Source organism: Amblyomma maculatum, chromosome 10, assembly GCF_055883805.1.
Source record: "Amblyomma maculatum isolate TAMU_Amacu chromosome 10, ASM5588380v1, whole genome shotgun sequence".
Classification (NCBI taxonomy): domain Eukaryota; kingdom Metazoa; phylum Arthropoda; class Arachnida; order Ixodida; family Ixodidae; genus Amblyomma; species Amblyomma maculatum.
Genome location: NC_139353.1, coordinates 79,378,039 through 79,666,396, shown reverse-complemented (window position 1 = coordinate 79,666,396; position 288,358 = coordinate 79,378,039). Strand labels below are relative to the sequence as shown.

The 288,358-nt window shown below is 44.3% G+C and overlaps 1 long non-coding RNA gene and 1 pseudogene across 1 annotated transcript; one reads left to right on the top strand and one right to left on the bottom strand.

Moving 5' to 3' along the window:
* Window positions 1–115,761: 115,761 nt before the first annotated feature.
* On the bottom strand, window positions 115,762–272,276 carry LOC146176845 (uncharacterized). The gene is made up of 3 exons (XR_014701217.1): window positions 272,197–272,276; window positions 133,849–133,998; window positions 115,762–116,107 (listed from the first exon to the last, which is right to left on the bottom strand). It is a non-coding gene; the product is annotated as an uncharacterized LOC146176845 (long non-coding RNA).
* LOC146176846 (uncharacterized) lies at window positions 220,781–222,926 on the top strand (annotated as a pseudogene).
* Window positions 272,277–288,358: the final 16,082 nt, after the last annotated feature.

Here is a 288,358-nt window from a genome sequence, read left to right as displayed (position 1 = left end):
AATACCGTTGTCTATTTTGATTTAGCTTCTATACGTCCTGTAACTGCTATTCATCCACCAGTCTTCCAGACATCTCCTGCTAACTTCTACTACAGATTCCTTCACGCTTCCTGTCTTACCTCTTATGCCCAGGGCCAAGGCTAGAGGGACTATGTCAGCATCGACTAATGAATGGATATTGCTACGCTCCACTCCAGTACAAAATATTCAATTGTTTCAATTCAGTACAATTCAGTACAAAATATTCAACGCACATAGCACAAGTTTCAAATTCTGGATTCAATTTCCTTTTGTAGCTTCGGGTTCTAAACATCCTGATCCATCTTTAAAGAGCCAGCCGCTGCCTCTTGAGGTGTCATAGAAGGTTCTCTTTTTAATCCGCGTTTTACATTTTTGAATGCGTCATGGGCCGGCTTCTTTTGCTGTGAATTATCCCAGTTTTTCCCCTCTGTGTTGTTTACATGTTGCGTAATGTTCCTTTTTTCTTCGCTCTGCATTCCTTAACACTCACTGGTTAATCTGTCCTGTTCTACCACGGTTAGTCACTGCCCTTCAGGTATGAGTATTTAAATACTGCAGCTGCGCACCTATTGCAGTCCAATTTCCTGGGTCGTTCTTTAAAAAATAGTTTGCTATGAGCCTATCGTGCCCCAAAAGACGTCCAGTCTGCCTCCCTGTACTATTTCTTCTGTAGTTTTGCTGCGAGCTCCAAGTGCTAACCTTCCAGCAGATCTCTGATTTGTTTCTAATTCCGCCTGGACTTCTGCCTTTAACCACAAAACTGTATTCCTGAAGGTAAGCCCTGGTACAATTATTCTTTTCCAAATATCTTTAATGACTTCATATCTGCAGTGCCCTCATGAAGCCCTGTACATCGTTATCGCGGCATCCATTCGTCCCTTCGCTTTGGCGTCTGTAAATTATTTTTCATGAATACCTGTTCTTTGTTTATCCATACCTTGAAGTATCTATACCAGTGTTAGTATTTCACTCTTTTGTATTTAAAGCCTTATGTCACTGAAAATCGTAAATACCATAAATTCGACCTAATTTAGCTGAAGGTAAAGCTGGCTGCGTTTACCGCTTATCCACAAACATTAACCAATTATTGTAAATATTCCTGGTTATTGGGAAATAGAGCAATGTAGCCCGCGTACATTACGTCCGGAATCGTTGGAACGGCGTCCTTTCTACATAGCTTATACGAGAGATTGAAACCAGCGCTGCTTCTTTGCAAACTCCTTTCCTTATTATTCATGCAAAATCATGTACAACAGGGGTGACAGTGCACATCCTCGCCTTAGAGCTTTGCATACCTCGACGCTAAACGTATTTATTCATATCTCCTATGCAATTTTAACTTGATTATCTTTGCATATTTCTTTTAGTGATTGAATTGCTTCTTTACCAATGCCTTTAAATGCGAGTGTGTTTCCCAGAAGTTGCCTATTTACGATGTCATATGCATCGCTTAGGTCCAGAAAAACTAAATACAGCGGACTGTATTCCGCCCTGGCCATTGCAATGCATTGGGTTATTATGAAAATATTATCACCGAGGCGCCTACCCCTTGCGAGCACATTCTGCAGTTCACCCAGTACATTATTATTTTCTATCTCTGCCTGCATTTTTAATTCACTGCCTGCATCACCAGCCTGCACGTAACCGATGTTAATCTTCTTTTCCACTATAGAATAAATTCATTCTGCTTAGTTGCCAGCTGTCCGAAATATCTTTATTTGTTTAACTGTTTCCAACGCCTTTAGCAACATATCGTTGCCTTTGGACCAAGCCTAATATTAACTTGATTGGACTTACGTTTATCCCCATGGTTGTACACACAGGAATATTTGTTTCCGCATTCTTGCAGTTACGCTTTGACAGTTGTAAGCTTCTTACTTTCGTGCTGTCTAATATTGTTTCTTAATTCGCAGCGATTACCCGATCACTGAGCATAAGTGAAGGCGGGGACACACGTCCGAAAAGCGAGTGCGATCCGCTCCGGCGCGCCGCGTCCGGACGAGTCCGATCCGGCAAACCGGCGCTCGCCGCCCGCGTCCAACCGGGCAGATGTCTCCGGCAGTCCGCATGCGAAGCCTGGCGAAGCGACGCTCCGGCGGGTGGCTGCAGCCAATGCGAGCGCGAACAGCGGCGACGTCACGGTGACGTAGGGGGCTGTGCGGTGGAGCGCCTCTCGGCTCCAAACATATGGCGAATTCCAATCGCAGAACTGGAGCAGCACGCACGCTCCATCACAGAACGCCTCAATCCGGCGGAGAGCACGCTCCCAGACTCTGCGTTTCGAATACTCTTGCTCTGGCCGGAGCAAGTAGGTGGCGCTCGCGAGCAAACGGAGACGGAGAAGTACCCATCATTCCTTGCACTTGCCCGCGCTTTTTGTGCGCTCGCGTCGTCTGCTTTGCAAGCCTGCAGCCTTTCTTCCCTTTGATATGGAGGTTACACCAGCCGTTTACGCAATTATATCCTCCTTGCTCGAAGAGCCGAGCGCGGACACACACGGTAAGACTCCTTCAGCATTTTCTTTAATATGGAAGAAAACTTCGGTTCACGTACCGAATGTTTGCAGTCTTCCAGAGCCCAGCTGTAACGTGCGCGGCTTTGAGTTTACACGGACGATGGACATATAAATAGTTGATTCTTGATTCTTCGACAGATGAGTCGGAACTGCTGCTCTCCGACTCGCTGTCCTCAAGCAAAGCGAGCGCAAGAGCGCGACGCGAATCACCATCCATGGCGGAGGCAAATGCTGATCGTCTGCTATGGAGCGGCGCGTTGTCTCTGAAGCCAACGCGGCGAGCCACCGGAAATGGATGCGCTAGCTAGCGCATGCGCAAGCGTCGCTCGGAAAGTCACGTCACGCAAACTTCCGGTCGGTTCCCCCGATTTCGGCGGAGCAGTTTTGACTGCTCCGCGGAGCGACCCTTGCTCGGCAATAGCTCCCGTTCTGCGTTTGGAAGACGCGATCCGTGTTCCGGATCTGCGTTTGGAAGACAATTGCTCCGAAAGGAGCAGAAAACGTTGCTCTGGAAGTGCTCCTGCTCTGCGATTGGAATTCACCAATAGAGAAAGAGATTGCTCCACCGTCGATGTGCTGCCGAGCTGACGACGCATACGCGCCAGCCGCTGAAAAACCCTTCAGTATTGTTTCTTCGTGTACATAAAAAGTCATTAAATACAGGTCTGTCAACTACTAGTAAATTGTGAAGATCGCCGGCCAATACTGAAGTGCTGCTGCGAGTGATAACTGCGACATAAGCGAGTTTATGCGCACAACCACTGCTGCTGCCCGGTCGATCGCCAAACGTCTGCTCGCACCGCTGCCAAATGCGCCGCTCAAATCGAGCTTATGTTCATTCTATTATAAGATGTCTTTCTCAGTACGCTGGGGATGAAATTCGAACCTTTATTACAGTGTTGGCCCGTTCCGAAGCGCGGTCCGCTGCCTCTTCGGTACGACACCGGCTAGGCCTAGCGACGACTAGGGCAAGCGCGAATCGGTGGAGTTTGTCGCCCAGCGTGTCCGCGGGTGGCATCGTTGCCGAAAGCTTCGTGAGTGTGCAGGCATGCTGTTGCACGAGTACAGTAGACAATCCTTCTGATAACATCGCTGTTTTGTTATTTCTTGTACGAGCGTGAATTCATGTGAATTGTTTATCAAGCCAAGCAGTCTTCGGTCTCCGCTGCGCGGTGACACCGGCTGTGGGCGGCGCTTGTGGGAGCTCGCTTGCCGGACGCATGGTGCTCCATGTGTCTCGGCTGGCACTGCGGCGGCAGTTCGCATGCGGCGTTCGCTGCGGCATGCCGGTCAAGCTTTCGCACATGTGTCTCCTGCTTGATTCGAGAAAAAGTGATGTAATATATTATATGACGTCATACCCCTCTAGAAATCTTCCCTCGCCATCCTGAATCTATTCCTGCTCCCTATGATTTCTTTTACCTATGCAGCATATATGGCGCCAGAATTTCGTAGCCGCTCTCTTGTGTCATGCACTTCTGTCATCCCGCAATCGGTGTGCAGTTACATTGTACTGCCAAGTATCTGCCCGTCCAGTTTCTTTGGCCGACATGATTCCTATTTTCAGTCAAATTCCTGTTGAGACAGCTGCACTTTCTTAACTTCTCTATATTCTCTGGCAGCCATCTCTCTTCGTTCGATTGCCTGTTTTACGATTCAACCAGCTTCAATGAGTCATCCTACCTTTCCACCATTACGACATTTTTACGTCTGTAATTTTTGTACGGATGTGAGATGATAGCTTATTATATTCTCACTCCTCCATAAGGTAATTCTTTATCGTTGCCTTAGTGCCTGCTACTCATAGCCCGATTTATATGCAAATATTTTGCATTTACTCTTTGTGCTTACTGATTTTCTTGTCGAGCAGGTGTCCCATCAGCGAGGTATTACGTTTATGGTCACGTTCCTGGCTGTAGGCACCTTCATCACCAATTTTCATCCTCGCAAGCTTATTGTAGATTTCTGGTGATATCAAGCATTAATGTATGTTCGTTTGCCTATTCCGAAATTCCCATTTACCATTTTATTCGTCCCCTCGAACTGAAAAAAACAAACAAAAAAATTGAGGAGGAGCCGGGCCAGCAAAAGCTTTGCCAGGCTTAAACCAATTAAAAATAAATAAAAACGAGCAGCAGCTCGAGATAAAAAAAAAGACACTTTTTAAAAGCGATAGAAGGTATTAAAAAACAAAAAAAAAAAACAAACGAGGTCCATGTCGAAAGGTGGTCCACGCTGGTTTAAGAAGAACAAAAAAGAAAACCCCAGAAGGTAGCATCCAGACCTGCAAGTGAAACAAAACACGAACCAGAACCAGAAAAGAAAAGAACAGCAGCAAAACCACCGTCACACAAAATGACAAATAGCAAAACGGAGAGAGAGGCAGACGTACGAAACTCAAAGCATAAAAAAAGAGAGACTGGGGTAGAAAAGTAAACAGGACAATCCCCAACAAAGAAATAAAAATCGGTTGAACAATAGAGAATTCCCACTTGATCTGGTCGTCAAATGTTCGTTTTCCATTCAAAATAACTAGGTTAAACTGTTCATGAATTTTTAGCATCAATTTCCCGTCGCCGTCGATGAATCAGTCCTGATCCTGAATATCTCCTTTAGTACCACCCAATAATACTATCTCGGCCCCATGCCGGAACAGTTTTTTATCTTTATCGGGACATTTATCTAGATACCTGTTTTCCTGCTTCCATTTTTCTGCTGTCCCGAAATACGCTACGCCTAGTGATAGATTTCTTGCCTGCTATTACTCCTCAAAGCCAGACATGTTCTTTGCAAGCTGGTTTTACCATTTTCCAATTGGTCCGTTGGGGTATCAGCAACCGACTCAATCAACTCTTCTCCGTGGTTGATTTGTGGAACGAACCCTTCCCTAACAATACCTTCGATTACCGGAGGTTCTTCCAGGTCCCTGATCTGTGTATCGCACAGGAATATGCACAGAATTCACCGTCTCGTAGCTTCCGCTCAATCTCTAACAACTTTGCTCTCTTTCTGTCTCTTTCGTGGTAATGTAATGGAAAGTGAAGTTAAACCTGTGAGAAGCCACCTTTATTTGAATTGAAAAAAAAAAATTATTTCCAGTAATATACAGGAAATGGGCCTCGGGCGAAAAGCTACAGCGATAGCTTGAGAGATGCCCGAGGCCCAGTAATGGCAGAGCAACAGGACGTGTGACGTTAAGGCGAAAATATACATACATAACATGAAAATTATGAAGCACCGCAAGAGCACATATATACAAATGAAACAGCAAGTTAAAAACCAGCACAGTAAATTAACGGCCCACAATAGTGTAACAGTATGCACGAAATATGGCAAAACATAATGAAAATGAAGTGACTATTCTTGTAATAATGTTTAAGGCAAAGAACGGAAAGTACAGAGAGACAGTGCGGAATTGATAAAATATAGCTTAAAGTCCTTAATTGACGCGGTAAAGATGTTTGGGTTGTGTATGCTATAATGATTTAATATGCATGGTAAAGTAAAACGAAGGCTCTGGTTGCCCTATAACGTCCTCGTTCGAGGAATGTCCCATATTTGTTTACTTCTGGTGGGAAAAGGTTTCTCGTGAGGCTTAAGTCCAGATATATTCTTCAAGAAGTCAATTAAGTATTGAGGTGACAATTTAAGGCAGTGAAGGAGACGATACTCAAACATGGCATGCACACGATGAATCCTATATTTCGGAAATAATGTTTCTGTATGGGCATTGTAGCATGCACCAGCGATCAGTCTAATTGCCTTCTTTTGGAGACCGAGTACGATGTTTAGATTTGTGTTGGATGTTGTACCCCAAACGAGGTGATAAATAAGGAGCCTATGCTTTGGGGAAAATTGGTTGCGCAGTCTCGACAGGAAACCAACGGATCTAGTGAGCTTGCTTTCAATATACATTATATGGTCAGACCACCTCATGCGACAATCGAATACAGCACCGAGTGATTTGAACTTGTCTACAATTTCAATAATGTTATTTTCTAGGTGCAGAGTACTGTTTACTGTATTATCCTGGCTAAGGGGACGAAAAAAGACTGCTTTGGTCTTGTTAGAGTTAACTACCAAACCATTGGCTGTAGATCATTTGTGGAGAGCATAAAGAACCAGATTTGCACTATTGATCAGTTCATCGGCAGAAGATCCCCTAAGAAAAAAACTTGTGTCGTCAGCGTACTGAATACAACTTGTATGATAAGCTATGCTCGGATGGTCGTTAGCATATACATTAAAGAGGAACGGTCCAAGAAGGCTACCTTGCGGGACACCACATTCAATGAGACGGGAGCTAGACTTATGATTATCTACCGAAACGACCTGCTGGCGCATGTTTAAATAAGAACGAAAGAGTTGGAGGGAAAGACCACGGACACCATAGCTTTCAAGTTTACAGGGTAGTATTTCATGATTAACAAGGTCGAAAGCTTTGGTTAAGTCGATGAAAATTCCAAAGATCAAACCTTTAGCTTCGATATTATTTAAAATAATTTCCTTTTGCAAGAATAAAGCAGATTCCGTGGACTTGCCTTTCGAAATTCAAACTGACTGGCATTTATTAAGGCATGTTTAGAAAAGAACCAATCGATTCTCTTGAGTATTACTTTTTCAAGAGCCTTTGAAAAAACAGGGAGAATAGAAATTGACCTATACTTTGTCATCTTGTTTCTATCGCCTCCTTTGAAAATAACAGTTACGTTTGCATATTTCATTCGTGCAGGAAAAATTCCTGATGTGAGCGACAAGTTAAAGATGTAGCTTAAGCATGGTGCTAAGAGATCCGAAACAAATTTAACCGGTTTAATTTGGAAGCCATCGAAATCGGTGCAACTTGTAGCTTTTAGGTTCGTTATAGCGCTAAAAACTTCCTCGCTGGTCGTTAAATGAAAAGCAAAAGTCTCTAAACCTGTATTTTGGAGATACCGAAGTACTTCGACCGCGGAACCACTCGGTCTTAAGCTTGTGAAAAAGTCATTGAATTTTTCTGCCAGCAAAGAGCGGGAATAGGGCAAGCCATCGATCACAAGCTGACCTAAGGGCGTATTTTTATTCTTGTTTAGAAACGATTCATTTAAAAGTTTCCAAAATGCTTTCGGACCTTCCCTGCTAGTGAGGATACGCGATTGATAGGCATATTTACATCTTCGCAGTTCGTTGGTTAACTTGTTGCGGTGTTTTGTGAAAGCTGTAAGGTGATCAGGGTTACGAGTCGACATAAAGCGTTTGAAGAGCCTAGGCTTATGATTGATCATTTTGATGTGTGTTGGAGTCACCCAAGGTTTACGGAGTTTCGTGTTTGACTTCTTTGTTTTCCAGGGAAAACACTTATTGTAAATGTCTTTCAAAGTACTTATAAAGAGTTCATAAGATTTATCAACGGAAGAACAGGCAAAAACACAGTTCCAATCTGCAACGCGTACAGATGCGCGAAATCGGGCAAGTGTCACATCAGTTATACATTGATAAGCAAAACTATTTGGTTGTGCGTAACTTGTTGAGCAGCCATGTGGCACGGATACAAAAATGGCACAGTGGTCAATAAGGTCACAAGCAATAGTACCGGCAGAAATGACGGGGGAGACAATGTCTACTATAAAAAGGTCAATTGTACTGATTGACGTCGTTGTTATCCTTGTGGGTGTAGTGATAAGATTTGTAAAACCATATGAAGCAATTGTGTGATTCAATAGGCGATTTATACTAGAAGGTGCAAGTGTAATAATGTTGAGGTCACCACCAATAATAGTAGAGTATTGGACTTCAGCGGCAAAATCAAGAAATTTGTCGAGATGTGTTAAGAACTTATCTGTCTAACCTGACGGCGGCCTGTAAACGACAGAAGCCATTTTGTCCGCAGTCTTCAGCGCGAGCATTTCACAGTGAGGATTCATTATAGAGAACTCAGGTAATACTTCGCTATGAAGGCCACTGCTCTTTACCTAAATGGCAACACCCCCTCCACGAGAACGGCGATTCAGGAAACAAGGATCATAGCCGGGCAGTTTCACCAAGTCAGCATCGCATACGGCCCACGTTTCAGTTAGCAGAATTGCATCAAAATTGTGCTGCAGACAGCCAACAAAATATGAGAAGTCATCAAACTTGTTACGCAGAGACCGGACATTAATATGTAAGGCAGAGAAATTATTTAGGTCGAGGCAACCGTTTACTTTATGGGGAAGCAGTAATTCGTGACACTCCATATTTAGTTTTAGGTTTACGGTGAGTTATTGGGCTAGCAGAGAAAGGTCACTCTCTGACCGAATAGCAAAGGCGGAGTACCCTTCCTTCCTTCTAACCAATATTTTGCCATTGACATGCCAAGCAAATTTGAAGCCAAATCGTTTCGCCTGCTCTTTCAAGATTCCAAGGAGGTCTCGTGAATACTTGGTCATGTTTTCTTTGACAAAGACAGAGCTGTCTACATCACGGAAGGCGCTCCTTTTGGCGAACTATTTGTCCCTTAGCTCCTGACGAGAAAATCGAACAAGAATGATGGGAGTTCTGTCCTTTTTCGCGGGCAGTCTATGCATGGTCCTGCCATCCTGTTGCAGTAGTGATTTAAGAGAAACCTCGGCCCCCACTTAATAATTTTAGCCAGTAGGTTTTCCTGTTCGCTCTGAATAACACCATGAAATTCTAGGTTTAAACGCCGACTACGCCATTCCAGGTCATTGACACTAGACTTGATCTCGGTCAAATCAGACCCAGCAGAGTTGCTTTCCAGCACTGTAACTCGAACTTTGAGCTCTTTTGTGTCCTTCTCTTGGGCATCGAGTCGTTCTTTGAACTTGTCGAACTCAGCCGAAAGCAAGTCAATTGCCTTTTCGATTCCGTCCCCTTTTTCAGAGAGGCAAAGGAGAGAGCTAAGCTTTCTGTTTATGTCTAACAGAATTGTAGGTATATTAACTTCTGCCTGGTCGGCTTTCCCTGTGATAGCGCCATTACTTGTATTCGGTGTGCAAGACCCACACTTCCAATGTTTTTCTAAACGATTCTCGTTTCCCCTTGAGGGTTTCATTAGTCACACCCGAGCAAGCGCCCGAGTGGAAGGAAAAGTCACACGCGCAGCATGTCAGTTGTGAGTGCTCTTCAGACAGCACTCCTCTACATGCGCAACAACGGGACATGTCAAAAACTAGACCGGTAAAAGCAGAAATGCATCAACAAGAATTTTTGTTTCTTTGGCAGCAGCGCCAGGTTTGGACTGAAGGTATAAGAAAAGTGACCAACTGGGGAAATCACAGAGGAGCGTTAGATGAGGTGCGTCACACTAGCTGCCGCTGCTGCCAAATGCGAGCAAAAAACGCCCACAGTAGACGAAGCCTATAAGGCAAAGATGTGTCGCCGCTGTCGCCGCTGTCACCCAGGGATGCCACGAATGGAAAAGAAGCTTCTTGTTGCGTGAAGAAAGGCGCCAACTTCAAAACGGCAGTCCCGAAGTAGCAGCCTCCAGAACAGCGCACGTACAAGGGGCACACAGATGCAGAGGCCAGGAAAGCGGCAGCAACACGAACTGGGAAATCACAGAGGAGCTTTAGGCGAGGTGCGTCACTCAAGCTGCCGCTGCTGCCAAATGCCATTTGTATTAGATTTATTTCTTTCTCTTGTTGTAGTCGGCTGATTGGAGTTTTTTTTTTTTGCATGACATTTTCTCTTTCACTGTAATGCCCTAAGCTCGAAATTTTCGCTTACCTCGTAAAAAAGCGATCCCACGTCCTGCCAGGCGTCAGTTTCTCTCAGCACCAATCTTTTCCTTGAAACGAATTTCATCTCGCTGAAATCCCTTGCCAAGGCTGGTCTACGTACTTCTGTGTTGGTATCGGTTACCTCGAAATGCATCTCTCGAATCAATCATTTAATTTCCTTGTTATCTCTGGCCGCTTCCTTTGAGACTGTGCGTTCTTTCCGAGCACTTCTGGTACTGTGCACGGTCTGCACCCTTGGGGCTACTGCCAACAAATATTCCGCTCAGTGCGCCAATCGTTCCTCTACTCTCACCTGATATATTTAAAAAGATCAAATAAATAGGCCGCCACATTTATCTCGCCACGCTCTGCAGATTTCTCCGACAGTTCGTCTCTCGTTACATGTAGCACGCGGCTGAATGCCTTACCTCGCTCCCAATACAGCTACCTTTCTTCACCCTTTCCCTTATACCTCGGCTATACCATTTAATGTTTTAGTCACCGTACCATAACGCCGCCTAGACAAGCCTTCTCTCTCGCTCTTCCGGAAACTGTTGGCCACCCTCTTCTAGCGATGTTTACGCGCCCCCTCAATAACTTGCTCTACAAGCAACTCCATGAATCTACCCTGGTATTGTGCATGTCGAATACAAATAACAGCGCGTCTTGTGTGCCTTTGTGCACTCTATTGCTATGCCGCTCTGTCTCGGACTTTATCCATCCCGAAGCACTCCTCGCTATGTGTAGCATTTTTCAATATCGATAACGGACTCCGCCCTTGTTTTCCTCTACATCGGCCACTTCTCTCCTCTGCCTACCATTTTACGCTCTCTCCAGCTCCAGCTGCATTTCTATGGCAAATAAACGTGACACCAGTGAAACATTATTCGCAGCTACTCTTCCTAGGCGTTCGCACAGCACGCATCATCTGCACCTGAAGTGGTCATCCGTCTCTTCTACCGCTATGCACCGCGTGTTATTGCAAATCATGCCCACCTTGCATTCCGAGCATTACACGCGTTTCGTTTTTACTATGTTAGGGCATAGACCCTTAATTTGACTCGAATTTATCAATCACAAAATAAAGCCATTTAAACACGAATTTTTCAGTAATTCCGAGTGACCAGTTTTATTATCCTAGCCGCTAGGACAACCAACTAACTCCTTAGTCTGCAACTAACTACAGGCAACCGTATTAGGCAATCACAGCAACATTAGGATCCGACACAAATAGGTTTTATAATATGCTTTAAAAGCTAAGTCGTGTTGTCACCCTAAACGAAGCTGCAACGGGAATAATAGCAAGAGCGCCACTGATATCCTTTTCTGGATTGCAAAATATAGGTCGTCTCTATGGAAGATAGCTATTTATTTTTCTTGTGCCACACCACTGATATGCTGTTCTGGATTGAAAAGTATAGGTCGTCCCTCTTGGAGATAGCTAACTATTTACTTTTCTTGTGCCACGCTGCATTAGCTGAATAGTTTATACACTCAGCTACTCAAACCGAGAATATGAGTACGGCTACGGCTATAGAAGCCGCATTTCTCCAAAGTGAAAGGCAGGGAACCGATGTACTGTACAATGTCAGTGCACGTTGAAGAACTCCAGTTCGTCGAAATTTACATACCATCCTACTCAGCTTCCCGCATTGCGTGATTTGCTTCAGGACGCCAATCCTTACGAACTAATCCGTTTCAAGTTGCTTCTTCGCCTATGTAAAGCGAAGTAAAAAAGCGATTTTCTTAAGTAACCGTTCTGCTACCTTCATAAAAAAATGCCAAATGTATAAAGTATGCCGGTTGGCAATGTTTTCTGACGCACGCAAATAAATTTTATTTTTGCGCAATGCATTGCTCGTGTCTCTTCGGAGCGCTGCTGTCGAGTACACAGTGAATTTTATATCAAAAAAAGGGAATGAAAACAAAAGTATACAAGCAAATGAAGATGAAAACATCTGTGAATTATAAGACAAATATATGATGAGCAAAGGATTGCTTTTTGCTGAACGTCACAGACGAACATCTTCTTCCTGGCTATGCCGGCACCAACACACCGAAGCTAGAGAACGATTTCGAAAGCGCAAACATTCTCATGGAAGTAGAGGTGTTTCAGAAATGAAAGAAGAAAACGACGTGAATTCCATCGGAAACGCACAACACAAACATGTAGATATGTAGGGTTAGTTGCTTTTCTTCCGTTATATAACCATCAGTACTTCCTCTCTTCTTTCCTTTTGTCTCTTTGTATACATATTGTAACAATGCTGTGCAGGGCTATGGTCGTGAAAACACAAGATAAAATGGTAGTAGAAGCCTCTGTAAGTCTCCGAGGTGCCTGAAACACCTCCTTGTCTAGGTGGAGGTATATATGCTTCGGACAACTATTTTCCGAAAAAAAAAAAAAAGAAGGCATTTGTGCACTGGCGTTTCTGTCAGTGCATGTCAATTTGCACGTGTAGGGTAAGTGCGCCTGCACTCACCTCATGACATACTGAATACAAGTGCTTGTCGATATCTTCACCTTGCAAGAGCCTCAAGGGATTCCAGCTAGATGGAAAACGTTGAGGCGCCGTTCCTGCTGTCCCGAGAGAGTGTTCCTGTCACCGCTTCTCCAAGAGAGCTGAGGCGAACAAGAGAAGAGCTGGAACTGGGGCGAGTTTATTCAGAGCGGCGCAGCTCAATACGAAGGACTCTATGCATAGCCGCGCAAAGGTGGCGGGAGAAGACCAAACTCAAAAGCAGCTAGTGTTGGTTTGTGCAAACTTCAGAGATGTTCTTGAAAATATCGAAAGAATATGTTACTCGAGCTCAAACGGTCAAATATTACCTGGACGCTTACATGATATCCCTGTGTATGCGGGGCGTCATCTCTATATGCATAAAGCAACGCAGCTGTAATCCTGCCTTTATTTTTGCGACGAGGGATCGTAAAATGACATTCCCAACTCTGATCAGTTGTCCATATATATATATATATATATATATATATATATATATATATATATTGAAATACGCTACTTTGCTGCTTTGATAGCGTTCGGTAGTGTATCGTATTTTCAGTTAGCAAACGAATGTCGCAATTGGCGGCACTTGAAGCTAATCTTAGATGCCGGAACATGTGGTAATCATGCAGCACACAACAAATTGGCCAGTTAAGGGTATCTTTTTCGAACCATCAGGAATTCAATGCCTACAGGGCTGTATTTTCTCCGCAGAGGACTCGGATGGATAGAATGGCCAGTATGTTTGTGGTCTTGCTCGAAGGTAAAAATCGCTTGAGAATAACCTCTAGTCGCGGTATGTATTTAAATATTAAAAGGCAGATGCTCAACAGCAGGTTCTACAGGTTTTGTTTTTGAAATTGTTAGATCCATACGCAGTCAGCTGTTTTAAGCTGACTACGTGGAATTTTTCGTTTATATAAACGATATCGTTCATGATATTTCGGTTGGTATCAGGTTGTACGTTTAGGACTTTTTACTGTACGATACAATTTCTTTTGTTGACGATCAAGCTTGTATGATTCGTGGTATTCAAGGGATAATAAAATGATATAGAGAATGGTAAAGGAAAATGAAGTTTGATAAAGCGGTCTTTAAGAGGACATCGTTAAGACAAAGCCATCAATTATACAACACCAGCAATGCCAAAGTTATCTTCTCAGAGACAAGCGAATGGGCCTTGCATTAATGTCACTTTCTCGGGGAACAAACATGTCGATATTGTCACAGCTAACTGCCTCCAAAAGCAATTCTTCCTAAGACGCTCTCTAAAATCTGTTACTACGGCTTTACATTGTCTTGCCTCTAATGCGATCTATTTACTGCATTGTCCACTGCAAACATTTGAATCACGTCTGTCAAAATGTAGCGCATGATCTTAATTTATTGCCTATTATTTCCTGAAATGGTTGTCTTTTTGTATTCTGCCTCATTTCACCTGCTACATTCGCTTGCACTTAGCTTGCGACTTCATGTGTCTTAATTTATGTAGCGCTAAATTTTGTTGGTTGGTTGGTTGGTTCATGGGAAGGGAAAGGCGCAGTATCTGTCACACTTGCTCTGTGGACACCTGAACCGCGCCATAAGGGAAGGGAAGAAGGTGGGAGTGAAAGTGGATAGAGAGAAAGGGGGGCCGTAGTGGAGGGCTACGGAGTAATTTCGACCACCTGGGGATCTTTAACGTGCACTGACATCGCACAGCACACGGACGCCACTTCGTTTCGCCTCCATCGAAACGCAGCCGCCGAGGCCGGGATTCGATCCCGGAAACTCCGGCACAGTAGTCGGGCGTCTTACCACTGCAACACCCCGGCGGGGCAATACACTTCGATTCTTTATTGCGTTTTGTACCCACCACCTTAAGGCTTTGTAACCAAGACAGCAGCATCAAAAATAAATAATTGTTAAAACGTTCGCAACAAAAACTGCACGACACAAAAACTCACACCAAAAACTGCAAAAAAGCCATAGCAATGAGTCTGCTCAATTTTCATCAAAAACAGATAGGGGAAGAGGGAGAGAGACAAGAGGCTATAACTTCCACCTTACACGCATATATTTCTCGAGGAGCACGGTTCCAGTCTATAGAAACATTTAGTACAGCATCCACAAACATACGCATAGAACTATCCCATGTAAAAAAAAAATCGTTTGCTGGCGTTTATTGTACAAATGTGTTCAAACGATATCATAAACGCCTCTTATTTAAAGCAGCATGGTCTGTTTTTGATGCTTTAGCTACTCTCAGTTTACACCTTAAGAGGAACTGTGGAGATGAGATGCTCCGATTGTCCTCAATGAGGAGACATTACGCTGAAATTATTCTGTTCAACTTTCCATGAAACATAGTAGCATCTATTGTTACAAGCAGGTTGGTAAAATTAAGTGCGGTCTGCTTTGAATATGAACATATTGTTACGGGGTGGCAAGCCTACCCAGTCGGAAAAAACTACAGAAACGTTTCTGTTGTTACGACAAAATTTCTGTGCGGTTTTTGGCGGGAAACCTGTTGTGACAACAGAACATTCTGTAGTAACATCAGAAATTTCTGTAGTTACAACAGAAAAGTGCTACAGAACTACAGACAACAGAAATTTTCTACGGAAAGGTACTACAGAACTACAAAAGACTGATGCTTACGAGAGAACTAAATGATTTTTTGTAGTATTTTTGACATTGACACAGTTCTGTAGTTTTTTTCCACTGGGTATGAACAAAAATAACAGAGAACATAGAGATAACTTCCGATGACCTTGAGAATATTTGATGAATTGTGGAGGACCCAGCGCGAGATTCCCTGCCAATGCCACTGCCCGCTTCTTTCTCGTCCGTAACAGAACCTAGGGCCACAGGGTGATCGTCCCGATCGTCGACGAGGGCGTTTGTAGATGTCGAGAACAGAAAGGAGGAAAAAGACAACTGTGGGCTGCTATATTGGTTCCCGGATGAATCCCATTCAAGGAAGCTTTATGGCCACAGGTCGAAAAGAGGCGACAGCCGAAGCCTAGGCCCATATGGGGTGTGCTCTTGTGTTTGTGAGGTCTTGTCAGTGTCTCGGCAGTGGAGTCATCAGGTCAATCAGGTCTCTCGTAATGTCCTGCGGTCGTGTGGGTGGTCTCTTTGGTAGATGGCATCATCTGTCTTTACCTTCGTTGTGTTGCTCGGTCGGGGAAAAATACGGGGCGGATGAACGACAAGGTCTCATCGGGTCCGATAGGCAGGGGAATAGCCAAGCGATGCTGCTCATAGACCCCACTTCCGACGGTGCAAGCGAACAAAGGGCACCGAAGCTCCGGACCAGAATGACGAGTGATGAAGACATACACAGCACCTCTACCAAGGTATTACGGGGTATCAAGGCGATGAACTTAAAGAACAGAGAGATGATGTCCGATGACTGTGAGAAAAATTTAAAGCTTATCGGTGGGCATAGCGCTAACGCTCCTGCCCTCGCCACTTCCCGCTTCTTCCTTGTTTATAACAATACGAACACAGGGATGTTCTGGCATTATTAGGGGATGTCCCCCATCCCTCTGCGGGTACAGCATCATCACTAGCAAAAGCCGGAAGGAAAAACGAAAGAACGACCTGGAGGACTTAGCGCTAATACTCCGATATTCTTTATTGCAACTGCAAATAATACAAAGCATTCTCGCTAGTTAGTATACACAATCAACACGTTTTCCTTGGAAAACGTGTTGATTGTGTATACTAACTAGCTACCTCCGAAATTTTGTCTTACTGGCTGGGGAATAGGGCTTGGTCTTCGGCTGTGAAAATTTGCCCGCGCCGGGAATGGCATACGGGATCCCTCATCGGCACCCATTCTTTCAAGAAAGCCATGCCGCGGCGTCTGCCGCAGAAAATGGCAGAGCGTGTGGTAATTACCGGCTGCTTCGTAGTTTGGAACCAGACGACTGACGGCCATGCACAGCGGCTCCTCCCATCCGCGCCAGAAACCTAGCACCAGCCAGTTCCCCCATAGTTTGCCGGTTACCTTCTCCCATCTGGCGCTTCACAGATCCTCGATAGGTGGAATTTGGCTACGGTGATAGAAAAGGAAACTGGTTTTCGATATCCCTCTCTCTTATTGTTGGTCTATGATTGTCGAGCGCTGCTCTTTGGATAGCATCTGCGAAATGCGGGCGAGCGTTGCATTGACAGCTGCAGGAAAGTTCGCGCAAGTGCCATCTGAAGAGCAGCAAAGGCGTCCCGTTGTCCATCGAGAGATCTCCAAAGGACACCTGTCTGGAAGGCGCTGTTCACCGCTGACGCGCCTTCGTTGGCAGCAGTGGTACACCACTTCTCCTGTTTTGGCGGACCGGTTCCATGAGACACCGCAGCTTACGGTCACTCCCCTGCTGTAGAGCAGCAGGCGAAGCCGTAGACAATGGCACCATACCGGGCGGTTTCACTGCATATCTACACATCCCTTTGGATCTTAACAAGGTAGAATAAATTGTTCAAATTGACTATTTAATAATATCTTGGCCAGCAATTTTATCCGGCACCACACATTATCCCGTTCATGTTAAACGTCGATGGTTTGTTTCTGTGGAACTGAACGCGCACGGGCGTTTCAGTTACCGGCATAATAATCTGGTTACAAGAAATTTTATATTCACCTTTCCTTTTGAAAAAGACAAAGCTCAATCGAAGTTAGCGGAGCAAGATATCACGGCTCTAGCGAGGTTAACTAATGTGAAATAAGCGAGACACATTTGCGCGTGCTATGCACTACGACACAACTGGGTCCTCCAATGCGGGCCAGGCAGCTCTTGAGAGCTTCCAACTTAATCGCTTGTCACCCGGTTATACTTAGGGGGATTGTTAACGATGCGCCCTTAACGGTGCGCACACTCCCAGACACCCTTAGAGTGAGTGAGGGTAGCTGTTCCGGTCACAAAGGAGATGCCATCGACCCGCGTGGCAATCTCAGCCGGAATTCAACTACCTAGTAGTGACAGAAGGGGGTGGCCGTTTGGTGCCCAGCTGTCGCCGGTTCAAGCCAGAGTAAGGGTTGGAGTCAGAAGTAACAAACAAAACAAACTTTATACACAGCAAGAGACGATACAGAGGAATACACAAACACTCAAATTGCACAGACGAGAGGTTCACAGAAAAACAAACGCTAAGCATGCAATTACAGATGTATTCAATAACACAGAGGATTTACAATAGATCAAACACGAGAGAGTCACAAAAACAAGCACCAAATTGTTCACCAGGCACTGTTATAATCCGACGCCTCGAGAGACACGAAGTGGCCGCCATGCAAGACGAGCGCCGCTACCTCGCACGTCCGTGGGCTTGCCAGCAGCAGGTGATCCCCGGGAGTCCAGTCGAAGCACTGACGAACACGCCGCAAGCACTGAATGAGTGACTGACTGACTACACAAGCGGTGCGGTCTCATTAAATAGGGCGCGCCGCGCCTGTCTGTTTACATGCGTCAAAGCTAGCGCGCACACACACTTAGCTTCGCTGTTTAGAGCGCTCTCTTCAACTCCCATCGAGCCGCGTGTCGTCATTGGTTAGGTCCCATAAAAAGTTCACGAAAGGTCTGGCACATTCTATACTGATGAACCACCGTCGTCCCCGGGCAATGGGAAAGAGGGTGACGGCAACGCGTACAAAGCTACGCGCTCTCTCGCGCGGGGAAGGAGGCTTTTCTCTCCAATTGGCACCGCGCGGGCCTCGCGCTGCGCCGGCTTGATAAAAATGTACGCCGATTTCGTGACAGCGCTCTATGGCTTAAGACTACAGCTAGCACACAACGCCACATAGAGATATATCCCTGTGAAGGAAACATGGGTATTACTACGCGCCGGCTGTCATACAAGAGCAACTTCGGAGCGTCCGGCATTCACTGTGTCCAGCGGTGTAGGGGGTCTCCGGCGCTTTCTTGCAACATTGCTATCAAAGCTAGTGGAAAGCGGCACTCGGCTCTCAGAGCCAAAAAGACAGAAAGCATTTACATATAAAGTAAGCAAACTCCAGTTGCTGTCTGGGCTGAGGCATTCACTTGCTTCCTGCTTACCTTTGTTAGTGGGCTGTTGGGTCTCGCGCTTCATGAGCGGACGTCGTGGCTGTGAGCCCGGAAGGTCTAGAAAAAATGCTACACAGACAATACATTAACGGCCATTTCTTAACGCTGCTACACTTATCACCTCGCAGAGAGGGAAGCATAGTATCTTTGCGAGCACTTTGATTGCTGGCCAGGCCTAACACTTTGCAAGTGGGGCAGGCAGCCCACGCCGCGAACGGACTATTGTCCCTTGTCCCAAGGTATGCCACACTTTAGGCGGCCATTGTGACGTTACGCGGAGCACTCTTCCGCACCGCAGCGATTGCAGGAATGCAGCGTCTTCCCTAGCGTCCCTCGGAGGAAAGGCGGTGACCATTAAGCTAGAAGACAGACGCGGTAGCACTCGAATGCTATTTAATGTACTTGCAAATAATACAAACCGTGCCGCTAGCTATACAACAACAACACCGTTCTACTTGGAAGGAGATGGCTACACAAAAAGGCCTTTTGACTCAACGGCTGGGAAATACGGGTGCGACTTATGCGGCGAACATTTACACGCGTGGAGAATTGCAGTCGCCCTTGCCTGCCACATTCTTCAGACAACGCCATAGCACGGCGTCTGCTCGGGGAGGCCGCTGTGGCGTGCGGTCATTAAGGGCGCTTCGTTGCTAGGAATAAAAACACCGGTGGGTACCGGTGGACATGCACAACCAGTCCTGCCGCGGACGCTGAAGGCCTAGTTCTAGCCTTCCCTTGGCTTCTGCGCCTCTGCACGGGAGGTGGCATGAGAAGACTGCTCGCTTTAACGGCTGGATCCATGAGAAGCTTCTTGTCTCTTTGTCGGATTTCGTGTAGACGTCTCGGTGGCGTACCTACCGCTGTTCCCGCTTCCCTGAAGGAAAGGAATTTACCTGACCCCCCCCCCCCCCCCTCTGCTCTTCCCCGATGCCTGATTTTGTGGTGGTAGCTGGACGCGCTAATGAAGGAAGAATCTGGACTTCCGCAGTCTATATTGCATAACCTCTTGCTAAATAGATGTAAAGTGAGGACACATTAACTTAAAAATTCAACAGCAAACTTTGGTTAATGCGCCTCGTACGGCTTTAAAGGCTGAATGAGCACAACGTACCGTCCTTACCAAAAGTAACCAGGCTGCAGGGTTTGCTTCTCAGCCGTGTTTGGAGCCCTTGATCTATTCCAAAAGGCAAAGCATGGTCCTTACATATAAGAATGAGGGGCTTTCTTTCCGTACAGGTGATAAATAATTTGGCATGTCCTATAGACAACTAACTGCAGGGCTAAGAAGCAAACCGTGCAGCCTGGTTACTTTTACCAAAGACAGTACGCGCGCGGGGTATGGCTAAGGACGAGATAATGATCAAACTACAAGTTCGAACTAGGAGACTAGTAATATATTTTATCAGTTTTGTTGAGAACGCGTACTTTACATACCGAGTGCGCGAGGTATTTTAGGTAACTATTCCTTATCGCCATAGATACCAGCAGGCTGAGCGTATCTATCTAGGCATGCAGCTTGTTGCTGGACCCATTATCATCCATACTGCACAGTTTGTTCGAAAATGGAAGAGTGCAAGTTGACACAGGAAAAGAAACACCATGCAGTTTTCGTCGTACTGGCCGCGCACAACAGCTACTTAGAAATTGCCAACTTTCTCAATCTAGCGAAGTCTTTCGTTAGAAAAGCGCAGACGGAATTCATCTACTTCTGACGGTGGCGTTGCATCTGTGGCGAAAACAAAATACCGCAGTCAGCGGTCAGATGCGGTCAAAACACCTGATTTTCTTCAGCGGCTGCAAATCATTGTAAGTGATGACCCAGGGAAGTTAATACGGGCCATATCAAAGGAACCCTAACCCTTTCGGCCCTGAATTTTTTATTTCGACTGCAGAATTTTTTATCTAATTTTTTCACGTTTATATTAGTTAAATAATATCCTCAGAAAGTTTCAACCTTGTAGTGAAAATAGTTACCGAGTTAGCGTTGTGGCGTCAAAATAGGACATCACGGCTCAAGGGTTGTAAAATTAAAATTTTCGATTCTTTATTCTGAGGCTTCCACGAAGCGCTAGGAAATCACAGTTTCTTTAGTATCGAGTGTGAAACACTTTGAAGCAGCTCCTAGACTTTGAAAGGCACAAGTGGACCTTGCATTTCTCACACTTGATGCGCGATTTTCCAGCGCAGTGCTCCATTTTGCATCGCTGCTCCCTTGATTCGTCATGAATGGGCCAATGTCCGATCAGATCCAACCTGGCATCTTGAACAGGCCTGTTTTCTGTGAACCTAGCCTGTTTTGCAGGCTGCAGAGGGGACGCTGAGGGTCTTCCTCTCTTCGGAGTCAAAGGTTTACTCTCAGCTGCCGAAAGCGCTTCAATCACGTTCAAGGTGAAATCGAGTAAGTCAAGCTGTTTTTTTGACGGGATAAGCTGCCTGTCCGCTTCTTTCCGGTATTCAAGGCAGGCGTTCACTACCGTCAGATTCATGAAGTGGAATATCATCCTAAGGGTCCACTTCCTTGACCGGATGGTTGTACGGTAAAGCGCCACAAGGAAATCTGTTTTGTCGACGCCACCCATGCTGCGGTTGTATGCACCGACTACAGCTGGTCGTCTGATGCCCACAAAACACTTCTCTGTTTTGCTCCATCACCTAGCGGTGTCTTCAACATTTACAGCAAGAAAGTTGGATGCCAAGGTCACCGACCTGTTATCCTGCCACTTCGTTACGGCCACCTTTCCGTCCCCACTCACAAGGCAATCCGATGAGCCACGCCCTTTTTTCTTGAGATCTTTCTCGCTCACCAAGGGACACTTCTCACATCTGTTAGATCTTATTGTTCCAGCAGCAAATATTTTTTTTTTCTTCCGCATTTCACGTAACAGAGGCAAAGAACTAAAATAATTGTCAAAAAATAACTTGTGTCCCACACCAGATGGAATGCGCTGAAGCCATAGTCATAACAATTGCACCTGGGATGCCAAAGTTATACTTTAGGTCGTCGGACAGGGCCGTTGTCGACCCTTGGTAAGGCAGGAAGTTACAAATAAGGCCGGATTAGCCACAGAGCATAAATATTTTCACGCCCCAAGGGTGTGGCTTTTCTTTTATGTACTGCTTGATGTCCACACGGCCCTTGAAGGGCACAATCTGCTCGTCAATGCAAAGCCGCTCCTCTGGAACGAGCTCATTGCGACGTTTCTGAAAAGCATCCAGCAGGGGCCTCACCTTCCAAAGGCGGTCTGTCTTGCTGGGAGTGTTAGCGTCTACGATATGCAGGTTGTTCCAGAGTTTTTTGAAGCGGTTCCGTGACAGGCCGACTGACGCTACAAGACCATATTTTATGCTAGGCTTCCAGTAGAGTCTCAACCTTTGATAGCGCAAGACACCCATTGTTAGATGAAGTGCCACATGCCGCCTTACCTCTTCTTCGTCAGTTTTCACTGAGGTTCCCTTCTGAAACACCGAGTATTGGTTTATTTTATCCACAAGTTCCAGAAAGACACCTTTCGGAACATATCTTCTGAAATAGTGATTAGGCGATAGCATTTCTCTGTCCAATTCGGGCACATCATGAACTGCCCCTCGAAATGTCGCATCTGGTTCCTGAAATGGTGTCCTTTACCATCCAGTGGACATTACGAGAACACACGTCATCAGAACTCTCGCTCTCATCGTCCGTTGGCGTTGGATCGGTCGCAGGAACCTCGGCAGCGTCGTCCTCGTATTCGCCGTCTACATCCGACAAATTTCCATTATCTAGCTGCTCAAACAGCGCATCTCTAGCGGCTTGGAGCCTGCTGGACTGAGTTCGATGACAGGAGTAAAACAGCGCTGCCGGGATCGAGGAATCTGCGAGAATACAGAAATAGCCAACCTGAAACGCCGCGCCCGTCGTAACTCAAAGGGCGCCTTTTGCAACCGCTGAGCCCTCATGGCGTCAAAATCGCACATAGCGAAAAAAGGGCGCTACGAAAAAACAACGCACTCAGCTAATCCAGTTCAAGCACTCCTGCACTTAGCTAACCGTTAAAAACTACGTATAAAAATAGGAACGCGTGCATTTGAATAATTACTAAGTTATAATATTTGAAAGTGCGAGCTTACCTGCCCCGTCGCGTGCCATGCTTTGGCCGGAGAGTCTTCATCTTTGTCGCCATCAGCGTGAAAACATAACGTGAACGCTCGTGTCGATGGCAGTAGGGATTCCTGAAGATTATCCCGGGAAAAAAATTGCCGGTTTTGGTTTCGCTTTCGAAGCGCCAAGGGAAATTTTTACTTGTGGCGTCAATTGACACCACCAGGGCCGAAAGGGCTAAGTTGATGAGTGAACTGTGAGTCTCGCTGTGCACGAGGAGATGAGGATTCTCATGAGGATTCCTGTCATGAGAATTGGGCAATTCTTATCTGCCAAAACTCGTGAAAATCGTCTGCTCCGGAGCAAGCGCTTGGCAAGCTGAAGAGACCCTAGGAGCCTAGAATGCTCGGTTTTTTTTTTCAGAAGAAAAGAACTTTGACCAATAATAAAAAGTAATCGCCGTAAGGACAGGTGGTTTTGTGCAAGCGCTGATGAGACGCCTGCTGTGATGCATAAAAAATTTCCGTCGTATGTGCAGGGTTAGCAGTCGTCAGCAACGAGAGTGACTTCATGCTGCCACATTTTTGTGCAGAAGGACTCCACATTAATGCTTGCCAGGTATGTGGAGCCGCTTGCTACTGTTGTGAACTCCTGGAATGATGCTGTTTTGAAAGGAGCACCTTATGTCTTTCGGCAATATTCGGCTCCCGGCCACACCGCCTGCTACTTCAGCAGTGGCTGACCGACAACTTCCATGACCACGTCACTTCGAACTCGTGGCCACCTAGTTTTCTAGATTTGAATCCACTTGACTATTATGTCAGGGGCGTCTTTGAGAGATAGGCTAACACAAGGCCCCATAAAAAAAACTCTGTGAACACAAGTCATTGCTGACAAAATTGTCAGCGTCTCTTAGGAGCACTGGATCCGTGCAACCAGCCGTTTTCGCAGCAGAATTTATTTGGTTTTGATGCAGGTGGCGAATTTATTAAGTGATTGTGAGAATAAACAGTAAAAGAAATGTTTCCCAAACTTTAGAAAAAATATGCCTATTTTAGCTGGAGGCATCCTTCTCTTCCTGAAGGCAAAATAGCATCTTTAAATGCCTCGCGCACCCGCTATATACCCAGTGCCAATAGTAAATCTACTAATGTTTAGACAAACTGCAGCAGTCTTGTACAAATAACGCTTACATGTCAGGAAAACAATTATTTCCTTTCATGGCCTTGCAAAATGCTTTAACTCAATAAATCCTAACGTGAGCATATGTCCACGTTTTTCAGTGGCAACTGTTTCAGTTCATAAAGAACCAAAACCAGCACAGAAGTAAATATCTACCAGAGGCTTGATAGCGTAGCATTTACTTTAATAAAGCCATTCGACGTAAGCTCTCTAACGTTCTGTTGAAACGCATTAAAAAAAAAACGAAAAGCAGTGTTCATACCTGAAGTGCATCGGAGTGCAACATTTTCGCGGAAGAGGATGTTCTCACAGACGTATGTTAGTCATCAAAAAAGGTCATTTATAAAGTAGCGGGTATCGGTATGCGCTACGATCGGTAAGCTTTTGTAAGATATTTATGCATGGTTATTCTATTAGCGAGTGCGTTATTTTTTCCGCCTTGGGGATGTGGTCATGTCGGGCCTTAAGGCTCCCTAATGCTTTCCTTTTTCTATACTTGTGTTAATTTGCCTCACACAGCTTTTTAGAGGTTCCCGTCTCAGTAAGTTAATAAACTTGAAGCCAAATAAATGTATATTGAAAGCAATCGCTGGCGTAATGTAGGAAATTTATTCGTAACGAATAGATGCCTTGTAACATTTTGAAGTTCAACAAGGCAATAAAGGGAACCGAACAACATCAACTAATATGAAAATAACTTGGGAGAAACTGGGGCGCTATTTTAAATGGTGGATAAACTTCCAGCACAAGCCCATACTCTTTCATTCTTACTCAGGTTGGCTGAGGCATCTGACTCAACCGCCATTAGCGAGGTCCACTTATCTTCGTGATCTTCGTCTGCGGACATATTCTCGTGCTGAGGAGAAGTAAATGAAAGTAGTCCTCCCAAACATTGCTCTGAACTAAAGATTCATGGGCGCTTCATAACAGATCAACACAAATGTAGTGGTATGCAGGATCGGAATTCGTGAAAATAATTGTGGTGGTCAATCGTTCCATGGCTTCGTGATACATCTATATGAACATGGGAACTCTCTCGATCCACGCTGGGCACAATCAATTTCACTGGCTAAATGTGCACAGTGTTCTTATGCGTTGGAATAATTAGCGAAACATAGTCGCCGAAGAATCCCGAAAATCAGTAAAGCAATGAATGAAGCTAGGTATGACCAGGCGACTTGCTTTGTAAAGCAGTACCTAAAGGCGAGGAGCGAAGGTGCGCTGCGGATGATTGCATGATCACTGTGGGCACTCAATGAAACAAGTGCGCTATCAGCTCATTACTTTTATACCTTTATCTGCACTACGCCAAAGCAGCGCCCATGACTTCACTAAATATATCTTTCATTGCGCTTCATAAATTAGAATGAAGTATGTCACACCCTGTATATTTTCACGGCCGCTTGATGGAAGCGCACTGGGTGCGGCCTGCTGCGTCGCGCCGCCGTCAATGGGCAAGCGTGTCCTTGGGGAGTTTACAGTTGCGCCCGCTATTTCTGCTGAGGGCGCCACTGTTCGGGGACACGTCGCTGCCGGTGTCACCGGCTCTGTGCGCGCGGTTTGCTTCCTTTCTGGACGCGTTCGCCTCGTGTCTGCGTGGTAAACGCAAACTTTTTTGTGTGCGCGTGTCCAAGCACGTTAACGTTGAGACGGGATGCGTTTGCTTTTTAAGGCGAAAGCCGTACTAGGCTCATGGAGCGAAATACTGTGCGCAGAAGCTGTGACTAATCTGTGCGTCACATCTGTGCACTGGTGTGGCTGTCGAAAAAGCGGACGTGCAAAGAGAGAAATTAAGAATGAAAATGATTGATGGTGATAGGTAATCAATAAACGTTAGACATTGATGGAGGTAATGACTAATGCTAACGACTAATAATGGGTAATAATGACTAAAATGATTTGTAATGACCAGTATATCAAACTGGCATGTAATGACCGCAATTGATTAGAAAGGAGTACAAGTGCTTAACAATGCGTGGTAAAGACTATAATAGCTAGGCATGACTCATCATTACTGCTAATGACTACGAAATGACCAATATGTGAAAGTATGACATGTAATGGGCACTGCTGATTCTAAATGAGTAACCTGCTTAGTTATGAGTGGTAAGGGCTACAATGACTACGCAGGTAGACTCATAATGACTGGGAAACGATCAGTATATCAAACGACGACTTGAAATGACGAACTGTAGCAAACGATGAGAGGCAAATGATAGGACAAGGGTAGGCTTCCGCCGTCCTCCGCTTAAGAGACATCTAAGAGACCCTCATATTTTATCTGCTGAGCTCGCTTCAGACAAAGGCAGTAGCCAGGAGTGGAAATGCACTCGCTTCCTCTGAAATGAAAGCGGCGCTGAGGTTAAAAAGTCCAGATGCTGAAGCATAATACCCTATTAGCTGCCATTGAATTTGCTACAAGGGACAGCAGATTGGACTTGTTGGTGATTAATTATAGGTTAACAGTACAAACAACGTGATGGGAACACAGGAGAAGAGGACGGCACAACCGCACTAGTTGTGTCGTCCTCTTTTTCTGTGTTCCCGTCATGTTGTTTAACCTATTTAGTTACCAGGAAGCTGGCCAGTGAACTAAGATTTTTAACGATGTGTTGTGAAGCAGACAAACACGATTAGGTAGCACCAGAAGCTTTTCTCGCAGGTTATGTTGCGACGACATATCAGAAAACGGTACGAAGTGTTTTTTTTTTATATAAGCATACAATTTGTTCTAAATTTTGCCGAGCTAGTCTGAGTGGCCCTGTAAGTAAAGGAGCCTGTGCATACAACATTTGTCTATACTCTTGAGACTGTTTGAGCCGATGCGATAAACTGAAAAGCCCCGTTCCACAGAAAATCCGGCGCCCTCTCTGTCGGCGGAAAGTCGGAAAAATACCTCTCTGGTAAGAGGCACGTTCGTTGGCGATATGGCCAGACACTTTTGGCGCAATGAGAACACATGACATGTTCAATGTGGCAGGAGCTTCCAAATCAGAGAGAGTCAATAAGATGTAAGGGTGAAATGGGAATTATTGAAAGTGGGACCCTTAGATCCCAAGTCAGGCACACTATACTCTTATAGGGCGCGTTCGAACGGCTTCAGTAAAAAGGGGCTTTATATAGCTATGTGTAGGGTGCTATTTCATATAATGCGGCGGCTCAAGGCTGCATTCTAATGATATGCGACTGAGGCAGCAATTAGGGGATACTTATTTATTTATTCAAATACTTCACGGGCTCCGATTGGAGTAATATGTGAGGGGGGTTACATAACTGGGGTGCGAAACAGAAGCAGGTAGAAGATGGTTATTTGAACATCATTATTTTCAAAACGTTAACCTTATACAATGGCAAACAGAAGAAAAGAGAACAAAATTTGAAAAGCACACTATAGAACACACTTCAGAACAAAATGTTGCTTTTTTTTTTGAAATAACATAATCTGAAGTGTGAACAAAGTTGTCAGGAAGACTATTACAATAAATGATGGCACGGGGCAGGGCTGATGAGTTGAATGCAGTGGTTTTTCCCGAAAGGCGTTTAAAACTGAGGTGATTATGCAATCGGTGAGATGTGCGGGCTGCTTTTGTGGTTCTTTTTATACGGTGAATAAGCAGGTAGAAAAGAGCGGGTACTCTAACGTGGCTCTGTTGCTTAATTTATGTGATATTTGGTAATGGTTTTGAGGCGACATGTCAGTCAGGCCTGTTGCAGGAAATATGAGTCAACTGAACCAGTTACAGGTTGGGGAAAATCAAGGACAATGGAGGCTTGATGTACCCCGCAAAGGAAGTAATCAAGCTTTGTCAGCTTACGAGCACCTTCATTAACAGGATGATGAAGTCTGAAGATGTCCGGCGAAGTAGCAAGCTGCGTAAACTTTTGATTTCATCATTGTTTTCTCACTGTACACAGTACCTGCAGCTAATCTATGAAAACAATGATCGTGCCCATGCTGAGGCGCTATGCAAGATATGGTTAAGTTGCGGCACCTACTGATAGCGAGCTGGGCTGGAAATGTCAACTCAACAGTGGAGCGACATTTATGGCTATGGCATAAACCTCTCTCATGAAAGGTTTTACATCTGCGATTGGTAATTTTCTACCTTTTTTGTGTGGCCATTTAATAAGCGTACTCGGCTGCTCACTGAATCTCGGCTGCAGTTGCGCTCTGAAGCTTGAACATTCTTGTGATAGCAGCTAGGAGTTTCACAACAGGAACACTCAATGCGCGTTCTTCCATTGAAAATTACAAACCAGCAAACATTGTACAGGTTTGCGAGCAGCCAATAAAAATGATAATAAAAGCTTTCGGCGCATATACGTAGCACCTTGAGGCAGACAGGCTCTCTGAAGCGCGCTTAGTTCGGTCATGCCAAATGCGAGAAGCCATGACGGATAGCCTTCTGGCGTAAAGGTCTCCAACTGAGTCGAAGATCCAGGGTATCATGTAGATTTAACCTAACAAACATCTTCATATTTCCAACGTAACATTTGTCAGAATGAGATAGAAAGGTTGGTTACATGTCGCATTTTCACAGAGATTGCTCACAATAGGACAATATATTTTTATTGGATAGCGCTGTCAGCTTAGAACAGATTTACATAAATTTGTGTATGAAAGCTGTATGCAGGAATGAGTTAATGGTATGAAAATGACCCACGGAATTCGCGACATAGTTAAGTGGTTATGCATTAGGCTACCATGGCAGCTGAACAGCTTCGAATTGTTCACAGCCGGGTGACATTTTCGTGTTACAAACAACTAGATCCGAATGCAACATCACGGTAATGCGAGCTCTCCAATCGAGTGGCCTTGACCCATCGTCATATTAAATTTTTCGGGGTACACTCCAGTATACATTGTTGCCGAGCAAGCGCTAGGTGCTGACATGGTCACACTAGACATGACAGTATATAGTCATTCGTGTTGCCTAATTGTGTGAAGCGGAGGTCTTATATCCTTAAAATAAAAGGCTTCTACCACGCCGACGCCTCCCTTAAAGCGCAGCCAGGCGCAGCTCTCCGCGCGCGGCTGCCCCGAACGGTGGCGCCGCGGCGGTGGCGACGGGAAGTAGGCGCCTCCCGCCGCTTTCGGGCGACGTAGCAGGCCGCGCTTCCATCGAGCGGCCGTGATATTTCACTGGCCTATGCGACCAACGTGGCTATATAGTCATGATGTGTACTAACGACGCTACAACAATAATAATTTAAATATGAAGTGTATGCTTGAAAATAAAATAAAATATAATAATCATTTACGCAAAATAATAAAAAATGTGATTCTAACGAATCAGACTGCTGACTCATTTAGTTTTTTGTAACAGAAACTTTACTGTGATTTTTGCAGGCATTTAGTTTTTTTGTTTATCACAATAATACTGTAGCAGGCAGCCAAGGTATCTGCTAGAGTAGATTCCAAGGGCTTATCACTATAATAATGTAGAGCTTTACTAAGCTGTCACATAGCGTGACTGCAAGAAATGCGTGCGCATCGCAACGTAATGGAAAGTATGCTAATAGTAACGAGATTGTTACACGTGCAAGAGCTTCACAATTACGCAAAGCCGATAGCGAAGTCGAAATGAATAAAATAAATGCAATAGGATAAACGCAGTATCGATTAGCAGCAAAAAATGAATTTGAAAATAGGCCGATCAGTGTGCATTCAACCCTCGCAAGTAAAAATCACCACTTGAAAACCAGAACTTACTTCAATTTAGGCAATTACAAGAAAGATACAATTTGGAGGGTTAAAACATTATCCTTTACATCTATGCTCATCTCATTCTAATCTTAAAATATAATAATTCGTATCGAGACGGGAACATACGCATTGAACAGTAGCTCTATATTTATCACGCGCTTTCTGTGAAACATTTTGTGCAGCAGTGTTACAAAAATTTCTGCAGATCATTTCTACTTCCGCATCTACTCAAGACAACACAGTTGATGAGCATGACTGACTTTGAACAAGGTCTGTGGAATAATATTGAAATAAGCAGATATTATATTTGTGGTTGTTTATCATTCTCAGTAGTTGATAGCCCCCTTTGTAAAATCGTTGAACGCGTCAAGATTTTATCGGTTATCTACACCAACGAAGGATGCATAATTGAATTTTAAAAGTATGTGGACTGCAAGACTGGGTTCTGTTTGTAACTAGAAGTTCTGTGCAGGCAGCCGCCCTATACCGGTGAGGTGAGAGCCTTACCTCTTTATTGGCTTTACATATATGACCATTCCAAGAAAGAGTTTCGCAAAGCCGAAGGTCGTGAAATTCAAATCCAGTAACTTATTTCACATATTGATGTTATTAACAAGTATTTAAAATATCGCGCTCGGTACTAATAATATAAGTGAACATATTGCATTCACTTTAAATTAACCGAAGTAAGCGAAAATACTGGATTAAAAGACAGATAAGCAAATATGTTTTTGTCTAACCATAAAACTGACGGTAAATACGCTGATGTCATTTGCGCGCTTGCAGAGGTGAGCTGCTCTAGGAATCGCAGAGATCTGACAAATGTAAGCTTTAGTGATTTCGAATACAAATGTGAAATATTACTCCAGATCATAAAAACACACGTGGAGGAAGACAGAGAAGACACGCGAACGTCGGGTGTGTATCCAGCGTTCATGCGTCTTCACTACCTTTTCCGTGTGTGTCTTTCGTCCGCTGGAAGAACCTCTCACAATTGTATTGGACAAAAACTAGCCCGTCTTGCTACGCCTATTATTATTTCTTTCAATGAACTGCATCCCGTACAAGCCATAGATATTCTTGGACATATCTTTCTTTTTGATGCAATTTTGGATGCGGGGGAAGCTTGAAAATTACGGTGTAAGTAGCGAAATTAATGAGGAGGTGCAGGAGAGAAGATGAAGGAGGAAAAAGGAATCTGCTGGAGTAGATTCCAAAGCCTTATCACTGTAATAATGTAGAGCTCGAATAAGCAGTCACATAAAGTGACTACAAGAAATGCGTGCGCATCGCAACATAATGGAAAGCATGATAATAATAACGAGATTGTTACACGTGCAAGAGCTTCAAGATGACGGAAATCTGATAGCGAAGTCGAAAGGAATAATATAAATGCAGGTATAATAAAAGGAGTATCGAAGAAAGAACTTTTCCGAAAGACATTTTTAGGCGTCTAGAATATCCTGGGCCAGGGTCACCAATGTGTAGAAAGTAAGGTGACTGAATTGCAACAGGGACAAAAAAATGCAGTTTTCTAAGTTAGCATAGGGCATGCGGAAGAATGATGCTGTAGAGAAATGATCGGGCAGGAGTAAGGAGTGCAGTTAGGTGTATGCGTTGAAGAAAGCGTGTTGGCCTGGTAGTGAGAGGTTGATACAAAAGAGGAAGTGCACGAAGAGTTTCTCTAATGTTGTCATAGTGATGATTGATTTCGTTTCTGTAGTTGAAGACTAGCCTACTACGCGAGTGGATAAAAACGCCCACTTGAATAATTTCATCATTTTAGTTTTACCACTATAGTTATTAACAAATACATACTTAAAGCAGAATGCGCAACTCCACTGAGATGAAGTATTCATACCCAGTAAAATGCATTATTTTGTGACAGTTAAGGATCAGTGCAAGCAATGTAAATGCACTGAAATTAACATTAAAAATGCATGGTTTAAATTGTATTACATATGTGTTATCATAATTTTACAACAGCCAGCCGTTAAACCGTTAAAGTTAGTGCCATATTTCTATTTTTTTACTTTTGGGATATGACATCAGAGTTGCGTGAGAACAGGTGATTGAGAAGAGAGGTCAAAGGGAAGGTAAAAAGTGTCATTTATTTTTTTGGTTCAAGAACAGTTATATAAAAATCTAGGTGGTACCCCCACCTTATACATCATAGTGCGACGCGTAATCATATTTAGCTGGCAGAAATTAGACAGTTTATCAGAAGGGACTGATTGATTGTAAATATTACGATTGACCTAAGCGACTAAGGTATTGAAAGGCGAAAGCCTGCGAAGCCTCATCTTGTCTAACGTTCTTGTCCATCTGCAATCCCGAACTTGAATGCGCGCTAAGGCACGCCACACGACAGGAGCGATGAAAAAAAAAAAGGCGCACCATCCAAACGCACACTTGTCGCGCCTTTCCTCCAGAAGTTTATCTTGTCTAGCGTTCCTGCCATTTGCAGTTACACACTTCAAGGTGCGCTAAGGAACTCCACGCGAGAGCCGCCGCAAAAGCTGGACACACTTTGTCCACGACAGTATGAGCCATTAAAGGTTTCCGCCTTAAAATTAGAGGATCTCTGAAAGCGTACTCTTCTTCTCCTGTAATTTGCCTCCCATCGTTAGTCTCTTGTCGGCATTCGTTGCAGTGCTACATATATTTATAATTAATTTCAGTTCAGTTCAGTCGTTCAGTCGTGTCCGACTCTTCGTGACCCTATTGACCATGTCACGCCACGCTTTCCGGTCTCTCACTATCTTCCTAACATCACATAACTTCATCTGCAGTGCCTCGAGGATGCCATCTAACCATCGCGTTCGCTGCCTACCCCTTCTCCGGCGACCCTCAACCTTTCCCAACATCAAATCTTTCTCCAGCGACTCCTCTCTTCTCATCAGATGACCAAAGTAGCTGAGCTTTAACTTTAGAATTTGACCCTCCAATGAGCAGTCAGGGTTTATGGTCGACAATATTGACTGATTTGATCTTCTGGCAGTCCAAGGAACTCTCAAGAGTCTTCGCCAGCACCACAATTCAAACGCGTCAATTCTTCGGCGGTCAGCCTTTTTCACAGTCCAACTCGCGCATCCATACATCACAACTGGAAAGACCATAGCACGAGTTATACGGATCTTGGTTGGCAGGCTAATGTCTCTGCTCTTTACTAGGCGGTCAATGCTAACCATTGCTCTCTTTCCCAGAAGCAGGCGTCTCCTAATTTCATGGCTGCAGTCTCCTTCCGAGGTAATCTTGGAGCCCAAGAAGAGAAAATCTGTCACAGCTTCCGCCTCTTGTCCCTTGATGCTCCAGGACTTGATAGGGCAAGACGCCATGATCTTTGTCTTTTTAATGTTCAGTTTAAGCCCAAACTTCTCACTCTCTTCTTGTACGCGTATCAGAAGTCTCTTGAGTTCCGCTTCACTTTCTGCCATTAAAGTGGTATCATCCGCATATCTAAGGTTGTTGATACGTTTTCCAGCAATCTTCACTCCAGCTGAAGACTCGTCCAGACCAGCCTTCCTCATGATGCACTCTGCATATAGGTTAAATAGGCAGGGCGACAGTATGCAGCCTTGCCTCACTCCTTTCTCAATCGGAAACCAATCAGTAAGACCATGCCCAGTTCTGACTGTGGCCTCTTGCCCTTCATACAGGTTCCTGAGGAGACAGATGAGGTGAATTGGAACTCCCATCTCTTGGAGAGCTTGCCACAATCTGCTGTGATCTACGCAGTCAAACGCTTTCGCATTAATTTACATGAAAGGAAATCCGCTGTATATATTGCACTTTCTCCGGCAAGTGTGTTTTGACAGTACATCAGCGCTCCCGTCGGGTGGCGTTCCTTGGCACGCGAACAAGAGCGGCAATGCAGATGGCAGCGACTCATCTCGCTTCGGCGCATCAGAACGCCGCAAAAGCAGGACACACTTTGCGTTTGGATGGTGCGCCATCGCTCCTGTCGTGTGGCGTTCCTTAGCGCGCGTTCAAGTTTTGGATTGCAGATGGCGGAAGCTTTAGACAAGATGAGGCTTGGCAGGCTTTCGCCTTTCAATACTTTATTCACTAAAGTCCCTCGTAATATTTATAGTCAATCAGTCCCTTCTGATACAACTTTCTAAGACGGCCGTTGTTGCGGCACGCTTTTCTCTCCCTCTTCCTTTTCTTCTCTATTTTCTCTTCTGTCTGCACGAGGCAGCGGAAGTGGCTCAGCTACAGAGCCAGTAGCAGGCACGTGCATTTTATTTTCCTCCTTCCTACAGCTACAACAACCCGTCGGGCACTTGCGTGAATGGGAGAGGAGAGGTGGTGAATGGTGGCAGTACCTGGCGCTATGGGGCTGGGACGGTAGGTAAACGCCGCTTGCGGCGGGGGCTAGCCAGCCACTGATTTTTATCTGTTGTAAGCGCCCCGCCGGGGTGCTGCAGTGGTAAGACGCGCGACTACTGTGCCGGAGTTCCCGGGTTCGAACCCGACCACGGCGGCTGCGTTTCGATGGAGGCGAAGCGAAGTGGCGTCCGTGTGCTGTGCGATGTCAGCGCACGTTAAAGATCCCCAGGTGGTCAAAATTACTCCGTAGCCCTCCACTACGGCTCCCCTTTCTCTCTTTCCACTTTCACTCCCACCTTTCTCCCTTCCCTTACGGCGCGGTTCAGGTGTCCACAGAGCAAGTGTGACAGATACTGCGCCTTTCCCTTCCTATGAACCAACCAACCATCTGTTGTAAGCCTTCATTGCACCCGCCACCGCTTCGGTGGTGGTGGACGACGGCTGTTGTTGAGGCGCGCGTCTTTCTCTCCCTCTTCTTTTCTTTCTTGTCTATTTTCCTATAATTCAAATCAAATCAAATCAATCTTCTGTCCGCAATGAGGCAGCGCAGGTGGCTCAGCTACAGAGCCAGTAGCAGGCCCGTGCATTTTTTTTTCTTTCTACCTATAGCGACAACAACAACATTAGTGAATGGGGGTCTCATCTGCGACTGCGGGGTCGAGACGGGGCGGTCAGTCGGTGGGCACAACGCCATCTGTCTCCTTCTCTGGGGACTCACTGACTGTCATTCTTCTAGAAACGCTCGTCATCCTAAATTACTTTGCATGCTTCGCCCGGCGCTCTCTAAAATACTGTAACAGGCACTGGGCTCATAGCCATATACCTTCCTCGATTACCCGCACTAATGTGTTGCGCTGTCGGTCTCTTACAGTGTGTCTATCTAGAAACAATATTCTGATTGGTGCCATTTCTCTGGCGATTAGTGTGGAGGCTGTACGCAGGTTGTGCGCAGAAATTAAAATACATAGACTGTCGAAGCTTGAGGATAGCATTGAGAAACCTTGCGTACAACTTTGTGCAAAAATATCATTGCGGCAGCAAATATTTAAGGGCTGGAGGTTTTTCCGGTATCACTCTTATGTTACTACATGAGACACAATTACAGGTGTACTATATTTTACGAGCTTAAGCTCTACTCTGCGGGCTTGCGCTTTCAAGTTCACCAGGTGTCGGCGAATGACACAGCGATTTTCACGAGTCCTTACTATGTTGTCTTCGCTTGCAGCCTCTGAGTGGAAATAACTATATGATATAGAAGGAATACTTTGTCTGCCGGGTGGGGTCGAAAGATCTTATTTTGAGGCTCAGTATGGTCATACTGTGACTCTGTGTCATTAGTAGTGATTTAGCAAGTGGCCGTGCAGTACTTTCGTGCTATAAAAATGACGGAGAGGATTTGAACCGGTCGGATTACAACCAAACACTCGGGTCCAGTTGCCAATGCTTATATAGGGTCACAACTCCGTCCGTGGCAGTGTCACACTGCCCATTTTTTTTAAGCAGCAGTAACGAAAGTATAAAGAACACATTTAAACTTCTTCAAAAGAAACAGAAAGGTACCTGCAGTTCGTCCATGAAGCACTTTACCGCTTCTATCGCGTTTATTTTGCTCTTAGAAATGAAGATTTTTATGTTGGCATCATTTCAGTTAAACTTCAGTGGTCTTCTTCACCAATGACTCGTATATACCGCTTTCTGTTAGAAAACGTATTAAAAGGTAGAATAAAAAAAAAAGAGATTACCTTTTATGATTCATGGAATCTAAGTTACTAACCAACAAATACGATTAAATTAAAACTTGCGAAATTGAATACTCAATTTCAAAGACGTTTATTTTTCGCGCTTGTCTCTCATTCCCTCCAATCGCCATTCGACGTTGGCATTAGCTCTGAGCGTCGTGAGCTGATTTCAGTATGTTTACGCGGTTTTGCATTCACAAGCATAAATGGTTAGAAAGGAATCATTAATGAAGGGTTCCTGGTAATTTTGAACACCTTGAAGTGTTAAGTTGCAGCAGTTGATCTAACACAACGCGAGCTCTACAGCTGTATCGGTGACGGTTTCCCTTGCTCATATGGGGGAGGTTAAAACAATGAACCTCTTGGAATGGGCTCAGCAGTCTTAGGTGCGTTTTGCGTTCCATTAGATTTCACACGCTGTAGCCACAACCATAATAGTGTGTCGTTCTTTGCTCTAAGAAAAAAAAAATACTAGTGTCAATTAGTACGCCTAGTTGTGTGTTTATTAGGTGTATAATCCTTAATCATGGAATTTAGTGGAAAGTTATAAATATAGGAGTGGGAGATTTACGGCTTCAAGAAGCTTTTTGCGACATCGTGAACACATCAGCTCGAGTTTTATATTGTGACTAACATTCACGCACTCACAAGGTATTTTATTAATAAATATAACATAATTTTGGGATACGGCGTCTATGATTGTGCGCGACAATGGTAAAATCTTTGCGTTTCGAGCGTCTGGAGCAGTACTCTCTAAGCCACTGATTTCTGCTGCATTTTAAATAGCAGCTCTACACAACGGTATAGTACGGCCTTACTTTTTAGACCCACATGACTTACCGTCGTGCCGAGCAGCTATTTTAAATGCAGCTGAAATCAGCGGGCATTCCTTTTAGGGCTCAGGGAGCAGGGCATAAGAAGTAACAACAGATTTTTTGTTGCTATAGGGCGGACAGTAAGTTCTCCTATTTATTACTTCCTTCTCGCAATACAGTGTTTTAAGAAAGGATACAATAGCTATTTTTGTTTCAGAAACCTATTTAAACGATAAAAAATAATTTACTCCACACAAAAGCGACATTTATAAAATAGACAGGCAAAACTAATGCATTTAAGACTACAACATGCCTAAACATTTAAAGAACATGAGCTGTTCGTGTTATTATTTTGAGATGGGATATTCCCAGTAAACAAATCTTGCTGGACATTTGTACGTGTAAGACGTGCCTTCAGGGAATGTTGGAAACGAATGTGGAATATATACTGTTTATATAATCAAAGTATCTTCTAAAACAAAAACAGTACGAAATGCGTGGAAGCTAGAAAACAGAAAAGGAGCAATGTCGCCCCTATACATAAAAAGGGAATCAAGCTGATATCGACGCCACGAGGCTACTATGAACGAATAACCTCGTGCGTGACTGATGGCACCGAAAATTTCGGAACGAATGGGACCACCATCATCCGCCGAGGCAGCGAATCATAGGCAGCGGCCGCCGATCTGGGGCATCCCGTCCCGGTCTTTCCGGTACCCTCACGGTGTTTTCTTTTAGCAGAGGCTGGACGTCCACGAAGACTTCAGCCTGCTCTATTGATCTACTGAAGAAAAGCTCTAGGAGCCAGCAGAAGAGCTGTGTGCTTTCTTCTGCGCGTAATGCCAGGCTGAATAGAGAGTGGTGCCTCTAAAGTATGACCTTTGGCTCTTTTATCCACCGTAAGCTGATGGAGCCGAAGGAGTGGGAAGAATGCTGCACGAGTCTGGAAATTATCCGGGCTACGCATTAGGGCTCAGAAAATAGCGTCGTCGACCCTACTGTTCTTCGATGTGGAACGTAAACGGCATAGCTGACAGATGGCTAACAGCGCACCGTGGTTTCTACAAAAATAACACACATTTTGGCTTCCCTGTTGCAAAGTTTCTGATTGAAGAATGTTGGAAAGAAAGCAAGTTCGATTTGAAATCTTGAGCACAGGCTTTGCACCCATGAGCCGATTCTTCGGATGACCTATTCATAAGATACAAAAAGGAGCGTTACAGCGTTACTTACATGTAAATATAATATTTGGTTGCTCTCACGACATAAACTTCCATCATATCTACAGCAAAAGAATGACAAGTTCTCTCCAAATCATTATTTTAGAAGCTATAGCTTTCTAAATGATATTCGTTTCTTCTTTACATTAATATAGAATAGATGGAGAATACGTCAGTAATCTCCGATTTGCAGATGCCAATGCCTTGCTAAGTTGATCTGGGGATGAACTGCAAAGAATAATTGATGGCCAAGGCAGAAAAAGTAGAAAGGTAGGCTTGAAAATCAATACGCAGAAGACTAAGGTAATGTTCAACAGTCACGGGAAGGAACAGCAGTTTACGTTAGGTAGTGAAGCACTGGAAGCAGTCGGCAAATATGTCTGCTTAAGACAGGTAGTATCCGCCGGTCCGGACAATGAAAGGGAAATAACGTGGAGAATAAGGTTGGGATGGAGCGCATTTGGCAAACACTCGCAGATTATGACTAGCAGCTTACCGGTATCGCTCAAGAGGAAAGTATACAACAGTCGCATCTTACCTGTACTCACCTATGGGGCTGAAACGTGGAGGTTAACCAAGAGGATTCCACTTTACCTAAACAAAACGCAGAGGGCTATGGAACGAAAAATGGTAGGGTTAACTTTAAAGGATAGGAAGCGTTCAGAGTTAGTTAGAGAAATAACCGAAGTTACTGATATTTTATTAGTGGGAAACGAGAAGAATAAATGGGCATGGGGCAGTGCGAAGAGAGGATAACCGATGGTCACTTAGGGTAACAAACTGGATTCCGAGGGTAGGAAAGCATAGCAGTAGGTGGCAGAATGTCAGGCTGGCGAATTAGGTAAAGTTCGGAGCGGTCAAGTGGATGCCGCTAGCACAAGACCGGGTCAATCGAAGGAGCATCGAAGCATGTAAGAGCTGCCCGCTAAAAAAAATAACTAAAAATACTCCAACGTGAAATCGTCTAAGGGAAGCCTGCAAAAACACTGTGTTCAATGTGATCGCCGTTTCAATTTTCTTGACTGCACTTATTGAGAAGAAGAGACCTTCTTGCAATTCTTTAAATGTACAAATAGTGGACTACCTAGCATCACCTTATCATTGTAAATTTCTTTATTGTGTTTAAAAAAATAGCTATTATTAACAGTTCATTCACGTGATATTCTTGGAATGGTTAACTTTGTAATGGTAGCCTTTGCAACCATCAGTTGCCTTGCATGGATATTAGATTCTCTGCCCAAAGCCTTTTTTCTTTTATGTTACTAGAGTGTTCTTAATCGAATTTTTTTCTCAGACCCAGCTACCTGTATATCTGTCTTTTAACATGGAATATTTATATATCTGGTTGCGTAGCAGGCTGCTAGTATCCAATCGGACTGAATTGTTTTATTTAACGTGTACTGCTTTATAACACAACTGAATATAAGTAAAATACAGACGTGACGTATTCTTCAAATGAGGCATACTCATAAATCACCGCACTATATACGGAATGAAATTTACTCCATATCATTCCTGTATTCACATGCCTCTTGGACCCTCCTCTGCCAATCTCTACTTGCCCCATTAGATGTTATTCTCTGCCACTCCCAGCGGATTACAACCTATGACAACGACTGTTGGCTTCCAAAATTTTTGAACATTACTTTTGCTTCCCCGTCATTAATGTCTTCAAACACCGCCTACTTTATTCGCCATACTATGACATTTTCTCTCCTAGTTACAAGTTAAGTAAATAGCAACTCTTCTTAGATTATTGCGCTAATCATGATTGTTAGCATTATCCAAACTGTTCTGAATCAAGGCATCAGGATGCCTGCTCTCACCATAACCGGTAGTAGCAGAGGTGATATTGTGTTTATTTCCCTAATAACCTTTAACACTTAGAATTTCGTTACTTCTTTATTGAAAGATATATTTGTCGTGCAAATGTGACATATACATTAAAGTATTTTGCCTCTTTACACCTTAGTTTCGCAATGCATGTTACATGCCTGATGAGTCTGCAAATTAGTTTGGCTGCTACGAATGTTTTTTAAACCTGTGAGGTATATTCTTATTTTCCTCTAATACCTGACAGTACGAAACTGAAATCTTCTCAAGAAATTCGTATGAAAGAGTTTATGGTTTTTGTTCATTAAGCATCAATTAGTTTTGGTTACTCTAGTAACTACCTCATTAAGCATCAAGTAGTCTTGGCTACTCTAGTAACTATCTTATGGAAAGGGCAAATAAGGTAATTTATATATAATGTTTAAAATTTGAAGCCATTTCTTAAAGTTGTTCCAATTCTTTTAGCGCCCTTACAAGATTCTAGGGCACTGATAGCGTTCTGTGTACAATGTGACTAGTGCTGCGTACATTTTTTTTCAAAGTTGTGAAACCCATCTGCTGTTATTTGAACGTCGCCAACAGTCTAGCCCTTTTGACTTACTTACTGTGTTTTTAAATTTGCTCTTCCATACCGCCGGAATTTCCAATTTCTCTGTTCTATTTTGTCTGTCCTTGCGAAGATATCGCAAGAAAAAAAACAAGCTGCGACTGTTTTCTCTGTATTATTATTGATTTTTCTGGTTTAGTTTTTTATTATCTAATTTTAGGATTTATGTGCTTGATCAGCACATACTTTTGAAGTTGTGCCTAAATCTTATTCCTATCATTTTTTAAAGACCCTTACTCGTGCTCTTTTAAGCTCTATTATGTTGAAAACTCTGCTTTTGTGATTTCTTAGTACTTTTTTTGTCCTCTTTTTCTTCGGCTATCACACACGATTTTTTTAAGGTTTGTGACGTAGTTTTCTTTCTTAATTTTTGAGTACAACAGATTTATTCAAGGTTTACGTCAGGCGAATGTTTTTTTCATTGGTTTCAGGTCAATTAGGCTGTCAGTTCCCATGTGTCACTGCCTTTTTTCTGGACAAGCTGGGTTTTAAGAGCCCGCTCCCTATTACTAATCTCTTCCGCATTAATGCCGCCTTACACTTGCCGGAGACGCTTTCCACTCTTACCACGCTTCTCACAGCACAGCTTCTTCCCTTTTACAAAAGCTTTATCTTCATAGTCAGAGTCCTACGTAAACCTAGCCAAAGATGAACGCTCTTCCAAGACAAATGTGCTTGCCGAAGGGATGGATAGCAGACTGAGTTTTCCCTTCAACTTGTGTTAATTTAGCCGGGTGTTCATACAAAATACAATCTTATACCTACTATCCGCTATACCTACTCATATTTCTTGCTTTACGTTATTCATTAGATTTATAGTTATCCGAGCTACATTTCCTCAACGCAAGTTTATGCCCTTCAGTTTGCAAGTATATCTCCCTATCTCTTGTCTTATATAGGTTCCTGTCAACCTTCCTAGTTATCAGAAATCATTAATTTGTTGCTAGTTCTGTAATTAAATCCTTAATGTTTTTCTTAATTGTTTTTAACTCTAAAGACGTCCTTCTGCCCTGGAGCCCAGCGATTGCGGTGCAGCAAGATTATAACTCGATATAAACTTCTATATCACCTAAAACACGTCGAAGGGCTTCTTTCTCAATATTTTTCTTTATTCTGTCTTCGAGGCATGGGAACTCAAGCTCTCATTATACGGGGTTCGAGCTTTGTGAACGCCGTTGACTTTTAATGCTGCTGGCCTAGAACACGGTATGAATTTTATTTCATTCTCCGCTTTCAAAACCTCTGGCATCGAATTTTGTTTCTTCTTTTGTAAAAGAATGCACTCGCTGTAGGGAAATTATCTCCAGCGAGGTGTATTAATCCATCCTGCAGTACTCGTGAAACCCTATATAAATATACATATAGTCACATATTTCCTATGTTGAAGCCTGTTCGTCCAATGAATGCACTCTGCATTCTAATAGCATATGTCATGTCTTCACAGGGGCATTAAAAGTTTATTTGGCCGCAATGTAATGCAGTCGGGTACGCCTCGACCATATTTATTACTAAATTTTTTTTCCAACCTGTATTACTATAAGCGGAACCCTCGACATATATTACTATTGAAATCCTTTCTACAACCAGACACATATGTAAAGATCAGGATTCGCAGACTAGATTCTCATGTGTCCCCTGAAGCGCGACAGCATAGTGCGCTCGCGACCTTATGCATCGTATATTTGTAATCTCTAATCGTAACGGAGTAAATATTAGGGCACTATATTTTGCAGCCCCTAGTGCTTCCAACCTGTTAGACAAGCCTTAGATAACCATGATCTAGCTTTAATCTTTGCGGCAGTGTCGCTACAGCAATTATGATTTTTTCTGCGTATGATAATTTTGTGAAAGCAGTTAAATTTGTTGCTTAGGAATTGGTTAACGGGAATTGCCGAGGAATATTAAACTCATTTAATACTGCACTTATTCCTTAGGAACATCTAGAGAGGAGCTAGACCACCACGATGGAATCTGTGTAATTTTTACACTATTGGCAGTTTCACACCTTTGAAATTACCTACCAGGTACAATTTTTTGTAAAGCAAACATTTGATCTTATAATTTTTGTGGCGATATGAATACTGTTGTCAGCATTCCTAAGACTGAATACACTTTCACCAGTTGTTATATATGTGCATGAAGACGCACAGACTCGTTATTTGACGCTTTATCTATTACTCCAAGTACGTATTTTCTTTGCTCCGTCTCATATCACCCCGAGGAGGATTTTTCTTCAGCAACAAACCAGCCTTAACGTACAGTGTTTGCTTGGCACTTGGAACGTGTAAAAAGCTTTGCTGAAAGTTAGACACCGGTGATGGTATTTATTTAACATCGAAAGAGGCGAATAGAGCATGAAATATTAGAGAGAGGCAGAGGTTCTGTATAAGATTTTTTGTGGCAACGACGAAAGATACAGGCCAGCAAAGAACATCTCCACAGTGGTGAGGCGACTTGCGATAGGCTCAAATCGACCGTATCTAGTACCAGTGGCTTATAGGCTTCGCATATGTCCCAAATTAAAATTGATTTATTCTGTGGATGTTTTTTAATATGATTGCCAAATAAAAAAATATTCCGCTATTTATGCGTTCATTGTATAAAGAATGTCGGTTGTCAATGACAAAATTACGTTAAATCTAAGACGCCTAACTCCAGTGAGAAAATGGTGACCTATTGTTACGTGCTTAGTACGCACAGGGGAGTTTATATACAGGGACTGATGGAAGTAGGACCGCGAGTTAAACGTCCTTCTGACCCTCGCTGTTCTCCTTCTTCTTCTTCTCCCTCGTTGTAATGGCACATACCCACAGTGGGGGCTTGGCCAGAATTCGTTGTAGGTGACATAATGCTTTTGATAATGTCGATTTGACTGTATGATACAGATAACCTAATAATTAGGAGTTAGTGTTGCTGAAATAACTTGAAATTTTGAGGCGATGTAATAGAAAGCGATGAAAAAAAGGAATAAAATTGTAAATTACTAAAAATAATAATAATAAGAAAAAATACAATTCAGACAGATCAGCGCTAACACACAAATCTTCCAGTAGCAACATCCTCCTCTACCGATCGTCCGACAGTTCCTCTTCTTCCGCAGATGTGCTATGGTGCGTGATATTTCCCTCCTCGCAGACGAAGCCCGTAGGGCGAGTTAAGTAGATCATCTGGAATGAAACCGCTTGAGGTGGGCGACATGCACCACCTGAGACTAGCGTGATCGTCCACCATTTGCAGTTAGGTGTGCTATAACGTAGTTCAAGTCACTGATGCACTCTAACGCTACAAACAGTCCAGTGTAGTGGAAAAGCAGTTTCTGACAGTCTACGCTTACGTAGAGGTGCCCACAACCACACGATGTCACCAGGAACACACGAAACTTGTTGGTGTCGCGCGTCGTAGCTTTTCTGAGAACGCTCTTGCATCGAAAACTTCGAACGCGGGCAAGCCTGCGCGCTTCTTCAGCTTTGCAGAGCGTGGCAGCAAGAAAAGGTTCTTCATGTAGGAAAAATGGCAGTATGGTGTCGAGGCCACAGCGAGGCGAGCGAGCATAGAGAAGCTAGAAGGAGTTGTAGCCTGTTGTCTCATGTTGCGCTGTGTTGCATGCATGAGTAATGAACGGTAGAATGCCATCCCAGTCCTTATGATCTGCAGCGACGTACATAGCCAACATGGTGGTAAGCGTTCGATTAGTGCGCTCGACCACACCGTTTGTATGGGGATGATATTGTGTGGAGTGGCGAAACCTGCAGGCGCTGAGGCGAAGAAGTTCTTCGACAATGTCCGCTGTGAATTGGCGTCCACGGTCACTAATGATGACTGCAGGAGGGCCTTGTCGAAGAATGGCGAATCGAAGTAAGAAATGAGATACTTCAGACACAGCAGCGAATTGTATCGCGGCTGTTTCACAATAGCTTATCATAGGAGGTTGCGGCCAATTACTGCACCAGGGTGGCCAACTCCTGTTCTGGTGAGGGAGTGCGTTGCCGGAGGTGTTCACCGGCATCAGGTCGCACCCCAAACCTGTCTATGCAATTCCATCGACACGCGGATTTTTTTTCTTTTTTTTTTTTTCGTCCGGTGGAGAATTGCCAATAATAAACCGGGTTAAGTGGAGAAATATGGGAGAGGCCTTCGCCCTGCAGTGGGTATAATCAGGCTGATGATGATGATGATGGTGATGTTTCACAATAGCGGGTTAAATAACCTACGCACACAAGAATCCATCGGTTTTCTTTAGAGGACCGCGGGAAAGGTCCAAGAAGGTCATTGCCAACTTGCTCAAATGGGGTTGTTGGAGGTGTGACTAGTCGCAGTTGGCCCGGTGGACATGAAGTCGGCAACTTAAAACGCTGGCATTGCACACATCTGGCTACATATCGCTCGGTCGTTGAACGCATCTTTGGCCAGTAAAACCGCTGCTATGTGCGGTGGAGTGTACGGGCCACTCCTAAGTGACCAGACGTGGCGTCATCATGTATCATTTCTAAAACTGTGATGCGTAGGCTTTCCGGAACGACAAGGAGCATGCATGCTGCCCCAGAGGCGAAGTTCTTTTTGCAAAGAACTCCTTTGCGAATGCTAAATGTGTTCTTCATAGGATCGTTGGCAGAATTAAACAGAGAGGTTGATGTTCGGTCTTTGTGTTGCTCGGTTCTCAAACCGTAGGAGGTCGGGGAAGGTTTGCGAAAGTGGAGCCAAATATTCATCGAAGTTGTCTGCTTCGTCATCAGTCGTTTGAAGGGGCAAATGCGAAAGACGATCACCATCTGAGTATTTATGGCCTCTTTTATGCATCACAGCTATGCATCACAGCAAAATTAAGCTCTTGTAGGCGTAAAGACCATCGAGCGAGCCGCCCACATGGGTCACGAAGACTAACGAGCCAGCAAAGTGAATGGTGGCCCGTCACGACGGTGAAAGTATTCCCGTACAGATAGGAGCGGAAGCGCTGTATAGCGAAAACAACGGCGAGATATTCTTGCTCAGTAACCGTGTAATTTCTTTCGCTCTTAATATACGAGCGGCTGGCATATGCTATGATGTGCTGATCACGGTCATGGCGTTGTATAAGAACAGCGCCGATACCGACTGCACTTGCGTCAGTGTATACTTCAATTGGATCTGGTGGGCAGAAGTGGCGTAGGATGGGGCCCGAGGTCAAAAGAAATCTGAGATGACGGAAAGTTACGTCACATTTGCTGGGCCAATTGAATGGTGGATTATTATGCAGCAGACACGTCCGTGGATACGCGATATTTGTATACCTTGGTATAAAGCGTCGAAAATACGAGCATAGACCTAAAAAGCTCTGCAGCTCTCTTACTGATCGGGGCATCTTAAAACTTTTCACAGCTTCAATTTTCTTTGGATCTGGTCGAACACCTTCTTTGTCAACTATGTGACCAAGAACAATTGTTTCACAATCCCCAAAATTACACTTCTTTGAACTCAGTATAAGTCCAGCTCGTTGCATGCAATCAAGCACGATATCCAGACGACTGTTGTACTCACGAAATGTTTTGCCAAAAATTACAACGCCGTCCAAATAGCATTAACTAATTTGCCACTTTAGTACACGCAGGATTGTATCCATGTACCACTAGAATGTGGCAGGCGCATTACATAATCCAAAAGGCATAACATTGAATTCATAGAGACCGTCTGGTGCTACGAATGCCGTTTTTTCTTTATCTGCAGTATGCATAGGAATTTGCCAGTAGCCTGATCTCACGTCAATAGAAAAAAAGTATGAAGCTGAGTGCAGAAAATCTACTGCGTCATCAATACGTGGAAGTGGGTGGACATCTTTCTTCGTTACTGTATTTAGGCGACGGTAGTCAACACAAAACTTTCATGTGCCATCTTTCTTCCTAACAAGGATGACTGGAACTGCCCAAGGACTAGAAGATTCTCGAATTCCGCGCTTTAGCATCTCTTGAACTTGATCATCGATTACCTTACGATCAGCTGCTGAGACCCGACAGGGCTTCTTGCTTATCGGAGGTGCGGACCCTGTGATGATCGTATGATGGATACGACTGGCAGGCAGCGGTGTTGAGTCGTCCTTGGCAAAGTCGAACACTGTCACGTGCTTCAGAAGCAGTTCCTTTCTCTAGCGATGCGCCTAGCGATATCTAGCGATGCGCGCTGCAATGCCACACCTATAACATACAGATTGAGGGCGCCAGCGATCAGCATAAGGGTCCTGACTAACAAAGTCGCGACGTTGGTTGTAGCAAGGCTCTCGCTGCTGACGAACCCCGTCTCTAAGGTAGGCGGACCTTCTTCCTGTCGGCTGATGGACATAACTTTGGGCAGAGTTGTTACGATCGTCCATATCCGAAGCCCCTCTATGTTGAACCCACGGAGTGGAAAGAGCGGCGACATCTGCCTGCGGTGCACTACTGTGCCGCAGATATTCTTCATGGTAGATGGCGTCCCTAGACCTGGACAGTTCGTCACGCACAGTTTCTCATATCATATCAGCCATTGGAAGTGGAGAAGATGCCTCAACACTGGCTACTGAGGTTACATCGGCCAGTCTTCCGAATTTAGGGGTGATTCGACGCAGCTTGAGAGCTTCAAATGTTCTGAGGTTTATAACGTCGACGTTGGTGTTCAGGCTCTCTTTGCTAATCAGGAAATTGTAAACATCTTCCACTATTCCTTTAAAGATGTGATCGACTTTATCTTCGTGAATGCTGGAATTCACAAGCTTTCATAGCTTTAAAATAGCCTCGATGTATGCAGTGCAAGTTTCTCCGGATGCTTGCGGCCGGTGAAACAATGTCTGTTCTTCACGCTTCTTCTTGGTAGGTTCGTCTCCAAAATTTTCCTTTATCTCACTTCTAAAGGTAGCCCATGTAGTTAGCGAATCCTAATGACTGTCGAACCAGTCGAAGGCAGTTGCAGCAAAGAAGAACACCACATTAGCCAGTTTAGTATCCGCGTTCCAGTGATTGTATTGCTCACCCTTTTGTAGTGTTTAATCCACTCAACAACGTCTTCCTCAGGCTTTCCAAAAGAGTCCGGGGCTCTCGGTAGTGTGGCCAGTTGTTCGCCGTCGATGGTCCCTGTTGCTCACTATTGCCATCTTCACTCATGTTCAATGGAACCGGCGGCAAGCCAGCGAGTCTACGGCTCCTTCAATAGATGGAAAGCTGCGTGGTCGATACCCCAAGCACCTCTCACCCCAACTGTTCCGTGCTTAGTATGCACAGGGGGTTTATAAACAGGGATTGATGGAAGTAGGACCGCGACACAAACGTCCGTCTGACCCTCGTTGTTCTTCTTCCTCTACCGATCGTCCGACCGCTCCTCTTCTTCCGCGATGTGCTATGGTGCGTGACAATACCTTCTGTCTTATTACTCTACTGACAAAAATAAAAAAGCGCGGAGTGGAGGATGAAGCACTAATGCGCTTCATATACTTGCACAATTCACTGGTACTTGCAAAATTCACTGACACTCAACACAGCTAGAGGCATCGAAGATTGTTGTTGTTGTTGTTGTTGTCCTCTAATGTGATGGCACATACCCACACAGGGGGATCGGCCAAGAATTGGGGTGCAGAGATATTAGATTTTGAGATGTATAACTACATCGGAAAAATAAAAAAATAAATGCTAGGGAATAGAAAAGGAAATGTAAATATGATATGTAAATATGTAAATATGAAGATTGTAATATGCAAGCACCTCGCCAAATTTATCTCTCTTAAACCTTGTCTTTTCTTCCAAAGCGAAACCAGTTTGTTTCAGTGTAATTTAAGTATTTCTATAGCAATTATTTTAATCATTGTACCCGATTATATTCACTAGAAGTCAACAAAGCAGGGCTGATAAATCTCTTCATACCTTCAACGCAAAAATCTATATATTTTTAATAGAATAATCTATATAAATCTAAATCTATAATATAAATATAATATTATATAAATATATATTATATTTATATAAAAATTCGAAGTGTTCTCACATTCTAACGTAAAAAGGTAATAAATAAAGCAGTTGTGTTACGTCTTGCACTCTGAACTGGTGATGCAAAGGCGCTATTTATTTTGCCAGAGTATTCCAGTGCTATCAATTTAACGTTACAAAACTCAGACGACGTTAAATCGAAAACCTGAACAAACTCTCCAAATTCATTGCATGCTTGGCCTTGCGTCAATGTCCGATGTACACCATTTGCGTCAAGCCTACACAAATTCTCGCCCGAAGTGCGTCGGATGATAAATGAGCTGGTGAACGTGGTAGAACATGTCGGCTCGTAGCAAAGCAAGCACATATTTTCTTTGGTCCATGTAAAACACCGATGGAGGCGCAAAAGTTAAAAAGAAAGCTCACAAGCCGCTAAGCGAAGGCCGGCATGCGCAAATCAATCATCACAATGTTTATGCTCAAAATACATCGCTAAATACAAAACAAAATTGAAAACGTAATAGCAATGAGCAAGGAATAAAAGCCCCGCTCCTCGCCCCTCAACGCTCGTTATGACGGGCGCTTGTACAAGGGCTTTAGTAAACGTCGAATAAAAAACAAACGTTCTAGGAAGAAAACGAAAGATTGGTCCTGCATTTGGCGGATCACATGGAAAAGCTTTGCTCTTGCCACGTTTCTAGCTTAAGCCCCAGCATCAGACAAAAAACTTCGAGGGACTTTAGCGAGTAAAGTTGTGAAAGGGAAAAGCCTGAGTGCTTCATTCTGCTACCCAACTGGTACTAACTAGGAAATATTTAATAATTATTAGTCTATTACCTATTAGAGATTAAGTAGGCAATAATAACTACTACGAAGTAATTCATCATTGAGTTGTAAATAATATTTTGCTTATCTAGCCATCAATTTGTAATTAATTACTTCATTCATTAAATTGTAATTGCTCTTTGATTGACATATGACACTATAAGGCACGCATTCGCGAATACTTTGTGGTGCTCTGTGATTGGTCGAGACCTCTCTGATGTCATCCATCCTCGGCCCATCAGAACGCCGCAAAAGCGGCACATCTTGTCCACGACAGCATGAGCCATTAATGGCTCGCGCTTTAATTTTCGGCCTGATGCCCAGGCCTACGCTGGGCGGGCTTGCGGCACGCGGAAAGGTGCTATGGTTTCATTTTGAAGCGGGTGAGTAAACCTAGGAGTCATTTACACTTATTTTCCATTAAACTCGTGTCGAGTATAGAGCTTGAAACTAACATGAAAGATGAGATTAAAAGTACATTTCATTTCTCACTCTGCGTTGAAATTTTAAAGCGATACTGCATATAAATCAAGGAAAAACTCAAACACTTCGTACAACAGGCCTCTGAACCAAGTCATATACGAGGCTGATATTTCATACACCCAAGTGCTTCGCTGTAATTCATGCACAGGTTAGTTTGATAACCCCAAACAAGGCCCAGTCATCACAGAACATACACATGGCACTCACTAAGCAGCAAGAATGTCTGTAACCAGGGGATCGTACTCATAATGCTGCGTGGGCCTCATTCTCAGCCACGACCTCTCGTTAATAGGGGACATTTTCACGTTGTTCACGAAAACAAAAAGCCACTTGCTCAGTTCTGCCTAAGCACCAGACCGTCTCAACGTCAGGGAGACCCGCGATAGTCAATAAAACGGTACAATGGTTAATCCATGCCACAGCCGTTCATCCTCAGAAGAAAAAAGCGTAAATTCGGGGATGAGAGACGCGCTTTTTGTCTACTGTATTGCTCTTGAAAGCAGCTGCTTCAATGAAATCCAAATTTTATAAGATTATGGGGTTAATTCCTGTTTTCATTTTCGCGAACATATAGTGGATCGTTTGAGGGTAGGCCGTTTAGTTGATTGTAGCTATTAAAATAGTCCGGTAGTAGAGTAGACTGTTGAATCTGGCACATCATCTCCGAACTAAGGCTGAAAGCTTGAAGCCAGCGGACATCATAACACAGATTTTCAGTTCAGTTCAGTCGTTCAGTCGTGTCCGACTCTTCGTGACCCTATTGACCATGTCACGCCACGCTTTCCGGTCTCTCACTATCTTCCTAACATCACATAACTTCATCTGCAGTGCCTCGAGGATGCCATCTAACCATCGCGTTCGCTGCCTACCCCTTCTCCGGCAACCCTCAACCTTTCCCAACATCAAATCTTTCTCCAGCGACTCCTCTCTTCTCATCAGATGACCAAAGTAGCTGAGCTTTAACTTTAGAATTTGACCCTCCAATGAGCAGTCAGGGTTTATGGTCGACAATATTGACTGATTTGATCTTCTGGCAGTCCAAGGAACTCTCAAGAGTCTTCGCCAGCACCACAATTCAAACGCGTCAATTCTTCGGCGGTCAGCCTTTTTCACAGTCCAACTCTCGCATCCATACATCACAACTGGAAAGACCATAGCACGAGTTATACGGATCTTGGTTGGCAGACTAATGTCTCTGCTCTTTACTAGGCGGTCAAGGCTAACCATTGCTCTCTTTCCCAGAAGCAGGCGTCTCCTAATTTCATGGCTGCAGTCTCCTTCCGAGGTAATCTTGGAGCCCAAGAAGAGAAAATCTGTCACTGCTTCCACTTCTTGTCCCTTGATGCTCCAGGACTTGATAGGGCAAGACGCCATGATCTTTGTCTTTTTAATGTTCAGTTTAAGCCCAAACTTCTCACTCTCTTCTTGTACGCGCATCAGAAGTCTCTTGAGTTCCGCTTCACTTTCTGCAATTAAAGTGGTATCATCCGCATATCTAAGGTTGTTGATACGTTTTCCAGCAATCTTCACTCCAGCTGAAGACTCGTCCAGACCGGCCTTCCTCATGATGCACTCTGCATATAGGTTAAATAGGCAGGGCGACAGTATGCAGCCTTGCCTCACTCCTTTCTCAATCGGAAACCAATCAGTAAGACCATGCCCAGTTCTGACTGTGGCCTCTTGCCCTTCATACAGGTTCCTGAGGAGACAGATGAGGTGAATTGGAACTCCCATCTCTTGGAGAGCTTGCCACAGTCTGCTGTGATCTACGCAGTCAAACGCTTTCGCATAATCAATAAAGCAGAAGTAGATGGGTTTCTGGAACTCTCTTGCTTTTTCCATGATCCAGCGAAGGTTGGCAACTTGGTCTCTAGTTCCTCTGCCCTTGCGAAACCCAGTTTGCACGTCCGGAAGCTCCCGATCCACATACTGCTGCAGCCTACCTTGGAGGATTTTCAACATCACCTTGCTAGCATGCGAAATAAGCGCGATCGTGCGGTAGTTGGAACAATCCTTGGCACTGCCTTTCTTTGGAATGGGGATGTAAACTGACCTCCTCCAATCCTGTGGCCACTGCAGGGTTGTCCAAATCTTCTGACATAATGTATGCAGAATGTTAACAGCGTCATGGTTGAGGTTTTGAAGCAACTCAGCTGGAATGCTATCAATTCCGCTAGCTTTGTTCTTAGCAAGGCTGGCTAAGGCCCATTCAACTTCACTCTTCAGGATGCCCGGCTCAAGATCAGTTATCACAACCGTCTTATGTTGGGTTTGCACATTCGAGTCCTTCTTGTACAGTTCTTCTGTGTATTCCTGCCACCTCTTCTTTATCTCTGCGGCTTCAGTGAGGTCCTTGCCTCGTTTGTCCTTTATCACGCCCATCTTAGCACAGAAGTTTCCTTTGATATCTTTGATTGTCTTATACAGAGCTCTTGTGTTCCTTAATTGGCTGTTGTCCTCAACTGCTTGGCACTGTATGTTCAAGAAGGCATTCTTATCTCTCCTTGCTATTTTCTGAAAATCCGCATTGAGAACCTTCTATCTTTCTTTTTCCCCCATAACTTTTGCCATCCTCCTTTCCTCAGCTATTTGCAAAGCCTCTTCAGATAACCAGTTTGCTTTCTTGCATTTCTTTTGCTTTGGAACTACCTTAGTAGCAACTTCTTGTATTATATCACGAACATCAGACCACATCTCTTCGGGCTCTTTGTCTTCTAGATCTAATTCTTGAAATCGATTCCTCACTTCCACAGCATATTCTAATGGAACTTGATCCAGATTATACCTGAAAGGCCTTCTAGTTTCCTGCGTTTTCCTCAATCGAAGCTTAATCTTGGCAACAAGAAGCTGATGATCGGTGCCACAATCGGCCCCAGGCCTTGTTTTTACTGCTTGCATAGCGCTTCTCCATCTCTGCCGGCAAATAATATAATCGATCTGATTCCTGTACAGACCGTCCGGTGAAGTCCATGTGTACAGGCGCCTCTTGTGCTGTTGAAAATGAGTATTCGCTATGGTCAGGTTGTTTTCTTGACAAAACTCTACTAGCCTCTGCCCAGCTTCATTTGGCTCACCAAGACCGAACTTGCCTGTAATTCCGGATATTTCTTCACTCCCTACCTTGGCATTCCAATCTCCTATGAGAAAAACGACGTCTGATGATGGGGTGCGGTCTAAAAGGCATTGTAGGTCCGCATAAAATCTCTCAACGTCAGCTTCTTCAGCAGTAGTGGTCGGTGCATAGACTTGGATAACTGTTATGTTGAAAGGGTGACCTTGGATCCGAAGTGAAATCATTCGGTCGTTTTTGGGGTTGTACCCTAGCACTGCTTTGCCCATTCTTCTGTTTACTATGAGAGCGACCCCATTCCTTCTCTTGGATTCGTGCCCACAATAAAAGACATAATGGTCGCCGGAGTTAAATTCTCCCATTCCGGTCCACTTGAGCTCGCTGATACCCAAGATATCAATGTTCAATCTGTCCATTTCTCGCTTGACGATATCCAGTTTACCTTGCGTCATAGATCTTACATTCCATGTTGCTATGTGATACATCTCCTTGCAACATCGGACTTTCCGGTCGCTTCCCGACACATCCACAACTGAGCGTCCTTTTGGCTTTAGCCCAGCCGCTTCATTCGTCCTGGAGCTACTAGGAATCGCCCTTTGTTCATCCCCGGTAACATGTGGGACGCCTTCCAACCTGGGGGGCTCATCTTCCGGCGCCATATCATTAATGGTATTGTGACTGGCCATAGGGTTTTCTTGGCAGGAAATACTGGAGTGGGTTGCCATTACCTTCTCCAGTGAATAACATTTTGTCAGAACTCTCTGCCGTGACCTGTCTATCTTGGGTGGCCCTACACAGCAGAGCTCACGACTTCATCGAGTTTCGCAAGCCCCTCCGCCACGACAAGGCAGTGATCCATGAAGGGGAACACAGATTTTAGGGCCATGTATTTGAGACCCCTCTTTTAAACAATGTGTGCAGCATGTAACATTATTGAGAAAAAGCACAAATTTGTCAAAATAAATAGGATAATACTGACTGAGTGTTTAGGAACAGCGGGTTTATATTTTCTCTTCAACCATACACAATTCAGCCTGCTCAATACTAGGACACAATTACATATTCAAACAATATTCATTGTAGGACATAAGAGGAGCACGATGCTGTGGGCGGATGCAGATAGCCGGAGGTATAGCGAATCGGAGGTATACTCATGTTGTTGCGGACACGTAGAGTATATAGGTTAGCAGCCTTGTCTAAAGCGCGCCGACGCCGCTCTGCGTAGCAAGTCAGCGACTTCTAACGTGAGGCTTGAATTATGCATCCGGTCCGCACGCGAGGCAAATACGACGTATGTCTGCTCATTCCTTTCTTGTCCAGCCCCTACTTTCGAGTACCTTTCATGCCGCTAGAGCCACGCTGCTGCATTTGGCAGGCTCTGACGATCGCCAGTGCGTCGCGATGACGCCATGTTACTCGGGTGCGACGAGGCGGCAAGACAAGCAAAAGTGAACGATAACGGATTAAGCCGCTTTCCTGCTGCGCTCCTCTCACTGCAGCTGTGCTTCCGTGTGCAGACAAGTTCCTAGACTTGTACGGATGACAAATGATGTATACCTTTTAGCAGACAACATAGCGCAAAGACACGCCATAAAACAATACTCCTGCAACGCATGGTGCGTGGTGATAACCTTACACGAACAAGACAAAAACAGTCACAAAATAATTACCTCGACCAAATAATTCCCGTACTTTTACAGCGGCGCGTGTTTCAAGCGCGCGAGCATTCGCTATCACTTCGCATTCTTTTGAACAGAGCGAACAGTCGATATCACTGGCAATTGTTTGCCTAAATGCTCGGGGATTAGCACAACAGCTCTTCGGCCTGTGGCCATTAGGCGCATAACTGGTGGCATGAAGCGCAAGCCCTGACGGGAAATGAGGCCGAGAACTCACGAATAGACACAGTTGTATGTTTGCCGTGCATGGACAGGGGACGCATAACTTAAACCCCGCGCCTCTTCACTAACACAATGCTGTGCCCGGCAGTACTTAAACATTTTGACTCACAATTCAATGGACAGTGCCAGTACTGTGGGGAGGTGGCTGACACCTACCACATGGTATGGGCCTGCCAACAAAACCCATCCCTTCCCCCCATCCCTAACCCTTCCCGGGTGGACTGGGAGGCGACCCTGCTCGGCTGCTGCGACCTACAGGCCCAAAGGGCCTTAACGCGGCGTGCGCGGGCGGCGGCAACCGCCAATGGGGTCCCTGACTAGGGTCTCCACCCAGTATTATAAAGCCGAAGCCCTTAAGGCTCCGCGTCAAACCTCCCATTATGAAATAAACGTTTTCACCACCACCACCAACGGTAGATGGCGTAACCTTGCTACGCGGAGCTAACGCACCTCTGTGTTTTTAAAGGTAGCGACAACTACACAACAGCCTTCTCGAGGGGTCCGAGCAGAAGCAGAGGCAGACGACGCACCGCTCTCTTTCGTGCATACCGTGTACTCATGAAGCCGCACTCGGTGCACACATAAACCTGGTTAATTAAACAGAATTGTGTCCTGCGTTGCTCAGGAAGCTTCAAAAGAAAGGGGAAGTAACTTACACATTCTTTCGCCACTTAAACGCCGAAATAAAACGTATGCGTTAAACAAGGCGGCTCATTGTTTTGAACCATTCGCACTAGTACAGCGGCTAGGAAATCGGTTGTTAATTGTGCTTTGGAATTATTAGCGAACATGAAGTAGACACGAAATTTCAGCAAACGTATTGGGCTCGGTTCCTAACTAAATATAAGTAGATTACGAGTGTTTTGTAAGTTTTGGAAACGTCGTTGCATACAAAACTCTCATGCATTGGGCGTCATTGAGCTTGTAACAGTTCGGCTGTGCTTCGTTTTACAGATTTTCTGGCTCGAGTTTATTTCGATTACACAGCATTCTTCCAGTTTTATTTTAGAGAAAAAGTCGTTTTCCCTGCAACTGTGGATCACCAATTCACATATACTTTCCAAAGGCTACAAAATAAAATCGGGTATGATTCGATAACAAAGCTAATGAATAATGTTTAATGATTTTTGTATTGTGTATTCGCATTATATAAATTTATTTCCTTATAATGCCGGGCGATGTCAACAGTAAGTTGAAATGCCGCTTCTTAAAATTTGATGCGTCCTTTCGCTCGTCCAGCAGAACGCGTTGTTTTGCATTCGGGGCAACGACGGGGGACCCTACCGTTAAAATAATGACGCAAAGCACTTTGCACGCACAGACGTTTTAACACTTACTTGCGGTTAAAATGTTTTTACACCGATGCTTAGCATACAGAAACATTGGCTTTCTATCCTGAGCATCTTGACACGCATGCACGGTATATCCAATTTTCATATTTAAATAGCATCAATTAACAGATGAATAGCACACTCTTTTTTATAATAAGCATCATCAAGCATTGGCTTTCCATCCTGAGAACTTTGACACCGTTTGTTAAAACTTGTTTCGATTGTTATTCATAATTTCTTTGATTAAATAAAATCAAAATGCTCTTCATAACCATGAGCCCGCATTGGATTTTTATTCTAAGCCTTCTGACACCTTTGAAGCGCCATTTTCCCTTTTGTTTCAAATATTTCAACGAATTTAACAAATTGACACGGGCATTTTTTTGGCATCATCAATCATTGGCATTTCATTCTGACGTATTTGAAGCCCCTTTTTCTTAATTTTTCAAGATTCTTTATTTCATCAATTACATTGATTGCATACTCGAAATTGCCTAACACACACCAATCAAACAGCACTAAAACCACAAATTGTCACGAAATTCTCCTTACGCAGACCTAAATTATTTTCGAGACGCGGTGCCGACAACAGCTACTACTACGACATCAGCCGCTTTTCGGCTGAACGAGCTGTATAAGGTTTCGGTTAATAAAGGGTGCCTACTAACATCCATCAGATGCCAATATTGGAAAATTTGTTGCTATTATCGTCACCACGAGGAATCGAACAGAACATTTTTCCGTCTTCCGCACGGTTCCGGCAGCCGAAGGTGTCGCAGCTCCGTATAGTCACACATACGCTACAAAATTCGTGTTCAGACACGTAATTCTTGCATCCGATTAAGCATAAAGCACTGCATATACATGCCTAAAACTGCAGTAGAGGCGTGAGAGTGAGTGAGTCAACTTTATTCTCCGACAGAAAAGGGCTCTTTTCTACCCCAGGCCCTCCCCTCTATAAGAGAGGCACTCTAGGGCAGGTCAATCAGCTTCAGATGCTGGGCAAAATCACTTCGATCTCGGCGGCCTCTTCAGCCAGTCGATTCCGGGATTCAGCCTTCCCGCAAAGCCTCCCAGGCTTCTATACTATCAATGCTGTTTGGCCTGCTTGGGGATTGTAAACACTCCCATATCATTTTGAGTACTTTTTGCTTGTCTACTCGACCAATATCGCAAGCGCAGACCGCCGTTCTTTTCAGCGACGCAGAGATAGATAGATAGATGGATTTATTGATAGGAAAAGGCAGAGAGGTTGGCCCGAATAATTCAAATCTGGCCTGCTACTCTGCACTGGGGAAGGGGAAGGAGAGAAGAAAGAAGGTCATGATGGGTGACGATGTGGGAGAAGGCATATGAAATATATATACAGACACAGCAGCTTGCTTTACAAACGTGAATCAAGTCCACTGGCGCTCAAATAACGGCAAAGAGCGCGCACTGCCTGGATGCCCTTCCCCTTGTCCTGCCAAGCGCCCAGCAGCAGTTCCTCCGACAGAGGCCTCTTGTCTAAACGCTTCAAGGAAGCAGCTAGCACATTTCTTTCGTTCGCATACTCTGGGCACACCAATAATACATGGTCCACAGTCTCTGGGATGCCACAAGTTAAACATTCCGGTGAGTCCATCTGTCCAATTAAATGTAAGTACTTGCGCGTGAAAGCCACGTTTAAACGAAGTCGATGTATCAAGCATGCCTGATGACGCGGAATATCACGCGGAACAGTAAATTTAAATGTTCGATCAAGCTTTCTTAGACGCATGTGTCGGGCGTCTGGTTGAGCCCAGTAAGTCGCTGTAGCAATATTCATACAACTCTTTAGAAGACACGTCGTATCCGCTCTTGAAAAAGGCACAGCTGTTTGGAAGCCATTGATGAGAGCGCTTTTCGCTTCAACATCGGCCTGCTCATTCCCATGGAGGCCGCAGTGGGCAGGAATCCATTGAAACATTATCATGTGGCCTTGCAGCTGGGCAGATGTGATGAGCTCCGTAATGTTTAGTGCCAGGGACTGATAGGCAGTGTGGCGTAAGAAGTTTTCCAAAATTTGTAATGCAGTCTTCGAGTCCGTGAATATACACCATTTTTGAGGTGGTTCCCCACATATATAGCGAATAGATTCCCGAATGGCTACAAGTTCGGCAGCGGTTGATGTAGAGTTATGTCCCAAAAGGAAATGCAGAGTCGTTTTCTGAGCTGGTATGACCACAGCTGCAGCGGATGCCTGTGCTGACACAGATCCATCGGTGTATACGTGAATATAACTGGGATATTCTGACCAGATGTGTGCCAGAGTAAGTTGTTTGAGTCCACTAATTGGTACCATAGATTTTTTTAGTATTCCGGGAACACGAAGGTGCACCAAAGGTTTATCCATCGTCCATGGTGGTTGGGTGGGACGATATGGGAGGGCATATCCTGTCGGTACTTGCGACTGATGGCAGCGGAGTGCAGTTGTAAAACTGCAGTCCGGCCTCTCATCCAGAATCTTGCTGAGTGGGTGAAAACGGTGTCTTGTAAGTGCTCGTAAATATACACGAAGTGGTTCGTGTGACAAGTATATGGACATTGGGCGAGCGTGTGCCTCTTCAATTGTGCCTTTGTTAGAGGTGCATCTGGGCAGTCCAAGACATATTTTCAGTGCCTGCGCTTGCACGCTCTCTAAAGTCCGCAAGCAGGAAATGCTCATACTAGAAAGTACTGGGAGACTGTACCGGATGTAGCCAACAAACAGAGCCTCGTAAAGCCGTATTAAGGAGCGCTCAGTTGGACCCCATTTGATGCCAGCTATGTAACGAAGTACATGGCAAAAATTAATTAGCCTCTTCTTCACCATAGCAATATGTTTCGACCGAGATAGTCGGTGGTCAGTAATTACTCCCAGCAATCTGTGCCTGGAGACGTATGGTATTACGACTCCATGAAGGGTAATCGGGTAGCGGCTGACACATTTTCCCGTAAACGCTATCACTGCACACTTTTCTGCCGCTAAAAATAAACCTTGACGCCGTAAGTACATCGATGTTGATGACACAGCTCGTTGCAGTCTCGCACGTAGTTGTGGGCGCGTCGAACCAGAGGCCCAGATGCAGATGTCGTCAGCATATGCACTGATGTGGATGTTAGTTGGCAGTTCACTCACCAGGCCAATTAGCGCAACGTTAAATAAAGTTGGGCTGAGAACTCCTCCCTGTGGAACTCCACGACCGACCTGAAAGTGGGTAGTATCTCCTTCAGGCGTAGTCATGTAAACAGAGCGGCCGCTGAGATAGCTTACAATCCACAAGTACAGTCGGCCACCAACTCCCACGTCGTCAAGTCCATCAAGAATAGCTTCATGGAGGACGTTGTCGTAAGCTCCCTTTATATCTAAAAATGCAGCAGCTACTAGTCGACGGTGACGCTTTTCGTGTTCTACTGTCGCCACAAGGTCGATGACGCTGTCAATGGAAGAGCGTCCGCGGCGAAATCCAGTCATCATATTCGGATAAAGATCATTACTCTCTAGATACCACTCAAGTCTTGCCAGCACCATGCGCTCCATAACTTTTCCAACACAGCTTGCTAGGGCAACTGGCCGGTATGAGGTAAGTTCGAGAGGAGGCTTTCCAGGCTTCAAAAGAGCAACCAGGCGGCTAATTTTCCAGTGTTCAGGAACAGTACTAGAAGCCCATATATCATTGAAGTAATTAAGTAGTGCAGTTCTACCATCCTTGCCTAGGTTCGATAAGGTTGAATATGTAATCCCGTCAGGACCAGGTGCAGATGAATGCCGACAAGAAGCAAGAGCGGCGTCTAATTCAGCTATTGTAAAGGGCACGTCGTATTGATCATTCGGCGAAGGTGGTGCAAAAACCTCTGAAATTGGTAACTGTGCCTGGTTTGTGCCCACAACCATTTTACAAAAATCTTCAGCTACGTCAACTTCATTGCGGCGTTGGTAAAGGGCCAGGGCACGAAAAGGGTGCCTTTCTTGCGGAGGTGTGCGCAAGCTTCTCGCAACATGCCAGATACGCGACAGGGGCTTACGGGGATCCAGTGATGAGCAGAACTGTCTCCAACGTTGTCGTCCTAACCTCTCCAGGTGACGCAAAACTTGTCGTCTAGCTCGGCGAGAAAGTGCGAGATCTTGCGCGGATTTCGTTCTTCTGTACTTCCTTTCAGCTCGCCGACAGATCGCGCGAAGCCGCTCGAATTCCACGTCGATGCTGGACACTGACACCGGCACACTAACATAGCGAGTGTTCTCACTGAGAGAGGAAGTAATGAGTCCTTCTATTTGAGATGGTGACTGGAGGTCCACGCTGGAAGTCTCCACCGCTGCCCTAAAGGCGGGCCAGTCTGTGTATTGCACACGAGGTGAAGTGGCAGGTGCAAACCACTTGATGCATATGTACGTTGGTATGTGATCACTGCCATGTGTTTCCACATCACTACACCAAGAAACGGAGGGATGGAGGTTTCTGGAAACAAACGCCACATCCAAGCAGCTGCTGTAGGTTGTTCCGCGTAGAAACGTCGGTGAGCCGTCGTTTATATTGACGAGATCTTGCGTATGCATAAAGTCTGCCAGGTCTCTTCCTCTATTGCTCATTATTGCACTACCCCACTGAGGGTGGTGAGCATTAAAGTCCCCCACAATAATACGAGGAGCTGCACAACACTGGATTATTGAAAATAGATATGATTTGTCCAAGCCATTTCTCGGTGGAATATAAGCGCCAATTACAGAACATACTCGTCCTTTCAGGGTTAACGTCAAACAAATGTAGTGGTTCGTGTTGTGGGGCTGCAGAGCATGGCGGACGTGCGCAATGTCTTGGCGTACACATACCAGCACTTTGCTTGTTTCGTTAGCTTCTCTAGACCATAGCAGAACATATCCAGAAAGGCGGAAAGCAGCCGGCATGTTGGGCTCACAGATCACAATCACAGGAAAGCGGTACTTCTGTACCCGCTGTCGGAAGTCACTCAGCCGACCACGCAGGCCTCGAGCATTCCATTGCATCACAACACTGCGGCGCAAGTGCATCGTCACAGAGGTGGGGTTAGTTTGTTGCGCCATTGTGAATTATTGCAATGCCGCCAAGAGCGGCTCAAATGCGTCCAAAAACTGAACAGCAAACTTTGCTGTTTGTGTGTTGATGCTGGAGAGCAGCACCCGCATTGAACGAACCAGCTGTTTCAGCATTTCTTTTACCTGCTGGCTGTCGGGGTTGTCGGAATTTTCAGTACGTGTGGCAACCAAACTGGGATTATGCCTGGCGTTGGCCTTTGATGGTAGAGCTGGCCACTCAGCATCAGAGGCGGTAGGTAATACAACAGCCTCTGTCGGATCCTTGGCCTGTGACACTGTCTGCGACATTACAGCAAGAGTACTCTTAGCGGGATTAGACTCAATCTGTTGTGGCACCTGAGCTGACGTTAACTCTGAAGTTGACTTATCCAGGCTAGGCTTGCCTTCCGATTCCTTGTGTCGGCGTCGGGAACGGTGCTTGCGACGACGAATAGACGCGGCCGCTTCTTGATGAGTCGAGTTATCTCTCACCATCTTTTTTAGTATACGTTTTTCATCCCGAATTTTAGGGCAGTCCTTAGCCGTCGATTCATGGGCACCCGAGCAGTTCGCACACTTGACAGTCTCCGTCTCGCATGCTTCATGAGGATGCGTACCGCCGCATCGACGGCAGGAGACCTCGTTTCGACAAACGGCGCTCACATGTCCGATCTTGTGGCATTTGTGGCACTGAACAGGTCTTGGAACATACATCCGAACTGGGTGTCTCACATAGCCCACTTTAACGTGTGATGGGAGGGATTCAGTTTCAAAGACTAATTTAATGCACTTTGAGCGGCCGAATCGATGAACATCCACAATGCGCGCCGTAGATTTGATCAGCGTGCAGAGATCGCTTTCGCTTATCTCGGGGTCAACGTCGCTGATTACACCTGCAGTAGTCTTTTTCCCATGTGCAAGAAAGGAACGGACCGGCATGTTGCCTAGCGCACCAATTCCTTTCAGCTTGTCCACTGTAGCCTGGGATTTGACATCCACGGTCAGGACGCAGAGAGCCCTGCTTGACCCTTTGGCGGAACTTGGCATCTAAAAAGGTCACGTGTTGCCAACCGGCTCATAGCAGGGAGACGCAGCTGGATCAAGACCTTTCGCTGCCTGTAAAAAAATAGAGTATCTGTACGCGGGGCACATTCGGAGCGCCCCAGATAACCCTTTCACCACAATACATTCCGCCATTTTGTATATGTATATAGGTGTCCAGTGGGTATCAATGGGTCAGTATGCTAAATAAAGTAAAACTCTACGGCAGATGCGACTGTTCGCTTTTACAGTTTATGACTCCAACAGGTTCGGGAACAGTATTCCCTGTATATATATATATATATATATATATATATATATAACGAAGTGAAGAAAGCGACATGTCAGGTAGCCATGATCACCGTCGCGCAGGTGAAGAATTTGATGCTCATTTGACAATGCTAGTAATAATTTGGCTATGCAAATATTTGCATTACTCGAAATGATACTTTTCGAAATAAATAATCAGTTATATTGTAAAATTACGAAAATATGAATAAATACTAGAAATAAATTATGTACAAATCTGCTTCTGACTACTCAGAACAGTGCAGAAGGCGATTCTCATTCCAGCAACAGAAAGTGTGGGCATGCCCTCACCCTCACGTTCTTTCTCACGTCGTTTTGTCTTCGGGCGTAGCAGTGCAAGGTAGTTGACGCTCACGCTATGATTTTAATGTGCAGGTTGACTTTACATCAGCTGTAACCATGCAGAGTTTGCCTCCTCGTCACGCGCCGTTTTATTACCTTTATTTGCCCGCTGCGTGAATCGGCGAATACCTTAACCTACACGTGCGGTTGGCTTTCAACTTTGAATGTGTCTGCTCCCTTCGACACTGTATTCCTTTATTACGAGTAAGTCTGGGTTCTGTTTTCTCTCAGTAGTGCTTACCCCGAGTCAAGAATGTGCCCCCCACTTTAAGGAAGGTCAAATAAAACTCAGCCACACCACCTTCCAAAAGCGAGCGCATTGCTCTTTATTGCACGAGCCGACCATCTACTTTCACAAAACTGCATTCGCTACTGTTTGCAACCTGCTGTATTTTCAAGAAGATACCACAGAACGCGTCTTGAATGCGTTTCTTCTGCTGAAACTGCTGAGGCTGCATGAATTATGCATGGCTGGGGTCTGTTCCAGAACGTGAGTAGCCCTCACTTACCTAAAAAATAAACTCGATGCTGGCGGTTTTCGGAAGCGGTCGCCGCCAAGACTGCGAAGAGGTTTGCTTTTCCTCAAATGTTTCAGCACCGATAAGTTCGGTGCAGTGAGAATCAAATGCTTCTATGAACAGAGTGTGAATATTTTAACACTCAGAATTCTTGACCAGATTCCATTCCTATGTTTTTTTTTAATTCTTTTTTTACTTTTGACATTTTCGATGAGTTGCACCAAAACGGAGCCAACAGTTTCACACCTCTGAAAGAAAAATCAGCACCCGTGGTGTCTTGCATTCCTTTAGAAAAACACATTCCTGAAGTTACATTTAAAGGGGTGCGCCGACGAGTTGCAGCAACACGCTCCTGCGTTCTCTCCACATTTGTACCAGAGAACAAAACCCCAGATGCGATCTAGGAACCTATCAAAATGGAGGCGGGCGAATGAAACCTGAAGCGACGCAGAATCAGTCTATGTTTTAAGATAAGACAGTGTCCCGAAGATGGCAGTAACGGGGGCGAAGTTTCGAGGAGGGTCGATATGATAAGTAAGAGAAAGCAGACGGGCCGCAGTCGGCACGGGCGGAGGCGTCAAACCTCACGTAGCCTGGGCTACAGGTCAAGATTCAGTATATAGATTTAGGGGGTCTCAATTGCAGTTAACATTTTCTTCGTGCCGAGCCCACGCGACATATCGGCTGATGAGCAGGTCTCCGACGTCGCGTAGCTGAGCGAAAATTATGTTTCATTTCTACGTCCTAATAAAACTCAACATGCATAAAGAAAATATTTGAATTTTGTAATTGTACCGAGATTATAAGTTAGTTTTAAATGTGTGGATACATTGTAAGTCACGTTTTGTTAAATAGAGCGCGTACGTTTATACATGCTTTTAGAGGAGACAAATGTCGGAGGCCAATGATGTAGTTAAGGCACAGGATGAAGATTGTGAACTGAAAGAAACTTGCCACATTGAAAACATGAATGTTTTACGGAGTTTAGTGCAGATCCTTCAGACAGAGAGATCCATGCATTTTACTTCATTCCCATTATTGTGGTAAGAGTGGTTAGCTATAAGAACTACACAGAAGGCAAACAATGACAATACTTCTGGAATTCGCTACCTAATGGTTTAAGCATCGGAACTACCTTCCTTGGAAGTAAATGTTACATGTACAGGGCATGGCAAAGCACACAGGGCAACACAGAAAGAAAGAATTTGTGACAGCGTGCGCTACTTGCAAATTTTCAAAAGTAATAAAGTTCATGCCACTCCATGCAGTTGTCCAGCAACTCTAAAGATCTCATTGATGATTGACCAGCGTAAACATTTGGGCAATTCGGTACTGATCCATACCATACGAGAAGAGCAACACCAGGACGACGGACAAAAAGGGAGGGAACACACACGCTTGTGTTGTGGTGTGTGTTCTCTCCCCTTTTGTCCGTCGTCCTGGTGTTGCATTTCTCGTATGGTACGGCTCATTGATGATCTTCCTTTCTTTGTCAATATTAAGCTGCTAGTTTCTGCGTAGTAAGGGCTGTAGCGTTGAACGGCTTGTTTTTGTTTTTTGTTGGCTACGCTTCCACTACGTCCATGATGACAGCTTCGTGCCAATTGTATTCACAACCTGACGATAGCGCTTGAAGGAGATTTTTTTGGACTTAGTCTGGCTAGCTTCCTCTTTACTTGAATGTTGCTGTGTGCATGTGTTTTCTCCCATGGAAACCCCTGGACGCCAAACATTTATCACAGAGTCACAGAAGTACCGACAGCGTAGTTTTAGTAGGGCGCACATCGGCTTAAATGATCGCTTCGATGGAAGGAGCGCATGCAAATAGAAACGTTTAAGCACTTTTCAGATTTCCCCGACATAAAACTTTTATTTATGGCTCACAAAACATTTTTGGGGGGTATGATATTTTCGAAATAATTCACTTCCCTGCTCGCAAAGGAAATCAATGATTTCAATGACAGAAACGATCACCTTGTCATATAAAGCATGCTTATTAGTAAGACGGCATAGTATTATGCAAAATCAAAGTAAAAAATGACGCCTTCTTACTTGTGCAAGTTCAAGCTGTCCCTTTGTCGTGACTTTGTTCCACGATGCAATTAAAACCTCAAATATGGGAAATAACTTCAGGCTGAGTAGGTGGACAAATGTGACTGATAGACTATGGAAGTTGACTAAATGTCACTTAAAAATAACTCAGTTCTTTCCCATTCGCTCTTGCTGATGTAATGTTTGTAAAAGACTGGATCAATATTTTACGCGCCTTAAAATATGAACGATCCCACCGCGTTGATGCAAGGTTTCATGCCCTGACTGCCGAAACACATGGATTCATATTAAAGTGTGCTTTTGCCTGTAAAGCTTGTTTTTCTTTTAGACATTTCTGTAATGCCAAGAATCCAAATCATTTACTCCACACAGGCTGATTGTAAATGCGCAACAAAAGCTGTTTTTCATTGCGGCCGGGCTCTGTCCTACACCCACGGAAATAATTCAGTGAAGTCATGCTTTGCACCTTGCGAATTGTGGCTTGTTGCATAACAAAATCACAAGGTTTAAATTTATTCCCTACTGCAGAGCTTGCGCAGGTCCAAGCAGGATGGTAAATTAGAATAGCGCACATAAACAATGCATAAAAATGGAAACATGCTACAACGAATCATTCCAATCTGTATTGGTGCGGGCAAAAATAGAAACTGTGTCAAGAAAAAAATGGGCTCCTTCGCTGGACGTTGACGATGGAGAAGCAGACTTTGGAGTTATTGTCGCGCCGACAATAGTGCCGTCTGAATCGCTCCGCTTCCTCGCCGACCTCGACGCCGTCCTCAACGCGTAAAATAAACCTTTTGCTACAACTGGAATACAACCTTTCTTGCAGAATAAGACGCTGGTGAATTCGGACGATGGTGCCTTGAAAGCATAGACTTGAACGAGGCAGATTGATTGAAGGGTGAAATAATAAATCTTCATTAGTAAGCATGTAAAGAAACCAAATTTGCATATCTTATTTCGCCGCTGAAGAAGTTCCATGTCATTGCTCTGCATTAATTGTGAAGTAGAGCATCAAATAGAGAATTTCGAGTAGATCAGTTGTTCAGCTTTGCTCTGAACTCTTTCAAAGGATTTAATATTGTGTTTATTGAGTGGGTCCCAAACCACGCATGACTATTAGAATGTAGGTTTAATAATGCGTAATGAGCAAGTATTTTTACGTTAAATGGAAAGTTTTTAAGCTAAAGACGCAGAATATATAATCTCCGCAAGGTCTAAGACTAGACTTTATACGTGAAGACAACAGGCGGAAAGGATGCTTTCACAAGGGCAAGAAGTAGAGAGGGCGACGCTAGAACGCGTCCTGTGCATTGTGAACACCTCCTTGTGAACAAATATTTTCTGCTTTTTTCACTTATCATGCACAAATTTGCCCAGCAACCTACCCTTCTTCTACAGATATTATTAATATGCAAGTTCGATGATAATTTCGTAAGACGTGTGACCCCCAAATGCTTATTATTTAGTGTCTCCCTCTCAATGGGATGAACCTAACTAGTAATTAAATGATAGGAGAGGTTCTTGCCATATTCCCCAATTAGCAACAATCCAAAAATGCCAGCAAACGAAGCAATAAATCAATTTGATCATTTCTAGAAGCTTTTTCACGAAACTCCACGCAACGCTCCGCAAATAACCCAGTTCGCACAATGGACACAATTGCAGTAATAATATCATTTATGTAAAGTAAAAACAGGAATTGTCTATAAGACACTTCTTTGAGAGACTCCTGACTTGATCGGAAAACGGCAGGATTGTTGCTCAATTTATTGTTACGAACTGGCGACGATTTGTTGTATGGTTTGTAATGCATGTGACCAGAATTTCTGACAGCTCAAGATGTTGAGGTTTATATATTAGGTTGTCATATGGAACCATATCAAAAGGCTTTGCAATGTATTTCCTGAAGATTTTTATTGATTTCCATTAAAGAAATGGTTTATGGTTTATAGGGATTAACACGGCTTTCCGTCTCCATACAAATAAGGATATCCAGTTGGGCAGTTTGGAAATTTTAGTTTTCTTACAACATTGTTGTACATCAGACCCGAATGATAAAACACGCAGTTATGGGGGCGATCTATTTAGTTAGATACAATGTTCTTATAAGAAGCGTAAAGCGGGTTTCAGGATTTGCCCGTGCTCTGACCGATGTTTCTACAGTTAATTCGAGGTTTGAATGCCGTAGTTGCCGAAGATATATTTACTTTAAATTCTCCGGATGAAACAATCACCGAATTGTTAAGGCATGTGTTATTCAAGACACGCCTCCAATGCAAAGTATCCAGATAGAAGATACTTCACAGGCTAATGACACTTGTAAATCTTAAATATAACAACCTTTTTTACTCGTCTTAAGCATATATTGAGTGCTCAGACCTATATTTACAGCTGCATATATATATAAACACATTTATTCTATTTCTACAGTTAGAGTAGGTATATTTTGTTAAATTGAATTGGGGAATATGTTTGGTCTTGCGGTGCAAATAAATGAATTGAAATGGTACCTATGGCGAGTGAGAGGTCACAATACGTCTGAAATAACCCGTTGCACATTACAAGAAAATGGAGCAGACTTCAGGATGTAAGTGCGACTCAAACCCACGACCTCTTCATTAAGAGCGATAGACTGTGGCACCTTCCCAAGGCACGCTTGGATGGCATGACGACGCATGAAAATAGTAAATTTCACGAACTTTAAGGTAAAGCGGTTAATTATGATTGAATTGTATTGATCATTTGCAAGCAGAGAGCTAACAATTATAGAAGTTATAATTTAGCGAAAAACAAATGTCATGCTATAGTTTGATATCTTCTTTGCTTATCGTATCATACCAGCTTCAGAAAAGGGAGTGGATCGGATATCCTGAGATCTGATGTATGCAGGTATTCTGTAAAGTATGTTCGGCTGCAGTAAAAATTCCGCCTTACTGTCGCTTTATGTATTATGCATCTCCGCATATAAAATTTCATCACGCTTAATGCCTGCCAGGAGGCATATGAATATTGCTGGGTCTTAAAGGGACATTTTATTGAGCGCAGCACAAAACAGTGTGACGACCCGCCTAAAATGTTGTGCAGCAGAACACGATTTTCTGCTCTGCTGCATGGTTGCTACGATAACAAAGGAGAGAAGCCAAGGAACACGTGCGGGATTTTTTAAAACTTTTACTGTATTTATATTGCTACAATGAATTTAGGAAGCAAGATATAAACCCAAAGGAGAAGGAAAAATAATGAGGCGATGGTGCGAATCGAACTCACGAACTCTGAATATTCCGCCACAGGTAAACACTCCCATGTTTATTTTACAGGCGACATTGAACCGAAGAAAGCGGAAGGTTAGACCACCGTTGGTGTAAATTACTTGGAGAGAGCTCCGGACGCGACAGTCGAAGGCCGTGGGTTCTCTTCCTACCATCGGTGCGTTTCGTTTTTTTTCCAATTTATATTTCATTACCCCCTCCCTAAATTCAATGCTCACTATGTCAGGAATGCAAGTAAAAAAATAAAAAAAATCCCCTACACGTTCCCCAATATACCTGATGGTTGGTTTCTTTCGTTTGCATATCCTAACATACCCGTTCCTTACCCTTCAATTACCAGCTATATAATGCCGTGAATATTCAAATCTTTATTTGTTCTTTTTCGACAGCCGTCGGGATGCGGCCTTATCACTATGATACCAGCATGGGGGTGATTTCTGTATAGACTGTTTGATCGTGCTTGTTGTCGAGAGACGACGCTTTATCATTTTTTCGTCACGCAAGATGCGTCGAGATATATCTTGAAGATTCCGGTCACTCGTGCGTGTTTCTACAATGTTCCAGGTTATCGTAATCACAGTTTATGGCTTTATCTAGAGGTTTCTCCGCCGCCTTTAAATTGAGCATTTACGTGTGCGACAGGCATTCTTTGTTCGACGACCAGAGAGCACGTTTGCTGTAATCGTCGTCGTCGAATCAATGTTCGTTTGCGGGCGCAAGTCAGCCCAACAAAGAGTTCCTTAGTGCACTCTCAAACTCATCTCCACTATGCATCTGGGTGTACGCACTTGCCGAATTTAAAATAACTGCCGGTCACGTGACTTTTTGTAAGGCCTGTAAATAGGGCGGCTTAAGTCGTAACGTGGTGGTAACAACGCAGCTAGCTTTTTTTCCAGAGATCTAAAACTTTTATAAAGACACTTTTTTTTCTCAAGGCAATAATTAAACATAGTATTAAAAATCGTATTTAATTTTGGTGAACTAAGAAATTACTGGACACTAACATATGCAACTTTGAACAGGTCTGAGGTAGTTACATTGAGCTTGGGATGACCGTAATTTTAAACCTTGGCCCAAGATATCTGAAACACCCGGTATATATAAGTCCGCATTATTACGCCACTGTTAAAAGATGGAGAAAGAATTCTCGCTCTCTGTCTTTGGAGAAACAAACATCACTGAATAGTTAGAAAAGGCTAAAAGCTCCCGTTGATTAAGGGCTGGTAATGCAACAAAGACGGATAGAGAAAGAGAAAGTGAAAAACAAGAAAGTGGGGGAAGGGTGAAAAGAGAAAGTAGAGAGCCGACGAATGTTACATACGCGAAGTGCTTCCATCAAGACGACACTAAAAGCATGGCAAGTCTCCCTCGAAGGAAGCCAGAAATTGAGCGAAGGTTCAGAATAACCTTAGAAAAAAAAAATCAACTCGAAAACAAACAACGCGAGCATGCATATCAGGACGGCCCGCTCTCCAGCTGTGCAGGTGTTCAAAAAACCGTTGGGATAAGAGTTATGTGTTCTGGACAAAGTTGTTCCACCCCGTGACGCGCCAGCGATCGGAGCGCGAAGAGCCGCCGGCCAGACGTGCTCTCCCGAAACCTGATCCCGCAGCCAGGCATTCGCTGCAAGTCGTTCCCGCGAGCGTGTACTAAGGGAAGGCGTTTTTTGCGGGAAACGAAACCGGCCATACGGGAAAGGGGGAAAGGGGGGGGGGGGCAAGAAGCTAAATAACGAACAGTGGAGTTTGCCTGAAAAGGAGAAAATTCTTAGGAGTGGGCAAATGGAGCTAAATATCTCGCCTGTTAGTTAGGTAGGCTTATGAGAAAGGCCAAGTTGCCCAAAGTTTCATTAATTCCATGGGTTAGAGTGAACTTTGTGTAGTATGAAGTACGATTATCTTTGTTCTCTTTGTTGACTTAGTTGGAAGCCTGATTGAAGGAGTGTGACCCGAATGTTTTCAAAAGTATAATTTGGAAGGCACAGGAGCTTAGAAAAAGGGAGATTTGAGAGTTTGTTTGGAAGGGCGGCTTGTGGTTATTAAAACAAAACCTGAATGGTGCTTCGGTCTGGCTGATGTATTCTATGCCGCACACACCGCAGCTTAGCTGTATACCACATTAGCACTGTCACAGTTCAAGAATTCTTTAATCTTAAAGGTGATATCAAAGAAGTTGCATTTTACAATATTTGTCGCCTGCACATATTTGCAAACTTTACAGCATGGTTTTTCGTACGGTTTGTATCCGGGGTTAGGGTTATTATCGGCGGTTGTTTTAGATTTCACTAACATGTCCATTAGGTTTCTAGAGCGCCGATACACTGCTCTCAGTTGCTGTTTGAAAATGGAAGACAAGTGACAGCTTTGCTGGAGTATATTGAAATTTTTCGATAGGATATTATAAACTCGTGGCATGTCTGAGAAATATGTAAGAACGAGGTTTGTTGGCCTGTTGTTCTGCTGTGATTTTTCAAAGCTGATTATTCCATTTCTATATAAGCCTCGAGCATTCTAAATAGCATCGTGAACAATGGAGGGGGGTATTCCTTTTGTAGAAGATTTGCTTTTAGTGGCTCCGCATGGCTGTTAAAGTCCTCTTGCTCAGAGCAAATTTGTCGGAATCTATGGGCCTGTGAGTAAGGTATGCTGGTTTTACAGTGATGTGGGTGTCTGCTTTTGAAATGTAGTTACTGCTGGTGATCGGTAAATTTCCGGTATAGGGTATTCTTAAGAACGTTGCCTTTTCTCTGTATTGTAACTTCCAAGAAGTTCATTAAGAATTTATAAATGCTGTGAGTGAACGATATGAATGGGTGAATTGAATTGTAATTTTGTATAAATGTTAACAGACTGACTTCGTCGTTCGGCCAAATGAGGAAAATATCGTCAAGAAAACGTTTATAGAAGAGGAGTTTCAGAGACTGAGTGTTCATAAATTGCTTTTCGAGGGCCGCCATGAGTATATTGGCATAGGCAGGTTCATTATTAGTTCCCATCGTCGTACCGTTAACTTGAAGGTAGTGCCTTCCCTTAAATTCGAAGTTATTGTGAGTAAGCACCAGGCTAAGAATAGTGGAGAAGGTTTCCTCATCCAGGTTCACCGAGGGGTCCGTCCTTAGGTATGCATCCACTGCCGCGCATATGCCGTATGAATGGTGGATACTCGTGTACAAGAATGTTACGTCCATTGAGACTAAGAAGCTTTCCTTAAGGATTTCGAGGTTGGACACGACCCTGAGGAAATAATTTGTGTCCTTAATGTAGGCAGAGACAGTTAGTATAATGTTCTTAAAGAGGAAGTCAAGGACGGCTGAAACAGTTTCGGTGAGTGTAGTGTTACTTGACACAATTAGGCGACCGGGATGGTTGGGTTTGTTAATTTTAGGGGGGACGTACAATCGCCCGGGAGCCGGTTTGATGGGCTTCACTGCTGTAAACATATTGTGGGATATATTTTGCTTTTGAAGCAGAGATTCTATATTGATCGTTGATTTTGGTCTCAACATCTCTTGTGGGATCCCTTTGTGTCCGTGATTTATAATATATCCCAGGTATGTTAATTTCACACTTCATTTTGTGGTTACTCAGGTATTCACGGAGACGCAGTCTCCTTGCAAAGTTATCTAAATCCTGGAATATTTGAAATTCATTGAATTTTCCTGTCGTAGGGCAGAAGGTTACGCCCCTTGAGAGCCTGTTCGTTCCGAAGGAGAAAGCAGCAGACTCGACACATTCAAAACATTATCAGTATCCATGATAGACTGGTTTCTAGTAGACCCGTAAGGCTGGAGAGGAGCCACTTTATCTTTAGCCACAGGTGGGGCTTGTTTATCCTTGGCCACAGGCGGTGTTAAAGGATACCAAGGTGTAGAGACCACACCATCCCGGCTGAGTTTTTTTTTTTTTCGTTAATATTTGTTGTTTCACGATCTTCAAATTTGCGGAGCTCAATTAGTTCATTTTCCGTGGGTGATTGTTCGCGGCGGCAGCATTCTTACATATGCTCCAGTTCGAGAGCTTTTTGATGGCTGCGTCTTAAGATTAGGTCCATAAGGCGAAGTCAGTTGTCATTTAGAATGCCATTCCAATCAGCGTCTTCCTCGCCGTTCAGTGTTGTCATAGCCGGGGACAACTGTAGCTGCAAACCCTTTGGTATTTTTTGCGATTCACAGTACTGCGCTAGTGTTGCAACGTGAGCGTGGTATCGGATGCGTTTTACTCTAATCTTGCGGATTTTAGGAATGAGCGTGAATGTGTATTTGGGGAACAGGCCTTACCAGTGGCGGTAGTGAGTCAATCGCTGCGGTGGCCGTGCCGTGCCGCCTCGCTGCAGGCCTTCCTGGTCATGTATCGGCGGCGGGGTGGCACGGAGGGTGTCTCGGTTTCCCGAGACAGCGGGCGAGTCTCAGCTGGATTCACTCCTCTCCTGCAGCCACCTGAAGTACTTGGCGTCGGATGTTGGCAGGAGTGCCACCCTGTCGCCGGGGTCGAGGCGTCAGGTGTGCGCTTTACGTGTTCGCAAACGATAGCCACGGCCTCGAAGATAGGTGGAACCCATCAGACGCGAACACCCTCCACGGTGGCAGCTCCTCGATTAAGGTTAAGGTTGGTTCATAGGAAGGGAAAGGCGCAGTATCTGTCACACTTGCTCTGTGGACACCTGAACCGCGCCGTAAGGGAAGGGATGAAGGTGGGGTCGAAAGTGGATAGAGAGAAAGGGGGGCCGTAGTGGAGGGCTACGGAGTAATTTCGACCACCTGGGGATCTTTAACGTGCACTGACATCGCACAGCACACGGACGCCACTTCGTTTCGCCTCCATCGAAACGCAGCCACGTGATTCAAAAATACCACACCTCTTCCGAGCTCTCGTTGGTGGTACAAACGACGCAGATGGTACACATAATGTTTAAGGGCTCCACTGTCCTTTTTGAAAGCAACGTACACCGCCTCAGGCAATGCGCAATGATCGCGACCTTTAATTTCCAATCTAAGCGATACATTTTGTGTTCCTTGGCTGCTGACTACGCTTTGGAAATCAACACGATGCAGTACATTTTATTATTTTATATGCGGGTACATTTTCACTCTGAGCACTCTTTGTCTGATTTGAATCCGCACAGTAACTCCTCCTTCGGTAGTGTTAGGTGCGCAAACATTCAGGTTTTCAGACCCTGGATACAGGAAATGTAGTCTTCAGACGCCAGAACTAACAAAGAGCTACCTGTCTCGGTCCGTCTTCTTTCATGTGCATATTGTTTCGTGTAGCACCGATTTATTCTTGAATAGTGAGCTATAAGCATAATATGGACTTTTCGGGTGGAATATCTAATTTTGCACCTCATTCGGCATCTGGAAACACTTCAGTCTATTGAATAAATCGCAGTTTCCTTTTAGTTCAACAGCATTGCTAGGCAAGAACTGTATGCATGTGAATGCATATTTGATGTTCGTTGTTTTCCTTCTTTCTAGCTCCTTTTCTTTACACGTGTCTTGTAGAACAGGCTGGCCAATGTTGAATGTTTAACTCTGAAACGTATGCAGCTCCCTCCCTCAAATATGTCGTCGCTTCGACACAGAAAATACAAATATATATATATATATATATATATATATATATATATATATATATATATATATCTCGATTTCGGGAAATCTAGGCAAGTATCGATGTTAAATCACTTATCAGATAACGTAGACTATATTTTGCTACTTTGTGAACGTTATTTCAGCTCAAATGGGGCAGTAGATTTTGCATAGGAATGTTTTAAGTCCCAGCCCCCAAATATTCAAGACCCAGTAGAAGTTCAGCGTCCATTGCCCCGTAAAAAGTTCACAAAGCCGTTCGCGGTATCTTGCAGGATAAATTATATGCGAACACACCGCACATCTATTTGCAAGAGTTAACGTCCGTGCCGTATCAGACGTTTTCGTAACCAGTGGCTGAAAATTAGTTCTAGAGAATATGTCGCCATAGACAGTTTTGTGCAAAGTGTTTGGATGGAACCTAGGTGACATGTGGCACTGATGAATGTCTCGTCAGATGCTCTGCTTCACCCTCGTGCACCTGCCCAGAGTGCAGAAGAGCGCTCTTGAAACTAAAATGCAGCCCTGTTGCGAGAACGCTGCAGGATTACCGTGCTCAGTCCAGAAAAGCCTAATGGTCTTTAAACGACACTCATTGCTGATTTTATCAGGCCTTTCTTCTTAAACTATCCTAAACGACCGAACTTGTTCACAAGCACTTTTTAATGGCTTTAAAATGAGGCAAGAAAAATTTTATGAAAACTCCTAATGAGTTTCTAATTGAATTTTCAGACGATTTCTCTGTCTTAAGTAGAATCGCAGTTCCTGTACCTGCAGGGCGCGTTTAGACAAAAAGGAAACGATATGATTGGATGAAAAATTATGTTCCAATAACAATAGGAACGCAGACTTGTGTTTGTGCTCCTCTCTTTTTTGTGTCCCTCTGAGATATAGCCCGACACTTAAGTACTTTCCAACAGCAATATGCTACGCTACTTCCCATATGCGAGATATTTCGTTTCACAGGTTTAGAAACAGCAAGTTTTATATTGAATGCTTGCGCCGAAAGCATCTGATACTGCATCGCACAAGCAATAACGGTGTTTTTAACGTGCGTACGACCAGAAGGATATTCCTGATTCTGGAGAGAACGAAAGTCTTGGCCGAAACAGTCTAAAGTATTGCAATATTCGGATAATGAATAAATAACGCATTTATTTAGAATTGCAGATCCTCTATGCCGATAGGGTTCTTAACTAAACCGCGAATCTCCCTCATTTGCACCAGCTAATCCATGTGAGTACCTTTTTACGTGCTTTAATTACTATGCACAAGAACTCTGTCCACTTCACAAGAGTGGGAGTGCAAAGAACACATTCGTTGCGATCTCTCTTGAGCTTCTTTCCTTTTTTTCATCCAGATATTCACCGAAAATAAATCCCTCAAGAAAAAGTCTCTAAAAGGGTTTTTTGACAGTCAGGGAACCAAACAGTTTATGCTGGTTATTGGGCTTTTATCACGAGCTGCAATATTGAAAAAAGAAAAAAATTGACCGTATTTGAATTGTTCTAGCGTAAAAATGTACGTGTTATAATAGGAAAGTAAGGACTCCCATGGGGCCCCAAGGGAAAAAGTTTCAGAGCAAGAATATCTCCGAAATACTAGAACCATGCATGTTGAATCTGACAGTAAGCTCCGCAATGTTCTCATTTATATACAATCCCTTCGTCTGGATAAGGGATGAGTTCAAGCTGTGGTTTCATAAAACTTAGTGCAGCAAGAAGCTATTGATTTGAAAGAACAACTAGATTTCTCACTTCACGAGTTATCGTACACCTTTCCTTTGCTTTATTTATTACAGACGATTTGTCTAAATGTTTGCGCAGATATTACGCCGAAATAACGGTTACTCTCCCGCAGTTACCCATTTATACGCCAAAGTATTTTTGATTTGCAAACGCATATATCAATTTGGCCAGATTTATATCAGTAACAGTGCAAAACACTGGAATTGCCAGTAAATTACCTATAAAGCGCCTCTCCCACATCCTGCCATCCTAAGTAAGAACAAACCATAGCATTTCTCAGTTGTAAACAAAAACTCCAAGATTTTAAGCGATCGCATTAAAAAAATTATCCAGGGCCGGGCAGGCAGAAGGGCAGGATGAATTAGGAGGCCTCGAAGTGGCAGCGGTGCGCAAGAAAGATAGAGTTAAGTTGAGAAATACGAACATAAGATGATAAGTAGTTAGGTGTAACGTAACAGATTCGGCGAGGACGAAGGGACTGGGTATTGATATTTGGTTTCGCCTGAAACTCGTCTCTAACTTCTAGACCGCACTGTTCTATTTCCGGCTCTCCCCTCTCTTCCATTCCCTGACATATGAGGGTTCCTCACAATCGTTAATCTTGGTAATGAGGAGCCGGCTTTTCCCATGTGGCGCTCAGTGCTATTTACTGTACGACGCTAGCGGAACTTGGTGAATGCGAGGTCGTTATCTCTTTTCCGCCAGATACATTATGCAGCCCTGTGGCCCAACGGGTGCGTATAAACAAACTTCAAAATAAGTTCGACAAGAACCCGCGTAAGCTTTGCCCTAATAGGAAGGGGAGAAGCATGGGAGGGGAGTGAGGAGAAGGATATTTTAAAGAGATAGGTCGTAATTGGACGCCTTTATATTAAGGATGTGAGGAGCTATCGGTAGGGACAGTGTGATAAGTAAACGCGATGAGGGCAAGAGCACTGATAAAGTGCTCTGGCTGTGGAACTCCACACATCTACAAAAGTAGTAGCAACAAATACATTAATTCCACTATTCATAAAGCCCAATCATTAAAGTGGGCGTGAAAGTAGTCTCCGAGTGAAAGTTGTACATATCATTTGATTTTTAAATAAATTAGCCAAGGTGCACTGTTAGCGCACTTTTCCGTGTTCGTGATCTATATTGCTGCATTCTGCATAGTAAGCAGGAAATGTCATTTTTCACAGTTTAAATATTTAGAGGTTTCGTACCATTCTGTAAAACAGATTTTGTCACGTCATAAGTTGTCTCCTTTTGCTGATTTTGGTTCCGGCTTTTGGAATGATTGCTCTCTTTACTGAAAGGTTAGAAAATTATTAATAAATTAAATACAAAGGAGCTTCAATTTAAATATTGGAGAAAATATGTTTCTTTTTTTTTCTGAGTCGTACGTGCTGCTTTCTTGAAACAATAATGGCTGCAGTGGCCTTTATATTGAGAGGGTTTTCGAAATAGTATCAAGGGATTAAGGACTTGGTACAGATTAATTTCGCGACAAAATCTATAGGTGAATGCATGCGAACTATCTGATGGGATTGTAGCTCTCGTAGAGAGACTAACATAACGAAAGAGGCGGACAGGTGACGAAACATAATGCAGCCATGCTTCCTGCCGATATTCTCAACAAATGATATCAGTAGAAACGCAAAGACGTCACTTGCCCAAGCCCACAGTCCGGGTAGTTCTCTATACGACGTCGCATTCAAGGTAAATGACATTTGGAACATTTAAGGCTTAGGAAACGTCTGCTCACAATTGAATAGGAGGAGGAGAAAGCTCGATCTTCACACACAAGCTTTACATCTGCTCTTTACCGCATACTATACTGAAAGCGTTGTAGAAGTATAGCTGTCCCTTTTTTGCTGTTTTAAAAATTTCGCCTTATTGGATGCTTTGTGAGCAAATACCTAACTGTCTAGATGCTTAAATATTGGCTGAAATTAAGAACAAAGCTTCAATAATCAAGACAAAAAGTTTTTGCGACCACTTTCTGCTTCTTGTCACAATGTAGTATAGAAAGGACTTATTTACCAACTGGTTGCTACCGAGAAAGTTAGCAATTTTTGACAAAAACATTTGATGGAAGGAAAACTTGCATTGATTTATTGACTGAAACATATTTCACGAAAAGAATTGCAGTGGGCAAGCAATAGTTCTCCAAGGAAAAAACTGGGTTTTTGAACCTCTGGTATTATACGATGTTTGATTTTTTCTCCGAGAAAAGGCTGTATATTTTGACTTGACGTTTCGACCGGACGACCGATATCTTTCTAGAGTGCTTTATTTTCACTGCTGCAACCCTTATATAATATCTGGCCCACCGAAAATATAGCACAGGCTACACAAAAAATGAATTAGGAAAAAATTTATTATAAATGAAGCGGAGTCGGCAATTTATTATAAATGAAGCAACTTGCCCAAGAAGCGTAGCTTGTTGGGCAAGTTGGTGAATAGTTGAAGGGGAAAACCAACGCAAAGAGAACGCGTTAACAAGGAAGGAGTGTACAAGGACAACACCTATTTGCAGCGTCGTTCTAGTGTACTCCTTCCTTGTTAACGTGTCCTCTTTTCGCAGGTTTTTACCTTCAATTAACAGTACGAAATGTAAAAAGTTCCTTGGAGGGGGGAAGGGGGGGGAGGGAAAAGGGCACTTTGCACAACTAAAGTGCAATAAATAAAAATCCTTACAGCGCGATGGTCCGTACCCGTCCACTACGCCACTTCTTTTTCTCTTTGTTCTTCTATTTCAACCTTCCTTCATTCCCTTACGGCGCGGTTCAGGTGTTTACAAAGACGTGTGAGAGATACTGCACTGTTGTAGCGGTAGCTACATTACGCCAGGTTTTCGCCCCTTAGTCGTCGCCACACCTAGTGCCGTGGCCGCATTGTGACGTCACACCACGGCCCTCGATTCTCCAGCAATTCGTCTCGTCGCAGTCGCTGTGGGGCCTGGGGCCACCGCCTTTGCTGTTGGGCGTTTGCTGCGCCCTTTGTACGACGTCACATCGCGCAATACGTAGCTGTGATAACCGGGAGTCATAGTGAACTAGAATACAATCCTAGTGGTGCGAACGGGGAGGTGCGGGCGTGCTCTTTGGCGTAGAATTCACAAGATGGTGCCACTGAAACTTTTTTCTAGCTGCGGCATTGCTGCAGCTTCAGATACTTGTGCACGTTTCTCCGTGTCGTTGCTCGTTGTGTTGCGGTTATGTACTTTAAGTAAAGACTCCCGCATACCACTGTCTTTAAATTGCTTCATTGCAATTATCTAAGCAGTTTTCATCTTACCGTGCCTTTCTGAGCAGTTCGGAATTGATGAAAAATCGCCCATTCTGTGTCGTCGGCCAGCAAAGGACGGTGGGAAATGTTATTTATTTATTTAAGTGCCTAAGTGCCAAATTAGCTATTACACAGGGAGCAAGCATATAAAAAAATGGTTACAAAAATGTGCACACGTCCAAGTCATGCATAATAAAAAAACAGGAAAAACAATAATGAAAGAACAGAGTGTGAGTTATACAATTAGCTCAATATTGTACATGGTAAAGTATGCCAAAAACCAAACAATATGTACATGTACACGGCAAAATACAGGTACAAAGCCGGCACATTTAAACAGACTGCAATTCTGCGCTAGATACAATAAATTTTAGTAACAATGAGCGGAAGGGTGATATTTTGTTAATGGACACATTGCTGCGAGACAAAGTATTACACTCCTTTATAGCCAAGACTAATCGGGGGTTCTGATACTTGTCTGTGTGGGCAAAAACTATTTGAATTTTATGCGCATGATGCTTACGAGATTATATTTGATGTGCTGCTTTGTGTGCGTGTGCGCGAAAGATGAATTGTTTAATTAGATGAAGTAGAACAACAATCGGCGAAAGAACTTTTGTGGTATATCGACGTCCAGAGGATTTACGGATAGCTTTATTGCAGAGACGCACTGGGGTATAGGGAGTACGAGCATAGAATAACGCAGGCTGCCTTATTTTGCACACATTTTATGGATCTGGATAATGTAGCTTTGTGGGTATGCCATACTCCCGAAAAATAATCTATAGATGCCCGAAGTAGAGATGTGTCGGCCTGAAGCTTGGTATCAGGGGTAGCTAAAAATAGACGGCGTTTGAAAATTTTCAAAGATTTGTTGGTAATGTACTCTATGTGACTATGCCAATTGAGGTCCGGGGAAACAACAACGCCTAAATATTTGAAAGGGGATGTGGGCAAAATTACACTGCTAATTATAATGTAGTGGTTTACTGGAATTTTGACAAGTGCAGAGAAAGTTATCTGTTTGGGTTTAATGGTGTTTATTTTCATCTGGCAAACACTGCACAAATTACTTAGCCTATCTAGATATGTTTGCGAGGCAACAGCAACTTTATGATTACCTTTTTTCCTATAAATGATACAATCATCTCGAAAAAGACGTATGGAGGAGCTGATGTCTTTCGAGATCTCATTAATATAAATTAAGAATAGAAGTGGGCCTAAAACGGATCTTGTAGTACACCTAATGTCTCATGTTTAGATTCAGATATGATTTATTCGCAGATACAGATCGTTGCCTGTTAGCTAAACATTCTTCTATCCACTTTGTAGTAATATGGTCAGGCTGCAAGTGCGCATCATCTGTGTGAACGTCTTGGTTTAATTCTGCTCTGTGTGTGTTGTGTTTGTGTATAACCATGCAGAACCAGAGGTCATCGGAGTCGTATAGGCAACTAGCCCGCTCGCAAGGACTCTGTGCAAGTTATATTCTTTTTGAGGAGGCGCTTGCGGGCTAGGCGATCAAAGGCTTTAGAAAAGTCATTAAAAAGTGCGTCAGTGAACAAGGCGCTGTGGATTGTAACATATAGACCAGTAAATAATTCAAATAATTAGATTTGACATGAATGCTTCTACCGAAACCCATGCTGATTTTCAAGTAGCAGGTCTTTTGTATTGAAGTCTTCCATGATCTGAGTAAATATTATGTGTTCAAGACGTTTGCCGCGCACTGATGTCAGAGCAATTGGTCGATAGTTGTTAGGACCAGTAATGGTCCCCAGATATAAATATTGGTATAATTTGTCCTCTTCACGAATTATCTGGAACGCAGCTACTGTTCAGAGATTGCTGGAATAGAAGTGATAACAATAAGGCCGACACGTGAGATTTTAGCTTCATAGGTTTAGGACTTATGTCATCAGGACGAGAGCTAGAGATTAATGGAAGCCTATCAATCGTACAAAGAACCTCATTTCTTGTGATAGTGATAGGATTCCAATGATAAGCAAAGAATGAATCTGGAAGCTGAGCGTACCCAGGGATAGATGACTTGTCTGTAAATACTTTTCTATAATGTTTTTTTTAAATGTTCCGCGGAAGCTGCTATGGGAGACCGAAATCCCATTTACGTCTTTTAGCGTTATTAATCGCTTGTTTCTTTAAGGTTATTGACGCGGCAGAAGTTTTGGGGTTTAGTTTATAACAGGTTTGAAAACGTATGATTGAAAAAATAATACTTTGCTTCTTTTATGTTTTATGAGCTTTTTGTGAGCTTATTGTAGTGAACAGCATAACGGTCATTTTAAGTTTTGTTGATTTTGGCGACGTTCTGCAGTTTTTCACGCTCCAACTGAACTTGCGAGGAAGTCTTCCTCCAGCCATGCTTTGGGCGACACATCTTTTATGTTATGGGCATTGCACAAGACTTCATTTTTTTTTGCCTTAAAATATAAAACTTTTATAATGTTTCGGCGTTGGGTGTCAGCGTATCGCTTTTTATACGGTGTGCGCTTTCAATATCGCCCATGTCGACTTCAAGGTGAGGTGAGAGGAACTCGTGAGCAACTCGCTCTTGTCCGTAGTCTTCCTTATCAAATTCCGGTATATCTTTGACAGGCACGTGTTCCGCCTCATTTGTTATTTAAATCCTCACCGACATTAGCCAATTTAGTCTCCGTTCCATATAATGAGCACCTAAAATCTTCAACAGTACAATGGCAGTGCAAACATCATCGTTAATTTTGGGTACACTATTCACACTTCTTTCGATGACATCAATCTCTTCCCTGAAGTCTTTATAGTCCTCCTTTATTTCATCAAGTGCTGGGCCGGCTTGCACGATAAAGACCGAGCTAAGTCCAGACTTAAATGGTGTCTTTAGAAAGACCAAGCTTATTTAAGACGGCTCGTGTTCCGAACGTCGAACGCTTCGGGTTCATGTTCACCAGAGTGGCTTCCCAGAACGACCTCAGCAACCACTTGGGGCATTTTTCCTCATAACAGAATCTTAAGCCGCAAAAAGCAATGGCACGGATTTTACACAACGCAAAATTGACGGAATGTGTACATCTTACAGCAGGGACAGTGCCAGCGCATCCCTGTATTTCCCTAATTTATCTACTTAGACACCTGGCGTCCTTGTGTCTTAACTAAGACAGCACTTAGAGTCGTAATCATACAAGCGACTTATTCAAGTCAGGACGGAAGCCCAGTCTTGACGCCAGTCTTAAGCGTCCATGCTAGTGGCCTCTTCTTTAGACTCCAGTTAAGTCTGGACTTAGCTAAGACAGTCTTAAGATTGTTTTGTGCAAGCGGGCCCTGGTTTGGTGCTGCTAAAGCACTCTTCCTTTTCAGTTTGGAACTTGTTCTTCATGTCAGAACATCACCTGTCTTCGGTCCAGGGTTGGCTTGTTTGTGAATTTGTGGCGACACACACTCCGCATATTTCAACGCAGCCTAGCGTTGTTATCATTCGTTCCAGCGTGACACGGTCACACGCTGGACTCCCTTATCGATAAAACACAGCGCGACCGCTGCGTCACGCGAGGCATGCGCCACCGACAGCGGCTACAAAACAGGCTGCCCGGCTGGAAAATACGGCTTTTTCCATTCCGCTTCGGAGAAGAGTGTGGCGTCCATGTGCTCGTCCGCTACCACTGTAAACCAAATAACCAATCGTTAAGTTTTTATGTTGGGATTCATCCTTTGGCGAAAACATTCCGCAAGTTTTACACTCTGTTTCTTTTTCCATAGAATTTATCCAATTTTTATCTTCTTTGTCTCACCTGTTGCTTAACGCTCTTTTTCATCGTTCTTGTGACCAGCATACTTACTGCTTAGTCTCCTAGTTATTTTGCTCCATTTCGAGTGAAGGATTTTTATAAGTATTTCAAAACTTTAGCTGCCCACCTGTTACTGTCCAATTCCCTGAGGCGCTCCTCATTTGCTTACTCATAGCTCCCGTACTTCGAAAGATGCCCACCCCCTATCTCCCGGTGCCGCCTCATTTTAGGTTTGCCGTGGGCACCCAGTGCCAATCCTCCGACGGCTCTCTAATTTATTTGTAATGACGACTGTACCTCTGCGTTCAAGCATAAAACCGTATATCCAAAACTAAGCCCTGGGACCGTAATGTTTTTCCAAATACCCCTCAGCACCTGATACCTGTTGTATTCCCCCAATGCCCTATGTTTCATTATCCTGGCTTCGACATTTTGCCCCACGTGATTGCTCAGGCTTCTCAATGTTTGACAATCCTTCATTTACCTATATTCCGAGATATTTATATTCTGCCACTCTGGGTATTTCTCAAAACGTCTTTTGCGGACCGTCAAAAAGACGCGCAAACGGGGACATATATATCTTTCTTTAGCTGCTTGCCCCTGTCTCCCTTGAATACTCGAGTACAACCGCTACATACCCTACCAGCGTTTCCTGTTTCTTTAAGAGCAGTTGTTCGAGCGACGTGACAGTCGCATGGGACAAGACTAATTTTGGTAGTGATTTAATATCACATTGGAGGCCAAGTGCCTAAAGCAATGCGTCAGCTATTTGTCACACATATTACGAGAGACGCGAGAAAAAGTAGTCATTTTGCACTAAAAATAAGAAAATCGGAAATTACTTGTATATTAAAGGGGGCGCCTGCATATAAACAATGTTATATTATTATCTTATTTGATCACCGCCTTTAATTTAAAGGCAGCGGATCCATATATGTTTCGTATGGGCTGCTTTCCATCACACTGCAAGAACGCTGCTGGTGCCATACAGAACTTGATATCATTTATCGTTTTGTGCACTTTGACCATTGTTTCGAAATTTAAGCTCCTGTATCACTTAGATGACTGATAGCGCATACGATGTGGCGTGGTGGTGAAAACGTTTATTTCATAATGGGAGGTTCGACGCGGAGCCTTGAGGGCTTCGGCCTTATAATACTGGGTCGAGACCCTAGTCAGGGACCCCATTGGCGGTTGCCGCCGCCCGCGCACGCCGCGTTAAGGCCCTTTGGGCCTGTAGGTCGCAGCAGCCGTCAGGGTCGCCTCCCAGTCCTCCCGGGAAGGGTTAGGGATGGGGGGAAGGGATGGGTTTTGTTGGCAGGCCCATACCATGTGGTAGGTGTCAGCCACCTCCCCACAGTACTGGCACTGTCTAGGGAATTGTGAGTCAAAATGTTTAAGTACTGCCGGGCACAGCATCGTGTTAGTGATGAGGCGCAGGAGCAGCCTCTCGTTCGCTTTTCCTAACCCTTTGCAGGGGTTAGGGTATTTGCGATGCGTGTTTTGATTAAAAATTACAATATCTTTGAATGTGTAGGCCGGATTGGAATCGATGTCCTCAGCCGATTCGAGTCCCGAGGAAACTGCCCGGAGAGAAAGCGCGTCAGCTGCCTCGTTCCCTGCGAGACCCTGGTGGCTAGGAGCCCAGACGAGATATCGGCACGCGGGGTCCGTGTCCCGACAGCAATTTTGAAATATTCTATAGGCTAAGGGGGTGGTCCACCCTTGGGCGACGTTCCGGCAAGCGCGTCGTGAGTCGGTGATGATATATTTAGAAGTGTGGTCTGAGGCGGCGAGTGCAATGGTTACCTCTTCAGCGTGTGTTATAGATTTGGCCTTGAATGTAAGGCCATCGACTGTGTTCCCGTTGTGAACGACAGCAGCCGTGTACCAGCCCCCCGGATGTGGGCCCGAGGCATCCACGTAGAACACACCTGATTTGTTGCCATACTGGCGGGCCAAGGCTTCCGCCCGCGCCAGGCGCCGCCCATTATGATCTTCTCGTGACATGTTGGCAGGGAGAGGCTGCATTCTGAGGGCGCGTCTCCAGAATTCTGGGATGCGGAGCCTCTCCTTTGTGAATTGTTTATGTTGAATGTTGAGCCGGGCAAGAAGGCGGCGACCCGACACTGTCTGTGTGAGGCGGGTATATTGGTTCATCAAATGTGCTTCCCGAAGCTCCCAGAAAGTGTTCACCACCCCTAGGGCCATGAGCCGACTGTTGGAGGTGGAGATTGAGAGGTCGAGGGCACGTTTCATGATTTTTCGGAGGATCACCTCAAGGGTATCCTCCTCGTGCTTCCGCAAGTGGAGGTAAGGAGTCGAATACAGAATTCGACTGGTTACGAAGGCGTTTGCCAGCCGCAAGGCATCCTTACTTCGCAACCCCCCGCGTTTGTTAGACACCCGGCGGACCATACGGCCCACCTGGTTCCCCACCTGGCGGAGCTTGGCTAGTGTTGTGTCGGGGCGTCTTTGGTGATGGATGAAGAGACTGAGTACTCTGATCTCGTTTGATTCATGAATTGGACCGCTCGCAAGCGACAGCGGGATTTGTGTACTGCATCTCCGAGAGGGGTGGAGATGCACAAACTGTGATTTGCATTTTAGTTAGGTGAACCATCGCTTCCTTAGAACAAAATGTGGGCATCGGCCTAATACATTTTTAGCGTGTACTATTTTAAAACTGCTCTGCTACAAATTTGTTAGCCTTCTATAAGCAAAGATATAAGACACAGACTCACTAGGAACACGCAACCTTAGCTATACGCATATGTGACAAAACGCTTTTAAACTTTACGTTTCGGAATAATAAACAATTTATAGATATATAACACATTTTATATCTGAGAAGGCGCACCGTGGACGAGTTGCTTCCTTCAATGAGAATACCTGTACCGATTTTATCGGTGTCACAGAGCGTCTTTTTCTGCAAATTGCGGCCCCCCGGAAGAGGAGGAGGAAAAGCGTTTATTTTATACATTCTTATCTTCGTGAATGGAGCCCTGAGTCTAGGGCCCATGTGCCGCCTCAATCCTACAGGCCAGCTAGAAAACAGCTGACGCTGGGTTTGCACGTTGGTGCCCGCCCATGCCTTCAAACACACGAAGGGAGTTGGTATTCGGCCCTTCTTCTTCTTCTTCTTCTTCTTCTTCTTCTTCTTCTTCTTCTTCTTCTTCTTCTTCTTCTTCTTCTTCTTCTTCTTCTTCTTCTTCTTCTTCTTCTTCTTCTTCTTCTTCTTCTTCTTCTTCTTCTTCTTCTTCTTCTTCTTCTTCTTCTTCTTCTTCTTCTTCTTCTTCTTCTTCTTCTTCTTCTTCTTCTTCTTCTTCTTCTTCTTTTTCTTCTTCTTCTTCTTCTTCTTCTTCTTCTTCTTCTTCTTCTTCTTCTTCTTCTTCTTCTTCTTCTTCTTCTGCGGCCTCTTGTGTGCACCCGATGTGCTGGCAAGGGTGACGCAACAGAAACCCCTGCCATGCGCTGCCCTGCTGCATTCGCTGTGGAGGACCACACAAGTGCGGAACGTCTTCTCGAGCAACCTGCCATGCTGCTGTAATTGCAGCAGGGGTCATATTTTGTGTTTGCGTCGTTTTCGAGAGTGTCCCTGTCTCAATGACCCCGAGTCATTTGGTTGGGGACAACACCGGAACCGGATGTAAGTTGATTACTACCACTTCCTGTTCCGGCATTTTCACGAATTAGATGACTCGAGGTCAGCGAGATAGCGACACTTTTGATAATGACACATACTCGGAAAACTTAGAGGGTCTCTTCGATGCCTCTTAGAGGAGAATGACGAAAGTCTGCCCTTCCTCGCCTATCATTTGCCTCTCATTGCTTGCCTTTTATCACCGTTCGTTGCAGTGCTACAATAAATATAACTGGTTTACAGGAAAGGAAAGGCGTCGTATTTGTCCCACTTTCTCCGACAAGTGTGCGTTAGGACCGTGGTTAGGACGGTAAACCATCGCTCCTGTCGCGTGCCGTTTGTTGGCGCGCGTTCAAGTGTGGGTATTGCAGATGCCAGGAACGCTAGACAAGATGAAACTTCTCGTCGGTCACTTAGAATTGTGCGGCTGGTGACGTCACTTTTCTGTCGACCAATGAGGTGCGCCACTCGCGCGGACAGCTTTTGTCTACGACAGTATTAGCCCTTAAAGGCTTTCGCTTTAATACGGACCCAGCACTCATGCGGCCATGGATTCTGCTAGCCTGTCCGCTTGAGCGGTATTCGACCATGCAGTTGGCCACTTCGAGATCGCCGCTGTTTACAAGGGCAGTCAGAAATCGTACGGATTCACATGTGGTCGGTGGTTCTCTATACCATAAGCGGCAACAGCCCCAGCACACTAGGCGTCGCTACATTGGCGCTCGTTCGCCGAAGTGATTGGCCACCGTTCCCTAGCCCATATGGCTCCCAGAGTCAGGAGCAGCAGTACAGCTCGCCGCAGCTACCACAAAACAGCAAACACCCAGCGAACAGTCAGGCAGGCAATAGCCGAGGACCAGATAATCACAGTCCCAGCGACATGCGCAAGTGAGGCGTCCCCTGTTCCACGTAACCTAGAGATTGCTAGCCCAGGCAGCACAACATGCAATCAGCATATTCTTCTCCGAAGGTTCGGAAAACCTCCAGCTCTTCCAGAAGGAGCAGGCCCCTCTTCGAGCATGCGCAACAGCTCGTCAGTTTATTCCCTGCGCTGCAATAATCGGCGATAATGTAAGCTCGTTGTGTCCGCACACGTGCCTTTACTTTTTCGTCTGTTAATTTTATCACGATCGTTGGCCAGATTAGATTATACTGCGCCACCATTTCTGATCCCTTGGACGGAGACGCACAAACGAGGACAGAATGGTGCTTCATTTCATGCAACCGGCAATATGTTGAAATACGATTGGCGCATTCACAGAAAGCGGATGCAAGTAGTCACTTCGCTACTTTTTCAAAGCGATGGGTTGTATCTTGGCACCTGAAATTATGTTGTAAGGCAAAAAAAAAAAAAAAAAAAGCCGTGTATAAGCACGCGAGGCAACAACAAAATGTGTAAATGTTCTCAATGCAACAACGATTTTCTTAAATAAAGTGTTCTTAAAGCAGGAGCATAAATGTGTCTTACTGGTTCAAAATACCATGCTTATGAAGATTATTGCTATCTTTTATATTTTGTCTTAACAAAGCTCACTGAAGCCATGCAACGGCTTTCTGACTTCTATCCACTCGATTTATGAAATATAGTAATAAAAATCTTTTTACACAGTGGAATTTAGTCATTCACTACTTAGGAGACATTTCCAAGCAGCTGTTTATAGTGAACATTTCGGAATAGTTTATTCATTTTGATCATCAAATCTTCACGCAGACCCATTTAAGTAAGGTAGAACTGTATTCGCCTGTTGCCAAAATATTAAACCCGCGCAACACATGACATATCCTAGAATCTAAAACGTGCTTTACATTGAGGCAATATTTCGGAATAATTGTTATTGCATTTGGTTGTGTTATCAACATGTTTGACCATTCCGAATCTTTTTGTTTATTAACTTTAAAAAAAATTATTTCTTCCTGTTGACTCCATGCAGAACTTAGCCGCCACACCTACCATCCTCAGTTGACACAAAATGGTAGGTAGTTTTAGGTCGCAAAGATTCGAGGACTATGATTCACAAACCGCTGTGCACTGCTGGCTGTGTAAAGAATAAATCAGCCGATAATTTCAATCATCCCTAATCCAAAACTGACGAGGTAGTTTCTTATCTACACCGAAACAACAGAAAATTGAGATGCTCTACTATGTGGGAATATATTGACATGATAATGAAAAGAAATGCCCTTACTCGAATGCTATCCTGTGCTGGCTCGTAAGTCTACAATGAGTGACAGACGTCTAAATTTGGCCCTATCGTGAAAAAGAAGACATGAATTCAAGCCAAAGAAAGCAAATACACAAAGCGAACGTTGTTCGCTGACGCAGCAGCTTGTAAAGTCATCAGGTGGCGCGTATTGACGTACGTGGCAGCCAACAGCTGCTCTCCGATGCTGGATGTATTGATTTATCTTTCAATATCTCGACATCAGATCGCATCGCACGGAAAATGTTTCCCTACGTATTCTTTATTAAGATATTAGGGAAGCGAAAGGGTGCTGGAACGATGCTAAAATGCATCTTCGTTGAATAAGTCCTCATCTTGCTCTTGTAACGGATACAACATGCCCAACAAATACCTATATACTGAAGCAATTCTACACGAGCGGTAAACAAAGGATCATTGATTGCAGCCAATTTTCCAGCTCAGCAAGACGCGCTTGCTACACTTATATGCAATAAATTTCAGAATCGCTCTTCCGCCCAATTTGTTATTCCGAAGACCTAAAATAACCTTCCTGTTCGCGAAGGTTGTCATGCTAAATATGTTTTCCGCACTCGTCTTTAAGAGTGCAGACGCTAAACGCAAATTGAGGAGCATTGGAAACAGCGACTCAAAACGCCTTTCGTTAAGGTATTGGGGTCATTTACACTTAACACCATGTATACTTTAATAAGCAAAACATCAAAAACATATGCAGAAATAAAGGCTTGTTAAATACGTTTGAGTCGCTAACAGCTTGATTAACGGTTCATCTGCTTCAAACCCTATTTGAAACGGCAACATGCATCAGATGATTGGTTAATGCTTATTACTACTTGGCTAACTACTCAGAAGGACTTAAAATCAACATCGTTTTAGCTCAGCCTTAGGGTCGTTCTGTTTGCGTTACTTACTAAGGCTCGTTATAAAGGCTGAGCTTCATTTATTATCTGTACTGCTGTAAGTAAACTGGGGTAGTGCTGGATGATTGTAGTGTTCTCGGTACTGTTATTTACTATTTTCTTTTAAAGAAACATATTGTGTAGCATTTGCCAGTAAATATCGATGAGCACTGAGGAAACCTTCATATTTTTCTGCTTTGTATTTTACCACGGTGCTACGAACATAAAGCGTTTTTTTTTTTTAGTACCATCCCTATAAGGTGTTCTCCAATTTCTGTAGTGTTCGTACCAGGATAAGAAATGTGTTATCTGTTAATTTAGAGCTTCCTGTTTGTGGAACTATGTTAGTCTCAGATCCTCAACAGCGAGGAATTCGTGCAAAAATCGCAGTGATCTCGGACGCCGGGCAGTATTGCGGAGGTTATTCAGTACGTTTTATTCTTATCTTTTCACTTTAAATTAGAGTTGCAGTAGTCTGACTGCTTCCGGTGTGCTGTTAAACTGTTTTCCAGATGCGCAATTTGTAACATTGATGACTGAGGTATTTCAGCAGCGAGAGGATGTATATGATCTTGTTAGGGAAGTTCTGTCTAAAGTTGAATATTTTATATAGACGGACTGTTCATGCGCGACAACATGCATATATGGAGGAGCAAAAAGTTCAAACGTGCATTCTGGACAGGATTCAATCGTTTTACGTATAAAAATATTTCAACACTGGTAGAAAGTAGAACTAATATAAGCAAGAGCGTACAATGGGGGAATTAACCTGTAAACCGCAGGCCTTGTCGGATGACCAGTGTTTGCTTCAATCCAGTTTATATATGCATAGAGATCAGCTGGCTTCATATTTGTGGTTGTTTAAGCAAATATGAAATGTGGCATATGTGTCGAAAGTAATGCAAAAATACGGGTTTATGTTATACTCCTAGCACCAAGGCCTTAAGCAAGAGGAAGTGATCAGTTTGCAGATCTTGTAAAAGAGGAAAATGCAGCCACTGATATTTGCGTGCAGAATGTGAAGCTTGTTTTATATCCTCTATTTTAGCTAACTTGTTCTAGGCTGAAGTTTTCCTTCCGTCTAGACAGACGCGAGAATATCCATGCCGTTTGGAGGTCACGTACCGAAGTCGCGTAAATACGCGTTCCACTTAAAAATTGCCTTTTCTCTAGGGTTTGTTCTTAAGTGTTGGGTATATAATACATACAATAGAGGTACACCGTTTTTATGACCGAAGTTCTTTAAAAGTGGCTACTGACAATTGCTTGAAATGAGCGGGCGGCCAGAGCTTAGTTTAGGACTTTTGGCATTCTACCGCGTATGCCAGTGTCTGCAAATTCGCGAACAATTTCAAGGATCAGTGTGGCTTTCCGTGATTAAAATAGTGCTAGACAATGCTGCCTGTGTATAAAAACGTCTCGGAATCTATTTGATCGAGGCTATGTAATGAACACTTAGCCCCAAGATTCATGCTTTAGCGCATACCTTTGAGCTATTCGGTCGTTTCACCTCCTGTAGGTGGCGCGGCGGCAGCATGACATGGCGGCTGAGTCAGTGATAGCGATGCTGCCTTATAGCGCACGTTTTCGCAAGCGGGCTTGATTCTTGATTTTGTGCCATCGTTCGTGTGAGGTTTGGAGTTTAGGTAAGCAGCAGTATGTCATATCATTAATAAATACAAAGTTGTCTGTGAATTTCGCTACAGTTTTAAAGTAAACGTTCGTTGATACGAGTGCGTATGGATTTGCTAGCTCGCAAGTGAAAACTCCATCATTATTGCCGCATGTATACTAAACATGCCGCATTAAAGGGCGACAAACTCTTTAAGCGACAGTTTTTCGGATATTCACATTTTATTTTGTGACATGTTTCAGCCGGCCATTGGGTGTATATATTGTTCACGTGCTCATATACCGAGTATATAACAGCTTGTTTGTCTTCAGCGTATATCATGAGGCAGTCTGAGGTAAATGTATGGTACTGTTGGAAATATTACGGAAACGGCTATTTGACCTTAATAAAACATCCGAAATTAGATTTTTATTTGGCAACCAAATTATCCGTAAATAGATCTGATTTCTTATGTCTAGAGTAAATTCAATCGCATTGTACCTTTCGTAATTTCAAGCCGATCGTCACTTTAATTCATTGTGTTGGCCTACAAACTCCCGAGGTTCTCTGGCCTACAGCCATGTCCTTTTTTAAGTTCTTGATGCACCTACTTCAGCGTCTAAATCGCCATCAGAGTGCTATAGAGCGTTACGAAAGAGCATAAAGAATGTGGTCATAATAATGCACATTGAAATATTTTTTTGGTGACTATATAAACTGCGCTTTATAGCATTAACGTCCTTTGTTCAAAATTGGGCTGGAGCCCTCAGTGCGAACACGGAATGTGAAAGATAGATGTAGGTTTTCTGAGGAAGCAAAATATATACAAAATCTACTTACGAAAGCACCTAAAGATGTTTACCTTTAGTTTTGAGGAGAGAGACTCTGGTACGAAATGAAAGACATCCACTTATAAGGCCAGCTCCCCTTCGTAATTTTTTGAATGGGGAACACGTGTGGTAATGCAGATGCAAAATAAACGTCACGAAAGTCTACTTCGGCTTTGTGATGATCAAACGTCTTAAAGCCCCTTTTATCTGAATGTTTTTAAATAGAATTCAGACTTATTATAATTTGGCTTGAAACTTTCTGTCGGTTATAATTCAATACTGAACAAACTGACGCAAATAGTGATGTAGCAGTGAGCATTGTGCGGTGTATTACATAGTAAAGAAAAATGTGCCTCCGCTTGTGCCATCTACATGTATGAAAATTCTGTTATACAATAAAATCAAGAAATGTTTAAAAGCTAAACCTGCCATTACCACGCGCCGAGCCAAGGCCTAAAGACATAGGCTCATTGCGTATTTATTCTACTAGTGGAAAAAAATCAATGCTATTGCCGCATTCCTAATCACTTTTGTGGCGCCGTCAATCGGCCGGACTGCATTACCGGACGTTTTAGCTGGCATTAGCCATGCTAGTGAGTCCAGCGTTCTTCGCCTTCCTCTCGTGAGCTCCCTGCAGCCTTGCCTCGTCCCAGTGCCGCGCAACTGTGATTAAACCTACCTTATAACCTACGTTGGCTGTTCAGGCTGTTTGACGGTGATATTTGGTGGAGTCGTGGCGGGTATCGTCCCATGTACGCTGACTTCGAAGGCACCTTTGAAGCCAGTTTTAAGAGCATGGTGCCACACTTTTCACAAGGCGACTCTTCGCCTGCGAGGCCTACAGCCCGAGTTCAGCGGTCTGGGAAGACCTTCAAGAGACATCGGGCAGCCTCTTCAGCCGACTGGAGCGGTGACACCGTTTTCCTGCACACACTTCGGCTAGGCTACCATTTTCGTTCCATGATGATGGGTTCGAGGACGTCGAAGACTGGTTGGCCAGTTTCGACCATGTGGCGGGCTTCAACCAGTGCGACGGTGAGCGTAAGCTACAAAATATCTACTTCTTATTGCTGGGTTTGGCCAAAACGTAATACGAAAATCACGAAGCTTCTTTTAACACCTGGGAAGATTTTCACCGAGAGTTGTTGGCGACATTATGTACCGACGAGAGGCAAAAGAAAGCCGAGCTTGCCCTGCACTCAACATCGCAGCAGCCAAATGAAAGTGTTGCCATGTTCATTGAAGACCTGACGGAATTATTCAATCTTGCTGATCCAGCTATGGCCGAGGCCAAGAAGGTGCACCACCTAATTCGGGGTGTAAAGGAGCAGTTGTTTGCCAGGCAATCCTCCGACAACTGTGGCGGAATTTACGAAAGAGGCAACGGGTGTGGAGCGCGCCTTGCAAGAGCGGAGCACGTCTTCTTTCTCTAGCAACTGCCCATCACTGCCCGCCTACATCACTGCCCGCTGAGGAACTTCGAGAGTTTTTGCGGAATATTGTGCATGAGGAGCTCCAGAAACTAGGCTTCAAGACACCACAGGCAAGAGTCGCTGCAGTAGCGGACATGGTCCGGGATGAAATCCGGCAAATGGTGCCGCCGTCTGCAGTACCACCGCGACTGGAGCTCCACATAAAGAATACGATTGGGATGGAGCGCATTTGGCAAGCACTCGCAGATTATGACTAGCAGCTTACCGGTATCGCTCAAGAGGAAAGTATACAACAGTTGCATCTTGCCTGTACTCACCTATGGCGCTGAAACGTGGAGGCTAACCAAGAGAGTTCTACTTAAGTTGAGGACAACCCAGAGTGCTATGGAACGAAATATGGTAGGGGTAACATTAAGAGATAGAAAGCGTGCAGAGTGGGTCAGAGAAATAACTCAAGTTACCGACATTCTAGTGGAAATTAAGAAGAAGAAATGGACATGGGCAGGACATGTAGTGTGAAGAGAGGATAACCGATGGTCGCTGAGGGTAACAAACTGGATTCCAAGGGAAGGAAAGCGTAGCAGGGGGCGGCAGAAAGTTAGGTGGGCGGATGAGATTAAGAAGTTCGCAGGGGTCAAGTGGATGTAGCTAGCACAGAACCGGGTTAAGTGGAGAAATATGGGAGAGGCCTTCGCCCTGCAGTGGGTATAATCAGGCTGATGATGATGATGATGATGAACGATTGCATATTTTGAAGAACTCCCGGAATGCGCAGGAAGTACACGTTCTAAGAAATCACAGTCATTCGTGAAGTCGACTATTCTGCTTAAAGCCGAGGTTAACCCGGACCTTCTGCCTAATCAAAACCGCTGCCTAGAGATCATTATCGACTATTTCCGGTACTGTTTTTCTACGACCTTCAGGGATAACAGACACCGTTCACAACGCATGAATTATAGTCGAACACCAGAGACCATTATTTCAGTCGCCTTATCGGGTCTCTCCAAAAGAGCGCGATGCAATTCGCCGGCAATTTCAGGAAATGCTCCAAGATGACGTGATTCAGCCGTCGACGAGCCCATGGGCATCGCCTGTTGTCCTAGACGACAAAGAAGCATCAGACCCTGCGGTTCTGCGTTTATTACCGGCATTCAAAAAAGTTACCAAAAAAGGCGTTTATCTTCTGCCGCGCTTTGATATACTCCCTACACCGTCTGCGCCAGCCAAATACTTCTCCTCGTACGATTTACGCAGTGGTTATTGGCTGATAGAGATGGACGAACGCTACCACGAGTAGACCGCATTTATTACCCTGGACTGTTTGTACGAATTCAGGGTGCTCCCTTTCGGCCCATGCTCGGCTTTTGGGGCCATCCAGCGGATGATGGACACTGTGCTTTCTGACCTGAAATGGCAGTCTTTCCCGGAGTACCTTAATGAAGTTACATTCTCCGACACTTTTGAAGAACACGTGAGGCGCCTACGCCCGTTGCCGAAGCACTTCCTTCAGCCGGTCTGTCACTTAAGCCAGAAAAGTTCCATTTAGCTTTCAAAGAACTGAAGTTTCTGGGCAACATTGTGAGTGCTCAGGGTGTTAGCCCAGACCACGACAAGACAGCCACAGTAACTGCTTTCCCCATTCCAACTTACAAGCGAGGCGTACGTCGTTTTCTGGTTGTTGTGCTTACTATTTTATGCATTTCTATAATAAACACATTCCATTTCATCAAAGTCTTTTTGCTATGAGAGACTGCCATTGTCAAAATTTCTTCAATTTTTGATTTTTAAAAAAACTTAAAGCTGAATAACAAACTCTGAGTTATTTTACCAAGAACTGCTTTACCTTGAGTTTGGCGCATGATGGCCTTTGTTGCCTATGTGCCGTAAAACCCAACACAACACAACAGATACTATCGGCGTCCAATGAAGAATGTCTATCGGACAGCTGAGCCCCTAACTCCCTTCACAATAGAGAACGAACCGTTCTGCTGGGGTCAAGAACAGCTGCAGACCTTCAAGGAACTATGAACTCATCTACAAAGTGCGCCTATACTTGGTCACTTCAACGAGCAAGCCGACACAGAACTGCACACAGGCGCAAGTAACGCCGGCCATGGAGCGGATCTTGTACAATGGCAGGATGGTGCTGAACGCGTAATCCCATACGCAAGCCGCAGCTTATCCCGGTCCGAAGTTAACTACTGCGCGACCCAAAACGAAGTGTCTAGCTATTGTGTGGGCAATGACAAACTTTCATCCCTGCGTGTACGGCCGTCCTTCCCGAGTAGTGAGCGATCACCACTCACTATGTTGGTTGGCGAGACTCAAAGACCCTTCAGGGCGGCTAGCACGCTGTAGCCTTTGACTTCAAGCATTTTATGTGACCATCGTCTATAAATCCACCAAGAAGCATACTGATGCAGACTGTTTGTCCCTACGCGCTTATTCAGCATAACCGCACTGAGTTCGAAAACGATTCTCTGGCACATGTGACGCCATCTCGTAGCGTCTGAAGTTCAAAAAGTTTTTTTGCAGGAAAAATCAAATTTTGAATTCGGGGTCTTTTGGACAGATGAAGGTTGGTTATTATTCATAAGGCTTTTAATTTACACTATCCGCAAAACAACTTTGTCCCCCTATCTTCCTTTGCCGAATATTCATACAAGTTTTGCTTCGAACAATACGAAATGGCGCCGACGGTGCCTTCGCTGGAGGAGCAGCTTATTTCGCTTTTTTATCGCGCATACAATCCGAAAATTTGACTTCTGGTTGAATCAAGCAGGTACCAGAAACGAATTTGGTATAAAAAATACAGACGACCAAATGCCATTTTTGGTCGAAAAAGTGCGACGGGGAAAACTTTCTTTGGTGCGCTTGTTAATGGTCAACCTGCATCAATTTTTTTATATAAATAAAAATGGATCTGTAATTTCTCCTACCTTCGTTAGTATTCTCTCTGTTTCCGATTCAACGCTCTCGCCAATTTTCGTTTTTCCTTTTTTAAAACCTGCATTTCACGAAAACGTCGTTTTGCTTTCGGAGACTTGAAAGCAGAAAAACAGAGTTAATGTAACTTTCTGGGAGCCCATTCGCTTCCTGCATTTGTTATGTATAAGCCCAATACCTTAAGTGTGAACGGAAACATCGTACTCCGAGTCTTTAGGAGACAGCCAAGCGCTGCTCCTTCTTATATTTTGTTGGAGCCAGCCTACTTTATTTTGGTGTGTTAGTTGACGACCACACTGTAACTTTAGTGCAGAGAAGGGCAAAACCGACTCTTCATGTGGAGAATGAGAAAGCTTTCCTCACGGTCGGGTGGGACGAACTAGATTTACTGCAGGGAGGTGATGAATGACTCGAAAATTTTTAAGGCAAAATGACACCATTATTCAGAAAGGAGGAACCATTCTTTCATGGTAGTGGTCACCTTGCAGTGTTTGCGTAGCAGCAAAAGCTATTCAACGGAGTGTTCGCATCTTTGAAAATGTTTTCTGCTAATATAAACGACTATTTCGAAGAACATTGACTATTTCCCCCTATATTTTGTGTTGGGAAAACATACAAAGAGCTTGCATCTAAGTACACCAAGAACATAACAAACTGCAAGCCGAGATTGCGAAAGAAAGAAAAGAAAATTCTAAAGAATCTTTAACGCCCGCAATACCAAGGACAATGACAGGCAGTGAGATAGACGAGGGCATATAAAAAATGGCTGTGGATGATACACAGATCCGCGGCGGGATAAAGAAAGGAAGCTCTGCACCACCCTAAGTAAAGAAACTAAAGAAGTGGAAGGGAAAACCATTTTCTCTTCGTGCAATGAAAGCATAGACAAAGAAGATCTCAGGTTATGAGTGATGTCGCGCAAAACGATGGAACAGCCAAGACCACTGATCACACGGGAGTTGCGACTGGTTCAATTTATCTTTGTCTTTAGCCTGAGCCTTCTCTCCAGTATTTCCTCGTTAGCGGACGTCACCCATTGTTATTTTTGTAGACCCTACACACTCGTATACACCTTATACAGCTTGTATATTCTATGCCACTGAAAGTAGGCGCTGCGCTCAAATACTAGTGATGCTACATGTGCTGCTTTGAACTCACTGCTTACCACTGCCACTCATGAGGCTGTTCGGTATTGATATTGTTTGGCACAGTAAAGGTTTTGTTGAAATATTAAAGGCGCAATCATCTGAGGTCGCCAAAAGATATCTGGAGCGATATTACTGCATATGGCAATTAAGGTTGCCAGCGAAGTTGAAACTGTAACAGATGCGGATGTTAATGATGCCCTCAAAATATAGAGCATCAAACTGTTGCAGAAACTTTGCTCTATGAAACCGGTCTTAGCCAAGAAACGTGCACAAATATTGCTGTCACCGTTTACTGTCTCTTCAGAGAGAGAATAAGCGACTAATGCGTTCTAATACGATACAATGATTGTCCTCGGCGGAAACACTGAAACTAATAAAGAAAATTACGAAGATAGGCAATTTGCGTTACTGCTGTCCATGCAATGAAGAAGCCGCTAGAAAATATTTCGCACAGGGCTTTTTCCATATATTTTCAGGATTTATTCATTTCATTATCATGGGAATTGTGCCAGTTTTGCATAGCCCTGATGTATTGATGTTTCAGTCGAATAAACACACCTGAACGAAGCCTGCTCATGCTTACTGGTACTATTGTTGCTTTGGTGGCCACATATTGAATAGCTGTTTTTGTTCTCACTCGTACAATATTCTACCCATGAAGTCCTCGTACTTCGTCCACCGTAATTGTGAACTTTAAGGGAAATGTTATGTTCCTCTCGTAATAGCCTGAACGGTGTTCATCACGAACCAAAGTAAAGTCGCTGTTGCTTCGTACCAACGTTGCCAAGCAAGGTAGGTCCACAAGTCGTATATATTTCGCGGTTTTTAAAGTTATGGGTCCATTAATGAAGGCCTCTACAGGGATTGAGCTTCCCACATGAGAACATATTTGGAGCGAAAGTCAACTAAGCAACTTTTTTTTTATAAGAAGGCAGTTCTGAAGAAAGCAGTTTCTAAAACCTTTGAATGTATTCTCGGGTTCTCGAGCGCGCCTACGCCCTACGAAGCTGCAGCGGCCGTGATAGGTGAGTCGCACTCCGCTGGAGAGACCAGGTGGTCGCACACACCACACCGCAAAATCAACACAAAATTACTCAATCCACGACTAAACGCCAAGCTGTAGCTACAGGCTTGGCGAGTGGAGTAGAACAAGGTCGATGATGTGAAACGCTTGCGAAAACTGTTATCTTGTTTTAGATGTCGACTCGCGGCTGCCGGATAGACTATTCAAACCTCTATACCATTGTAGCTGTTCAGTATTTTTTCGGGATTGATGCATATTTCCCTCTTATGAAGGCTATAATACCATTCGCGAGTATGAGTTGAAATCTTACTCAAATAAATTTACATTTTACATGAGGCACAGTTTCTTATATTCGTACTGCTGGTCAAATTCTTACATTTATGAAAGATTCGGAAAAGCTGACATATAGCTAGGAGCTTTGAATACTGCAGTGCAGTTATGATGTCCGAATTTTACTGTAATCAGACATTCCGTGACTGAAATTGGACCATTCACATCCGAAGAGTTAACTAGTATAATCATTATTGTTCTATTTTGGAATATAAGAATGAAAAATCTGCTGAGAAAAGAAAACATTTGCTTGAACGGGGAGCCTGAATTCTAAAATATCAATGAACAGACTGTGTTTCGAAGTATCAATATTGATAACTGTACGTTTGAAAGCTCTATAAGTTGGCTTTCTCAAAGTCTACTTTTGTAAAGTCCTGTTTGTGCACTGTAGTAAAGTACTGTTTTTGTTTCAGAAAATGCACATTTTAGTTTGATATGGCAGAAGCTGGCGCAAATATAATATCAATATACATTAGCCGCCCCCCCCCCCCCCCCCAAAAAAAAAAAAAAAACAAAAAAAGTGAATATATAGCAAGGAACATAGAAGAGAGACATGGTACCTACGAAGAAGTGACCTAAATTAGAGCCGTACTCGGATATAAAAAAAATATATTTCCACGCTGATGTCCATTGGAAATGACCTAGAGAGGGTATATCCCTATCACAGATGCATGAAAGGTTTTAACGACCTCAGGGGGCAAAAGAAAGAGCAAAGGTTGTAACCAAGTGCGACCAACGGCAATACTTTAAATAAAGGTGTAGGACGCGCACTGAGATATAAGCAGTCTGGACGACGGGTAAGACGGGCGACGAAGGGAGGCGACGACGCGGGCCATTGATTTATTTGCAGATAATCCCGTTCCCCTCACTCAGTTAGCAAGATTGTAATGGAAGGCAGACTTTCCCCTGCTTTCTTGTCTATTCGTCATTCGGGGAATGCAGCACGGCGCTGCGCACACTAAATGAATGGAATTTGCATTTTGGAGCTACAAATGCGGCTGTGTCCTGTTCCTGCACGTACTTGGCCGACAGCATTTGAAAGTAGTGAGAATGGGGAAAGAGAAACCAGTTTGCAACGAATACATGAGCCAAGATTTTGAGAACAGGCGATAATTTTACTTCGGCAGTATCATCGCTGCGGCCACATTCGTGTTTAGACGTGCCGTAACGTAATACGCGTGTGAAGGCTTTTAGTTAGGGTTATCATATAATGAGGATATCAAAACATTGAACAGCATAAATACACTTTCACAATGAGTTAAGCTTTTCATAGCAGGTTCAGACTTTAAACATAATCGTGGTGTTTTATCGTAAAAAATGCCTTAGCACTTTGAATACATCATCAAAATATCTAGCATCATTATGAATGTGTCACAACAAAACTCCACCTACAATATTTTGCGAACATTAAAAGAAAAAAGCAATTGCCGAACAAATAATTTACACCAAAGATAAAAGTCGAGCATTGCAACATAAAGACTAACTGAGAGTTCTTCCACTAGGTATTCTCAAATGTAGTACAAAGCAGCAGCAACTTTGTTCAACTTGAATTAACGCATTTTATCCTTAAAAGGGGGAGCCCCAAATGAGATGGCGAGATACCTCGTACAATTGTTGCTTCAGCCGAGGGTTGTTGCTTCAGCCAGATACCAGATTATCATTGGTTAAGGCGCGAAATACACACAGATTAAGAGGAGGTATACTTCACGTCGCGGCTCAGTACCATCTACTTTTGTGTGTGCTTTCTTTGCGCCGCTAACCAAACATGTGAAGAATTACCAACTTGACCTACGGGTACTGGAATTACGAGACGAGAGCGGCAGGAGATGGCAGCAATAAGTAGCAATTCATTGCCCATGATAACGGCATATCAATACTTATCCACTCCGCAATTATCCTGTGAATAATACTGAGAGGCACTACGAAATTTGAGGCAAATGTTTGTATTGTACACAGAAGCCACTTATATTATGGAAGTGCTAACAAAAAAAAAAACGAAAAAAAACGAGTAGGGTTCAACGCTGCTGAAACAAACGTGGAGTACAAAGCTGATGCCTGCAGGAAAGGCCTGTACTAGTGTGCTGCTGTGCTAGTGTGTTGTTCTGCTGTCTTCTGCTGACTGCTGGGTCCTGTCTTATCTGCGAGCCTGACCGTTCTCTCCGGTGAGGCCATTTCACGTCGGGGGATTGGCCAGCAGTTGTTTTAAACCGGGATTAGGGTTCATGTACAATTAGGCTTATAATGACGTCTCTAGCTTCACCAGGGGGGGAAGGGGTGGGAGGGCGGGGAGGTTGGCATTCGGGTTTGCCAGTCTGCCGGCCCAAAGCTTGGACTTGGAATCTTTTGAAAGGAATGGAAGAAGCATAATACCGGTAGCATTTGTACCAAGTGGGGATAGATTTCTGATGTTTAAAACTCCAAAAATAATCCAGGGGCAGCTACAGGCTGTCACCCCCCCCTGCCTAGAAGTCTCTGAGGTGCGTTCGTTCGGCAGGAGAGGTATCCTCTGTAAGTCCTCAAATATACAGTGTGTGTCGGACTTGCTTCGATGCACGTCGTTTGCATCACTGTCAGCAAAGCCTTTTATACCTGAACAGCTGGCATGTGCAAAAGGCATTATACGCGGCGTGGATTCGTCGGCTTCTCCGCAAGAAATAATCTAGGAATTTAATGAGGCTGTCTTTGGCATCTTATCACTATTCCGTTGCAGCAGGGATGCTGGTGGCTCCCGGCTGCCGACAGAAACGATGATAGCGACGTTTGCTTGGGCTAACTGTCCAACAGAGATTAAGGTATGACCCATTGTGTACCGTGTAGATCCCCTGCAGCCTCACCCTTTCCAGTGCAAAAACTGCTGGCGATTCGGACATAGCAGTAAGACGTGCAAATCCTCAACACGATGCAGACTGTGCGGACACAACCATTCATCTGACATGTGCACTTCTGCCGTGGTAATTTGCTCACTATGTCACGCATATCACCCTGCTGATGATGATGCATGCCCAAAACGCGCAAATGAGCAAACTATTCTCGACAACTGAACTAAGAGAAGAAATGTAAACTAGAGATCAGTTGTATCGACGATTTTTTGGCGAACGCGAGTTTGAAGACTTGGCTGTTCTTCAAAAAATACAGGAGGAAGTTTAGCAAAAAAAAACATTAGACGCGCAAGAAATGATTACCATCTTTCTTTTTTAGACGTTGAACATGATAGGCGTGATTTATCCTGGGCTTGGTTGAAAACACCGCCGTGAATTTCATACCGTACCCTCATGACTGCTTGTCCAGGACAAGGCATTATCCGGGAAAGGTTAGGCTGACGAGTTCAACACTTTCTTTTGCAACTTTGCCACATCCACAAGCCTGCCCGATCCCTTGAAATACAAGAATGTTCCCAACTATAACTCTATATTTCTTCAATCTACAACTGTGCAGAAAATAATATCTGTAATGAGGGACCTGAAAGCGAGTGCACGCCGCGATATCGATGACCTCCAGGTACAGCTATGAGACATGTAGCGAATGTGATTGCCCCGGCTGTTGTGAATATATTCAATGCGTGTGTAATGACAGGAATATTCCAACAAATATGCAGATGGCGAAGGTAACTATATTATTCAAAAACGTAACCATAATTATCGCAGCATCTATAGACCAGTGTCTATTTTGCCGATATTCTCGAAAGTCTTTGAGAAACTTTTGCATATCCGCCTATCGACATTCTTTGACAAGTATAAAATACTGACATCACATAAGTTAGGCTTCACCAAAAATAAATCAACTGAACTGGCGCTTCTTGAACAAAAAAGCATTAATTCTTGAACAATTTGAATTCAAGTCCATAACACTTGCTGTATTTGTTGATTTCTTAAAGGCTTTCGATTTAGTGGATCACAATATCTTGTTGCAAACGTTAAGCTTTTATGGCATTTGTGTGTACAGGCTTTAGAACTAATACAGTGCTAATTATCCCACAAAAAGCCAATGGTTCAGGCAAATAATGCGTTGTGGTGAGCGAACCTTCATGAACCGCAATTTCAACGTCCAGAAAGTTAATTTTGTTTCGGGAATATGTGTGCGTTAATGATATGCTAGGATGGAGGAGATTGAAGTTTTCAATGAAATGTAGGAGTGATTGCTCTGTGTCAGTCCAAATTAAGAAAATATCATCCAAGTAGCGTTTGTATAGGGTGGGCTTAATAGGGGAAGTATGTAAAAATTCAAATTCAATCCTATGCATGAAGATATTAGCATAAGTAGGGGCCATATTTGTACCTATGGTGGTGCCGTTAATTTGTAAGTAGTGTTCGTTGTCGAATTCAAAGCTGTTGTATTCTAGTACTAGTTTTGTCAATACCTCTAGGACTTCTGGTGTTGTGGATCCTTCCTTCCTATTCTGATTATAGGCCTCAATTAGAGCTTTTATTCCGTCGGAATGCGGGATATTTGTATATAGGAAGACTACATCTAAGGTTACAAGGAAGGCCCCCTGAGGAAGATTTAGACCTGCTATTTCACGAAGGAAGTGGTTTGTGTCACGTATGTGGGATGGGTGTGTTTCAGGTATGTGTCCAATTAATGTGTCAATGTAACTGGAGATTGGTTCTGTGATTGTGCCGATGCCAGATACTATATGGCGGCCAAGATTTCCTTTTTATGAAATTTCGGAAGCATGTAGAATCGGCCCGGCGACGGGTGTGAGGCGGTCAGGGCTTTGCATAATCGCAGGGAGATGTTCCCACTTTTTGCGAGCTCATTTAGGGTCCCTGCTATGAAGTTTTGATGCTCTAGAGTGGGGTCCGCTTTTAGGTGTTTATAAAATTTAGTGTTAGAGAGTTGTCTAATTCCTTCCTCAATACACTTGTCCTTGTCCATTACCACTATGCCGCCTCCTTTATCTGCCGGTTTGATGCCCACATCCTTCCGTCTACTGAGCGCCTTCAATGCGTCACATTCCTTTTTGGAAAGGTTTTCCTTCCCTGGTCTGTAGTCATTATAAGCCCTGATTACATCGTTCTTGACGGCACTAATGTACATGTCCAAATGTTTATCTATCCCCGTATTCGGAGTCCATTGGTGACTTTTAAGGCTGAATTCTTTGCCAAGTGTCGTGCTCTGTGTCCCTTCGAAAAAGTATTCCCTTAGTCTCAGAGTTCGCGCAAAGTTGTCAAGGTCCTTCAATACCGAAAATTCATTAAATTTTCCAGTAGTAGGGCAAAATGCAAGTCCTCGTGAGAGTACAGATCGTTCCTCTGCCATAAGGGGGGGGGGGGGATGAACGGTTTATAATACTGTCCTCGGGATCCAAATCTGAGCTTTCAACCAGAGGGTAATAATGCCTAACTGCTTCTGTTTTCGGGCTTTTTTTCGGTATTGTTAGGTTTGTGATCATAATGTGGGGAGCACCGTCACGGGTAAATTTTTTTCGTTTGATTTCAGCTCTCTCGGTGGCTCTTTTTTCCTCAAACAGCATGAGTTCGGTGGCCTGGAGCGTTGAAAGGGCACTTTTTCTGCGAGCACGACTCTCCTCTGTTCTCAGGGACACCAACACCCTCTCAAAATGGGAAATGGTGACTTTAAGGAGATCTAAAGATGCAGATTTGAATACATGGTTCCAATTTTCCTTGTCCTCGTCACACAGGTTATTCATTGAGGGTGACAGTGATACCTGCAAATCCGTTGGTGTGATTTTGGACTGGAGATAAGTCTTAAGGCTACGGATATGAAATTCATGTCTAATACGTTTATCTACAATTTTTCCTAACTTTAAAAATTTGGAGTTATCTGAGGAAGGCTGTTAGCAATGTGAGAAGAAGAGAGTCGGTGTACTCACGCGGCCAGGATGTCAGTCATGACGGATGCGTTGTGCCGAACCACCGCGCTTTCTCAAATCGTAACGCGACACAGGTGTGCTCGGTGGTACCTTGATTGCGATGATAACTTTGATTGCGATGCCTCAGACGTTATATATCTCCTAGAATGCGGTGTATGCCGCATGCAGTATATTAGCCAGACAGCTACCCCTCTACGAATGCGATTTAATAATCACCGAGCTCATGTCCGCTCTCTTCCAACCTTCCTTTTTCAAAACATACCAACCAGAAACAGCACTCATTCGACTCAGTCAAACTAACAGTTCTTCGGGGGGGATTCAATAATACACTGGAGCGGGAGCAGCGTGAGTCATTATTTATAAGTTTAGGACAATTATTACTGGGATAAATGAAAACATTGGGGCAATGTCGTCCTTACGAGCCCTGCAAGTTTAATGCTATGCACATATATCAATCATTATCCATTTAGCTTTTCCTCGTTTTTTTTTTCCTTCCCCCTCTTCCCCCCTTTTTTTTTCCCGCTTCTTTGATATCCTCCACATCCCACTTCTCGTAAAAACCTTCTTCATACTTGGCGCTCACATCTTTTAGCGAAAACCTCAAAGTATTTCACCATTCTACTGTCCCACAATGTCAGGTTCTTCTAATCAGCAATGTCCATCTGGTTCTTTCATCACGCTGGGCGCTCCCATCTTTTAGTGAGAACAAGAAAAATAATTTTCTCACCATCTGCAGCAAACACGTTCCCCCACCTGTTTTTTTCTTCTTTTTTTTTTCAAGGTTGTTCCGCGGTTGCCTGTATTGTGTATTGTATACAGATAACTCCCGGCGGCCGGTGCCTTGGGTTGATGACCCTTTAGGCCCAGCCTGCTCTCCGGACCTGTGTGTGTATGTGTGTGTTGTGCGTGTCCAGCTGATTCACCTGTATGTGCCCATATTCTGTTTGTATCACCTCTTGCCAACGCTATAAGAAGACGAACAAGAATCATGTACCCTCAGTCTTGAGAAAGGCAGGGCTCCTCCGAAACGTCGACGACAAATAAACTTGGAAATAGTATGAAGCAATTTTTCACTTGTATATATATATATATAATATAGTTTTTCTTTATCACCCCTTCCTTTCGATCTATACGCTCGTCATATTTACCCGGGTATCTTGTGTGTGTGCTACACTGCAACATATATATATATATATATATATATATATATATATATATATATATATATATATAGAGAGAGAGAGAGAGAGAGAGAGAGCAATAGTGACTACTATTTCCAATATAATATACTAGTCTGTACTGTATATACAGTAGCAGAATATAAGTTTTTAAAAGGAACGTGCTTCAATGAGCCTGTTATAAGTTATAATTCTTTAAATTTCAGCTCATATAAGAGAAAGCCTTGTCTATTTCAGTTGTGTAATTCCTGATCTTATGTACTGTCGCTTCTACCCGTTGTGCATGCTTCTGAGAATTCATTTTGCAAGGGCTTTAATAACCATACCCATACTGCAGTGTCGGCGAAGAGTTCTTTTTTTTGCATCATTCCGCAACCTCGCCCTTTGGAGTACTAAAGAATCCCCGCCTACCGTTACAAACTTTCTTTGCGCCATTCCGAACGCCTAATACTTTCTGGCGCAATTTTTCAGTTTAGTCTGCCCGAATTGCAATCTGTCTCAACCCTTCAAGCACGGTTTGGCTGTTTTCTAATTCTGGCAACGCATCAGAAGAGCACATCGGTATACGTTTCCAACTTCGTTCAGTACTGTGCATTGCACAATAGAATAAACTGTGCTGCGCGCACTCCGTCGGCGGCTCTGCGTCAGTAGTTTCATGCTAGAGGTGTGCAGACGGAATAATGCGCCTGTTTTTCAATACTGAGTGCTTCGTTCTCTTCCGTGGTCTATGCCGAGAACGCTGGGACTAGCTTTCCTTTCTTCATCAGAGCCTTCGGACTAGTCATGCAATGATCATTTGACTTGCATAGCAGGCACTTAATTCCTACTCATCAGTTTCTGAAACGCGCTGTGGGTTGGCTTCATTTCTACAAAGCGCTTCGCAGGCAACTTTCTATAAAGTTCGCCGCAGTCGCCTTGCACATTCTTCTATTGTTTAGGGCGTCCTGTACGTCCGTTTTTGCAAACTCTTGTGTGAAGGGTGCTGATCTTGCGTAGCAGTAGCAGAACTCTTTATTGAGGCTCAACTCCTAGGCGCCTAATACATGAATGCCTTGCTGGACGAGCAGGCGCTGTTCGTCTTCACCCTCAGCACCACACCAGTGTACCCAGGTCCAGATAGTATGAGAGGAGGTGGGAAAGAATCCCGATGCAATTCAACCGGACATAAAAATAGGCAGTGTGAAAGGTAGGCATAGGGGAAAGGCAGTTGGGGTATGATGTATAATGACTGAATTTGTTGAGATATAGCCGTGCAGAGGTTATGAGTGTATTCAACAGTATTTGCCGAAGAATATGAGCCTCCCGAACGGAAAGATTAGGATGAGGGTCGGGTTAGAGCTTGCGGTCTAAGCGAGCAGCACTGTAATATTCGCTGATGGTGGCGCGAAGAGAAAGTCTCGACCTGCCCTCCAAGGATTTTTGCCAGGGGATGAGCGGTGACCGGTTATGAGTTTCACGGGCGAGCTGGTTCGCCAGCTCATTGCCGTCCATACCCGAGTGTCCAGGGATCCATCGGAGGAAGGCGGGGCAGTGCGGCAGCGCAACAAATGCAGTTTCGAGCTCCATGGACAGTTGATGTGCAAGACCTTTACACTTAATGACACGGATAGCATCCTCGGCGTCAATGTATATAATATACTGGGAGAGAATGGAACCTTCGAATGACATGAAAGATGGAGAGGACCTCGAGCAAGATAATATCTGGAGGGTGGAGAAAGGGGCCGCTAGTGTGTGTGACGGGGATAGACAGAAGAGGATGAAAGAGGATCTGGCTTCCGAACCCGCGAGGAGCCACATAAGAGGCATCTGTGTAAGCGACTCCATGGGTATTGAAGTGCGGACTATGATGAGAGGCAGCAAGCAGCATGTCAGTGGCCAGCATCCAGGACCGGCGACATATATTGGCTGGAGGAGGAAGTATACGGAGGTTAGTGGCCTCTGGAGGGGAAGGAGGTGGCAGAGGGACTGACTGGATGGAGGAACTGTTAGCCTGGGTGAGAAGCCAGCGTTCATGAACTCAGCCGGTGAGGCGAGCTATCTGTCGGTCACGGTAAAGAGAAAGGAGACTGCGAAGAGGATGAAAAATTCCGGTGGCATAAAGCTTATTAGTGGAAGTGATTATGGGAAGACAAAGAGCAGCTTTATAAAGGCAGTGAAGAGCTGTTACAAGTGTGTCTAGCTGACCTTGGGTGAATGAAAGATATAGTGTAAAGTAAAGGAATTAGTTAACAGCCAGCGTGTGAGCCAGTCGACAGGCATGAGCTTTCCACAGGCCAGAGGACCGTCTCACAACTCGGCGAAGTAAATGGGTGAAAGACTAATAGGTATTAACAGCGTCATGGAGAGCCCGGACATTTTTGGCGGCATGCAGAGGCATGCGAATAACGCGACATTGAGAAACTTTGGGGATTGGGGAGCCGCCTAAGGTAAGAGAGATCTGGGAGTTGTGAGCTCGTTGGTAATCACAGTGAGTAAAAAATAGGCGTTCTGACTTTTCGGGCGCGGGAGACAGGCCTGCATGGTTAAGAAAGCAAGAAATGATATCCAATCGCTGCTGAATGGTGTCTTGAACGTAGCCAGGAGATCCGCGCGAGCACCACAGTGTGACGTCGTAGGATAAAAAAGGGCTAAAGATCGCGAATAGAAGATGACTGAACTGCGAGAGGAGTCATGGCGATATTAAAAAGGGTTGGTGAAATAACGGCACTTTGTGGGGTACCGCAGGTGAGACGATGGGGTGTAGAAGGGAAGTTCAATACTCGGAAATGGGCCTCGCGATTAAAAAAAAAGCTCGAATGTAGTTATACATGCGGGAGCCGCAGTCGGTGGTGGAAAGGTAGGTAAAAAATATGGTCATAGGGGACGCAATCGAAAGCCTTGCGGACATCGACTGTGACTATGGCTTGAAATGAGAGCTACCGCAGATGAATAAAGTATGCTGAAGTATGAGGAAAAAATCCTGTGCAGATACGCGGGAACGAAAATCAATGATGGTATGAGAGAGGCATATTTTGTTTCCTCAACGGTAGGGTCCCGCAACTTCTTTCTCCTCACTCGTTGCCTCTGAGCGGGTTAAACGGCGAAAGAGAGGTGTCTCTGAACGCAACCTAAAGGTAACATACGCTCACTGAAGGCAGGAAATTATTGCGGTGAAGCTAGTTGAATAGTGTTACCGTTGTCATATGCCGTAACGTCGTGGTCGCATTCACGGCTGCTTTTGCTCCTACTAAGAATCAAAAACATCAAATAATGCAACCTAAAGGGGAACAACCCTCCGAAAAGATCTTTGTAGCTTATTCAGCTTTGCGCTTACAAAAATGAGATAAAGGTTACAGGATTCAAACAGAAAAGTTTAAATTACAGGATTCGAACAGATGTTTTAATCGCTCAGTGCCCAGGTAAACAGCGTCAATCCCTTGCGGCATTGAATTTGTTTTCTTTATTGCCTAATTTATTATAAGGTTTTACACATAAAGAACATTACTCCACACACACACACAACACACACACACCCACCCACCCACCCACACACACACACACACACACACACACACACACACACACACACACACACACACACACACACACACACACACACGCGCGCGCGCACACACACACACACACACACACACACACAGAATATTACGCGACAAATACACAACATAGGTTAAAACCACGCAATTTGAGCTGCGTGATCCATTACAAATCAGTCATTTGCAGTAACACTTCCATTCTCGGAAGCACTCAGGCACTCCGTCTTGTGTCTTGAGAACTTCAATAAGACTTGCAACGGCGTCGCGAAAATACTACCGTATTTTCCTCGCATCAACGTCTGCATGCCTGAAAGCCATTCTTGATTGCCAGATACTGCGCAGGTCCAATAGCATGATCATGTCCAGCGGTAGCCCATTATCATCTTCAATTGGTAAAAATCGAATTCCGAATGGGGCTGAAACGTGGAGGCTAACCAAGAGAGTTCTACTTAAGTTGAGGACGACCCAAAGGGCTGTGGAACGAAAGATGGTAGGGGTAACATTAAGAGATAGGAAGCGTACAGTGTGGATCAGAGAAAAAACTCAAGTTACCGACATTCTAGTGAAAATTAAGAAGAAGAAACGGGCAGGACATGTAGTGCGAAGAGAGGATAACCGATGGTCGCTGAGGGTAACAAACTGGATTCCAAGGGAAGGAAAGCGTAGCAGGGGGCGGCAGAAAGTTAGGTGGGCGGATGAGGTTAAGAAGTTCGCAGGGGTCAAGTGGATGCAGCTAGGATAGAACCGGGTTAGGTGGAGAAATATGGGAGAGGCCTTCGCCCTGCAGTGGGTATAGTCAGGCTGATGATGATGATGATGATGATAATGATGAATTCCGAATGCATTCACGGGTAGGTCTTTTTAATTGTTCGTTGTAGAATGTCACCGAAGAAAAAGGCTTCCCAACAGTCTAAGAAAACATGTTCGATAGTTTCCAGTTGGCGGCATATGAAACAGTCATTTCCCCAAGGTACAAAAAACATTTCATTTCTAAATAAGTCAACTTATAGTTGATTGCTAAAGAGCTTGAAAAACAAAGTTTTTGTTCCCCCTGGTACTGCCATATTTTTTACTCGTTTAAGGGCTGACTTCCATGGACCTGTACAGTACAACGATCTGTACAATGGGATCGGGAAAAAGACATCGCACAAGTCCTTGTAAAGTTTCATGCAGACAAACTTGCAAACAGTTTTTTCAATATGCATATCAAGCAACCTTCCCCTTGGCTCTGTACAAAATGCTCAGATTTAGTTTGTGGCCTAGTGTTTCATTGGTAATACTGCTCCCCTCACCTTTTTACAGTCCCTCGCGTACTCGTCGTAATAATAGACTACGAAAATATACAAGAAAACGTTAGAGTTTTAGGATGCATGGTAATTTCGGTGCAAGTTTAAGCTTCGAAGTATATTCCAGAACTCTCGTAAAGCTGTGGTTATCTGATAGTAGGTTAGAAAAAAAAACAGCAAATGCAGTTTCGCGCTTTCTTTTGCTTGGAATGTCAGTGTAGCGCTGAATCTCAATGGTTAATGAAAACTATTGTCACTTGTCTCGCTGCCTACTTAGCTTGTTGTCTTCTTCTTTTGAACACGAAAGCTGCAATGACAAGTAGGTTCCTCTCAGAATCGATCTGCCTGTCTTTCGAATATTGATGTTCTTGCAGCTTTAAACTTCTGTAGAAGGATAATGCCTATCCAAATAACTCTTCCGATGACATTGGCTGCATTTTTGCTTTCATTCCATCAACTCGGCTTCCATCAACTCAGCTTGTTTTGTAACTGCTTCTTCCTGCTAGTTTGCGAAATGCCGCTTAAAATCCCTGGACCGTGACCTGAAGCTCCGGCTTCCACCTGGCCTGCCCCGATGCAAAGAAACTTTGCTGTGCCGCCTGTGGGTTGGCGTAGCATTCACAAACTCTTATTCTTTTATGATAGGTATGGTACACAGCTCTGCATGCACAAAATGTGGGTGCGATGAGACTATAGGCCACATTCTTTGTGAGCGCGCCATATACAGTGAGGAAAGACATTGTCTCTGCCGTGTGCTGGGGCGTCTGGATGGACGCCCACTGACTCAAGTTAAGATTTTATGTCCCTTGCCACGGCGACCGCCTACAGTGAAGGCCTCCCAGGCACTGCTCCGCTTTATGAAAAGCACAGGCCTAGTCGAAAGGCCATGATTTTTCTGCTACGTTACGCGACAGAATCGTGACGTGAAGTGATGTACCATGTCTGTAATGTGACTGCGCTAACTTCACCCATCTCTCTCTCTTACAACTTTTACATCCACACAACCCTTTCCCCCTGTGCAGGGTAGCAAACCGGTTTCTTTTACGGGTTAACATCCCTGCCTTTACTCCACGTCTTCCTCCTCCATAATAATAACTATACGGTTCTATTCTCAACTTTACTAATAACATTTGCCTTCATCTCTGTAAGAGTCTACACAACAGAAAGACGGCAATTTTTCTTCTCTTACTGCAGACCTCAATAATTATAAAATATCGCACTATGTGCTGACTTAGGGAAATGCACTACATGACCTCTGTGTGGTCGCAAGCACCGCAGGACATTACCTAAGAGGTAATGGAAGTAATCATCAGAGTCCTATAGCAAGGAAAACAATCCTTGTGTCGACCGTATCACACACCCGAGTGGGACTCTGAGAAACCTAAGGCATACAGGCCATTTTCAGCGCCAATAAGGAACAAAGGCGCGTTCCCTTTCCTCCTCTCGCTGTCTGGGCCGGTAGCCGAGCGGCAATATGGCAGGGCCCACGTGAAAACGATCTCTACCGCTCTGGTGCGACTTGCTAGCCTTTGTATGTTCATGGCGCTACAACTAGCATTTAGAGCAATGAGTTTCTTAGGCATTAAAAAATGATAGAGTTAACTTGAGCCATTGTTTTATGCGCACGTCCACAACAGTGTGAATTCTATCTACGAACTCGTGAAAAGAAAGAAAAATATTGAAAAAAATGTTTTGTAATACTTTGCGTGCGCAGAGACTATCATAAGATCCGGTGGATAGTGCATTATGCGCACGAACGGCCCCTGAAACGACAAAGTGTCACCACCAGACATCGCACCATAGAACCACAATCCTTCCTTTCCCCAAGTAATCGCGCAAACCATTGCGCCACCCCAAGCTTTGTTTTTTTTCGTGCAGGGAAAAAAGCTGTTTATGAGCTGACCTCCTGGGAAATATCAGCACGATTCTGATAATTTTCGATGTCATTTTACACGTGTAGCTGTACCATTTTTGTTAGCTGTTCCGTGGACTAATTACTTCCTTACTTAAGCTTCTTGCTTAAGGTGTTTATTTGAAATAGTAATAATAAATAAGCCTTTCTTCAAGAATTGTTCAGTTAATTCTCAAACCCTCCTCGTAAATAGAACTAGCGGCGATGGTAGAGTTTTGGTGCAATTATGTTTATTTCTTCGCTCTGTAAAAGTGGAATATGTCCTCTATTTTTTTTTATATTCTGCTGAGAGAAAGATTGCCACTATTGGTTTAAATGTTTAGGCGGTTTACCATCTTAGAGCAAAGTAGTCTATGAGGGACGCCTTTGTGGCGAGATCCAGATAATTTGAACCATTGTAGTTGCCACTGCGATGCGCATGGACGCATTGCATTTCGCCGACATCAGAAGCCACCTACCACATTTGTCCACCGGCTCATTTTTTGAGGACTATAATATTGAATTCCAGGGGTGGGACCATATCAAATATTAACATATTATTAGCGTCACGAAAGGAGGGTGGCGTAAATTAACTCAGTAGAGAAGGAAAACAGTCCCCAAAGATAAAACCTTAGCAAAATGCCCAGATACAATCAGGTATTGGGTGCGAGCGCGTAACTTGGTAGCATAACTTAGCAGCACCCGCGTGACGCAGTAATGGAATAACGCAAGTTAAATTGCTGTTGAGCTGTGCTAAACTTAAGGCAGCATATTTGAGCGTTAATGTTAGATTTTTTCATTTACTTGATATACACTTCCGTCTGTGCCTCCTTAAGCTTAATTTGAAGTTTAAGGGTCTCCAATTTGGCGAAGAAGCACTTGACCAAGTCAGCAAGATGCCGAAAAGTTACCTGCGCGTTTTAACGACTGGGAAAATATGCGAAACCGGCCGCATTGTTTGCACTGTTATGAAATATTATTAATGCACCACACGACTATTCAAATGTAAAAGGTCATCGAATCTGTATAATATTTCACTGCCGAACAAGTTGATTCATAAGGTACGTGACAAATGCACAGGGCCTTCCCAGAGCCGGAGGGAGCAGAGCTGTTCGAGTGTTCCTTGAACGTGCTGAAAATACGAATAGAGCGGACAATGCGAAGACATCCTTTAGTGTAACGATGGAGAGGAGTGTTCCGCGCTAAACATTCATGTGCGCTGACTGCGATCAGTGGCATTCGGACTTCGGCGGATGTTTGATTTTTCTTCATAGATTAGCTTAGCTCGGCAGGCTACAGTTTTGAATGGTTTCGCGCAGGTTAAGTTGCTTTTTCTTCATTAAAATACTATCTTAGTACTGCTGAAGTTTGCTATGAAGACGCACAATGCATATCGCGACGAATTTGGCATGCCCTTTTTTTTTTGCTTCCCGTGAACCTTTCATTGTCGCGCTTGGTACATCCATTGAGAAGAAACTGGGCTCTCCTGGCTTTCCATTTACCTCGGTTACCATGGGAATGTACTGCTCTGTCATGAAGCCAGCATTTTATCCCAAACAATCGGTACTGTTCAAGCGCGAGAACGTAAACGCGCGTGGCAGTCCTTCGTCCACAAGTTACCCAGTGAACTGTTCAGCACAAGCTTACCTGACAAACTCTTGCTCGCTCAAATTCTTGTTGCACACATGAGGATGACCGCTCGCTTCTTAGTGATTCTTAATTATTAACCAAGCTTCGCAGCTTATTTTGGGAATAAAATTGGGAACATAACCCTGCTCCCGAGCCGTGCGTTTGTTACTCTTGTACAAAAGAGTACAGGACCATGCCAAAAACCTAAATAAACCAATCTAACATTAGCAAAGGTGTAAGATGAGAATTTCAATTCCTGGCGCTTGCTAACAAGCACAACAGCACTAAAAAGCAGCCTTCTATAAGGCACTATTACTACAGAGGGCGTGCTGCATTCACACTAAGAGAAGTCACGTCCTCACACTTCCACTTTTATGTCAACGATGGCTCACAGAACGACAGACTGTTTATATGTTCCAATGCCTCTAATTCCAGCTTTCTCCAAGCTTATATTGTAGAAAGTAGGAAACCTGAATCAGAAAAAGTAAATACGTCATAACGAGAGAAATCACATGTGCTCTCAAAAAGTATAAATGGAGAACATCCTGACTAACATCGCTGGCTCGATTCTTGCAAAAATACAGGTCATGTAATTGTGAACAATCAGCAGTGATACGTTCATTAGGACAATGAACGTGTTTGCAACCCACAATGACAAACTAATGAGGAAGCAAGCGTCAGACCGAAGAGCACGACTGAGTATTTCGGATCACGTCGCTTTCACTAATTGGGGCTACCCGAATCATCAAGAACACGTGCGGTTGAATCAATGTGTCTAGCTTGTATTTGTAGCGAACTAGTTTCCAGGACACGCGGCATGCCGCAGTTTGATATGGACTGGGAAGCATGTCGTATAGTTCACTTTGTCCTTTTAGAAGTTCGATAATATTTTCGTAAGGAAAACTCTGGAAAGAAACTGTTGATTAGGCGGAAAACCATCGACTAAATTCAAAGGAATGAATAGTATTTTGGGCACCAAATGCTTTTTACTATCTCATTGTTTTCTCATTATCTAGAGCTAAAAGCAATTCCGTCAATCTCTGGTCGCATTGAAAGCATGTGGTTTTTAGGTATATTTTTCTTAAATTTTACACTTTTTGACTCTCTTTCTATTCTTCTACAGTTTGCTTCCCCTGTGCCTTATCAATCTTTCATGCCGATACCTACGCACAAAATGAATGAAAAATATAGCTGGAAGGATTTACGGGTAGAGAGATATGGCGTTAGAATTGCACGTGAAAACTCTACAGAAATAAAATGCGAAACTGCCCATTACGATTGCGGCTGTTTCTCTACACATAACAACTAAATGACTGAAAAGGTGTTCTGGTTTTAAAGTGGCGGACGCTAAATAAATTCTTGATGTTTATAAATGGCACCAAAATCTTTCGCCTTCCTCAAACCATTCAACTGATTTCCATTCACCTTTCCACCTACCACAAGTAATCTCCATGACAAAGAATGAAGCGATAAAAACCCGATCAGCACGAAGCAGGAAACACAGCAACCACTTTTCACTGAACCTTTATTCAATGGACATTGTGGGGCCAGCGCCAAGGACATTCAAATACAGCGAGGATATTCTGGACTTCGCATCACTGGCTTACATGCACCTTCACCCCACCGTATTAGTCGGGAGAAGCTGTAACCAAGCGGAGTATAAATACGAGGCGCAGAGTCGCCTCAGGAGTGCAATTCTGGGCTTTGATCTTCGTGCTTGCTACTGCTTCCTGGCGCTTCGCCTTTGTGCTGCCTACCAGAGTGCCCTTGACTTCAGGCATGGATGCCGTGTGAGAAACGACCAGCCGTCGATTAGATGTCCCGCCTTGACGTTTCTGTGCATCTCTCGAGGCAGAGGAATCATCCACAGCATACACCTTATACACTGCAAGAGAATCGACAAATCATCCCAAGGGCATTCATAGTTTGTCGCTTCTTGCAATAAATGTTACCTCTCATTCAACACGTCCAACATATGCATGAATCCCAGGATCCTAACCGAGAACAGCACGTTTCAGTAGTATTGTTCGACACGTTTCGGGCTGTCACCCTATTTACGGCTTCATTTCGTCGTCTTCAACAGTGTTTACTAGTGTACTGTATCATGTGCTTTCGGTATGTGTATATTGAATGCTGCTTGCGATGCCAATGAAACGAGCGCTAATAAAGGGGCTACTAAAACGGCTTTTTTAAGTCTCTATCATGCCCTCATTCTACAGTAAACTGTGAAAGAATTTCTACAGGGCCATTATGAACTATAAAAAAGCCATTATGAGAGATTTTTTATTTGAATTTAATATATAGAAGACATAGTAGCTTATCTCATATTGCCGCCAATTAAAATTACATTAAAAGAATATTTCATGAAACGTGCTTTGTAGGCACACTGGCGACAAAATGAAGTGAGACCATGGGTTCCATTCTGCTTGGATTTTGTGCTCACTGCGTTGCTCGAATCTGACGCATAGGGGCAACGAGTTATGAAGGCCATCCGGTGGCTTACTGTTGTTTGCTTTGTACTAGCTGGTTGCCTCATACCAACCCATTTCAATTAGCGGTATTTTGTTGTTGTCGAATATCTCACCCTGGCATTTTCATTAAAACCCTAATGCAAAATAACGATAAGAATACAGAGACGCCGCTAGTCTCTTTGCCCGTATGTAATCTGTTATATTATTTATTCACCTCCGTCGAAAAGCTGCGCAAACCTTTCGATGGTGGCAAAAAGCAAGGAGCCTGTGTGCAATGCAATCACAGTGCACGTTTGAGAGCACCAGGTGGTAAAAACATATTCTGGATACCTCCACAATGGCATCCTTCATATCCTGAGTCGCTTAGGGACGTTAAACGCCACAAACAAAAACAAACCAGAACATCCTCCCACAGAAGTACATAAGGCGCGTTCTAACAGCCACTGATGAAAATAACGCATAAACAATTTTTCATTAGTGATCAATGTGAAGTAATAATTACTTGTGGATATCACTGATTAGAACAAAAAAGCAAAATCAACCGCATACCACCGGTGGGATTTGAACCCGCTATGTGATCTCTCACTATATTCTACGTTGTATATTCATATCATACTCATATCATATTCTACGTGATAGCCGCGGCATCGCAGGGCCTTCTGTGACCAGTGGTATAAAGGACGGTGGCAATGGCGAACACTCTCAGCGATGCGTTACATGTAGCATAATACCTAAGAGAGTGGAAGATTGCACAGCTGTCTACGTAACTAATTGATAAAGTGCCGGTTGCAAAATTCGGAGGTCGTAGAATGGGACACCATCGTCGTCATTATGTTTTTCTTCTCATTTGTAAACACATTTCCCATGAATACTCATTTCTTGACATTCATGAAGTAAAAAAATACGTTATGCCTTGCTTTCCGTCAGTTCCTATTTACTTGCATCTGATCTAGTTCAAGACGGCTTGTTTCACCCGCATTTTTTTCTCATTAGGTCTCCCAGGGCTATAAATGCCTTGGCATCATAGATAGTCTAAAGGGATATCGCAATGCTCCCGCTCTCCCGCCTATGCCACTTTCTTCTGATAGTCGCGATATCACAAGGGGCTCCAAGTCGGTGCTATGTATGAAGCTGGCGCCGGCGAACGCTATCAATGATACATTATACGCAACATGTATAATTAAGAAAGCGGAAGATTTAACAGCCGCAGTTCAGTGGTAGCGAACGGGCACTAAATTCGGTGGTCTGGTTGGGCTCCCACCGGCTCAATGTGGTGGTTTTTCTTCTCTTGTCTAATTGATTAGTTGTATGCATATTTATTTGTTACGTTTATCAACACCAAAAAAAAAAAATTATTCGTTTTGTGCCTGTTGCTCGCCCAGCTTGTTCATGTGGTCATCCGGCATCAAGAAATAGTCAATAGTAAATCGCTTCAACTTCCTGCACAGTTTAGATGGCGTGGGAGTTCACTGCATTGTTCATAACTAAGCGTCTGAGACTGCAGCACAAGAATGCGCAAACATGTCGCACTCAGACGCTGAAGTGCAGTCTCGCTCGCGATTCCTGCACAGCAGAGAATATTTACACTTGTTCGTTTTTTGTGGTTATTATTGTACTTTTTACACGCATAGTTTTAGAATTTTGACGCGTGGTTACATGATTTGAAAATTAAAAATGCAACGGCACCGTGTCGCTAAATTCTCGGGCCTCGATGCGTATTCCCGGACCATATCCTGTAGGAGCACTCCAGCAGCCGACGCTCTCAGGGTGTTAAATGGCGATTGTCGCTGCGATTTGCCTCTGACTGCAACCTAAAGGTAGCATACACTCACTGAAGGCAGGAAATGATTGCACTTAAGTTAATTTCATAGTGTAACCGTAGTGATACCGTCACCTCGGGGTTATGTTCATGGCTGGTTTTTCGGCTATTAAGAACCAAAACATCGCATCATCATCATCAGCAGCCTGATTATACCCACTGCAGGGCGAAGGCCTCTCCCATATTTCTCCACTTAACCCGGTTCTGTGCTAGCTGCATCCACTTGACCCCTGCGAACTTCTTAATCTCATCCGCCCACCTAACTTTCTGCCGCCCCCTGCTACGCTTTCCTTCCCTTGGAATCCAGTTTGTTACCCTCAGCGATCATCGGTTATCCTCTCCTCGCACTACATGTCCTGCCCATGCCTATTTTTTCTTCTTAATTTCTACTAGAATGTCGGTAACTAGAGTTATTTCTCTGACCCACTCTGCACGCTTTCTATCTCTTAATGTTACCCCTACCATTTTTCGTTCCATAGCCCTCCTCAACCTAATTAGAACCCTCTACCTTAGCCTCCACGTTTCAGCCCCATAGGTGAGTACAGGCAAGATGCAACTGTTGTATACTTTCCTCTTGAGCGATACCGGTAAGCTGCTAGTCATAATGTGCGAGTGCTTGCCAAATGCGCTCCATCCCAATCTTATTCTCCTTGTTATTTCCTTTTCATGGTCCGGATCTGCGGTTACTACCTGTCCTAAGTAGACATATTCGCCTACTACATAACATCGCATAATGCAGTCTAAATAGGAACAAATCACAGGAAAGCTGTTAGTAACTTATCAGAATGTTGTAGATTGTAAGAAAATTGAGAAATAATTACAATAAAGGGATTCGAACAGATGTTTTTAGGGCTGAAATAAGGAATATTAATACAATGCGCCACAGAAGCGAACACGAACGGCGTGCTTTAAATGCGATCTTATTGCTTTTAACAGTATTTCCACTATTTGTCGCCAGGTGACACCACTGAAGAGACTTTACCGTTGAGAGAACGGAATCACGCGCAGAGCGTCGTCTGCTCGAGTTCTACGTTATTAGTTTAGCATTGCGTGACCGGGATTCAAAAACAGCACTCAAAATTTCGGAGAGCTTACATACTGGTCAGAATTTTACCCAGGTGTTTATCATAGCAGCTTAAAAGTTCTCCAATACTGCCACCACTGCCGTCGGCGGAGTACATTCCCGACATGAAAACCCGGGAGCCCCTTATTCAGAATGAACAACGTGTTCACATACTGACACGTATTGTTTACGTCAGTGCGGAAGTGAATAACGCAGTGAATACGTTTTTAACAACACTTCATTGGGTGGACAAGCGCCAACACACACACACGCACTAGGCAGCGCCGACAGCAAGTACTTGGTGCTCAAGAAAGCACGGGTAAACGGGGTAGAACTGCTTCGTCTATTTAACAGGTCGCTTTGAGCTTAATGTCATGGAGATACTCAGGCTAATAGAGACGCTATAAAGATATACTCCAGAAGTTCATAACCTGGAGCTTTTAACGTATACTGGCATCGCAATGTACAAGGCCGCCTTGCAAAACATCGACAAGCGGCCGCCACTGCCGGCTTTCGATCTCACAGCCTTGAGCACAGCACTCGTGCGCCCTAAACACTGCACCACCGGAGCGGGACCGACGTTCAAAAAAAATTTATAGGTGAAGTAACCAAGTAAATATAGTAAATTGGCAGGCGTCCGAAGAGCAACGTTTCGCAAAACGAGCCTGTAAGGGAATTAAGCACGGAATTCTAAATGCGGTCGAATTTCCGCACGTAAGGATCGAGACACCCCTGTAATTTGTTTTTTCACAAGAAGTCGTCATTATCTGCGGCCGTATTTAATTTTTCCCTTCGATTTCGTCTGCTCCTTCTTTCACGTTCCCTCTTTTATTCACAACAAAGTATTTTTTATATTGGGATTTAAGCGTAATATTTCTTCTAGCTGTGCTGGTTCGCAATGTATGTTTCCTCGCGCTCTCTTCTGCAATGCCTTCGGTCTACAATTGTATTACAATAAATAAATATAAACTAGTATTATTTGCAATGCTGTAATGGCGGCTAGTTGGTTTTTCAGCATCACGTAGGCGCACTGAACTTTAACTAGAGACGATTCATCAACACAAGAGAAGAGTGGTACGTGCGCGAACTTTCAACTGTTTATTACAAACTTCTCTCCTTATATACACACATACAAAGAAAACATGTACAAACACGTATCAGAAACAAGTTTATAAGTGCAATTCATTAACCCGTAACACCTGAACTACCGCTTTCCATCACACTGCCTGTCAATAATTGGATCTCTCTGCTCATCAGCGCTTTTGACGGATCGCTTACGCATTCCGTGGAACCGGTCCGTGCCATTTCATATGCTTCAAAGATTATTCTTTCGCGCCGGTTATTCTTTAAGCTCAAAGGGCTTAAATGGTGTTGAAATTTCTTTTTCCTTTTGTATTCAATGCTTAGGAATTAATAGGTTGGCAGTGCATCTGTTTCGAAAAGAACACAATGTCTTAGACAGATTTTTTTTTTATTTGTTCCAAGGATTTATTTAAAAAACTATAATAAAACCAAATTTTTTTCTTTGCTTTAATGTACATTATTAAACCCGTAGTACATGATGGTCTCTTTCTGCAGTGGAAAACTTAGCCACAATTTACTTTTTTTTACGAGGTTATCAATTAGACTCAGTTCAGAAACCCAATCTAATAATTTATTTTTATGTTTCATGATGCATTTTCCTTTTCCGATTTTCTTAACTTCCATTCTTATTTTATAAACTTAGGTTACCAGTGGAGTAGAAAGAATCTCTTATCCCTAGCCAAACGAAGTATTTCAAGGCGGATGCATTGCATAGAACAGTGCAAATTTTTGGCGACACCTTTGACTATAATTGCCGACGAAAATGCTTTCTATCGAGTCCTCGCTTCATTCTCAACTGAAATTTACGAATACATTTTGAATCATAAGCTAGCTCTGCCTCACGGAAGAGTGGAAGCAGTGTACTTGCCTTCTGTACTTCAAGGGCAGAATGTCGAAATTAGAATCTGCTCCTCATATTCTTTATTCATGGATTCTATGATGGATTTACCATGTTAGCCAAGTAATAAATTCACATAATCGAACAATTGTCTAGCTTCGTCGTAACCTCAGCATGGCTCCTTCTTCCTTAAAACTATTAACCTACGAAACACTTGTGAGACCTAAACTTGAATACGCTAGTAGAATCTTTAATCCGCAGCAAAAAAAATTATCACACCTATTGAATCTGTACCAAACCGTACTACATGCTTTATCCTTTCAAACTCTCCCCGATCGTTTAGCATTATCTGCCCTAAAGCTTCAACTTCAACGCCCTTCTCTCACTTCCCTTCTCCGAGTTTCCCGCCTCTGCCTTTATCAGAAGTTTTTTCCATAGTTCACCTAATGAGAGCCAGCTCATCCAACCAGTACGACAAACATCCCGCAAAGTTTCCTACAAGCGTCATTCTGAATGGGGCTCGTACTACTGCAATTCATTTTTCCTCTACACAGCTCGCGACTGGAATTACCTTGCCAGCAGCCATGCACTAGTCTCGGAACCTGCTTACTTCAAGGCTGCCTTGAAAAATCTTCATCACCTTTGTAATTACCTTACAAAAACCATTGTTACCATTCTAATCCGCTGTTTAATCGCCCCTACCTCGTGTCTTCTCTCAACTGGGAACCCTTCAGCTTTTAATAAATAATAAAAAAGGAACCAGCGAGCCCCCATTAGCTATGCACAAGTATTTTCATTATCTAACACTTACTATCATGTTATTATGTTAATTTTTTTACAGAACTGCAACGCATACTAAAATAAAGACGAGTGCAGAATCTGCATTGCAAAAATGCAAAAGCATGGATGCTGCTCTTGGTTGCTTCTAGTTACTTCATTCACTTCTTGTTTACCAATTATAGTCTTTGGTACTTTCAAATTGCGCGCCAAGCCCTTCCTATGGCCTTTTTTGGCTTTACTTCCAGTTTCGTGACGTTACATTTTTGAAGTCGCAATATTGCACTTCTTGTTTACCCATTTTAGTATTCCGTACTTTCAAATTGCGCGCTATCCCTTTTTGTGCCCTTTTTCAGTTCTACTTCCGGTTGCTTAGCGTCACCCTAATATAAAGGCTTAATTAACTTTTTTAGTCTTAGGTAGTTTCAAATTGCGCCCCAATCCCTTCCTTTGCCCTTTTTGCCTCGACTTCAGGTCTTGGGGTGCCACATCCTTGACCTCAACTTAATTGACTGATTTAATTAACTATTGTAGTATTTGATACACTGAATTTTAGCACCAAGCCATTGGCTAATGAGACCATTTTAGCCTTTGCCTTTACATTTTGGCCTCTAATAATGACCTAATTAACTTCTAGGCCTAATTACATTTTCGAAAAAAATATTACATCAGCCTCTGTCGATCGACACTACTCCTAAACCTCTACCACATCTCAATTACTCACAACTGCTGCACATACGCTGTTGCGTGTTTTGCCTCTAATAATATATAATTATTTATTGACCTAATTATTTTTAGTACACATCATTACGTCACCCTCTATTGTTTTGCACCGCTCATTAACCTCTAAGACTTCTCAATTACTCACGACTGCTGACAGGATTTTGCGGACACGTTCTGCGGACGCGGTGGGCGGACAACAAATTTGTGAATATGGCGAAGTAATGCTTTCGCAATAAATATGAACTTTATTTCCCTTTTGAGCAACTTTTCACAATACTGCCTTATCGGTCTGTGCAAAGATTTCCAGAAGAGTGCGTTCAGCTGTATGCCATGCCGGCTACCTTACGTCTCTTCTCTTATATCGTGGGCACAAAAAGCAGCATTGCAAAAAGCATCCGACCAACACTCTCGCCCACACAATGCTCTTTGTATATTGGTCTGCTGTCGGCTATAGCGACAACATCGCTATAGGAAGCGGGAAGGTGGTCTCGACGCGAAAAGCAGAAGAAATATAGCAGGCAAAGGAAGTAGTTCTTGTTCGCTGGTGTTCAGCGCTTTCTCGCGTGCTCTTGATCCAATCAGCGACCTGGGCTCGCGAGATTAATGGCTGTGGCCTGTGGTGCGAATGGAAGACTCGCGACTGAAAGGAACAGGAGAGCCGCAGAAGAACTCGGAGAGTCAAAGAAGGTAGACGACCAGCAGGCTACAACAGGGGTCGCCACCTTGCGGCGCTGTTCCTAGGATCTGCTCGGTACTCTCGAGCTCTCAAGCCTTCGTCTTCGGTTTCGTAATGCCAGTGGCAGACACACCATTACAGGCGCATGCTTTGTCAAGTGTTGAGGCTCCACCATGCGTTACATTGAATGCGTTGTCATTTCGTGATTTCTTATTTTGAATATTGTTTCTCTAATAGCAGAAATTTACTTTACAGAAGTCTGTAAAAAAACCCCTTACATTCGGGTCAAAACACGTTTTCTTTAACTGTGTCATTTGTTGTGAGCGAGTGTTTTTTTTTTTATTATGAGAGGGGGGTGGGTGAGGGCTGCCTTAGTTTACAGCTTAGGCCACTCGTAGTATTTGCTGTAGTTTCATCAAATACGAGACAGATAGAGACACAATTTATTTTCTTCTGAGGCCCTACGAAGCATTACACTGAGTATTTTGTAAAGATTTCGCCACTGCCTCAATGTTTCCACTTCCGAGAGATAGAAATGCGGCATAAGATAGCACCCGCCCTTAGATAATATTCTTATCTCCTTCCATAACAAAAAGCGACGATGCATTTCTGCACGTTCAGTGCTAATTAAGAGAAGAAAAAAGCATTCCTAAATGCTTTAAATCTATAGTGTTGCCTCCAAAACTACACATTACTTTTCTTCCAAGCAAACTGCCCAACATTTTAAGCAAGAACCAAAGCACATAACTCCTGAAGGCTGTGTACTATATGCGAATACAAAGTTACTTTCTTGCTTATCAATCGGCTTTGTTACTGCAATTTATTTTGGAAAGAGAGAATAACACAACCTTCTGTATTGTGCTCACTGTGAAAGCTTAAGTAACTGGCTATGTCACCCAACTCAGCTAGGCACCATACCTTGTTCCTTCTCATAATCTTTTCCCTGCGGCTAATACTTACCTGAAAAGAGAGCACAAATCCGGCATGGGCAATTGGAATGTTACAAGGTGTTATAGGGTGCGCCTAACGAACGCAAATAACTAATAACTTCAATCAAAACTCAACAAACGCATTTAAAAATAGGTATCCACCTCAGTGATCTCTTAAAGCATTGAATCATTCAATAGGCGGAAGACAGTATGAAGTAGCTAAAACGTTTTATTATAAGCCATCACTTGCTGAAGCGTCTTTAATCTTGAAAAACCAGGTTCATGCGCGTGATCCCCAACACAGAGGCAAGCGACGATAATGTTGAATATGTACACATCAAATAGGTGAAAGTTAGCTCATCATACTCACAAAAATCCCCCGGCAAGGGAGTGTTCAGCTTGGCAACTGATAACAGGGCAGAGGAGGAGCAGGCTATGACTTCATGAGCGCCACGTGAACGGCCTGTTCAGAGCGTCGACACCGATCGGCAGTGTGAGTTAAGGAACAATAAAATAGTTCTCCAAAGACGTTTGTTAGAGTATCGTGTTGAGGGCCAATATAGCGGTAAAGGAAATTCTTGTACATGCCAGGAGTGGAGTCTAGTGCCGAAAGGAGAACTTCATCACCGGAGGAAAAGGAAATTGTGATGTGGTGTTTCTCGTACTTAGTTTTGTGTTCTTGCTGAGAGACTTCAAAGTTGAAAAGGGCCCATTGGTTAAAGTGGGCGATACGAGACGGAGGGCCGAGAGCAGAGATGAAGGAAGTATCAACTACAGTTGACAGCCTACTTTATAAGCAAGGGCTATCGCTACTGTTGCGCTGATCTGCGGAATTGTAGCGCGGGTGACGAAAAGCAGAACGTCATAGTTCCGGTGGTTAAGAGCGATGTGCACGGATATCATGTCGGAGATCATGCGTTGAAAATGCTCAATCAGTTCCCTGCCCTGAAGATGATAGCTGGAGGACGTCGTACGGAGAGTGTTGGCAGGGCACAGTATTTCCTCAAGGACTTTAGAAAGAAATTGTGGCTTGGTCTATGAGATTTAACGTCCTAAATAGACTCAGGCTAGGACAGACGCCGTGCGAATATTGCGATGTGCTGCCGATGGGTATTACTGAGGACGCGTTCGGTGCATCTCCCGGCGGATTTGATAAGAATGTCTTTGGCTACGCGAAGTAGCGGACCGATGCATTTAGTAGTACTTTGCGCAGGCAAAAGAAGAGGGTGAAATTATTGGCAAAACAAACGGTACGTACATGTAGATAAAGGCCAGAACGCACAGTCCTTCGCTAATTACTGTTAACCTATTCGGCCGTCGCCAAGGAACTATATCATAGTTCGTACTCCAATAAGATTTCCTCCAAACTGTTTCGTTAGTTTTCAGCCTTAGAGGCGAAGGGTTGTGAAGCTAGTAGATGCGGGGACCTGCTGCGAGAAGGCGAAGCGTAGCGGTATCGAGCAGAATGCGATGGCTGGGAGACATCGTGGGAGTGGGAGACGCGAGAGGACGTCGGGGAAAATCTGAGCATAGCATGGTAGAAGCGTCAGGTTGGTGCTCTCGGGAACGCTCGAAGGTGGCAAGACCCTGTTTCTCATCTTGCTGGTGGCAACAACTAACACGGGGAATAACGTCACGTATTCTATAATAGTAGTACACAGGGAGGCAGGGCCGCGAGGTCGGAACGTAACTGGCCTCTTCAGGATCACGTGCCAAAGCACCGTCATGAACGCAAACAATTTTTGGTCAAGTTGGAGAAGTCAAGACGGGTGGGCACGAAGCAATCTCTGCATAGGTGGGCGTGTAAGACATATAGTGATGCGTAGCAGGTGCCACAGCGCAAGTGAAAATAGCCAGGTCATCTTTGATGATGATACGAATTCCGCGGCAGCTGATGGGAGAATCGGGCATCCAGATGCTGTGCTGGGCTGCTCATAGAGCTCGTCCCGTATTAGAGATCGTATGCCCAGTCGGAAAAAACTACAGAAACCTTTATGATGTTACAACAGAATTTCTGTACGGTTTTTGACGGAAAACCTGTTGTGACAACAGAACAGTCTGTAGTAACATCAGAAATTTCTTTAGTTACAACAGAAAAGTACTACAGAACTACAGACAACAGAAACATACTACAGAAAAACTACAGAACTACAGAAAAGTACTACAGAACTACAGGAAAATCTGACGTTTACGACAAAACTACAGAATATTTTGTCGTATTTTTGACACAGTTCCGCAGTTTTTTTCGACTGGGAGGGAGAACAAAATCTGTCTGCGAGGGCGCCGGTACCACTAATGTCTTGCAGGAGATGGCACAACTGATGCTCGTCCAGACGTTGACAAGTTGAGGTAATTTCAAAAGCAAAAAAATGGGTTCAGCGCCAGCAATGATTGGAGGCAACAGCTAAGAATGTGGCGAAAATGATTTGACTCCGGCATAGCAGCCCTGACACGGCGGCAAAGCGCAACAACGTGCTCTGTGTAAAATGCGTAGGACTGGCCTGGTTGCTGAAGATGAGCGGCAGTTACTTCATTTTCCAGGACCGAGTGAGTGACCGGAAAGGGTACCAACATTTTTGTGCCGCTGCTCTGTGAATGCTCACCAGTCAGCGATGTCCTCAAGATTCAGAAACCAAATTTTTTCGACTTTGGCAAAGGAGAAGACGTTCATGATTGGTTTGGTTTGGTTTGTGGGGTTTAACGTCCCAAAGCGACTCAGGCTATGAGAGATGACGTAGTGGAGGGTTTCGGAAATTTCGACCACCTGGGGTTCTTTAACGTGCACTGACATCGCAGAGCCCACGGGTGCCTTGCATTTGACCTCCAGTTTGTGTGGATAATCCCAGCAATTAAATGCACTGACTCGCGTGTAACTTTCAAACCAGTTGCTAACATATTCACCTCGAAGGCTCGCAAAGATCTGAAGATTGCATTGGCGGCTGGTAAAGGTACAGACATGAGGAGTTGCAGCAGCACCAGGATCTACCGTGTGTGAGGGTGTTCCGTTGACCTAATTCACAGCGGAGGGCCCTGAATCCAAGCAAATCCCAGAGCGGAGCTCAAGGGAAGACATTAGATGGTTTAAATACAACAGGTTGGTGATACAAAGGACACCTCCGCCCTTTGTAGGCAACAGCTTTAAGAAGCGTCTTTAATCCAGTACAACCTGGTACACAACGCGTGATCCTCAGAACAGAGGCAAGCGATGATGATGATGGGTATATTGATGTGAAATAGATGAAACTTCGCGCATCGCAGTCAGAATATGTGTGAAGTGGCCCGCAGAAATCAAAACAAACCCTAACCAATACTCAATTTTTCCCCTTCAGCTTCGACGGTTCTCAGTGCGTTTAGATCAACTCCCAGGAGTGCATTTGTATTCACAGCCTTTTTCAACGGCATCACTGATGAATATCGGGTTATATAGATCTAAAAATTATTACTTCTATCACCTAGCTTCCGTAGCTTAGTATATCACCCCTACCCCCCTTTTCGCAAAAAAATAAATATTCGCTCAAAACACAGTTTCTTTTTTTTTAATGAGTAGCAGCGCTCACATAGAACGCATATGGCTCCAGCAAGTTCATCGCATAGAAAAAAGTATTAGGAATGCCGCAAGAGGTATGAATGTACCTCGTTGTATCATGCCCAGTGAATGCTGTACAACACAATGAGTCATTCTGCTGAACAAAGAAGTAGGAACGTTGGTACTGCAATGAATGTCCTCTTTCCGGTCACAATGATATACCAAAACTACCCCTCACACCATTAACCGTGAATGTTCGGCAGCCATTACCATGTTTCCAAAGGGATAGCGTCAATGAGCCTTTCAGGATATACGGTCCCGATGGGAGGTCTCTTTGCTTGCAGGCGCAGCTTGGGACGTTGCATTGAATAGACCGCTCCCATCTATCCGCGGACATGAGGTTACTGTAACCCGCCGCTATATGCTTATTCCTCACCCTTTGTTGAATTGCTTCTTTTCTTGTTCGGTGATTGATCTTTCTTGGTTTCGTACTTCCTTCCTTTATTTCCTTTCTTTTCTTTTTATCTTTGTTTTCTTCCTTATTCATTCCTTTCTTCCATCCTTACTTCTTTCTTTCTTTCTGCCTCTGATGTCAAAGCAATGTTTCGTCGAAGCTTATTATTTTGGATTAATATAGTTCGTATTTGAAGATGTCACACCAGATGAGTAGAAAGCTACAAACGCAGCTGTTAGATGCCAGCAACAAGTCCTTCTTTTTGCTTCTGATTCATTTCTTTGTTCCTTCATTGAGTAACCAGTTTTGTTCTTTGCTCATTTAATCTTTCCTTCATTGTTTCTTTGTTATTTCCGTTCTCATTTCGCTTCCCAAATCCCTCGTAACCTTCATGTTCTGTAATCTGCAATAGAGAAGTATCCTCTCTCTCTAATGCAGTGCCTCAAAGGGTCTGAGCAAAAGAAACCCTGTTTAGAATGTTCTTCCCTTACAAATATAATTGTGCTGTTGTTTAAGTCATAAAAAAGGGGATAGGCATTAAAGTTCGTCCAGCTTTGAAAAGGCATTGAAAGTTCGTCCACTCATAGCATGCTTTTTGGCCAAGCTTGCTAACAAACAACCCGTTTTTTTTTTTTTTTTTTTTTTTTTTTAAGAGCGAATGATAACCACATTATGCATGGTTTTGTTTGATAAGTAGCAATGCCTCTCGTCTGAGCTCGTATTTTATTACTCCGCAACAAATGCCAGAATAAGGCGCGTCGCTTAAGGAAAATTTTGAGTTTTTAGAAGCCTTCTCAGACTTATATATTTAGGAGAGAGAGAGAGAAAGAGAAACATTTATTATGAGTAGGCGTGAAATATTCAGCCCTAGGTGGGGAGCCTCCTCAGTCCAGGAAGCCGTGGACCGGAGCCATCTCTCGAGTCCGGTTGACCAGACTACGCTCTTCCTCCAGGCTAGGGCTTGACAGCTGAGTCTCCCACTGCTCTTCGGTTATGGCCATGGTAGTTAGAGTACCAGTTGGTCCCTTGCATCCCCACCCCATATGTTGTTGGGTGTTTGGTACGTTGCAAAATGCGCATTCATATATCTGTAAGTGATGGGCGAGATTCTATGTAGTAAGGTGCCGTGGACGTGGCTGTTGGTTTCGATTTTTCGAAGGGTGACTGCTTTTTCTCTGGTTAGTTTCTTGTGGGGTGGGGAATATTTCCTTCTGTGAAGTCTGTAATGCAGGAGGATGTCAGTATAGATCATCGGCGGAACCACAACGGGTAGTTTAAATTGTTGTGAGTATTTGAAGTCCTTTCTTCTTATTACTCTTTATCTTTTACTTATTATCGCATTTTTATTTTGCGCTTTAGGTTCGTTTCGTTTGTCTATTGTTTTGTAAGTCAAACATGTACACTTTTAAATGCGCAGTTCTTATTATTTCATTGTCATTCCTTGATGTAGACTTCTGTCTGTTACATTATTATAACTCAATGCCGCCAACATTTCAAGCTAGAGTTTTTCTTGTGCCGTAGCCTGCCATTAAATACGACATACAAAACACTGTTCTTCACAATAAGTTCAAAGGTGCCACAACAGGGTTGTCAAGACTGACCCCTGTATGCCCTCCAAAATGTCAGTTTTTTTTGGCTCAAGATAACTGTGCAGAATTCAAATGGTTGTTGATAAACACAGTCTGCCCTGACCGGGCGAAATATATTCAGCACTGAATTGGCGTCGAGATGACACCTAAGTGTCACGTTCTGGCTTCTCGCATAGTTTGACTCCAGCACCTCCCCTTTTCTAGAGCATCATGGTCGGCATGCTGTCGCATTGGCTTCAACTCTTCCTCTCATATTTATTCCGTCTCTTTCTTTATGCTTCGTTAATTTTCGCTCCCCTGCTTTCTCACACACGAAACTTTTTTTTTGCTGTCAACAATGTCTCAAAACAAACATATTGGCCGTAGTGAACAAGGCAAAATAGCGCGTACCAGAATGCTTTGCAACCAGCCACAGTTTGTGCCCACTGTTTGCTTGTGCTGCATTATTTGCCCCGATATCTCTGTAGACACCTTGAATACGGCACCCCGACCCGCTGGGAAGAATCTACATGAATTATGCATGCGGTTGCCCAGTAAGAAAAGGCCGCTACTCTTATTCAGGCGCACGTAAGCGGAGCATGCCCATACGCTTACACCGAAAGGTTTCGTAACCTCTTGGTTCCTTCAGTGCTGGCTAGTACTATAATGTGAGAGAAAGGAAGACGATTCCTCAAATCTTTTGTATGACCTGCATCTTCATGTACTCTTTTATGTACATTTCTTATGTTTTCTAAAGAATTTGTCTCAAAGAATAGCTTGTACTCTAATAAGCACTGTCACGGGAAAATATTTTTGCACAAAGTCTTGAACGTTCCCGGTATTCCTCTACTAAATATGAGGACAACATTTACATATTATGCATGAAAAGTAGATAGAAAACAGAACAAGAAACTGCGAATGTCATACATAATTACGAAGTAATAAAGTAATCAACGCTCCAACTTGGTTTCCTCTAATACTCCTCATGATTGTATGTCACGTCTGAATGTTTAAACACAAGTGATGAAATTTAGCACCCGGAGCCATGTTGCATTATTCCATTAAAAAGCGTGTGCAGTGCGCGACCTAGAGTGATAGGTAAATAAAATGTCACCGTAGGCTATTTCACTTTCGACAACGTGATATCATTCCACAAAACAATGACGAAGGTTGCTGTCATAAGCTGAATTTTTTAGCGAGAATGCACAATCTTAAATAGAGGCTACTTATTACAACAGAGTATCATCAGCAACAGAGTAGATATTATTTTTCTCTGCAGACTTCTTCATGGCCTCATTAAGTGCCCTCAGCTCTTAGAGTACATCTTACTGCGCGTTCCGCGAAAGAGCATGAGGGAAATCAGACCGTTTCAAGTTTCTCCGTTTCTTCATTCTTATTTCCTTGTGGACTGAATCAGTGGTTGCTTAACTCTTCTTGTCGTCACCTTGACATCTTCAAAAACTCGCTCTCTTTATTTATACTAGATGTTCGTAGCCTTGTATCGTAAACAGTACTTTATCACATATAACTTTCACTTTCTAGCCTAAATATTTTATTTACTTCCCTTTTCGCTTTTTCTTCTGTTCAGTATTTTGAACGGCTTTTTACCCGTTTCTTATTAATATTTTAACTTTAAACTTTATATTCTAATATTACTGTACCGCGTTCAACTCTTTTCCAATATTGCCTTTGCCTGTATTTCTAGCCTGTGTTTTAGATATTGCACACTTGTTGCGCATCGAGGGGTTGTTTATTTTATGTATATTTATATAATATTAATATAGCCAATTACAGCAATTTTTTTTCTCTTTATCTATCGGTGTTTTTTCTTGTGATGTGCTCTACAATTCTCTCTCCGTGTATACAAGACATGTTACTCATTCATTTCTTTCTCTCCATGACTGTTTTCCTCCAAGTTTCATTTCATGTGTTATCTGTTTTTTCTTTTATGTTCTATCTGTGTGTGTAAAGGAGCAAAACTAAATGGCGCAAATGAAGCACAAGCTTCCATAGATCAACTTCTGTTTTGTTTTCCACTGTGTTCTATTTCCTCTGGCCTCTCTTCTATTTATGTTGGCAATATTATGTACATACATTAAAAGCTACATGCAAAGATTTATTGTTTGCACATGCCATGCAGAAACATTAGACTGCATACTCACACTGGAGTAAAAAATATTGTCTTAGCCTTCTATTTCATTCAACTTACATTACTTGCATCTCATCATTCGATTATGCAACTGATTTGGGAGCAAATCTGATGACCAAGCTGTGAAAAGATTCAAGAGAAGATGTTTGAGCTTTGAGAGACAATTGCCGAATGTCCTCCAAGAACCAGGAGTTCTTCAGAATGGAGTTCAGCTTCTTGAAAGCACATGAAGCTGTTAAAAAAATATATATATATAAATATTTGCCTAATGAGTTGCAGTGCTGGTGTGTATTCTAATCAACCGTAGATGCTGAACCTGCCTACGGCTGCTGCATTACAGCTGAAAACAATTTTAACATCATATTAATAAAAAGACCTAAGTTCTTGTGCTACTATTTTACTTTGAGAAAACTAGGAGACGTTGTCTAGCCAGCATGCTGCACTTTGCCTTCTTTAAAGTTGCCAGTATAGTGCAGAATGAAAAATGCCATTGTATTAGCGTTCCATAATGGCATGCATAAGCAAGCTACCTCATTATTAAATTATCTTGCAGTCTCAGCACTCACGTTTATGTTATGTTGTTTCTTTACTTCATTATGGGTTTCTTTCTTGGCTATGTCCTATGTCAACTTGCTGTTATGTGCGAATGTGTGGAAAGCTTTCTCCGTGAAGCTTTATTTGCCTTACCTAGTGTTGACAAATGCTACAAATGTGGGTCGTGTACCTGCCAAACAATATCAAAGTGAAAACATTACAAAGAAATGCAGACAAAATAAATTACATCTGATGATTAATTGCCAGTTTGAAAGGAGTTCATGCAGGCATTTGATGTGTGGTCTATCATGGCCATTATGCTTATCGCATATGTTGTTGAACAGGCTGCACCAAATGCTGATGATCAGGTCACCATCACCCTGGCCCAGGGCAGCAACATAGTAAACATGACTTGTGATTGTCTGTATCCATGGTTCTATTGTGTCACAGCCCTTCGACTTGCTCGCAGCATTCAACGTCGTGTAATGTCCAGTGCAGAATAGTGTTATGATCATGTGTTGGCACTAATTATTACAGAAAGGAATTGCACGCCTCTTTAGTAATATGCCAGGCATTAAAATAGTGATGTGTGTGTGGTTTGCTGTTCTTGCATTATGTCCGGATAGCTTGGTGCTGGTCTGAAATAGATTAAATAAAAAACTGATTACATATTAATATATGTCAGCAAACGCACCTCTTACCGAATGGTTTGCAATGGTGAAAAATTTTACAATTCAATTGTTTTTATTGTGTAATGACGAATTTGTTTCTTTTATACACATGCTAGCAGCACTTGCCAAGGGCACTCTTGGTGAGGATGGAAATAATTTCTCTTAATAATATGCAGAAATTGTCACCTGTTGTTAAAGGCTGCACTGAGACTCGTTAAGGTGAGGCCAGGCCTGCCTTACCTATGTTCGCACTATTGGTCACTGCAGCTGACTGCTCATCGTTAATATAAATTGCAGCTTGCCAATTTTCGTATCGCAGCATTGCCTTACGTCTCCTATTCTTACCTATTCGCATTGTAGAATATGGACAGTCTGAATGACAACTTCGCTGTACATGCAGTACTTGGCGCTGTAGCTGGGTGAGTCGCAACGCCCATGTCCTGCGAGGTCCACTTCCCTTCCACTCAGCTGGTTGATGATCTGCACTTGCTGTTCCTGGAAAAGGTGGGACAAAAATAAATTTGCATTTGTTAGCCACCGAACTGTGTCACTCGCTGCACTGCTGCATTCGCGTGCTCTGGATTTTCAGTTTATCTCCCCCTCCCCGCCTTTTCGCAGAAAAAATCTAGCTGTGTATAACTACTGTCAACCAAAACTTACCCTTCCGGTCCGCAGCCGATCGGTTAGGGATTAAGATGCGCAACTTTGAGCGATTTCACACGAGTTCACACGAGTGGTAACGTTTCATTCGCAACACCGCCCCCCCCCCCTCTCCCCCTCCTGCTGTAGGGTAAAGCCTCTTGGCACTTGGATCAATCTCTTCATTCCTGACTGTGTCCCTCCTTTCTTCTCCTTTTTCGTTCTGTTATAAACCGCCCATCTCCGCTTTGATGTGTTTCTTTCCAGGCCGCCTCGGTTGGTGAACTTGGACGCGGCTCCATCCGCGTGACATTTCAGGTTGCGCTCTGTACAAACACCTCACGACGGAAAAAAAAACTACAGGGCCGGAGCCATGCTGTGATTATAATCGGGAACCGAACAGAGTTTGTTTACTTCCGGTCGGAGCGCGTTCTTCGTTTTCCAGCGGTCAGCTGACGCCGAACCGCGCCTGACAACCTACATCAGTGCGAACAACTACGCAATCGCCTTCTCCTCATTTCTTTCCGTTTTTTTTTAGTATCGTTCGTTATTTTTCGCCAAGAGGCATCGTATAGAGTCAAACACAAGAGGAGACTAAACACGAGGTTTTCAAGGTTTGAGCGAGGTGCACGAGAGAGTTTCCCTCAGCAACGCCCGGAAAACCGCTCTCTGTGATCTCGATTCTGAATTTCTAGTCTTTCGCTGGCATCTCATAGCCTCACTGCGGCTCAAATATTATGGACCCCGAACTCGAGCAGTAACTTCGGCGAATGAGTGCCCAGATCGGACTCGACCCCCATGGTTACGCGCCGTTCAAGAATCCGGTGCTCAACCCCGACGACGATAGTATACGGCTTATATGGGTACATTGGTGCGTAAGGTCGACTAGAGTAAGAGAAAAATTTATTAAATTCACATCGTAAGCTCACCACTGATTTATTTTGAGCAGTGTAATTCACACTGATCATGACAAATCCCGCTTATGCACGCCACAACGCCGAGCAAGATCGCCTGAGTTAAAATAAATCCACTGTGAACAGTGATAACGCGTCTAAAGCTAATATTAATACACTCATTTCATTTTACTCTTACCGGCAGTGTTAGAAGAAACAGCCTTGGTACCGCTCCATTACGCAGATGCAGTCTTTTTGGAATTACCAAATCACGAACCAAATCCGAGTGTAAATTACGCACATCAGGAGAGAAATACCATCCACAAACGTAGATAAACGCTTTCTTCACCGATGCTGGCTATCCGATGAGCTGTAGCCACTGTTTCCGGAGGTTGGCGTCCTGAGGCACTTTATGCAGAACGCGTTTTCTGCCGTCACCTGCAATACGTTCTCCGCCAGGGACTGTACACTGTAGCAACCTCCCGCATGTCCCGTCAAAAAGACAATTCCACGCTTCGACAACTGCCTTCGCAAACTCGTGGTGCAGTTCAGCCCACAGCTGTCCTGCACCCGTCAGGCACACGACGTAACACAAAAGCAAAGGTGAGGTAAACTCCAGGAATGTATAGCGTGGCAACAAATTTTCCGAATTGCGCCGAAGGGCGAGAGAGAGAGAGAGAGAGAGAGAGAGAGAGAGAGAGAGAGAGAGAGAGAGAGAGAGAGAGAGAGAGAGAGAGAGAGAGAGAAAACTTTATATAACGGAAAAAAGAAAAATAATAATGTGGAGCTCCCGTGGTTGGGTCCTCATTCCAGGACTTCCGCGACCTTTGCTGCCCGGCTAGCCCGTTCAATAAGCCAAAGCCGTTTTTTTTTTTTAAATCCGAACTGGACACCGCAGCCTCCCATTGCTCCGGCGTGGCGTTGTGAATTACAGGCACTGCATCTATTTTCTGGCAGGCCCATCTAATGTGATAGTGTCGGTTTCTGTCCGCACCAGGGACATGTGTCCTTGTATACAGTATATCTTGCTGTATAGAGACAGGCATGGATAAGAATTTGTAGCTGCCGACAAGACACCAACTGCTCCCTGTTTAACAACTTGTGGCGCGCAGGATATCGTCTTCTGGCCCCCGGTAGTGCATCAAAATGTCTGCCTAGGTCTCTTCGCCCTCTGACATCTCTCCCTTTGCAGAACTTCGAGCTATGAGATCATCTGGACGTTCCCTCCAGTGCCGACGTGCCCCGGAGCCCAAACTACGAGTTGTTTTGGGTCGCTTGTCCCGCCGGCCTTTATGATGACAGCCGCTTTTTTGCTAATCCTGCCATTGATGAATCCTTGGCAAGCGGCTTGCGAATCGGTCATAACTACTAGCGAATTCTCAGACCTAATGCCCTCAGCGACCGCAAGAGCTATAGCGGCTTCCTCGAAGTCAGAAACGGTGCTGTTCCGTAGCGAGGCGCTCGTTTTCGCCCTTAGCTGGAAATCTACCACGGTCACCACCGCATCTCTTTCGCTTGAGTACATCGCCGCATCTACATAGACGGTGTTCTTGTTCTGGTAGGTCTTGGTTAAGGCTTCCGCCCTGGCCCTAGGCCTACCCTGAGGAACGCCAGGGTGCGTGTTCTTGGGAATTGGCGCTACAATAAACGTAGACCGGATCGCGTCCGGTATGTCTGTCGCCCGTTCAATCTCCAGTATGTGGTCATGATAGCCCAGTCTTCGGTGAAGAGCCTAAGGGCAATGACGATGAAGCAGACGACGAGATTACCCGGTGGTGCATGGGCGCATCGGCAAGCAAGCGTGCCAAAACAGAAGTTGCGGCGTGTGGCTCTAAGCAAAAAAGTAAAAGCCAAAATGCGCAAATGCGTCAGTTGTGACGTGTCAGTGGGCGAGGCCCGGGGAGGAGGGACAGCCTTTGCGCGTGCTGAAAAATTAAAAGGGGTAGGAAAACCGCGCAGGCGCAAATATACAAATTTTGATTGAAATAACTCTGCTTCCAAATACGCCATTTCGAAATTCTTAAGGACAGGTTATCTTACATCGACATTCTTTCACATACTAGGCATAGGAAAAGTGTATCGCTAGCTGTTGGAGCCCCTTTAATGAAGAGTGGTCCTAAATTTGGCCTTTCTATTCAAGTTAGCTGTAAACTGCATCTCATTTTTTTTTAGTGCCGGGTGTATTTCAGTCATTTAGTCAGTTCCCGGGGCAGACAGCAGTCAAATTGCTGTGAATCTCAATTCATAAATATACAGCGGCAGATAATCAACGAGAAACAAACACTACAGCGCCTCTCGCAACCAATAAATTCTTTATACGCAGCGCGGTACGAGAATCCGGTCCCGTTTTATTCTTCACGCTGACGTTAATGGGGTGCCTCTGAATGCTTGACCAAATGAAACTGCTCTCCTTCGCGCAAAACGGTGATACAAAAAACGCACACCCGTGTGCGCAAAAAGAGAGGAAATGCCGATCTACATCGACGGCGCTTGATTGATGCCCAATACCTCTTTTCCCTGCGTGTGCTGCCTAACGGCAGCATTACGCTCCAAGCTGACATGGAAGTATGAACAAGCATTTATGCCCCTTTAGATGGCGACCAATAATCCCATGTTGTTGCTGCCATGTTTCAGTAGGAGAGCTTTTATATTCAGTTAGTTGGAAGGCCCATAAACTCATAACATTCTTGTTCAACTCTTCAGTTGGCAGTAAGGATCGAAAGCGACATGTTTCTAGCCCCTGGACGTTATTTATAACTAAACCACGCACGAATGGGTTTCCAGTATGGCGCGATTTATGGGCTGCTCTTTGACGTTCATGGTCTAAGCGAATGGTATAACGTTTGCGCGTAAAAAGCACCCCGTGCGAAAATATTGCCTTGCCTTTCCGCACAAAACGAGACCTGCTGCTTTCTCCGCTCTTCTTGTTCACTCAAGCTGTGAATGTTGTTGATGGTTCAAGAGTTTCGAACCGCTATTTGAAATCTTATCTCGGCTATTGGACGTGTCTTTAGAAACGGCAGGTGGCACATTACATCGTACTGAGCCTGGAGGGCTACACGATGACGAATAGTCGTGAATTATGACCACTAGCAAACAAAACGACAGATACCGGTTTGTTATGCTTCTGTGGCAAAGAAAGCCTTCTGGAGCATTCTATACTAATTATACAAGAGTGCGCGGATGCATATCTAAAAGCCTGAATCACTTTGGGACGGTGACCACCGCACCACCCCCCCCCCTCCTTTCCCCTCCAAAAAAGCTAATTAAACACGAGTGCGCTGCTGTTCAAGCCTCAAAAGTATCTGAATACGTTTATGAAACACTTAATATTTTTTTATCATAAATATGACTGCTATGAATCTCTCTGTGAAGTTTAACAAAGCTCCAACCCAGTAGAAATTTAATATTTAACTTTATGCATACCATAACATAGCATTTCGTGTCAATGCTTGCAATCAGTGTCCTCACTACATATTCGCAATATAAATAAGTCAGTTTTCTTCACGCATCATTTCCAGTGAAAGCCTGTGCTCAGTATCAGAATAATGAGACAAATCAGGTTTCTGATCCAAAAGCACGCACCTCCATGACTCATGTATTCAGCGGTGGCTAAGGAATGCCTTAGACGCGAAGACATGACTAGGCAACTTACGTCGACAACACGACTGCAAGAACCTAGCAGACTTTAAGCCGTAACTCGAGGTTTGGCATTTGCTTGAGTTTTACATCTTAAACGTAGCTGAACAAACGCAATTGCGGTCTCAGGAAATTGTTAAGGCGGCTCAACATGCGCTTGATGCTTTTTACAACGGCCTTTTTCGTTCGCGTTGGCGGTCGAACGTTTTGCCATTATGCATTCCGAAACGTGGCGGATGCCCATGACGGTGCTATGAATTCCCAAGCATATGAATGACCTCACAAGTATAGGAATATTAAAAATGCAAGTGAAGGGTGGCTAGCATAGTAAAAAAACGGCAGAATGCTACAGCAGTGCTCGTAGAGCAGTGGCTTTCTAATCACCTATCTGTGTGTGCTGCCAAGAATTCCAAGGCAATAATTTCGTTTTGGCCCTTTGTTTTGAAGCACTAACAATGCGCATAATAAACGTGAATACAAAATTTCATAATTTTTTATCTATTCACTTATGTATACGCCTTGCGGTGCAAGTGGACGAAATATATAACTTTTCCTAATTAGCGCCGCATGCAAATGAAAAATCCTCAAATAACGAATTCATTATTGATATAAACAGCGCGAACACGAAAACAAGGGACAAGAAACACGAAAGCCACAGTACATGCGCTTTCGTGTTTCTTGTCCCTTGTTTTCGTGTTCGCGCTGTTTATATCAATAATGAATAAGTCCCAACTCGCCCAACAAAGTATCTTGGTAAGTCAAATAACGAAGATTCTGCTCAATTACTTATTCTTCATTTCCTACACAATAATGAATATATCTTAAATTGAATTGAAATTATTGACCTATAAATATTGAGCAGCTAGCTTCTAGACTAAAAAGCAGTCACCTGACTAACCGTTTTCATAAGAAATTTAGAAAAAAAATTGGGACAATTAGAATAAGCAAGAATAATTTGTTTACAAAGTTGTAAAAATTACCTTCTGAAAGAGAATTTAGCAAATTATCTAAGAATTGAATAGAACGACAGTGTAAGGTTCGATAAATGTATCAAACTTGAAAAGCATATACGCGTGTATGACGGCAGATAGCCTGTGATATTCTATACATAACTTATAACCTATAAAAAGGTGAGATCAAAACGTATTCACAGCTCACTGTAAGAATCCATAATAACAGAAACTTTCACGGGTATGGAAGTCTATTCTTTTCACCGTTACAATTCGGGCTCAGTTTCTTTTCCCCTTACTCTTCGGTTCTACAGCCAAACCTCGTGGGCATTGCCACTCTTGAGTCGGTAAGATGATCAAGACACATGCGCGTTTAAGGCAACTTTTATAGTTTTAACATGACAACTCTCCATTATTATATATATGATTTAGACTATAGCTCCAACGAAATGCACCATCCTTTAAAGCCGGCGTATTTGCATAATCTGGAATGACGCGTATTGCAACTACCCTCTGGACACTATGCATTTTGCACTAATTCACTATTTTCAGTAAGCATATAAAAGGAAAAGTTCCGTGGTGGGTTTTGCCTGCTGAAATCTACCTAAATAGAGGATCAGAACATCTTGAAAGAGCTTACTTGCTTAAGCAACGCTTGTTGAAACAGAAGTGTAATCCCTTTAGTATAGTTAAAACCAGATTTCTTCTGAGAGACCGTTTAGCCCAATCAAGCGACTCCAATTAAAGGCTTAGTTGTGAACGGAAGGCAACTTTCGAACTACCTTTGTCATCGCACCTAGGTGGCAATTATATAGCGGTATTTAAGCCATTTGTAAATTCCAAATTATTTGCTTTTTAATTTATTTCATAGAGTAACGTCCCAAAAAAAGCTCAAGCTAATAGACACCTTATAGTGGAGGGGTTTAAGTGCTAATAAAACCTGAGATTTTCATTTTTTTCAGTGCACTGACCACGCTGACCACGCACAGCGCACGGTCGTCATGCGGTTCGTGTCCATTGAAAAGCGCCCGCCAAGTAGGGAATCGATCCATCGTCCTTGAGGTCAGATGAGAAGAGCCCTAAATAATAAGCCAGCACGACGGCCCGGAGCAGTCGATTTGTTTTCCCAATTTCACTCCAATAGAGACATTAAATCGAAGACTGAAAATAAGAGGACACACTTTCTAGCGTGTTTTTTTACCCTGCATTGTGCCGTCCACCATTATGGTTCAAATGCAGAATCGTTCCCATTCTGATCACAAATATGACCTGTAGTTGCGAGATTACACCCCTGTTATGTCTTGTTATCTCTATTAAGAAGTACAGGTAGATTTCGATCATTCATCATCGATCCCGCTCACTGAAACACGGAAATAAATCACTTTCGAAGCAAGCATCGTTGGAGGAAAGTTGATCAGTTATCGCGTTGTTATTGCGAACTAACAAGAAATGAAACACTTATTCGCGTTGTATAAAGTTATGAGTAGCCATTTCTTCTGCGTCTTAACATTCACGTAAACTAATTTTATCGAGCGGAATATTATCCAATATCAACGAGTTTAATGATCAAAGATATAAAAGCAAAAACGAGGATGCTTAAGAAAATGGCTTGACAGACGGCAAGGAATGTGTAATATTTGTAGGGAAAGTCTAAAGGAAGATTTTGCGGCTTCTGGTTGAAATGGTGACACTGTGGTCAATTCGAGCCACAATGCCTCTAAAGTATCTAAGCCGTATGCAGTGCCAGAAAAGGGGGCGGAGGACACATAGTGACGCTACATGTTCAACGCAAAGACCTTGATTTTAAGGGAGCAAACCGATCTCTCGCTCCTGGCGGGCGGATTGTTGATTATAGGCGCGCGGAGGTGCCCAGCAGAGTTTTCATCTATCGGAACCGAAATTCGATTTATCGGCGTTCGTAGTATTATCCCCAATATTGTGTCAATATTGTGTCTTATTTTCCGCTGCAAAGAAACATAACTTCACTACAACCTGAGTCATATATAGCTCATTGGGCTGACAAGGCATCGCCGTTCCCGTCACTCAAAATGACAAGAGCGGTTTCGGAGAAAACACTCGCGTGTTTTCGTATCAAGGTGGTGAAGGGACTGTACTCTGCCCGGCATTCAGGACGGTGCAATACTACCGTATATGTCCCAAAGCTAAGCACCTCCCTCCCGGTTTGCATAATTTGGCAAAACAATTTGTTAGCAAAACATTTGGGTACGAATCTACGCACCCCCTTGTAGCCAAAAGGCTGCCAGAGCACTACATCGGTCATCAAGTCGGAGACAAGAGTTGTAAGGCGTCCACGGCTTGATGTCTGGCTTCTTGTGCAGATGCGTTCCGACGCTGCACGACAGGCGGCGGAACAGAATGCCTAAAGTCGCCCAAAAGAAATCTCCGAAACCTATATCAGAGTGTTGCCACATGAACCTCATTGAATAGTCGGCCATTCGACAGAGTTTGGCAGCTTTCGCAGAGATCATAAGCAAATGCTGCTTTTTATTGCTAAAGCAATACTACGACACCAAAAACAAGACCTCGGATGGCCGCACTACGCCGTGAAGAGGTGCCGTGAAGAGACGTAGCAACGGTCTCCTCAAAAAAAAAAAAATATCGGCCTGTCTTGACATTCAATTCACGTTACCAATATGTCACGGGCAGAAGCTGCCAACTCGGGTTACTCCTTGTATATCGCAGGGTGTTATCAGACTCAGCTTGCCACAATTGTTTGCATTCTCGTTACCCCTACGACACGCTGGCACATCCATACGACTTGGTTGAAGCGTGACTTAATGTATGGGCTGGTAGCTTACGTTCTCGCGTCATACCCTTAAAGGGTGAGATTAAGGGTCCTATATAATGTAGCATTTTACACTGATAGGGCGTGACAGAGGAATAATGTAGCAAGTGAAAGAAGCTTCCACCGTTGCTATCGCAATACAACTACAGTTAACGACAGCTAAACCACAACTAATGTTTTATGGTCTAAGTTGATTGACAGCCATAAAGAAAATTGGAAGGAGTAGAAGAGGCTGGCCCCGCTTCAGGTTTAAGCGAACAACAACCGCATTTGCGAAAATGCTTGGAAAATATTTCGCCAAGTGAAATGTTATTTTTTATAGCCGTCTTCTCACAATTTTATCGCGAGAGAAAAATGGGAGAGGGAGGGGAGAGGTTCGGTTATAAGTGAATATAAGTCCCCCCTCGCCTTCACCTTCGGCATTACGGCTGTGAAAAACGGGTGGTTATAGTCGTGCAATCACATGAAATCTTTCTGTAAAGCACTTTACAATATTTATCTAGCTGTTTATTCTCTGTGTTGCTTTGTAATATAGGTTGTGTATATTTCTGTTTATTTGATTATCAAACTATATTTTCATGGGAGGTCTCACCTGCAGTATTTTACCATGGGACACCTCGCTGTTTATGCTTGTAAATGTGTTTTGTTTTAAATTTCACAATAAACGTCTAACTTTGGCCATGTTGTCAAGTTGTAGTTTCGTTTACGATAATAATTCGATCCTACGATATATGAATCTATAATAAATGTAGTCATCCACAAGAAAGTGACGCCTTACGTTTTCCTTTCCCAGAACCAAAGTAAAAAAAAATAAACTTATAAAACTATTCTCGCGGAATAAACATAGGGTGGTAAAGGCCATTCGCGCTGGATCTTATAGCGAAGTTTAGGTTTCCCTCTAATTTTTTTTTCAATACCTCTTGAAAAACCTTTTCGACTGAACAGTAAAATATGAATTAATATTCCTTGAGTTAGGCAAAGTTATCTAAAAATACAGCAAGTGGAGAGGAGGGGGTGGGGGGGGGGGGGCTCTGCCAGTAGGGCGGCAAATGGTCGGCGGCCGTATAAGTATGGATGAAATGTGTAAAGTACACAGATGATTTCTAAGCACTCTTGTTCGATCACGGTTTATTTGGTGTCCGCTGTTGTGACAGTTTGCCTAGTGTACGCTAAGACGTATTCATCAACTCCGGCCTTATGTTGAGTGAGCACTGTGCCGTTGCCGGCACCACTGGCATCTGTGTACGCCTTAGTAGGAGCCTTACGGTAAAAAATGCTCTTATATAGGTGGAGGGATGAGAAGAACTCGGAGGTCGGTGAAGGTGTTGCCGTATACGACCATCCAAAAACTGCTGGCTCAGTGTTGAAAACTTTGGTCAGTGGTGCAGCAATAGACGCGGAATTCTAGATAAACCTACGAATAGAGCGACTGAGACTAATAAAACCGCGAAATTCCCTCGCAGTTGTCAGCTCTGGGGAATGTGCGACCGCATTAAAATTTGCTGGTGAAGAAGCAAGCCATATTTGGATACCACATGACCCAAAATGGTAAACTGGCAGACAGCGAAGTGAAAATGTCTAAGTGTAGGTTGTACGAAATCACCGGAGAGCCATTTCAGAATGGTCTCAAGGCGGGTGAGATGCTTCAAGAAATCAGAGAAGACTACCTTATCCTAGAAGGAACAAATGAAAATCTCAATTTAAAGCCCCGCAATAACGCATCGAAATGTCGCTAGAGGGGGGTGTACAATCAAAACGGCATACTACTGAATCCACATAAGCCATCTGGAGCCACACAGGCTGTCTTGAGGCTGTCTGAGTCAGACATAGCCTTTAGAACCTGCCACAAGCGTGAGAGCAAGTCCAATGAAGAAACAGTTCCATGCCGTGGAGGTAGTCGAGAGCAAAGTCAATCCGAAGAAGCGGATAGACATTTCTACGGCCAACTATATTTAGTAGGCGATACTCGACACAGAAACGAATAGAGCCATCCGTCTTGACCATAATATGGGAAGCTCAAGGGCTTGTATCCGGCTGAATGTCACGGTGCCCTACCCTTTCATCGACATGCTTAATTACCCCACGCGCGGAGGGGGAACATGGTAAGGGCGTCACCGTAAGGGAGTGTGAGTACCAGTGTCTATACCATGAGTCACAGCCAGAATGCGGCAAAGCGACGTCTGCTAAACGGCGAAGGAAGAACAAAAGTGGTTCAGCAGTGGAAACTAGTTTGTTGAGTAGGGTCCAGGCTGTCGTCAATATAGTTGTTGAGTATGCACATGAAGGGTCGGAATCGGGAGCACAGGAAGGCTGGCTGAGACCATTCTCATGCGTTCACCGGACGTAGAGGGATAGAAGACAATAAAGAAAGAAGTTAGGTGTGCATACATGAAGGCAGGAGAGAAGGTACGCGGGCGATGTCGTAATAAGACCAAACGACTGGATAACAGGACAGATGTACAATTTTTCTTTACTTTTTCGTTAGAGAATGCGTGCTCCATAAGATTTTGTTTTCTTTACTGCATTACAATCCATTTAGCCTCACGAAATTTCATGCAAATGTCGGAAAACCTTCCAGAGTTTATAGCTAATGACAAATTTTTTTAGTTTCTTTTGTAGAATTTCACACGAGTTTGATGCTTCTACTTCTGGAAGCATGCATTTTGGAAGTATCCTCTAGTCCAGTGCAGTCCACTGATTTAAAGGACAAGAGGTTGAGTCGTGCTGCCGTGTTATGCAATATGCACAGAGTCCTGCGCTTTTCACGGTTAATCCCAGGTGACGCGACGCCATTCAGTGAACGTAGATAGTACGGAAAGCGCGAAAGCAGCAGAGAATAAAATGCCCAGATAAAGCCACACAAGCGCACTTGGCGAGTGCTGCTCCCTAGTACCTAGTATGGGTAACAGGCAGAACAATACAACCCTCCAGCGACACCTAAGTTTATCTCTGTGGAATATAAAATCTCATAATCAGGACTTATTATCTGCCTACACGCTCTCTGGAAGCAGTTTTAAGACCTGTTGCAGGCCAATCGAGGGCGTATCTTCTTTTTTGGCCACCATCAGCATATCCATCCTTGAAGGCACAAAGAGTGTCCATTGAGAACATTCTCTCCGCAACCTCTTTCCTTCTTCTGGATACGATAAACTATAAGGTATTATTACGATACCTTATTTATGCAATTAAGTTTTCAATGCATGGAACCATAGAAGTAAACCGAAGTGTGACGAAAAGCCAACATGTTTGCGCTTTTTTTTTCGAGTGGCTCCAGTAAGCTCGAGCTTCCAGTCGGTCAAGTGAAGAATCTTTTATGATGACAAACCTTCAGAAGCGCTGCTGTGCCATTCCCGTTTCCTGAGTATACGCTTAAGCGGAGTTTGCGTGTCTGCTGTATGCTGACGTTGCTCACGTCATATTTTGTCACTGCAATATACTAACAAAGAATTACAGTATTCTTCACAATGTACCGATATTCTGTAACTACCGCCAGAAAACTAAAACGAATTTATACCCGACATTCGCTCGATCAAAAAAACGTCCTTAGAATAATCCACTCGCTAGCGACAAAATTACGCACAGCTCAGGTATTTTGTGGGGAGAATCTTTAATAAATGTCTTGGCATTCATTACGCACTTGGCAAACGTTTTTACAGCACCGGTGATTTCATCGTCTCATTGGTAACGACAAATAATCCCTTCGATGTTCTTGGTAATAAAACATTAACGCCATTGATATGCGTTGCACAGAACAGACATTAATGAGGCGTTGACTGTAACGTTCTCCCGCGCACAGATTGTAGCCACTGATAAGACGACTATACGCACTGACAGCTGATACATCATTCTGCTTGAGAATTGCGTATGCTCCCCAGCAATGCTATAGGTCATCGTGATCTTGTGCGCCTTAAACCTTTGAAACATCTAGAATGACTTCGTGACTGCTTTTCGCTGTGTGGCGAACAGCCCTAAAGCATATTGCAGCAATGTTATGTCTCAAAGTTCGAGATAAAAAGCTAACTTCAGCAGATGCATCGTGTGTTTTCGGCAAAGATGCTCAGATGTATTTGCAATAAGGTCCCATCGCGTCCGTTAAGTTTCTGCTGTCCAAAATTACGGCGTCCGGGAACACTTCTTTGCTAAAGGCGGTAAACAGATTGGGCATTACCCTACAACAATTCCGATCTGTGCCCTGCGTGTGATTTTTAGGTCAGGTTTACAGGCAAAGTAGGGAGAAAGACGTTAATTTTAAAAGCTCCTGGTTCAGCCTGTGATTTTCTTGGCTCATGCAACAGAACCATTGACCATCGGTTTGAGCTACTGCAAACGTCATTGTGACCAACGTAAACTTCCAGTTGAACTTTACTAAGTTGAAACTGCTGCACTGCTGCATTGCTGAAGTGCGCAGATGGGTGAGAATGTGTCCAGGAGCTGTTTAGCGAGACTGCAGAACAGCGTCATGCCCTTTAAGACGGCGCTTTAGTCTCCCCTGGCGTATTACATACCTCCTGCGTAAGGTATGGTTGTGCAAATAAAGTGATGACGTGAAACCGAATATTTTTTACTTGTATGAAGGTTTTGTGTGCGTGTCTGATGGGCCTCTCTATAGGTTGGAAAGAAATGCGGTACTTACCGCCGCTAGACAAGTCCTCCGTGAGTCCGCGTGGGGCTAGCAAGTAACCGTGGAAGGCTCATCCCCGCTATAAAAGTTTGCTTACTTAATCTTGCCCTAGCCACTAGAAGATAAATGCGGCCCTTATAATCTTTCATCAAGCCTGTATATCTGAGGACGGCTGTTCAAGAGCTTTTCTCAACTGTAGCTATTTTGGGGCATGAAAGCATCGTATTGGTTACTTCGCTAAAAAAGAGATGTCTGAAAGCGATCTTGGCTGCACGTCAACCTACTTTCAGTCCTACCGTGTACGCGGGTCTACCTGGCCTCTTCATACTAAAATGAGACGTATATGTTTTGTAACAGTATCTTCCAAGGAGCAGAGAACGTCAGGGATATGAGATGAGAACAGGGTTTAGGCTTTCTTTGCTAATTTTGTTCTGGGGTTGCTTTCATAACGGTATATTCCATTTCAGGAAGATTTTCGAAATGACTACTCTTTCGCTATTAAGCAACCACATATACTACATTTTGTGCAGCGGGTGCGGTTCACATTTTCTCGCAAGCATCGTAGCCCGCCTCAAGGCTTTTCATTTTTTTTTGGCGTAGTGTGACGGTTTTTTACTCCTGCAAGTGTTCTGAAAAATCGTTAGTATTTATTTTTCAGAAATATGTAGTGCTGAAGATTCTCTGTGTGCGCGCTGGCAATCTGCCCACAGTTATTACAACCGTATGCACCGCAATATATCCCCCACAGATTAAAACATGATATGTTTTAAAAAGCGATTTTCTCCCAATATCACCCCAAAATTTCGCGTTCAAAATGTGAGGGGATCGAGAAAGCTCGGGCAGATAAGCTTCCAACTGAATTCAACACTAATTTACCGGTAAGGACATGCTATAAAATGCGAATAATTTGTTCAGTTCGTGCTGATAATGTGTCCCCGCCAACTGCGCCGATCTTTTCTGACTGAGTATATGGTTAGTAATCTTCATCCCAACATTCAGAAACGTCCTGATGAAGTCAGGAACGTAATAGCGGATGTAAATGACATCCGCAACCAACCCGACGCGGTGGTGATGTTGTTAGAACACTCGACAGCTGCCGCCAAGGATGAGGGATAAAATCCCGGCCAAGGTGGGCCGCTTTACACGAGGTCACAGAGCAAAACACCTGTGTGCTTTCCGGTGGCAGTGCACTTTAGAACACACCGGGTCGTCGATATTTTAGGAGCACTATAATTTGGCGTCTCTCATAAACTAAGTCGCTTTGGGACATTAAACACTGGTAATAAAACAAACTAAATAAAAATGCAACATAACCAATCACTAACAGACATATTGCCACTGTCCAAAAGCTGAAACAGATTTTGAACCGAAAATTATAAAAGCGGACAAAAATGGATAGCTTCGCAATAACAAATAAAGTGCTAATTCTTCAAGCAGATGTCCACAAAATCAACCGTTGTCGCTCGATTATTTTTAACTATCAGCTTCCTGAATTTGAGCGTGATATACCAGAAAATCGAAGAATAGAATAGGTGAATGCATTCTCGAGTGCAAACCTAACAATACATGTATCCTCTGTTTAAAGAATTACTGTGCAGGGGCAAGGAAAGAAGAAATTGACTGGTTATAATCATTTGCGTGGGCACTAATTGCTGCTCCAGTCAAAAAGTAATTAGCCTTTATTGCTGCAGATGATCCTTAATCATGCAACACTTGGCACGTGGCTCTAATGAGATCTCATCAGTTTGTTCACATCATCCTGTATGCTCGAGTTTTTGTCACGTGACTCCAGTGTGGAATCATTTCTTGCAAGTCATCTACATAGTGACACCTCTTTTTGAAGTGACTTCTGTGTAATGTCGTTTTGCAAGTAACCTTAAATTACGTGATATTTTCCCGCGTGAATTTGGTGTGCCACCATTACTTTTTTGCATTTCATCCCGGGTCACATGACACTTATTCGCCATGAATAACGCGGCACTTCTCATAATGACTTAGCTACGCCGTCAAATTATTTTATTATATTGCACATAACCCACATGACGCTTTATAAACCATTTCCCACCTTTTAGTTTTTGTCCCTCATAACGTATAATAACGACATATCATTACCGATGATTAGACGAGTTTTACAAAGCCATAAGAATCATTATTTCACTATATTTCTTAGCATTTTAGTTCTTAATGTTATGCATGACTGCTCCGAAGAAATATAGCTACGAAAGATATCATATCAACCGTTTGGGACCAGTACGTGAACCGGCGCATTCAGCGGAAAGTTTCGACAATGGTTTTATAACTCATTGTTATGAATATATAGCGGTAAAGCACGCATCTTTAAAAGTTGTAAATAAAATTTATGCGCAGAACATATTTATTCATTCAAGGTCTTCCCATAGCGATACGGAAACATTCTACAAAACCTCTGGGATAGATTTAGAGAAAGCAGAGACAAGCGAGAGGGCTTCGAATGTGTTTGACTAAGGCTAATAATGAATTGTGCACCTAAAAAAAAATTCTGAGAAATAGCACAGTATTTTTAACAGGACGCCACTTTCCGTGAAGAAATTTGAAAAATCCCTGTCCAAAACCTACTTACTGAAACCAAGAATGCAAAAAGTCCATAAACAAAAGTGCTAAGATCATTGCCTTCCTTCTTGAACATCTTATCCGACTTTCCTAAAGTTAGGACACATCGCTGTCCCAAGGCGTTTCCATTATGCGTTTTCCAACCGGCTACAAGCTATTCAGGAAGCGTATAGGCTCGTGTTGCGGAGGCATCGCGATTCTAAATACAGAGCATATGAACACGTCACCATCATTACCCGTCGTCACTGCCATATTTTCACTGTGGTGTAAAACTAAACATTTGCACTCATTCTTGCAGCGTAGCTAATGAGACAAAGAAATGGTTGTCCTTATTTGCAATTTTTCTCTCTATGGCTACATCATTCTGCTCTCTGAAGCTTTCCATTATATTGTAGGAGTTGCTTCTTGCTATTCTGTTCGGTTAGGTATGTGCCCGAGTCATTAGAATTCATCAATTTTTAGACGTCACATATATCTATGATAACTTGAGATTAATTTTTGTACGATATCATAAAAGGCATATTTGGCCCAAGGCATCTTCCACTTTAAGTGCAAACATGCCAGAGAATGGAAGCTGAAACAATGAAGCTCCGCCTTAGAGGGCATGACACGACAATGGCAATGGCTCCCATTTTCAAATTCTCCTTGCAGATTGTAGTTAGAGTATATACTTTTTCTATCCACCTGAAAAGTAATCTCAAAATTTCTTCATTCAATATTTCTCACGTACTCTTCATACTAGACAGTCGCATGTGAAACCAGGCGAGATATGAATATCAAGCCCCACTTAACGAAGGCGCATATGAACATGCTTGCGTGTACTAGGAGTAGCCCATTTGAATCGGAATACAAGTGTCATAGAAGGCCTATTGTGATCTCCCTCTTTCGTCTGAAAGGAGAGGCACGAGTTCACGCCTCCCGCCAAATCAGCTACGTCATGTGGGCACGTGACACCAGGCAATGCTACCTTCGCGCAGTACCCGGCTATGGTTGCAAACAACAGACACACCCTAAAGCCGCACCCGTTAATTTTCTTGACCAAGACGCCGAAGCTGGACTTTCTGCTGACCTGGACCTTGAACACTGTCGCATAAAATATATGTCAGCTGAACACCCTATCCAAACGTGGTTTCTCCATTAGCGGTTAAGATCCGCGATCGAATAATTTAATTTAAGCATTTCACGAATACTCATAATACCTATATAAACGGTGCCAAATAGTTTTTGGACATGCATATCGACTAAACTTTGCCATAAAAATTCTTCAACACCATCAAGAGTTGTAAGAAATTCACAAACATTTGATTAACTCTGCAAATCATTTTCCACAAGTGGTGATGCCTTATTACCCAAAACTTGAAGCACTACCGCTGACTCCGAAAGTGCACCAGAAAAACTAGCCTTTTCCGAAGAATAAATTTGACTTACTCCGATATGTTTTTTACCAAAAGCGTAGTGCTCCGTCAGCAAACCAAATTAGTTCGTAAAGTAGGCATGATGAACGGAATGCAAAGTATTTGCACCGCACTTATGAGGAACCTTTAGAAAACGGCTTCATTTCTGTTGTGTGAAATATACCCCTTGCTATTCCGATGCACAAAACGTTCCCGTAAATGTTCAGTATAACTTCAAACCTACCTATTTAAAATCCACTGCGGAATGTTGTTGTTTTTTTTTTCAGATCTTATTTAAACATATCATTGCTTTTGTAATAAGAAAATAATAATTTATGCTTAATTGGAAAAGGTTGATACGCAATGAAAGGAATAATTGAAGCTGTTCATAATATTTCCGTCACATTAGGCTATTGTGAACAACAGTATGTGGTATTTTCAAGATCAACCATCCTATTGCGTCTCACACCATGTTTGTCTATAAATTTCTTAGCTTTCAATATAAGCAATGCGATAAATTATTTAAAGGAATACATGTTGGGCGGTTTGAAATGTTTGTCGGTAGACGGCAATTCTTAGCGCTTAACACAGGTGCCCTCTGTTGTACTTCACATCACCGTTCTTGCTCTAGTTCTCCTTTTACTTATCGTTAATGACCTAGTGCATAATAATGAAGATTCTGTCTGCATTTTAACTGTCGACTGCTTTATTGATAGCCTGATAAATATACCCGATCATCAGCTAATTCACAACTACTTACCCAAATATCAGCATGATGGTAGGCGTGGGAGAATGTCATTAACACCAATAAGCATTCTTTATATCCAAAACTAAAAAAAAGGTATAGCATTCCATTTGTTACAATGACGTCCATAAATATAAGTAAATACTGCGTTAATTATTTACATAAGTTTTTGTTTTCCTCACTAAAGTCATAAAAAGAGAGAAACAAATTTCGTATATCGCTTGCAAAGCCCCGTCCACCCTCTATTACTTGGAGCAGACTTAAACGTCGCCTTGTCAGACACAAAGCGCCTTGCCTGCAGCTAACTATTACGACCCGTTCTCGACCGCAGAGAAGCGAAGCTTATAAGAATCGATCGGATTCATACTCCGATACTCGGCCTGACTAGTCCCGCGTATAACCACACAGCCACTCTAACTTTTTCATAGCTTAGCTCTACTACTCACGTTCGTTTCGGTAGCGTTATTTCGCCAAGCGTAAACAATGACGGTCGCCATGGCAACGACATGAAACCATAGCATAGATACAGCGCGTAGCACGTGACTTCGATTGTAAAAAAATTCAAAACAAAAAAAAAAACATCTGTGAAAAAACAATGTCGTGGCTAATTTCAACTCCGTTTGCCTGGCCCGAGAACAAGAGCACTAAGCTGTCGCCGCCGATCGTGCCTCGCGTGAATCTGCAACACACTCTAGCGCTGTGCATCAAACATCGTCATCTTCATTAAGTTCCAACTGCAACACACACCAGTGCAGCGCAAGGAACATCGTCGTCTTCATAACGGTTCATGTAGGTAACGTAGGTAAACATGCCATTAACGTAAGTAAATATGCCATCACATGCGCCATCTCGGCAAGTGCGGCATAGATCGCAAGCGTAGTGTCGGGCGAATACACCGGTCAGCGTGACAAAATGAGCCGGCGTGGCTTAGAGGAAGCCACTCTCGCTAAAGGCAATGACTACAGCCGTTCCAGACTGGTTTCCGACACCATCCAACAAAGAGAAGCCTCACAGTCGATTGCCGGGAAGTTTGCGAAGCCCGGAATTAACCCATTATCGGAGCTGCAGCAGCGAATGCTGCACTGGCCGATGGCTGGCTCTTGGTTTGGTTAAAAGAGCTAATCCTCGACAACTTTCGTTAGCACGGTACTTTTACCGAGAAATCAGGTTTCAGTTACGCGAATTTTGTTCAAAGTACCAGGAAACCAATATTACATCAATCCAGTGCAGAACGAGGCATAAATAAGCAAATATTCTCTAGAAAGTACTGCAGAGGCAAGCTTTAAGACTGAGTACTCTTTTTGTTGAAGCTCGTTGAAGCGATTTCCTAAATGAAGTAGTATTGCAGCACAGTTTTTTTTTTTTTTTTTTTGCAGAGACATCTGATTCGCAATTTCAGTCCAGCATGCACACTTTACAAAGACTGCGAAATAAATTAACATCAACGCATCTAAAGAATGAACAGATGGCAGTGCAGTGAGATATGAAACGAGGCAAAATTAAACCTGTGTTTCTACGTCCGCTGCTTGGTATCTAAGAATATTATCGCACATTAGTAATTATGTTGCAATACTGCATTGTTTCTGGAGCATCAGAGAGGCTGCTTTGTATTGTGAACATAACAATGCCCTTCCTGTCTAATCATGTTGTAACAGGCAATGGCCCAGTGTGCCGCTAATAGTAAAGTTCATTTTGTATGGAGCGGTATGTATTTACGCACTCGTAGGATAAAGGCGTGACTCACTCAACCGTGACTCACTCAACCATGGTACATCGGCGGAGTGAAAAGGGTAGGAGTATCCTTCTACAAGTTTATCCTGGGAGCTAAAATCAGCGACTCTGCGGATTATAAAAAGTAAGACGTATAACAGGCAAATACACCTAATTAATTTTAGCCCTTGAAAGCGGAAGATCAGAAACATGAGAAGACACCATGAGTGACGGTAAAGCATTCTCCAACTTTATTGGCAAGGAAGCACGTACAAACGGGTTTTAATTTTTTATGCAAAATTTGTATCATAAAACATCTGCTTAATATACAGCTGCGCAAACCAAGAAAACCTTCTCTTACCAGCCGGAAAAACGTATCACACAACACACATTCAAAACACAAATTACAGGCAAAAATGGCGAACATTTTAAGTATGAGCTGAAATTAAAGCCATGCGCAATGAATATTTTGGGATAAAAAATAAATAATAAATTTCAGTCTGATGTGATCTCACTCCTTATAACCAGGTTTTATTATATTCCTCCACCGCCATTTCTTGATCACATCTGCAACAATTATCACAAAATCGGCAGCAATAAGTATCTGTCTTACGCATGAGAGTAACCCGCCAAAAAAACACGAGAGGCGCCTTTAGGAATGCTGAATCAACACTGACGCATTTCTTTATGCATTTTACCGTTTGCGATTAGGTAATGAAAGGAGAGAGACGCAGGATGAACTTTCTACCTAGTGCCTTTCAATGTTAAGAAAAGTTCTTGAATTAGGGTCGAAAATAGATTTAAAAAGTATTTTTATTCTTTTGATCTGAACACCGTTCTAAAATAGTAAAACAGATGAAGTGAATTAAATATTTAAAAAATATAGTGAGGGGAACAGTAAATGTCTTGAACCTTCGGGAGGAATATGATAGCTAACGAAGCCTCCGGATTCATTCGATACTGGATGAGTTCCATTTATGGTTTCGACATGCCGTGCAACGTGACGTTTTTCTAGCAGGAGGAAGGAGCAAATATTCTAGAGTTGCGTTTTGAATATGAAAACCAATCCAATTTTTAAAGATAATCACCTAGATAGGTAACAAAGCTTTGCGCCGTATCCAAAGATCACGATCGTGAACGACTGCAACAAGCATGATCTGATATTTCAATCTGACGCTTCTTGGTCATTCCTGACCCTCAGATAGTGAAAAACTTTACCCATTATTCAAATCTCTTCAAAAAATAAAGCTCTTGATGGCTGCACGTTTATGTGAGCAAGATATATTTCACTCTTGAATTCCACCGATTCCGTAAACGGGAGCAATTATTTGTACACATCATTGACGCTATATATAGTCTTGAACGTCCTTTTTTTTGTAACGATATTTATTGCCTCAGTGCATCAGTAAGGTATGAGACGAAGAAAGAGCTAGTGAATAAATGAATTGAAAGAGGCTGGCCGATTTTATGAAGTCCATGAGTGAGCGATGATGTGTTCCCTGAGTCCAAGCGAGATACGAGGAAGGATTGTTGGCTGAAATGCCAGCTATCGTCCAGTGCCGGATAGTGTTGGTTTCAAAGCTGGGCAGATCCACAGCAAATTATGAATGTCGGCTTCAACATTTCCGTCTTTACATATCGGACGCCCTGGGGATATAAGTATTGAAATTGAGACCACGTCCGAGTGACAGCTGGTGTGAGGGCAACCCCTACCCGGATCCTCATAAGCGTAACCTCCTCTGCACGGGTGAGACCGCGGGGGAGGAATACCGCACAGGGAGGGATAAGAGCACGTGTGCGGCGCCGGAAGTGCTGCTTTCTTGGTGAAAGGAGGTTAGCGTCGTCCACATCAAGGAGCCGTGGTAATGATGAATCTTGTGTCTCGAGGCGCGTCGCTAAATCAGCTTGACTTTGTGAAGGCAGACCCAGTGAATACGTACTGACTGCAGGATGCACGCCGCAAGCTGGTGAATGTCTAGATATATTTTTGGACGATGGCTAACACGTCGGAGTAAACGTACCGCTTGAAGTGCGTCAGTGCGGATGACAACTTGGGCCGTAGGGAGCCTAGTAATGGTTCAGCGCAACGAGCTCAGCGCAGAAAGATGTAGGTTGTTCCGAAAGTTTAAACGTAGATGTGTGATACAGGCTAGGTCTCAACGGACAGTAGTTTGCTGTTTTTGCTTGACAGCCTTGTATGCTTTCATCCACGTACATTACAATGGATCCGTGAGGCAGCTGAGCATCTTGAACTTGAAATCTCTGGCGAAGGGACGATGTCGAGTTGACAGACGCTGGTCTTCGGCTATCTGTTGAACATCCTGTTCTGAGTTGAGAGTCAGCTCTAAAGGGCCTCAATATACACACGGTGATAGGAGTGCTCTGCCAACATACAGACTTAATCAAAATCATATAAAGTGCTTTGACGGGTGTTTCAAACTGCAACTGCCACGCCTGGCGGCAGCCATGGAGTTTGAGATCGCTAGTTTAAGAGCTCCATGACCGTTAATGCTGTTGGATTCGCTTTGGACCAAGACGCAAGCCTGTAAAATTTAGAGGCCGCGAGTGCATGTTTTGTGCCGTTTAAATAGCACTTCCAGGTGAGGTAGAACTGTCACGAGCGAGTTGAAATTAATAAGAGCGAGTTAGCGGGCTAGTTGGTTTTGCGTATTTAAGGAACAGCGCAAAGGACGGGACATAGACACACAAGAAAGCACAAACACAAGGCGCTGACTATGAACACACCTAAATAAGTGTGTCACGACTGGGAAAACCTCCAATGATACAGTATGCCCTCCAATTACACATGCTTGATTATAAATGCTTGATTATCGTCCGCGCTCACACCTCAGCTGGCTCTGTCGCCATTTCTCTGTCGCCTTTATCGCTGTGGGCGATGAAAGCGCAGCATTCACTGTGGCGTCAGTTATTACCAAGGTGTCACAAACTTGCTGAACCCTGCCGGGGTGGCGCCGTGGTTACGGCGCTCGACTACTGTTCCCAAGGACGCAGGATCGCATCCGGGCCTCGGCGGCAGCTTTTCGATGGAGACGAAAAGCAAGGCGCCCGTGTGCTGTGCAATGTCAGTGCACGTTAAAGAACCCAAGGTGGTCGAAAATTCCATGTCCTCCACTACGGCGTCTCTCATAGTTGGAGTTGCTTTGGGACGTCAAACCCCACAAACCAAACCAAACCAAACCAAACAAACTTGCTGAATGCCGCACAGCGTCGCACGTGCCGGTCTTAGCGCTTGTCAGGGCACTGTAAACTATTGACTCTTCGGCAAATTGTGCGGACGTTCATAATAATAATAATGGACTATTCATTCTCCAGCCTCGTTTATTCAGCACCCACATGTCGTATTGTTTCTCATAATGGAAAATACACGTGAAGAATGATCTGAATCTGAGCTAGTTAGTTCATTCTAGTCATTCTAGCTAGTTGTGTCTTGGCCAGAAAAAGCGCACAGTTTACACGCGAAGTGCTGGAAGCAATCGCAATGAATGATTATCGAAAATCTTGCGTCAGCACCGCCTTTGTGGCGCCTGCCGAAAAAGAGTTTAAGTTTCTCAGACAGTTCTTTAAGTTTTCAGTGACCTAGTGTTTCTATCTATATTTGGTTTTTTAAATATTCTTCACGCCGGTTTCAACTATTCGACCGTGATGCTTTGTGTTTCGCGCTATCGCCCCTCGCTCCCCCCCCCCCCCCACCCTTTTTTTCTGTATATTCCTTCCACCTTTCATTAAAATTCACATGTTCAGCCTCGTGTCGTCTTGTCTTCTCTTTTGCGCGTTTTTACTTTTAGGCTGTAGTTACACACTAACACGTGAAGAGGGCCAGCCGTTTCTCTTACAAGCGTTCACAAATGCATGCGTCAATACAAGATGCCATCTGAGTCTGCCGGTACCAATTTCTTCTGCGCTTAACTGGCTAGCTGACTAGACGGCCAAGCTCGTTAAGATTGGCGAGCCAGGTTTGTATAATGCTTCTGTTTAGTTCGTTTGCCTTGCGGTGGAATCTAATCTTCTTTGTCAATTAGGCATCATTTCTTACTTTCCTTGATGAAGGAGTCAAGCCGTACAGAATAAATCTTATTATGCTGCTTTGAAAGCGTTCTTTTTTTTATATCCTTCGCAGTTTTCTTCCATTGTGATATCAAGACCTGTATGAAGCGGCTCTGTCATCGGTTAGAAATGTAGAAGCTCTGCTTAAACCTTTCATCTAAATATAGGTACCATGTGAGGTAATACGCCGGCGGCAGAAATACAATGAAGAGAACCAATCTAGATTGCCGCTAGCATATTGTCACGGTATTGGCGACTAGGGCTAGGTTATCAGAGCCGGTGCAGGTGGAATTAACGATCCAAGCTTTTGGTACGACCTGCGAGTCCGGAGCTGATTTACTTCGTCCTTTTTCTCCGAGCGCCACTTCAACGTCTTTCGCTCCTCCCTCCTTAAGCGTGACGCACACGGCCCACGTGCACGCAGGTGGACAAAAGCAAACGAAAAAAAAAAGTTTGCAGATGCCGTCTATCAGTTACCGCGTAAAATACGGCTTCATGCGTAGGACATGAACTGTCTCTGGACGAGGTAGCCGACGGCCTCTCTGCTCTGGGCCATCTGGCAGGACCTCATAGTTAACGTCGCTGAGGCGCCGCAAGATTTTATATGGTCCGAAGTAAAGGCAAATCAGTTTTTCTGATAGGCCACGGCATCGAACAGGACTCCACACCCACACCTGGTCCCCGGTGTTGTAGGGAGCTTGTTTGTGGCGGAGGTTGTACCGGCGTGAATCCTTGTCCTGTTGCTGGGCGATGTGGACGCGTGCTAGTTGGCGTGCTTGCTCAGAATCTTGGGCAAAGTGTTTAGTGTCGGTAGAAAGCTCGGTATCTGTTTCGCAAGGGAGCATTGAGTCCAGCATCGTCCCAACCTTCCTGCCGTAAACAAGGCGAAACGGCGTGAAGCGCGTCGTCTCTTGGACTGCCGTATTGTACGCGAATGTCACATATGGTAGGATAGCATCCCAAGTCTTGTGCTGGGCGTCGACATACATCGCCAGCATGTCCACAATGGTCTTATTAAGCCTTTCCGTCAGCCCGTTGGTCTGCGGATGATAAGCAGTAGCTTTTCGATGCGCCGTACAGGTGAGATGAAAAACTTCGGCCATCATTTGGGAAGTAAAGACAGTCCCTCTGTCAGTAATAATACAGGTCGGAGCACCGTGCCGCAGCATGATCTGGTGTACAAAGAAATTGGCAACTTCAGATGCTGTACCACTAGGTAACGCATTGGTCTCGGCATATCGAGTCAGGTAGTCTGTGGCGATGATTATCCAGTGGTTGCACCCGGAGGATCGACGGAAAGGACCGAGAAGGTCCATGCCGACTTGATCAAACGGTGCGCGTGGTGGTATTATGGGCCCGAGGAGGCCTGCGGGCTTCGATTGCGGAACCTTCCGACGCTGACATTGCCGACAGCTCTTAACATAGCGCCTAACAACAGTGGCAAGGTTGGGCCAGTAGAATGTCTTTCGTATTCTAGCAGGTGTGCGAGTATAGCCCAAGTGGCCAGAAGTTGGTTCATCGTGTCACGCGGAAAGGATTTCCTCTCGCAGAGCAGCGGGTACCACGAGAAGGTAGGTTCTCGACTCGGATCTAGAGCTGTGCTTATAGAGTACACCACTTCTAAGGCAGAAAGTTGAGAGGCTCCGAGAAAAGCACTTAGGTATTGTGGCTGGCTGACCTTCTAAATAATCCATCAGGGCTCGTAACTCTAGATCTGCACGCTGCTGATGAAACATGTCTGAAGCATCAACAGCTCCGAGAAAACTGCCAGAGTCACCCGTGTGTGGTGAAGCGAGCTCGACGGGCGCACGAGAGAGCCCGTCAGAATCTTCATGCTTATGTCCGGACTTATAGACTATAGTGAGGTCAAACTCCTGTAGGCGAAGGCTCCATCGCGCGAGGCGGCCGCATGGGTCACGCAGGTTGGCCAGCCAACACAAGGAATGGTGGTCAGTGACCACTTTAAATGGGCGACCATAAAGGTAGGGGCGAAAATTCGCAGCAGCCCAAATAATGGCGAGGCCTTCCTTCTCAGTAGTTGAATAGTTCATCTCGGCGCGGGATAAAGTACGGCTGGCATAGGCGACGACTCGTTCCACACCCTCTTGACGTTGCTGGAGAACCGCCTCAAGGCCAATGTTACTGGCGTCAGTGTGGATTTCTGTCTCACCGTGCTCATCGAAATGGGCTAGAATAGGCGGCGATTGGAGACGGAGACGCAACTCGGTAAAAGCAGCTTCTTGCTCGTGACTCCAAACAAAAGGGGTGTCTCCCCGGGTGAGCCGAGTCAGCGGTTCAGCAAGATCAGCGAAGTTATCCATAAAACGACGGTAATAACTGCACAAACCGAGAAATCTGCGAACAGCTTTCTTGTCACATGGAATCGGAAATTCCGCAACAGCAGTAAGCTTGTCAGGGTCGGGCTTCACGCCGGCAGTGCTTACGACATGACCGAGGAATTTAAGCTCTCGGTAGTCAAAGTGACATTTCTGTGGCTTAAGTGTCAAGTTAGCGGATCGAAGGCCTTCGAGTACTGACAGCAGGCGCTTAAGATGTTGTGCAAACGATTCTGCGAAGACAACCACGTCATCTAGGTAGACTAGGCAACGCTGCCATTTAAGCCCGGCGAGGACAGTGTCCATCATCCGCTGAAATGTGGCCGGCGCGGAACAAAGTACGAAAGGTAGAACTTTAAGTTCATGAAGTCCGTCGGGTGTGACAAACGCCGTCTTTTCACGATCTCGCTCATCTGCCTCAATCTGCCAGTAGCCACTTTTCAGATCGATTGACGAAAAGTACTTCGCACGCCGAAGGCGGTAGAGAAAGTCGTCAATCCGCGGCAAGGGGTAAACATCCTTCTTGGTTACGGCGTTCAGCTTGCGGTAATCGACGCAAAAACGTAACGTGCCGTCTTTCTTTTAACTAGAACGACTGGGGAGAACCATGGGCTATTTGAATGTTGGATAACATCATCTTCGAGCATTTGTTTAACTTGTGACCTAATAACTTCGTGCTCGGTCGAAGAGACGCGGTAGGGGTGCTGGTGAATTGGGCGCACATCATCGAACGTCACGATCTGGTGCTTGGTAATGGGAGTCTGATGCACTTTTGACGATGGTGCAAAACAGTCTCTGAATTCGAGTAACAATGAAAACAGCTGTTCACGCAGGCTCACCGATTGCTCTGAGCTGATATCGAGGTTGTCGAGGGATGTGGGTGGTGGCACGGTTTCTGTGGACAAGCACTCGGAGACTTCAGATATGCGTTCCGCGAAAGCAACGGAAGTATTCCGAAAAAGGTGTCGATACTCGTGCGAAAAATTTGTAACAAGTACCTTGGACAGACCACTGTTAAGATGGATCAAACTGCTATCCACGCAGACTCCCTGCGTCAAAAGTAACGAGAGGTTAGTTTCGGCTATTGCATCACCATTGTGAAGTGCATTGCATTTGACATTAACGAAGGTGCTGGTTCGGGGTGGCAGCGTGACACTGTCCGCATAAACTCGAAGCACATTGAGTGGTGGCTGTGTACTGCTGAGGGCCACTGCTTTCTCAGTAGAAAACGAGACCTTAAAATCCCGGAGGTCAATAATTGGCGACTAGGGCTAGGTTATCAGAGCCGGTGCAGGTGGAATTAACGGTCCAAGCTTTTGGTACGTCCTGCGAGTCCGGAGCCGATTCACTTCGTCCTTTTTCTCCGAGCGCCACTTCAACGTCTTTCGCTCCGAGCGCCCCCTGGCAATATTTCAAATAAGGAACCTACATCTGAGGCAATGACTCATTATTTTCATGTCACTGACCAGATGACAATTTAATAAAACTATACATAATATACGGTTAAGACAGCTGGTGTGTTTGAACGAGCTCTCCAGTTAATACTGGATAATAGACTGCATGCAAAAAAAATTGAAGAGCACTGCAGAATCTGCATTCGGGCAATGCGAAAGCAAGGATGCTGCGATTGGTTGCTTGTGGTTTCTTCTTATTGCTTTAGTACTTAGGTTTAGGTACTTTCAATTTTAGGCTTTGGTAACTTTAAATTGCGCGACAATCGCTTCCTGTGCCCTTTTTTGGACCTACTTCTTGTTGCGTGATAGCACCTCCTCTACATCACATTAATTCACTTCTTGTTTATCCATTTTAGTCATTGGTACTTTCAAATTGCGAGCCAATTCTTTCTTGTCCCCTTATTCGGCTCTACTTCCGATTGCGCGACGTCACATCCTTGACATCAGCTTAAATTACTGACTTAACTATAGTAGTCTTTGGTAAACTCGAATTGCGCGCCAATAAATTCCTATCTTTTTTGGCTCGACTTCGGGTGGCGTGACGTCAGCTGAATTTACTGATTTTAATAACTATTTAGTATTTGATAAATCTCGACGTCACCCTAATTGACTGAATTACCTTTTTTTAGTATTTCATTCATTCAAATGTGGCGCCAAGCCTCATTTGAATGAATGGTGGACAAGCCGAATTATGAAGAGCGTTTCACGCTTCGAGGCGTGGCACAGCGGTAAAGCGCTCGGCTGGGGATCCAAGGGATTTCTGTTTGATTCCTGGCGGAGACAAAGTTTTTCAATGAGCAAAGGAATCGCACACCACTTAAGCATTGGTAGACAACGCTGGCAGAGCTTTTCGAAGCGGCTGCGCAGCTGGCCTTGGCTGTGACGTCACGCGCATGCGCCAACTAGGTTAAGTGAAGCCACGCGAAGACGCGGTCTGGCACGGGTAGTTAAGCTTTCTCTTCAAAAGAAAAAGCCAGATGTCTTTCTAAAGCAAACATTTGTGCAACATATAAAAGCGGGAGTGTGCTTAGAGGAATTCAAGCTTTTATTGATAGGTGTGAATGACCAGTCTTTACATTTTTAAATATCATAAGGCAGAAGTGTAGAACAGTGATATTCTTCTCCTTCACTACTGCGACTTTTTAATAAATAAATGGATAAGATAGCTAGTAAATGATTTGGGCGCGCTGCAGGTAGGGCTATAGCTTAGACATGATGTTGTATTTAACCCTTCTTTTTTTTATATTTTTTTTACGTTTTTTTAAGTAGGCGCAGAGTCATTCCGCGTTTACTTTCATATTTATTTTTAATTTTAATTTGCCTATGGTAAAGGAAAGGCGCAGTATCTGTCATAGCTTTCCGTGGAAACCTCAACTGCGCTATAAGTCAAAGGAGCAATTTGTGAGTGAAAGCGGAGAGGGACAAAGGGAGTCTGTAATGGAGGGCTGCGGAAAGATTTCGACCACCTGGGTACTACACTGACTACGCTGACTACACACGGACCGTTCTCGTTTTTCCGAGTCCGTTTCGCCTCTCCAGAAACGCAGCTGCAAGCTCTCGAGTTCTAACCTGGTTACTTCGATAGGGATTGCATACAATAAGATGTACATATGTCCTCCTTTTTGTCGCTATTGAACGCTATGGAAAGCTAACCTCCAATTTGATTAGCAGCTTTCGAGTGACCAGCATAACATAACAAGTAGGCTATATGTTTACTGAGAGCTTAACTTCCGCGCTTCATCGTTGTCAAGAAATGGCCGACAGACAAGCCTGCATAGAGAATAACTCTTGAAGTTCTGTCATTGCTAAAGGCACTTCGAGCATTGGTGTGTCATATTGCTGTAGCGAATTGCATTAGCGGTGATAGAAGAATTAGTTTCTGAATCCCTGTATTTTTAATTTCTCTCGCAACACACAGTTTCCTAATATGAAGCGAAAGATATTTCTCGCTACTGTGTAAACTGCCTTAAATTGTTTTGTCATCAACGTCTTGCGCTATTCTCTCTGGTAAAAAAATTAAACCTAAAAGATACAAACATTGTATTTTTCCAAATATATATGTTATGCTCGTGCGGATAACGATCAGCCTTTCTATCAAGAGTGCTTGTGAGCGCTGTTATATCAAATAGAGATGCCACTTCCCATTATTAATATATTCTCTGCCCAGGATGTGCATGTCTTAAGGAGAAGATCGAATGTCTGTTTAAGAAAAGCATTAAGGACTCAAGGGATCATGGAAATTCATCATTCGGTGATTCACTGCTATCAATCGAGAATAAAAATGAATTAATACAGGTGACAAGGAATGTTCATGACACGGTGTAGTATCCTGCAAAATTTCATTTTCTGCAAATTATTTGTTTTGGCTAAATAAAACCAAATTCTCTGCAATTCACTTCCACAGACTTTATATTTACATCAAGGAATATTTTTTCTATCTCTGGTACACCTAAAAAAAGACCACGGACTGACTATATATAGCCTTTGAGAAAACTTCTGTCCCTAAAGGTCTACATCAGGACATTCTACAGCTCAGAAATTGCCACCAGCAGTCCATATACTGGTTGTTTCCACGGAAGAGCGAACAAAATATGGTTAATCGACCTTTTATATCTCTTGTACGATTTGACATATTGTTGCATAACGACTGGAAAGAAGAGATCTGCGATTGGGTTTGCTGATAACGTTTTTTTCGAGGCACAGAGAATTAATACTGTCGAAGAGGCGGAGTGACGCGCTTATCCTCTCTGCGGTTTTGGACAACTGGTTGCGAATTGCACAAACTGTGCTAACGATATGTAGCTGAAAATTGCCTAACTAAATGTAGGCATGTTGTATTTGTATTCTGTTATTTTTTTCTTTTGTGGGCAGTGTAGACCTGTTATAAAATTTCTCAAAATCGGTCTTGGAAAGAAACTTTTACCTGTATTACAAAGGATTATTACAAAAATTATACAGCCGACAAGCATTAATCCCACACTATTTTCTCAGCATATTTATCTGTCAAACAGTTAAAGCTTATGTTTATATAACGTTTTAATGCATAGATACGATCGCACCAATGTCAAGAAAACAGCAACGCAATGAAAACTTTGAGGACAATTAAAAACATATTTGGTATTTTTTAAACGTTGTGCACCTATTCTCCTCTGCTTCAGCATTCAAAACCGTTAAAACATGTTGCATATTCAAGTTGATCTAGCAGTTACGGCCCCTTCAATGAGGCCCTTGTGTTAGGCATTGCACATCACGCAGGCATGAAGATTCTATGCTGTTTAGAAATCGCCCACAATTTTTAAATTTTGTCATAACATCGTAAAAGGCAAAAAAAAAAACAGAAATAAGTATAGTATATACATTGAGAGACAGTCAAGAAACCCGGCGATGAGGGCCTAGCGTTCGACGCACTTCCCGTCATCTGCCACAAACGAGCGTGCCACTTCGTCCTCATAGTTCTTCACCGGTAAAAATATTGCAACTAGTCATTTTTGTCTCAACTTTGCAAATAGCTGTGACTGGCACAGCAATGAATGATTCGGTAACATTTTTGTATGCGTAGAGTTCCTGATGCGATCTGGCATTGGGCAGCACACAGAGTTTTTCGCAATCCCCTTCAACATAACTCGGATTACACAAAAAGATGTGAAGTTTAATGAGCAAGCAACGTATTCCAAGAAATTTTAGTGAAATGGAAAAATTGTGAAGGGCATGCAGAACTGCTTCATTAAAACACCGTGTTTCTGGGCTGCATTCGTTTTTTTTTTTTTATGATTCGATAGAGCCCATTATTTTCATTCCTGTACACACAGTTTCTTCCGTGCAGTCCCAGCTATGCGTGCCGGCATGAAGTGTGATCAGCAGATCGAACGCTCGCGTATCGCTCTCACGGCGTCTGTATCGATAAGGTTATTATTCGTTCACTGCACTCTAGCAGCATTAAAATCTTCGCATAGGTAAGGCCCCTGTTGCGCTTTACCGTGCAATCATGCTCAGTCCTTGCGTGCGTATTGCAAGGCACAGTCTCAGCATATTGTGTATAAGCAAATACTGGCTACTTGTGCAGGCAAGTTAGGTGAAGAATGCTTACGGAATACGCCTAGTAACAGTCCAGTATCACCCACCTGTATATCCTCTCTAAACGTGAAGGCGAGATCTGCGCAGCTTGTAGAGAGGAATTTCCGCGATATCTTGTGCCAAAGTTATTCTTGGAGGAGATAGGGGGGGGGGGGGGGGGGAGACTTCATAACTTGCGTTCTCCCGCTTTAAAAATATTTCGTAATGGTATTTGCGCTAATCTAATTCTCCTAGGTATTGTTTCTATTCAATAACGCAGAGATAAATGTATCGGCTAGGTGCAGTAGCAAAGTACAATTAAAAAGTCACAGTTTTTAGGTACGAAAGCATAGCGCCATGCAGTTCGTAAACATGACGCAGAAATAGGAGTAGACACTAAGCGTCTTTACCACGCCTCCTTTTAATTCCGCAAGTGCTTTTATATTTAATAATAATAATAATAATTGGTTCACAGGAAGGGAAAGGCGCAGTATCTGTCACACTTGCTATGTAAACACCTGAACCGCGCCGTAAGGGAAGGGATGAAGGTGGGAGTGAAAGTGGAAAGGGGAGCCGTAGCGGAGGGCTAGAGAGTAATTTCGACCACCTGGGGATCTTTAACGTGCGCTGACATCTCACAGCACACGGACGCCACTTCGTTTCGCCTCCATCGAAACGCAGCCGCCATGGTCGGGTTCAAACCCGGGAACTCCGGACAGTAGTCGGGCGTCTTACCACTGCACCACCCCGGCGGGGCATTTTATATTTCCTTGTTTACGTTTGTGGTTGGGGAAAAGAAGGCGAAGTGTCTCCATTATCAGTGGACAGCTATGGTCGTCAGATGTGCTTATGTCGTCGGTTTGAATTGCAATCGCAAACCGGCCTCCACCTGGAATAGAAAAATGATGTAAAATTTGGAGGACGCTTAAGCTTCGCCTTCAAGAGTGGAACGCGATAGCGTTATTACATCGCAGGGGACGCTTTCCCAGCAGAAGCGCTACGGCGCAGCGATCACGTCAGAGGCGTCCGGCATCAGACGCTGCACCTAGCAATCGCGCTGTGAGCGGAAAGAGGAGCCGCGTCGCCTAAACACCACTGGTCGAGTGACGCACGCTGGATGTTGGAAGGGGAGAGAGCGAAAAAACTCCTTAAACGCAAGGGTATTGGGGCATCCTCGCACCGGTACCCGCGCGGCCCGAAGGGGAGAAGCGGGTGAGCGAAGATAGTGATCTAAAGAAAGGAAAGACGCTTGATTTTACAACCCGTGAGGGTGCATGGCGAAACGTCAGGGGCGAGTGGCGCGTCACGTGTCGGGGCAGCGCCGCACATGGAAGTTGCTTTTTATTTATGAAGTGCATGCCGGGATTTATCGCTCACGGCCAACGCCGCCGACGACACCGGCTTTTCTGCGACACGAGCTCCTTAACGCTACCGCGTTAAAATGCGGAGAAAAATGATACGACACCACACTGAACGCTGCACAAAACATTCCATCCTGTATACTTGGGCACAGTAGTCGAGCGCCCGGACCACTGAAACACGATGACGGGCACCAGCTTTTTGCATCACTACCGGGTAAGGAGAATCTGAGAAATAATCAGGATTGTACGTACTTCATGCTAGAGCTCGCGCTCTACTGTGCTTCGCTCGTTCATAGAAGCGTAGGAGCATAATCATGTAGTGTAGCTCTCCTGACAATAACATAGGTCGTCCTTACCCTTCGTAGTGCTGGAAACAACTTGCGAAAGGGATCGAGCATACCTTTCATAGCCCACTATCGAAAGACGTTGCCGATAGAGGTGTTTGAAAAAAGATTGACGTGAAGAGACCCTTTTTGCTGAATTCGAAAACAACCATGCTCCTGGATAAACATTTTCTCTTAATTTCAAGGAAAAGTACTTATACAGCGCGAACTGATAAAACCTGTCTTAGGAATAAAAAATGTTCTGTTATCTTTATTCAGTAATATTTCAGTACCCAAAACAGAAAATCTCCGCTTTTGTTGTGTTATTTAACAGCTATTTTTTACAATGTATGGCTATTTTAAACGGCGATCTTAGTGTTCAAACATGAAACGACGATGCAAGGTTTACTGACTTGCACAGGTCCGCAGATCCATTCAACAAATGAGATATCGATTAAAACGCTGTATGGTGTAATCAAGCGAAACGTTCTATGCGGCTATATAAATAGCCTATTGATTGGAAGGCTCTTCCCTGTTTCGCCTCATTTATTACTCCCCTTTCATTTAAAGGAGCGCGGTGCCCAATATACTATTCTGTCAAAGCAAAAATATTGAACGCATTAGATTTTCGTCAAAGATGTTGTTAGAGCGGAGAAAAATATTTTCGTTAAACTTACGGACCATTCTCATTGGCTGTGAGAGACGCCGATATAGAGGGTGGCCGATTGAACTCAGCTAAAGGCACCGATTATGTGGAGTTCACCGGAGATGCAACTCTACACCTCTGAAGGGAGGTGCTTTCTACACGTGTTCAAATCTAGATGCCTTCAAGCGCCTGCACGGGGTGTGGGAAAGCTCTTCGAGAATGAGCGTCTTTTTCACCGCTAGCAGAAAAGCTACCCTGTACTCAGCGGGCATAGCCACCTTTTCTTCACTCTCCGCGATTCACACTTTGTGGCAAATCAGTGTTTCATTTTTGTTGGTGGTCGTCGGCTTGTGATTGTAGCACACTGGCAGATCACTTCGTTTCAATTATAAAACTTGTCATAAAGAATGAAGCGAAATTTCTTTTATTCTTTTGTTGAAATATTACCGATTACTTTTATATGCCCGTAGCGTTGACTATAATAAAACAAGTTTAAAGATGTCTAAAAGGGAGATCAATTAGAATCAGGTGGTCCAAAATTTAGATCGCAATTTCTGCTGCACACAAAGAGAAATATATGTACCAAAATAAAGGAAACAGTTGACAACTGATGCGGCCTCAGTGCCAGTGTTGCAACGAGAGAAAAATTATGAATTATACAACGCTTTCTTTTTGCCAATTATCATGTACTGTCTTCGCGTGTGGGACATAAATAGGCAGAATAATGTCCCAATATTTATCGCACATAAACGCATTGTCGCAGCTTCTAACCTGCCGCAGCGAGTTCGCAAATGAATACTTTGACAAATTCAACACCCTTATGTCAAGGCCTTTATAAACTGTCAGGTTGTTACGCTAGTATCAACATTCTTCATTAAATGATGATGGTAGCATGCTTGAAATAATGCAAAACGCCTAGAGATTAGAGGCCATAACACAATTTCGGGGCCACGTCTAATATGCCGGGCCACTTATCCGAACACTTTGACCAAAAAGCGAAGCAGACGTGCAACGCATGGCATTTCCAAATAAGCAAAATCCCAAAGATACCTAGAAGGAATATTATTTCTTCGGTAAAACGTTTTTACCTATTCACATTTGTTTTGGTAGAGCTCTAAACATTTTTTATTTACTAAATATTTTTCTTTTTTTTTTTGCAGTGCATGTGATTTCTTAGAATGCAGCTGATACACTATAGTGCATATAATCATTTTGCTCTGAGAAGATTTTTCCTCCGTCTGACACCCTTTGATACACAAATAAGGTTGCGTGCAATGAATGAGCGACGGGATTTTTTTAGGGTTTCGGCTGGTAGCTTTTAGCTTTTTATCTTTTGCCCTGCGGTTGTAATAGTAGGCGAGATAATCAAGGCTGTTCGTTTATTTCAGCAGTGAGTGACCTGCGGTGCTCATTTAGGGAATAAAAGGGAAGGGAGCTTTAAAAAGTACAGGGCAGTGTATGCTAATCGGTTCATCCTGTTATTCTGATGCCAAACCTGTCTGTCGGCTCAAAAATTTCTTTAAAAAAACGTCGCATAAAAATTTTACAATAAGTTTCCTCGCCACTTCATCGTAAACTTCTTTCCGGCTTCCTCGCTCCTCCTGCGGTACGGGCATACCACCAGATTCCCAACAAATCAAATTGATCGAACCAGCCCGCGGCAAAGGGCTGGGCAAGCTCACGCAGATAGTCTCTGTTGTCTGACAACGGTGACATCCCTCTCCTACCATTCATCCCGTAGGAACGCAGGAAGGGTATTCTACCGGCCGGCACTTCTCTCACGCGCCCTCCTCGACAAGCTCCCCCGTGAAAATTTTCATGAACGCTCGCTTGATACCCCTCTTTTAAAAATCCTTCCGTCGAGTTGCTTTTAGATGAGTGCTGTTCATTTTGAAACTTTCATTATTGCTCGCACTCTAATAAACAAAAATGTTATTAAGAAATGCTATACGCTGAATCTGTTGTAATGCCCGATTAGTCATAAAGCAAGATTTTTCTTCTTTATGGGCATCGCCGATGACTGAGGCGTAGAAGTCACCACACTTGTACAGCAAGTCACTTCCCGTATCACTTATTGCAAGCCACTTTTACTGGAATGCGCACGCATAGCGGGAACGAACGTCCTTATTATTATGGGGGACCTAAACGCTGTACATACGGCATGGGGCTACCACAAGGACACCCCGAAGGGAACCATGTTGTTGGAAGCGGCTGAGCAGCTGGATCTCTGTCTTATGACGGACACCATGTCCCCCACTAGAATAGGAAACAGTGTAAGCAGAGACACCTGCCCAGACCTAGCTTTCACCAAAAACATAAGACATTGCACCTGGACCAATCTAGAAGAAACACTTGGCAGCGATCACAAAATCCTTAGCTTATCCCTAATGACAACCCGTATGAAAAGGAACATTGGCTCTACTAAAATAAGGGACTGCGATAAGTTCAGACAAATTAGACCGCCACACGACGGCATCACAACAATTGAAGATTGAGTTCAACGCCTAAGGGATGCCCATGCAAAAACGACCCAGACCATCAGCACAACGACAAAAACCCCAGAAGTAGACAGACATCTCCTACATTTATGGGAAGCCCGAAAAAGTTTATTAAAACGGTGGAAAATGCAAAAATTAAATAGAAAACTTAAAATGAAGATAGCACAGGTTACGGCTGAAGCACAAGAGTATGCTATTAAGCTCGCCAAGCAAAACTGGGCAGATTTCTGCAGTTCGCTGAAAAGGTACCTTAAGCACGGCTAAAGCATGGTCAATATTAAGAAGCATGATAGACCCCTCAAAAACCAAAACGGCCACAAGAAGAACCCTCCACACCATAGCCCATAAATATCCGGGCACAGATGCAGAGTTGAACACCGCCATGCACAAGAAATACATCGGAGACCCTACTCCGGCTTGCCAAAATTCATATGCGGGTCAACCAAACCTCTCCCTTGATTCCCCCATAACACTGGCGGAGATCGACTCAGCCGCCCTTACATTTACAAGAGACACTGCCCCTGGCGGAGACAGTCACCTACGCCCTGATTAGGAATTTAAGCACCGAACATCTGCAAGACCTAACGAAGTACATCAACGAAGAACTGTGGGAGAAGGGACAGGTCCCATCAGCTTGGAGACACGCGGATATCATCACCATAACAAAGGCTGGAAAGCCACCGGCTGTGGAGAGTCTCCGTCCTATCTCCCTCACTTCTTGCCTGGCAAAACTCTATGAAAAAGTAGTCCACCTGAGGCTCCAAAATTACATCGACGAAAACATCTTTCCTTCCTGCATGCTTTGCTTCCGCAAGGGACTCTGCACGCAAGATGCTTTCTTCCGGATTAGGGAAGAAATCATCAACACCATACCCCGAAAAGGCGAAAATTTCATTCTGGCGCTTTCCGCAAGGGACTCTGCACGCAAGATGCTTTCTTCCGGATTAGGGAAGAAATCATCAACACCATACCCCGAAAAGGCGAAAATTTCATTCTGGCGCTAGATCTCAAATTGCCCCGCCGGGGTGGTGCAGTGGTAAGACGCCCGACTACTGTGCCGGAGTTCCCGGGATCGAATCCCGGCCTCGGCGGCTGCGTTTCGATGGAGGCGAAACGAAGTGGCGTCCGTGTGCTGTGCGATGTCAGTGCACGTTAAAGATCCCCAGGTGGTCGAAATTACTCCGTAGCCCTTCACTACGGCTCCTCTTTCTCTCTTTCCACTTTCATTCCCCCTTCCTCTCTTCCCTTACGGCGCGGTTCGGGTGTCCACAGAGCAAGTGTGACAGTTACTGCGCCTTTCCCTTCCTGTGAACCAATTTAACTTTTTTTAGATCTCAAAGGAGCATTCGACAACATTGGCCACCAAACAATATTGCACGAATTAAACAATATCAACTGCGGGGAGAAAATCTTTAAATACGTGAAGGCTCTCCTCTCACATCGCACAGCCACCATAGGAATTGGAGAGATCCGATCACCAAAAGTACCCATGCCGAACAAAGTTACACCGCAGAGTTCTATAATCTCTCCAATGCTCTTTAACATAGCAATGATAAATTTAGCAAAAAAACTGTTGACCCGAGATGATATTGGCTTCACTTTATACGCGGACGACATCACCATCTGGGCGACTCAGGGATCCTTGGCGCAAAAAGAAGAAGCTCTGCAAGCCGCTATAGACCTAGTCGAGGAATTTGCCGGGGAGAGCGGTCTTCAATGCTCCCCAGAAAAATCCGAACTTATCAGGCTACACAGAAGAAATTACAAGTCCCCAGGAGAAATTCAGCTCTCTCTAGGAGACCAGAGAATTCAAAAGAAGGACAAGATCAGAGTTTTGGGGCTGTGGTTGCAAAGCAATTTGAGAGTGGATTATACAATCAAAACACTCAAAACCAGAGTCAACCAAATTTCCAGAATGATTAGAAGGGTGACCTGGCACCGGAAGAGGATGAGGGAGGAAAACACCCTCCGCCTTGTACAAGCTCTAGTCGTTAGCAGGATTACCTACGGGCTCCCATATCAAGAAATTCGAATCACTGATAAAAGGGCCATTGACACTATCATAAGAGAAGCCTATAAAACGGCCCTAAACTTCCCGCCAACAACATCAACGGAACGTCTTTGGGCACTCGGAGTGCACAACAGCATCGAGGAGCTCAAGGAGGAGGTTCTAGAGAGTCAGAAACAACGCCTAACAACAACGCAGGCGGGTAGGGAAATCCTGTCAAAACTAGGGCTATGGCAGGCACTAAGAACTTCCGAGATCAAATCACAAATTCCGACATCCACAAGAAACAACATCTATGTGAACCCGATACTCAAGCACATGCACCATGAGTTACAGAAGGGTCGAAGGAAAGCCAGAGTTAAATCATTGAAAAAAACAATTATCTAAAGACGCGGAAGTTGTCTACGTGGACATAGGGGCTTGCAGCGAGCCTGACAAGTTCACAATAGCTGCAGTTGACCACCAGAAGAGGCCAATTATTCAGGCTTCGATCTATGCCAAGGATCCTGCAGAAGCGGATTCACTGGCAATAGCCGTCACCATAAAAACACAAGACTACCAAAAGAAGTCATCACACGTAGTGACGGACTCCCAATCAGCCTGCAGGGACTACATGGCCGGAAAACCTCACAGAAGAGCGTGTTCAATATTACGTTCCATCTCCCAGACGCACATAATTACATGGACACCTGTACACGAAGGCCTAGAAGCAAAATGAGGTAGCGAATGATCTAGCCCGAGCTCTCACAAACCGGGCGGATCCCCATCCCTACCCCACCCCTCTCCTAGGACCCTACGGCGACAGGCTGGAACACCTACGGTAAGATAGAAGAATTTTCTCTCCACCACACAAACAACTTCCTTCCACGGACGCTATAGACTGGAGAAAAATACAAACAAACACATTCCCTAATCTTCACATTTCAAATAAGATAAGCCCAACAAAATACACGAGTTACTGCCCTTGGTACGGTGCAAGCCCCACACTCTATCACATCTCTTGGGAATTCCAGGACAAACCTGACCCAACGTTACTAGTGCCATGCCCGACACACGAGCAGTGGGAGGCGGCCCTGACCAGCGACCGCCTGGACCAGCAAGCCTGGAGTATCCAGCTAGTCCGCAAGTCAGCTGCTGCCAGCGGAGCCCTGGACTAGGGGCACCGACCACCCAGCTCCTGCGAATTCTTACTGATTATTATGATCATTAAAAGTTTTATCTCTCTCTCTCTCTTATTGCATACCACAATTTTGCAGATTTAAAACCGTCATCAGCACTTTTATCGACAGTTATCAACACACTGCGGAACCGATTCGAAAAATCCACTGCAGGTAACTTTGGTTCTGTGAATTCGTATACTCACTCATTGTGCAAGCATCACAACTTTTCCTTAAGTAGCGCAGCATGGCAAATTGGTGAATAGTAAAAGGTTAACACGATCTGCCTATAAACGTTACTAATACATATGTGACAAATACAAAAACTCAAAGGAGACAGCTGTAGTTAATGGCTGCCACAAAGAGTTCTCCGCGAAGACTAATACTCAGGCATATTTGTTTGGAAGGGATTCGCTGGTGCACTTCGGAGGGGAGTTTTTTTTTTTTTTGTCGTGGTTTTCAGCTGACGGTTTGAAGAGCTGAAGCACACAAAAATAGGCCTGTAAAGGAGAGAGTATCGCACCGGCGCTTCAAATATTAATATCCTTTCTTCTATTGTACCTCAATATTTTCCTTGGGGTGCATAGCGGGTAACTGTAGTTTTTAGTCGGCATAGAAGCTAATTGAATGGCTCATGTAAATGGACTGACGATAAATTTTTAACAGCCATGCTATTCAAGCTGGAGGTTGTTCTTCTTCCATCTTCTTCTTCTTCTCTTCTTCTACATCCATACTCTTCACGCGTGTATCATGTGCAGCTTTATGTGTTCGCGGTAAAGGCGTCACCATGACAAGACCTTTACGTGCTGTTCCACATGATCTCACCGTGGTAATAATGGTGTCACCGAACGTGACGTGATGATTGATGACTTCACCAGGCGATTCACGCATATTCGAAGCTGACCTGGCCGGGGAGTCCGATGAAGGCGTCTATGCTGCGTCTTTATTTTGGCGCTTCCTTGACCCTCGCACCTCACTGCATACAGAAGCGGATGCAGTAAAGCAGGAATCAGGGGCGTTTCGAATTGGTTTGCAGCAAGCAAAAGGCGCAATATTTGCCACAATTCGCCAGTGATAACCGATAGGAATCTAGAGTCACCAAGAATAATCGCATATAACCTAGTCGAACGAACATCAAACAACATCGATGTGTCATCAGTTACACGAGAATGTAATTTGCTCTAATTTTAATTGTAAGCATTAAGTGGCTATTTTTGAGGAGTTTGTCATAAGTTTGTCAACAGGATTACATCGAAGGTAGGGCAGATAGGAAAAAGCGAACGGTTGCACTTCATAGGTGATAAAATATGACGCCAGGGAAAACATTTGGTGCGTGTGTAATCATTAGTTAATTATTTGCAGCCAATTATATTCTATTAGACGTCAAAATAGCCAATCAGGGTAATGTCGACATCCAGCAGGATCACATGCTAGCGCACTTCCGGCCCCGTGACCTATGAGGACGTCAGAGTAGGGACGCAGTTATGTTGACGTCAGATGGGACGTCAATGTGTGATGTCATAAAACTGGAAATGGACGTGTTTTCACATGAAATATGAATAAACGAGTTAAGGGCATGTGAAGTGTGTAACGGTATTAAAGAAGTAAAGTATAGGTAAAGCATACATAAAGGAAAAGGGGAGGCGTCCAAAATACATAACAAGTCTATGACAGAAAAGACTCCCTTGCTAATAGCTTCCGCCATTTTGCGATTACACAGCCTAGAAACTGATGACGCGCTTACGCATTCGTACAATGCGGGTTGTTGCAGTGACATCAAGTTTTTTAATGCGAAAGCATTACTTCGCTTTGTTCACAGATTTCTGTCCGCACACGGCGTCCGCAAAATTGCGTCCGCAGCAGTTGTAATTGAGAAGTGGTAGAGGTTGAGGAGTATACTGTTAATCGATAAAGGGGGACGTAATGTTATGTCCGAAAACAATTGGGCAAATAAGGTATTTAGATAAATAATTAGAGGCAAGTAATGTAATGGTGGCAGAGGTTAATGAGTTTTATCATTCGATACAGGGTAACGTAATGTAGTGTATAATTAGGCTAATAACGTAATTAGGTACTTATTTAAATGCAAAATGTAAAAGTAAAGGCGAAAATGTTTTCATTAGCTTATGGCTTGGCGCCGCATTTCAATGTATCAAATACTAAAACAATTAATTAGATCAGTCAATTAGGCTGACGTCAAGATGTATTAGATACTAAATAGGTAATTAAATCAGTCAGTTAAGGTGACGTCAAGGAAGTGATGTCACGAAACCTGAAGTCGAGCCAAAAAGGGCATATGAAGCGATTGGCGCTTAATTTAAAAGTGCCAAAGACTAAATTAATTAAGTCAGTCAATTAGGGTCACGTCAAAGATGTGACGTCACGCAAACGGAAATAGAGCCAAAAAAGGGCATAAGAAGGGATTGACGGGATGAGAAGGAAAGGGATTAAAATAAGCAACTAGAAGCAACTAGAAGGAACCAGAAGCAACCAACAGTAGCATCCGTGCTTTCTCATTACTTCAATGCCGATTCTGCAGTGCTCTGTAATTTTGTTTCTTAAGAAATAAGATCATGAGGTCATCTCGAAACAAAACTTGCTCAGGTGTGTTTAAGTTATCCAAGCCCACAAACAAAATCCTCCTTGTAAGTCTTGATCCTCGTATGAAGTTCTTTGTGCAATGAAGCTCCAGAATCGTTTCTTTCAACCGTTCATTTCTTCTGTGCCCTTCGAATCAAAGTCGATTCCATTGAGCTTCGGGTGATTAGGTCAGACAAATCTTGAGAAGAATTGCGTGCACATTGTCGGGAGAGTACTGCGAGGAAATCGTAGCTTTCTTCATCGGGCCTCTGGTTTCTCTTGCAATAGTTCACAAAGCGCAGAAAAAGCTGGTCTACCGCTCCCGTAACTTAACGGAGGGCTAGAATAAGTTGCCACTTTCGGGGTCGCTTCTAATGACTGCATTCCAACTTAAAATACTTTCTCAACTGAGCGCGCTGCCAGCCACATTTTTAGCTGAACAATATATTTAATGGTTAACGCGAATTTGCTTTTTCTTAAGCCTATGAAGCATAAACAAATGTGCGAGGCGGTCACGAATGCCGTACAGAGGAACACTGAGCGTTACCAGAGGCGAATCTTTGACTTTTCGTTGTCGGCAAGTATCGGCGATGGTATCGTATAGATGGCCAGATGCACATAGGAATTATCGTCGTCCAATTACTACCGGTCGAAATACCAATAGCCGTTTTCAAGATAGTTACTAAGGAAATGACTAGTAAATTTGTAAAAGACTTGTTCGCAGAGCCTGTTTTGATTTGTGCTTTTTCCTCACGAAATAGTCTCCTCGCTTCTGGCTTGGCGGCATCAAAGTGCAGTACTCTCAGATCTGACTTGAATTGCCTGGATTTCCGAGACTGAAGCTGATAATCACTCGTGAAAGGCGGCTTTGTTTCTATTTGTGTGGCTCAAAGAGTTTGAAATTCATGATCACACTTTTTTTTTTATCTTCGCGGCAAGTAATTGAGGCGGTGCTGTTTTGTCAGGCCGAGCTTGATTGTTCTCTTTCATAGTCGCTTGATCGCTTTGTGGTTACAGCGCTGAATCGATGCCGTACCATTTCAGACACAAATATACATATTGCATTTTTAAGGTAGTACTTTCTGGGAACTCGGCTAGCCACATTATTTGCGCAGAACCGCTCGATACGCTGCAATACTTTACGAGAAATGATGCTCAGCGTGTCTCCCTCCAAAGTTTTCATGCATGTCGTACCACTCATTGCCACGTAAGCAGCGTCTCTTATATGGCAAAGCGTCGCATGAAACGATCTAAGAGCATGTGCTATTTCACTGTGCTCATACACTCGTGGATCGTCGGCCTGGTATCTGGCTTACTTTACGAAGCTTTCGAAAATGAGTGTGACGTGACTTTATTGCATAAGCCGACAGTCAAAGAAGCCATGAAATCCTGCCCGTCCCCCTGCCCACCACTTGTTCGTGGTGCAGCCTTTACAGAAACGTCCATATTGAGCAAAAAAAAAGAAATAAAAAATTGGTGCCATGCACTGCTTACATCTAGTATATGCTAACATGTACAAAAGGTACCTCTGAACAACTGAGCTAGGCCTAATATTTAGGAGCAAACGTTTTCTCAATATTACATGGCACTTAAGGTCGATGGCTGCTTGCACGCCCGTCTGGCTGTCACCTCTGTGTGGTGCAACCTCCACCTAAAAAGAAAAAAAAAGAAAACACGGCGCACAGGACTCATTTCTATTACATACTTGCCGGTACAAAGCATTGTTCTGACCACCTCAGCTACTCCTATCTATAATAAAAAATGTGTTCCTCGTATTACACACGATTTAAAGCAGTCTTCACTGCTGTTTTGCCTACAGCGTATGAGTGCTTTCATTATATGTATGACATACAGATCAGATTGTCATAAATCCTAGGATTTAGGACAATCTGATCTGTATAAATTCTAGGATTTATGACAATCTCAGCGCCTAATTATAGGCGCTTCACTGCATTATCGATTCAGGTACTGGGACTTCATTCCATATCCAGCTTCCACCCTTAGATATTGCTCCGTCGCTGTAGCATCGCCTACAGCCATAGCCTCAGGCAGCGGCCCCTAATGAATCTACAGTCGGCAGCATCGATTTCAGACGAAAGACGGCCCATAAGGGACGACCTTTGTTCCGCGTTTTGATATGTCAGAGGAGGGAAGGAAGAGGAGGGTTCAAGGGAAGCTTCAAACTGTCGACGACAGGCTTCTATCGTGAATATGCTACGGCTCCAGTTTCCCTCGTTCGCTTTTCAGACTATTATTGTAGTCCATATTTTATTTCTGTACGCATTGTGATGAATTCAGCACCGAGGCCTGTTTTTACTCTAATAAGTGGAACAGTTTCAGTAATGATTAGAGACATGAGTTGCTCTGATTTTAGGGTATATTGCCTATGTCAATTTGGTTTACAATGAGCTCGCAGACTTTACCTATGTACGAGAGGGAAGGGGGAAATTTTCTATAATTGCAGAGCCAGACAATTTCAAAATTCGTCTATCATGTCCGTCCCGTCATAGAATTGACGGTACGGAGTACGTCCCGTCAATTCTGCATTGGAAGAAGACTCGGAGACAAAATATTGCAGAATGCCAATTACGAACTCGGCGTGCAATTGTTAGGACACTCTGCTACGGCGTCCATGAATGCTGGATCCAATCCCGGCTGCAGCGGCCACTTTCGATGGAGGCAAGAAACAAGGTGCCCATGTGCTGTACGATGTCAGTGCACGTTAAAGGATCTTAGGTCGTGGAAATTTCTGGTCACCCGCAAGACGACATCTCAAATAGCAAGGGAAGCTTTGCGAAGTTAAACCCCATAAACCAACCGTTATTGGTGTCTTTAATTCTGTATCGTACTGCAATTATTCTCATTTTTCCTGCCTTCTTGTTTTTACCTTATTTTATTCTTTCTCATATAGATTTGATAGAGTTTCCAAAAAGAGCTGAAACTGGTGCTTAGGAAGTGCTTAGTCTCATAGCGGACCAAAATAACTAAGCTAGCTGTAACAACAGAAAATGGAAGCGTGCTGACATTGCAAACGTTTTAGTCTTGAAATGAAATGCCGTTTTGTCTATTTCCATCTCTACAGACATTCATATACCTTATCCCTTTTAAGCAAATGGAGACCGAGTGTTTTAAGCATGAATACGCATCTTACTTCTGCGTGGACTAGTCCATCGGTGTCTATCGGAGCAAAGCCTGATATGGAAAGGGCAAAGTCTCGAAAAAAAATGAGGTTGCCATTAAATAAGCAAATCCATATACGTATGTCGATTTCACTTTGACGATAAGTTTCTGTTTTGTAGGAGCAGACTACCTTTCGAGATAAAGTGCAGAAGGCTGAAGAACATTTGAACAACAGTGTCTTCTTTATTACGCAGTAAAAGCTCGGGTATTGATTAGCATCATACAATGTCGAAGAATACCTTTACCATATGCTAATTAAGAGATTTCGGAAACTTTTTGCAAAAGTGATAATGAATGTATTTTATAACTTATCCTATATCTTCGCAGTAAATGACAATAGATGTAAAAATGGTTATTCCGCCACGTTGTAGAGGTTTGGCTATTATTTTCAAAATTGAATCTCAGTTGTCTTTGAGGTAGACATATTTGACAAGCAAATTTTTCAGTATCATTTTGGGTTTATACCATAGCTCTGAATGTATTGACAAATGTATCTTACAATATTCAGTACTTCCTGCACAACAATTTAAATATATACCCTATTCTTTTCTTAAAATAAAATAATTACTCAATGAGCGCAGACTTAAAGCACAAGCAAACCTTTCAGGCCTACTTCAAGCTCTCTGAATATATCACCAAAATCCATCTCCTTATATTCTAAACTTTCCTCACAACTCCTTTGAAAAACACAACGCACTCATTTTCAGTAGCATTTGTACCTAATAGGTGACAGCGCAGGAAATATTCTACTCGCCATAACAGTGCATGTCTGTTATGGCGAGCGGAATATCGAACTGCTCTCACCTGTTCTGCCTTTCTGTGGGGTCAGGATATTCGCCGCCAGCGACAAGAGGCTTGTACGTCATCGCCCACCGAGACGTGGAATTAAGTTCTGAACAGGTACCTGATTTCCTATTGTATACTGCTGTCTCTCAGCCAGTACGATTTCGAACCAAAAGAAAATTTTCCCGCGTTTCGATGGAGGCCAAGAACAAAGGCGTCCGTGTTCGGGGCGATGTCGGTGCACGTTAAAGTCGCCCGCTGATGCAGAAAAATTCTCAGCTCTTCATTGCAGCACCTCTTTCTTCTTTCACCCCCTCTCCTTCTTCCTTTCCCTTAAGGTGCGTTGATGTGTGTTGACAAGTGTGTGAGATACCGTGCCTATAACGTTATTTAAATGAATCTGCAATGTTCTAAGCTGAAAAGACGCGAAGCCAGCACGCTTCCTCATGGACGCCACAAGCATGAAATATTGGTACCTCCCGACACGACCTTGGAACTTAGAGTTGTAAGGCTCTCGCCCTGTAATGAGTAAGAATGTGCCGCTGTCAATTATTGGTTTGTTCTTTTCTCGTTTTTTGGGTACATCTGCAAAAACAAAAACATATTAGGCGGCTTTATTGTTATTGTTTCAACATAAAATCCAGCCGGCATACCTGAGGGAGGGATCTCTCCGATGATGCCCCTGTGGTGAGCGCAACACACTGTACTGCCTCTGCCAACAATTTATTTACAGCTGTCTGCTAGTACAGTTATAATGCCTTGTGCAGTCGCTTCAAGGAAGCAATGACGCAGTTCTCTATTAATCAGTACACATATTCACTTCTAGTACCTTGTGATGCTGCTGTGAGGCATGAGTATGGCAATGGGGCAGGGATAATTTTATAACCTTAAACTGATATGTGGCTCGCCCAGTTACTCTGCTATAATTTATACTTATTGCTACGATGATGAAAACATAAGAGGGTTGTCAATGCTTGAAAGTAACTGGAGTATATATAATTTCCATACTTTTAGTTATTTGGGCAAACTTGACAGTTCGCAATTGAAAGAAAATAATGGGAGCGCTGAAGCTTCGTCATCGGTGTATGTGAGATATGGAGTTTTACAGAGCCTGTTCATTCATGGAATATTGATATTTTGTGTTATAATTCGTTTCTAGGAAGCCGAATACTATAACATAACGCAATATATTATGAAAAGAACGGATACGCCAAATGCCGGATACACGTTTTATGTGCTACCACTTTTCTAAATTTTAGTTACTGTCATGAAGACTGCTTTTTGAGCGAACGAACCGCATACGCTTTGAATAATAAGCAGCCTAAACGTGGCAGGTGCGGCAACGACAGAGGACGTGGTAAAACCAGTATGGAAGGGCGTACTAACAAAGTATTCTTCTCCTTTTTCTTCGGCACTAATTTCCGCACCTCCCCTGTACCAATGAATCCGACGCGCCATCTTGTTCAGTAGCATGACAAAATCCCCTATAACGGTTTTTAGTGGTAAGCCCAACCGGTAGAGAATTAAGTTGGCGGATGTATTGGTCCAATAATATTTCCTCCTATAATAACTGCGATTATGTTAGACTCCATTGGGACTTTAACAAATGGAGCTTTATGTACAATGCGAATGACAGACAAGCGCACGTCAACTTGCTGGCTCTTTAGGAAAAATATTGATTAAAGAGAAAAATTAAGAGATGTTTAGAATTTTCTAATAATGTGAAATAACAGCCTGTTTGAATGTTTGAATGAAGTTTTGAATCTTCTAATGCCAGCCTGTGACATCCAACGGCACGTTACAAGATTGTGACAAGTGCACGCTACAGATGCAATAATATATAGCGTGTACTTCTTATTGCGTCAGAATAAAGTTTTACCTCGCTACATGACCAAGCCAATTTCTCCTATTTAGTATTAAGAATCAGTAGGCCGATCATCATCGATGATCAAGCTAGATGATAAACATGAAAATATTCATCCCACCCTTAGTAGAAGGATCCGCTGCTGTGGTCCAGGGGTTAAGGCGCTCGACTACTGGGCCCAAGTATGAAGGATTGAATCCTGGCCTCGGCGGTCGCTTTCGACTGAGGCGAAAAGCGAGCCGGACGGGTGGTGTGCAATGGCATTGCACTTCAACGAACGCTAGGTGATCGAAATGTCCGGAGTAGTCCACTGCAGCTCTCATACCCTGAATCGCGTTGGGACGTGCTACACCAGAAACCAAACCAAACTAAACCTTACAAGAAGGAAGAATGGAATGAACGTTTAAAATGTTTTCACAGATTAAGATCATTGCCACAGGACAGTCGCGTCCCATCTATTCGTTTCTGTTACCATTACATTGCAGGCTTAATTACTGAACGCAAATTCATGAATATTTTTATTTCCTAATAATCCGCTTTATGCCCTAATTTTACGAGCAATCTCTAGGGTATAGGTCAATCAGGAGGAGGTGGAAGATGAGGAGTAAAGACAGGGATGTTAACCCTTAAAAAAAACGGTTTCCTACCCTACACTGGGGGAAAGGGGTGAGCGGATATAAAAGTTGTGAGAGGTATGGGTGAAGTTAGTACAGCCACATTACAGACATATCCCATCACAACATCACGTTATAGTCATATTACATAACATAACACAAGATGCCTGAAAACGCAAAGGTTACTTTTTCAGGAAAGCCACGCCCAGACTGGACGATGGAAAGTGTACATAGAGAATGCTTGTCCCCCTTGAGAAACCGAGTTCCTGGAGGCATAGTGACCTGCAAAAACGTATACAGGCGCATAGCGTAATTAGGTAAACAGGCATTTCAAACACACTGTGGAAAACTTGGAGGGTGAATCAGGGTCATTTCCTCGAGAGCCTCTTCAACTCGCTTGTTTGCCGCCCGTGCCTCACGGAGCTCATTGAGCGGAGAAAGGGCTGACCGAGTGCATACGTAGTCGCAGCCGCGCTGATGTAGCCTGCGTTTAAGTTTAGAGATAACTCCTGCGTTTCCCCAAGGAAGATTTCGCAACGAATTTACGTGTTTGCTCTGTGCAAGGAGATTGCTTCAGGGCTTCAAATTTCACTGGCCTCCGACCGTATGCAGAAAGGTAATAGAAGTAGCGGCGCGGAACAGGACCGCTCTAAGATGCCGAGGCGGCTCTCATAGGGGAAGTTGCTTTGGGGCGTTAAACCCCAAAACCAAAGCAATCTGAGATGCTGATGTGCTGTTAGCATGCTAACATGAGAGCGAGTGCGAGGATAATGATCTTTCCAAGCAGTTTTATAAACATAGTACGCAAAACGTGTCGCAATATTGTCACTTGGCGGCAAGTGAATTAACACCCCGACACTATGACAAAGCCAGGGCAGCATGATTGCTATGAGTGCAGACCGCGCAAAAAAGACGGTCATATACGAAGGACAAAAACGTCATCTTTTTGGCGCTGCCTGCATTAATGAATTACTACTCACCCAAACAACTGTATTAGTATCAATATTATATTGCCGCTAAACTTTGAAAACATTGTTTTATAGTTTACAACATCCGCCGCCTTTCAATCTTATCTCATAAACCTTATCAGGCGAAACGATACTTAACTTTTTCCTTGTTCGTGCTTGATGTCACGAAATGCGGCATTATAATTTTCTTTGTAGCGTTGGATGCGCCAACGTTAGATTGGAAGGATTACAGATAACCGCAACTGCTTCCTTTATAATTGAATATTTTTACAGTATCTGTTTAAATAGCTTGTCTCAATTTCCCTCACCGACTTTAAAATGGGCAGTGCAGATTGCAAAAAGAATTATCCGTGTGATGAGCAGCGAGCACGTTTGCTAATATTGCCGCCGCCGAGTTTCTTGCTCTGTTTCATGTGCAAGCTAACCCAATAAGGGTTGGTTTTGTTTGGTTGTGGAAGTTATTGTCCCAAAATTACTAAGGCTATGAGAGACGGTGTGGTAGAAAGCTCCGGAAATTTTGACCACCTGAGATTCTTTGACGTGCACTGACCTCCCACAGCACATGGTCGCCTAGCTTTTTGCCGCCGCCGAAAAGCAACCGCTGAGGCCGTGCTGCTGCGAATGACGATTTTTGAAAACCGCCGCTGATTATGTGATGTCTCATTTTGTTACAGGATCCCTAAAAGATCCTAATTAATTCAAAATCGGGTACACGTGATTTCTTGCACTCGTTAAGGACTTGCACAGGGGCGCGACATTCGCCGCTAGCCTTCGATGATCTACGATTGCTACCCTGCAAAATTTGTGCATTGAAATTTGGCTTTGTGTAAGGCAGCGGTGTCACCTGACCAAAGGGCATTATCATTCGTATTCGAAGTTCAGCCCACTGATTAGTTATACAGCGTTAGCGTTGGTCCCAGGTGCCCATAGTTGAGTGCTGACTCGAATTTTTGCTCAAAACTGATTGTGGGGGCGGCATTAGAAGATGCAACTCTTTTTTAGGGACTCAGCACGGAGTTCCATATATGGAACATTCCCGAAAGGGAATTTGGATAAACGCGAACATCTCTCCTATACATTCGCACCGCTTGTTCAAGAAGATATTCAAACTTTTCCATACAACCAATGAACATATTGCTACAGGAAATATTCACAGTACGGCAGTTGTCCACACCACTGAGGATGATCACAGCACAGCACTCGCACAGCAAAGCACTCGTCTGCGGCTTCTACTACTGGGAGTCTGTCGCACTTCTTTTTCGTCAGCACGGCCAGCGAATACCGCTCAGTAACAATATATAACCGGGTTCGATATGCCCTGAATCGGCTGTATACATAGAGGTAACAAAAATAATTAAGCCTAGTAAAGAAACTATTTCTTAGAAGCTTGCAGTCAGGCTATGGGCTAATTTTGTTTCTTTTCTCCATTATAATAACCACTTCACTTTTATGATGCTATGAGATTTTTATGTGTGTTGTTTTGTCTTTCCTTTTTGGTGCAGTGTTGACCTGTTTTCATTTTAAAACGGCTTCTGCTATAGTTGATTTGATGCATACCCTTCCTCTGTAATACCGCTTGGCGCTGTGTTCAAATAAATAAATAAATATAATAAAATTCAAAATAGGAAAACTTTTTTGTTTATTTTTTGTGGCCACTTCTTTGAACGCAATTTTATTTTCTTACCGAATGTGTAACACCAACACGTGCAAGGTCTTACAGACTCGTAGCCCAATGTAAACTCAAGTTTTGGGAGCGGAAATCCCAGCAAAGCAGTCTTAACTCCAAACCCTGCTCGCCGAGGTGGATCACAGTTTGCGCCGCTCAAGCATCAATGACCAACTACCGGCCGTTAAGAAAGTCCTCGAGGCGGCAAAGAAATTCGATATCAACGTCCACACGCGATAATCATATATATGCTAGGTCGAGCTATGGCTTCCCGGACACTCAGTAAGGTTTATTACTTACTGTCGCTAATTTAACGCCTATCATTATAGCGATTAAATGTACATCATTCTCTCAAAGAAAAATGTGCAAATTTCCTCCCTTCTAACAATGCCAACAAACGCAGCCTATCCTACCAAACAATTCCGCTTTGTACTCTTCACTCTAGCGATTACAAACCTTTCAACCACGGCTTTAAGGGCAATGTGACTCTTCGAGAAAAATATAGCGGTGTCTTCCTATTCTCTACCTTATGAAAGGAACCGTGTCTCCATCAGCAAACCGCTTCAAGAAAAGCGGCATAAAATTCTACGACTACTTTCGATCCCTCTTCCCAGAAAAGAAAGTTTAATGCAGCTTCCTACCATTAAACATACAAACCGTCGTCCTGCTTGTCTGTCTATTATGCACTGCATGAATTTCGTCGTAGAAAGATACGATGGCACCCTAACTTCTTTTACTCTAAACGTCGCGCAATGCAGCCGATGACAAGTGACAGGCGGCCAAGACATACTGAATGCAGTTTTCGTAAACACGCCCCTAGCAGCCCAGATGTCGTTATGTAAATGTACAAGTCTAGCAGAAGACGACAGGGGATTTTCGTTCGTATGCAGACAATGCCACGACGTTCCCTGACAAAAGTATTTCCTTTCGTTTTTTTTTGGCAAAGTTAGTTTTTTTTACCCGAATTGTATTTTGATGTTGCTAAAATGTTTCGCGTGTGGTCCACACATCCGCACGCGACATTCACCGCACAAAGAAGCCAGCATAACCATGAAAGAAAAGTAAGAATGTGGATGGCTGCGTGGGTATCTTTTGCGTTTACTAGTGTCTGCATTGCGCAGCCTCCGGAGCACTTAGAGCTAGACAGAGCAGTTAGACACAAGTAGTGCTTCACTGTTCATTCTTTCTGGAAATTACTATGGAATGCAACCGTCACTAATAAGAAGACTACAAGCAGTTGGACTGTCGGCTCCAAAGGAAAAACATTTACACTTGTGGCTAATGGAGCTTGTTCCGGTTCACTAAAAAAATAGACTGCGTGATTTTTTCCTCATTGCAAGCTTTCGAATAAAAGAAACTCTATCTGGACGGGAATAAATGGTTATGCACTATTATTTATAATATGATGTTTCTTGAGCTAAAATTCCAATTAGAAATATTTGCTTTACGTATGGCACTTGTTAATTTCTTAAAGGGTAAACCGCACAAATGATTACGACAGATCTGTATTTATATGTAAAATTCGCAACTACCCTAGTCAACTGATAACTCAAATTGTTTTAGATCAGCCGCGGTATTGGCAATTTCCTCAAAGTGTTCTGTGTGGGTGGGGAAAATACATTTCTTAAGAGGCGTTTCGATGTGTCTGCTCGAAAAGGAATTCTTAACTTTGTTAGCTCGCGAAAAACTATTTTACCTTGTTTTGGTTAGTCATAAATAGGCTTACTGCACTCTGCACGGATTGCAATTACATTTACAGTGTTCTCGAAGGACTGAGCATTTTTTTTTTCAACCAACGGTACAGCGCAATTCGGAATGCAGCCAAGGCAGGCTGCAGGTGATTCCAAAAATGTATAGTTTGAACAAGGCTATTTTTTGGGTGAATGTGAGGCAGCATTTAAGCGGCAAGTTTTATGATTTTTACCTCGTCAGTCGTTTTTTTTTTTTTTTGCTTCCTAGCAAACATGCATGTTCAGTTGAGTTCAGTGGTTCAGTCGTGTCCGAAGATAAAAAGATCTGCTCCGCAAATTGAATTGGTATTTAAGGAAATTTCATTTTTTCATTGCGAATGTCGCAAACTTCTACTGGACGCTGCCGCTGTACAGCATTCCCGAAGTATTGCTACTACATTTGACAAAGAATGCCGACGGATAGGCAACGATACCTTGATTTCACAGTCATCATCCAATGTAAGCAAGGAATATTTCTAGGACCGAATTGATACGGCTTAAGCGAATATGTAGCGATGATATTGATTACTTACACGAACTATATTAATTGAAATCAACGCCTATTCAAAGAAGCTATCCCGGTAACTGTCTTGGTATGGCCCCCGTGAAAGCAACAACTTTAAACCGCAACGATGTGCTCACGAAGCGACCGAAAGCCAACACTGACCGCCAGCCTTCTTTTTTAACACAGTGCTCCAACTCCCTTTCAGACGTAAGCAGCATTCTGCGATATACCAATTCATTCTAACGTGTAATAAACGCCGGAACAAGAATAATATAAATACGGAACACAATCCTACCATATATTCTCAGTTCAGTTCAGTCGTTCAGTCGTGTCCGACTCTTCGTGACCCTAAGGACCAAAGCACGCCACGATTTCCGGTCTCTGACTATCTTCCAAACATCACATACCTTCATCTGCAGCGCCTCGAGGATGCCATCTAACCATCGCGTTCGCTGCCTACCCCTTCTCCGGTGACCCTAAACCTTTCCCAACATCAAATATTTCCCCAGCTACTCCTCTCTTCTCATCAGATGACCAAAGTAGCTGAGTTGAACTTTAGAATTTGACCCTCCAAAGATCAGTCAGGGTTTATGGTCGCCAATATCGACTGGTTTGATCTTCTGGCAGTCCAAGGAACTCTAAAGAGTCTCCGCCAGCACCACAATTCAAACGCGTCAATTCTTCTGCGGTCAGCCTTCTTCACAGTCCAACTCTCGAATCGATACATCACAACTGGAAAGACCATAGCACGAGTTATACAGATCTTGGTTGGCAGTCTAATGTCTCTGCTCTTTACTAGGCGGTCAAGGCTAGCCATGGCTCTCTTTCCCAGAAGTAGGCGTCTCCTAATTTCATGGCTGCAGTATCCTTCAGGGGTATACTCATGGTGCCCTAGAAGAGAAAATCTCTCACAGCTTCCAATTCTTGTCCATTGAGGCTCCAGGACTTGATAGGGCAAAACGCCATGATCTTTGTCTTTTTATTGTAAAGTTTAGGCCTAAACTTCTCACCCTCATCTTGAACGCCCATCAAAAGACTCTTGATTTCTACTTCACTTTCTGCCATTAAAGTGGTATCATTCGCAAATCTAAGGTTGTTGATACGTTTTCCAGCAATCTTCACTCCAGCGTGAAGACTCGTCCAGACCGGCATTCCCCATGATGCACTCTGCATATAGGTTAAATAGGCAAGCGACAGTACGCAGCCTTGTCTCACTCGTTTCTCAATCGGAAACCAATCAGTAAGACCATGCCCAGTTCTGACTGTGGCCTCTTGCCCTTCATATAGGTTCCTGAGGAGACAGATGAGGTGAATTGGAACTGCCAGCTCTTGGAGAGCTTGTCACAATCTGCTGGGATCTACGGGGTCAAACGCTTTCGCATGATCAATAAAGCAGAACTAGATGGGTTTCTGGAACTCTCTTGCATTTTCCATAATCCAGCGAAGGTTGGCAATCTGGTCTCTAGTTCCTCTGTCCTTGCGAAATCCAGCTTGCACGTCCGGAAGCTCCCGATCCATATACTGATGCAGCCTACCTTGGAGTATTTTCGACATCATATTGCTAGCATGCTAAATAAGCGCGATCGTGTGGTAGTTGCAACAATCTTTGGCACTGCCTTTATTTGGAATGGGGATGTAAACTGACCTCCTCCAATCCTGTGGGCACAGCAGGGTTGTCCAAATTTACGGACATATTGTATACAGAAGGTTAACAGCGTCATGGTTGAGGTTTTGAAGCAACTCAGCTCGAATTCCATCAATTCCGCTAGCTTTGTTCTTAGCAAGGCTGGCTAAGGCCCATTCAACTTCACTCTTCAGAATACCCGGCTCTAGATCAGTAATCACAACCGTCTTATGTTGGGTCAATATTACAATTTAAAACACAGCACAGTTTGTTCGCAGCACGTCCACGCTCTATACCCCCTTCCGCAAAAGACTGAGCTGCATGTGCCTCTCCAGAATGTTCCCGTCTTAGCAACGCCTGCTTTGGTTGAGCCTTGAACCTTTTTCTTCAAGCCCTTGCAGTTGTGGTTCTTTTCAGCTGTTATAATATTGGTTCTTTGTCCTTCCCTCGTCGTGAAAAGCTTTGGAGAATTGTTTTCCTGCGTCTGTATTTTTTATCAAGACCCTTTACAATGCCGGTTCTCTTTCAAGAAAGGCGTGTCAGCATTGACCTTGCTTAGGTGCTGACTCATCATGCACTCCGCATTGTTTTTCTTCCTGTTGCTGCCGCTTTTTAATTTCTTTTTCAGGCCATAGAATTCCCGGTTCTGGGCTGAAAAATACACACCAAAGGGTCATATTTTTACCCCCTGGCCAACTTCTTTCTCCCTCTCTCCTCCCTAGCTTTTCTGCTTGAGGAGCAAACGCTTATTTAAAACCTACGCTAGTGATGATTGCGATGGCCATACAAAGCGAAGTCCACGTGTCGAAATGTTGACTCGGCTTAGGAATTGAGGCTCCCCCTCTACCCTTGTTCAGTGCTCATTTATACTTCAGACGGTAAAATGACAATACGTAAATATTTTCGGAGATATTTATTGAGGCTCGCAAGATTGATCTCTCGCTTATGAGAAAATCATAATTCGAGAACATAACAAAAAGAGCTTCGTAAATTAGTACACTGAGAAAAAAAGCATCACGTGCCTTCTAAATTATTTGAGTGTAACAGATTAACTGCAGTTTTCTTCGGGTGGTGCAGCTTTTTTTGTGTCTATGTGAACGATTGAAATGAGAACATTTCGTATTCAATTTACTTCCCTGATATTCACCTTCAAACAATGAATACACCACTCAAATACACATTTGAAAACTTTAGTAAGCTTAATTAAGCACATAAGCATGTACTGGAAAACTACATTGTTGATTGTTGAAATTTTAATATTTCCCTTAGAGTTAATCATAAGGAAATATTCTACTACATGCGTAGTATGGCGATGATGAGCTACAGCCTCAAGGTAATCAATATCAGTATATTAAGAAAGCCTCTATTTAGCTGTGTTGTATTTTGTTGCCTAAATCTCCATGGAACTGTCTCCTAAAAGATACTCGATTAAGAGGCCACGTGAAGAAAGCTACGTCACCCCGGGGACTTCATTATCAGGGTTTCTGCTGGGCTCACCGCACGATCGACTTCCACGCTCCGGACGTAATGGCTCCTCCCTACAGGGGATAAGGAATCTCATCTATAAGAAAGGGATGACAGGGAGAAAACCGTGGATGCCGCATAGTGGCTTGGCAGCTTTGTCTTGTCAGTTCGGGTTGTAACGCTTCGTAACACTATAGGCTGCAGCACTCAGCAGTGGCAGACACGTGGGATACTCGAATGTTTCTTTTTCTTGTTTCCTTTTGTTTGGCTTTTGTTCTATTCTGCTGGTGTGCGAAAAACTACACTTCTAAACAGCAGTGCTATGAGCAGAAAGGCAGCATGAACACCTGCCTAAAACGTTCGCAACAGCGGTCTACGGTGTTATGGCGCAATATGTGACGCAATTGTGGCACCCAATGATGAAATATTTATTACCTTTGTAACATCGCGGTGAAAGAATCATCACGGTCAACACCAGCTGCAGGGCCAAGGCCTTTCCCATATTCCTCCAATTAACCTAGTCATTTGCTAGTTGCTTCAAACTGACACCTGCAAAAATTTAACCTCAGTCTCCCAGCTTGCAATATGCCACCCCAGCTGCGCTTTCCTTGCCGATTCAATCTATTAACCTTTCCAAACGCCAGTTATCCTCTCTTCCTTCTACATGTCCTGTTCTTGCCATGCCCACTTCTTGATTTCCACAAGAGCGTCATTAACTTTAGTTATTTCGCTGAGGCATGTACATGGCATACTTCCTAGCTCTCAACGTTACACCTACCATTTTTCAGAAAGTAATAGAAATGTCAGAGAATATTGAGAACTTCCCTTCTATTGTGACGATTTAGACCTGTACCAGAGTGCGGTGTCACCACCACCTTTGCTTTTTGTTTAATGAAAGAACGAAAGATTGTGTTCCATTTTGAATCCCTTTTGAACTGACTTTTATTAGTTCATCGGCGAAACTGAAACCAAGTAGTAAGGGACAAGTTATCAACGAGTTAGCGGTGAGAGGGAAAGTAGAAGTCAAGCTCTCGCTACTGAACAGACATTAAGTTTTAACTCAGGAAGCTGACCTTATTGCAGAAGCTATGAACGATACCTTCAGAGATAATATTGTCACATGCCATTCATAGACGACGAAGATTTGAACGGGCAATTCGGAGAAGACGACGAAGCAGAACGGTGCTCCGCTTTTGTGCTGCCCTGACTGACTGTTGGTGTTCTTCGGTGCCAGAGTGCCAGAGTGCCTTCTGTGTAACGTTACGTTACAAATCTGGTGGAGGAATTGCCGGGTATCGATCCAGTCCTGCATAATCAACCTGCCAATATGGAGCTTACCCCCGTACATCAACGCCTCGGCCGCCGCCTACGTGGAGAGCCTCCTGAATTCGGACCGCTTCCGGCCGCTACCAGGACGACACACCCTCAGACGGCCGTAGAACCTGCTGCAATGACATCTGAGAGCAGGCTTGCCACCAACATCCTGTGTCATCAGCCGCGAACACCCCCCTCTTTTTATGGCGACGTGTTCGAGGACGCCGAGGACTGGCTTGAGAACTACGAGCGAGTTGCTCGTTACAACGGGTGGACTGATGAGCGCAAGCTCCACAACGTGTACTTCGCTCTTGAAGAGTCTGCACGGACATGGTTCGAAAACCATGAGGCTTCCTTTCCATCCTGGGCAGCCTCTGTCGTGATTTGAAAGCCACCTTTCCTAGCGCCGACCGCCGGGAGCGAGCAGAAGCTGTGCTACACTCGCGCAATCAGCGCCAGAACGAGAGCGTGCGTATGTTCTTTCAGGACATGACACGCCTTTTCAAGCGTGCAGACCCACAAATGCCTGAAGATAAGAAACTACGTCACCTGATGCGCGGCGTTAAACAAGAACTTTTCGCGGGACTGGTGCGCAGTCCACCGCGCACTGTGGCGGAGTTTCTCAGCGAGGCAGCGACCATGGAGACAACGCTGCAACACCGAGCCCGTTAGTACAACCGTAACGTGAACGTCATTGGGCCCGACGCACCCCCTGTGCATGTCGGCAGCGACAGGGACACACTACGAAATCTCATCCGTTCTGTCGTGCGGGAGGAACTGCAAGCGCTCCGGATACCTTGCAACACAACAGCTTTTCCTTCACTGGCTGAAGTCGTCCGGGACGAGGTGCGTATGGCAGCTCAACAAGTTGCTGACGTTCCCCAGCAACGCGTTCCCCGCCAGACGTTCGACGCGAGGCCCACCTACGCGTCCGTCTTACGTAGGGCTCCCCCGCCGGACCATAGTATCGACGCCGCAGCTCCAGCAATGGAGCCGCAGGGTCCTCGCATGGAGGGACTCGCATGGAGCCGCATGGAGCCTCACTACTCCCCTCCGCCAATGTACCAGCGACCCCGTAGAAGTCAAGTATGGCGGCCCCGGGACCGTCGGCCCCTGTGTTATCATTGCGGGGAAGCCAGTCACCTTTACCGGGCGTGCCCGTACCGCCGCGCCAACATGAGGGGTTTCGCCTCGGAGGAACTCTACCCTCGGAATGACGAAAGGCCTACTGAGATTGAAAGTGACCTTGCAGCGCGACAGTATCCCGTCACGTCCGGTTACTAAGAGCTTCGGTCTACGTCCCCGACGAGCTACCGTTCGACAAGTCCCCACTCTTCCCGACGCCACTCCTCTCCCAGCCCTAGCCGGGAAAACTAATACCAGCGGCCTTCGGAGGCAGCGTCGCTGATGTCGGGAAATGTGAAGATCCTCCGTCATCGTCAGGCCGACCCGACGAGATTTCGCTTGTGTCAGGTAGCGACAGCGTCCGGCATAATACCTCCGATTTATGTGTAACGATTGATGGAGTGAATGTCACCGCGTTACTCGACACTGGTGCCGGTTATTCAGTAATAAGCCGTGGTCTCGCCCTAGAACTGAAGTAAGTTTTGACACATTGGTCCGGCCCGAAAATTCGTACGGCGGGAAGTCATTTGATCGAACCTGCAGGCAAGTGCACAGCGCGGGTCGGCATCCGTGGTTTTGTGTATGTCGGAGAATTTATCGTGCTTCCTGAATGTTCGAAAGACTTGATCCTTGGTCTAGACTTCCTGCAGACCAACGGCGCTGTCATTGACCTGAAAGAAGCGCGTGTTTCATTTTCGACGAAAAGAGCCATGGCGCGCATTGAAGACGAAGATCCGGGTCTGAACGTTTCGCGTATAGTCGACGATGACGTGAGGGTTCCGGCACGTTCTAGTGTGTTGGTTCTTTTAAAGCATGACTTTTTCCACGATTACGAGGGCATCGCGGATGGGCACCTTCCGCTACTACTCGAGAAGGAATTAGCCGTTGCTCGACGACTCGTACAACTCCAGAACAGCTGTGCTACTGTCCTCCTGACAAATTTTGCTAAGGAGATGCGGCATCGCGCCAAGGACACGGCTGTTGCCGTCCTTCACGATGTTAGTGCCTTGCCTCATTTATGCACCGCCGGAGCGAACCCTAAAGAAGAGGCCGCACCTTGTCATGCTCTGCAAACCGTTAAAATTAACCCCGACTTGAGGCCCGATCAGAGGAATCTTCTCTCGGCTCTTTTGAGCGATTTCGCAGACTGCTTCGCCACAGGCTCTAAGGTTGGTCGTACTCCTGTCGCCAAGCACCGCATCATTACCGATGAGACCACGTTACCGGTATGCCAGCGCCCGTACCAGGTTTCTCCTAAGGAACGTGACGCCATTAAAGCGCAAGTGGATGAAATGCTTGCGGACGACGTGATCCAGCCTTCGACGAGCCCATGGGCGTCGCCAGTGGTCCTTGTCAAAAAGAAAGATAGCACCTTGCGATTCTGTGTCGATTACCGAAAGTTAAATAACGTGACTAAAAAGGACGTCTATCCGCTGCCCAGGATTGATGATGCCCTCGACCGACTACGCGACGCCAGGTACTTCTTCTCATTAGACCTCAAAAGCGGATACTGGCAAATCGAGGTGGATCAGAGAAGACTGCATTTGTGACGCCCGACGGCCTATACGAGTTTAAGGTGCTTCCGTTTGGTATTTGCTCTGCATCGGCCACGTTCCAACGTATGATGGACACGGTTTTATCAGGTCTGAAGTGGCAGTCGCGCTTGGTGTACTTAGATGATGTCGTTATTTTCTCGCCTACTTTCGAGCAACACCTGGACCGGTTGCGAATCGTGCTTCAAGCACTCAAATGCACGCAACTAACGATCAAGCCTGAGAAATGCCACTTTGCTTTCAAGGAACTACGCTTTCTCGGCCATGTTTTCAGTGCACAGGGCGTTCTCTCTGATCCCGAGAAGACTACCGCCGTGTTAAATTTTCCATGCCCCACCGACAAAAAGGCACTTCGACGATTTCTAGGTCTTTGTTCATACTACCGACGCTTCGTCCAAGATTTTTCTAAGATAGCTGAACCGCTGACAGCATTAACCAGAGAAGACATACCCTTCCTGTGGGGAGACGATCAAGAACAAGCCTTCCAGGAGCTTAGACGCCGCCTACACAGACCCCCAATACTCGCCCATTTCGATGAAGACGCCGCAACCGACGTACATACTGATGCCAGCAACGTTGGCCCCGGCGCGGTACTCATTTAGTGGCAATGCGGAGTAGAACGGGTTATCGCCTACGCGAGCCGAACACTCTCACGATCGGAGGCGAACTATTCCACAACGGAGGAGTGCCTTGCAGTAATCTGGGCCATCAGCAAGGTTCGACCATATTTGTATGGACGACCCTTCCGTATTGTCAGCGACCATCATTCCTTGTGCTGGCTGGCAAGCCTTAAAGACCCGTCTGGACGCTTAGCTCGTTGGAGCCTCCGTCTTCAAGCGTATGACGTCACTGTTGTCTATAAGTCGGGACATAAACTCCAAGATGCGGATTGCTTGTCACGCGCGCCATTGGACTCCACTACAGTAAAAACGCCGACGATTTCCCTTTTATTGGGGCCATTACCCAATCCCATATGGCTGACCTTCAACGCAAGGACCCGGAGCTGGCGCCTCTGATCGATTATCTGGAAGGACGCGGTGGTAGAGTATCGCTTGTTTTTCTTCGTGGCTTGCAGTCATACGCTTTACGAAGTGGAGTACTCTACAAGCGCAATTTTGAAAGATCAAAAGAGACATTTCTACTCGTAGTGCCTACGCACCTACGGCCCGACATCTTAAGCGCTTGTCACGACGAACCGTCCTCCGACCACTTGGGAGTTAGTCGTACGCTTGCAAGAATTCGGGAGAAATACTATTGGCCGAAATTATTACTTTCAGTGCAATCTGCTGTTAAAACCTGCCGTGATTGTCAACGCCAAAAGACTCCATCCGTGAAACCAGCTGGATTTCATCAGCCGATCGCTCCACCGAAAACTTCTTTCGAACAAGTGGGGATGGATCTTCTTGGTCCTTTCCCGAAGTCAAGTAATGGAAAGCGTTGGATTGTTGTCGCGACAGACTACTTGACCCGATATGCTGAGACCGCGTGGCTCACAAATGGAACTGCCACCGAAGTCGCAGAGTTTTTTGTCCACGACATCGTATTGCGTCATGGCGCTCCGGCCGTTATTATTACCGACCGCGGGGCAGCTTTTACGGCCCGCCTGACTAAGGCTGTACTGAACCTTACACACACTAGCCATAGACGGGCCACAGCATACCACCCGTACACTAATGGCTTGGTGGAACGGCTAAACAGAACTCTGGCCGACATGCTGTCTATGTACGTGGATATAAAGCATAAGACCTGGGATCAAATCCTCCCATATGCCACGTTCGCATATAACACGGCACTTCAGGAGACGACGCGGCTCACACCCTTCGAGCTTGTCTTCGGCCATCGAGTGACCACTCCACTGGATACAATGCTGCCCGTATACACCGACGACGAAGATGAGCTTGACCTGGACATCGCTAGTTTTACCCAGCGTGCGGAAGAAGCGCGGCAGCTGGCAAGGCAGCGCATATACCTACAACAGCAACTAGACGCTGACCGTTACAACAGGGGACGGCGCTTCGCTGCCTACGAGCCTGGAGACTATGTCTGGATTTGGACGCCCGTTCGTCATCGTGGGCTCTCTGAAAAATTGCTGCGCCGGTACTTCGGCCCATATCGTGTCCTCTGCCGCCTCAGCGACGTTACTTACGAAGTTGAATCCGCGACCCATGATCCCTCAAGCCGCAGACGACGCAAGTTCACTGATGTTGTACACGTCGTCCGGATGAAACCCTATCACGATCGCCCCGCTGACTATTCTTGAGACTGATGGTGCCCCGTTTTTTGTTGTGATATTCCACACCAACCTAGCATAATATCTGTCAGCTCATCGCATCAAGCAGCATTTGCAGCATCGAGGCGATGCTGCCAAGAAGGGGGGCAATGACACATGCCATTCATAGACGACGAAGATTTGAACGGGCGATTAGGAGAAGACGACGAAGCAAAACGGTGCTCCGCTTTTGTGCTGCCCTGACTGACTGTTGGTGTTCTTCGGTGCCAGAGTGCCACAGTGCCTTCTGTGTAACGTTACGTTACTGCGCGCGTGCCATAAATGGGCGGCAGGATAGTTAGAGCGGATAGCGGTGAATTATCTAGGGAGACTACAGATTGGATTAAGAAACGCCAAAGCCTATAGCCTTCAAAATCAATGGATAGGATAGAAATGGAAGAGCTATCAAAGCTAACCAATAGGCGCAGTTTGTCCGACATAAGAGGTATAACATGGAGAAAATCGAGCATGCCATAAAGAACGGTAGCAGCCTTAAAGCAGTGAAGAGGAAATTGGGAGCCAAAAATTAGATGTATGTGCCAAAGGACAAGGTGAGTGATGTCATCAGTAATATGGACGGGATATTCAAAGTAGCTGAGGAGTTCCGGACTGGTTTTTTAGACTAGCCAAGTAGTGAGGACAATAATGAGGTCGGCAGTAATGAATAGTAACGAAGGACGAGGTTAAGAAAGCGAGGTTAGGAAAGGGAAAAAGCCGGCGAGGTTCAGCTAACTACATATTTCTTGAAGGACGGGGTGCAAGGGAGAGATAACATGTTATGTAAACTGTAAACTGTTATGTAAACCAATTGAAAAAGCATGCGCCGCTAATCGCTAGGCTGCTCGGCTCCTGGGGGCGGTAGATACTAGTCGGAACAGCCCGTTTTCTTCGTCTCTTCTGTTACTTTGTCCCTTGCGGAGCCACCGTACCGAGCAAACCCAAATACGCTCCCGGGGCTGCCACGGGCGCGCCATAAAGCCCCCACTCATCTCAGACTATCGCCTTCATCTCATCGCACCGCCACCACGCCATCTACAGATATCTTTTGCAAGGTCATCCGTGCTCCAGATAAAGTGATCTTTCCCGCACTGTCGAACGAGAGTCTTTTCGCTCGCCCTGACCGGTCGCGCAGTCACAGTGGTCGTACCGCCACTATCGGCCTGAAGCCCACAGCACTATGAGCGGCCGTCATCCCGGTGGCTGCGGCCATAATCGACACTGTTAGCCTTGACGGGCTTCGCGAGACCAAAGGGCCGTCGTACGCGAGGAGCTGCAAAAAGGTTTCGACGGCAGAACAGCCACAAGTCTCCCCTCTTTCGCAGATGATTCGGTAAAAAGTCAACCAGGCGCTCACTTCATCCGACCCTCTCCAACCAATGTACAACAGTGAGTGAGCCTCAAAGTGAGCACTAAGAGGCCCCTGCATACACCCGTCCAACACCTCCCGCTCGACCTTCTCAGGTGCGTCCACGTGAAAGCGACGTCTGGCGCACTCGAGGTCATCGACCGTTGTGCTGCACTGTAGGGAGGCTGGTCACCTGTACCAAGCTGCTATTATCGTTGAATGGTTCTGCCGGGAATAAGTGAAGACGCGTGAAACCAGCAGCGTGGTGAGCGGCCCCTGCTATTAACGAGTACCTGACTGAAGCGTCCGGAATTCCTTATGACTATTCTCGGTCGCCTTTAACCAGCCCGTATTCCTCGATGACACGTCCAAAGGCTGGCCCGACGCAGGGCTGCTCGCCTAGCCCCTTCGGGAAAATAGAAGCGGCAACCTTTGGGGGGAAGGTTGCTAATAGGCGAAATGCTCAAGATTCTCCAGTGCTGCAAACTTGTAGCCACGTCGTTACACGAAGGCACTACATGCTCCGCCCTGATTCCGTACCTCAACGCCTCTGTTCGACGACACGAAATCAGTGCCGCACCACTGTCATGACCGGATCCTGCGACATTCCCCCCAAACACGCCTGTTAACGCCAACTGAACATTTCAGTAGACCGAATCAACGTAACAGCTCTCGTAGATACCGGCGGCGATTATTTCTACTCAGTGGGCCTTTTGCAGCTACTCTGAGAAAGGTGAGCCCATACCGCACTAGCCCGCAACTCCGTACTGCCGGCGGCTACTTGATAACTTCTACTGGTACATGCATACCTAGAGCAACCATGCAAGAAGAAACGCACTAGCTGCCATCGTCACTTCCTCTGTGTTCGTGATTAATCCGTAGTATGAACTTCTTAACAGAACATGGAGCAGTTGTTGACCATCAGTCAAAGTCAGTGACCTTATCAATGCAATAAACAAGTGCTTCAGACCGACCGTCGGCGCTTACATTCTCAATGATCACTTCAGCATTCAGCTCCATTCCAGTGTGATGACGTCTGTCGCTGCGAAGATACCGCTAAATCTTGAAGGCGTTTTAGAAAGCTAAATGCTCCTTCTTTACGAAGGGAATCTTGTTGTCGCCAGGGGAGTCGTTTGCCTAAAAGATAGGAAAGCTTTTATTTCAACTAATTTCGGTAGTGAGCACCAGTATCTAGGCTTTGGGAGTTTCGGGCTCACATTTGCGTTATCACACACATCCGAAACGCTGAGCTTTCGATGGTGTCATTGACCGACCCAGAGGGGCCTGCAACCGATTTACCGTTCGGCATAAACCCCGCGCTTTCTGGACTGCAACATCAAAAAGCGAAAGACCTCCCCAGGCGCTGTCGGGCGAATTTCTCCTAATCTCCACCCGTTGAAAGAACCCATCTCTTCAAGCACCGCATTATAACTGACGACGCTGAGCCCCGTATCAGACCTTGCCATGTGGCTCAGACTCAACTAGCTGCTATCACCCGTCAAGTGAAAGAGATGCTTCGGGACGACGTAATCCATCTCTCTCGGAGCCCATAGGCTACGCCTTTCGTTCTCGTCAAAAAAAAGAAGGATGGTACACTGAGCTTTTGCGTCGATAACCATTGGTTAAACAAAATTAAGAAAAAGAGAAGTCTACCCCCTGCTACGAATCGAAGATGCTCTGAATCGCCTCTGCTCTGCGAAATATTTCACTTCAATAGACCTAAATTCCGGATGCTGGCAAACAGAAGGAGAGTGAGACCAAGAGGAAAGAGCGTTTATTAGTCTGGATACGCTCTATTAGTTTGTTCTGTGCTCTATGCCGGCAACCGTAACAACGGCTTATGGACACAGTCCTTACAGAACTCAAGTGGCAGACATATCTAGTTTACATTGATGATACTGTGGTATTTGCCGCAACATTCCAGAAGCACCTTCATCGCGTCGAAATAGTTCTGCAAGTCATGACATCATCTGCACTTACCTTTAAAAGAACCCCAGGTGGTCGAAATTTCCGGAGTCCTCCACTACTGCGTCTCTCATAGCCTGAGTTGCTTTGGGACGTTAAACCCCACAAACCAACCAACCAACCAACCAAATAGATGACATTTTATTTTGCTTACACCGAGCTTGAGTGCTTCAGGCAAATTGTAAACAATTCTGGTGTCCTGCCGGGTTGCCGATTAGCAAACCGTATCCCGTAGGAGCACTGGAGCAGACGATGGAGGGATGGAATATAGAAGCGTCCCCTTTGAAACGGGGTGGTAGCAGTAGCTATCATGCTCATTTTTCTCCCTATATCCTAATTATTGATTTAGATAGGTTAACTAAACCATCATTCTATTTATTAAATTTTTGTTTTTACATTACTAACATTATGTCACTTCTCTGATTTTAAGCCACCAATCTTCCAGTCGTTTTTTGCTAGTTTCCATCGCCGGTTTATTCACCCGGCCACTGGTATCTCTAAACCCCAGAGCTTCAAGAACAGTGATTGCGCCTGCATCAACTTCCGGATGGATACCATTACATTCGAGTATAATATGGTCGATTGTTTCACTGGAGTTACCACATACAGCACATGCGTCATCTCCATTGTTAAATTTCTTTTTGTAGCTGCGTGTACTAAGGCACCCTGATATAGCTTCAAAAAGTAGGGCACGGCCTCTTGAGTTATCAAAGAAATCTTCCTTCCTGATCGGCAGTTTTCACTTTCGGTATAATTCCACACTGTTTCTTTTCCATTGAATTTATGCATTTTTTACCTTCTGTGTTTTTCACCTGTTGCTTAATGCTCTTTATTTCTCCGTACTTGTGACTAGCATACTTAATAGTTAGTTTCCTAGTTCTTTTCCTTCATTGTGATTAAACGCATTTTAAGTGCAGGTATTGAAATACTTTAGCTGCCCATCTGTTACTGTCCAATTTCCTCAAGCGTTCCTCATATAATATTTTACTCTGAACTTCCCGTACTTCAAAAGATGCCTAGCCCATATCTCCATGTACCGCCTCATTTGTAGTTTTTCCGTGGGCATCTAGTGCTAATCGTCCAACGGATCTCTGATTTATTTCTAATGTCGACTGTACCTCTGATTTTAGGCACAAAACCGCATTTCCGAAAGTAAGTCCGGGCACCATAATTCCTTTCCAAATACCCCCCAAAACCTCATGCCTATTGTATCCCCACAATGCCTTATGCTTCATTATCCCGGCATTCCTTCGCCCTTTAGCCTTAAGTGATTGCTCATGCTTTCCAATGTATGCCAATCCTTCGTTTACCCATACCCCCAGATATATATATTCTGCTACTCTAGGTACTTCATGGCCTTGTATTTTAAGACCCTGATCAGTTGAGCTATTGAAAATCATCAGACCCGACTTAACTGCGCTAAAACTGAAGCCTAGAGCGTCCCCTTCGTCTCCGCAACACTTGACTAGAGTTTGCAATTCTTCAAGACTCTCAGCTAGCAGCACAATATCGTCTGCATGCATCAAACGGGGAAGGCGCTGCTCTACCGCCTTTCCACCTAATCTATATGACAGGTTAAAACCTAGGTTACTGTCTTGTAGCCTGCGTTCCAGGTTTATCATATAAAGCAAGAACAGCAGTGGTGATAGAGGACAGCCTATTGTCTTAATCCTTTGCATACTTTGACATCTTCCGTACTTCTTATCCCTTTCCATGTAATTTCTACTTTGTTATCCCGGTATATTTCCTGTAGGAACTCTATTATCTCATAACCGATACCTACTTCTTTTAATATGTTCCACAGGAGTTCCCTGCTTACGTTGTCGTACGCCCCGTTTCTGTCCAGGAAGGCCAAATACAAAGGTCTATTTTCCCCTCTAGATATTTCGATGCATTGAGTAAGCACGAACAGGCTATCATCTAAGCGCCTACCATTTCTAAAGCCGTTCTGAAGTTCTCCGAGTATCTTGTTACTTTCTACCGATGCTTGCACCTTTAATTTCACCGCCTGCATGGCTAACCTGTACATAACAGATGTTATGGTAATCGGCCTGTAGGATTTTATGTGCATCTTGTCTCCTTTCACTTTATAAATCAAATTCATTTTACTCGGCCGCCAGCTGTCCGGAATTCGCTCCAGAGCTTTTAACAACTTTTCCTTACTTTTTGGACCGAGTTCATTAATCATCTTGATCGGAATTCCATCTATTCCTGTAGATGTGTTTTTAGGAATATTTTTTTCTGCCTTTTTCCAGTTTAGATTGGTCATTTCTAAGCTGCTTTGTATTCTGCTACCTTGTGTTGCTGCCTGATTTGTGGGGATTACCCTATCGTCGCTCTTAAATGACTCGGCTATAACTGATGTAATGCAGTTCACTGCGTTGTCTCCCTTTAAACAATTTCCCTCGTTATCTTCAATCTGATCCTGCTTTATTTGATTCTTCTTCCCTAGCCAGACGACGCTCTGGCGCAGCGCCACCTGGCGACAAATAGTGGATAGATTTTCTAAATGAATAAGAACGCATTTAAAGGCCTCCGCTCCCGTCGTTTCGGTGGCGCAATCCACCTCCTGCATGGCTACATTTAGTTAATGCATGTATATGTCTCCCAGAATTTTGATGTGTGATCAAAGTGACAGCTCGATGTTAGTGTGACTGTGTATTGACAGGTAAAAGTGCTCGAAATACTTCGATGTAATACAGAAAAAAAAAAATGTTTGTTGGCACAATAAATTAACACCACCCATCTCTGCGCCGATGCCGCCAAAACATCTGTTCGACTCTTGTGTTGTAATTTTTTTCTGAGCATTTCTTTTCCAATTGCCTTCCCCGTTATTATATCCTGCCTTCAGTGAGTGTATGTTACCTTTAGGTTGCGTTCACAGACACCTTTAAGTAACAGTCGGTATGACTACAGTTACACTTAGCATTTACCTTCTCCATAATCATTTCCTGCCTCATTTAGTGTATGTTACCGTTAGGTTGCGTTCACAGACATCTTTGAGCAACAATAGCCGTTTACAGTGAGTGTATGTTACCTTTAGAGAGACCTTTTAGCAACAATCGCCGTTGAACTTGCTGAAAGCGTCGTCTGCTCCAGTGCGCCTACGGGATGTGGTTTGGCACTACGCAGCCGGATCCTGACAACACGACATCTATTGCCAACTTCCCTCCGTCCCAAGACGAGAAAGCATTTGGACGATTTATTGGCTTATGTGTCTGCTACCGGCGCTCGGTAAAGATTTCGCTCGACACGCCCTGACCTTGACGCGTCTGACAAAGATAGACACGCCTTCAATTTGGGATTTACCACATGTTCAAACATTTTCAATAGCTTCAATGCCAAATTCAAGCACCTCCCAAGCCTCTTCCAGCAGATTGGCATGGACATGCTGAGACCACTCCCATTTTTGCACTCCGATAACTAGTGGGTCATCGTTGCTGCAGGTTACCTTACATGATACGCGAAACCTTCGCGAAGCCTAACGGTACAGCCAAAAAAGGTTGCAAAGTAGGTTATCCATCACATTGCTTTGCGTCATGGTGCACTAGATACTCCGATACCGCATTAAAAGCTGAATTTTTGCTGCAGGTTTTGCTGCAGCAGATTCACAGGCATACCGAACAAAGTAGACGACACCATAATATCCTGAAGCGAACGGATTGACCGAATATGGCTGAACAAAACACTCGCTGACATGCTTTCAATACGTCGACGTGAAGCCTAACACATGGGATGAAGTGACCCTGTACGTGACTTTCGCGTACAATACGGCGGTACATGAAGCAATAAACATGTCACCTTTCTGCTTAGTCCACGGCCGCGTGGTGACCACAATGCTTGACGCCATGTTGGCACATCTGGATGACGACAACCAGCACGATAATGTTCACACGTTTCTACACCTCACCGAAGAGGTCTGTCGGCTGGCCAGGCTACGAATTCAAGCCCAAGAACGCCGAGATGCTTGGTACGCAACTGGATATCGTGCGTGCGTCTGGTTTCCTATGCCCTTACAATGCCTCAGCACGAACATTCTCTGCCGAACTTCGGAGCTCACAAGGTGCTAAGACGTGTTTGGGACCCAAACGACGAGGTCATTCCTTATGGCTTTCAGAAGCCCCGGCATTCATCCCTCCCTGATGGGATCCAGGAGTCCGCCTGAAACTCTATTCAACTGAAAGATTTGACGTTTCTCTGTGTGCGTTTGTGTGTGCGTGTCCGGCGACTGCCTTTCGTGCTATGGTTTTCTCTAAAGCATACTCGTCCAGCATCGGGACGGTGTTTATTTTACCAGAGGTGGGGGGAGAGGGGGCAATGAGGTGGTGCATTCTTCGGCTTCGCTCTGCGCTGATAGCGAGCGCTCGCGTCATCTAAGTGAGGAAGCCGAAGTACTGGCTGTGAGCGTCTCGCCTTACCGAGCTGGGTGCCGCTCTGCGGTCATTGGTGACTTCTGCCAAAACTTCACTCCGGGACAATATGCAGACGATTAAAGTAATATTCAACAGCTTAAGAAAAGGACAGAAGTTTGCAATAGGCACCAAAACAATGGAAGTGGTGAGCGAATATGTATATTTGGGAGAGTTAGTTAACTACCAATGCGGATCATGAAAAGATAACAACCAGGAGAATAAGATTAGGATGGAGCGCATTTGTCAAGTACTCGCTGATTATGACTACCAAGTTACCAGTATCACTCAAGAGCAAGATATATGAGTTGCGTCTTACCTGTACTTAGTAATCGGCTGCGTCTAACTATTCTGCTCCCTGAATACTAGCTACATCATTGGTGAGGCATCTCGGTATCATCGGTAAGCTCTCATCAGTAAGCCGTGTTCTAATATTGATTGAAGGAAGCTGGTCCACACTAAAGTATTCCGCACTGATGTAAGGAGCGTCTCAAGATGTGGCACGTAGTCCCGGACTTAACAGTGTGCGCAAGAGCAGCCGCACCGAACACCTAACTAGTCGTGATTGTGACGACGTGATGAACGTATGACATTTGTGGTGTATGTGGTCCAGTATGTAAACGCGACAGATTGAGACATGTGAAGCAGGCTTTATCGTAAATCGATATGTGAGCGTTCAGACTCCCTCATCGGTATGTCTATTTGGACAGGTAGCAATAATATATGCGGACCACAAAATGAAATAACTAGAGGAATCAGACTATGATGGAGTCCATTTGGCAATCATGGGAGATTATTACTAGCAGCTTATCGGCGTCGCTGGAAAGGAAAGTATATAACAGTTACATCTTACCTGTACTCATTTAGCGGGCTGAAATGCTGAGGAAAATGAAAAGGGTTCTAATTAAGTTGAGGACATCAGAGGAAGATATGGAGCGGAAAATGGGTGTTGCGGTAAGAAATAGATAGCAGGCAGGTGGGTAAGATAAATAATTCATGTTATTGACATTCTATTGAAAACCAAGCAGGAGGAATGGGCATGGGCAGGACATGTAGTACGAAGAGAGGATAATGGACGATGGAAAGATGGAATGGGGATGGAAAGAGGACGACGGTCGCGAAGGGTAACAAATTCGATTCCAAGGGACGAAAAGCGTAGCAGGGGAAGGTGTTGTTTCGATGGGCAGAGAGGATAAGATGTTTTCAGGGGCCAAGTGAATAGGGCTAGCACAGAGTCACATAAGCAGGAGTAATAAAGGAGAGCTTCGCCCTGCTCTGGGTATAATCCGGCTGATTATGATGTTGATGATAATGAAGCTTATATACCAATAAATGAAGGTCAATGCGGGAACGCATTAAAACTTTGCGATTTTTTTTTTAGTTACAGTTATCGCACCTACCTGGAAACAAAGAAAAACCTTAGCCGACTTTTGTGAACGCCTTTCATGGATTAGATATTACTGAGTCCTTCCATGAAGAACACAAAATTGGGCTGCAGAAAACACCTAAACAAGTTTTGAAAGCCGATGCGCACGCCAAAAAAAAAAAAAAAAAAAAAAACTTAGTATAAACAACCGCGATCTTTCTGTGGCCTGTTTTAGAATATCCAGCTAACTGCTTTAGTTTCGTCGTAACGTTTAGGGCTTCACTATTTCGAACTATTTTGAATGTTCCCGGATTGTGGCCCTGAACTTCGTCCAAAGAACATCATTCTGTGTTGTTTTACTCAAAAGCGCGGACACCAGCTTCTGGAGGCTGAAATCCATGGGAACAAGCAAACATTTTCTTGTTCAAAATGCGCTGTGCAAGTACTGCCTCTCTGCTACTGTGCCCGTTAAGAACAGTAACAACTCCGTTTTCAGTTTTCGCTAGCTTTATCTCTTGCTTGTTTTTAGCTCTTTAGACCTCTCTTCAGCGTCATCAAGACTCCTCGTACCACCGGGCTGCCTCGTATTTCCGAGAGCTTTCGTCGTGTTTTAGGGAAAAGCCTTTCTTCGCTAATGGAAGTCATATACAGAATTTGTGATCAGAAGTTCTGATCAAAGAGCCTCCTTGCACTGACACTTAAAAAAATCTGTAGTCTCCACCGGCAACCGAGCCACTAACCCTCCGAAACCTAAGCGAGCGCGCACACCACTACTCCCTGTCGGCCTCATGAGAAACAGATCGTAATGTTGCTTGTGTATTAAATCGTCTCCATGGCAACATAGGCAGCTTTGCCTCGGCGTAGAATATGAGAGGGGTGTACTAAGGCCTTTCAGTGAGTCTCTCTTTGGACACGGCAGAATGCGCATGAGCCAGGTATGATAAGCGAACTCGTAGGTCTCCAAACACAAAATGGGCTCGTGCCGCAACCGGCTCTTGCATTACATCTAAAAATCAGTTCTGTGAAACAAACTCTACTGTAGCAGTAGCCCCGAGAGCTCTCGCCTTATCGCTCTTAAGTTCTCTTCAGTACCTCCTAGATATTTGTATTTTGTTTGGCTACTTATTGGCTGTGAAAACAAAAGAAGGGCCTCAAAACGAAAACATTGAAGTGTTCTTGCTTGTTTAAGCCCTGCGCAGCCTGCATCCTGCAGCCTCCAAGGAAACTGCTGCGGAAAGTAAACATTCTCGTGAGATAAGACGTATTGTAATGAAAACACAAATTCATAGTTTAGAATCAGACACATGCTCGATCGATTGTGGTGTTTGTCAACCTTCGAATAAAGTATTTATTTATCTATAAAAATGCCTGGAACGCCTATCGGCAGAATATCAAAGAGAGAGTGCATAATACATAAATCAATAGTCCAGAAAAAACACAGGAAAACTATGAAGATAAAGACACAAAAAATAAAACTTCAAGTCATGGCGGGCGTGTACAAGAACACTGCATGCTTCCAAACATTGTAATAAAAGGAGCGCAATATTGATTCACACCTGCATTGGATGATCTGTTAAAGCAGTCGATTCTAATCATGAATTGCTTGTCGAAAAATGCCCCTTGATAAGTGTTAGGTTTGCATTTATTTCTCTAATTTTTATAAGCGATCAAGTCTTCTTGACTGGAAATATGTTGTAAGTAAATGTCAAATTCGTTTATCTTTATTTTATGGTTTTAATTTTTTATAGCATTTGTTATCGAAAGTTTCCTCCTCGTGCAGATAAAGCCACCAAGCGCTGGTTAAATGCTCGTACCAAACAGTTAGTCATAATTCTGGGAAACATTCCGAGCAGCGCAGTTTTGTATACGTTCCAGTTTGGGGTCAAAGTTAATGTCCGAGGATATCAAAGAAGAAAAAGATACTCCAATGTTGGAAGAACAGAAGAGAACTATAGAAGTCCTCTAACGTTCAAAGGCCGCACAGTTTTAAAAATTCGTCTTTAATCAATGCGAAATTCCGCAAGATATACATGCAACGTGCTTGCACAAATTCAGATTGGAAGAGTAAACGCCAAATTGTTTATAGTAAAGTACTCGGGACATAACAATTAAATCTAATTTCTATTCAGTCAAGAAAGGAAGATGCCTGCGTTTAAAAAAAGTAAACTGGCATTTTATTCAACTTAACATCTTTCATCTCCAACACAATTGTTGTATGCGATCAAAGTTATTCTGCAAATGATGAATCTGAAGAATCGTAAAATAGGTGATAATAAAACAATCGTCTGTATATAAACGCATTTTACTGGTTATATTGTGCACAGTACCTCTTTCTAGGGTGACTTGAGGCGCGCAATAAAGAAATAAATATCAATAATATACAATACAAACAGCAGAGGTCCTAAAAGACACCCCTGAATACAGCACCTTAATCTGACTGCGATCCTTTAATCAGTACACGTTATCACCGCCCCTGTAAATACCATTTAGACCAGTTAAACCTTCAGTGTTATCTAAGGTATAGTGTAACATGGCTTGGTAATGCCTCTCATATTTCAAAATGTTTTCGTTGCTCATATTTAACGGTAGGCTAGGTGACCCAAGTAGCACACATTACGTGGCCCACCTGGGGCCCGTATGGGCAAGTTGGGCTTGGGCAACCACGGTAACACCCATGAGGGCCCCTTTTAGGGATCAAGCGGGCCTTGCTTTTTCCATCTGTGCATCATATAGGCGTGGAAAGGGCTAACTGAGCACATATTTCCACATCTGGCCCTCAAAGGTCCCACTCGGGGAATTTTAGGGCCGATGCAAAGAAAATTTGGGTTTTGTGCAGAACAAACCCTGGCTAATCTAATTAGGGCTGCCCACACAAAAGCGCAATAGGTCCCGCATGGGCCGCGGCAGGGGTAAATACGGGTATGCCTGGGCATTGCCTACATGGGACCCTTGAGGGGGACTCGAGGGAAGGTCAAACGAAAATGTAGGCTTCATGCAGAAAATTCCCGGGCTGCCCCAAATGGGGCTGCCCACAAAAATTCCGCATGGCCTGTAGCGGGGCAGGAAAGTGCACATTCCCGCTTCTGCCGGCATCGGTCTCTTGCGGGGCACTTTAGGGCACATCTGATGCAAATGTGGGCCTAAAGCGAACAGTAAATGGGTTAGCCCAAATGGGGCTGTCCACTCAAAACCTGAATAGGTTCCGCGTGGCTTGCATCTGGGCTGAAAAGCGGGCATGCCTCCACGCCGCCCGCATGGGTATTTCTTGGGTTAATTGCGGGCAAATGCTACATATATTCGTACTCTATGCGGTAAAAATAAGATAAGCCCAGTTGAGGCTGCCCAAGAAAGGCCGCAGTAGGTCCCAAGTTGGCCGTAGGCGAGCTTACCGCTCTGAAACGTGTTCACCCTATATTTCAGGCACCATTGTTTTATGTAATTTATCTTATACCGGCCGCAAATTGCATCTTCTGGATTTTTCACATAACCATTCCAAGCATATCCATGCCATGAATAAAGACTATCTAATTTCACTCGAAAAACTACGTTACTTATGCAGTATTGGCAGAAAATATGCAGCAGTAACTGTTCCGCTTTACGAGTATCTACTGGCCTCAAACGTTTTCCTGCGCCATTATTATTCTACATACACCACCGAAATAAATATTCAGACCAACATTTGGGGGGTGATGTGGGCCAGCCCATATAATTGTAGTATTGGGAATAAATTTTTGTATATTACTGAGTGTCGAATACAAGATAAATAAATAGTGCTCAACGTTTCACACTTGATGATTAACGAAACTTGGGCAGCCCTTAAAATACCAGATTCAACCATTGAGGTCAGCACGTGGGCGAGCCCGAAATGAAGTGACCTCCGCAAAGCCCGCGCCGGAACAATTCAGGTATTGGAGAGATTAATTTACTCGACATAAAAATTGAAACATTGATCTATGGTGCGGCACTGCCTTAATAATAGTAGGACCCATTATTGATTCTGGTATGCTGCTCATATTCAGCTATCTGGGCTGAATGCGGGCAGCCCTATTTGGGCTGCCCATACAGATACAGATTGGGACCAATTGCGGCAAATTTGCGCAAGTGTTTCTCTTCATTTTGGATAACAGTGTCTGAAAAATACTGCAGCAAAGTGCCTAGCATAATAATCTGTCAATAAAATAAACACCAAACCAGCGGTTAGTGCTAATACTTACTGGCCCACCTGATTTTGTTTTTACGCGCGCACACTAACGTCGAGTCCTGGAATTTCAATATAACGAAAACGTTTATTATTACGTACTTCTATCCTAAGCGTATTCAGCAGCTTGAGGCTGTTGATTGCGGCCTTTATAAAACACTTATACAACACATCTTGCCACAATGTTCTTCATAAAAGGGATTCTATCCTGTATATCTTGATGCGGTAGTGATAAAGATTTGACATTATGAAACTCTCGTCTGGAACACTGCATGGGGTGAAAGTGAAAAATCCCTAGATTTCCTCTGGAAGCTGCTCATTAGCAGGCTACAAGTCCGAGCACTGATTGGTTGTCTCATTGAATGACGTCACAAGAGCGCGGGACAAGGCCCATTTTTCGAATCTGCCCTTTATTTCCGCCGCCCCAGTTCAGGTGCTTCAGATATAAGATAGCAGATACCGGGGCCGGCAAACATCTTTTCTTTCCTTTTGTACATACAATAAATAACCACTACATCTCGGGAGCTCAGATCGGGAGCTCAGATGCTCCCATGACCGCAGATAATGAGTCGTAATTCTCTAGGCCATCAAGAACTCGTACAGATTAGTAAAAGCGGGGCTTTATACGTTGGTTTGATGGCGTTCCACACAATGTGATAGCTGGCGACTGCAAGGTATTTAGTATACGAGAAGTATTGGAGATTTATTTAATGAATTGTTCATTAGTATGCAGCAGAGTGTATGTTACATGAATTATAAGGCCGCCGGCACGATCCATTTAGTATGTTGCGTTTGTATTCACAACGGAAGCTTAACTCTTCTCCCAATTTTGGTCAGGTCGTATAAAAAACGTGTTCTAAAACAAAAATTATTCTTGTTTGCTTTTATCTGAGCTCTGCGATAACCGGTCGCAATTCACAATGTATCTCGAAGTTTGATCTCGAAATCAGACATGTATAATTTTAGCTTTACGAATAGATTTCCTATGACATTTCTTTACACCCCGAATTAATGAGGCACTTTGACCCTTTGGCAAAATCTAGTAGGCTGATGTACCACTGTAATCATAGTTTTTGCCTCTAATTGATTCTTGTCAATTGAATTGTCGAAATATCTAATAGTCGAACACGATATTAGCGAACTATCTAATGGTAAAGATGAAAATCAGTTTAGATATTTTCGAGAGATTACGAACGTTTCCAGTTCTCGCATTCAATAGACATGTGAAACACAGAGATCCATCTCTTAGCGCTCCCAGGACTACGCTCACCGTTTTGGATCGCTCAAGCAAACGAAACCGCTGCTCTGCTCTGGGTAAACAAGACACGCTTCGTGTGAAAAATTTAGTACAGATACAATGTTGCGCTGCGCTAAAAACTGTGTGTGAATGCTATGGTGCGTGTGGAAACCATGCATCGGTGAAACTTGCGAATATTATTTTATTACTGAGGGCGAACGTTCACCAAACTCATTGCGATCTGGGACGTGTAAACACGCGGTCCAATACACAGAGTTCGCTCCGTGCGTTGAGATTCCACGAACCTTTGCAAACCGATAGCGTTAGAAAAACGATGCTGAATAAAATTTTTGCTATTTTGAAATAAGAGAGCAGCTAACCCGCCTGTAAATAAATCTGGCATTGCCCGTTCTCTCCATCGGATGTAAACGCCCTACAACGTTTTCTTTTTTTTTTTTTTTACCGGATTATGCCATTACTGCTCAAGCTTACAATCCAGAGCGAAAAAAAGCGTTGATTATGTCCTAGAAAATTGGGGCCGTACGCTCACAGAGTGCTCCAGCCATAAACCCAGATTGCTCACGCCGCGCGGTGTTAGGTGTGCTCACAACCAAGCGCCCATCTGTTCATACCTAGTTCGCTTTGTGTCCATCACGAAGAAACTGATGTGCGGTGTTTCATTTCTCCATGGTTTCTGCAATCGCTATTCACACTGGCAAAGTTCGGTAAAAAATTGGTAATTAGTTATTTTATTGTGTCGGACTAAAAGAAACGCGTTTCAAATTATGACAGTATGCTGAAAACGTCTCTAGTGATAAACCTTTTTTGTTGGTAGAAGCGGCGACGGCTTGCACCGCTACAAAGGCATTCCAGCTTTGTACAACCATAAACGAATTAAATTTAGGAAGCCACTAAATCATGCGCGACTTCACACCCAGCTACAGACATGGTTTATTCCTAACACCAGCTGCTTTATGCTATTTTGATCAACGCGATTTGCATGGCAGTAGGGCAAGCCGCTACAATATCGCAACTAGGAATTCAATCAAAGAAACTAATACGACGTTGGTTGCTATGTTCTGAACAACATCCGCCTAGCCTTATAATTAGGCTACACAGCACAAACCAAGACAGCTAACTCACCAGTCTCTGTACTCCGGCACACTTGTCGGGCCTCTTACCACTGCACCAGCCCAGCACCTAGTGAAAAATCCCAAAGCCCGTACAAAAAATTTGCATGGCACACTGTACTCAAAGGAATATTATTCACGAGCCAGGCTCCGGTCCGAATCTCAGGAATGATTGTACTGCAGTACACGTGGTCGTGTACACAAAAGTATACCGTGCGCAAAAGTCGTTCCAGTCAACACATGTGCAAGCAGCGTAAGAAAAAAAAAGCTTATTTCCTTGCCAGAATTTTCGTCCATTTGAGAATAAACATTGATGATAATGCTCGGAGATGCAGCCAGCCAAAATGCGCGCATTAAAACGAAAACGGGACAGCTATGTTTTTACGCACATGCCGTGTACACGCCTGCCATCATCAACGCTAATCTTCAAGCGAAGCAAAAGACCTTGTAGAAAGAACGCCGGCTACCAATAAACGACGGGAGAGAACCTACCATAGGAGAACGATAAGCAGTAAAAACAGCACTTCAGCTCATAATGATTCTGATAATTCTTTTGGTGACAGTTTCCCTGTTTCCAAAAAAGCACGCACAGCACGTAATTTATGACTGACGACATTACGACGACGTGACTGCTTGGTCAAACCAAGATGTCGGCCACAACTGCAGCCACGTAGTTTCAGACCACCAAGTAGTTTCGCATATCGTCTATTGAATGCACATGTTGTCGGAAACTATTCAGAATTTGTTTTTTCGGCTAATGTAGATCATTTTCTTGCGTTGTATGAAAGCATAGGTCTTTTCATCTAGAATGAAAGCCTATTGAGCGCAAATATAATATTTGCACGCACAATATGTCTTACAATTACCATTAAGTCCCTAGACGGTGTTGAATGCAGCTGCTCAAAGGTTAGGTTCTGCAGGAGCATAAAGTCGTCCTCCCCACGATTAGTTTCATCCTCACCATCATTATCCTTTCTGCATTGCAAAGACCTCGCCATTTCTTCGTTCCCTTGCCACCTGCGGGCGCCTAATTCTCGCAAATATTCCAATCGCTTCCGTCCGCTCAACTTTCTGTTTTCTGCCCGTATGATCGCCTTCCTTTGAAGTCCAGTTCTTTAGTCCAGCTACATACGTGAGCAAATGAACGTGATGTAGTCGTCTCGTTCACCTCTTTTTAAAACCTCTGTGCCTCCTGAAAGGTATGGAATGAATTGGAGAAGTGGAAAGTATGACCGCAAGAATATCCTTAAGAGCTCTCCGTGTAGACACTCTGAATAATTGCAGCCATGTAACATATAAGACAACCATGGTATATTGGCGTATCCACACGCATCTCTAATAGCACACTTTATGCTAGTTGTTCTTTGTTTACACAGTCCAAAGTTCTAAGAGAAGGTTAAGTGGCTTCAGAATTATTTAAGCCCCAGGGCAATGTTGGGGGCTACGGCGGACATCCGGCAAGAGGCGAACTGCGTCAGTAAAATCGGTTATTAACTAAACATGACAATTATAGTTTTTGTTCATTTTAGGGGATACGCTCTTTTGCAGAATCAGAGCTTGTGTTGTGCGCTATAGAAACGCAGGTATCTCGCCTTCCAAATACGTTACCCGAGCAAAAAACAAAAACAAAATGAAACGTACCGCTCCCTTACGTCCAACAGAACTCACCCTGATGGCGGATTCACACAGTACCACAGCGCGAGTGGCGTAAATAGTTCCACCAAAACATTTTGTCACTTTGCTGGTATCACCCAATAGGCAGCGCGCTGCTTTTTTTGCTTCTACCACTGCCTGGTTGATAGCCGCCCGTTCGGTACCCAATTCGCGCAGTCATTTCGCCAGCAGTCTGGCATCAAAGTGTTCATTCGCCGAGCTATACACACTGGATGCCCCCGCTGTCGCTGTGTTATGACAAGAAGTCATCTCTCAGGCGGATGTATGCGAACCTTGTAAAGCGGGATAGAATTTTTAAGCATTTTTATTCTTGGAGGACAAGCTGCAATCCTGACAATACCCCCCCCCCCCCAGCATACGTCCTACAATAAAATAATAAAAATTTATCTAACGCATGCATAGGTAATCAGCAAAACAATTCATCCATCCTGCCTCGTACCTTGGGTCCGCCCTCCAAAATAACGCTAGAGCTAAACGAGAGGCAAATTCATTAGTGGTTTTTTAATAATTGGAATTTGTAGAAAAAAAGCACCCGGTTTGTAAAAAAAGATTTATCCGTTTTTTATAAGCGAGGTTCGCACTCGTGCGAGCGGGGGGCTAGAACATAGAACGCTAGGCAATCATTTGGCCATTGCGACGAAGTCTCTACAACTGCGTTGGGGGCCAGCTACTGGCACCGACAGGGAAGTGCACTGCCCGGATAGGAATAGGAAACGCGGTGTTTGTTGGCAGCTTCGTTATTCTCCGTGACTGTTGCAAAGATCTCATCTTGGGCATGGACTTTCTGCGTCTTCATGGGGCTGTAATCAGCATTCGTGACAGCGTCGTTGCCTTCACCAACAATCATGAAGACCTTGGTTGTGCGGAAGTACCACTGATGCCCTTACGCGTCGCCAATGAGACAGTGACATTACCTCCGCGATCATGCTCTCTTGTTGAAGTGAAGTGCGACATGGCGCATACCGGCGATGGTATCGCCGAAAGGGCAGTCGCCCTGATACTAAGCCGAGGTGTTTCTATAGCTCGAGGGCTAGTCAACTTGACCAATGGACAGACCGAAGTGCTGCTGACAAACTTCAGCGACGAGCGTCAGCAAATTCCGAAAGGCACAACTGTGGCCTTCTTCGACAGCATCCCAAAGGCGCAGCACTGCTTCTCACTGCAACAGGAAGGATCAATGTGCAAGACGCCCGTAACCATCGTCGATGTGAGTAAAAATTTGTCTTCTTCAGAACGGGACCGTCTTTTGGATCTCATAGATCAATTTCGAGACTGCTTTGCTTCCGAATCGCGGATCGGCCAAACGCCTTTGACAAAACATCGAATCATCACGGATGACTCGATTCGCCCGATTCGACAAAATCCTTACCGTGTAGCTCCGAAAGAACGTGCAGCCATTCAGCGCCAGGTGGCCGAAATGCTTAGAGACGACGTTATCCAGCCGTCACAGAGCCCCTGGGCTTCCCCCGTGGTACTTGTTAAAAAGAAGGACGGCAGCTTACGATTTTGCATAGATTACCGCAAGCTCAACCAAGTAACTAAAAAAGACGTGTACCCTCTTCCTCGCATCGACGATTCCCTTGATCGCCTACGAAATGCACGTTACTTCTCATCAATGGACTTGAAAAGTGGATATTGGCAGATAGAAGTAGACGAGAGAGATCGGGAGAAGACAGCATTCGTCACTCCCGATGGATTGTACGAGTTTAAGGTCCTTCCGTTCGGTTTATGCTCAGCACCAGCAACATTTCAGAGGTTGATGGATACTGTGCTCTCGGGACTTAAGTGGCAAACATGCCTGGTGTATCTTGACGACGTGATTGTATTTTCGGCCACATTTGAAGAGCATCTACGCCGTCTGCTAGCTGTATTTCAGGCCATACGATCTGCGGGCCTCACACTAAAACCCGAGAAGTGCCACTTCGGGTACGAGGAGCTGCAATTCTTAGGTCACGTCGTTAGCCAAGAAGGTGTCCGGCCTGATCCTGAAAAGCTCTCCGCAGTCGCCAAGTTCCCGACACCTACGGACAAAAAGACATTGCGGCGTTTCCTGGGTCTTTGCGCCTATTACCGCCGGTTTATTGCTGGTTTCTCACGAATTGCCTGGCCATTAACTTCGCTGACGCGTGACAATGCTGTCTTTCACTGGGGTGAAGAACAGGAACAAGCGTTTAATGAGCTGCGGAGACGTTTACAAACACCACCTGTCCTGGCGCACTTTGATGACGACGCCCCTACACTGCTTCATACGGATGCCAGCAACGTGGGCTTAGGTGCTGTGCTGGTGCAGCGCCAGGGTGGTGTCGAAAAAGTAATTGCTTACGCCAGCAGGACCCTATCTAAAGCAGAAGCGAACTACTCGGCAACCGAAAAAGAATGCCTTGCAGTGGTATGGGCGGTTATGAAGTTCCGCCCTTATTTGTACGCTCGCCCCTTTCAAGTCGTTAGCGACCATCACTCGCTCTGTTGGCTGACGAATCTAAAGGACCCTTCAGGGAGACTCGCGCGTTGGAGCCTTCGATTACAAGAATTCGACATGGCAGTTATTTACAAATCTGGAAAAAAGCACGCGGATGCTGACTGCCTTTCGCGAGCGCCGGTCGAACCTTTTACTATGACCGATGAAGACACTGCATTTTTAGGTGTCATAGATGACGCAACGCTTTCCCAACAGCAGCGAGAAGACCAGGAATTGCTCCCTCTTATTGATTTCTTGGAAAAACGAACTGCCGTTGTGCCTAAGATTTTCACCCGAGTAATCTCTTCATTCTTTATTCGCAACAACGTGCTTTACAAGAAGAACTTCCGCCCTGGGGGAAACAGTCATCTACTCGTCGTCCCATCTGTTCTCCGCAGTGAAGTTCTGCAAGCGTGTCACGACGAGCCAACCGCCGGTCACCTAGGCTACACCCGCACGTTGGCTAGAGTCCAGCACGGATACTACTGGCCAAAACTGCCTGCGACAGTGAAACACTATGTACGTACGTGCATAGACTGCCAGCGCCGTAAGACACCCCCTGTAAAACCAGCTGGCCTACTCCATCCTCTTCAAGTGCCAACAACACCTTTTAAGCAAATCGGCATGGACCTCCTGGGACCATTTCCGACGTCGACAGCCGGAAATAAATGGATAATTGTCGCCACCGATTATCTAACCCGCTACGCGGAGACCAAGGCTCTGCCAAGGGGTACCGCCGCTGAAGCAGCTCGGTTCTTCGTGGAGAACATTGTCCTGAGGCATGGCGCTCCGGCGCTCATTATAACTGACCGAGGAACTGCATTTACGGCTGAACTTTTGGAGACCGTTCTCCGCCTCAGTGGTACCAGTCACCGTAAAACTACAGCCTATCACCCCCAAACCAATGGGTTGACGGAACGCCTCAATAAAACCATTGCAGACATGCTTTGCATGTACGTTGACGTGAACCACAAGAATTGGGACGAAATTCTTCCCTACGTCACGTTCGCCTACAATACGGCACGCCAAGACACCACTCGTATGACACCATTCAGCCTCCTTCACGGGCGACCAGTAACAACTATGCTGGATGCAATGTTGCTCCCGAATGCCGACACCGACGATCTCGATCAGGACGCCGAGGAAATCGCTCAGCGTGCAGAGGAAGCCCGCCAACTAGCGCGTGTGCGGATCAAGAATCAGCAAGAGCATGATGCACGACGCTACAATCATAGACGCCGACATGTCATGTACGAACCTGGCGACAAAGTGTGGATCTGGACGCCTATTCGCCGCCGTGGACTCTCCGAAAAACTATTGCGGCGATATTTCGGGCCATATCTTGTTCAGCGACGTTTAACCGACGTCACTTATGAGGTGGTGCCAGACGGGGTGTCGACCTCGAAGCGGCGCCAGCAACAAGCCGACGTCGTCCACGTTGTACGCATGAAGCCGTACAACTCGGACTGACCTTGACCCCCTACTCCCTTTTATGCTCATCGGGACGATGCTTCCTGAGGAGGGGGGCAAATGCCGCATAGAAGACGACGCCAAAGATGATGACTGGGCCACACAAGCGCGAGCCTGGAAGAGAAGGAAGTTGGAGCGCAAGACTCGTCCAGGTTGATTTATTAAACCCGTCCTATCTTTGGGTCCTCCTTGGCGTTCAATCGAGACGTGACAATATACTGGTAGCTATAGAGTTGCAATGATCTGCAAGGGTCAACAAACCGGTCTTTCGCATGGAGTTTTCAGTCTAGAACTCCGCTCATGCTGTAGACCTCGCCAAAACATTCCTCAGCTGCGCCGTCAGTACACTTTTACACGGCCGCAGATATCCGACACCGTAGAAAACACATGGTAGAAGGACGACTTAAGCCTTCTCCCCTGAACAATTTAAAGATTACGCCTACTATAATTTGAGACATATTCAAGAATGTGCGATGACAATAATTTCACGACATATCCTTCAAAGCAGTCATCTAAGTACTCTTTTGGCTCGAGATCCAGTATATTCGGTACACGGTAGGAAAGGAAACGCATTTTTTAAAAAAACAAGAAGTGAATCTGTAGTTGCGCATTCAATAATGTACGCGTTGTAGAGATCCCATGTGCGCTTAAAGACAGGAACCGGCAAATAAAACGGTTTAACACTTCATTGTATTTGCATGCGGGCTTGCATACATGAGAGGGTTTGTCGATTGCTCTGCTTTTGCGTTGTTAATCTCATAAAGTAGGCGGCTCCTTCTAAGGCATTTCACTGTAACTTCACAAGCACAGATTTTTCCAGCACTGCTTCAAAGAAACTGCATATATTTTATAAAGGACGTGCAAGCTTTAACCGTACCGCCTAGGTGTTGGTTAAAAAATTCCACGTATTTCATGCCCGTCTTTGTAGTGACTTCAAAATAAGCTTGAAAAGCAGCACTCCATTCTTCAAGGCTTCTCTTGTGCTGAGAACGTCTTAATACGATTTCCTTCAGTGCATCGGGCGGCTTCGCTTTATGATGTGGTTCTTGAATTCCAGGCCTCCCGAAATCAGATTGATCTTTGTTCAAACACAAGCACTCGATTCAACTTGTTCTGGGAGATCCTCCTGTTTCTGACTGCAGCCTTCTGTTTTTGCATGCCTTTCATTTTGCTTCAATGTTTTGCTTTACGTTTGAGCTCAGGCTACACCGGTCTTCATTCAATGCATAAAGACGGTAGCATAGTCGAAACACCGAGAATGTTTTCTAATCATTTTACGGGAAACTAAGGCGAGCAATCTTTTCACTGGGATCCAAAATTTGTTTTCTCTTTAATTTACGAAATTGCAAACCCTGCTACGTCTGCGTGCCAAACTGAATAAAGGTTTCGTTTATCAAATGAATAGCTGAATTATTTGAATAGCGAAATATTTTAGGGCATTTAAGAAAACGGAAATATACCGGGTGCTTTTCTTGACAGTTTACAGGCAGGTATTTTAAACGCGGTGAGAGATAGGTCGTACGGTTTCTACAGGTGGGTTGTAGAGTATGGCGCAGAATATATGCCAGATAGATCTCAGTAATTAAATAAATATTAACTAAAACTAACCAATTAAATTTGTACATTTGATTTAGGGGACAACGCGTTTTCAGCAATTACAGTTCCTTATATTTTTAAATAATTTATTTCAACGTATTCAACCTCAAATATATTCATTCTTAAGTCAATAAGGTTGGGTTCCCGCAGCGCAAATATTTAAATTGGCAGCGCGCGTTAGGTCTATTATTGTGGACGAAATTTTCTTCCACGGCATATAATGGACAGTGGCTTCCGTAACAAGGCGAAAGCCTCAAGGCTCATACATGTTGTCGACAAAAAGCTGCCCGCGCGGGCAGCGCATCTGATTGGTTGATAGAGAAGTGACGTAACAGCCATCAGATTCGAAGCGACCAACCAAGAGTCTCATCTTTTCTAGCGTTCTTGCCACCTACAATCTCACACATGAACGCGCGTCAAGGAACGTCACGCGACAGGAGCGATGATGTACCGTCCAAAAGCGCACTTGTCAGAGAAAGTGTGACAGATACTGCACCTTTCCTTTCATGTAAACCAATTATAATTGTATGTAGCACAGCAAGAAACGCCGATAAAAGGCAAACGATGAGAGGTAAATGATAGGAGACGAATGGTAGGCTTTCACCCTTCTCCTCTTAAAAGACATCTAAGAGAGCGTCTAATTTTTGCCACGTTAAAGATCCCCAGGTGGTCGAAATTACTCCGTAGCCCTTCACTACGGCTCCTCTTTCTCTCTTTCCACCTTCACTCCCACCTTTCTCCCTTCCTTACGGCGCATTTGAGGTGTCCACAGACAACAAGTGAGACAGTTACCACGCCTTTCCCTTCCTATAAATCAATCTGTTTTTAATTTTTGCTGTATTAAATGTGTGAGCAACGTTAATGTAAACATAAGCTATGCGGGGAGCCAAATTTACCAGCCAAAACATGTTTGTAGTTTCGTTAAATATTTTCGAACGACATTGCCGATAGCCTAACTGTAAAAACAGAGCCAAGGTTTCCTATTTATGGCTTTTATTTTCTTCATATAATCCCCAAATTATAAAAGCAAAACACTTGATTACATAATTTTAGGTTACGCATCGCATAATCAGTGAGCTTTACTACCAATATAACGCCCGCTATGCTGCACAATCAGGGCGCTGACAATCTATGTCTAGACGCTCCAATCACTTTTGCGGAGGTCCGAGCAGAACTCAATCGCCTCAGGACGACTTCGGCGGTCGGGCCGGACCATATTTCAAATACAATTCTTAGGAATCTAGACGACGCTACCATTCATGCTCTTACCGACTAGTTTCAAGAATTTTGGGCCAGCGGTACCATCCCTCAGGAGTGGAAATGCGCTAATCTTGTGCCCATCCCCAAGCCGGGAAAATCACCAACCTTAGCCAACCTCCGTCCCATCTCTCTCAGGTCCTGTGTTGGGAAGCTGATGGAACACGTTATCCATACCAGACTCTCATGATACCTTGAAGACAACCATCTTCTACCAGACACAATGTTCGGCTTCCGACCTCATTCAGCGGCCCCGGACATTATGCTTCTTCTCCCTCATCATGTAGTCATGAGACGTACACTAGACACGTAAGTCATCGTCAGCCTCGATGTTGCCAAGGCATTCGACAACGTCCTCCATAAAGCGATTCTTAGACAACTTCAGGCTCTCGGTGTTGGACATCGCACATATGCTTACATCCAGAACTTCCTCACCGACCGCTCAGTGCAACTTAAAGCCGGCAAGGGAGATCCTTCCATCATCTCTCCGGTAAATCGTGGCACGCCGCAAGGCGCCGTACTTTCGCCGATGCTCTTTAACGTCGCACTGATTGGCCTGCCGAAGCTACTGGCCTACATCCCCCCCCCCCCCCCCGGCGTCACAGCACTTATGCTGACGATCTCACACTTTAGACCACGCGCGGCAGTGAAGGCCAGATTGAAGATACTCAACAGACCGCCATCGATCGGATAGGAGATTATCTAAGTACAGTTGGCCTCACCTGCTCGGCGACAAAATTCGAGTATATCATCATCTATTTTCCGGGACGACGCCCTCCGAAGATATTTTCTGACATCAACCTCCAAGTACAAGGAAACCCGATTCCTCGAACAGATAGCATCAGGATATTGGGCTTGCACCTACAGGCCAACGGCAGCAACAACATCACGCTCCAACGCATCGACCAGTCGGTGGTACAGGTCGGAGGCCTACTCACGCGAATCTCCAACAAGCATCATGACATGCGAGAGTCCAACACCCTGCGCCTCGTTCAAGCTTTCATCTGCTCCCGCATCACCTACTCTGGAAACTACTTACGTCTCACTCGTGCCAAAAGCGAACGGCTAAAGGCGTCCCTTCAAAAAAGCGTACAAGACGGCCCTAGGTCTTGTCATATCCACAGCTACCCATAAGCTCATGGCTCTCGGAATCTCCAATACCTTGAGCGAACTGATCGAAGCAACCCTTACCGCCCGCTATGAGCGGCTGTCACTCACACACGCTGGCCAAGAGGTGCTGCAGCAAGTTGGGATCTCCCCGCAGAGAACGGCCTCAAGTTACGCTGAACTTGCACCCGAATATCGCCTAAATCTCTGCTTTCCTCCCATTCCCAAACGGATGCCCCCGGAGGACGAGAGACAGGCCGACCGGGCTCGTCAATTCGACAAACGCTTCAGCGCACGTCCGGACGTCACGTATACGGACGCCTCTTACCATCCATCGAGGCCAGTGATGGTGGCGGGAGCTCTTGCCCCTCACCGCAGCTGGTACACAGCCTGCAGCATTCGCAATGCAGAAAAAGTCACCGCAGCTGAGGAGGTTGACATTGCGCTAGCGCCAGCCGACCCTAATACCAAATTCGTAATCAGTGATTCTCAACACGCTATCCACAACTACGATGCTGGCCGTATCTCTTGCCAGGTGTTACACATTCTACGTTCTACAGCACCTTCCTCCACATCTCGCTTACTTCTTTTGGCTCCCCACGAGTCGCTGATCGGAAACGCCCAGGCGCCCTCTTGCTCGATATCTCAGCTGCCGAGCCGAGAGTATGATCAGCCACCCTGCTTCCGCTGACACTAATATCTCACGCGCTTCTCTACTCACCACGTACACGGACATACTTCAGCACTACAGACTCTAAAGGTGCACATATCCTCCCGCACATCGCGATCTAGAGAGACGCGAAGCTGTCCAATGGCGCAAACTACAAATTGGCAGCTCCCCACACCCCCTCTTATACAGCAGTATCTTACCAGAAGAGATAGCCCCCATGTGTAAATACTGCTCAACTCCGGCCAGTTTTATACACATGGCGTGGACTTGTACACACTACAGCACAGACAACTCAAACACTTCAGAGACGTGGGAGTCTCTCCTGCGTACTTCCGAGCCAGCAGACCAACGCTGGCTTATCCAGCGCACGGTGGAGGCCGCGACATCCCAAGGGATCCCCGCCGACTTCCTCTAAGCCAGCGCAACCGGTCCTTTGACTGGTCCCCTGTTTTTGGGCGCAATAAAAGAGTTCACCAGCACCACACCTGAACACACTGTACCGACGTGTCTCTCGCAAGTTTAAAAAATTTGTCGTTAAGTAGTTGAAAAAAAAACACCCGGCACTTTACACTTTCTCGCCAAACTCTGAGAAAGGTTTAACTTTATAGACTTTCACGTCCCCATGCGATTCAGACGCCGCAGAGGAGGGCTCCGAAAATTAACTCACAGCACACGGGCGACCTGCTTTCCGCCTCCATGAAAAGCGGCCGCTGCGGCCGTGATTCGATCCCTCATCCCTCGGCACAGTAGTCGAGCGCCCTAAACGCTTCACCACTACTGCGGGGTAACCGCAGTTGTGTTGTGGGAAGGCATACAACATCACTTCCCCTTCTGGCTACACCGCAGCAGCGAGGGAGAAGTGCGCGGCCTCTCCTCGCCAGATCTCGTGGCTTCCTCCTTCTTCCCTCTCTTGTCTGCTCCTGCTGCGGCACGCGCTGGGTTGGCTAGGGGTGGCGGCGCCAGAAAGTGAGCGAGTGAGTGCGCGTGTGCGTGTTCGTGCAGAGAAGCGAGTGCGGACGGGATTCAATTATTGCACGTTAACTGGTGAGGATCACGTGACAACAAGGGTGTCGTAAAATCTACGTTACGGCTACAATCCTGATTTTCCTTGGCCTCTCCCCAATATTTTGTTTTAACTTTTCCCCGGCCTGTCTGCTGCTTTTTCTTTCTAACGTTTTTCCCTCGTCTGTCTGACATCCGATGGGGTGAAGGAGGAGTGGTTGCCTGGCTTACTGGCAGAAGCACGGTGGGAGGAAGCGTAGCGAATGCTGCGCACTTATTGTTAAAATGTATTCCCCCCCCCCCCCCCACCTACTTTTTTCTAAGCTCGTGCTTACTGGAGAAGAGGTTTCGGAGGGGTTTTAACCCCGCTGAAAAGCTCACTCCCGGTTGTTGTCGATTGGCGCGGAATTAGCGAGCTGCGCTCGCTTGCTCCTTCCCGCTTATCCTTGCGCGTGCCGCTCAGCACGTACACATTGAATAATTCGATCTTGTTAATACTATGCAATGTAAAACGGTGGAAACACGTGGCCTCAGCAGGTGTTTTTACTGGGCAAAAGCTTGTTGCGCTTGTTTAAGATGGCAAGCTTGGTGGCGAAAAGAAAAACAAACATGCATTTCATTTCTCATAATGTTCCTTCGCTCAAATTTGCTGAAAAACCGCTGAGGAAACTTGACTTGCTCTTCGCTGAGTTACTGTTGTTTTCATTTTTACTAACTTTCTGTGACCGCCACCGCATGACGTGCCCCTCCTTGAGTGACCATGTACGGAGTGCACGCGCGAAGAATAGTGTCAGAAATCGAGCAGGGAGCAGAGCTAAAGAAGGGGCCCGCCTACGCGATTACTTCATTTTGTTTTTCCTCTTTTCGGTTACAATGGCAGGTCCTCAAGCGGAGCTGAAACGGAGCGTTGGCAAAGTATTTTTAGGGGGAGCGAAGAAGAGCGTGATACCCACAAGCTTTGAGGTAGAAAACCTTCATGCACCAGATTCTCGAGACTGCCCATCTGCAACAGTAGGGAAAGGGGAGAAATATTAAAAAACAACAACAAAGTAGCATGTAAAAGAACCACAACGCCGGAGCGCCCTTTGCTAGTGGTTAAAAAAAAGTTTGCCCGAAAGAAGGCCTGCAGACGCCAAGTAGGCTCCTAGTACCCCACTCTCTCCACACGGTTTTCAAAGCGGCAAGGAAAAATCATAGAGGGAAAAAGTTCCAAAAAAGGCAAGGGGGACCAGAGCGGCAATACATAGCCGTGACGTGGCTCTACGTCACCCTTGTTGTCACGTGATCCTCGCCAGTTTTGTGCAATAATTGAGTCCCATTGCACACCGGACAAGCGAAGAGGGTGGGCCCGTCCACGACGCCGACGGACTGATAAAATGAACTCTGCATGTTGCACGATCAGGCGCGCGGCCGAGGAAGACCGACTGAGAACCTCGGCAATAAACCGTTAACCTTTCTGTCCTCGGTCTTCGTGTTGTTCCTTGGGTCCACCAGTGTGGTCTGAGCTAGCGAGTGGCGTTTGGCTCTGAGAGCGGAGCCGTAGCCCCGTAGGTAATCCCACAGTGTGTTTCGCAAAAGCAGGAATAATTCAAGCAATGAAAAAATATTCAATTTAATTAAACGGCCCCTTACAATAACTAGATCACGTTTCTCTAGTAATTCATGTATTTCACATTGTAAATTATGAAGTAGCCGGATGGACATAATTACAACTAAAATCAGTTTTGCACAAATATCTATTATTAGCAAAATCCGCACCCAAACGTAGGAGCGCATTCACGCCATTTCATGGCATTCATGACACTGACAATAAAGTGTGTCCCTCTAAAGTATGCCTGCGTTGAGCGTTGCGGCTAGGCCTAGCGCCTCCTTTATAGACATTATTGTTTCTTATAGCCGTACAATATTCTCATTTCCAGGACCGGCTGTTCCCATGGCACACATTCACATTTGGTATCGACCGTTGACACCATTGACACGTGCCGACACCGCAAGGCACCTTCGACTGATCGCCCGAAACGTGACTAGACAGTACCGGTATACGCCTTGAGGGTAGATGCCCGCTCGCACCACTTTGAGAAGTTACTTCAACTACAGGTTCCGATCGGCCTCCCCCGATGTGATGCTAAAATGTCTTGTTGCCTGTGGTGAGGAGTGGCGTTTGCAAACGCCTATTCCCATCTCATCGACATGGAAGACTGTCCAACATGTGAGCAGTGTGGGTGTGTTGAAACGATTGCGCACATAATTTGTGACTGCCCTCAGTTTGACCCCGAGCGTGCTTTCCTTGCTGCTACACTCCACCGCTTGGACTCTCGCGCTCTTACTGAAGCTCAGATTCCGGGCCCTTATATGACTCCTTCACCACAAAGAAATTCAGTGAAGGTGCTACTTAAGTTTTTAAAGGACTCGGGGCTATGTTCAAAACTTCAAGTCTACGCTCTTTACCCCTTTTCACTATAGATCTCGGAACATGGCATAGCTCCTTTCCTTGGCGCTCTTTGTTCCCTTTTTCTCCCTTTGTTTCTGTCCCCACGTGTAAGGTAGCCTGCTGGGCATCGCCTGTTTTACCTCTCGGCCTTTCTATTCTATTTTCCTTCTCTCTCTCGACCATCTACACAAAAAGCTTTCAGGGTGAGTATTTCTAGAAAAAGACATATCGTAACTATATTTCACGACATAAAAGGTTCACGACAAATCGATTAGGTATTTTTGCTTGCAAGCGGTATTAGCATGTTCTTTCATATGGTTATAAGATGTAGGTGTTGGTTAAGAAATAGCTGTGTTTGCCAGACAACATCTGCCAAATCTTTGCCGCAAATAAAATCACCCGCTTGTTGCTCAACGACCCCTTGTTCCACGGGTAATCAGTTTCTTCTCTCCTATATATCAAGTAAGTGTTCGGAACTCGCACGAAAGGCTACTAAGGCGTAACTTCGTTCTTGCTTAATATTGAGAGCCCGCTCCTCTTCACCTTGCTGAAAAAGGTGCATCTGTAACAGCGATATGTACTATATCACCGTTGTTAATATTTTACAATCTGCTGATCGTCTATCTACAGTTATTATTTTGTTATTATTCGAACAAGATAATAAATAATAACGATTTTGCTAGCCCCGGCACTTGTAAGCACCTCAGATGCGGCAAGCGGAAGTAAAGCGAACAAGAACGGTATTTTATTTTATTTATTACATTCTGCTAGCCTCAACGAGGCTGTTGCAGGATTGCCAGAAAAAAGCAGAGACACATAAGGGATTCACAGCATACACGAATCAACAAGGGTTAAATCAGCTTCAATAGACCTATCACAAGCAATAACCCAAAAGAAATTCAGAGACACAAATCATCGACAAAACGAAAAGAGCGCTTCGTTTTCAATCAAGGCTAGATAACTGCTAATCAAAGGCATTAAAAGATATTATATTAACATTATTATCAGGCAATGAATTCCATCTCGAATTTTTTGCGGAAAAAATGGCCTAAAAGTGTCGTTGCGTGTTTGATATTCAGTTATGTGATTTGAGTGTTGTGCCCTACATTTCATGTTGTCGAACAAAATAAGTACTGATTAGAGCCTATATGCCTAGTGCTGAGATTGAAAAAGTATAAATACAGTTTAGGTGAGTATTCTTTGCGCGAAAACTAATAGTCGGAAGTCCAGGTCGTCGGAGAAGTTCAGATGGGCAATCGAGGTGGCAATACTTATTAAAAACAAATCTTATAGCCTTGAGTTGCACTCCTTCCAGTTTAGAAGCCAAATTATTTGTGTGAGGAAACGATTATATTATGTTGTATTCAACGACTGGCCATGCAAAGGATGTATATGTAAGCAATTGGGTTTCAGATGAGGCGAATCCATTTAAACGCCTTAGTGGGCGAAGGCCTGTAAGCGATTTTGTTACTTAAGATACGCGCTTGTTTCACCTTAAATCCGAGGAAACAATTATTCCCAGGTATTTGCACTCGGTAACAGCCTGTAATATCGTGTCCTTATATTTGTAAGTGAAAGTTAATGGCCTTTGTTTTTTTTATACTTTGGTCACTACTGATTTATCTAAGTATTGTACCATTTGCCACTCGTCGTACCATGATGCTACATCTTCAACGGCATTATTTAACTGACTTTGGTGTTGTTGAGTAGTAATTTGTCTACAGATTATGCAATCATCGGCAAATATTCGCACTTTGATGCTTGTATCGTTGGTAATATCAGTTGTGCAGATTAGGAAAAGTGATGGTGCTGGTACTATGGCTTGCAGTACTCCTGATGTTACTTCAATGCTATCTGAGTGGTAGCCTTCGAAATGGACGAACTGCCCGCGGTTGGAAAGATAAGCCGTCATCAAGTTAGTGATTAGGTTAGTATCGAGAATGTGTCGCACTTTGAAAATCAATTTGGGTGGGACACATGGTCAAAAGCTTTTAAAGGTCAAGAAACAACATATCAGTTTGCCTGTATTTATCTATCACAGATGCTAAAGTATAGACGCTTTCAACCAATTGCGTAGTTGTGGCTAATCCCTTTCTAAATCCATAGAGAGACAGGGAAGATAGAAAGGGCAACAATAGTAGGGAGCGAATGAAAGAAATGGCAGGGTTAGTGCGTGTAAATTAGCGTACCAAATATAATATAATGCAAAGATATCGCAACAATGGTCTATTATTGACAGGTCAGCTGAGCAGCTGAGACGCTTTTCGGAGATTCAAAACGTTTTGTGTGCAAAATATAGCGCTGCCCGTCTGCTTTCTGCTTATTTTATCCTGGCTTCCAGCCGCTACACATCATGTCTAACTGTTGGGCGAGAATAGTCGCGTATGGCTACTAACCTTCGGCCACAGTGTCGGCCTTGTCTGTACAATGCACTGTATAATGTATAAAGTGTTTTTTTTTTCATCTCACCAGCGATGCCCCAGGCATTCCTAGCGCCACGTGACCTGACATGTGTTGATCATGTTAAGGCTGAAAAGTGCTACAGTGCCCGCATGACCACCTCCATGGCTCAATTCTTCGCAGTATAAACTGTGAGAGTGACCTCCGACCGCAGAGTACGAGGAGTACAGCTCTCCAAGGGACTTATCATCAGCCCTACCTTGACATGTCCACAAGCCCCAGTCCACCTCACAAGCGTCTTTCAGAAGAAATAATCGAAATCGACTTCGGTAAAAGATGTCTCAAAAGGCAAGCGCACATTTCCAACGATCGACCACACAGTTTCGCCTACACCCGGATCTACGTTGCATATAGTGACAACTAAATCTCTTGCCAAAAAGGTTACACAAATATACACAGCAGTCTCCTCCCAGCTAGGTAGGATGCATGTCTTGGAACAAGAGGTTTTTGTGGCGTCACAGCCTGGAAGAAGTTCAACACTACGGCTGTTTGGCTCTCGACTCCAACTAATGTGAAACACTACTCTGAAAAAATATAGTGGAACATCACTGTGGTGCACTACTGTGAAGGTTCTGCACTTCACGGAATGTTCGCCAGTGTTAGGCATTTCAGAAGTCGGCACAAAATTGTACACACAGGGTTGCGTTCACAACTGTGAGCATAGCGGTGAGGTAATTAAGTCGTGTGGATGCATGTGTGTCTCGAAGCAGTCAGTTCGGCTTGACAGCGGGCAGCCTTGAGTTACATAGGCGGCGTCTTGTTAAGATAGATCAAATTCGGTCCAGGTGGTAGTCGTAGAACTGATCAATGCTTTTTGTATGAGGTCAACAAAGAGTGGTGAAGAATATAAACACAGTCTGTCGGGAAAGAAGCAAAAGCTGTTCTTGTCGATCGCATGTGGCGTAAAGGGCGAAACATTAAGGCAAGGAGACTGATGATGATAAAATAGCACTCACGTTTCTAAAAAATGTAGCTCCGTGTGCCCAGCGGGAATACCCGGACCCGACAACGCGGTCAAACCTGTTATAGTCATGAAGCACCATCCTCGTTCCTTCCCGAGTGATTGACTAGGACATGGAGGTCATTCAAGAAGGCATCCTTAACAAGTCTTTCACGAGGGTTTGAACTGGGCCGACCCCCCCACCCCATCAATTACAGTGACGAACATTATAGTTGCCCCAGCTAGAATGGCATCCAGGTATTCCCGACGAACGCTAAAGAGCCATTCAAGATTAATATGTGATGGTCGAACACGATGACAAGGTTCTTATTACCTTTGTTGACAGTGCTCCCTTCTGTAGACTGTTAATGAAACGCCGGTTCTTGACATCGTCCAACGCCGTAGAAAAAAGGCTGTGCAGTTGCAATGGACCAAAACAGGGCGACTGGTACTTGCTATTTCGGTTAATTGGTCAAGTGTTTTACTGTGACAGACATCACAAAGGATAACTGGCTGAAAAAATAATTGGATCACGGGATATTAAAGGCGCCTTACCTGTTTACCTGTCACACTGGTTACGTGACACCTGACCCGTACCGTAAGGGAAGGGAATGGAAAGTGGACCACCTGGGGAACTTTAACATGCGCTGACAGGGAACAGGTGGAGGTGGCGAAGGGTGCACTGATCCTGGCCCTGATGGGGCTGGTACAGGCAGGTGGCCGCTTGCGGTGGGTGCTAGCCTGCCACCGATTTTTATCTGCTCTTGGCATTCATTGCACCTGCCACCCCTTCGGTGGTGGACGATGGCTGTTGTTGCGGTGCGCGTCTTTCTATCTCTCTTCTTTTTTTGTCTTCTCTATTTTCTCTGCTGTCCACACGATTCAGCGGAGGTGGGTCAGCTACAGAGCCAGTAGCAGGCCCGTGCATTTTCTTTTCCTTCTTCCTACAGCCACAACAACATGCGCTGACATAGCGCAGCACACGGACGCTTCTTAGTTTCGCCTTCATCGAAACGCAGCCGCCGGTGGCTGGGTGCGATCTCGGCCGCGGGCGGCTACGTTTCAATGGAAGCGAAACGTAGAGGCGTCCGTGAGCACAGATGTTGCAGAGGTCGTCAAATGAGGAGAATAAATAAATAACACGGAGAGTGGGAGGACATCGACGTCGCTGGGACGCCCGTTGGTGGTTTATTCATCTGCTTGGCTGAAATTGAGATATCTGAACTCCCCTGAAAGGCATGAAATTTGTCCTTTCACTGCGACCATGTTATCCAGGTATAGCTAAGGCATACTGCGCAACGTTTTGGCAGTGTGTCGGCAGTGGTCGCTCCGCAACGCATCGCTAGAAGTCTGCTGTCTGGAGGTTCATACGATGCGGGCTCAGGTATCTCTAATCACTCACCGTCTCCCAATGTAGAGCCGCGGTCCAGTTGCATGCCTGAAGTGGTGCTGTGCTGCTATATATTGTGAAATGCCCGGTGTGCTGAAGGCAAACGGGTTATAATGCATTTCGTTGGCCAGGTTTGTTCACAGTGGGCCGCGGCCGGGCTGAAAAGTGGCCATGCCCCCACGCTACCCACACAGAACTCTTGGGGGGTACTTGAGTGCAAACGCACAATATAATGGAACTCTATGCGGTAAGAATGAGATCAGCCCAATCTGTATTTTGCGCGAGTTTTCTCAGCATGCACGAAGTCCTAGCGGCGACTGATGGAAACACATTTGACGGCGTTTCTCGTCGCAGCCAGTGCACGGAGTCTGGCGGCAAGGTGACCGTAACCGGCTTGGGCAAAAGACGCCAACCACATATGCTGTATACGATTGCCACTCCCGAGGCGTGCCAGGATGCAAGACGCGGTTTTTGAGGTTCCCTTGATATAGCCGCAACCGACCACGACGTGAAGCTTTAATTAGGGCTATTAAGCGTCAAGATGTGAATGGCCGACCTTGGGCAACTGTACGACTGTACGAAATGGGCGACCATACAAAAAATACTTCGTTACAGACCTATATGCATCTAAAAAAGTGTACATGATCAAAAGTAGCTACTGGAGTTTGCACCAAGCCTGTCACCGACCAGTGATAGGCTAAGTGAGGATTTGTTCGGTGCGGGTTTGCTCTATGTGCGACGGGGCCTAATTGCGATGTATTTTGTCGTTTGTTTTCTTTATGTACGAAGGGACGGGTGGCGAATATCACAGGCGGCTATGTGCAATAGATCATAATATTTAGCAAGTTTTATCGTGACTGCCGCCTAACAAGAAAAGAAAATACGGCGTTTGTTGTGATGCACCAGCCTTTGGCGAGCCTCATGACCAGATCAACCACTCGGCTCGCGAACGGCTCTGCATCACAGCAAACGGTGTATTTTTTTTTCTTGTTAGGCGGCAGTCACGATAAAACATGCTAAATATTACGGTCTAGCCCACATAGTCGCCAGGGATATCTGCGCATTCAATGGCAAGCATAGCCGCATAACTGTAGTTTTCATGGAACGATCTCGGATCGCTCTCACTTCTTTTGCTTCTGATGTTCCATATTGATATTCTTTGTTCTATGCGATTCACAGAAGCCTTCAAAATACCTTCCCTGTTAACAAAAGTTTCGAAAACAAATGACACGAGTTGATGCGATATGGCGAACAGCAGCAAAAATGATGATGCCGGCGAGAAGCAGTTGTTTTGTTCGCGGAAAAAAGGTGATAGTCGCCGGCGTCTCACAGCTACTGAAATATGGCTGGCGAAGTACAACAGGCATGCTGAAGGTCAGCCTAATTTAACCAAACTGCAATTGTGATTACTTTCAGCCCGAAGAAATGTCGCTGGCTCAGCGTCTGGAAAAAAGCTCTGTTCAAGGAAATGTAAAAACATTACTCTAAATGTACAAACATTAACGCCGCTTTCGAATCCTGAGGCTTTTCCTATTGTCAAAATAGCATCCAAATAACAACTAAAACCGTATCAATCAGTACTGCTTCTTCCTTCACTGAACCCTATATATTAAGCACATATCTACCTATAGAAGTAGTATTAGTTCAGTCGCCCTAAATGTTTTGCGGGTTGTTGTGAGTGCGTTCGCAGCTTATTCAGGAACAAAATACCACATCAGTCTAAGAAAAACCGGCGCCATATAACATGGTGATTTTTTTTTTTTGTAGCAGTTAACACATTTGCGTGTCAGTACCCGAAAAGTGCAAGAATACATAAACAGATCGCGAGCAGAGGAAATATATATAATGCAGTATTTTAGCATGGACCTTGCAGAATGTCTTAAACTTGTCATGTATTTTATTTGTATATGGAGTAAATTATTCTTAGCAGACACATTATCAAAGCTGCAGTGTTTTAGAGAAATTTAATCATAAGGATACAACCTGATTACCAGGAATAATGCGTGCAGTTTTTGAGATAAATATTCTTAGCTCGGTAAGAACCAAATACAGTGCCTAAATTTTTTTCTTGTTGGAAAATATCTGAGTGGGACACATTTGATTTCCCGCAATTCTTCAATTGCTTACAGGTTTCCGATTTGTGGCATTCGAATGCTGTTATTTGTTCTCATTTCTTGAATGATTCCCTGCAATTTCTATACAGTGCTCCCCTTGAAATAAATACATTTTTCTCTCTTCTTACACTTTATTACCTGAATTAAAAGAAAAATAAATTAAGTTCAAGATGGCTTGAAAAATACATTACGATAACTAGCAGTCGAAACAGAAATGACAGTAAAAAGCATTTGTTCAACGTGATAACCTTCAAGAGGATAGGCAGCTGCAAACAAAGGTAGCATTTAGACGCAATTCTTCATCATCATCCTTATCAGCCGAACTACACCAATGCTGGATGAAGGTCTCTCCCAATTTCCTTCGGTCAACCCGGCTCTGTGCTAGCTGCATCCACTTGACTCTTTTAACTTCTTATCCTCCCCCGCACACTTGACTCTCTGCGGTCCCCAGCTACACTACCCGTCCCTTGGAATCCGATTTGTTGCACTAAGCGACCATCGGTTATTCTTTCTCTTTAGTATATGCCTTTCCCATCACCATTTCTTCTTGATTTCCACTATAGTGCCATTAACCGTAGTTCTTTCTCTGACCCTCTCTGCACGATTTTTATGCACCTAACGTTTTACTAACCTCGCCGTTTTTTATTCCATAGCCCAGTGCTGTATCATCAGTTTAGGTTCAATCCTTTTTTGTAAGCGTCCACGTGTCAGCTCCTTGGGCTAGTAAATTGTTGTAAACTTTCAAATTGAGTGATAGCGGCCATATATAATGTGTCAGAACTTGCAAGATGCGCTCCATTCCTTTCTTATTCTCCCAGTTATTTCTCTTACATGTCCGGATCTGCGGTTAGTACTTGTCCTAAGTAGACATATTCCTTTAATACTTAAGTTGCTTCGCAAACTATTGCAAACTGCCTTTCCCTCCTTAACATAATTCTGATATAATTCTATTCATCGTTTATCAGATACTCTGCGGACGTGGCAAAATAATTACTCTAATCCTTTCCGGTAGCTTAAAAACAGCTGCATATAATATGTGAAACGAAGGTCAACGGATGCAGCCGTTTGATTCTGATTATGCATGCGGCAAGAAACTATTTTATTGTACAGTCCCAATCATTATTACATGTCTATGCCTTTATCTTTACGTCCACAAAACCGTGGGTGGTGCCCAGGGTTAGCTATGCGACCAAAAATGCATGGAGGGACCAATATGTTAGGTAAAGAAAAGGCTACGCTTAAGATATTGTTGCAAGTATACGCAGAGCAAGCCACCGTTTACTGCAAATCTTTCAAAACTAGCACTTTTTTACGTGGCAGGCTGCTTTCTTTCAAAAACGCTTTTGCGTCTTCAAGATATTCATTACGTAGCAAAACCTTGGTTAGGTGGAATCCGGTACTGCGAATGAGTCTTTCTTTGTAACTGACAGAGTTTTCGTATTGTAAGAAATATGAAGGACGGCCGATAATCTCACTTATTATATGCCAGAACTACCGCCGAGCAATCTGCCCCTTGTCAGAACGTGTACACGTCCTCTAAGCTTGGTGTTGTCTCTTTTCTGTTTCTGTCGGCTTCCATGGCGACGCCTTGTCTCGGCCAAACCCTACTGACCCATTCCTCGACGCGCCTGGCGGCAATCGATCAGCATCCTACTTGGGCCCCAGCCTCGAACGACTCGCTCTGTGCAGACGCAGCCGCACGAGCAGCACTTAGCCCTATACTTATACCATCCTCCTTCTCGACCCGCCGAGGCACATGACCAGCTTTTAACGCCCTTTACTGATCTTATGTTTCGCGCACTCTCCCTTTGTCTCCTGAACTCCCTGCGGTCTTTCGTAGCCAAACAACACCCGCTTCTACTATGCTCCTTTGTTATATCTCTTTTCTGCTGTCCTGGCTGAAGCTACCTCTTCCGATGCGTCCAGCTCATCAGCGACTACGCCGTCTTGCTGACTGTCGCTATACGTCACTTGGGCTTCCTACTTACCCTAAACAATTTGCTGGAGCGCCATTGCCTAGAAGATGAACGGTTGTCTAATTAGGATTCACTGGTCACCGCAACATAATCATATGGTTAATGCTAATAAATCTAATGAACAAGCGGCGGTTTAAGAACGTAAAGATTCTTTGTAGAATGTTGAAAAGCATGCAACACTGGTTAAGTGGTCCGCAACGTTAATACTTTTATCCCAATTTAAAACCGTGTTTTATTGGCGCTATTGCAAGTGTAGTTCACCGGGAAGTCAGAATATTTGTGTCGGTGCACTTTGGAAAAGATTGCATGCTTCAGTATGATCTATTTGTAAATAAACCACTATACAGAATCTAAGCCTTCAATGGTCGTTAATTTAGATGTGTGTGCTGGGTTCAGTTTTTTTTTCACGTCATTTGTATGCGTGCATCTTTCTTGAGCATCTTATCGTCATTTGTATGCGTGTTGTTATTATTTGTTCTCTTGTTTCCACCTAGCAGCCTGTTATTTATTGACATTTGGTGGCGTTTCTGCTCGTCTGAGAACTGCATCATTTCGCAAAACCTGTGTTAAAATGAAACGAACTGCTGCGAATTTAGCTCAAATGACCAAATAAGAAGCATGAATGCAGTATAAGCCTTTCATTATTGTTTCAGCATGAGGCCACAATTTTTTTATCTAGACGCCACAAAAAGACGGTTAAAATCGCAGAGTACAGACCTCACTAGGAATGTTTGACAGAAACACTTTATTGGGCAATAAGCGAGGGATATTGGGCAATAAGCGAGGGGGGTGTGTGGGTGGAGTCCCTAGTCTGGGATTCGTGCGGCTGCCGTTGCTTTCCGTGATCGCGTCACGGGCCCTTTTTCCTCGTGTCCTGAGATGAATAGGGGAGCCTCCCACCCCTCAGTATTTGACAACATGTTTGGGTTGTGTGTAGGTATATTTTATCAGGCCCCTACCATGTAATACAGATCTGCATCGTGCTTGCATAATTTGCTTTATGGTCCTCATGACCTGGAGTTTATTATGTCTAAATGGGCGAGTGAGTTGCACGTACCAGACCTACTTCATCTGCTTTGGAATGCCGCTTGTCTGGAGGCCAATATTTTCTATAAGAGTGCGCAGTGTTGCAGCTTCTGCGCGTATGTAGTCATGGAGCCGAGGTACAGTGAAGAGGGGGATGGAGAGGTCTACTACCGCGCGAGCTGTGATAGGGAATTGGCGTAGGTGCACTCCCTCCATAGCACTCCTTGATGTCCTGGTGTCGAGACGAGGCGTTTTCTTGTACCAGCATGGCCAAGATTTTGCAGTATACTGCCTTCCGCGAAATTCAGTCGTCCTTTAGCTTAAGTGGGGTAGGCAGTCATGGCATAAGGGATTATAAAGGGCAAGTGGCATGTGTGGTGGCTGAAGCAATGGATACTTCAAAGAATATTATATACTGTCCTCGCGGATGGTGAGGCTGTAGGCGTCAAGCAAGATGAGATCGGCACTACAAAGGCAATGACTAACTGATTCACTAGAAGGTGTGATCCTTAAAGTCGTACAGAAATGTACAATGCGGGTCTTGATGCGAGGCCCTGGCTTCACTCGGCTGCTTTATTGTCGACGTCGGCCGCGGCAATGCCGCTCTCTCTGGGTGAGAGTGCGTGCTGCCACAAGGGCATCAAACATTTGTTGGTGGACCCCAACTGCCACAATTTACACCGTCTCTGATTTTGCTGCGTCTAAGTAGCAGGAACTTGTGTCTTGACCCTATTTTTCTGGGTTTTATTTGGCCCACACCGGCCGGCACTTTTAGTGGAACAGAGGATGCGCATTTCCATTTTAGGGGTGGCAAATTTCCTATGAACTTATCTTGCGACTCAAGTAGTATAGTGTGCTTTTGTATGAAACCTTGACGTCTGGTAAACTTTAGGTCCATGAGAACTGTCTGTTCCTTATGGGTGGCTTCCAATAAAGAGTCCTACTTCAAAAAAGGATCTGCAGAATTGTTTTAGAGTACGCCCAGCGCGTATAAAGAATTTATGGACCATGATAGAGGCCTCACTGGGAACGCCACTGTAAACGTTTACCGCTGACTAGCGAAGCTTAAGAGGGTAATGCGATAGTGGTGTGCTCTGTGTTCAGTGCACACGAATACAAGTTGCTGAAGATAACACCCAACAGCGAACAAGAGACAGCCACGAGGATAGGTTCTCTGCGGTGATCGCAGGATAGTAGTAAGCATGATAGCAACTGCTACCACCCCGTTTGAAATGGGACGCTCCTAAATTTCAATCCTCCATCCGTCCAGCGTATAGTGCTTTCGGGGAGTGACCAGTCAAGCAGATCTAATCCCGGCTCCGCATGTTCGAAATCGAGCCTTCGCAAAGTTCTGCTGCGTATGACGATGCGAAGGTATCTATAACATGTAGCATGGGTAAGTGCAATAGCTTTAAAGCTCCGGTTGCCCATAGAATCCGCCATCCTATGGTTTGAGAGGAAACTCGGCTATGGTGCTGGCAAAGGTAGTTGGTGCCGACGGCATATTCACCACTACGTGACAATACGGTGCGATAAAAAAAAAACGGATCAACTGAGCTGTCATCCGACGGATCCTGTTCGACCTCCGAAAGCGTCAACTTTGGCAATGGAATAGTCACCAGCACCAATTGTCTTCGTGCAGCTCCGGAACTCCCTCGTCTTCCAAGGTCTGCCCACAGCAGATGAGGAAGACTGGATGGACCTTTTCGATCGTGTGGCTGATTTCAATGGCTGAAACAACGCTTCGAAACTCAAGCAAGCCTACTTTGCTCTTCAAGGACTTTCCCCAGCTTGGTTCGAGAATCACGAGACGTGTGGGTTTAGACGCCGATACGCTGCCACGGACTGAATGACAAGATTTTGCGGCGGTACTTCAGGCTATAAAGAGTTCTTCGACACTCCGCACAGCTCGACTACGAGGTCATCGCCTACGGCCTGACCCCATCCCAGAGACGCCGGGTTTGTCCAAAAGTCGTCCATGTTGTGCCCCTCAAACCTTGTTGCGCGCGGTACCATTATTTTAACTTATAGGGTTTTTTTACCTTTCTGTGTTTATTGGTGGATGCCGTTTTGAATGGTAAATAATGCTGGAAAGCAGTGAAATCTCTATTTTGTCATTTTTAGAGAGCCCTGGCGTGCGGCCTTATCTCTCTGATTCTCTCGTGTTTAACAATTCTATGTGGGTCATGTTTGTTGTCGCGAGACGCAGCTTTTTCAGATGCTTCGTCGCGGAAGATGTGCCGAAATGTTTCTCAAAGATTCCGGCCACTCGCGAATATTTCTTCAATGTTCAAGCTTGGGCAAGTCACCGTTTGCCGCTTTTTCTAGATGTTTCCTCAGCGCCTTAAATTGAGCGTTTGTCGCTATGAGGGAGTAGTAGAGCGACGACAGCTGAGCACGATTGTTTCTGTCGCGCTCGCCGAGTTGAGGTCTTTTGCGGGCGAAAGTCAGCCCAAAAAACAGTTGATTTTTGCGAAGATCAAGTCTCCGCATTTCTTGCTGACGGAATTATGACAACATGGTGCGGAGTCAAGAGCCTACTCTGCTTTCCGAAAATTTCTTGAAACACTACTTGTAATTTCTGCAGCAAACAATTACAAATAAAAATTCATTAAACTTTAGATTTTCGCGCTATTGACAGGCCTGTCTATATTATCGTGGGCAAAGTAGTGACATGTTTAAGGTGGAAACGAATTATAGTAAACTGCTTCGGAAAAAAAATTAAGATACTTGCTTTCTGGTAGAAAACTCTTTTCGTATAACAATAAAGTTTGATCTTTATTTTTTTATTATTTTCAGCCAATAGCTGAAGTGACGCTGTTCGGAAAACAGTGTCATTGTCGTGCTGCGCTCGCGTGAAAACGTTTGACAGAGCCGGTCTAATTCGAAACCGGAGGATGAGGCGCCTAATTACTTGAGCAATTATCAAAACTTTATTTTGTTAAATAAACACTATTTAATAATTGAGCAATTAGGGCCGGAAGCATCAAAGAGTTGAGAGGTTACAAATGAACATGCATGAACAGAAACAAGAAAAGTGAGGGTTACAAAAAATAATTCTGCTATTTATACAAAGGTAGCTAATGCATTTCGAAAATCCTGGTTATTATTCATGTTGAACATTTCAACGAAAATGCGGCTCTATTCACGTGAAATGCGAGGCACGAAAGGCTCAGTCTTTTATATGGTGTGAGTTAAAACCTTGTGACGATGATCGGTGCGATGTGATACATAGCGGGTAGGAGGATCGCGGGCCAGTTCATGAAAAAGACGAAACAAATAATATTACGCCGATACCCAAAGGATTGTAAAGAAGATTAAGCTTTTATACTGGTCGGACTTAAAACATAAATAAAGTTAGACACAACAAAATACTCGGCATCATTTTGAACGAACTGAAAGGAAATAATAAGTTTATTGTAAATTGGATCTCACAAATAAGCTGTGTATTCTACTTAGAGCAGAATACTGTTTGTAAAGCTGCACTTTAAGAGATGAGAGAGTTTTTGTGAAGATTCGGCACAGATAGCCCAACAAGCAATTAGCTTTTTATAATGTACTCCATACGGTTGGATCAGGTAGGTCTCCAGAAATGTAGACGCTAAAGTATACATATACACGTAGTGACGTATTCCAATGATGCGTTACTTAGGCAGGATCTGGAGGGCGTGTTAATGTGTCGGGATACCCTCATAGTTTTACGTTTATCAATATTTATTTCCTTGACCCAATTGTCACGCCTAGATAAAATATAGTAAAAATTGCTCTGAAGAAGGTTACAATCATCGGGGTAATTTATGTCGCGAAAAACGCAATTGGGAGAAAACACGTGTGCCCGGGGCCCTTGTCCAAATAAAGCACGCGTTATGCTTATGAATGCCTGAAATTTCCCTTAACCATCTAGCAGACTCTGTAAAAACCAATGTATTTACCGACGAGGCTGTGGCGAGTACATTACTTATTTTGCTTTTCCTTAGACTTTAACACCCATCACAATCGAGAACCTAGGAGGCTGTCCTTGTTTGTTCAAGGTATTCACAGTTACTACACACATTTCCTTCTACACGCATTTGAACCGAATTGCGAAGTCATTTGCTTCCTTAACCATCGCTGTGTCGCTTATTTGAGGTGAGCTTCGTAATAACATTATATTACCATGCAGTACACCTAGCATTAGCTTCCCGCACTAAAGGCCCGACACATGCTCCACAGATGAAATTAAATATTTCAGCATTCATTATCATCATCTGCCAGACTATTACCACTGCAGGGCGAAGGCCTCTCCCAATTTGCTCAAATTAGCCCAGTCCTGTGCTAGCTGCATCCACTTGACCCCTGCGAATTTCTTAATCTGAAACACCCACCTTTTCTTCCGCGTCCTGCCACACTTACCTTGCCTTGAAATCAAATTATTTACTCTTAGATACCATCGGTTATCCTCTTCTTCGTGCTACATATCCTGCCATGACCATTTCATGTTCCTAATTTCAACTGTAATGTCAGTAGCGTTTGTTATTTCTCAGATCCACTCCGCATGCTTCCTATCTCTTAACGTTAAACCTATCATTTTCCGTTCTATGGCCCTCTGCGGAGTCCACAGCTTAAATAGCACACTTTTCGTTAACCTCCATGTTTCTGACCCATAAGTCAGTACTGGTAGAATGAAACTGTTTACACTTTCCTCTTGAGTAGAGCTGCTAATTATAATGATTGAGTGCCTTCCTAAATCGCTATATCTCATTCTCATTCTCCTAGTTATTTCCTTTTCGTGGTCCGGACTACCTGTCCTAAGTAGACGTATTCGTGGACCACTTCCAACGCTTTGGCACCTATTTTAAACTGCAGTTCCTTTCCCAGGCTGTTCAGCATTACCTATAGTCTTCAGTATTTGAAGCTTTAGGCCTGCCTTACTGCTTCTCCTGTCTAGATCATTTATCATAATTTGCAGTTGGTCTCCTGGGTTACTTAACAAGGCAATGTGATCCCGAATCGCTGATTGCTGAGATATTCTCCAACAATCCTGAAGCCTAACTGTTCCTATTCCATGCCTTTGAACACAATACACTCTCTAAGCAAGCCCTAAATATGGATGTGGAGATCGTGTCTCTTTGCCTGACACCTTTCGTAATTAAAATTTTATCAGCTTCTTTAATCATAAATATGATGCTGTCCAGCCATTATAGATATCTTTCAGTACTGTCACATATGGCTCACCTACACCTTGATCTCGCAATGCCTGCATGACCGCTGAGGATTCATCATCATCATCATCATCAACATCATCAGCCTGCCTATACCCACTGCAGGGCCAAGGCCTCTCCATATTTCTCCACTTAACCCGGTTCTGTGCTAGCTGCATCCACTTGACCCCTGCGAACTTCTTAATCTCATCCGCCCACCTAACTTTCTGCCGCCCCCTGCTACGCTTTCCTTCCTTTGGAATTCAGTTTGTTACCCTAAGCGACCATCGGTTATCCTCTCTTCGCACTACATGTCCTGCCCACGTCCATTTCTTCTTCTTAATTTCCACTACAATGTCGGTAGCTAGAGTTATTTCTCTCGCTAACTCTGCACGCTTCCTATCTCTTAATGTTACCCCTACCATTTTTCGTTCAATAGCCCTCTGAGGATTCCGCTGAGGATTGGGCCGAGTCAAATACTTTATAGCAATCAATGAATGCTATTTATAGGAGCTGGCTATATTAAAGGCACTTTGCTATTACCTGTTTTTGAGTGCGGATATGATCGATGGTAGAGTAGCCTTTCTGAAATCCTGTTTGTTCCTTTGGTTGTTTAAAGTGTAAGGTTGTCCTGGTCCTCTGAGTGATTACCTTGGCAAATACATTACACGTAACTTATAGTAAGCTGATTGGTCTGTAATTTTTAGTACTTAGCGTACCCTTTTTATAAATTAAGATAATGTTCGCGTATCTCTTGATTACGGCGCTTTCGATGTAATAAGAAATTTCGTATGCAGGGTGGCCAGTTTTTCTAGCACGATATCCCCTCCGTCCTTCAACAAATCTGTAGTTACCTGATCCTCCTCAGCTGCTTTTCCCCTTTTCAGAGCTTTTAAGGCTTTCTGAACCTCGTCGTTCATACTGGCGCAACGTCTGATTGCTCCTGACTGTAGCCAATTTCATTTCTAGTGTAGAGGTCCGTATAGAACGCTTGGGTTACCTTGATTATCTTGTCCACGTAATAATGACATTGCCCGCATTGACCCTCAATGCATACTACATCTGATGTTTGCCTATGCCTAATTTCCTCTTTAGCGCTTTCATGCTACGACCATCCTTTAGAGCGTGCCCAATTTTCCTTATGGTATAATTTTTTATGTCGGCCACCTTGCACCTATTTTTTAGCCTTGATAATTCTGCCAGTTCCATCCGTTCTGTTGGGTGGCAGGCTTTCAAAGTTAGGCATTCCTAATGAAGTATTTTGTCTCCTTACAGAGTTTCTGGTATTTTCTCTAACAATTCTGTCACCTGATACTACCGTGCACACTAATGATCTCTCCGATAATATCATTCATTGCTTCAAGGCTACGGTTGGCTTCCTCGGTAAGCAGTGAGTATCTATTCTGCAGTGAGAGTCCAAAGTTTCTTACTTTTTTCCTTACCACTGATCAGTTGATGAGCTTCTTGCCCAATAATCTGTTCCTATCCCTCTTCAAATCCAGATTTATTCGAGACCTTACCATCCTGTGGCCATTGCATCGCACCTTTACGATTATCTCTACGTCCTGCATAACGCCGGGGTTAGAACCAGCATGAAATCAAGTTCATTTTAATCACCCTCTTAGGGCTTTTCCTTGCCCACTCCCGGTTCTTCAGTATTCTGAAGAAAGTATTTATGATTTGTAAGTTACTGCGTTCAACAAACTCAACTTGTAACTGCCCCTCGTATTTCTTAATCTAATGCATAGTTTCTCACTGCGTGGTCTCCAGCTTGCTTTCGACATAACGTAGCAATGAGGCTACTCATCATACATTATTGTGCGTTTTGAAGCGAGCTTCGTTAGTGCAGGTAGTTCGAGCCGTCGGGTATGCACAGTTTTCATGTTGAGGGATATTTAGAGGTGAAACGTCTGTGTTAAGCCTAGTGGTCGCATGTGAGTTTGGAGCAGTCACGAAGGCCACTAAGCAGCCCGTGATCACTGTCAAGGTCAAGGCCACGTGGCCTAATAGCCGTCATGTTACTGCGTCATAGTCCCGTAGGCAACCAATTGGACCGTGACCACTGTCAAGGTCAACGTCACATAAGTTTATGTCAAGGTCACGCGACCTGGTTTCGCCACGTGACCTTGGGGCATAGGCCACCAAGTAGCCCTTACCACTGTCAATGTCTAGGTAGCGTGATGTGACATCAAGGTCAATGTCACGTCACCTAGTTGTCGCCATGTGACTGCGACATAGCAATGTAGGACACCAAGTGGCCCGAGACCACTGTCCATGTTTAGGTCCTCTAAGGTGACGTCAAGGTCAAGGTCACGTGATCTGGTGGGCGCCATGTGACTGGGGCTTGGGGCATGACCTGGACCACCATCAAGGTAAAGGTCACGTGAGGGGACGTAGTGTGACGTGGAAGTAGAGGGCGCTAGAGTAGCGATACGTAAATAGGAGCTTCCGGGGTCCTGTCTAGGTTACAACACTGCGCGAGATGAAGGAGGGCAAACACCCTTCTATAGTAGCCAGTCAGAACGCGAAGACGAGAAGTCGGAATGAAGCCACGTTATATGGCATACCGAAAAGTGATGAGTAACAGGCTTTACTTTTGGACAAACACACATTGTGCTTAATCCAAGCTTGGCAATGAGTGTAGTCATGTGAAAGAAGCTTTCGCTTCCCTCCAGGGTTACACAAAGTTAAGCCATGAGCTGATTTTTTTTGCTTTCCCCATTGCCGATCCCACATCTTCGTAGAAGATTTCTACTGCAACCTCATGTAGGTGCGTATGCTTGTATAAACTCAGCTAATACGTTTATTTAGTTTACGATGCTGGCTACCCTCCTATTAATGCTACAAAATTCACCTATATTACCAACTATTACCTTATTTATAAGGAAACCTACTCCTAGTTCTTGTTTCTTCGGTAAACTCCCACAACGCAGTACATGCCCGCCCTGTAGTATAGTATATGGCTCATTCGGCCTCCTCAGCTTACTAATCCCTATGATATCCCATTGCATACCTGTAGTTCTTCTATTAGCTAGACTCGCCTCACTAGCTGGAATTCAAACCTTAAAATTTGCCAGGGTCAGTTGTTCAATGGCGGCTTGTCCTGGAAGCGACAAATTCACGGCACCCCCCCCCCCCCCCCCCCCCATTGCGTCACAGGTCGGACGGCCGCCATGAATTTGAACAACGTTCCTCTTACATGCGAGGCGGTTGCTCTACCTCTACGCCACCATTGATTCCATTTCAGCGTTAATGACGTTCTAAGCACAGGCAGAAGCTACCTTATTATTTAGGGTAAATAAATGTAAGACCCCCTTACTCATTAGAAAACTAATAGATTCAAATTCACATCGCCAGATAGCAGCAGACCAATTAAAAAGAAAATAAAATAAAGCTATGATAACACGCAGTATCTTCAAGTATCTCATCATTAAATATCCTTTCGAGTAGGGCCATTTTTAACTCTCACAAAGTAACCTTCAGAAATGATCATCGCTAGATAAAGCACTCTGTATGTACATTAGAATGCTACTTGAATGAAGGTCAAATAAACAAAGTATTTATTTGTACGAACACTGATAAATTCCCCTGCCGATGATTTATTGATAAATACGCAAACGTCTTCATCTTAACGAAATTCAGTGATTGTTCATTTCAATTCAAACATTTTTTGCGCTATCAACCTGTGTCTCCAACGCCAAACTGAGCATATCAATAAGCACAACTGGCACTTTGTTTATATATTAGTTCGCTGAGAGCTAAGTTTACCACCTGACGACTGGCCGTCACTTAGCTTTGAACTGAATTTGTTTTCTGAACAAACTTGTAGCATAAGAAATCCACAGCTAGCTTATCATGCTTGGCTCCGCAGTCATAGCCATCCATAGCGAGAGCTTTTGTCCTATACTAAGGCTTTTAGCTCCAAGAAAATCTTATGCATGCCTTGTGCTGCCCTTGCCGTTTTTTTCTGCGCCAGCAGACTTGATTCGGGCTTGTAAAGCAAGCTACTATGCCTCTATATGTATTTCACATGCCTTCTCTCACATCGTCACCCATCCTGATCTTTCTCCTCTCCTTCCCCTTCCTCAGTGCAGAGTAGCAGGCCAGATTTGAATTTTTCCGGCCAATCTCTCTGCCTTTTTCCGTTCAACAAATTCAACTATCTATTCCGGATAATGTCCACGGAAGCTTGCACACAGTAAATAAATTGAAGACCACTGCACTACTTTGTTCAAAAGTGCTGAAAAGCGTTGCTGCATTCATCGTTTGCAAACTAACGCAAAGACAAATTGAAGTTTGGTTGAGATATTGTTACATATGTGCCCTGCGTAGCTGAACGTTGAAGACGACTATCAACGACAGTGAGACAGAAGGAGGACGAAGCTGTAGCAACGGTTGTTGGTGGTGAGAAGGTTGGCGCCTGCCAGAACATTCATACAAGTCAGCAGCCGTTTTGTTTCTTGAGCTAACCGTCCTGCCATGTAAAATATGACTGAAACACCGGATGCTTTTTGGAGTTAATTGAAACAAGCTCCCACGCGCTTATTTCAGTTAGGAGAACTTTCATTTTAACAAACATTTTTTTCTAACACTTTTTGTAAGCGCTATTAGACTTCATTAGTAATTGTCAAGACAAGACAGCAAACTTGGGAATCTTTCTGCACCCAAGTCCTATTTTTTGAATTAGAATACTGGGTACTCGTCGGCACCGCTATGAGCAACGACAAGACAGGTTCTTGGAAACCGGCCCCGTGGGAACATCAACGCTTTAATCCTCAGTTTTAAAAAAGAGTCTGCAATAGGCGGCTATGACGAATGGAAAGAGGAAGCGAGAGCTAGCAATACGTTTTTATCAAAGGCTTGCGTTTTCGTTCTTCAATTGCGCAGTCTCTTTGATATGGCTTCTAAAACACCCTCTTTTAAAAGCACGATATATACATTCATTACTTGTCAACTGCTAAAACCTTCGAAAAAAGCAATCTTATTCGACCAAAGCAAAACACAGTTATTAAAAGTACGGTGTTTCAATTAATATTTCAGCGCTGTTTTATACAGTGCCTATTTTTCAGCGTGGTAGGCGCTATACCTCCATGCACCATAGAAAAAAAGGAACTTTCTTTTGCACTTGATGTTATTACGTTTTAGGGTAATATTTATCCTCGTTTATTTAGCCGACAGCACATAAATTGAAGCTATATGAATGTGCTGTTTGAAAATATGCGTGTAAACTAGAAATGTTAAGCTGTGAATTACGCTTTATTCTTAATAGAAGTTCTCTGAAAATATAGGGCGAATATTTTGGATGTTATCGTTACGAGAAAAAATATACATTTCTGAAACTAAGCAATATACTACACTTTGCTTGTTGTTTAATTGCATTAGCATTAAAAAATAATTTCTTTAAATACTACTACATCTCAGAACGAAAGACTGTTTCGTTCTTGTAACTTGTTTTAAACACTGTTTGCTGGTTCCTAAGAAGGACCTTTTTTTTGCTGTTGCTAAAAGATTTTTCTAAATATTGTTTTTGGTAAAAGTTAACAAGTACATGCATATCTATACAAAAAACCTTCTCATAAAAAAAGGTTCTCTGAAATATCCACACGCAAAGAACCAATAAAAAATGTAATCAAAATGATCTGAAATAAAAATTTCTAGAAGAGAAATATTTTGTAGAAAATGCAAAAAAAAAAATGCATAATATTCTGTATTATTCACTTCCCGCTAAGAACTGAAGAACTATTTTGGCATTTTTTAACGTCCCAATTCGGCTACAGGCATCAGCGACGCCAACACCAGGTGGTACCCGTTGAAGTGGAAGATACTCTTCGCACTTTTCGCAGGCAGAAATATATTGTAAAAAACACCGAAAAACATGCCAGCGATACACTAGATTTTAGTTATGCGTGTACAGTTAAACTATTGTCCCTTTTTTTACACACTGAAAGGTACCAGTGTTTTGCTGTGCTTTCCAAAATTGGTCAGCAGAATTCAGTAGGATATCCTTAGAACAATTTTAAAATGAGCGAATAGAAAGGAAGAACTATAGTTGCTCTCAAATAAAGTGCTATTTCATGACAACACATAAAAACTTCATGTTTCTGCGAACTCAACAAAACAGGTTGCAGGGCTAGCTATTGAAGCATGGTCTCTTAACAAGTTATTCAACGCTACATAACTGGCGAAGACACGACAAGAAATACACAGGACTAGCACTGTCCTTTGTACTTTTTTCGTGTCCTCATCTTTTATGTAGCGCCGAGTAACTTGTTTTAAACTGCAAACTTGTACCTTGTATGCCGGTAGGCGCACAATCTTGAGAGTATACATTGGTAAACCATAATGAGGTGTAAACGCAACTGCGTATGGAATCTTAATCCTGGAAATTCTTGCACAAAATCCTTTCACTACAATTCACCCTCAGTATCAGCCTCCTACATCAGTTATCCACTACTTACATATTTGAGCTACTATCACGGCTCTAAACGCCAACAAACATTTGCATATTCATATTTGTGTTCACTTGTGATGTATGGATGCGAGAGCTGGACTGTGAAAAAGTCTGACCGCCGAAGAATTGACGCGTTTGAATTGTGGTGCTGGAGAAGACTCTTGAGAGTTCCTTGGACTGCCAGAAATTCACATCAGTCGATATTGACGACCATAAACCCTGACTGCTCATTGGAGGGTCAAATTCTAAAGTTAAAGCTCAGCTACTTTGGTCATTTGATGAGAAGAGAAGAGTCGCTGGAGAAAAATTTGATGTTGGGAGAGGTTGAGGGTTGCCGGAGAAAGGGTAGGCAGTGAGCGCGATGGTTCGATGGCATCCTCGAGGCACTGCAGATGAAGTTATGTGATGTTAGGGAGATAGTGAGAGACCGGAAAGCGCAGCGTGACATGGTCCATAGGGTCACGAAGAGTCGGACATGACTGAACGACTGAACTGAACTGATTTGTGTTCACAATCGGGGATTTTCCAATCCAACAGTCGCCCTTTATTACTGTTGAATGCGTAGGCACTCTGTGGAATCGAGGTTGTTCGTTTGCTACGAAATAAAGCTGAACCGATTATCGTTCTAAAATTGCTCTAAATATTTGATTTAGCAGCAAAATAAAGGTAAAATATTTCGTCATGCCTCTTTCTTTTTTCTTCAGTTTGACAACAAACGCCACAACCAGTGCATGAAAGGCGAGATCACAGATCCCTTCGGCCATCTGCAAATGTGGACTATGTGAAGGTACTACTAGGCAAAATTGCCAATTTTGTCTTGTTTCATTTCTGGAACACAGCTTGCAAAACGTTTGGAGTACGAGAGTACTGATTGATGCTGGCGCGCGCTAAGCTTGAGATCAGCTCAGTGATGTATCACGTTATATGGCGGCCTCAAGGCATATTCGAAACGACAGGAGAGCCGCGAACCACCCACTGCCAGGCAACCACGTTAGAAATATTGCCTGATTTCTAATGTAACCCTGCCTCTTGTTATCCACATGCTACAATCAAAGCATAACTATTGAAAAGAGTCATATTAAACCTGGTAAACTGGCACAGCTCGAATTGGAGGTTCGCTTAAATAACGAAAGAAGCACAATAAATAATTTTATTTTTCTTGGGCAGCGTCATATACAGCCACTCAAATGTTTAACTGGCATGTGTGATGGCCGCCTTTTCTGTGCTACTGCACCTTAGTTTGAATAAAATTTTGCAGAAGGTAAACATTACGCAAGATCTTGGTTAGCTCTTTCTCTGTAATGCTGAGAATATTTATGTAGGTCGTGAGGGAAAGAAGAGTATAGTGTAACAAAATTTTTTACGCTATGAAAGTGGGAAGTGTGAAAATTCCACAAGTTATCTTGAATCAGATAATGCGTACAAATTTTAGAAGGGTTGTAAAATTTTTATGTAAGCTCTTTGCTTACTCTGGACTACATCATCGAAAGACATCATGATTTTGCATCATATAGACTTTTTTCAACGTTTCCATAAATTATTTCTGTATCATTGACGAGAGGAGCCTGGAAGATAATACGGTGCATCAAAACAGAGGAGTAAATGCGTTACTGCGTTGGTGTGTTCCCAGACCACAACCTTGCCGTGCTTCTGCGGGCTCATATAGACGAACTCTTGCTTAAATAAATTCCTGTTTTTTTTTTTTTTTGCATCACAATAGGAAGAAGCGCAGACGCTCTTCTTCGAAGACTCATATTTAGAGGAAAATTGACGGGTTTTTAATTTCATCTTTTCTCGTTCCCAAAACGCCCACCTCTAATATTGCGTCGTCGTCAACTGCGTAACAGCAAGCCCCTGCGAAGGGACAAAACAAAGCAATATACGGTAGCTTCTGTCCGCCATTATTATATGCTATAATGTCCGCAACTACGGAACGGCCACTCATTTTGTTTTGTGCAGGAAGTTATCGCAGTAGAATGAGATTAGTTTCAGCGCTGACTTTACACGGCTCGGGAAGTGGTGCGCATTGTTTTCCGCATGAAGCCCTTACAAAACTCGTATTTTGACCTTACAGTAGCCAGTCTCGTAGTTTGCCCAAACATTCATCGTCCGGTATTCCGAATCTCGTACGCAATTTTCATTCCTCAATTTCAGACGTCATTTCCAATGTTGACCCCAACTTCTTTACCGCTTGACTGTTCAGTCTATGTCATGAGGCGACATTTCGGTGAAGGAGTACAACATTCGGTGCACAAATGTGCCTAATTGCTTCGGGCACGCTCTTACCACAGCACAGAAAATTTCTCTGGTTGCACATTCTTGTGTGGCATGTGATGTTATGTTTCTTAGGATTGGACTGGTAGCCATAAGTGAGAAGTGTTCCAAATATTTAGCCTTAATTCTCTAAGTTGCCACCTAACGTCTTATGTTTAAAGCTGAAATCTGAATTCGGACACCTCGTACGAGCGTCCACATTTTAAAATCACCGATAGTCCGGAAGATCCCTGCATGGCATTTGATATCGGACAAAGGTGCCTTCATGCAAGCTGAAGAGTGGAAAAATCATCACTGCTAGAAATGTAGTGTTCTTTTTTCCTTATTATAGCATCCTCTTTACTATTTCCGCTAAAATTAGAGCTGGAATTAAAATCTCATTGTGCGATCATAGATGGCCAGAATAGAGATATTTGATAAGCACATGTCGCTTTGCGCCTTAAAATGTCGCTGAGATTCTAGCAATAAATAGGGCTTTCGCTTATTGTGCGTCCTTACGAAATTCTCCAAACAAGACATTGCATTCAGCAAAATGCAACATTGCTCCGTATCAACTTTAGATCGGCGCTTCATATTTCGGCCTCTATGAATGAAAATGTATTTTGCAAAACACACATCCCAGCGTAGGTTTTGCAAGAATTTTCATATACACACGAACAGACTGTTTGGGTTCTGTTCCTAGATATTGATTTAAAAGGGAAAGCGCAGGAAATAAATCGATGTGCTCAATCAGTTTTAGACAAATAACTTACGATATTGCTAAAATAGTTATTGCTTTCCACAGTTCTTCAAAATCCAAATGAATATTTAGCAAGAGTCCAGCAAACTAATTTAAATAGCAGTGTTGCTTTAAACTTATAATAAAAAGATTGATTGGGTTTGAACATTCACTTCTCGCATCCAAAGCTGAAATACACGTCACATTGAGAACATTTGTGCAGGTTTAAGCATGGCTTGAATCTAGGTAGGTATACAAAGGAAATCAAGTCACCATTCATGTGTGTTCACGTTAATGTCCCAGCATGAAAATCACGTTAATGTCCCAGCATGAAATATTTCTTTTGCGTCTCTCATAGCCTGAGTCGCTTTGGGACGTTAAACCCCACAAACCAACCAACCAACCAAATATTTCTTTTTTTTTTATGAATGAGAAGGCGCAGCATCTTTGTCAACTCTAGTCAACACCTAGCTGGTTACGTGGAGAGCATGTTTCGAACGCGCGAAAACATATTGTGAAATCGTTGAGAATTATAGACTTAACAGAAACCTACTGCCACCACCAGATAATACACTAAGTAAGAGAGAGGCGATCTCATGAGGGTGACTGCAAGCTGAAAATTTCATTAACCCAGTATAGGCCTTTCACATACTACCAGAGGAACAGGAAAATGATCTTTGTAAAGCATGTGGAGAGAGGGGTACTCTTGACCACATTATATGGGAGTGCGTCGACTCCCCTGGAGTCGAGAAAAATATCAATAGCAATATCAATGGAGAGAATTGGGAAGCCCTGCTACGGAGAGCAGACCCCGCTCGGCTGCAACAAGCCGTCCGCCTGGAGGCCGAGGCCGCGAAGAGAAAATCTCTGTTAGCCTTTAGTCGCGGAGGCTCCAGCCCCCATCCCCTAGGCCTGCGTGCCAGGGGTGGGGAGTAAGGGGCTTCTATATAGGGTGGACAATAAAAGTTGGCATCGATCCATCCATCGCGGTGATATTCTCAAAGCAAAGGCACAGTGTATCTCTCACTTCTTGGTGGACACCTGGCTAAGCTTGTTGTTGTTGTGGCCTTAGGCAGAAAGAAAACAAAATGCACGGGCCTGCAACTGGTTCTGTAGCTGAGCCTCCTCCGCTGCCTCTTGCGGGCAGAAGATAATAATAATTGGTTCACTGAAAGGGAAAGGCGCGGTAACTGTCTCACTCGTCTTCTGTGGACATCTGAACCGCGCCGTGAGGGAAAGGAGGAAGGTGGGAGTTAAAGTGGAAAAGAGAAAGAGGAGCCGTAGTGGAGGGCTACGGAGTAATTTCGACCACCTGGAGATCTTTAACCTGCGCTGACATCGCACAGCATACGGACGCCTCTTCGTTTCGCCTCCATCGAAACGAAGCCGCCGAGGTCGGGTTCGAACCCGGGAATTCCGGCACAGTAGTCGGGCGTCTTACCACTGTGCCACCCCGGCGGGGCGGGGGCAGAAGAGTAAATAGAGAAGAAAAAGAAGATGGAGAGAAAGACGCGCGCCGCAACAACAGCCGTCAACCACCAACGAAGTGGTGGCGGGTGCAATGAAGGCCTACAACCGGTAACATTTTGGTGGCTGGCTAGCCACCGCCGCAAGTGGCGTTGGCCTACCGTCCCAGCCCCGTAGAGCCAGGAACAGCCACATTTCACCACCTCCATCCCGCCTCAAGCTTATCCCCCGCAAAAGGCTCGTCCCATTTTAACCTTGCCAAGAGGTTCAAGGTCGATCAGATTATAAATCTAAATTGATTTTCAAGACATGAAAGGCTTAGCATCTGTCACATTTCTATGCGTACACCTTAGACGGGCCATAAGGGAATTTAATTAAATTGGTTCACTGGAAGGGAAAGGCGCTGTAACTGTCTCACTCGTTTTCTGCGGACACCTGAACCGCGCCATGAGGGAAGGGAGGAAGGTGGGAGTTAAAGTGGAAAGAGAGAAGGAGAAGCCGACCACCTGGGGATCTTTAACGTGCGCTGACATAAGGGAAGTGAGGGGTGGAAGTGAAAAAAGAGGGAAAGATGTGCCGGGGGGGGGGGTAATTTTATCCACTTGGGGTTCTTTAAAGTTCACTGACATTATACAGCACATGGATGCGTATATTCCGCCTCTATTCGGTCCGGAAGGTGCGGGCTTAAGCAAGGCAGGAACCTAGTTATACCAGCGAAAGCAAGCCAGAATGAGTGTCTGTCCTCCTCAGCATTCCAGTGTGCAAAATATGGCGCCCCAAGGCTGCGGAGTTGGCGGCGCCATCGGTCGTGGAGCAACTGTGGCGTCACGTGCGGCGCACCTGTTGCTCGGCGCTTGCCCAGTAACGGCTCCAGCTAAGCACGGCGACTTTGGCTTGGCATTGCATAATGAAACTTTCTCTTGAAACGTGACGTTCAAGGGAGTGCACCCGGTTGCGATGCGCCTATAGTAACGGAGCTTGTTGCCCTTCGCCACCGACGTTGAGACACGAAGAGCCGGCTGCATTCTCTCGTTCGGCAGGTGCCCCTAACCACGTGACATACCATTCGCCTGATATAATCATGGGCACTGCTCGGTGCTATGCCGAGCTTCAGACGAACCGGTGGCAAGTATTAGTCGTTGGGCTAGGAATCGAAGACAGCAGTGCGAATCTGACCACCCTGCAGATACTGAGCGCCAAGAGGAAGCATTTTCTAATGACCGTGAAGGGCATCATACCAGAATAGAAGCAGATGCTGAAAAAAAAGAAAGGCTCTTCCTGAGATCTAGAGGGCACACTGTTTCAATAACACGCTGGAACACAGCTTTGAACCTTGTGCTTCATAAGTTCCCGTTCGGATGTGACCTCGAAATTTCGAACGTTCAAACTGTGGCGACCTACTTCACCGATTATTCTAGATCCATTGATTTATTACGCAGAAAAGAACAAGTTTTACTCACTTTTAAAAAATACAGATTGAGAGGCTTCAGCAATTAAATATAAATTCAAGATGAGCTTTGTATATCCATGATTAGCCGAGCTTTCGTTACGTATAACCGGGGTGAGCCGAGATGAGTCTCGGATAAATATATTGAAGTATTAGTGCTTTAAAAATAAAGCAAACACTGCCTCAGCCGCGGCGACAACCGCAAGAAGCTTAATTTTATAATTTATGAAATCGCTTCATCTTTATTTCTATATGGTCTGATATAAAAAATTCATCATCCTATAATGTATTAACTTTCGGGAGGGGCTTTATACGTCAAACATTGCCAATAATGAAGATACCCGTAAACGTACAAAGGACGGTTTCCATCTGAAAATTGCTGCATTAACAATGGATGGCTAGAATTCCTGATGAGCAGTATCTCCATTCTTCATAGCCTATTCGAAAGCGCTCATGCAACATTTATCAGGCCCTCAGTAAGAGCAAATCTCTCATTGCTCGAAGTAATAAAAACTGGCGAGTACGCCCCTTGTCACGTTTTATTCCCAACATTTTCGACGTAACATTTCACACACTTCAAATATCAAATCAAAGTGTTATCGCCAAATACTATTTTCTCTACGATGGCGTTCCTTAAAAGCTGATAATTAGATTACAGTCGAGTTAAAAATATGAGACAAATTTTCCTGTCAACCTGTGGCTCTAGGGAAAAATTAAAGAAAATTTCTAGTGCAAAAGTCCTGTGTCTCGACCTTTCTTGTCCTCTGGCTTCGTGCCGTTTCTCTGCTGCGCTATCGATCTGTTGGGAGGCCGCGGTTAAAGCCGTTACCATCTACATTGAAAAGGAAATAATTACCCATAATAAAGCGTTCTGGCACGGCCTGCACACGCGGGCATAGAATTGAACTGTGCATAGTAAAGGCTGTTTGCGAGAAACACAGCATAACAACAAATAATTTGTTTATTAAGTTTTTCTTTGTTAAGCTATTTTATACCTTTGGTAAACTTCCGATGGGAAGCTATCCATGCTCTTTTATAGCAAGAAAAAAATGCGGATGAGCGAGGATCAGACCACACTGAGTTCATCTGGAAGAAAGAGAACTCGTACTTTAATATCAAATGCCCGATATGAATTTATTTATTTGTGAACAGGTTCATTACACATCTAGCAGAAACAGCATTGTGTTTTAATTCTTATGCTTCACTATTCAACAGCGCTCACCGCTGCATAATCGAGAAAACTGCGATATTTATCTGCCGAATGCGACGTTAATCCAGAAAGCAGCGCAATATTTCGCTCAAAAATGTCGTAAGTCGGTTCCTCTGCGCAAATTTTCGATGTTTTTTCTTTCCGGTCTACTCGGTATTTGTTTATTTTCTGTTACACTTGGGTGTTGTGCCTACGTATGGGGGCTTCAAATTTTCATCTTGCGATCGGCCCTGGAATTTGTCGGGAAACAATTCCTGCTATATCAAATTCAGAAATGCGTGTTCGGATCCAGCATAAACAAAGAACGGATATTAAACTTGACAAGAGCAGTCGTGATGAGTGGTACGGGCGGAGAAATCTAAAATGAAATCTTTTAAAATTTTTAACTCAGCATTGCTGAATTTAAAGCTGATAAAATACTGTCCTAAAATGACACGCATTTGTACCAAATTTGCACTTTGTTGCTGGCCTGCATAGTGAAAAGGCGCTTCGTCGCCTCTAGCCCACCTATCCATGCATATTTAATATGCAAGCATTTGGGACTCTCGTATCGTCATTTGACGCGTGTCAATAATCCACTACCTTCTGCTGCCTGAAAAATGTAATATTTCACTTTATGACCAGCAGGCCTCTCGACATCCTTGAAATACGGCAAACCAACTACGCGATCCTCAACAGGCCCTGAGAACTGCGGCAAAAAGTCGATGATCATTTTTTGTTCATTTAAACGATTAAGTACAAATCAAAAGATTATAGGCGACCAATCCATTGTTTTGGAGAATACGCGAAATTGATTGTCTTTTCAACGCCGTCTTTATTCAGTGGTCACTGTGATCACTGTTCACAAATATATTCGCATTATAATTTTTGGTTCTTCGATTTCTTTCATTTTCTTCGCTTTCTTGTATACCTTAAAATTCTTTGTTACAGTGGCTCCATTACTCATTTTTATCGGCAATTATTATTAGCCCTAAACATCTCTATCGTAGCGAAAATATATTCTGACTGCCTTTGCCTCTATTCATATTTTTCACTAGTTGATTTAACTACCAGCAGCCTTAGAAATACAGTTTTTATCATTTGTATAATTATTCTTGGCATTTATTCATTCACAATTATGTTTTACTCTGATTATTCCATGCTTTTCACTGGCTACTTCAGAAGCCGACATCCTCTTGTGCGCAGCGAGCATGGACCCGTTGAATTCTGTCTTCCCAAGTGATTGCGGACTTCAGTGCGCTCGACGCGCAATGCCGTGTGCAATTACCTCATTACTTGGGACAAAACGCTCTCATCCGACTAAGCAGAATGATGCCCAGTCGTTCCGCCGACCTATTCCTTGCGTTTTTACAACCACGCCTCCCCCTCCCCAAAGCTCTAACTACTGTTTACAACCACACTCGCCACAACATGCACACACCTTTCAGCTAGGACTAATTTTGTCCTTAGCGCGCATGTGTTCGGCATTTAACGTGTCCTTCGCTTTCAGTTCAGTTCAGTTCAGTCGTTCAGTCGTGTTCGACTCTTCGTGACCCTATGGACCATGTCACGCCACGCTTTCCGGTCTCTCACTATCTTCCTAACATCACATAACTTCATCTGCAGTACCTCAAGGATGCCATCTAACCATCGCGTTCGCTGCCTACCCCTTCTCCGGCGACCCTCAACCTTTCCCAACATCAAATCTTTCTCCAGCGACTCCTCTCTTCTCATCAGATGACCAAAGTAGCTGAACTTTAACTTTAAAATTTGACCCTCCAATGAGCAGTCAGGGTTTATGGTCGACAACATCGACTGATTTGATCTTCAGGCAGTCCAAGGAACTCTCAAGAGTCTTCGCCAGCACCACAATTCAAACCCGTCAATTCTTCGGCGGTCAGCCTTTTTCACAGTCCAACTCTCGCATCCATACATCACAACTGGAAAGACCATAGCACGAGTTATACGGATCTTGGTTGCCAGACTAATGTCTCTGCTCTTTACTAGGCGGTCAAGGCTAACCATTGCTCTCTTTCCCAGAAGCAGGTGTCTCCTAATTTCATGGCTGCAGTCTCCTTCCGAGGTAATCTTGGAGCCCAAGAAGAGAAAATCTGTCACTGCTTCCACTTCTTGTCCATTTATGCTCCAGGACTTGATAGGGCAAGACGCCATGATCTTTGTCTTTTTAATGTTCAGTTTAAGCCCAAACTTCTCACTCTCTTGTTGTACGCGCATCAGAAGTCTTTTGAGTTCCACTTCACTTTCTGCCATTAAAGTGGTATCATCCGCATATCTAAGGTTGTTGATACGTTTTCCAGCAATCTTCACTCCAGCTGAAGACTCGTCCAGACCGGCCTTCCTCATGATGCACTCTGCATATAGGTTAAATAGGCAGGGCGACAGTATGCAGTTTTGCCTCACTCCTTTCTCGATCGGAAACCAATCAGTAAGACCATGCCCAGTTCTGGCTGTGGCCTCTTGCCCTTCAGTCCTTCGCTTTACATCAACGTTAACGTCACTCTGGCCCATGAAGCGGACAAATAGCCGCATGATCTTTTGAGATAAGTCACGAATGACTTCTATTTTATTTTATAGCGAAAGAAATACTACACTAAGTAGAACCGTTGTTCAGGGTAGCCCGTGGCTCGTCGCGCCGCGCGCCGCATGACTTTTACCCACCGCCACCGTGAAAAGATGGCGCGCCGTCGTCGTGGCAACGCCGTTGCCGTAGCAACGCGATGACGTTCCCTCTCTCTCTCCTTTCTCGTCCTTGCGCTCGCTCCTTTGTGGTTCCGCGCGGGGGGGAGGGGGAGGGGGGGAGGGGGAGATATGTGTATTCTGCGTGCCGAGGAGAGGAGGTAACGCATCGCGGATGTAAGCGCGCTTCGCCTCGCTAGAATCACCCTGACATGGCATCTAAATTCACATTACCTCTAAGCCACGGGCAGGAGCTGCCAACTCGGGTTGTCCTTTCATATGGGAGGGTGATATCAGAATCAACCTGCCATAACGGTTAGCATTCTCGTCATCCCTACGACACGGAGGTCCGTTCGTACGGCTTGGTTGACGCGTGACTTTATTTTGGGCTGGTAGCTTACTCTCTCGCGTCATACCCTAAAAAAATGAGCTTAAGTGTCCCCAATAATCTAGCACCTTAGATGATAGGGCGGGATAGGAGAATAATGTAGCAGGCAAAAGAAGCTTCAGCCATTGTTTTCGCAATTAAACTAGGGTTAACCAGAGCTAAATTACAACTAATGTTTATAACATCACCTAGTCAGGGCATTGCCGATGACCTCGAACTACGGCACTAATGTTGTAGTTAAATTATCTCTATTGCGCTGATTTGCACCCTCAAAATAATTAAGCAACTCAGCGACGACGGCAACAGCAAGGGTATTCATCGCTGGTAGTAAAAGAATGCCCGTTGGATTCGGCACTGCTCCATTTAATGTCATCGCAAAAACATTGACATAAGCCAGCTAAGGCATACCGGACAACACTCTAATGATACGGAAGCAGTTTTGCTTGCTTGCAGCCATTCGAGACAAACATGGCCGTATATCACGCAACAAATAACATGATATAACCCCATTGCGCGACACCAAGTACGAACAAACAAACAGCACAGGACCGTTCGGTGCTCTACAGTTACCGTGATAAGGACGTATGCCACTGAATGTCGAAAAGAAAAAAAAAATTCAAATGTTCGAAACAATGTCTCCACATCACTTTTCTCCACCTTTTCTCTTGCGGAAAATGTTTGTTTCTGCTTCATTAGCAGAAAACAGTGTCCTTCCGTTGCTCTTTTTTATCGGGATGTGTGTAACGTTTTTTTCATTGCACATAAAGAAAACAACTGATGACTGTGCGTGAATAACAATTAGCAAAAAGTAAAGTACTCTCGCATAAACCATGAGCATGTCTCAGCGTGTCTGTGCTACAATATTTGACAGTGGACGCTCATCAGAAATGTACTTGATAGTTAATTTTACATATAGTCAGCCTTGTCGAGCGGGCAGCTGGATCGCCTAGCGGCAGATAATATGCACAATATCGTTTGGATTTAAGAAACCGTAAGTCGTTATAGAGCTTTTTTTTTCTTCTACAAACTGCATATGCACCGTAGCAGTATAGACTAGCAATGGCGTTAAGGGGACATGATCTGTGAAAATTCCTTGTTACCAATCCTGAAGAAGTGAAATGTGAATATGGTGTGCTGATTTTGTCGGAAGAGTTTCGTTTAAGGTAAGTGTTCCTTCTTTTGTTTGAAAAAGGCAGTTTTAGAAGCACATTCTTCTTTCTTGGCGCCCTGCTGATAGAGCACACGTCCTTGGCTTCAACACATCGCTAGTAAAACATCAACTGCGTTGAACATAGTGTTCAAATAATTACTACATTTACAAGCTGTTTTCCCTTCCCCCGCAAGTTTTTTCATGCGAGGCAATATTGAGCGAAAAACATGCAGCAATATATCACGTGTATTACGCAATGCAGAACCTTCCACCTGTTAGCGTCGGGATTTCCGAAACCTTAGTCATTAAGATGCCACGCTTATTTTACTAGCTGTAACAGCCCTCAGCCATAATGAGGCACACATTACAAGTCTTGAAGGAAGGAATCTACAGTGTTTTACATCCGGTTTTCCATAGTATATTTCTCGATTTGGTTGCATGATTACACGTTCTTCCACGTAAAGCGGTTGCGACGTTTGCCTTAAAACTTTCAGGGATTCGAAGAAGTTGATACATGCTGTGCAGAGGGGCAAGCTTCTGGTAGTCTCTGATTAGATCATTTCAAAATACAGAGGCATCTCCGAATGATTCACAGTTCAGCTGTTCTAAAGTTCTTGCTTCTTTTATGGATTTTTGTTCAGTAACGCACAAACTATCTGTTGTGGTCTTCTTTTCCAGTGGCACACCTCTTCACTTCACCTTTCCTGATGTGTGCCGCCTGTATTTGTATGTACTGCTGGTTTACAATCCTTTCATTCTAGTTCGTCATGCCTTTTGAAATTTTCGCTACAGCTTCAGTGTTCATTATTTCCAGTCATGCACTTCATTTGTTAAATTATGTCAAAATCCAGCTATCTACAACTTTCGATTTTTCAGTCTCCCTGGAAAATTTCTGCAGAAAAGATCAACTTTATAAAATGCAGCTACAGTAACACAAGTTCCGGTTGAACGTAGGTTTTATTGGAAATGTATTATTTTGTGGCACTGAACCGATCAAAAGAATAACCGAGGCTTCTGCATAGTTAAAACTAGTAAATTTTTGAACTTGGTTCAAAGGCTACAGCGTCAATCTATGGATCTGATCTCCGACTTCCGTCATTGCTCTTCACAACTTTTGAAGCAAACCAGAGGAAAATATTAGGTTCGCCTTGCTTTTCTAATCTGAAAATAACAACAAGGTATCTTCCTTCAAGCTACGAAATCTTCCACAGCACGCATACTTTACTCAAATATCATTATCCTAATCACCAGATATGTTTTTTTAGGTTGTGTTCGTAGAATCGTTTTCTCAAACACGACGCCAAAAATGCCCAAATTTCTTACTTGTGTGCTATGGGATCGTAATATATTTCTTTCACAAAAGAAGAATTCGAAATTCAGCAGAAGCTGAATAAACAGATGACTCTGAATCTCAACAGCACACCTGCCTGCACAAGGCAGTCGGACTAAGGCGGTAAGGTAAAGCTAACGGAAATAGGTTGGGAGATTGACGCAGTTCCATCAGTGCCTTCGCTTTAAGCATATAAACAGCAGCACTTCTATGACTCCCCGGACCGACGCGACACATAACCGGACACTGATGTTCAACACATGAAGACGCTGGCAATGTTCTGGCTAGTGTCGACTAGGGATGGAGGGATTTCTAAGAAAGAAAACGAGAACAGTTCAAGCTACTAACCTAACCGGAAATTGAAAGGAACTCTAAAAAGGAAAAAGAAAGAGCTGGAGTAGATTCGTTTTCCTTAGACGAGCTGCGTCGGCGAGAAAACTGAGTAAAAACCGAAAATCAGCAGAAAGAGGGCGCTGAAATACGTGTTCTTATTATGCCACTTCTAAGTATGGGAGGAAAGCAGCTACAACTTTACAGGCGCTTTTGGTGGCTCTTTCAGTCTTCACTTCGCTGCGTTCTAGTCGATGTTACCAGAATTTTGAAAAATTTTGTTTCCTTCCCTTCTTATTTCTGTTGGTCAGGCCACTTTTCAGACATGCAGGCTCTAGGTGCATTGCCCGCGTGGGCTGACGAGATAAAAGGTAAAGAAACGCGAAGAGAGTTATTTGCCGGCTACCAATTTTGATACGCTTCAGCTCCTGTTTACAAGATAATATTTCAGAATTGGGGAAGGTAACAAATAACATTTAATAATTATACGGTGGTTTATCCCCTAATTTTGATAGTGTTGATTTTTTGGTAAATTGCGCGATAATTGGATGAAATGACCACTAGAAAAGACCTAGTTAAGAAAATGTGGTTTAAAATAGTCGTGTAATAATAATATAAAATAATAATAGTAGTAATAATAATGTTAATAGCAGTAATAATAATAACTTTAATAATAATACTAATATTTATTTTTAATGTGAGCAGCAACAACCATATAATCTTGGTGTTGCAGCACAAAGAAGGATTAAAATCAGCCGTCAAGGTTTGCGCACAGAGATAGAAGATAAAACAAAAAATAAATACCACATTACATGGAATTTACATAAAATGCGTGACGTAGAGAATGACAAGTAGGAAGATGTGTTAAAAAAATAGCAGAATAAAGCGTACAAGAGCATCCAATACAATACATCAATAAATGAAAGCAATAAAAATGATCGGATACGAATACACATGGCTAAAGGGAAAATATCAGTAAAAACAAATCCAAACTATTTTCAGAACATAGACAAATGAAACCAGGAGGAAAAGCACAATTGAAGTAAATAGAAATGGCTTGAACGAGGAAGTAATATGCGATGAAAGGTCTTTTCAGAATATGACGCTACTAACTCCTAATAAAAAGGAAGAAAACGAGTTGCCGAAAACATTAACATGACAAAAAGAACAAAACAGCAGCCGCGTTCTTACCAGAGGGGAATTAGAACGCAGAAACGGAGAAAAACGCGGAGAGTAGTTTGCACAAGAAAATAATATCTACCTTTATCCGACGGCAGTCAAGAGAAGGAAGATGCGGCGAGTTACTCCGTGTGGAGCGATAGGTAGGCGTTGTGCAGGAAAAACGATGTTGAAATATGCGCAGTACCTTTTGCTGTTCTAAGTCAAATTTGTCCAGCTCGATTTCTAAGTGCCGTTCTAAACAACAGATACATTTCGAAGAGCAGCAAGCATACAAATACAGCTTTCAGAAAGGAAGCGAAGTACGGAACTTTCATCAAAGCACGCATATGAATCCGAGTACGTGCACAGCTTGCACAGCGATGTGTTTAGTAAGAGAGGAGAAGCTGAGGGTGCGGTCACAAAGAACAGCAAGGCCTTTAATGTGATCAACCCTGTCCAAAAGCACATAATTCATAGAAAAGTGGCAAAAAAAAAAGATGTGCGTTTTATGATGACCGAACCCTACTTTTGGAATAATTGATGTAAGTTCATTCTTCGCGCACCAGTTAGAAAAAGCAGATATATTCGATTTTGTAAAGGCAAGCAATCTTGAAAAGGATGTTTACCTCGAATATATATATATATATATATATATATATATATCGTGAGCATAACGGAGGAAAGAGGAATTCTTGACGGCGGACAAAACTTCATTAATAAAAACAAAGAAGAGTAGCGGGGCTACTACCGAACCTTGTAGAACACCAATGGTTGCAAAAAACAAAACGAAAGACGTCTGTCCGTTGATGCTGAGAAAGCAGCGAGATCAAGGAGGTAGCTAGAGGGATACAAATGAAACTTGATTCCAGAAAGCAGAAGCTTGTAGAGAAGTCAGAGCGAGGTACAAGGTCGAACGTTCTGCTCATCTTTCTGTACACAGCATCAACCTCTCCTCTCTCTCAATTACTGCAGCAGAGGTACACGTCATAAACGTGATTAGGTTATTGTAGTAGAATGACCGAATATAAAATCATGCTGATTTTGTATGATGACATGTTTAAGATGAAAAGGAGACACTTTGTGCGTGACTAATCCAAAACGTTTAGGTAGTGTACACGGAAGAAGAATGGGACGATAATAGGAAACATCTTTTCTGCTTCCTGATTCTAAAACAGAAAAAACACTGCCTTTTTACACAGACGGGAAAAGGCCGAACTTATCAAACAGTTAATAAATATTGCGGTTAAAACGAGCGCGAACGTACTACTGAATGCTTTTAATATGGCGGATGGAATGCCATCAGGTACAGGGGAGAAAGAGTTTTAGGCGCTTAAGGCTGTTGCCGCCACATAATGGGCGGCAACAGCCCATTATGTGGCCCTTTTTTACTGCTCACACAGTTGGGCTTCGAAGGCGCGGGCTCCTTTTCCAAGCCACGAGCCCTGGTAAGCCGAGCACCAGGCCGGGCCGTGGCTTGTACCCATTTGAGAAAACCGGTGGGTGTCCGGCCGGCAATGGGAGTCGAACCCACTACCTCCCGTAGCCGAGGACTGCTGCAGCTGAGGCTCTAAGGGAGCACTTCAGGTGAGGGTCAAAGGAAGTACCTTTGCAAGACAAACAGAACCACATTTGCAGGCTGCGAGGTTCGAAACTGGGTTTGGGCCCACTGCGGAGGAGGGGCGCGCAGCGGGGTTTACGGAGCTTCTCCCAAACGCACACCCCTGTAAAAGCCGAGCACCAGGCCGGGGGACGCTTGTACCCATTTTTACCGGTGGGTGCCCGGCGGTGGGTTTCGAACTGACCACCTCCCGCAGCCGAGACGGGCGCTCTAACCACTAGGCCACGGCTGCGGTGGTACGGCTGCGGTGGTATGCGGCATACTAATTGAATTATCATTAATGACAACGAAACTAGGCGCACCAGATGGATGGCAAACGAATCACGATGTGGAGTTTCGTACACAGAGGATAAGTGCTAAGCAAAACTGTGGTAATATCTCGAATTTCACACATTTGACAGTCAAGCAATTTAATACGCGAACCAGATTTATCATGACGCTGGCGAATGCATCGCAAGAACGCAATTAGACGACCAAAACCTCATGATAGCAGCTATAATCCTGCTTATACAGGGGACTTCAAAGGGCACGCAAGCGGCGAAACGCATCTGCACACATATAAAGCCGAGTGCGCGCTCCTTCATCTTTAGCACTCTTCTCAGTTCCATGGAAAATCATAACGGAAACGTGCTACGAATAGGAGCATGCAGCGTTACGTACTGACGCAAGCAATCAATAATTTCTGTGAAACGACTGACTCGTTCATTAGCATCACTACTTTCGTTTAACAGCGACCAACTGAGAGAAGAAAAGAAGCTGAAGAACCGACACACTACCTGCGTGCGTACGCTAAAATGGGGATGCTTCCTCAAAGCATCTACATTAGTAAAAGGTGGCGCAAAATTAGAAGTTGAGGATTAAATTTCACACAGCCGGTCAGTGGTATGGGAGGTATCCAGACTGGAACACTCTCAATATTTGCTAAACAAATGTCTATAATATACCGCAACAGTTTTTAGATAGATAGGGTTGCTGCAAAGACTTAAATACTACAAAATATAGTAACATGATGCACTTGCTTGCTACATATTATTGTGGCAAGAACATGTAATGGTGTTCCGCTTTATGACTGGAGTATTAAAAGCTCTGACAATGAGTATTTTCTATCTGCTGTAAGGAGTGATAACATGTTCGACAGATTGAAGTACGTCCTAGTAGGTAGGTGGAAACCGATTAGGAGGAATTTAGAAAGCTGCCAACAGAAGTTTTTCATGACGATTTAAAGCGAGCTCGAGCCAGACAGATTCATCGGCAGTTCAAGGTCAGAACGTTAATGCAGTGAGCAGAACTGTCAGTAATATTGAGCACTCCTCCTCCTTTTTGTTTATTTCTTGTTTCTGGGCCGCCATTTCGTGAAATAGAATAAATATTGGCAAAAAAAAACCGCTGGATGGGATATCCTTTGAGAACCAGGTTTCAGTGACTGCCACAGCAAGACAACAAGAGACCAAAGCACTTGAAAAAACAATTCAGTTTCCTTAGCCCGAAGACCTTGGCCATTTTCACAGATGTCAAGTTAGGGGTCACTACACTTCAGCGCGAGCTCGGAGGCATGCAACATATCTTGGATATTTGCACAAAATTCCTTGAAAATGCAGCCCATCGGCCAGATCGAACATTCAACAAGGTTAATCTATGATTCCGCATCGATTGAAAGGTGGAAAGACGAGTATGAACCATACCTAGTTTTCAACTGTCGGCAGCAGAGTGGGGTAAAGTTCACTGACCTATTACGCTTAATGAAACCGACTGGCGTTGTTTGGTGATACAGCATGGAAACAAAAACACTCTTCGGACGCTTCGTTTCAGTAGCCATATTTATGGTGGAGGAACGTGACGCGCCAGTGGTGGCTAGGCTTCGATGCCTTTCGTCGAACTAGGTTGGTTGACCACAAGGGGAGGAACAGAGGCTGTAAATGAGCAAGTAGATGAATCCGCAGGAGCCATGCCTTGGTGAAGGACAGCAGAGAAGTTCGAAGCAGGTTGATCCACACTAGTTGACATTTGTTACGCACATAGATTTGACGAGAAGAGGCTGCTTCTCCCAAGAAGCAGGACGCCGCACAAGCTCTTCGCGTGTGCCGCGAAATAGAGTTAAACGCGAGACAGTAAGATTCGAATAGAAAGTTTTAGGTTAAAATATAAATAAAAAATGGATAAAAAGCAGTTAAAGATAAAAACAGTATTGAACAGGACAAAAAGCAAAAAGTGAAGTAAATACAATATTTAACTCAAAAGTGGAAGTAATATGTGATAAACAAGTGTTTACAATACAACGCTACGAACACCTAATATCAATGAAGAGAGCGAGTTTTAGAAGATGTCAAGGTGAAGACAAAAAAAGTAAGCAACCTCTGCATTCTGTCAAGAGGGGAATGGGAATGAAAAAAACAGAGAAACTTGAAATGGTCTGAATTCCTCGTGCTCTTTCACGGAACGCGCAGTAAGATGTACTGTAAAAGCAGAGAGCCCATAATGTGGTCATGAATGAGTTTGTACAGAAAATTTATATCTGCTATGGCACGACGTAAGTTAAGAGAAGGAAGATTTAGTGAGGTACACGTGGTGGAGCGAGAGGAGGAAGTTTTGCAAGGAAAGCCATATCTAAATATTCGTAAAAAGTTTTACTGTACTCTGTCAACCTTGTCCCAGTTTGATTTGAAGGTGCTATTCCAAATAACCGACGCGTACTCCAAAAGCGGCAAGCATATGTACAGGTACAGTTTTAAGAACGAAAGTGAAGTACGGAACTCTCTCGAAAGTCTGCAGATGAATCCGAGTGTGCGCATAACCCGATGAGGAATGCGTTAGTATGAGAGGAGAAGCTGTGGGTGCGGTCAAACAGTACAGCAAGGTCATTAACTGCATCAACGCTGCCCAGTAAACAGAAGTTGGAGAATAATGGTAGAGAAAGTTGTGCGTTTTGCGAGTAAATGAGACAACCCTAGTTTTTGAAAAATTGAGGGTAAGTCCATCCGTCGCACACCCATTCGAAAAAGCAGCCATATCCGATGGCAGTAACAAGCTATCTTAAAAAGAATGTATGACCTTGAATATTTTTCTATCACCATCATAAAGAAAAAACGAGGAGCTCTTGATCACGAAGGAAAAGATCACCAACTCCACTGCTTGCAGGCTAAACGAAGGAGGTCTGTTCATTGCCACTGACAAAGCAGCAGCGATGAAGGAGATAGTTACGTAGGAGGGCTACGATTGAGACTTCAACGCCAGAGAGCAGAAGATTTTCAAGCAGTAATGAGTGAGTTACAACGTCGAAAGCTATCTTTGCTCAATTCATAGTATACAGTGTCAACATAACCTCTCTGAAGGACTGCTGCAGAGGCATACATCATAAACGTGACTAGGTTGGTTAAGTAGACAGATCCGATATGAATCCATGTTGATTCGATATGGTGATATGTTTCAGATGGAAGGAAAGTACGTTGTGCAGAGTTAATTCGAAAAGCTTAGAGGTTGCACATAGAATAGAAATCGGACGATAATTGGAAACATAAGATTTGTTTCCTGATTTGAAGACAGGAAACACGCATGCCATTTCCACACGCGAGGAAAGGCAGCAATTTTCAAACCGTTAATAAATATAGCAATCTGTACTAGCACAAAGATGGAACTGTAGGCTTTAATTATGGCGGCTGGAATGCCATCAGGCACATGAGACAAAAATTGTCTCAGACGCTTAAGACTCGCATTTATTAACTTCTCGTCAAAGATAACAGAATTAGATGGTGGACTAGATGGGAGGCATACGGACTCGCAGTGTGGAGGTTTGCATACTGAGGAAAAATGTTGGGTAAGCTGTCGGCAACATCCCGAATTTTCGACTCCTGAGAGTCAAATTGATACAGGAATCCGATCTAATGGAACACTTGCGAACGTAGAGCCAGAAGTGTCTAGGACAATTTTAGGCACTCCTCTCTAAAGACCCAAGATAGGAGTCGTGGTCCCGCTTGTATAAGCGTTTACAAAGAGAACGCAAGCGGCGAAACTCCTCTGCCCATTTCTCAAACCCGAGGCGTTTCGCTTTACGATGGGCCCGTTCCTTAAGTTTTAATGCCGTTCTCAGTTCTCTGCAAAACTAGAAAGGAAACTTCCTACGAGCAGGAGTACGGGGAGATATGTACTAATGCATACCATTAAGAACTATTTCAGTGAAGCGACTGACTTGTCCGTCGGAATCACTAATGTCATTTAAAAAGGACCAGTAGAAAAAGAGAAGAAATTGAAGAGATCGACATAGTCATCTCGTGCATACACGAAACGGGGCGAATTTCCCACCCGTTCGGAATTCGTAGAGGGTGAGGCAGAGACAGAAGTAGTAACATGACGTGGAGGGGGAAGTAGTTTGTCACAGCGAGTAAGCGGTATGTCTCAACTCGAGACTCGAACACTTTCAAAATTCGATTTGCAGATATCAAGAATATCACCTCAGCAGTTGGCACTGAAATTGTGTTGCTGCAAGGAGCTAAAAGATATAAAATCATGTAGCATGTTACCCGATGGATTGAGGAGCTCTGTTTAACACAAAGACGAGAAGAAAACAAGGGACTAGCATGTTACACTTATTTAATATATTTTGATAATGGTGAGAAGTAAATTAGTCCCATGCGATTCCTTGAGAATTAAAATCACCAAAAATGAGTAGTTTGTGTTTGCTATGAGATGGTCTAACATGTGAGATTTACAGCAAATCAGCTTCGTAGGCAGGAGGCGTAAGATTAGGAGGAACGTAGAAAGTTGCTAGTAAAAGTTTTTTATGTTGATGTAAAGCACGCTCAAGCCACACAGATGCTTCAACAGTTTCCAAATCGGAACGCCGAGCACACTGCAGAGAACTGTGAAAAGCAATCAGCACTTTCCTCCTCCTTTCTTTGGGTTCTGTTTCAAGGCGGTCGCTTCAAAACACAGACTAAAGAAATCACTTTGAAGGGTGTGGGCGATTCCTCTGCCCGAGGGATGCGCACGACAAACACACAGTGGGCCGTATAACAAACATATTTAATCTCACAGGGATCTTGTCGTCCGGGTGGCTGCGGGTCGTTTCCGTGGAGAGCCGGGAGGGAAGCGGGAGCGACGAGCCAGGGACCAGGAAGCGCCAGGGACCAAGAAGAGGGCGAGGCGGCGGCGCGTGCCTTCTTTTATAGCCCCCTCGCGCGGGACCGGTTATCCCCGCGCGAGCGGGGAGAGGGAAACAGGCACGCGCGCAGGGAGCATTGGGAAGTGGCGCGGCCTTCGAAAGCGCGGCGCGCCACGAGCCCTACATCTTCCCCCCCTCAGCGTCCGACCCGGGCTCCGCCAACAGCCGGGCCATGTCCATGTCCGAGCCCGGGTCGGCGTAAAATATGAAGCCTTGTCGCCAGGCTCTGGCGGGATGCCATGCCATCTCAGCTGGTCCGTGGAAGCAGCAGGCATGGCGGGACTGTTCCGGCTGGTCCCTCTCCGGCAGCGGCCACATCCTCGGGGTCACAGCGCAGCTGGGCTCGGCCACGGATGCGCCTGGCAGCGGCCCTGAGCTGCTATTCTACATCGCTGACCCCTCTCCACGTGGCGCCTTGCTGGATGTACATTGCAGCAGGCGTTTCCGCCACGGGCACACCTGGCTTCCTGAGGCCTGTACTCCAGGCCTGGGCAGCGGGCTCCAATCCAACTCGTTGAAGACGGCCAGCATGGCCGCGCTGGTCACGATGATGGGCCACCAACCACTACAAACTAGGGGGGTACCCCCTGTTTAAGTGGCCCCTCCTTGAACCATGCGCTGGGTGCGGTTTCCGCTTCCCTCCCGGCGAGGGGGGGGAAGGGGCTGTAGCGATAGCCGTTCTCCCCCATGTCAAGCACAATGCCTTCGCTCGAAAGAAAATCTCTTCCCAGAATAACTGGTATGGTTAAGCCGGGCAGATAGACGAAGCGATGCCTCCGCTTCCTGCCGTCAAAACGCAGGACCAGACGCACCGCTCCTTCCGCTTTTGTCGTCCCTGCTGCTAAGCTCAAAGGGGTTTCTGCTGGCCTGACACGGATGTTACATCTACGGCAGGCCTCGAACACATCATCACCGACCAGTGACAGAGTTGAGCCCGTGTCAATGAGTGCCGAGTAGCTTTGACCAGCTAACCGCACTAGCATAAAAGGGCTCGAGCGCGACAACATTCCTTGCGCTCTACAGGCGAGGGGGACAAAAGCCTCAGCGCCCGGTGACGCGGCGTGGGAGTACATTTCCCATTTTCCGCCGTGGCTACCACGAAATTCTCCCGCCGACGGCGACAGGCTGGTGTTACCAATTATGGCCGCCGGCGGTCCGCGTTTCCCTGCATACGCCTTGCTTGACACTCTCGTGCCACGTGGCCCGGCTGGTTGCAATTCCAGCAAAGCCGGTCGTTCACCTGCCGCGCGGACGGGGGATGCCGCGTTCCACGAAGCTGTTGGGGACGTCTTTCCCCTCTCTCCGCGCCTGTGCGTACGTCGCTGGCGAGCCCAGCTCGACGCCGCTGCTCGAACGCGTACGGGTCAAGAGCGCGAGGAATATCGGAGCCTTCCGCTGGCCTTTCCTGCCCTACCGTCATTACGTCTGCGCCCCTGGCGCGCGGCGCGGAGTCATGGCCTCCGGCCCAGGCGCATTGCGGCTCTAGCGATTCGGCTGGCCTGGGGGGTGGCTGGTAGCGCAATTCAGCGAGTAAATCCGCCTGTACTACCTTCGCTTCCTGTGCTAGGGCCTCGAGGTTTGCAAAACCACGTCCCCGCAAATACGGCTTGAAGCGCGGATGGCATTGCCTCATCACGCGCGCGACCTGTTCAAGATCGTTTGCCGTGGGATCTGCCCTCTTGTAGAGCTCCTGCATTGCGCGTACATACTCGAGGAGGCTCTCCTCTGGGTGCTGTGTGCGCAACGCTAGCTCCTCAAGCATCCGGCGTTCGTAATCGGGCGGCAAGAACTCGGCGCGGAAGCGATCTGTGAAGTCTGCCATCGACTGGAAGGCCGGCTGGCAGCGTCTCCACCGCGCCGCGCTCTCAACAAGTGCCACGGGGATTACCTGCGCTAGCACCACGTCGTCTGGGGAACCCAGTGCCGTCTGATAATCCTCGAGTTCTTGCAGGAACTCGTGGACTGACTTTACGTCCGTATAACCGGAGAAGGAGGGAACCTCTACATTTATCCGCGGACGCGAGACTGCCGCCGCAGCTGTGGCTTGGTTGGCGCTAGCCACCGAACCGAGCTGAAGGGCGAACACCGACAACACCTCGTTCATCTGCCTCATCAAGGCGGCCGCATCGGTAACCTGCACAGACTCTACCGCGTCCTTTACCTCACTTCCGGACGCACTGGCGTCCGAAGCGGCGGCCCTATCTGGCACGTCTTTTCTCGGAGGCATTTCACTCAACAACTAAGGCCGGTCGGGAGCCTAAACGCGCACGACTACCACCTAGCCCGCATCAAGAGGCTAGTCACAAAGGCTAAACACTTCATAAAACTAACATATGCACAAAAAAAAATTAAAACACAAACCGCCCGACACTAACAAACACGCACATAACCCAAAACAAAATAAAACACTGTACAAACACTACTATACTACACTCCGTGTCATCTGTACACACGATAGCCCTAAACTCAAAATGGCGTCGCGCCTAACATACAAAGGACCGGCCCGTCGTGTTGCCGTGCGCTGCCACGTTGGCAGAAAAATCGTCCACATGGGTGCTAATTCAGCCCCACGTTGGGCGCCAGTTGTGGGCGATTCCTCTGCCCGAGGGATGCGCACGACAAACACACAGTGGGCCGTATAACAAACATATTTAATCTCACAGGGATCTTGTCGTCCGGGTGGCTGCGGGTCGTTTCCGTGGAGAGCCGGGAGGGAAGCGGGAGCGACGAGCCAGGGACCAGGAAGCGCCAGGGACCAAGAAGAGGGCGAGGCGGCGGCGCGTGCCTTCTTTTATAGCCCCCTCGCGCGGGACCGGTTATCCCCGCGCGAGCGGGGAGAGGGAAACAGGCACGCGCGCAGGGAGCATTGGGAAGTGGCGCGGCCTTCGAAAGCGCGGCGCGCCACGAGCCCTACAAGGGATATCGTTGACATCCAGGTCTCTGTAACTACAACAGCGGTGTGACAACAGGCGAAAATGCTAGAAGAAAGTTCAGATCTCTCTGTTCGATGAATCTGGGTGTTTCGATAACAGATGTCAAAATTATGGGACACTGCACTTTAGGGTTAGTTCGGGGTAATGCATCATATCGTTTTGAACCTATCCAGGAAAAGTTGTGAATGCAACCAATCCGCTACATCTAAGGCTCCACAAGCTTGCTATTCTTCATCAACTGCAACATTACCTCTCTGTGGGTATGTGCCATAAGTTATTTCGACAATAACAACATGGAAGGACGAGTAGGAATTATACCTTGTTTTTAGCTGCCGGCTGGAAATGGGGGTCACTTTAATTGACTTTAGATGGCTATTAAGGTCCACTGGTCTATTTTCGGGACTGAGCTTACAGACCAAAATAGCCTTCGGACGCTTTTGTACGTTGGCAACGTTCCGGACGGGTGAGGTCGATGCGCCAGTGAGGGCTGGGCGTCATTGCTGCTTCATCCCACTAGGTGGGTTAACCGCACGGAGAGGAGCAGAGGCAGAAGATAGAGGCAACATCGCCGGGAGTCATTCCTCGATGAAGAATGGCAGAGTAGTCCATAGGCGGCTGCTCATCAAGGGTAGGCTTTTCTACGCAAACAGACTCGATGAGAGGACTCTGAAAGCTCATAGCGTAGGCTGTGAACGTCGACACTGAAAGAAACAATGACCTCGGCCTGTTGTGTGAAGGTCCGCGAGTTATCCCTATGAAGGCACTCCTTTTCCTCCCGCAGCTGGGCAACTTCTTTACTCAGAAAAGAGATTCCCTTAAGCGCGTCGTTGAGGAGAGCCTGTAGCGATGCAAACTCACCGCCATGTTCGCCGGTCGGCGTTGAAGGGGGAAAGACCGGTCGTGTGGTTGGGCAGGAGCGGGGCGACGGAAGAAAGGAATGTAGCGACGCCTTAGCAATGCTTAGCGACGCCTGCACACCAGCGTCGCTAAGCATTGTACCGTCAGACGACGACGCACACAAATTGCACACGAAAAGCCGTGACCCGGACGTCAAGAGTGGCAGCTCATCGCTCGCTCAAGCGACGCACTTCAAGTGTACATGTTTCTCACCGTCTACACAGCGTAAAAACGGCTGCTTGTCAAAACACGGATGAGCGAACAGTTCACATGTGGTCTTACCTTGGTACCATCATGGAGAGAAAAAAAGAAAAATAATGATGATAATAATAATAATAAGAATAATAATAATAATAACAATATTAACATCTAAGCACGAAAACGTGGACCAGTCGACAACAAAGTGAGGCTTGTTGGATTTTGCACGGAGATAAAATATTTCAGAAGCAGTCTGTTATTGGGATATATAGATACAGACGCAGAATGAAGGTAGAGGAATAAAGGTGTTGTTTAAAAGATACATATCAGCAAAACACGTTTATAGGAGATTCACAAAGGAGGAGTACAAGTTAAATGAATGGTGAGAAGGAAGAAAAGAAAGAGAAAAATTAAAAGACAAGCCAAATAAAAAAGAAAGCAATTAAAAGTATAAAAGAAACATTTCATTCTGGAACGTGGTTAGCTATACTAGACTACTGTAAAATTGTTTTTTTTTTCTGATAAATCGTACGAGCTTGAAAGGAGAATTAAAGTAGTCAGATATATATAAACCGGGTTCCTTTAGCGAAATGCGTAGGGTGACGTCGACGCTATACCGCCATGATGTTTGTACGGTATATTCATTCTTAGAACCACTGCTCTAAATGTGGCTAGAGATGAGGATCTGCACAAAAGGAAGACAATTATAAGCAAACCATAGAATTCATTTAAGAATACATCTTCTGGAACCATGGAGTTGTGTGCAACGTACTGCAAAATCCCCGTCAACACAGCGTCAGTGCTTTTTTGAAGATGCACCGAGCAGTTGCCAAAAAAAGGTGTTACAGTGCAGTGTAAAATGCTGCCACCAGCCCAAATGGTCACCATCTTCAAGGAATACATCTAATAAAGTCGAACGATGAGCTAGTTGGTGCCACATCTATTTCGGGAAAACAGTGAGCGACCATCGACACAACGAGAGTCAGATATCTTAAAAATGAGAATGAAGGGCAGTTCATTAGTGAGGTAGTCTCATATTGTTAAAGGCAATTGGCGAACGTCTCTCAAGTAGAATGTAGGCACAAATGTAACGTAAGAGCCATCAAATATGGCGCAACAACATCAGTAATAACGAAAAATAGTAGAGTTCAATTGAGAACAATGCAGCTTGTTATTGTAAGACGCCATCCAGCTAAACCACAGTCCAGCTAATCTTTTAGATTATTGTAAGAAATCGATAGGTTAAACATAAGACAATAGAGCTGGTCAGGGATTGAATGTAATTTAAGATTTTCGATTTGAAATAATTGACCAGGAATAGCCAAGTGCGCTGGATGTAGCGACACCATAAGATACCACAATGTAAGCATCACCTCACAGAACCGTTTTAAATGTTCACATGGGCGTATAGAAAGAAATACCATCTATTGCACTGACAAAAAGATCTGATAAATCAAAACCGAACATCTTTCATAGTGTAAGAAAGCTTCAGCAGGTTATTTGTAAATAACAAATTCAAACTTGAAGTAGACTTTAATAATGAATGAATGAATAAGTGACTGGGGCAGTCTGGCAGATTCCTGCGGTATTCAGGTCATGGATCTATACAAATGTTATGCGCTGGTGCAATTCCAGAGTTGCTACAGTTATGCGAGGAGTTTCGCGCTCAGTCATTGACTTAATCATATCGATAGGTGGTCTCATGGTAACTAATTGTTCCACAGAGGATTCTGGAACATGTAGTCATAATTTTTCTATAACCTTCAATATGCATTTATCTCCACTCAAGAATATGTATGCAATCCACAGATCGGTCAAAAACGTTATCTATAAACATTTTTCATCCGCTTCTCTTGCTTGTCAAGTTAGTGGAAGCCGCTCTAAGAGATCTAAGCAGACAGTTTCCTTTCTGCAAACTACAGCACAGCGGTCGGTATTTACTGCCCGCGCGGCAGCCTCTACTACAACAGCCGCCCTCAAGTTGAAGCAATATTGCGAGGAAGCCCATCGTCATAGGAAAGCTGCCTGAAAGATCCTATCTTAAAACCACAGTCCAGCTAATTTTTTAGATTGTAAAATCTCTGCACCTTTCAAAAGGGCAATTTCAAAACCGAAGAAGGAGTATAACCAAAACTTAATCACATATCTCTCAAGCCCAGGTAATCGGAAGGCTCCATATAGGTTCGTAGACCATAACGAGATTTAGCCGGTCTGAAAACTCACTAATAAACAGTGCTTACGCAACAGAAGGTTAAGCAAACCATAGAGTGCGTTGTTCAGGAATTGGCGTTACGAATCCAGAAACAGACAGGTCCCTTTGTGCATACTCGCTCCCTGCTCAGACTTCACCGACGTTTCCTCTTCAGACCTGCTATCAACCTTGACAGCGATGTAATCTGCAGCTCTAGGACTCGTGGTGTGAATGCTGTAAAGAATAAAATCTTATACCAAGCTTTAACAACTGACCTTTTACATATTCTGGACTCTTAATTGCAAATGCTTGAATTCCACACATTTGGAAGGTGGCCATAGTTACTTTGTTGTTGAAAAAGGAAGGCAAGGGATACGGCTTAGATAGACTTCTAGTTGGCACTTTGGATAACTAAACAGCGATGAGGCGAAAGCATCTATCACGCTGTGGTCCTAGTACTTCCTTCGACGGCACCTCTTTCTCTCTCTTTTCACTCCCCCCTGCGCAATGACACGGCAGCGTAAGCTGCCAGCCAACATACAAAGCCTAGATTTAACCGAGCCGTATGAGCATGCCTGTGTTGCCTAGGGATTACGCGAATGGAAGGGACTTGGCAGGTTCATTCTGATATCACCCTCCCAAATGAAAGGAGAGATCCGATTTGGCAGCTCCTGCCAAACGTAATGCCAGGAAGCCCTACGTCCAATTAGTGCTCGGCCATGTAAGTTGCTAGCTACCCCCTCCCATGTAACGAAAGCGTTACGGACGGACGGATAATATCCGCAAGCATTAACCATTAAAGCCGTCACCTTATTATTTAGCTAATTGCATTAACTTCAAATTTATTCAAATAGAACGAATAATGCACAGTCGTCAAACAAAGCATGTTCATCAGTTAACGGTCTCAGCTCAGCACAGATTGGCTTTCGTCGCTGTTGCTCCATATGGTCCGCGCACGTAGATCTAGAGAGCCGAATCCGTCGCTCGCTATGCAGGAGGGAAGTCTTAGCTCTGGTTACACTTGATTTTTGCTAAGTCTTACAGGAGCGTAGAACACACGATTGTTCTTAATGATACTGCTCAGTTACATTCTCCATCATATTGTGTCAGCTCCTACAGACGTCCGCACAGATGCCAGTGGCCATGGTATCGGTGCCATCGCTGTCCAGTGTCAATCCGGCACTCATCGCCCAATGGCCTCTGCCAGCCGCCTCTTATCCTCTACAGAGAAGAACTACTACATCACCGAACGAGAGTGCTTGGCCCTCGTCTGGGCTGTTGGAAAATTTCGACCTTACCTATATGGCAGGTCATTCCATTTGGCCCAGATCATCATGCCCTGTGTTGGATTTCGTCTCTGAAGGATCCTATTGGTCGCCTCGGGCGTTGAGCGTTACGACTCCAAGCACATGGGCCCAACGTTATTTACAAGTCTAGCTGGTTGCACAAAGATACCGACTGTCTCTCTCGCTCCCTGTTGCCCAGACTGACACTCCCACGTGTGCATGCGCCATGGACCTGTTCTCTCTATTAACATTTATATCTAATGACTAAAAGCAGAGTCGGGTTGCGGAACTTCTCTCCATCATTAATAGCCTAAAGTCGGCCCAAACCGACCCTTCATTGAACCGCTTTGCTCCAGATGATGGCATTTTATACCGCCGGAATCTTCAGCCCACTGATCTTCACCTTCCCATAGGCGTCCCCAAGCACTTACGAACAGTCGCTCTTCATGAACTCCATGATCCCCGAAATGCTGGCCATCTAGGCATTATTAGCACGTACGACTGCGTCCGTCGTCGGTTCTGCGGTCCTGGCCTCTAAGGCGCAGTGCGCCGTAACGTTTGTGCTTTCGATGGGTGGCCTGCATCTGGTCCCGCGGGAATTTTTCAGCCCATCGACATTCCTCCAGAGCCGTTGTAACATGTCGGCCTGGACCATTTCGGCCCTTTCCTGATTCAACTTCTGGCAATAGATGGGTTGCAGTAGCCACAGAGGCTGCCACCTGGTACGCGATAACGCGCGCGCTCCCTACTACTACTGCCACTGATGTCGCTGACTTTCTTCATCACGGCCTTATTCTGCATCATGGAGCTTCCCTCCAAGTGCTGAGTGACCGCGGTCGCACTTTTCTTTCAGCAGTTGGGGACGACATCCTTCGCGCGTGCTCAACTAAACACACCTTCACGACCGCTTACAACCCAGAAGCAATTGGCCTGACTGAGCGGTTCAATTGTACTCTTACTGATATGCTTGCTATGCACCTACCTCTCCTCTGATCACCTTGACTGGGATGTCGCCCTCCCATAAGTTACATATGCGTATAACCGATCCAGTCACAACACTACCATCTACTCTCCGTTTTATCTCTTATATGGTCGTGAGCCTCAACTGCCGCTTGCCACATTGTTTTCAACATCTGGTCCCCCGTCCCCCCATTCTGAATACACCCGTGAAGCCATTGCCCGTGCCGACCAAGCTTGCGAAGTCGCCCATTCCAGTTGGCAAGCCTCCCAAACTTCTCAGAAAGAGCCCTACAACAGCCGCCTCCTCGAAAGCTCCTTACCTAGATCCCTCGTGCTGCTTTATGAGCCTTCGCGCCGTATTGGGCTCCCGGAAAAGCTTCTTTCGCGCTATACGGTCTCGTATCGTGTGCTGCGCGAAGTCACAGCCGCTACCTAGGAGATTGAACCTGCCTTCCCCGAGCGTTCTCCCGTACCGCACCCTCCAATATTGTCCCCGTCTCGCGTCTTAAGCCCTACAATCTACCTTGCCGTGACACTCCCTAAGCAGCACCGTGAAGGCGATTCCGCGGCCGAGGGCCATGTTATGAGTCCAGTCACAGAAGATGAGGTAGACGAAGTGTGTGCACTTGGCGCGTGATCAGGCCCAAATTCTAGGCAGCAGTCTATGTTTTGACGTCCGTTGCGTCCTGTGCTTGTGTCGCGTTGTACCAGTCTTCTACGTGGTGTGCGCACCTCCTGCTACGTAACGATATGTTTATGAATGGATATGTGAATGTCTGAAAGGTAGACTTTTTGCTGTATGTACAAACGGAACCCCCTGCTCCAAAACGTATCAGCAATCAAGGGATGTGTCACTAGGATCGGTTGTTTCCCCGCTGTTTTTTAACATTTTGGTAAATGACATCCTCTTCTGTCCAAACATAGGTTTTTGCTTTTGCCAACGACATTACGTTTTCGCTTCGGCAATGGATATTCGTACTCTATACCACTCTCTGCAAGAATATTTGGATGAGATTGAAGCCTGGCTGTACCGTATCAATTTATCCCTTAATGTGAATAAATGTGCTGTGGTTGTATTTTCCCCGGATACATCGTTGCAAATTTCATCACTTCAACAAGATTCCAAAGCTATATTCAATTAAATATTTAGATGCTTCTTCTGATTCAAGACTGAATTGCAGAATTCATATAAAAGAATGTGCTTAAAGAAGAACACGGTAAAGAGAAGCCTGACTCCAATTAGCACTAAAAGTTTCTTAATACGTCGCGAAACTTTATTGTTTATCTACATAGCTTATGTAACACCAATACTTGAATTTGGTTGTATTATTTTTTATGGCAGTGCAAACTACAAATCATTCTACTTTACTGTTATTTGAAATGTGTGCTGTACGTCTCTGTCTTGGTCTTCCAAACTTCCTTTCAAACGCTCTGCTTTATCTGAAAACCCGTATCCCCGGCTTAACCGCCCGTTTCCACTTCCTCACGGTACAAACTTTCATGAGGTTGCTGGAACCGGCCTCTGAAGTCTTTCCATCATTTTTGTATGGCAACCAACCTTGTTCTTATCTGATCATTGTGAACGCTTAAAAACACCCACAAGTTAAGTTAACAGAGAGACATTTAGCGTCAGTCAGTGTCGAACTCAGCTCTTTGAATAGGTTGATAACGCGGAGGCCGCAGTGGACTTTCACTATGACGAGATTTTGCCTTCTCATTCGAAATATATACCTCCAAACGTTTTAAGTTGTCTTATGGTCTTCGTTTTGATCCCCTAGAAAAATACCCCCTTCACACTGGTATCTCTACAGGTGCCTCAGTCATCCAAGAAGAACTTAGAGTTGGCATATTTTAACACAATTTCGCATTGATTTACTTTGTCCGTATCCCAAATTATACTGCTTTTATTGCGAAAGCAGTACTACTCTAGGTTTCGAGCTTTCATCATAGCGTGGCCGATAGGCACGTCTTACACACGTGGCGCTGTGATGTCACACAACACGTGGGCTGGCAGGAGCTGCCAAATTGAATTTCTCGCTTCGCATCGGACGGTTATGCCATAATCAACCTGCTAGGACCCTGGCAATAACGTTACCCCTATAGGCCACTAATGCACGTTCATACGGCTTGGTAAAAGCGGGGCTTTATATGTGGGCTGAGGAAGATGAACTGAGGAAGAACTCAGGGCTTGAATTTATATTTATGCAAATGTACGTGGAACATCCACATACTTATATACATGATACAAAAGCGGAAACCATAGAACACTTTTTCCTCTTGTGCCGGTGGTTCACGTTCTAGAGGAGGATATATATAAAGATCCCCCTGTCTAGGCAAGACCACGCCTTGCCATTAGCCGTTTTACGGTTGTTCGGTGCGAGTGCCAAGTGATTTGAGTTGAACACTATTTGTGGAATTACACGACTACATTTTAATAACAGGTAGATTAACCTGTCCACACTTCTCAAAATTCTTCCAGGTTATTTTTGGCATTAAAATATCTATGATCATTATTATTTCATAACCACAATTCCTATAAATGCATTGCTATAATTTTTACATTCTCGCTTTGCTAGATTATTGTACCTGTATTTAGGTTTGTGAAGAACACCATACCTTGGCCAATCCCCCATGGCGGGTACGTGCCGTTTGTCGATAGGCCAACAACAACAACCACGACTTGCCGCCACCAGCATACCCATTATTGCGCTATAATGTGAGGCCAATGCTCCCTGTATTGATGTGCCATTACCTAAGGGCACAACAACAATCCCCGGATGAAGCCTAGCTAAGGACGCTTTCGAGCCACTGTTAGCAAAGACTGGTGCACGAGGCCCAGGCATTCACTTTATGGCATTGGCAGGGATGATGTCCTGTTTGCGGCGCTATCTTGGCTCGTTGGGGTCATTGGTCGGCATCTATCGCTATGGGGTCATCTGGTCGGTTGGGTATTTCGTCGCGTCTTGTGATCATGTTGATGACGTCTCGGGCCAGTGGGGTCGTTTGCGTCTCTTCCTAATTTATTTATTTACTTTATTTATATTTGGATTCCTGCGCCACCCGTAGGGCATTGCAGCAGGGGGCTACAAACACCAACTAGAACTTTATGTATTGCCAATTTCAATGCATGGTAAAAAGCATCGTTCATAGGAATATACACAGTGCTTGATGGCAAACTATTGCAGTCCCGCACAGTTCTAACAAAAAACGACTAACGCAAGACGTCACCCCTACAAGAAAGTTCCCTGGCCTTCCAATCATGGTCCAGTCGCTTCGATATATGATTTGATGCCTGCTTATACTTTCGCGGTCGATGCCTGTTATAGAGTAATAAATGGTCTGAAAAAAATTTAATCGCGCATTTCTTCTACGGTCCTCTCAATCTTTACATTTAGGTTTATGTTTGCTTTTTAAAATGCTAAGTTTCTTGCTGTTATTTTTCGAGATCATATCTTACTGTCCAGATCTGTTTTTTTTTTCTAATTTGCCTATATGCTCAGCTGTGTGAGGTTACTAACAAACACACACATTCTCAAGTATTGGTCGAACATGGCTGATGGAATGTATGTCGTGGGCCATTGAAGTACATATAAACAAATATAAGATATGGAGCTGGGCTTTTACGTTACTTGGAAAATGGCTGAAATTACTCATCAAGAAACCCAAAACTGATGCTGCCCTATATTCAATATATTTAACGTGCCTATTCCACGGTAAATCATAAGTAATAATGATTCCACGATAATTAAATTACTTAATTGTAGCTAAGGTAATGTCACAAATTCTCGACCTATACGGATGGCAAGTGCGTTTTCTGGTTAAGGTGACGTAAACAGTTTTATTTATTTTAATGACATGTCCCAACGCCAAATTAACCTGCTATTGTATCTAAATCTTCTTGCAAGACTTGTGAATCAAACCTGGTACGAAATACTCTGTAAACAATACAATAATCACCGAACGCTCTAAATATGTACCAGATTCCAATCAAAATATTATTAATGCATAACAAAAATTACAGTGAACCCAACGCAGAGCCTTGGGGAACTCTTGATGTCATTGGTGTGTATTGGAAAAAACACCGTTCAGAACACCAGCCTGTTTTCGTAATGGTAAATATTTGGCAATCCGCCTAATAATATTATAGTCAAGCTTATAAGCCCCAGATCTGGTAAGAAGGAGGCTGTACGCAACTACATCAAATCTTTTGCGGAAGTCTAGAAAAACTCAGTCAAAAACTTTTTGCTTATAAATTTCCAAGGCCAAATCGTTAGTAAACTCTACCAACTGTGTATCGCGCATGATAAACATTTCCTGAATCCATGTTGACTGGAACTTGGAAGATTATGTTTGGTTAAGCTATATAATACGTGCTCCATAATTTTACAGCAAATACAAGTGAAGAAAATGGGTTTGTAGTTCTGAACAGAGTTTCTCATACCACTCCTATAAATAGGAACAACGCGCGCTGACGTCCAATAACATGGCAAGACTATTTCATTGAGGGGCATTTTGAACAGCCGCGGAAAGTAAAAGCAGAACATATCCGCGCAATTTCTTAAAATTGCGGCGGAAATGTCATCAGCACAACACGCCTCGGCCTCGTTCACATCTTTTAACAATTTACAGACTCCAATAGCACGGAAAGTGACTTACAGCATATGCTCAGTTTCCACAAACCAATGAAGTATGATATCAAGTCAACTAGACAACATACATACAAATGAGAAATAACAGTTAAAACGCTCATCTTTCTCCTCATTGTGATGAATGATTTTCGCACCATTTTTAAAGCTGGTACAGAGAACCTTTCTTTACCATTCATTACATTTCATATACCTCCACAATTATCTGGTGTTCCTCGTCGTGTCTTGTGGTCGGCCCTAACACCAGCAGTGTTCCGAAAGTGGCCACAATTTCGGTATTTATATGCACACCCTGGGTGCCCCATCTGCAAGTCAAGAAATATAGAAATATAGAAGAAATATAGAAATATAGAACGTGGCAGTGGAACGGCGAGGTATCGTCGGGTCCGGAAGCCTAGAGAATAGCCAAGCGATGCGTCCCTGGTATCCGCTCCCACAGCAGAAGGAGACGCTGGGCGTCAAAGCTCCGTGCCAGGATGGTTGTGGGCAAGGATGGTTGTGGGCAAGGTCCTATGTATATCGGCAAGCCGATATACACAGGACCGATATACACCTCGGTCCTGTGTATATCGGCTTGCCGCCAATGAACACAGGAAAAGAGAACATAGATAAATGAACGATGACGGGGAGATGATTTTTAATAAATGCAGGCAATATGTATGTAAGTTCATCCAAGTAGAGTAAAGAAACTTTATCCTATTTAGTGCACATCAAATCTGCTACGCCCGAGATTTCGCGTGTGACTATAGTTGGTTTTGCAATTGATTACTGCGTTTTCTTCTTGCTTATGACAATGGTTTGTATCAATTTTGCTGAAAGGTCTCTTCCTAAGGTATGCAAATTCTTGCGGTTTATCTTTTGTTTTCAAACTTTTCCTTGCATTTCAAGCCATGCAACCGCTTTCAGAAAACGAGAGATCCCATACACTTTTCAAGGCCATTGCAGGTGTAAAAAGCATACACGTCCCCTAGAAGAGCCGCTAATTTTGTGGTTTTGGTTTTGTCAGAGCGCCCCAATGCGACAAAATGCTATGAGAGACGCAGCAGTAGAGGATAGTGGAAATTTCGAACACCTGGGGTTCAATAACGTGCACTGACATCGCACACCACACGGGCACCTTGCTTTTCGCCTGCACAGAAAAGAGGCCGCCGAGGCCGGGAAACAATCCCGCATCCTTGGGCAAAGTAGTCGAGGAGAGAACCGTGAATGAGACAGTGGATGGCTTTTAATTATCCTAATATTGTAGCATGGAATATTGTAGTATTGAGGACCGGAAGGTACACTTGTTTGGCAGATATAGTGACAATTAAATGTGCGAGGGCAACGTTCCGTGCGAGAGGTACATCAAGGGCTGGAGTAACGATGTACTGGCCATAGGGGACTGGTGGGATGGACGAGAACGATACATAGGGGACGGCTTCGGGGTCGAGTCGGAGAAAATTGACAGTACATAGGAGGTGCACATCTAGATCCGGTGGCTCCTTCGTAAAAGGTAGGTCGAGCTGAACAACACTTGTGCCGCAATCAATGAGGGCAGAATGTTCAGAGAGAAAGTCAAGGCCGAGGACTAAGTCATGAAGGCAGTGTTCAAGGACAGTGAAAAGAACAGAAGTATAGCGGCCGGTGATTGACACACGAGCTGTACACATTCCAAAGACAGCAGAAGTACCACCATCAGTGACAGGGACAAAAGCTGAAGCGGCAGGAGTGACCACTTTGCTTAGGCGATAGGGGAGACTGACTTTCATAACGGAGACGTGCGCTGCCTTATCGATCAGAGCTGCAACAAGGGTCACGTCCACATCGACGCTGAGCATGCTCATTCGAGTCTGGGAATTGGAGGTTTTTCGGTTGTGGTAGTCAGAGCAGCATCATCTGCATACGCTGCAACCATGAGCTTTCCGAACGACATCGAGAATATGGGCCAGGAGATGACGGGTTGCGAGATCGGGGTGACAGAGAACAACAGCTGTAGGGCGACGACGAGTGGTCGCTGTGCACAGTCTGAACGTCGGAGCTCGAGAATTGCAGAGTTCGATGAAGAGCGGTGGGAGTCGACAGAATCTGGGTAGCGGCGGTATATCTATGACGAACGGGTTCGGCAGTGCCGGGAGATGTGACCGACTCGAGAGCCTTTAAAACAGATAGGCCTGTTCTCAGGTGTTGTCCACTCATCTGGGTTGTGGTTGCGGCGAAGGTAGTACGGATCTTTTGAACCAAGTACAGGGACACATTGTGAGCATCTAATTAGTTAACTGAGCATATAGGTTGGATCCCGAGATTGGTGAATTCTAACCGCACAACAGCCGTATAAGCGATACTGTAAGGGCACCGGTTCCGATAGTTGGGAAGCTGTGGGAGACACTGCTTCTAGTTCCTGGCGCACAAATCGTATCAGGCTGTCGGATGTTGGCAGAGGGCAAGGTGGGGCCAAGTGAGAAGAAATAGGGTGTCGCTTGTTCAAACCGGCAGCATTCATTAAGAATCGCGTCAACCGTTCCGCAGATCTGGTACACGAGCAAGCTGAAGGCGTCGTCTGCTATTCCCTTTATTACATGACTAACTTTATCACTCGCTGACATACTGGTGTCAGCTTTCATGCACAGGGCCAAAACGTCCTTAATGTACGACCCATACGACTCTGTGAACGATTGTGTTCTGCATCCAAGCTCCTTCTTCGAAGCCAGCTGATGTCCGATTGGTTTACCAAAAAATCACAAAGCTTCCGCTTGCAGAGATCCCAACTGGTTAGTTCATCGTCATAGGTTTCGATCCAGACCCTTGCAGCGGCCGTCAGATAGAAAATGACGTCATCCAACTTCATAGTCGCCCACCCCCCCCCCCCAATTATGTGCGTTCACACGCTCGAACATAGTGAGCCAGTCATCCATATCCGCAGCGCCCACTTCATTGAAGCTTCCGGGATCACGCGGGTGGTCAGTGATGATAGCCGTTGTGGAGGACGCCGAAGGTGCGGCCCTGTCGCTGGGCATGGCTAAAGAATCGGGAAGTTGAAGACCGCTGCGGAGTTTTGTGCCTGCTGTAGGCCACCCAGCACCTCCACCAATGATGTAACGTATATTCACGCACAAAGGAGTGCATGTATTTACAGAGGAGTATCTGCCCACAGCGGAAACGAACAAGTTCAGCAGTGGCACCCAGCACGAACCACGCACACTTCGTTGTCCTCGCATTCCATCCGTTCCACATACCAGCACGGTATTTTTTCCTCGTCGTGGTTCCTTGATAATATAAACGAGTTCATGCGAGGGCTGCACCTTAACCATTCCTTATAACCAAGAACATTTTATTGCAGAAAAATTGAAGAATGCCATAAGTTCTCTGAAGTAATTGGATAAGCGTCCTTACTGTACAATAAACTTCATTCTCGCAAAGCCATCAAGAATTCGTTCATTCGTTCACTTGCCATTGATTTCTAGTGTCATAATGTTTCACACAAAATGTGATAGCTTTTCCGTCTACTATAACGAAATTTCCTTATAACAGCTTCGTGCGAATATCATTCGAAAGAAAAGCGTATGGTCTACGTTATACGTGTAAGGATTAGGATTACTGTTGGTTTCCTTTCTTTATCCGTTATATATCTGGGAGACCTTCTTTCTCTGCCCGTGAAATATTTTCCTCTTAGAAGTGACGTAAATGAGGTGAAGTACAGCAGGCTTTCCTTCATTTCTTTTCTCGGAGCTCGTCCGAATAAAGCGTCCACGTATCGTACGCTGAAAATATCAGGCAAAGTACCCTGAGTGAAATTAGTGCAGGCATTCACTTCTGTTCTCCAACCCAGAAGAATTATGATGTCTCAATAAGCTTGAACCTTTAGAAAGAGCAATGTAGCCGACGCTTCTAAGAAAACAACACAAACGGTAATGTGTGCGCACCACTCAGAGTGATTTTCCCGAAGCTTGGAATATTTCCTTAGGATTTTCAAATCGTAAGTACTGCGATTCTAGAAACCTGCGAACTGGTTGCCTGATTGTATATAGACCAAGAACTTTGGTAAAACTCCTCCCTTACGCATTTGAGGAAACTTTGTTTATTTTAAAACTCAAAGCCTCCCCTTCTTTGAAGCTGTGCTCTTTGCCTAGCGCGAATACGTGCTACAAGCAAACGACAAAGCTCTCCCTTCGAGCCCATATTTTAAAAGCGCTTTGCTACTCCAAGAGCATATTATGCTAATCAGGGAGCTCTCGAGAGAACGAGAGTACACCTTTATAAGATCGCACACGTCAACGCTAAAAGGTACAGACTGACGAGTTTTGCAATATATTATAATGTACGCTGCAACGCGCAGCAGCTAAATATTGTAGCTGCATAATCGAGAATTTTAAATGATCTTGCTTCCAATGTTCTAGAACACTTAAACCTGCAATAAAAAATAAAACAGTTTTTCATATTGCGTTTCCCAGTGAGTCTTTTGCAAAATTTGCCGCCTGTTTAGGAAGTTGTCATTTTTATTGAGTAAAGAAATGTTATTTATGTTTTGTTCTTACCGTCGGCACCGGGCTCGGTCCTTCGATACCGGACTCGGTCACTGCACGATTGCAAAAAAAAAATACATAAATATACTGCCTGTTACAAACTTCTGGCGCTATTTCGTTACGCAGTTGCAACGACCGAGCTAAATATTCGGGATGTGCAAAAATATTTTGTTCCCTAACATAAATACATAGTGAGCCTTAACAACTACATTTTCATTTCCTAAATTTGGTTGCTATAGTGATTGAACTACGGCTCAATTCACGCAGCGTTGAGAACAGCCTTCTTACGCGATGTTTGATTTGAGTTTAGCTTCAGCGTTCGATCGCTTTTAATCACATATTGATTTGGGTAGGTTTCATCTGTTAAGAGCTTATCAGAACCTTTCTTGCCAGAAAAGACGCTGACTCCTCTCACTTCAGGTTTGCTTTAAGCCTTGAGCAACTTAAGTCCGGTGGCACAATAATAACAAAATTAGGACGTCGTTCAAGTTTCGCTTAAAGACTAGATGCAATAGTGCCTTTAACACTGCCTTTTCCTACAGCGAATAATATATTTTTTGTTTTATTTATTTTATGGATAGTTGGAGTTATGTATCTATGTGACGTTTTGATGGTCACATACAGTTACAATGAACAGTATACGAGTGGAGGTGCATATGTCGTCTTTTCGAATGCCTGATGCAAAGTCGCCTCCCACGTTTCTAGCAGATGGATGCTATATGGGAAGCGAGATGTTTTCAGTGCCCATAGCTATTCAAAATAAATGGTTGTGCCCAATACTGATACGAATTGCAGTGCACGTTGTTTTACAGCACGCTTACTGAAGTGTGTTATATGTATTATTTCAAATATGAAGTACAGCGAATGAGACAGCCTCTCGGCTGAACGAGCCCAAGACAGTGTCGTACTGCATAATATTCAGCATTACGAAATTCTCAATTCGTTTCAAGACAAAACAGTACTATTTTGGTTAATTGTTGACCTATATGCCGATGTTTACTGCAGTCTGATTTCTCGCTTCTGTTCGCTGTTTCGATAAAGGAGATAATTTAAAGAACCCTTTAATGTAGATCACATTTCCTTTTCCCCTTATGCTTTCAGAGCATCAAAATTTATGCATATAAATTGCCACGAGAGAATGATAATACGTGAAGTCGCATTCGTAGTTATTTAGCACAAGATACCTACCAATACCTCAATATATTTTCATCATCATCATCAGCCTGACAATACGAAATGAAGGGCAAAGGCCTCTCCCATATTTCTCCAACTAACCCGGTTTTGTGCTAGCTGCATCCACTTGACCCCTGTGAACTTCTTACCCTCATCCATCCACCTAATTTTCTTCCACCCCCTGCTACGCTTTCCTTCCCTTGGGATCCAGTTTGTTACCCTAAGCGAATATCGATTATCCTCTCTTAGCACTACATGTCCTGCCCATGCCCATTTCTTTTTCTTGATTTCCACTAGAATGGCAGGAACTAGAGTTATTTCTCTGACCCACTTTGCACGCTTCCTATCTCCTAATGTTACTCCTACCATTTTTCGCTCCATAGCCCTCTGCGTCGTCCTCACCTTAAGTAGAACCCTCTTAGCCTGCACGTTTCAGTCCCATAGCTTTTCATGATTAGTCCTATCAATATATTTTTACTCATCGTTTTGTCTGGGAAGCAAGTTACATTATCTGATACCAAACGAGGCCAGTCATGTTCAGCCAGCGCATCAGAGGCGTACATCTATTAACCAGATTAGTGAAAAGATTTTCGTTGCTCACACTCTAACCGAACACACGTCTAAATGAAATGGCAACGAATGTTTGGACACAATTTCAGCGTGCCAAAGCTTCTTTCAGGCTACCGCATTCAATGAGGCTTCACAACTCTAATACTTATTTTTCCTTCTGGATAGTTTGCAACGGCTCTAGTTTTTCGAGAATGAAGAACTTTTGCCTTCACTGTACAATTTGTGCTCGTTCGTCCTTGGGTGTTCTTTGTGCAGAGCGATATCTTTGACTAAATTTAAGAAACATGCGCCTCAGCTAAGTCTAAAACTCTTATTTTTATGTTATCTCTTTCTCCTCTGAAATCTCTTACTTGGGGGAAGTATTCATACGCCAACCAATATATAGTTTAGGTATTGTGATATGCAGTTTCTTTTCCAATTAACAACATTTTCTTAATTAGTCTTGGCCTTAAGATGACTGAGGAAGTCTGAAAGAAAGGTATCTCGGTACCAGGCAGTGAACTTTGTTTATAACTTAAACTAAACGTTTTCTTTAGTATTCCCTTATGTTTATTCTGTCTTTCCTTATCACAACCACACGTCATTCTGAGCATGATTAAT